Genomic DNA, 288,358 nt, shown 5'->3' with positions numbered 1-288,358 from the left:
AATTGAAGGAAATATTCGGGCGATCCTTTGAAAGCTCGTTTCGTCCAACATCTCATGTTTCGAATTGGATTCTTTATAAAGAGAATTACTTTCCGTGTGGATACTTCTGATGGGATAAATAATGAGATTGGTTGTAATATGGTAGTTGCTTTATGATTAAGCTATTTACGCGAGATCTTCAATCATGCTGTAATGGATCGTTATCGCATTAAAATATTCAAAACAGAGACCGCCCTGCAGACAAAGAGAACAGCAAGGTTTTCGAATTAATTACTGATAAAAATCCCGGCCTTCATCATGTAATTACATTTATTTATTCTTATTGACTTGTTGGAGTTATTGCAAGAACATGATAGCGTGGCCATTCAATTACATTATCTGATGTAATTGAGGTGTGTGTTTGGAAATTGCGGCAAATATGTTGGTATTTAAATTGAAGTGATTAGTTACTGTACCTGAGAACAAAGGGAATAAATGAATGTCATCCCGCCTTTTGTAGGAAAACTACGTGAGACAACTTCTTAAAGTTCTCAGTTGGATGCTGCTTTTCTTTTCCTCTCGAAACGCGGTAAATCCAAGCCAAAGCACCCGACACAACAATTAATTAATTTTAGTCATTACTTAAAGTTCGCTAATCATTATTCTGAAAGCCCAGTAATGAAGCAATTCTTCAGCCTAAGGTGCGAACCGGAAAACGAACTCCGACAGGTCTTCTTCGACCACTGAACAATTATCACAAGAAATTATTCATCTCAACACCTTCCATAAAGGCAGATCTGTAATTACCTTAAAACTGTTTATGCAGAAAAAAAACAATTGAAAGACGCTGACTAAGCTGCGAACTAATCTCAGTCTTTAGACTGTCGTTTTAAAGAGTCATAATGGAATGACGAGATTTAAGTGGATTATTGTGAAAATTTAAAAGCTTTTGTCCATTTACAATAGCAAAGTTGAGCCACTTTGAACAGCTTCGTTTTTATTTATAGCAGAAACGGTTTGGTTCCGGATTTATGTGCACGTAAACACAAGGATCAGATGCAGGAAATTAAGATTGTAATCTCGCTATTGTTATTACAAAAATAATTCGCGTGCAACCATCATACTATGTTTATTCAGATCGCTTTGAAAATTAGTACGCGTACTAGAATATAAAAGCAGTATCTGATTACTAAGATAGGATTTATAGCCGGGATATTTAAATATTTCCCCCGAACAAACGCCTTCAATCAAGATAAAATATTATTAATAGCCATTATATTGGTGGAAATAATTAAGTGCTCGCAGAAATACCATACGTATATTTCAGAAATAAATTGCTCAACTCAAACCCGCCGCTGATTGCAATCAACGAAAGGAGATTTTACTTTTAAATCTTATCGGTGTTCATTATCCCCAGGTAGCCGATTTCTATCACGATTCCTCCAGTGGCAACATGATGGACGTGGTTGTCGTGAGAATTCTTTACCTCGACAAAGAAGAGGAGGAAATTGATCTTGTCATAAACCCCCATGCTGAAGATACATTGGCGAGTTTTTGCAACTGGCAGCAGAAAATCAATCCGAAGGATATTGAGAATCCTAATCATCACGACATCGCAGTGCTGCTAACAAGGTAGGAAAAAGGGGAAGGTAATCCTGTAATTACGTAGCGACATGCAAGGAACGGAACAAGTTATGCGAAAATTAGTTTTCTTTCACAGCGAGGAAAAATAAACTTTCTTTTGTATCATTTACCAGTTTATGCTCCAATCACGCCATAATGCATAACTTTTTATGTTGGTTGGAATCTCCGGCTGTAACTCGAAACGGTGGAAAGTCTCCTTAATTCGTTATTAGTGTCATATTGGAAGTTCCCTGTTTCAATTAAGGCTTGTCATAGCGTGTCCAATTACGTTCAGAGTGGCCCCTGAGATGGTCTGCAATAAGTGTCACAAGATCGGGGCACATGCTTTTTTATTATGTTGTAACGGCCGAAGGAATCACGTTTTCCTCTCGTTCCGTTCAATGTGTCGGCGATAGGCTTTTTCATATCGCACGAGCTGCTCTTTCCATGGGCGTCTTCACCTAAAGAGTGTCCGCAAAAAGAGAGCTTGAGTATGAAGACACTGTTTTATACCGTCTTGAGTGAAAAATGAAAAAATTCATATTCAAAGAGCTTTTTTGTATTCCACGTTTTATACTTGTCACACCACTGACTGGTTTCTCGCACGAACTTTAGGGCAGACGCGATAGTAAAGTTTTTCTTTATTGTTATTAGGTACGATATATGTGCGGACAATATGTCAAACTGCGGTCTCATGGGACTAGCGTACGTGGCAACTGCCTGCGACGAAAAGAAGTGCTGCGCCATCAATGAGGATGGAGGACTTGTCCTGGCAATAGTCGTCGCCCATGAAATGGGACATGTGTAAGTATGCACGTGCTGAAAGGTGCTTTCGTCATCCATTTAGGCTTTCATCGGTCGCTTTTAAGGGAAAAACCGGAAATCGACATATCGATTTTCGATATCTTCTTGAATATTTTGATTTATGTCAAAGGAATACGCTTCTTCATCGTTTTTTTTTCCTTGTTGGCAGGATGGGCTGCGCTCACGATAAGGAAGAAGAGTCTACTTGTCCGGCTCAGGATAAGGACGAATCATATTTCGTAATGGCTCCTGTCGTACATTTATACACCACGAAATGGTCTACTTGCAGTCGCGGTTTCATGACCTCTTTGTTTGAGTGAGTGGGTTATTTTATTGTCTTTATTCGTTGGGATTATTGCATTTTTTACGGCGTCGTACGTCATTCTTATCGCTGCAGATACCGTGACCTACCCTCAGCGGATTTAACTCGGTTTATCACATTGGTTAAGAATTTGCGGTATTTTGCGTTTATCTGCAACATGCTTTATCGATAAAAACCAGTTTAAAGATCGCAACTAATAGAAAAATAAAACGCCACTACTGTAACTATAAACAGAATAAAAAGACATGCACAAAGAAAACTTTCAGAATGGAAGCGAAGTTAGTCGATCGACAAACAATAAAGGAATGTTCACTGAAGGAGAAGTTAAAATCTTTATTCTATTCATTAAATAGTTAAAGACGCTCAACTCATCTTTTTAACGAGCAATGTTTAAATAAATGATGTAAATAGCATGCAAAGAACCTTTTATGTCGTCTTTATAATAAAGCAATATAGACAAGCACGCTCGACTTCCAAGTTCCTTTAAAAATTTATTCGAAAATTGATCATCCCACCCTTAGAATCGTTGTTTGATGAGGTTTTTTAAGCACCCTATTTCGATCAAGCCTGGCCCTTAGAGGGATTAATTAAATTTCGGAAATACCTCCGTAGTGTTAATTTTCATTGAAGCCGACGTTGCTATTAAATTTAACTTACCGCGTCTATGTGTAAATTGGAAACCTTAAAGGTGTTGCGGTATAATTGCGCAATTAAATTCTCCGGAATTTTATTGGATAAATAAAGTTGGGCTTTGCATCTTTCATGTTCCGACGCAATTCAGAAATGAAACACAAAGTAGACAGAGAATAATTGTTGGAGCACATCAATCATTGCAAGAAAGGGAAACATCGCATTAAATAAATTACGGTGCTTTCACTCAGAGATGGGTTTAAAAAAATATTAAAAACTTCACTGCAGTGGATAAAGGATCATTCCCCTCGGATTTAAAACAGCGAATTCGACCGAAGTTGTTTTAAGCCTCTTCTGATCCAATTTACACAGCTTGTTTGAGGGTAAGTCCCATTTCCTCGGGCTTTTCTCACCATGGGAGAATTCAAGATTAAGTGTATTAACATGGGGGCGATCGGGATCAACCAGGTTAGAGATCAGCGTACTTTATTTCTTTCCTTATAGAACCGGCTTGGGAGAATGTTTGAATGATGAGCCGCAAATTTCTCTGTACAAAGATAAAGATATTTTACCTGGTGTCATCTACGACGCCGAGGAACAATGTCGCATGATCATCCCGAACTCCACAGTCTGCAGTTGGGCTAAAGATAAACTCTGCGACGTGCTTATGTGCGAAACGTCACCAACAGAGTGCAAGTCGAAACAAGAGCCAGCTGCTGATGGCACAAAATGCGGAGAAAACAAGGTCAGTAACTCTTTTCATTGAGCTTGAATAGGAAGAATGCAAAAAATGTAACCTATATTTTTTTACCAAATTTTGTAGAATTTTGTTCAAATAACGCGATGGTTCAAACATTTTTGAAAAATGCATGACGGATTTGCCAAATTTGGCTAAAGAAATTTAAATATTCAGGCGGGAGCTAAAATACTTTTTTATTGGTTTGACATCAAATCTCAGGCTGCATGCTCCAGCCAGTGATAGAATTCCATATGAAGAACTTGTGTTTAACACCAGGGCTGCGTTCATAAAAATTACTCTGTGTAAAGTTTGTGTAAAATGTGACACAAAAGCGTTTATAAAGATGAGCAATGCTTTCTGTCACTCGATTTTGAGCGTTGAAATGAAAAATAAATTAATGAAAAATTTTCATCGTTTCAGTCGGAATTTTTTCGCGAAAAATCGACTATCAAATGTTGGGCTTTTCTAACGTAAAATAGGTCGAGAAAAAGAATGCCGCAAACCGCATCTCAATATCTCAAAGAGTTTCCGAGATATTTAACTTTAAAAACTAGAAAAATTGAAGAAAAATGAAAATCAACTTTTCGAAATTTTGATCGGCCATAACTCAGTTATTTGTTGTCGGATCTAAATTTAAATTTCGGATTTAGAATCTGCGAAAAATTCTGCATACACCGGTATAATAACTCAAGTTTACTCGAAAAAATAAGCGAGATTCGCAAAAAAAAATTATAATTCAATAGTTTGGTAGAAATTAAATAGATGGTTTACTGTATTAGATTTTTTATAATCAGACCAAATTAATAACAATAACTCATCCAAAGTTTTTGTCGCTTTTTAAATTTTTAATTTCTATTAAATATGTCCCCGGATTGAGTTCTCAAAGAGAAAAAAGGATTATATTTTATTTTATAAAAAATTGAATAGAAGAAGAGAATAACATTTTTTTGCTTAATTCAAAACAAATAAATCTGCAATTAAAATTTAAGAAAAGTTCATATTTTTTTATTTACGTTTGCACTTTCGGTATGTGTAGCTTCACAATTTGCATAAATTTGGTTTGATGTGGTTTTTGATGTTGTTGCAGCAGTACTGGTAGACATGTTTATTTTCAATAATTCAACACGTTTTTGTTGCACTTTACAGCAATTTGTCGATTTGATTTTATCCAAATAATTAAAAAATTGGGGGTAATGTCGGTATCTTGATGTAACAAGCAAAACTATGGATAGATGGCGCCACCATCGATCGGTCAAAAATGTTTTGCGGCCAGAAAAGGCTTTAAAAATGTATATTTTCCTTATTGTAATTTCCCACAGTGGTGTTACCGAAAGCAATGCGTGCAGCGTGGGCAACGTCCTGAAGCCATCAACGGGGGTTGGGGCGAATGGGGCGAGTTCTCTCACTGTTCCCGAACTTGCGGTGGAGGCGTTCAGGTGGCGACCAGAGAATGCGATAACCCTGTGCCTCAACACCGAGGTCGTTACTGCATTGGCGAACGAAAAAAAGTCAAAATCTGCAACTTGGACGTGAGTAATGCTCAACAACTTGTAATGAATCTTGTGAATGATATCAGTTGAAAATCTAGCCATGTCCTGCGGGATCTGCGACCTTCAGAGCAGAGCAGTGCAAGGCGAAGAACGACAAGCCTTTCAATGATAAATTGTATCAGTGGGAACCGTTCTTTAAAGAAGGTAGGTTTCTTATTTCCACTCTTGAAGGATTAAAAATAATCTCTCAATGAGATTATCTGTTAGACGTATCTCAGCATGAAAATCATTTCGAGTTACGAACCTTGGTGAAAACAAAAACGGAGGACTTGCTTTGGGCGCAATTATGGAGCTTTGATATAATAAGGCGACGGAATTGTGTTTCCGCCGAACTAATTGCTTTACGTTGAAAAAGTGTATTTTCATTTAAAGAGAACGAGTTGACCAGTTTTTACTATCTCTATTTCCAGCGGTAAAAATTTCGTTTTACTGGGGTCAGTGGAGAACACATTCCCAGAAATCCAAGAATTCTAGAGAGACGTATCTCAATACATCTCTTTAATTAAACGTCCAATTTCGTTACTTCCACATCCTCTGCTAAATACTTGCGAGTATTCAACCTTTTCAAGGGCTGTTTCACTTTTCTCTAAGCTTTTCATTTTGATGTATTTTCCAACTATTGCGGCGATATTAATAACCCCTAGTGCATCTAAACGGATGTTAATTTCGGTCTCCAACCCTTATAATCCTCGTATTAGAAAGCAGGACATATTTCGGATAACATCACCATTATTTCGCTCTTGATTTTACGCTTTTCAATCGCACGGCGCGTGTCGAAATTATAAAATATAGGAAAACCTTCGAAGAAACAATAAATCGACGCTAAAACGATGTGTGACGTTTTGTAAAGCTTTTTCCTTCGAAAGATTGCGTATCGCGGTTAACATAAAAGTTTAACGTTGTTCGTTAATGCAACCGTTAAGTACTTGTGGCTGTTGTTGAATTTAAATTTGATAGTGGACATGCAGTTAATCCTGCATTAAAAGCGAGTTTTCTAGAGCCGCCACAATTGCGATAAGACAAAAGTGTAAGTCCCGTCAGGAAAGCATAATATTCAATGCAGTTAGCTGAAAGTTATTGCTCATAAAGTGGAAGCTTTTAAGTCTACTGCTGAGGACTCGCCACAACTTATTATAATAAACCTGCTCAAAAAAGGGAAAAATCGATGTCTTATGCAAATTTTCTGGTAATGGCGTTGTATGTAAACAAGGCAAGTGAAATGTAGGAACGGTTTAATCATCACCGGCGCTAAAGTGACAAATAAACGCTAATTGTTGCAAGGAATTGGATGAAGAAAATCTCTCTGCTTTGTGAAATTCTCTCGTTAGTTTAACAGAGTGATCATTGTCAACTATTTTGGCAGCAGGTGCATTCGTGGAGTGCAGCTCTTAAAAATCCACTGAAACTTCCGCCACGTTAATTAACAACTTGATTGTAGACGAGCCTTGTGTTTTGTACTGCCTTAACCAGGAACGTGTCTTCGCTAAATTAGAGCCACGAGTTAAGGATGGAACAAAATGTAAACCCGGAACGCCAGATATGTGCATTGGCGGAACTTGTAAGGTTAGTAGCGTAATTTGCGTACATAGTTGCTCCAGATTTTTATAGAAAGTCGGATGCGATGGAGAAATTGATTCTAATGCCATTGAAGACATCTGTGGGATTTGCAACGGGGATGGGACTCAATGTAAGGTGGTAGATCAAACGTACAATGCCGCTCCAGGAGTGGGTAAGTTAAAATAAAACTCGAAAAAAACGTGTGAAAAGAAACATGATGTGTAGGTTATGTAAAGGTGGCGACAATTCCAGTTGGTAGCAGAAATGTTCTTTTCGAGGAATTGGGGTCTTCCATGAACACAATCGCCGTAAGCGATGTCACGGAAAAGCGATTTTTTCTTAACGGCAACAAGTAAGTGTCGGATTTTCACAAAATATCTAAAGCGCGCGGTGCGATATTTGTAGTCGAGAAGAGAGAAACGGCGAGAAATCGTTCGGGGAAACTGAGGGCGTCTACTCACATCCTGCAGATCAACAAGAGAAGCTTGTCATCCACGGACCTCTCACAGAGGAGTTGGTTTTTTTTGTAAGTGATTTTTCATAAATTCTTCATTTATGTTTGACGATCACTTTATGGAAGATTAAATAACGTATCAATCCATCCGCATCGTCCTGATGACAGCGGCGATGCTCCAGAGGCAATTAAGCAAATAAGCGAGGAATATCCGGATTAGTGGCGGCAAAGGATGCGATGCGGGTGCTAAGTAGCTTTGGAAATAAATTATGTATGAACTTTTCACAAGCACGTGGGGACTACGCTCATATACTATACAGCCAAGATCGTATGCAAAAGCCTCGGATGAACTAGTTCTTGCTGCAGCAGACAAGATTGTGCAGCCGCGATCTTAATTATCTTACACGAGCAAACCGCAATATAAAGATTTACCGCCGGATTAGTGGCACATGTGTGGCTATGATAGTGGTATTGTCGGGAAATTGTTCAAAGTTCTGCTTAGGTGAATAAACGCGATTATCTAAATGTTAGTTCTGGTTGATTGACTGTAACAACAACTTTACCAGAAAATAGACAGCCATAAATCACCCACTTAGTTTTTCCAAGGCGCTGATTTTACTATGCGTGCAGGTGGTGTTTTACGGCCCTGAAAATGTGGGCTATTACTACAAATATTCTGAGCCGTCCCTGGACACAACATACACCCCCAAATACCACTGGGAGCAGAACGACTGGGAAGAATGCTCCTCCAGATGCGGGCGTGGACACACCGTTGCGAAGTGGCACTGCGTGGAGGAAAAATCAGGTCTAGTGGCTGACAGTTTTTGCAAAGACTTAGAGCCTCATGATAATTTGGTGAGAGGATGCAATCTGACTCCATGTAAAACCAAGTGAAGCGTAGTCACTCGGTTAGAGAGCAGTCTAATAATTTCTTATTCCGCAGATGGAAAACTGGGAAATGGGGAAAATGTCATGCGTGCAAGTACAAGTCGGGAGTCCGAATGAGAGAAGTGGAGTGTGTGAAAGAAAATCCCCATCCTGGAGCAGACGATATTCTCGTCGAAGATTCGGAATGCACTCCTCCAAAGCCCGGAACTAGAGAACTGTGTAATTCGCATAAGACGTGCAAAACTAAGAGGTTTACTGATGGTTTACCGGATGAAATGATGGAGGATGTGTGGAGGCAAATCTACTTCAGTCGGCGGGATGCCCGAGATTTGGTAAATAAAAAGTTTAAATCGTTTTTAGCGTCATATTGCAGTTTTTTGCTTTAAGAGGGTAGTTAAATGTGATCAATTCAACTCGAATTCGCTGGCAAAGAATTTCAAGCGTGTTATTAAATTACAAGCAGCACTTTCAATGTGCAACATTTGCTTTTTCTTTTCTTTCGTTTTGACGATCGATAGGAAATAAAGCACAGTGAAATAAGTACTTTGTGTAAAACCGAGAAAATTTGATACCGTTTATATTTGCCGTAATGCGGCCGTTAGGAAGCGATAATGAAAAGACCTCTTACCGTTCATTACATTTTTTTATATTTTACAGGCTAAAAAAGAACAGCGAGATAAAGTTTCCCATAAAAGACAATACGATAAAAAATTATGCGACGAAGAAGGTGGGAAAAAAGCAGCAAAACTTAATGTGGGGCAAATAGTAAAAGATAGGATTCCTCCAGAAGAGATTAAAGTGATAGAGGTGCCATTAAAACAATCTCATCTGTCCCTCAATTTATCAGACACAGCGTTTGAAACGATGGGAGATCAGACAGGAGATAGCTTAGATACATCTAAAGCTAGAATTGCCACAGGTGAAGCAGCCGCCAAGATCCTGAAAAATATGCAGCACACAAAGCGTAAGACCAAGAAACGTGGAGAAAATGCAACTTGAGAGGATTACTCGATTTTATTTTATTTTTACAACTATTGTGTTATTGCTAAGTAGATTTATAATGGAATAAATAAATCAGTTTTGTATGAAACGTCGCTTTATTCGCCTCTCAAATGTTTGCTTCACTGCACTTGGACGGTAATGCAATTTCGGAACATTTTTATTTGACGTAGCAAAACTTTGTTTGCTTGTAATAAATACGGAATAAGATCCGAAGAGCCTTTCTTAGGGCATCCAAATTTAGAGATCCCTGTTGATTGGTCTGAACCGTTTGCTCTAGGTTCGGTAAAGATCATGTCTGGACCCGAGCACATTCAGCATTCATAAAGCGTCCCTCTAATCAAATATACTCGGTCAAAGATTAATTCGATGTAAAAACAGGCAGCTTGCTCTTTGATATACAAATAAGAAAATTCGCAGAAAGGCAAATGTAACAGCATCTGAAAGTCGAGCAACACAAAGAGATTAATTGAATTAATTAATTACACCGGGGAAAAATTGGTAAGGACAGGTAACATACTTTGATCACTCGAATTTAATAAAGGCCATATTTTATAATGCGGTAACCGGAGTTGTAACGAAATCTCGGCGTTTGGTGCGTTTATTCGCCGTTGATGACGCCAAGTTGAAAATATCGCCGTTAATGTTAATGGTTGTGGATAATGTGTGTTTGGGGAGGATATTCTGTGCCGAAATTTGGTGATAATTAGTCTCTTAGGTACGTAAAATGTGAGCTAAAGGTCAGGTCAACAGGTTGGAAAGAAATAGTTTGTATGAAAAGGTGAACAACCCCTTTTAGCTCGTTGCAAATCGAACGGAGCGTGTAGCGTTACTGATTCCTAAATTGTTTCGAAATTTCATAAACATTCGGTTGGTTTTGTTTGAAATCTTTTTTCTATTCTCCGTATCCCTCTCGTTTCAAATCCTCGACTCGGCTCGTTTTCATTTATTTAATGGTTGCAATAACCCAGTAAATTGCCTTTTCTGATTATCAGCTTTTGAAATTTACGGTCTCATCGTCTTTGATAAAAACCACGTCAAATATCCTTTTCCAGGTACAAATCTGTCGGCATTTTTTCTAACGGGATATAGAGGGATGAGCATAACAAGCGACACGTTAGTAGTACGATGTAAATGCTGGATTTAAGGGAGTATATTTCACTCGGTTGCTGCATACGTGATAGTGCCTGGATTCGACGCTGCTGCAGTGCTTGCTATTCCTCCGGGAATCACTGAGATTATCGCAACCTGGTTCAATTCAAACAACTTCTTTCAGTTTTCCTTTCCTCGGCCTTATACGTAACTAGACGATATCCGGCATTGCAAATATTTGTTGCTTATTATTTTCGTTTAAAGTCGACGGAAGCGGAACTCATCTCCTACTGAATTTCTCTTACGACATGCACAATGTGTTCAAATTGAGTTTGTTATATTTAACAAAAAGAACAAAACCTGCAACGAGAGAACTGAAGGTTCAGTTTTTGTCGAAACATTATTCCCCATTAAGTGCGCTATTGTGAAAAAGTATCCGGAATAAATACTGTTAAAGCCGCAAATAAGCCGATTGTTTGAAAATGATGCCTCGGTAATATGGTATTAGCTGACCAGTTGAATGGTGATTTTAAACTGTGGGTATGCAACCAATTTGGCTGATTCTGTTTAGTGTTACCTTTTGATGTAAAGCAGAGACGGCTTCAGGCAGGCAGAAGATTAGACTCTTACCCAAGGGCCTCTCGTCACGTCAAAGAGACGCCGGAGTTCAATTCCCGTTTAATATAATAGGAATTTTGATCTTACGCCTTTTGAGAGCGGTTTCAAATTATTTGAACGCAGTTCCAGCGATACAAGTTTATAATATGATAAACATATACCCAACACTCCCTTTAATGATCGAACAAGCTGCTAACTCATCACCTTCTGAATTTCAAGTTTGTCGAAGTGCATGAAGATGCTTCCATTATTTTCATTGTAAATAAATTCAACACGTACTTGTGCTTCACACTGCGCATTATGAAAATAAAGTTGTATTTTGTGAAGTGATTTATAATGTGCACAAACCAACAACGAGGTATCGTTTTTGCCTCTCAACTTTGCAATACTGTTGCAGAGCGACGACATTATAGTTGCGGTGTCTCATTCTAACACTTTACGTACTTTAGTGGCGAAGTTTATGATCTCTCACTGGGAAAACTCGAGGAAGTTTGCTGGCCGTGAGAAAGGACTTGTTATTACAGGTAACGAGCGGAGATAACGATTGTATGCAACCAATAAAACGTAATTATTCGAGCTCAAATAATAAAGTCGCCAAAAAAATTGTCCATCGTTTTTAACGAATGTGCATGATAAAACGCAGTTTTACAGATATAAAAACAGCTTATTTAAAAAAAAAACTACGTTTTGTTTTTATTTATACTTAAAAAAATAGTTTAAAATAAGCCAAAAAAAAGTAGTTTAACATTTTATTCAAATGTAGAATGACAAAGAGGAAAAACAATAAACAAACAGTCATAGCAGTCAATAAACAATACAAAACAATGAAAAAAAGAATAACAATAATTACAAATGCGATGCATTATAAAATGTCACGGCGTCAAAAAGTTTACTAGCGAATTTGGAATGAGCTTCAACAATTTTGCATCTCATCCATACCTTTGTAAAAAATCTGAACGAACAGACTCTAAGGCCTGCTCGCACAAAATTTTCCTATATGGAAAAATACTGTATAAATTTTGAGGGTTACATTAATTTTAAGTTTTAAAAACTCCTTGTAAAAAGTATCTAGTTTTTCCACATAGTTAGGATCAAGAGTATGCCGAAGCAGACAGAAACAACTTTTTTAAATGCCTCCAAACATTGAACATAACACAAATGTGTAAAGGCAAATTAGAGTATAGAGCCTCAAGTTTTGACAATAATTTATGACATGCATTGCCTGTGAAGCAACCACAGCTTCTCTTTCAACAGAACAAATTTTTGTCCACTTCTTGCAAACTTCCAGAAATTTTTTCTGCATACTATTAAATATTCTAATTACTGTGCCTAATAATCAGTGTAGTTCTGATGGTGGAAAAATGTTGATTAATTTTTGATTATTTCTACTAAGAATTGGAGGATAAATTCAATTCAAAAAAGTTTGGAATCTTTACTTTTTTCCAGCTTCATTTAAACTAAGACTGATAATTTTGATTTATTCGAAAGTTCTAAGTATTTCACAATCATTTAGGTAGTGTTTATTAACAGTGCACCATGTGCAAGGATGCAGAGAGCTATATGACATAAATCTCATTAAAATGTTTGCTAACTTTAAATCCGTCGCTACAGTAAAATTGTGTAAAAAATTAATATATAACAATTCCCATAACATTTCGACGCTATTATAAGTTTCTTTAACATTCTTAGCTATTGCTATGATAAAAAGTTTTTTTATTCTAGACTATTCCAGACTCTTTCCATTTGTTTATAGATTTAGACATATATTTAAAAATCCTCTTTCTCCATCAGTCCCATCACATACAAATTTTATAAAATCCGGTAAATTAATGCAATAACTAAATTTTTTTATAATTAAAACACAATGTCGTTTTTCATCAACATCTTCGATATTTTATTGAGTACAATCAAAGAAACCATTCAGTTTGTGACGCTTTATTTTTAGGTACACCTTCAAACTTTTTTTTATAGTAGCATTGTTAGTTTGTCTAAGATATGTGGCTATTTTCAAACTCTGATTCGTGCTTAGATTTTTCTGTTGTTGGATGTCCATAAAATTTGGTATTGACAAAACATTTGTCGATGTTTTTGATGTCGACGGTATCAGCGAAGAACATAGTTGTAGTTTTTTTCTAGAATTGGTCGCCAATATTGCTGAATAACCTTCTAATGTCAATAATTTGTTCTTGATTCTAGCGGTAGCAACTTTTTATTTACATTTAGGTGAGTTAGATTCAGCCAGTTTTACAAAATTTTTGTTTCGAAGGATTTTAGTGCAATGATTCCAAAACATGCTGCACATACGGCAAAACGATTTTCATCGTGTTTTCATTCAGAAATTTTGTATATCACTCACTTTATAACTTTACAGCAAAAGTTTTAAACTGAACACAAAATTGTCACAAAATGACAAAAGATATCTTAATTATTCTACATGTTAATATAATCAAACTGTTTTAACACATAAATCATTGGTAGTAACGAAAAATTAATGTTTCAAGTAAGTTTGTTATAAAGAACATTTATTTTGGTATCATGTCATTGTTTTATACATTTAGTCACCCAATTTTTCCGCATATTATATTTTTTTTGTGATTTTTAAAACTGAACTAATCGTGAAAGTACAAAAGTCGAGTTTTTTTAAAATTAAGTTTTTTAATAATATGAGATATTCTCGTTTTGTAATGCTCGAATGGCGTGCTGAAGTCGGTCTCGGCGTGCGGAATAATTAAGTCTGCATGTAAATTTAACATAGTGCAAATAATATAGAGGTGTTTTTCGTGCTCTTAGGAGCTGCAAACCTGCTATCTTATAGTTTTAATCAAGTCTCGGTACCGATATTGAGGCGTAATGAAGGAGGCTCATCATCCCATAATAGGTTTTTTTAGCTCTCCCTGTGCTACGTCGAAGGCCTCTGTTATCGCCTGTCTGCTTTTGCGGTTCTTTCCTCTCCCGCTTTGCAAGGTTGCGATTTTCCCTAATAGATATTTTTTAAGGAAATATCTCGTGAGTAAAATTACGTTGTCGTGATGATTGGGGTTGGTTTGCTCTCATATATCCGTATTATTCTCCAAGTTGCTAGCATAAATTTACCGGAATTAACGTCAATATAATTCCCAAAGTAAACGGCATGGAAATGTTCCGCGATAAAGAAAAAGACGACACGGTAAACGAAAAAATATTAGAATGTCTTTTATCGGCGATGGATGACAAATTCTCGTGCACTTCCTTAATGTGTTTTTAGTTGTTGATAACATCTCCGTGTAGTGAAATTACCGAAATGCTTTTAGAAATGTCTCTCTGTTTATGAATAGCTCCCATTGTTCACTGAATGCGGTTAACATAGGTATTTCTCGCATTACAAGTTAATTAGCGTGCCCTGTATTGTTCGGATTCAGACGTGTGCCAAAAACGATGACGTCGTGGTTTCTTCTAGGAACTTCACTCCACTCTCGAACCCGTGTTAAAAGTGCACTCACAGTTTTCCACATCTTGGAACAAGCAGACCGTGTTTGCTTTGTGGTTACACGTTGAGTTAAATTGCTCGCCACATGTGACAAATTACGAATTTTGAATAATCCTCACGCATGGTTGGAGGCTCATTACGGGCAGCTGTGACGCGAACCGCAATTTTCAGCCAAACGATCAGTCGCTGACGAAGCCGATTGCAACGCTTGCTGACCGCACTCTACGTCTATGGACAACTTCCACACAGAACACACCAACAGACGTGCTCTTCCGCATTGCGGAGTGCATATTCGCTTCTGTTGAGATGTCCTTTCACATTGATATCGTTTAAACCAAAGCTTGATTGACGATCCTACCCAACTCTTGTAGTTAGAGAAGATGCAATGCTTGAAATGGGAGAGCCGGTTGAATGATTACTCCTAAATGCAATCCATCATAAGTTTTTGGTACTTTAAACGTTTCGTGTTCTGAAACGGACCACAATTTTTGACACGGTTTTGTGCGGACCAAAGTGCCCCCATTGAGCGAGAAGTGCCTGATAAATATGAATTTTATTCGAGGATAAAAGCGGATGTTATTAAAAATGTGTTTTTCATTTCCCGGCTTGATTAAAATTGAATTAGGATAGCTTAAACGGGTAATCCTATCTAGACACAAATTTCTCACAACAATTGGGCCAAACACCCTCGCAGACCCTTTTTTTCCGGTTGAATTAGCGCAAGTACACTCATTTCCGCGAAAATAAAAAAAAATAAAATTGATGTCTGGTAAGTGCTGACTTGAAAAAAATTTCAGGCACATGTCATTTCTGAAAGTTCGCTGTGATTAATGGGCGACAGGGAAAGACTTGGTTTGTAATGAGTGATAAACAGGGAGAAAGTAAACCCACTTAAATTTGCGAATTTTAGAAAAGTAGAGAATGACGTTCAATCCCATGCGTTGGCTTAACATTAGCGATTTTACTCGACCATTAGTGTCTGTATTATTTAGCGTACTGTAAGCTTTAGTTGCATTATTATTGCAGTATTATTCCCCGCATGAGCTTTGAAATATTTTCTATCTCTACTAGTTTGCGAATTGATTTCCGTTTTAGAAAATGACTTCTCGTTAAAATGGAAATTTACAGTACATTTATAGCTATTGATTACGTTCGAGACTGTTATCAGGAAAGCATAAAGGATTGACTTGCATTTTAGTAAGCGATCTGTTGAACACGCTTTGGGTTCCGGTCGAATCCTGAATTCGGAAACAGCGAGATTAATTTTACTCCAAAAGGAACACCACGTTCTCGTAATTCTATAACTCTCCTCTTTGGATGAAATCTTCCATAAAAAGAAAACCACCTTATCTGGAGTTATTATTAATTGGGTCCTGAGATAAATTTATATAGCGATGAACGAACTTAAGCTCGGTATGAGACAATATTTTTCTTCTTCGCGCCGAGGAACTTTATTGAAAATTATTTATAGACACATTCCAGCGTAGGAGTTCAGATTACATTTTTAATGTTCAATAAAATCTTGACTAGTTACCAGCCTGGACGTAACTATAAAGTCTTAAAAAGTGAACATTAAAATTTAGTTTTCCGTATTTTTTGTTCTTACATTTTTGTACTTTGAAACAGTTAATGAACACTTTAAAGATAATAACCTAAATTTTATTGTCATAACTTAAAAACTAATAAAAATACGAATTTTATTATTAAAAAGTTGAAGGTGTTTGTTTCGTCCTAAAATGAAAATTTCTAAAATCTGTATTTTTGTTCTAAACTTTTGTATTTTAGCACAATTAATAAACACTTTAAAAGTAGTAACCTCACCAAATTTTATTGTCATAACTTAAAAACTAATAAAAATACGAATTTTAATAATAAAATAATAAATAGTTATTGATTCGTTCTAAATTGAAATTTTGTAAAATCCGTATTTTTTATTGTAAATTTTTGTATTTTGGCACAGTTAATAAACACTTTAGAAATAAAAACCTCACCAAGTTTTATATTCATAACTTAAAAACTAACAAAGATACAAATTTTTCTAAAAAATTTAAAATATTTGTATTGTTCAAAAACAAAATTTTATAAAATCTGTGATTTGTATTTTGAACACTCACCAAATTTCATAGACATAACTTAAAAACCAACAAAGATATAAATTTTACTAAAAAAAATTTAAAACATTTGTTTTAGTTGTAAATTATTTCTAGACACACTCTAGCGTCGGAGTTTAGATTACATTTTTAATGTTCAATAAAATCTTGACTGCTTACCAGTCTGGACGTGACTATAAAGTCTTGAAAAGTGAACATTAAAATTTAGTTTTCTTTAAGATAGGAATTGGATGAGAAGTGCTCTAGTTAAATTCTCGTTTAACGAGTCAGTGAAAAATAATTTGAGGACTGAACCCTCCGTTTAGGCCGAATTAAAATCTTAGTTAGCATACAAAGTGTGAAATGACACGATAACAGCTCAAATTCTCCACTGTTAAGAAGGAACCGGAAGGAGCTGATAGTTGTCTAACCCGCGGGACTCCCCTATAATTGTGCAGCTTTCCATCAGATAGCGCTGATTACCCATCTATTTGCTTAACTGTTGATTACGACCTCCTCGAGGTCGGGTTTACTCTCCTAGATACTAAACTCGGCAACAACTTGACGTGTTTATGGTAAACACAGTCGAATCCACCAAATTTACACTCACTACGAACAATCTACAACTTGAATACCGAACTATTTAGGGTCATTACGACCTTTTCAAACTCTGAGTTGGGATAAATAAAGTGCCACCTCTCGGTGATAATCGCATTTAAACGCTGCAGTGTGGAACATGATGCGTTAAAAGCCATTTTTAGGGGTTTTAGGGGGCTGCTTTGCAGTGATGTGTCATATTACGAGGGTAGTTACTCGGCCTCCCTTGATCACGAGCACAGTTCGGTGAATCCCACCATCTCAGTACACTGAAAAGTACTTTGCGCGTTTTTAGAGAGGATGTGCGTGAACTGAGCTAAATCCACTCCCAAAATTGTTGTGTAAATGCATATTAATGAAATGCACAGTTTGGATTACTGGCAGCTTTACCATGATTTATTCCCTAATTCAGTAATTATTCAATAATCCTAATTGCAAACATTTAAAGTGATTAAGAGTGTGTTAAGTACCTCACGACTGCTCAGAAGAGTATTTATCACAGGTAACGGAATAATGCAATTTCAGAATAATTAATATTTTAACCAACGAAGCGTTTCCAGTATTGTTTCGAGCAACTGTGCTTACCTATATATTTTGTTACACTTCACTTCTGCGGTGAAGGTCTAGAACCGTAAATTATAATGTTATGTTATCACAGCTTACACTAACTAAACTGTTAATTATTAATCGGGTCACGGGGGTCTATGCGACCCTCGCGCAAATAATTTATTTATGAGTCTATTAATTAAAAAATAAAGAAATTAGATTTGCAAGATGGTGGATGCGCCGGGTCAAATTGCATGTTTGCAAGTAAATATCTCCACTAGGATTTATTGCATTTTAATGAATATTAGATGAGCTTGTAGCCAGAAATTTGGAGTGCGCATTACTGTTTTATTTGCTCCAACGTTTCAATGTTTAGGAGTCTACAATAAAAAAAGTTTTCCTGAATAGAAAGTTTTGTCATTGCTCATTTTATTAAAAATTAAATTTGAAAAAAAAACTTTAATATTAATTGCTATTTTAGCAAGTAAAGCTACCATCAAACTGTATATTTCAAAACGACAGTTTGAAACGAGTGATGGGAGACTGAAATGTTTGTTAATTAATTTAATTCATGTTGTAATTATTTCCATGTAAACAGTGATAATCACTGAAATAATTATATCGTCATCGTTTTTAGGTTGTTAGTTTATACTTTCGCAAAACTGATCAAATAAATAATATTTTGAAAATGATATTTTTGTACTAATTATAAACATGTATACAAATTAATTGATAAACTCGTATCAGTATCGACGTCCCTTAATAAATTAGTAAGTTTTATAATACATGGGTTGTGGAGCAAAATTAGGCGAGTTTTTTGAGATACAAGAACACTAATTTTTATGATAACGCATTATTTAAAAAAAAAATAAAATCCGTATTTTTTGTTCTAAAATTTATTACTTTGAGACAGTTAATGAACACTTTAAAGATAATAACCTTACCAAACTTTATTGTCATAACTTAAAAACCAATAAAAATACGAATTTTAATACTAAAAACTTGAAGGTTTTTGATTCGTCCTAAAATGAAATTTTCTAAAATCTGTATTTTTTGTTTTAAAAACTTGTACTTTGGCACAGTTAATAAACGCTTTAGAAATAGTAACTTCACCAAATTTTGTTGTCATAACTTAAAAACTAACAAAGATACGAATTTTATAAAAAAATGAAAATATTTGTTTTGTTCAAAAATAAAATTTTCTAAAATTTGTGATTTTGGTTCTAAAATTGTGTAGTTTGACACAGTAAGTAAATACTCTAGAAATAGTAACTTCATCAAATTTCATAATCGTAACTGAAAAACTAACAAAGATTTTAATAAAAAAAATTGAAAATATTTGTTTTGTTCAAAAAGAAAACTTTAAAATTTGTGATTTTGGTTCTAAAATTTTGTACTTTGGCACAGTTAATAAACACTTTAAAAATAGTAACCTTAACAGATTTCATTGTCATTAAAAATTAATTAAGATACGAACTTTAATAATAAATGTTGAAAATTTTTGGTTTGTTCTAAAATAAAATTGTCAAAAATCTGTATTTTTAGTTCTAAAATTTTGGACTTTGACGCAGCTACTAAACTTTTTAAAAGTACTAACCTCTTCAAATCTCATTGTCATAACTTAAAAACTTCCAAAGATACCAATTTAAAAAAAAGTTACAAGTTTTTGATTTGCTCTAAAATACAATTTTGCTTTTATTTTTAACTGTCCCTCAAGCGAGTGTTGTTGACTTTTAGTCGCATTGCTACAACTTTTTCTCAGTGACATGTTTTTAATATTAAAAAAATTCTATTGTTTTTAAGATGTGAAACTCCTAAACTTGCTAAAATTCTCAAATTTCGCTACCTGGATTGAAACTGCAAGTTTCAAGTTTGAATATCTCAGCAACGAGTGGACAGATGGCTCAATACCATGTGAAATTTACTGTAAGATGATCTCAAACTCTCAATTAAGCATAAACATTACTAACTACCAGCAGATCGATATAATTTCACCGATATTGCTCCATTACGTTCTTTAATATTTAATAATTTTAGCATATTTTTAACATCCATCATTTAAAACGTGTCATAAAAATACCTCAATTAACATGAAACACTCTCGAAACAATTTAAAGTCGAGATGATACATTTTTATTTTAAAATAAAGCACATTACTGCACCGGATATATAAATCGCAGCCACAGTCCGGAACACATGCATGTTTAAGTTTTCAGCGTTTTTTTCAGGTTACTGCGTCCACCTCTGGTAATTTAGAGAGCTTTTAAATACCGACATTTAGACAGTTTCAGTCATCTGTCATCACTGTAGCATGCAAACGAGTGGAATTTCGAATATCCTATTGTCCTCGCAGGACATCACTCAGCATTTTGTAATTTACTTTAGCATTCAGCTGAAATAAAAAGTTGGACACGAGGAAATTGTAATGAGGAAAAGCGAGTACATTTCTGGTTTCACTGTTTATGAAAAACCTGTACTGTATAATTGGTTGGGTAAAGTCACGACCTGTTGAAAAATTACATGCCGAACAATGAAATATTTAATGAATAAATATTGAATTCGTCGGAAGGGAAAGGAAAATCCATTCAAATGTATGCGTTATCTGAAAATTAAATTTCACCCTTGGGTAAATTTGCATTAAAATTTCTCGCGCAATTACATCGCCGATTAAGATTACATGTCAATGAAAAGAAAAGAAGATTAATATTCGGCTAAATTTAATAAGCACAAGTTAAAGGAAGATAGGGACAGAGCACGACAATTAAGCAGTTTTTAAGGAGGAACCAGCGGCCTGAAAGCCACTGATAAGAAAAGCATGGCACGAGCCGAAACTCTTAAGCCACTCGCAGTTTGCTCCCCTTACATATTTTCTAATTTATTTTACGATAATTTCATGCTCAACTTCATATAATGCAGCAGTTGCGAGTTACGGTCCACCTACATCCACAGAATCATCCGTTGTAATAAATAACTAAAGATAAAAGAAAGCTCTTTTGATATTACCCGTATTCTTAAATAAGCCATGCATTTTCCCTTGCTCGCATGTTCAGACAGTTTTCAATTCTCGAGTCGTCAAGTCTGACGAAAGTGCCAAAGCTGCAGTTTCGATTGAGTGCCATAAACAGCAGTCAATCAATAGCTCAACGTTGATTAAATATGTAGAGCGCATTCTGGGAACCGTAATGACGATAGATAAGCAAAGAAAGTCGGTATTTGTGTTGGAGCGTTTTTTGATTTTTACCACGGAATATTGAAGCGTAATAAATAACAGCGGATGCAATCATATATCATATTACATTTATAAAAGTTAGTAAAAACCTACTTGAACCCAATCATCCACTCCATCGTTGTCATGAAAGGAACTGAGCTGATCTAGTAATATTACGTTATGCAAACTCTGACCTACTTTATTGTCAAGTAAGAAGTAAAGAATAATTTTCTCCCTTATTTTCCATACAGCTTGTTCCATGTTACAACAAGAAAAAATATTTTCTAAGTCGTATTTAAAATTTAAATTCGCTTCTGCTTATACAATTCAAATTTAAATTAAAGACGGTTTCAAATAATTTCGAATTGAATTATCTCGGCTCGAATTTAATAAAATTTGAAATTAACTGCACGTAAGATCAAACTTCGAGTTAATTAAAACTTTTTTGAATAAACGTTTAGTGGTGATAAGAAGGATTTAATTCAAGCAGCGGTCAACTGGAGTGATATTTACGGCAAGCAGGTCAAAGTATGAGTTATTCTTAAGCGCAACCACTTGACTTCCAATTTGAATTTGTCGTGTGCAGGAAAACATTTTTCATACAAAATCCGATGCCGTAAAACTTGTTATTACATCCACCTAAAAAAAAAACAACAAAAGTTGTTGATTTTCGCTGAAAATTGTCAGATTTTGAAAAATCCGTAAATTTAGCCTACCGGAACCTCATAAATATTCAAAGCGCCATAAATCGACTTGTTGACAAATGCGTTAAAAACTCACTAAGTACACAATTAAAATTCATGGTATTATGAAATTACGTTCAACAGCGCGAAAGTGTGTAATTAGCAATAATTTTCTTTCGTGTTCTATTCAGGGCTGCACGAGCTGATAAATATGCTTATATCCGCCGTGTATAGGGGTAGTTTAAGATTACTGAGATAATTACTCGGGGCGAAAGTTTGGCGAGCTTTTTGTGAATATTTTACGTTTTGCAACCGGATTTAGTTTGGAGGAGCAGAACGATGCAAAGTCCGGTTGGGCCTCGCAGGAATACGGTCCGACAGCGGATATCCGGTAATTAGGACGAGTCCAGTGAAGCACGTGTCCGACTATCTGAGGTTCACCGGCCAGGAAACGAGGCTTACAAGCTACATAGAATTAGCCCATTTTCTGAACTCTAAATCTGATAACGTTTAAGAGAAATTGCAGCGAAAAATATTGTTGAAGAAGTTTTAATTTCATTCGCTGGCAAAAATCCATATTCATAGATTACCTCGTCTCGGGGGCGTTTTTTCGTAAAGTACGAAAAATTTTGTCTTCAAGCTCACGTAGGTACTTGAATAGAAGTTTGAAAACTTCAAGACTGCAAAACTTTATTGTGTTAGCAGTGAAAGTTAGTCATTCTGATTCGTTTTATTGCATTCAAGTGCGTCAGGAATTTACGCCCGGAAACATCGAAATTTGGAGATATTTCCTCTTTTAATGAACAGGCAGAATTGAAACTGGGACGGAAAAAAGAACAAAGAGAAAAATTGTATACATGCTCAAGTAAACCACAAAAGAAAACCGATATTTTCCTCTTGAAAACGGTCATTTTATAGCCGCGTAATTACCGCTTTGTTTGCGAATTAATCAAGAGTGTACATTGTCGGAAATAATGGATTTGCTGTTAATTAAAAACTGTTTTGAAAACTTTCCCAAAGGCTGATCTGACTTTAATTAGTAACCTGTCGTCGGGGCGGTTTTATTTTCAAAACCAAAAATATCCCATTTGAATCTGTCGGGAGTAATTAATCACAATTTAACGAAAGTAACTGTTTATTAATTACGCTGAAATTAAATGACATACCTAAAGTCTTATAAAACTTTCTCGGAAGTCATCAATTTTTCACAGCGGTCCCGTAACGTAATAAAATAATTTTCCCAATAACTTTCATTAATCATCGGTGTAATAAAGTTACGAAGGTAAAATTCATATGAACAAATAAACTTTGGCCATAGAAAACTTAATGGAGTTAATAATAGAGTTTGGTATAACAGAGAGTTATTAATAATGAAAAATAATCACGCATTTTTTTATAAAATTTTGATTTTTTTTAAATTTCTTTAAAATAAAAAATTCTAAAATTTGTGTTTGTTGATCCACAATTTTGAAATTTGGTACCTTTAACAAACGTGTTAAATGTAGGAACCTCTCTAAATTTCATCGTTGTGGCTCCAACACAATCCAAGATACATTTTTTTTATTAAATTTTTAATTTTTTTAATTTTCCTAAAAATAAAAAATTCTAAAATTTGAGTTTGTTATTCCACAATTTTGAAATTTGGCACAGTTAATAAATTAATTATGAGCAGCAACATTTCAAAATTTTAGTGTTGTGGTACTAATACAACCAAAAATACATTTTTTTTTATAAAATTTTGAAACTTTTAAGTTTGTTCAAAAAATGAAAATTTCTATAATTCATGTCTGTTGTTCCACAATTTTGAAATTTGGTACATTTAATAAATGAGTTAAGAATAACAACCTCTCCGAATTTCATTGTTGTAGCACCCATACAACCAACGATACAATTTTTTTATTAAATCTTTTTTTTTAATTTCCCTAAAAATAAAAAATTCTAAAATTTGAGATTGTTTTTCTACAATTTTGAAACTTGGTACAGTTAATAAATTAATTATGAGTAGCAACTTCTCGAAATTGTATTGTTGTAGCACTAATACTACCAAAGATACAATTTTTTTATAAAATCTTAAAACTTTTGAGTTTGTTGTAAAAATAAAAATTTTTAAAATCCGAGTCTGTTCCACAATTCTGAAATTTGCTATATTTAACAAACGTGTTATGCTTAGGAACCTTTCCAAATTGCGTCGTTGTGGCACCAACACAACCCAAGATATTTTTTTTATTAAATTTTAAATTTTTTTTAATTTTCCTAAACGTAAAAAATTTTAAAAGTTGGGTTTGTTATTCCACAATTTTGAAAAATGGTACAGTTAATAAATTAATTATAAGTAGCAATCTCTCGAAATTTCATTCTAGTGGCACCGATACAACCAAAAATACATTTTTTTTTGATAAAATTTTGAAATTTTTGAGTTTGTTCGAAAAAGAAAAAATTTTAAAATCCGAGTTTGTTGTTCCACAATTTTGAAATTTGGTACATTTAATAACTAGGTTAAGAATAACAACCTCTCCGAATTTCATCGTTGTGGCACCCACACAACCAAAGATACATGTTTTTATTAAATCTTAAATTTTTTTTATTTTCTTAAAAACAAAAAATTTTAAAATTCTCTTTCGAAATTTTATTGTTGTGGCACTAATACAACCAAAGATACATTTTTTTTTATAAAATTTTGAAACTTTTGAGTTTGTTGTAAAAATAAAACTTTTCTAAATCCGAGTCTGTTGTTCCACAATTTTGAAATTTGGTATATTTAACAAATGTGTTAAGTTTAGGAACCTCTCCAAATTTTATCGTTGTGGCACCAACACAACCCACGATAGATTTTTTTTATTAAATTTTAAATTTTTTTAAATTTCCCTTAAAGTAAAAAGTTCTAAAAGTTGAGTTTGTTATTCCATAAATTTAAAATTTGGTACAGTTAATAAATGAAGTATGGGTAGCAACGTCTCAAAATCTTATTGTTGTGGCACCAACATAGTCAAAAATACAATTTTTTTCATAGAATTTTGATACCTACATTAGAGCTCGTCCTAAAATCACTTAGGTGACGTTAAGACACCACGCAAAAAGATTTATTTGCGCTTAAATCGCGCAAGGGCGTGATGAGCGAACGTCTTCAGAACTAAACTGGATGTTTTATAGGAGTTTATGTAAATAGCTTGGCGAAACAAACCGCATTATTAAGAGGATTTACCTGTTTCGGAAATAGTTTCGAGTTTCTCCCTAACAAACTTCACCATCTAATCAGTAAAGTAACGAATTATAAATAGCCACTATAACCGGAGGAGGAACCCAACTCTTTTGGAAAAAGCGTCAAAATTAACTCTAAATACCGCGATTTTTGACAATCCAATTAAAACTTTTGATTGCATCTCTTTGAAAGAAATAATTTGAACGACTTCCCGGGTTGTAATAACACAGGAAAAATATAAACCTGTCCGTATACAAGTTTTCCCTTAATAAATTGCAACGCAGTGAGAAAACTTCGTTACATAAGCAAGCCAGAACCGCTTAACTAAATTAAATTTTTAATAAAAATTTTAATCGAAACCTCGTACTCGTGCGTTTCTAGAAATATTGTGTCAAAATGTTTTATGTTCTTGATTTATTGAGCGATGATAATTTATTGCACTTTTTAATGAAATCGTACTTTACTATCCGATTTCGTGTTGTTGACTGGAATCGCTTTAAAATCTCAGGCTTGTCAAGTCTGGCAAAAAAGACGAGCGACTAAGTTGTTGTAGCGAGTAATTTTCTTAATGAAAGAATAATAACTCACCTACAGTAATCTGTTTTTACAGAAAAAGCGATAAATTAGGCTGCAAATCAGACTTCTAAAGCAATCTCAATTTAATGCGAAATTTCGTTTTAATTAAAGTTTTTCGCGGAGATATTTTAACAAATTAACACGAGTTCTGAAGCAATTTACTAACTACTTTAGTCGTTGAGTAATACTGTGGCGCACGATTTAAACAAGGTATTAATTTAGGGAATGGTGGCGGTCATTGTACTTATCCATATTTTAAGAAAATTTGTGGAGCGTAAGTTAAACAAATCACATATTAAACACCAGAATTAAAACCTCGTATAAATTATACAGTGAAATTTATAACCAGATTAAAACGCCAGCACACTCGTAGGAATTACATGCGACAAGACTAAAGAGCATGCATAATCACAAGATTGAAATATTTATAAATCCGCTGCGACTGCATAACAACTTTTCCATTTTCCTCATTGTGCTACTAAAAGAATAGAAAATCAGCCTTATAACTCCGCATTTGTTGCTGTGTTTTTAGATATTAACCCGTATAATTTGTCTCGTTTTTATTCCTCGAACAAAATGAATCTTACTCGGGCTCTCCAGAAATTTCATTATTTTCTTTCGTTTCGCTACGAAACAGTTTATGTCCCGACTAAATTAGAAAAGAATGAATTTGAATCTGCGGTGCGGCTGCTGAATTTATGTAAATCGTTCGATTTGTTGTCGACCGCAATTTTGGCAAGCTTTACAGTATGAACGCTGCAGCAAATCATGTAAGCGAACAAAAATTATGGTTTGACATAAAACATCATAACGATTTGATTTAGTGGCGGCAATAATACTGGTATTAGTAAACCAAGTGTAGTGATCAGGGAGGTAGCTATGCGACCTAATAAAAATTCAATTTCGGGCAACATAAAATTATGCAGCTACGGCTTTTATTGCATACAAACGGCGAAGAAGTGATCGGATATGCCGCACATTTTGGACCTCTACATACCTCGGCGTGTCATGCAAATTTGCTGATAAAAGGGGAATGTACTGATATCTGTTTAAATCATAAGGGGGTCAAGATTGAACGCAGACTTTCCTTATCTCGCCACTTCGACACGTGTGACAACAATCTGACTCACAAAATAAATTCCAGCTCGGAGAAGGAAACGGTGAAAGAGTGAAGGAAATTACCACAAGTTTCTACCTTGATTACGTCTGCTGAAACAAGGATAAGATGTTGTAAAGACCCTTGAGCTAGGGTCTTGTTAGTTTAGTTAGATCGTTAAATTATCCTGTTGCGAAAATGCGGTCAGTTCGCTGATTGTTGATGAGATTTTCACTAACACAAATCAATTAACTAGGGCTAATCTCTTGGTCATATACCAACTGCATGGTTGTTGTACATTTCGTGTTGTTCCCGAACAAACAGCCGCCCCTTTCGAGCCCCTTACAATGCCCCAAATTGACCATAGGGAGCTCCGTCTAGAAAAGTTGCGAGCACCGCACTAATACAGAATGTGTGTTACTGAATAAAAGGAAACTAGGACGCGTAACGTTAAAACATGGCGAAACCACCTGCAGACATACAGGAAAAATAAATATCCGTAGTGGCAATTTTACGAAAAATAATCAAAATGTACAGAAAAACAGAACAGGCAAACAACAACAGGATTTTTTATTCAAGTGGTTAATTCGAGCTACAATTGACGAAGTGAAGTAGCTGATAAATTCGTTTAAACTTTGCTTGAAAATAGAAATGCGGTAACGAGTGTACTTTTTTTATTTTTTGCGGTGCTCTATTATTAACTATTCTGCAGAATATTTAATCCCAGATGATGAATTTTCCGGCAAAACCGGACTAAGTTAACGTTACTTAAGACGTCAGGATAAGTTTCCCCACGTATTACTTCTTCTTGTTTTAAGTAAGTAATGTTTATTATAAATTTTTAATTAAGAAAGTTATTTGACAGGAAGAAATTTACACCTTTAATAAGGCCACTAGTTGGCAACTTGTCTTACATAAATATAAAATATGCAGAGAAGCCTCACGTGGGTAGTTTGCCCGAAAGAGGATCAATAGAAAGCTATATTCCTTCAAGTTTTCTGATCTGTTCCTGTTTGGATAGAGCTCCGATAAACTGTCTACAAAATTCCAACGGCAATAAATGAAATCAAATAAGTGGGTAGCAAAGCTATCGCTTCCCTCCCAATATTGGAAAATAAATATCCTGAAATCTAGCCTTCGACACGAAAGCAATCGCTTCAATTTGTCGTTTTAATGAAAACAATCATTAGATGCTTGTCTCGTCGTCAAGAAAATGAAAGCAACACTCAAATGCGCAGTTTCTCGAGTTTTAATTAAAGTAAAGTGGACTGCATTTGCCCGTTTTTGAAAAGGAGTCTTAGTGCTACCAAGTGTGAGTTAAATTGCTCTTTCCTTAGCCACCAATAAAGGCAGTTGCCGGTCTAAGTAATCCTCTTATTGTTATGCATGGAATATAAATGCATAAAATTAGAACGTTTCCGAATTCTCCACACCATTTTAGTGGTCGTAAATGCAGTTCGTGCTAATTCGACCTCATTACGATTTTTATTTGGCTGCATACAACAAAGCAGCGCTCGTATAGATCAGGACAACAAGAAAAGTGCTGAGCTCGGATATGTGGATATGTTCATTCCAATAGCAATTGATTCTGTACTTGAAGAATTTTCTAGCATAATAGAATCTTTGACAGAGAATTGAAGAAATAACTTGAAACTGTAAAATCTAAAGCGACGGGTTTGATTGCAATTACGATACGAATTGGATCTAGCGGAACAAATCTCATGAGATAACTATATTTGCCAGACAAATCAAATAGTGCAATTGCATTTAAACTTCTCAAATAGACACGTTTGATATGTTTGTTGTTTTTGATGAAATTGAATCAGATTTTATGAAAAAAGGGTACTATGATGGTCAGGCTTTCATTCTCTATTATTAGTCGTTCGAAGCTCATTTAATATTTAGCGCATTTGTTCAAAATTCTCATTATTTTAATAAAATTCAAACAATGAGTTATTAATAAATTATTTTGTCCAAAACTGATATACAGGTGAACCCGAATACAGTGCCCTCTTATGATACTTGTTTAAGTTTCACTTAATTACTAGTTATATAAACATTTTTAAAAGTGACTATTTGCAAAAAAATTAATTTGTTGTAATTAAATTGTGCCTTCAAAAGGGCAATCTGTATCTCGATTGGTGGTAAGTAAGGTGACTTTTCTCGACTCGTTTTGTGGATCAAACTGAAATCTTAATTTGAAACGAAATAATGAAAAAGTTACCTAAAGTTATTACAAAAAATGACCAAATGTTTTCTATTGGACACAATCCACAATGTTAAGAAAGCACTGTTTACTACTAGGTTCATCTTAACACTTGAAGAAACTATTGGCAAAGAATAAAACAATCTAATTCAAAATAAACTCCAATAAATATACATTTTTGCCTCTTGTTAATTGACGTTTATATTTCCAACTTTTCAATGGCTTGAGATGACATTGAAATTGAAACTGATCCAGACCAACGATTTCTATAGAAAACTTTAAACGTCTTATGGGATTAATGAAAAGACTAGTGTTTTATATCGAGTCCAAACGAACGTCTTATTTAATTCCTAATGGGACTTTTTTTTTGTTCTCCAGTTGTTGAATACGACAAAGTTTTTTTTTTCCGATGCGTCTTGGAACTTCTTCGGCAATATGTATCTAAAGTTGTTTTTGCAGCTTCTAAATAACAATCGACGATTTATAAAGTAAGTATTTAGACTCTTTCAAGTTTGCTGCCGCGGTTATGAATAAAATGTTGTACTGCATTTCTGTTTTATTGATAGAAAACACTCAAAAAAATGTAAACAATTTGGGCTAACGTGCTCGTGTCTATCTTTGTTTTTCGCGTTTTATAGGCCTGATATAACATTTATACAATAAATAACTATAAGATACAACGTTTTATCTACGATTGTTCTGCATTTCTAATTTATAAAACAAGTTAATTTTAATTAGAACTCATCTGTCATCAAATGTCAAAATAAATAAAAAATACGTACAGTTATGCATAAAAAACAAAATTAATGGAAACGATTGGTTTGAATTAGATCTTTGACAGTTACTGACAGTTGAAGGTGACAAAACGTCATTGCTAGCGTCATTATCTAGAATCATTCAGATGAAGTTTCCTACAAATGGTAATTTTATCTATTTTGGGTAATTGATAAATACATAATGATAGTGGCGACACTTGGTCATTAGCTTTGACGAGCTTCGATCGTCTAATTCAAACCAAGCTTTACTTTCATTACTTTTTCTTTTTAAGAATAACTAAATCTGTTTTTTTTTAAATCGTAATATGACAGATACATGGCACAACGTGTTTAGGTTTTGAAGAACCAAATTCAAATACATACATTTAAAATAACGTTTTTCATTTTACCTCAGAGATTTTTTTGTATAGAGCACTTTCCAATTTTGGGGACGACTCGTTTTTCTACAATAATAATTGTAATCATTCTGAGAAGTTGATATAAGAACTTCCATTGTTGCAAAACACTCTGATTTTTAGAACTTTTCTTTCATAATAATCCACACAACCACCAGTAAATATTTCAGTTAATTGCCATAATTCGTCAAGAAGTTTGATATTTTTGATTGTCGCGGCCGAAATGGCACTAACTAACTGAAGTGAGTTAAGTGGTTTTTTGCGTTTGCCAAATCCGTTTCGTTTACCAATTTTGGGACAACAGATCTTTCGTACTCACAACTCCGAATTTGAATCTCGAAGAACAAAATACTGAAAGGCACTTTGATCATGTCTCTGAGGTAAGTCTATAAACGTAGGATCATATTAGTTCAATATATCAAGACACAAAGATTTTATTCAATTGGAGATTTCATATTTTCAATTTTTATACCTTCAACGTCGTTGTAAAAAAAATTAAAAATCGGCTAACAAGGCAATACTTTTTCACGATCCGATTATTTTCCAAGCTTGTATTTGAAGAGATTTTTTGCCCAGCAACGATCTCTTGTTTGTTTCCTGTCTAATTTCAGCAGAGTATAAAGAAAATAAACCCGAAATGAAAACTCCACTAATTGCATTTACCAATTGGATAGCGCCGAAGGAACTATCATTAGTTTTTGTTATTCGAAAATTGCTTAAGTGTATGGTGGTTTGATCAAAGATTATTTATGTAGCAAAATGATGTTGACTGTGTCGGAATTTTCTATGTACAATACAACAGTAATCTAACCTATCCATACACTTCACAAGCGAGGACGGCAAATTATTAATTTTGGTCTGTTTGCTAGTTGAACTAACAAAGACAAACTGTAACCTTACTCGTATTTAATTCAGGATTATTACTTGTCTGACGTGGACAAACTCGGATTGGCTCAAATATTAATTACATTTTCCTACTTGCAAATTAGCTCAACCTCAACTAAGATTTTGATTAAGTAGCTCGCATTTATTTGATCTGAAAATAATTCTAAATTACATTGTTACCAAGAAACGCGCGGGTTTGGCAGGAAACAATAAATTGATTTGGAGCTGATAAAATTCAAGCACGATTCGATATAAAAGACTTGGTTTATCTATTTTATGGGGTGAAATTACGACGAGTTTTACGTGGTAAGAAGTGAGATATAGAAAATAAAACTGTGTTTATTGCGTCATGATAACTGGAGAGACAGTGCTTTTAGCCATCGCGCGACTTATTGAAAGCAGCCTCTAATTTTCTTTTCATACAAAATTACTGCGTTGTTTTTTCAGACTATAATGGAAATTGTAAAGGTGAACATGCTCGTCTCGCATTTTCGCTTCAATGAAAATATGTTGCGGGTAATTAGTAGAACTCACGTACATTTCTCATTAATTATGAGATGGCTTCGCATTAGCTCTATTGGAGGTGTAATTTGAACGTGGTATCAGACCCATTTACTTGAAACAATTCATTAATTTATTAATTAATTGAAATTTTGTGTTTTTATGAAGCCGCTACGAGCTTTTACTCCCCGGAATTAATTAATGTATGCGGAAGAGGGATGTAGGGTTGGGTCACAAAAACAGTCCTATGAATTGTAAGTTTATTTAAAATAAATCAATGACATTTTATTGGTAGTTTAAGAAAATCAACACTGAATCCATTGACTATATTTACAGGTTTCCTATTATATCAATGAAGTCAAATTCTCAACAGCTATTACCGTTTAATAAATTTCTCACTAAAATTTGGTCATCAATTATAAAACGTTCATATTATTACAATTTTGTATCACACCAAAAATCACAGTTAACAGAAACATACAGAAAATCAACAAAATTTAAACGAACTATACATATTTACATATTTCACAATTATTCTGGAAAGACTTGAAAATAAGGTCGGTACGTTCTTAAAGTACAAATTTTGCGTGTTATTAAAAGTTTTCTTAATACAATTGCGGAACTGTCATCGTGAACTTACATAAAGTGCCGAGAAGTTGTTCAGTTCTTATCGATTATCGCTCCTTGATTATTTCCCCGCCATTGAACAATGGACGCTTCAGGAAACAAAACTGCCATGTTTGCTCTCTTCACGAACAAAATAACAGTTACATAACTTAAAACAAGGATTGTGTTTTTTGTTTCCATTCGAGAGGTTCCGACTCTAATTAACGGTCAGTATTGAGTACGGCTTTATTCTGACCCGGGGAATTTTTAATGAAAAAAAGAATCGAGCAAATAAATTCTGGGCTCTGACATTGTCTTTGGCGATATCAGAGAAAATTATTCCTTTGAAACAGGCGACAGGAAACAAATTAAAAGCATTTAGATTAGTTCACAATTGGTAGCGTGCCGGTGGCAAGGAGCCAATCGAAATTACGAACTCGAAAATTATAAAAGTTGGGTCACCGATTTTCAAAGGGTCTCATTTTAATTAGTACACCTTTAACAATCTGACAAATCGAAACGTTAAATATTCATAAACAGCGTTAAAGACTTTAATTGAAATCGATGAGAAACGACGGGGAAATTCCAATATGTAAGGTTTACCATAATAAAGGACACACTGAATCCATTTCCAATTCGTTCTTTTCAAAAATAAAAGTCTATCATACTCGCATCAGAATTCATAACATCAATCACAAATGTCTTATGAAAAACTCATATCGAGCAAAAACAACTGCATCTTCAATTCTGGGACGATTATTTTTGAAGGATGACCTCTTTTCTGTTTTCTTAAGAAATCCAGTTCTGAAATTATGTTTACTTTAGTACATCTCGGCCTGCATAATTAAGCCATGGATCAATTTATCATAACTCGATGTTGGCAAACATTCATATTTGATGATCGACGCTAGGTCTAGATTTCATCCACTTATTATAAATTGCTTCTTCGCCGCAATGATTTGATTTATACATTTCCGATACTTAACAAAAGTCTCGACACGTTTCAGCTTGCAAAAAATTGATGTTAATTAGATTTCTGTTGCTTTTTACGGACAAAGCTAACGAGATGAAAATTTCTAGTTTTTTAATTAACAACGAATACGTTTTGACGGTGAGCTAATTAATTTCGTCGGTTTGAATCACAGTTATAAACAACAAGAGTGTGTCGCCTTTACGGATGTTTTCAAATTGCAGTTAAACAAAATGGAGAGGTGGCGTGACTATTGTGTAAATTTGAATAGAGGTGCTGATTAAAAGTTACAGCAGATGTAGAAACTGTAGAAAACAAAAATTGAAGTGGCTCTTACAGAAGCGTAGAGGGGTCAAAATTTAAATGCAACCAGTAACATATTTATGAATGAGTTTATTTATGTTGAAAAATCAAGGTTCGTTCTTAAACTATTTTTGGTGACTTTCATTTATTAATGAAATAAGCGCGATGAAGAACTTTGTCGACTTCAACTCAGAATTTCAACGCAACAAATTTATTTGAGCAATAGTTTATATTTTGAGACCCAAACAAATTCTCTTTGAATGTATAATCACTTAATAATAAATTAACGAAAAATTTGCTGGAAAATGGTTTATTAGTCTGTAGAGAACGAGTTATGACATTTGCGAAATGCAATTTTCAAGACCAAGTTGAAACTTTTATTGGGCTTTATTTATTATTATTATTATTATTATTATTTATTAACGTTTTTGTCATTAATGTACATCATTTGACAATTATTATTTTTCTTGTAGTTTCTGATAAAGTACACAAAAAAATAGTATTTAAAAAATTGAAAAACATATCCAACTTTTTGAAACTTTAAAAGACCATAACTCGGTTTATTTTTGCCAATATTAAGCAAAGATGATTTCGAACGTTCAAAAATTTGGCTCTCTGGCGACTACCCAAAAGTCCAAACGGCCATAACTCAATTATTTGTTGATTTTTGTTGAAAACTCGTTCGGTTCTGCATCCCGCGTGAAGTTTTGCGTTAAATGAGCACAAATAACTTAAGTTTGATTTGTAGATAAACGAGAGATTGACCAAAATCTGTTTTCAAAAGGTGTCTTCCGGGTGATTTTCAATATTTTTTCGACACGAAAACGACGTTCAATACTTTTAAATTATACATCAGTCTAAAGAACAGCTCAAAAGCTATCAACTAGTTAAATTTCAGATCGATAGGTCAAATAGTAGTAGAGTGGCGTCGAAAAAACTAAAAATTGAAAAATTTTCATCTAATGAGTCAAAAATTTTTTCGCAAAAAAATTGACCATTAAATTTTGGTTATTTGAGACCGACTTTCAAAGGAAAAAGACACAAGAAATAAGATAGCGCAAACCGTTCTTTTCTATCTGTCGTAATTACGGAGATATTTAGTTTTAAAAATTTAAAAAAAAATCCAACTTTCCGAAGCTTTAAACGTCCATAACTTGTTTTTTTTGTCGTATTTAAATTTTGAAGCAAAATTCTGCATAAAATAAATCCAAAAAACTTGAATTTGCTTTACAAATAAACTTGAGGTTGACTAAAATCTCGGTTCAAGAGATAATTTTCAATAAATTTTTTCGAGGTTAAAACGACAATAATTACGGCTAGTTCTTTTTTTGCGTCTCAGTGCAAAAATAGCCATTTTGTATTAGATCCAAATCTATGAATAAAAGTCAGTTCTTCATTGTGGTTATTTGAACTTGATGAAATATTTTAAACACAAAAATTTTTGGTTGCATGTAAAGTTCGTTTTTTTCTGGCAAATTTTTGCTTCCCTATAGACTTTTAGTTACAAGCTACTCAGTTTGGCATTAACGAATTTACAGCAGGAAATAGATAAAATTTGATGCTCTATAAAAGGACCCTGTTCTAACTTTACAGTCTAAAAACATTCAACGACCGAACTACAGTAGTAACTTGTAAAGTTGAAAATAATTGGTGTCAAGTGCTACAACCATCTCCGAGATGTGAGCCACCCTTCCAGTTTCCGACATAATTAAATTATATATTATTGGGGTCTGAAAGGGTTATGTTAAGACGTCGATTGAACTTACAACTTGACGGAAGCACTTTCATCTTACTTATGGCAGTTAATAAAAATGTCGGGGCTTATCCAGATGACAGTTTATATACAAAATAGAAACGACCTTATCTATCAAAATGTATGTACAAGAGAGAAAAATCGTTGCTTTTCTTTTATGATATGTACAACTTTCTGACGACACAACCAATTATACAACGTCGCCGAGTTTCTTATATGTGGAAATTTAGAATCGATGATGTTATCGCAAGAATCTCCACCAGGTTGTGCAGTATGCTTAATTTTAATTAACTTACTGTCGCTGAAGTGCATTTGCTGGTTGGTGTTTAATTAATACGGATATATCCCACGATGATTTTATTGGAGTATATCTCCATTTTGGTTATTGTAATTTATGAATTTAATATTGGAAATGGATAAGTTTTGACGCTGGAGTCATTACCTAAATGATGTCGTCGTGAGATTCATGCGATTACAATCAGACATATAAAGGTAATTACTATTGTTAATGTAGTTCATCAATTTCACTGACACGGACTATGTCCATCACTCTGGCCGGCAGCTGTATACGCAAAGATATTTTAAACTGATTATTCACATATCAGTCTGTTATTTGTGGTCACCTAACAGTAGCGCTACGTTGGGGGGCGCAGAACCAGATAAAACACCAGTGACAGGAGAATGGTGGCGTGGGACAGTCTCGTCAGGGCACCATGACCATGGTGCATGGCTGCTGGGTGTTCTCCTGGAACAAATCCACCTAGTAGTCAGTGCTACCACCACAATTTTTACTATAAAGACAAATTGCGGTTCAAAATTGCGGCGTTAAACTTTCAGGTCATTCGTTTATCGCCGAATTTAAACCACAGCGGTTTGTTATTTCTGTGTAAGTCGCAGCTACATTTTTCATTCGGTATTAATGTGAAACATATCTCTCTGTGTGTATCATCCTGGATAATGGCTTTTGCACGGAAATGGACCAGCAACTGAACCAAAAATCATGTTTCCAGAATTTACATTCAGAGTTAGGGAAATGTTTCTCTTCCGCATATGGTTTAAAGACCACAATTTACTTAACACTGTTGTGGTCCTATAAACCCCTGTGCGGTAAATACTGTGAATTTATAGTTCCTTAAAAAGCAATTATCCTAGTAAGACTACGCCAGTTTCAAACTATTAAATCACGAGATAGCCAAGCTAGGAGTTATTTGGTGTTGCTTCTAATTGCTTGCTTTTAGCACCTCACTGTCGGAAAAACCAACTGGATTTCATTTAGTTGTTAATAATGACATGAAAATCACATCAGGATCAGCCCGATCGATATTTAATGCAGGGATATTTCAGCGGCAAAATATTCTTTATTGCAAATCTGTTATAGCCCTTCGAGTTATGGCTTTTTTTATTATCATCTTTATAACCCTCTAAAATTTGTTTGATCATTGCCATAAACGACGATATTTAACAGAATAATTTTCTTTTTAATTAAACACAAAAACTCGTTGCAGCGCCAAATTTTCTATAAACAAGCTCGCTTCATCACGTTTTTCCACTGCAAAAACTGTTAATTTACCCACCAAGACAAAACACAAATTTTCGTTCAAACCGCCGCGTTATGTCACAATGAAACTTGCTGATGAACAGCGCAGAGCCGTACTTTATAACGCCCATGTTTTTTAATAGAAAATTCGCACAGTTCTCGGTTTTCATTGATTTTAATTCGGCAATTGTGAAGTCGAGCTTTATCAGTTCTGGTCATGTTTCGTTTGACCGAGTTTTGAGGAAGATATGAAAATCAAGCTGTCAGAGCTGGGTGAGCAAGCAGTAACAATAAATATGTAAACTGGCCGTCACTTTGTCAGTGTGTCCTGTTCATTCAAATATTGACGAAACCGTCATGCCAAAGTTGAGTTGGGGTTAATAAAGTTGTTATTTTACATGGCGTTGAAGAGCACATTTACATTTTTCGGGTTATTAGGCGTGGGTTGCTGAAGATCTTGCACACAAATTTAAATAGGTGCTTCTACGTTAAGAGGTACATTTGATGGCCACGCCAAAAAACGCAAAAATATTGAACATATGAGGAGTTATTTTGCTAAACTCAAGAAATCTAATTTTGACTGACTTTGGTTTTGAGGTGAAATTGTGATTATTTTGGGTAAATCTAACAATGTGTATTTTTTATGCAGTGAAAAACGTCTTGCTAAAGCATTGTATTACCCATTATTCCAAAATAGTAGTAATTTCAAGTAGTAATTTGAATAAAATTGAACAAATTATCGTTTTTTCAAATCCCTTGTAAAAAATTATGAAATGGATTTATTGAGTATTGAAAAATAACTCCTTATACACTGATAATTGCAGTAGGAGCACATTTAAATAAATTTTACACTATTCAGAAACCACTATAATTTTATTTTGAAAAATGAAGTTTCAATGCTCAAAATTTCTCTTCTCTGGCGTGTCCGTCACAAGTATTCAAACACATGAACACTTGCAAATTTGTTGACTTAAACTCTCTTCGATAAATAAGCATTCTGATGCCAGTTTTTTTAAGTCCCAAAAACTTAGTTTTTTCCAAACGTCATAAAAAGTCACTATTTTTTATCGATTTTAGACAGTAAAGTAGGCAATTTTGTTATAAACAATGAAAAGCGCACGTTGACATGGAAACACTTTTGCTGCCTAGGCAGAAAAAGTACTTTTTGTGACGGTTACTATTTGAGACTTACATTTTGTATGGCACTTGCACGATCTTAACTTTGAAATTTTTTGGAACCAATATTTTTCACAGTAAATGTCATCAATGACAACTACATGCATAGCAATCCATGTTTTTAGTTTAAACCACTCATTGTCGGTCGTGGAACTGAATTTAACGTTTGGAGAAAAAGTAGTATTTGTTATTTGGCCGAAAAGTGGCTTTGCTGTCTCGCAATTTTGCATACGCTCGGCTACGCTACGCTTCGCCTCGCTACTGCAATTTAATTGCTCGACAAAAAGTACCACTTTTCTGCCGTATAACAAAATCAACTATTATTATTAAATATTTTGGAATTTATTTTTGTCCTTCACATTTGGTTTTGTCTTTTTTTTCTCCATTTTCAACCGTTACAAATATTTAAATATTTTGTGTGTAAAGTGCGTATAATGTAGAGGTCGTTAGGATTCAATTAAAATGAAAAATAAACAATGCGTAGACCGTTTTAAATTTTCCAGCAGTTAGCTAGAGCATTCTGAGTGTCCTTCAAAAAATGAAAAGTGTGAAAAAATTGAATTAAAGCCATACTTTTTATTTTATTTATATTGAAAAATTTTTCATCCTATTGCGAGCCAGTGACGGAAGCTTGAACAAATATTTTTCAATTTTTTTGGCAATTGGCACTAATAGAGTGTGTTAACTTTTAATCTGAAAGATGTTGCAACAACATCGCATTTTTAAAATCATAGATTAGGGAACGGTTAAAAAATTAAAATTTTGATTTATTTTTCTGCTCGTAACTTTTTGCTTTTTTAACCAGTTTCATTCGTTTTTGAAACTTTTGATACAGAAAATTTACAAAATTTTATTTTTAACTCATTTTAATAGGTTTTCCTGTTATAACAATGATGAAGAGTTTGTCGAAAAACCTCCTAACATAGAATCACCCAAATGCAATGCGTTTAATTTTGAAATCTCCACTAAATTGTGTTAGCACAATCTTCACATTGTTAAATAAACATAATATTAACTATGAGTTAGTTTAAAATGTATGCAATGCGTGCACTTCTCATTAAATTATGTAAAATGTTAATTAAATTTAGCCCGGCGCATCCACCATTTTTAGTCAAACAAAATATTAGCATAAGGTTAATTGAAAGTGGTGCGACAAGAGCGTACTGTAAATCAATGTAAAAGACGAAGTCGTACATTTTTAAAATTTGATCTTTTCGTGTTTACCGGATTTGTTGTACTTCCGGAGAAATTTCGGCGGTTGCAACATGAGGAAATTTCAAATGCCAAGATCTCAGCAACCCGCAATCGTAGGTCGATTTAAGGCACTTCCTTGAATTCCTCTTGAAATTATGTGGAGAGGAACGTACACTTGTATCAGTTCGATTTAGCAATTTGTACGAGGAAATTTGGAATTTTCTACAAACAAATCAATCAAAAGAGGTGTGATATTTTTTTACTAGCTTGGCTTGACTGGAAAGCTCTAGAGGCTCTTTTCGTGTTAATTATTCATATTAATTATGCATAAAATATGCGTCTAAAATATAATTCTCGCGGGCAATTTTGTGTTTTGTTTGACAGTGAAGTGGGCGAAAAATTCGTTCGCAACGCAGAATTTATCTGACACTCGTAATTACCATAAAAGTTTCACATGATAAAAATGGGTAGACAAAGCAAATTAAAATGAATTAAATATGCACAAAGCATTTTTTGACTACCGAATTTTTCCATTTGCTGCGTAATTGAGAATAATGCGCGTTAACGCGGTTAACTTAAGATAAATGATGTCGATGTTAAAGCAGCGGTGTAATGTTTCACCGAGCACTGACAGGAGACAATAACAAAACAGTATCAGCCAATTATCGAAATGAAAGACCCATATCAGAAGCAATTTGTGGAACAACGGTATTAATAATTTCACCCTTCTCATCATAAATTTGCTCTCATGTCCGAATCTCAGGAGGATAATCGTATGCTTCAACCATCATGAAATTCAGACATGCAACGGTAATTTCGCGCAAACACGAAATAACAGTGAATGGTAATTAAATGAAAAATTCATTACCATTAAGGATATGCACTCTAACACTAGCGGCGTTGGCGTTGGACGGTGTACACGTGTATAGTCCGGAATCACTTTGCACAGCTTTCTGAATGAGGAGTCGGCTTGTTGTGACTTGGCCCTTTTCAGTGACAAGGCTAATGCCGCCCCTGGGAGAGTCAAAGTTGATAACTTGAGCATTGTGGGCCCATAACATGCTGGGTGGGGGCTCTGGGGCAAAACGCACCAAACAAGTTAAGTTTATAGTTGAACCCATGTTTATAAACAAGTCAGGACCGCCCAGGATTTCTGTAATGGGCTCTGAAACAAAAACACACCATTTATTATTTGTCCACTTATCACAACACATGATAACTTTGAATTTCATTCAAAGGTTACACCGCAATAAAGTAAACATTCCGAAATGCTGAGTCTATTGATACCATCAAGATCCATTAAATAAATTGCGTCTATAGCTTGTCTGATCAGTAATGGATTGGTAGAGTCTGTCATCAAAACCCGCTCCATAAATTTTTTATTTTCGATAAATTAAAATCATCCATCACGAGCAACTTCTCAGTGTAAAAAATTGCAGTTTTAATTACTGCAACGAAACAAAGACTTGTAGCAGCGAACATGTAATCGCAAGGTTCGCTGCTGTAACACAATAAAAAACTTGGAATTAAATGAGGTAGAAGATCAGAGGAGACATGGCAGGATTACCGTTTTTAACGGTTAACGTCTTTGGAATCTGAAATTACGGACATGCACAGTAACAAAGGATAAAGGAGAGAGACACGAGAGACATTTATGTTTTGCCAGTTTTAATGATTATGGTTAGCAAACTGGAATTGTCTTCTGAAAAATGACGGTTTCCGGGCTTTTAACGACACTTTCATACCCAAATTAACATCTAATTTATTCTTTTATGACAACTAAAATGAAATTGTGAATCAGATAGCCTGTAATAGGTTTATTTTCAAAGCCCAACAAATTACACTCGAAAGTCACAAGTGGTTCGGCGAGGAAGATTCCATAGATTTTCTAGCGAATTGTTTGTACAGTAAATGCAAGCAGACATTTGTTTTCTCTAATCAAAAATGCCAGTTTCCCGGTAATTATTCACGTATAAAATGAACGCATATTATTTTTGCTCATGTTTTGATGCTCAAAGTAAGTGTCCTAAACCGAGCGACTGAAATAACAGGATTAAATTCTCCACCGATGAAAAGAAAGAATTGTACCTCAATAATTGGCCCGGTCCCATTAAACTTTAATTAACTATTGTTCAGACAAAACGAATTTTCTCAAACACAATAAGTACGACTGTTTACAAAAGAATACTGAGAGACTTCCCACTTTTTATTATTTCAGCATTTAATAAACATAAAGAGAGGAAAAAAGGTAGATAGGCTTATAAGCATTTAATTTATTTAGCGATGTTGAGAGAACTTTTTTCTATTAGTCTAAATCTTGTGAGATTATGGGGCGTGGAAACCTTTTGTTGGCTACAAAGTCATTTTCCGGGGAGGTGGGATTACATCTTGCCAATAAAAATAAAAAAAATAAACGGAAATTTTACACCACGTCCAAAGAAAGGACTATTGAGACTAATTTTTTTGTGATCACTGAGTATATCGTCTAACAAAGGAAAAACCGTTTGTTCGGAGCCAAACAATAGCTTTGATAATGTATTAAATTTATGATGAGAAATTTACATAAAGCTTTCATTTTGGAACGACGGGCCACAGTTGGGCAATGAATTGTGGTTGCGCTGATAATGTTAATAATGCAGAATTTTTTTAAGTGTGACAATGCCCTCACTATTAAAATTTGTTTTGTAAACTGGCGGCTCCAACGAAAATGCCCAAATTTCTAACACTCTATTTAATCCATAATGGAGTATTCAAAAAAGCCCGTAAATCTTCGTTGCGTGAATAAACTGTACCGAAATACTGTGAGAGGAATTGAGAAAAAAGTCAATAAAATACAGTGAGGTACCGTGGAGCGTCGCGGAAATTCGAAAGTTTTCTTATGCAAGTCACTCTTAGATTTATGATTATTTAGGCGGTTTTTCTTCAAACTGTTCATGGCTATTATTTCTAAGTGTCTTTCCTGGGAAAGTGCCGGAGATCGGCACGTTCCAGATCACAGTTTGACCAAGTCATTATACGCGGTGGTCGGTTTAATGCGATAACCTATAGCTGTCGTCTTAACCGCCTTGAATTAATGAGAGCCTGTGCTCTTTCGCATGCGGAGTGCGCCCTCGGAGGGCTCCTGGCTCAGCCCGCTTCGTTACGGAGTCTTGATGACGGTACAGAGGGCGCGCCCTGAATACGCAATAATAGAGCGTGTCTGTCTAGTTTGCTTGCATGTCCTTTGAGGCCAACTTTTTTCACTAGCGTTCACCCCAAAATAGTTGGTCACCGCTTAATGAGGGTGTTTCGAAGAAAAATGCCGCTTTTAACATCTTCGTTACACACGACACCTTCTTCTTGCTTTGTTTTTTTGATGTTTTATTCATACTTATTCTTGGGACGTATTGCAGATTCTGAAAGGGCTTTTACGTTCTCGACAAAATGCGTTACACTTTTATTACCGTCTAATAAAGATCTCTTGTGGAATGAAAGTAAAACTTAAACATTTGAACTCTACAAAGCTGATTTGAATTTTATGCTTTCTTTAAAGTGGCTATATTTTATTTATGGATTTCTAAGTTGTACTCCGAGTTTCGCATAAGCTTAAAATGGGCTTCATTCTGTTTGCACTGATGCATAGCATTCCAGCATCCATCATCACGTTTCTTACTCTCAAGGCATGACAACCTGAATAAAACATTCTCGGGGTTTTAACACCCCAAAGTTTATCCTTTGATGCAACTGTCTTGCTAAAAAAACGGTTTTACAATATTTACAAAATTATTCATATTTATTTTACAGTAATGGACTTTCGAATGTAAATAAATTATAAATTAAATTAGTCTGTTGTGTTTATATCAAAATTGTTCTTGCAAATTAAATATGATAATTAAGCCGATTGACATAAATATCCGCTGTCATTAAATTTAATTAGATGGTAAAAAAAATTATTAAATATATTTTTGGAAATGTGATCGATACAAGCTTAATTACCTTAAACTTCATATTGGAAGATTTATTTCGTTGGTAAAAACAAATTGAACGTAAGTAGCAATAACGAGCATAATCTGTCAGCGGTAGTTCCGATGAAAAGTTAATTACCACCTGATTTCAGTTCTTCGAAAGTTTTCAAAGACTCCCATCAGTATAACGAGAAATGCTAAGGTCGTAATTAGAACTACTGCTGTAGCCAGCTGTTTGTTAAAGTTTTCAATCTTCTTAATTTTATTTAACTTTTAATTGTACATTAAAAATTTTACGACGTAACTTTTAATTTAAACCGTTCTCTTCTTTTAATTTGATTGCATAAATTAATATTTGCTTCATCTGAGCAAACTTGATATTTATTACCGTTGTTTTTGACGAAGGCCTTTGACTAAAAACAAGAAGTTTAATGAAACGTTGTGTTGACTTACCGACTATGGTAAGAAAAACTGGATGGCCGATGGGAGGCGTCGTGCTTATTTGGCATTCGTAGATGCCGCTATCTTTCCGTTGAGGGTATCGTATTCTTAAGGTCCACTCTTCCGTGTGAGGCGTATGAATGGCTTCAAATCTTTGATCTGAAGTGTAAGTATATCTTCCTACAGTCAGCAAGTGAATATCACGGTGTCTGACCCAAGAAACCTGAAAAAGAAAATTTCGTGTCATAAATATAGCGTACATAATTCAGGATTGGGTAGTAATAGAGGAAAATGTTTTCAAAAGACGATCTTGCGATGTCGAGAGGGTTATATTTTAAAGTTGAGGAGAGAATTAAAAACCACATTACCACTGTCATAACGGCTTTTTAAACGCTTTATTGCCACTTTGGAAAATGGCGCCGTTGCTGAGATTGTAACTGCTTTCCAGGCCATCAAATATATTTTTTAATTAATAAGAACTTGTATAAATATTGTTCTAATAATATTTTTGAAATCTCTCCCTGCTGGAGAGAATTAGTTTCATTTCGTTTAATTTGAGTCACGTTATCCGTAATGACAATAATATTTTCACTCGTTACGTTAGGTAATAATGAGAAATTCGTGTCGAACCGTGCTAATGAAATAATGGAGCTCCCAGTTACCTATCTTTAAAAAAAAGTGCGCTAATTAACTTCCCGGGAAAGCTAATAATGTTATCTTTTAATTCGTTAAAACACGAATTGCAAAGCAGTAGCTTCATTTATATTCTCATTTTTAGTTAGAATTTGAACGGGGAGCAACACGGCAAAGAAAAGCTGTTAAAATTCTTAATCTCCCGTTATTGTTTCCCTTGTCTAATACCGAGTTTCCAATAAAAACAATGTGTTCCGTCGGAAGGCAGACAATGATAATCTCGAAGCGTATATCGAAACAGAAACATAAAGCTCCTTGTGTTTTCAGGTGGAAATTCAAAGAATAACACAGATAAATCAAGCTCAACTTTTTGCAGACGTGGCAAAAATAATTTGTTTTTATTCCGGGTCGAATAATGGATTTTAGAACAAAACAGAAATTCTAGCTAATAGTAGATTTTAGCCTCGAGGAACCCACAAATGAAAAGTGGAATCCACAGCTTTGAGGGTCTCGGATCAATCAATCCCTCAGAACCATGCGTAAACTTTCCGTCTCCATTAATAATGCAAAAACTTTATAAAAGAACCTATCCATGATTTAAATTAAGGAAGTTGCGGTCGGCGAGATCAAGAAAATGGGAGAAACCAACAAACGTTTTGTTATTCATCGTGAAGTTTGCACTTTCTATGTAGTTTACGTGTAGATTTTCTGTTATAAATAAATAATATTTCAGGGGTAAACCTTTCTCGCGAATAAAACATGTTGGGTCTAAATTCTAATCTTAAAACTTGTTTCGTGACTTTAACTGAAAAAGGAAAAGTGCCGTCTCCACATTCACATGAGCAAACTTCACAGTAAATTTCCTTGTGGAAACGCGTCAACGTTTTTGCCGCTACATTTGCGGCTCTGTTAATTATGCGAAAATGTAATGACACAGTACAGATTGATATTAATTAATTTATTCCGCGAAAATTCGAACAATTATGCGGCCCACGGTGGGACCAAATTGTCCATCTCGTTGCAAATTCTCGACGAGTATCGACTTTATGAACTTTGTAATGAGTTCTGTAAAGTACACTAAGCTCTCAAAGCTTTGTCTTATACATAATTCTGCAAGGATCCACCGAAGGTGAGCCGAGACCGTGACCAGAGGATTTTTCGAACTTTGCATCAAAGGAAATTTGATAATGCAGGCAATAACAACCTTTCGTAAAAACCTGCTCTTACTATTTTAGAACTAATAAAATTTCTATATAAATAAGTGAGGTGAAAAGATTTCATGCTGAGAGAGCATTTGTAGCTGCAAAGAGCACGAAATTTATGTCCTTTTAATAACCGCCGACAACTTCAAAGATTGAGTTGTTCATTTCCTCTGGAAGATTTCAATACCACAGTTTAAGACCGTGGAATATCAACCAGTTTGCTTCATACAAAGTTTCAAAGTTTCGCAAAATAAATATTTTCTTATGATTTCCGCCTTGTGCTGGAAGTAAACTTTGCTTCTTCTTTATCACTTTGTACCAACACATCAGCTACCGCCGCACCTCCATTTTGAATATCAGCCCTCCTGATTAGATTTGACGACATTTTTACGGTGTATCAGCGGAGTAGAGCATGTGTTTTACGACAGGCATCAAGACAAATTTAATCAAAACATTCCAGATTACCCTTTTGTAACTCCCGATTTTTTTCTCTGTTGTAAAATATCTCGTGTCATATCAATAATCCGCTTGAGATTTTTTCCTATGATGCGTCCCACTTCCGAAACACATATGTTGAAATCGAAGCAATATATTGTCGCCAACAGCTTGGCTTTATGAGGAGAGCAGTTGAGGTAATAAAACTTTATAGATAGCCTATGCGTAGAGAACATCCAAAGACAAGTCTATTATCTGCAAGGATCTTGTATTTGCTTGTTGGCTTTGATAATCTGGGAAATTTCTATATCCGATAGGGGATTTGCATATTTATGTTCACCTTTATGTAATAGTTGTGTCGAATTAGCCTTTGATGCGACTAAGAGGAACCTTGTTAACATCAAGGCTACACTCATGTTGACCAACTTAATGGACTGTGTTAACCACAAATTGCACAAGATCTAATATTCACACTAATAGCAGTCTTGGCTCAAGTAACTAAACGATTTAAAAAACCCCAGCAAAATTTCAATTTTAATTTTCGCGATATTGATTTCAACTCGAATCTGTTTCAAAGAACTTTTATTAAAATCCCGTTCCGCTTCAATTCCCCAGTTTATTCCAACAAACTCATGTTAAAACTGTTAGAACATTTCCACGGATCTTAAAAATACAAGACAACTCAGTTAAACGAAAAACTAATTATTCGGCACGAACAAATTCCATCAATTACTACAGAACGTGTTTCCGATATCACCACGATATAAACTAGGGTAAATCCGAGCTAATTATTATTCAAAGTGGTAGGCCTGATCCACTCCCGCTTTTTTAGCGAGCACAAAAACGACATACGCGGGCAAAAAGGTCGGAAGTAATAGAAACAAATTTACGATCTAATTTAAATAATTTATCGTGAAAATATTACATTATAGCTGCAATCAAAGTCTTTTGGGAAATAATAATTTTGTCCCTTCCTTCCGGAAGATACACGGCGAAATATTTGGGGCAAATATTCATAATTCGAACGCAGGCAAGAGTTCGGAACCAGATTTTGCTTTATGACAACTAAATATGAAAATCTGGCTCATGTTGTGCTAGAATATTGATTTTCTCTCGTAGGCTTTCGGTTGGACGAGTTTTCTGGGGTTTCTACGGTCTTGCAAAAAGATAAATTTTATCTTAAAAATATTCTCCGGGTTTCAGATTAATAGGTCAATTATTCGACGTCATCGAACAACTTTTGCGTGTTTTATAATTTGGTGGATGCGCCAGCGCTTGCAAGTTTTAGTGTGAATTCCATTAAAAACGGTTTGAGCAGTTTTTGCATATTTCAGAAATAACGAGGGAGATATACAGGGTGTTATGGAAATGAGTACACAAAATTAAACTGGTAAGAGAACTCACCATTTGCAACAACTTTTTTTAATAATTTTTTTTGAAATCGCATGTTTTTAAACTTATTTTTTCCCCCTATATTTTGACGAGTCGCCCACCTACCATTGAATTGCTATAAAATTAAAGAACAAAAGAGCATAAAAAAACTGCGTTATCAGTCCGCTTGTAAAACACTTTTTTATTAATGACCATTCTAAACTAATTTGCGGTGGTGTTTAGAACTATTAAGTTTAACATAAAGTAAAACATTTTGGAAATTTACAAAAATTTTATTCAAAAAATTATAATAGGTTATGAAATTAAATACACAAAATTTAACCGGTTAGAACGCATCAAGATCTACAACTTTTCTAGATAATTTTTTCCGTAAACGCATTTTGATTTTCGCCTTTTTCCGCCCTTAATTTGGCCAGCCGTTCGATATCTGTAAACAAATTCACTTTTATTTCCGCAACGAGGAGGTTTTTTGACTTAAATCTTATCACAACTTTTTGTCATAAAAACGACTGATCAGCTATAATTTAATTAAAACCGTTCAGTTTGTTGTGAATTTTCGCAGTGTCAACGTGTTATCAGATCGTTCTTAAAGTGCAAAAGGTGGTGCAAAATGGTTTATAAGGTTGGGGCAAAGCGTCTATACAGTGTCCATGTTCCAATGGCTAAATGTGCACAAGTGGATAGGTAGAAATGAACCAGTGTTGTGGCCACCTCGTTCGCCAGACTTAAATCCATGCGATTTTTTTCTTGTGGTTACATATGAAAGAGTTGGTGTACGCAAATCCCGTGAATTTAGTGGAAAAATTAAGTGAACGTGTGAATGTTGTGGCTGAAACAATTCGCCAAAATCCAGCGAAAATTAAGAGAACACAAACTTCAATGGCCCGGAGAATTCAGGCATGCATTGGCAGTGAAGGACGGCATTTTAAGCAATTTTTATTAAGAAAAGTTGTTGCATACGGTGAGTTCTCTTACCAGTTTAGTTTTGTGTCATCATTTCCATAACACTCTGTATACGCATTTAGGAAATTATATATTAATCTCATTATTGGAATCAGTTGTGTTTTGCCTTTTGATAAAGACGGTCGTTTTGGTGATTTGTGCTACCGAGTACTGCTCTGAGAAAATATCTTGCAAGGTAAAGTACTACCCTATATTATTCAAAAGTTTTCAATTCAGGGAAACGTTAGGCGCGTTTGATTGTCTATTTTTTCACTTTGTTGGCGTTGACAAAAGCACTTTAATATACAGTGTTTATGCTTAGTAATAATCGGAATTTAAAGGAAGTTAGATACGTTTAAACTTTTCTGTTCTTCTTACAAATGCTTATCGAAAATCTGTGTTTGATTGTTAATTACAATGAACAAAATTAGAATGTTGCTCAAAGAATTTTGGAAATTCATTTAGACGAAAACATTTCTTAAAATTAGCCACCCAATATTAATTTTGCGATTTAAATTTTATTTGAAAGCACCTATGGAACTCAACTTTATAATCGTGTTCTGTACTAGAAACTCTGTTTTCTTTGCTTGGATCTTTCGTAAAAATTTTCATAGTCGTCTCACGCCACTGTGCTGGAATTTACTTAGGTCTCATGTATTTCATTTCATCCTTCAATTACATAATTAGTTGAAGGTCAGACAAGTTGAGCAGAACCGCACCATCGACAAACAATTCGTTTTTTTGGCAAAAAAATAGTTAGATAGCAATACTGATAACTTCGCTCTTATTGTGCTCAATTTTATTATATGAAAAAAGGCCTCACTAATAAACCTTTGTTGAAATATGCCTTGATTGATTTTCTTTCTGGAGAAAATATGACAAATTCGCTACAAACTTAATGCATACTTAACAAGGAATCAAAATCAGCGTTTCTGCGAAAATCATACGATTAAATTTTGCGGTATAGTGAAATCAGTGCTTCATTATTTATTATTTAGGCGTGTTCGGAGTTTCGTTTTAAAAATTTCAAATTTAGTTTAATCTGCAATTATTAAATCTGATTATTGCATGCAGTCTAAATACAAGTTTTTAATGTAAGGAAACAGTTTTGACAAAAACTGCATGGCATTTTTCGGTAAATTTTCTAATTGATTGGTTTTAATATTGCGGAATAGTATTTTCCGCAAGTCTTGAAATAAAATGTCTTTTGAAGACGCGAAAACCTAATTATTTTTTGTTCGCTCAAGAAAAAGGTAGTTAGCAATTAGGAAATTACATAATAAAAAAATCTCATGATTTGAATCAGTTGTGTTTCGACCTTTGATAAAGAAGGTCGTTTCGTGCTGCTCTGAGAAAATATCTTGCAAGGTAAAGTATTACTAAGGTAATTTTAGTGCTACAGTTATGAAATTTCGGAAAGTTACTAGTTTTTAATCAAATATTAACTCTGCCAAATTGCAAGATTGTAAATCAAAAGACATAAATAGAAATTTTTATTTTTAATGCCCAAATGCTTCACTAAAATTGATAACTCTCGTAATTTTAGTGAAATTTGAGGAAGTTACTACTTTTAAGTCGATTGTTTAAATTAGAATGTAAATCAATTTTGTGGACCTATGACAGATAAGAAATATGCGATTTTCTCTATCGTTTTTCTAACACTATTGTTGCTACTCTTTCATTATTAGATTGAAAATTTTTAAACTATGTAAAGTTGCAAAATCTGTTTTGTCTACCCATCGTATATTTGGATTTATTTTGGAACTCTACCTTCGGAAAAATCGTTGTCATTCATTTCATTACCCTCGGTTATCGCAATAGCGTCACCTGATTAGGTACTTTTTGTTCGCTCAAGAAAAAAGTAAAAGTTTTTGTTATAAGCAATTAGGAAATTACATATTAAATTTCATTATTGAAAACAGTTGTGTTTCGACTTTTGATAAAGACGGTCGCTTTAGAGATGTGTGCTACAGAGTGCTGTTCTGAGAAAATATTTTGTAAGGTAAAGTACTAACCTATATTCATTTATAAACATTTTCAAAAGTTTTCAATTTTCAGTTTGTTAGCGTTAACTCAAGCAGTTTAATATACAGAGTGTTTATGTTTAGCAATAATCGGATTTTAAGGAAAGTTAGATATATATTGCAAGGCAGGCTAAATACAATAAGTTTTTAATGTAAGAGAGCTGTTTTAACAAAAATTGCGTGGCATTTTTCGGTAAATTTCCGATTGATTAGTTTTAATACTGGTGAAATGGTATTTAAGTCTTGAAATGAAATGTTTTTGGAAAACGCGAGGCGAAATAGTAACGAAATCTCATAGCAATTTGATAGATTTTCTATTAGGAGAATATTTTTTGACCGTATGGCATTTTTCCGTACGTCTTAGTCTTGTTTTTTAATGCAGATTACGTAATTGATAAAAGGGCAGTGCCATCACAAATAAATTGGAAGTCATTTTTTTCAAAAAAATAAGTGTTAAATCATCGTTATCTAATAACGTCCATAAAGCCATTATTTATTTAGTTGTACTCCGAGTTTTGAGTAAGAATGACGTGCTACAGTGACTCGAAAATGTATTTTAGTGTAGTTTAGTGATTGCCAGGGTTTAATGGTAGGACTTGCATTGCTACGATGGTTTCAATGTAGGCGTGTACTATTTTTCCATACATATTCAACTTTTTTACTTATTCGTATTTACTTGTTACAGGTATCATCCTAACTTCGGAATTTTCACTCGAAATCTTGGAACATCTTGAAAAATGTAAGACGAAGGATTAGGGTAGGACAGTTTAGTTGCATCTTTCTAGTTCACTGTTCTTGTTGCTTTTTTGCATCATTTCTTCATTTACTAATTTTATCTTTTTTATACTTTTTCTTAGTCTCATGTCTATTGAAATGAAATTCCTCCTTTCTATGACGTTTCTGCGTTTAGCCCTTTTACCACCTGAACTTCTATTTCCTGTCTTTCTTAATACTGTAAAAGTCTGTCCAGTTCTTTTATACCAACACAACCAAGGGGAAACAAGTAGGTAGACAAAATTGGGGAATTAGATACACACACATTTTGAGTGAGTTTATGGAAACATCCATGCATGTTCTGTATTCTGCACATAATTTAACATCACTACACTTGCTGCCACCTACCCTGTACACTTAAGCATACCAACACTAGTAAGGGGACCCACGTTCATCCACGTAGGTACACAAATTTAGGAAGTTAGGTACCCTTTGCGTGCGTCTATGGAAACATCCATGCATGTTCTGTAGCCGACACATTAGTTTGTCAAGTTACGGCAGTTACGGAGTCTTCTAAAGGTGTTCAGTTTGTGTGAGCTAATGATGCGACGGTGTCAATCCGATACCGACCAGCAGACGTCGGGTACGAATGACTTCATTTGCAGCTCTAAACTCTCAGAGCGCATTTAGTTGAAGCTGTATCTGCATATCTCCACGATTTGACTTTAGAGGGGGTGGATGAACCTTAAGGCGGGGGGATTTAGCTAGAAAGCCGAAGTAGAATGCCGGTCGCATCACATGCTAACCTAGAAACAGGGCCAATGTTAGTCATTCAATACCCCAGGCTCGGATTGTGTTATACCATAATGGTTGGAACGGAACTATTGAGGTATTTTGCTTTCATTTCTCCAACACTGGTTGGACAGTATTCATTTGACACCACCGAAAAACTGGCCTCGACTGGACAATTGGTAGCCGACAGACCTTAGTATGTGGGCGCGCGATGAACGAACATCATGTTGAGGGGGACGAGGACACTATAGGGACGGGAGTTTAGCTAGCTGTCGTTTGAAAGCACAACTGCCCTTCGAATCAAAATTTACCATAGCGTTCAGAATAAGTTTAGAATCATTTAATGTAATTTATTTTTCAAGACGGTTAGCTAGGAGTTGGTTTGAAAGTAAATGTCCGGTTAGTTTTGCTAGAAGGGTGGACACACTTTACGGGACACCTTGGGCAAGATGCTTACTCACGGGATAAACTTTTGTTTCGTTAAACATGGTGGACTTTCGGGAGCTGAGTTCATTTTGAATCCACCAAGATCCCCTACGGTGTCTGTGTTCGCGAAAAGGGGTGTATTTTGAGACCAAAAATGGGGGGAGAAACACCCGAATTTCATTCATTTTCTCTTGCCACTTTACACTTTTCAACTCCAACTTGTGTCCATCTTTGATGAGTCACTCTGCCCAACCACCCATTCATTCCCCATCTGAACACTATTTTTATTAAATTTTCCTCCATTCCACCATTTTACGACGCTTCTAATTTTGTCATTTTATCTATTTCAATGTTCTCTTTTTTTCTTATTAAAAAATGGGGGGAGAGTTATCCGAATTCCATTTATTTTTTCTTGCCACTTTACACTTTTTAACTCCAACTGGTGTCCTATTTGTTTAATCTTCGATGAGTCACTCTGCCCCACCACCCATTCATTCCCCACCTGAACACTATTTTTATTAAATTTTCCTCCATTCCATTTTGTCATTTTATTTATTAATGTTCCCTTTTTTTAATATTCCTCCTATTTTAATTTCACTATTAATTTCGAGTGCCGACATTTTTAGTGCGAGAGATAGTTTAGTTCAATTTTTGTAGTGTCTAAATAAAATTAAAATCGTTTTTAAAACAAAGTGAGTGAGTGAGTGGTTCCTGGTTTCTGATTCCTGATTCCTAGAGGGGGATGCAGTGGTAGGAGCCTGTCGATGCAGCTTCGGGATCAGGATTAAAGGGTACGTTAACTGCTAACTTTAAAATGTTAGTTCAAATTTTTAATAAAAAAAATTCTCTTGCAGTAAGTCCGTGTTCGAAGACGATGGCGACGTTGGATCTTACAAGGTAGGATTTTTTCCTTCTGGGTGACGGGAGTTGTTCGCGGAGTGTCAGTGCATTCGTTTTTTGACAAGTGGTAGTGATAGTGACACTGTGCAAGTTAGTATGCAGGTAAGACAAAACTATGTTTACCTAAATGAATAAAATTTCACCTTTTTACAACTCTTCGTAAATTCGGAACTTCCGCGAGTGTCAAAGATAAAAGTCCAGTTCTGCGAAACAGTGCCAAAGCTCTTTTTAGTGCGCGAGCTATTTTAGTGTCTTAAAGCTAAAATTAAAACCGTTTTTGAAACAAAGTGAGTGAGTGCTTCCTGTGTCCTAGAGGGGGATGCAGTGGTAGGAGCCTGCCGACACAGCTTCGGGATCAGGACTAAAGGGTAAGTTAATAAAATTCGTAATTTTTGTAATTTTAGTGTTACAGCTATGAAATTTGGGGAAATTGCTAGTTTTCAATCGTTTATTAACTCTGCCAAATTGCAACATTGTAGATCAAAGGACACAAATTTTAGAATTTTTTATTTTCAAGGCAAGCCGAAATATAAGAAATCCTCTCTTAAAACTCGTAATTTTGGTAATTTTAGTGCTACAGCTATGAAATTCTATCGTAAATTTGAAAATGCAAGTAAAATGACTAATAAAACATTTCTATTGCAGTAGGTCCGTGTACGAAGATGACGGCGATGTTGGATCTCTCAAGGTAGGATTTTCTTTTTATTGGTGTTGGGATGTTGCGCTTGCGGTTTTTCGCGGAGTGTAAGTGAACCCGTTTTTTGCGCAGTGGTAGTGTTAGTGCTGTTGTGTTAGTGTGTGTTAACATGCAGGTATGAGATTAACAGTCGCCTAAATGTAAGACCCAATATCTGTATCTGTCCCAAATTTAACACAGCCGATATAAATTTCATAATTGTCACTAATTGATTCTATACAAATTTTGCAAAACACCTTCGTGATTTACAAGCTTTAAATTTATTTATTAATAAATTTAAAGCTTATAAATTACGAAGGTGTATATATTTATATATATTACGGCTATTATTATTATTATTATTATTATACATATTTATCATTAAATTATTATTAATTTTATCTTTCATTAAGCTTTTTCAATTGCTCCGAAAATTAGGGTTAACTGCAGATGTCAGATTTTGCAATTAAGCGACTCCTATAAGTAACTGTCTTTTTTATTTCTTGAAAACGAAATTGTTAGGTAAAAGACAACTATGTCCAGGTAAGTACACCATTTTATATTATTTTATTACATAAATAAACACTTTTTTTTAGATTTAACTCCGCCTGCAGCGTCCTGGGGTCTGTTTCATAAAACTAACTCTGCTAATTTTCAATTAGAAGTTGATTAGTGTTTGAACTAAAGACACCTTACTAATTTATCATAGTAAGTTTTTATGGTACAAGCCCCCTGGGGTACGTTCCGTATCACTAGGGACGCTGTTGCCGGTCCCAAGCCCGGAAAAAGGAGGAGGGTTTTTCGGCTATTTTAGGAAGGAACCTGCCCATTGTAAAACCGCTTTTGAGGATTATTTCGCGGTTGGAGAAAAAACTGGAAACATAGATGACACCGACTTGTGTATGATTTTTGAAGCCAGTTTCGTCAAGGAGGAATGAAGATGTTCAAGGTGAAGACGAAATATGAGAAATCCTTCACTGAAAATCGTAATTTTTGTAATTTTAGTGCTACAGCTATGAAATTTGGGGAAATTACTAGTTTTTGATCAAATATTAACTCTGTCAAATTTCAACATTGTATATCAAAAAACACAAATTTTATAAATTTTTATTTTCAAGACGAAGCAGAAACACGAGAAATCCTTTCAAAAATTCGTAATTTTGGTAATTTAAGTGCTACAGCTATTAAACTTAAGGAAATGCCTAGTTTTTAATCGAATAATAATTCTGTCAAATTGCAACATTGTAGATCAAAAGACACAAGTTTTAGACATTTTTATTTTCAAGACGTAATTTTAATAATGTTATTTCGTAATTTTAGTAATTTTAGTGCTACAGCTATAAAATTTTGGAAATTACTAGTTTTCAATCGAATATTAACTCTAGCAATTTTCAACATTGTATATTAAAAGACACAAATTTTAGAAATTTTTATTTTTAAGGCGAGGCCGAACCATAAGTTACCCTTTCTGAAATTCGTAACTTTGGTAATTTTAGTGCAACAGCTATAAAATTTGGGGAAATTACTAGTTAGCGATCGTATGCTAACTCTGCCAAATTGCAAAATTGTATATAAAAAAAACATAAATTTTAGAAATTTTTATTTTTAATGGCAAGCAAAAGTCGTTTCATTCAATACTCTCGGTTATGCCAATAGCGCCACCTGATTATTTTTTGTTCGCTCAAGAAAAAGGTAGTTATATTATGCATATAAAGGTCGCTTCCAATGTGGTGTTAAGACCAGAAAATTAGTTCCATAACTAAGGAATGAAGCAATTTGCATATTGATTGCAACCGTAAAAAAGAAAAAAATTCTTAGTTATTAGTCCAAGGATGTTTTTAAGCACGCGTTTAAACACAGACCCTTTTCAAAGGCTACAATTTTAATACCATTCGGATTAAGCTGGAAAAACAAATTGATAATATTAGGGTAGAACAGATTTTTACAACAAAGCTGCCGTCTGGTAACGAAGATAATGACGAAATCTGTAACCACCCATGAGGTCGAAATTGTCACAAACGAGAGCTAATGATATTCCTGTGCCCTATTCGGTTAACTAGTCATGCACCAATTACGTACAATTAACAATATCGGTCTTTAGCATAACCGTGGATTAGAATTAGTTGCTTTAGTATTCCGGTGTTGTGCGAATTCCTGCGAGGTTGAACTTATATCAACAGTACTTTTGTACGAACGTGTTTTATGCCGCATAACTTCCACTTATCATCTGTCTCACCACCTCCAGCGTTTCCGGTTATACAAATTCCACCGAGACGGTGATATGTTATTTAATCAAGAAGATAATAAAGTTGTATAGTTCGCTGACCCTCAAAATTAAATTGTGTCGAGCTGGCGCGTTCGTAGTTACCTTCTATTTGCTGAAATAATCAAATCGAAATTCACCACCAAAGATAAATTGTATCGTCGCTCCTGCACTACAAGGATAAATGAAAATTTATTTTGTTAAGACCATTTTTATAATAAAGACAATATTCAATCTTGGTCGTACACTCGAGCATGGATGCGTCGTAAAGTTGTTAACTCGGAAGTCCTGTACCCACATGTGGCTCGTAAAAGTAAAATATTTTTAAATTTTATTTTTTTCCTTTAAGATGTCGCAGATAGATTGGCCCAACCTAAGGACTGCACGGTTTTATGGTCATATAAATTACTGTGTTATACGGCATGTTTCCCGGAAAATTATTCGTTATTAAAAAAATACTTTTGAACATAAACTAAAGCAATTTCCACGACAATATTTACGCTTTTTTGTGGTTTAATCTTTACGTTTTTGGGGCAATGCAAAAATTTTTTTCATTGCTTTCATGCCGTTGTGCTTCGGTGACAATCCAATTCTAAAAGTTTCAAAAATGGCACTCAATGTGGCCATAAAATAACGTGTATATTTGAGAGTTGTGTGTTTTAATCAACTTTTAAATGTTTGGGGAATCGGATTTTTGTTGGTCAGAGGGTAATGCATAAAAATGACACCTCCACTTATCAAACTTATATCACATTTGAAAACCATACAAACTTGCAACAAACGTCCTGACAAATTTATGACTCAAGTGTGCAGTTTGAAACGGTTTGCTGAAGTCGTCATTACAACTGCATTTTTGATGATTCCGGGCCAGATCTCCGTCTCCAGAATAAATTATAAGTGTTCCGAGTAATCTCGTGGAAGTTGAGGTGTGTATTTCATGAATAAATTGACGCAGCAGCTCGAAGACTTTTATCCTACAAAGTGTTTTCTCAGAGCCGCGACGAATGCATCTGCTTTTATGGCGTGACAATATTTTATGGCACGATCCGGTTAAAATCCCTTTAAGGTGACTGAAGCCACTCCTGCGGCTAATTTATTTGCTTTATTTGTAGGCTTGACTTTTATGATAAGCCCTTGACGTTCGTTAACCGTCGAATGAAGCACGAAGATTTCCATCTTCACAAATTGTACGGCGGGAAGAAAGTGTTTGCTTAATATTCGTGAACCACAAGCAACACCTGCCGCCTCTTGTTCAGCCCATCGTTTCACCACCCACATTTTTATATTCAGGACCGTTCCATGTGTTTTTACATTTTATGTTCCTCTTATTAAAATGTAGATTTCCTTCTGAATATGTAATAAGCATCCACATATGGTTACGGACTGTAATTGCTGCGTTGGAGAAATCGTGCTTTTTCTTTAAATTTCGATTTACCAAGAGAAGTAACTTTCCGAAATTATTTATTAACTAACTGCCATACTCACGGAAATTAACACAAAGAGCTGGCTAACCACAAAATACTCCACTTCATGGAAAACTTTTCAAGCACGCTGTAAACCGACACTACTTCTGCTTTACGAAAATTACTCTCTTGCTGCACGGACAAAAATACCGAATCATTAAAACCTGACGAACTTGAGACAGAAAGTTAAATGTAAGTTAAAAGTTTCGCGCCTTAACGACTTTCCGAACATAAATTCTAATTGCCTTGGTTTCAAAAGTCGTGAAATTGAGACTAAAGTTTCGAGGAAAACTGGACTTCCATAATCTACATTCATATTAATAAAACACTTTAGACCCGCTCACGTATACAGAAAAGTCAATACAGTTTACTGTGCACTTTGAGTTCAATGTTCAACAAGCCCAAATGTAAATCCGAACAATAGTTCGAAGTCCTTAAGAGTTGATTACCGTTTACCGCCACTAATTAATTCACCTCAGCTAAATCAACACAAAAAAATTTGCAGAACACGCTCGAATTTAGTTGTCAGCTCATCTAACTATTTAGTATTCTTAACTAACTGGAAGTTTGTTATTGCCTGCGCTCTGAATAATTTTCCATGTCGATGAATTATGATTCTTATCTAAAATGTAGTCTGTGTACTCAACAGTTCCAGAACGTATTCACTGATTGTTGTTTGTAGAAACTTTATAGTTGGAGTTTGAATAATTAATAAGTCACTTTTTGTTGACAGAAATAACAGATGCCTTCAAGTAGAGATTGAATTTCGAGGATGATGAAAAATTTCCGATAGTGCTGTGTGTAAATTAAATTTAATTGCGGAGCATTGAATCCGATAAAAAATCTGCACATTGGCGTGTGAGATATTAAAATCCAATTGCGTCATCAGCAAGAAACAGAAATTTTCCCGGCGCCTCCACCATTCTGCCACCTCAAAATTTCGCCAGTTTCATAGTAAATTTGCATTAGAACTTTGCATTCGTTGATAGTTCTAGCGCCTGTAAATTTCCCGTAGCCGAACATGCAGTAATCTTATTGCACACAAATCAAGATTTAAGGCCTTAATCAGCAGCACAACGTCTGTGCTCCACGTCTGACCCGAATTCCGGCGCTGAGATTGCACCTTGACACATAATTGTTTCTAGACTTCTTCCTTTTTAAAACTGCGAGAATTAAAAGTTATCAAATGTCCGAAGTTTCTTGTTTATTTCCTGCGGGAGTTTCGGCAACTTTATTATTTTTCAGCGGGCGTTAAAAATTTGTCTTCAGGTAAGTTAATTTTCCAGTTTTGGTCAGATCCCGTTAGTGGCCGGAAATGGGAATAATTCTCATGTGGAAAGCGCTGTTAAAGTTTAATCCCGTCATGATGCTGTTTGCATAACTTGGCGAACAAAAGAAAAACATAACAGAGATAATTTACTCAGGACGCAATATTTCTCTTTATCTTTATTAAGTTTGTTGAAAAAGCCAACACCAACTACAACAAGCTTGTATCGAAGATTAAATACAGAAAAGTTAGACGCTGTTTAAGCTTGCTTTTTCTTGTTTGTAAATTATTCACGCGCTTGTTTTCTATCTGTGCCCGCAGAGACCATCTCAAAGCCTACAAAACTAAATTTTCGGTAGTTGAGCGTACATAACTTCCATAATTGATGAACATATCTGTTCTTTAAACGGTTACCTCGAAGCGTAAACAGCTCTGATGCGACACATTAAATAATAGTGGACATTTGCTGATGGTAAACATTCACAAGCATTAAATTTTCATGTGAAGTTTCTGCAGTAGACGCGTATAATATGCACCAAACGCCGGTTTCAGCGGCTGCATTGCAGATGACTTTTATACCAGACAAAAGAAATTTGCGATTCAAACGAAAATTAATGCGGCCAAAGCATACAAATGCGACTTATTTTCGTGGTGGGTCTTTGATTTATGCGGATATTTAATTTTGTTTACAGTTCGATTAAAAATAGCACAAGGTGAGGTTGTTTCACCTTTACGTGATGTAACGTGGAGCATGAATAATAAACTAAAGAAATTTAATTTAGAGAGTATGAACTTTAGTTCATTTAAAGTGAGTGCATGTGGGATGATGTCATAAGTATATTATGTCGGGTTTAAAACGAATGAGGAGCTGGATTTTTTAATTACTTGTTCATTTCAACTAATAGAAAAAAACGTAATTTGCATCTACTCGACATCAAAGCTAGTCGCTCCAACATCATTTTATTTTTTAGTGAAAATTAAACTCCGTATTATGTAAAGTACAATTCTGTGAAAAATAACGGATTTTAAAATCGGTGATAAACTCTGATCACGTGAAGAGGTTACATAAATCTCGCGCTTAACATGGCGATTACACTCAAAGCTGGTCGGAAGTATTCTATTATTGTGCTTTGCCATACTTTCGCGTCGTCTTTTAAGACCCAACTCTAGTGAACAATGAATTTGTATCTCTGTTATGTGGCAGAAAAAACGGCATTTTCGTCGAACACATCCAGCCATAACTTACGTAGCGAAAGTGATTTAATAGCCGTGCATTTTCCGAACAAATGTTTGCGTTTCCTTGAAATCGGCTAATCCTTTATTTCGCCTGTCGAGCGTCACGTAACTGCTCCTTTATCAACTTTTTTAGTTTTGTTGTAATTCTGTCGAACTCCGTTCGTTTTGTTGTAATTTCTCCCCGAGTTCATCGCTGTATCATTTAATGTTGATTTATTTATGTGGGTTGGAATGTAGTCCTTTGAAGAAACCCGGGATAAGACGTTCTCGGTTAATGATATGAAACTCCAGGGTTGGTTTGATTATGAAAAGGAAAGCGTTTTCCCTTTAGATGAAGTGATCCGAAAAACAAAGCAATGGGAACGGATACGTCCGAGTTGTTTTAAAATCAACGGTTTTTCATTCCGACGTGATTCAAAAGTGAGGCCTTGCGGGGAAAACGGATGAAAATTGGGACTCGTCGTTGTAGCTCGTCTATAAATGGAAGTTAACAGGCTCGCGAAACTTAGATACGAAATAAAAAGCGATATTATACATCGCCTTTGGCTGTAATTTCCTGCAGAATGCCGGATGTGAAGCAGAAATAAGGATGCTCTTTGTAACTCGCTAAATGAAGTCCGACCGCTGAATTCTAGATAATTTTACGGGAACTACCAACTAGACTCAGAAAGTTAGTTTTCTTTCTGGCTTAGTTTGAAATTCAAAATTTTATAATACTGCTTTCTGCGAGGTCAACAACAACACAACTTTCAGATTAAGAGGGTCCCCGGAAGCACATTATTGAGCTTTTTTTCCTGCTGGAATTTCTTTCGGGAACCATCAATCAACAGCTTATCTATTATTCAATGAGCTAGAAACTATATAATTTCGGTAAAATACGGCGTAAGTTAGTTAAGCAAGAAAAAGTAAGAACTCCAGAATGGATTGAAACAGCCGTAAATTAACTTGAAATAACTTTTCCCAATCCAGCTTCGGAACTAACAAGTAATTTGATAACGTCAACACAATTTCAAGAGCATATTTCGCCAGAGCCCGACTGTAAAAATTAAATTCTCCTTCTCACAACAAAAGAAATAATCAGGTGAGAAATCTCATCTCGCGAAATGAATAAAACTTTGTTAAAATTAAGATACAAGCAGATAAGAAATGGGGACATCTTTTTGTGCGTCCGAAGAATAAGTGTCCCTTTTTTGTGTAAAGGGCGAAACGAGGACAATTCAGCTTCCTTGCAGGATTAATGTAACGCTAAATATGCGCCAGGACCATCTGCATTTAATCTCCTTCCGAGTTTCAACTCGTTTAATGACTCGCGCAAAAAGTCGCTGTTTTGTCATTTTAATAAATCCTTAAATAAATTTGCTGCGTTAAAGAATAGCAGGTTCCTACATATGCCTCATTAAGATGTTCGAACTTCACGTAACAATTTTACCGAGTTATGGAAGTTAAACAAGACTTCGTAGTTTCCATCTGCTGGGGTTGAACTTTGTAAGTTAGGTAGGAATTGTCGGATGCGTTGTTGCAATAATGCTGAGAATATTGGATCACGAGGTGGATGATATGCCAACATTTGTTTTAATTTATTCTGTGTTCGTTCCGAGTTACAAACATTGCTAAAAACAGAAAATTTATTTTCTGATGGTTGTTGCCTGGCATCACTTTACGAACATAAATAATAGTTTTGCTAATAGACTCACTTATATCCTCCCGTGTTTAAACTAGGAACTTGCAGCAAGGTGAATATGTAGTTGTCAAATTTGCAACTAGCTGCTATATTGCCATCATTATTATAACTAATCGGTTGTGTCTAAAGTTTGTTGGCGGTTTAGCAATGGCCTAATTTAGACGCGGGAAACGGAAGGATGATTTCGACCAGACAATAAATTGAATTAATTGTAAACTACACAAAACACAGGTTTAGTCTCATGCTTAATTTAAAAAAAAAAACTGTTTTAGTTTATTATGAGCTATTTACACTTTCCAATTAAATTTTTGACTCGGCCTCAAAATATTGTTTCTAAAAATTATGTTTTTTGCTCTACAATTTTGGAATGATACGCAGTAGATATACAAGTTAAAATTAGTTAAATCCGCAATTTCATTGCTTTGAGATGAAAACTGTCAAAATTTTAAAAATGTATCGAAAATTATGACAAGTTTGGATTTGTTTCAAAATAAAAATTTATAAAAAAAAACTGTTTTTGGTCTAAAATTTTTGAGTTTAACACAATTATTTATAAACAAGACACAATTAGTAAAACCTGCAAATTTTACTGTTTTGGGATTAAAACTGTAACAATTATAAACACTTATCGTTTTGTCACTTAGTTCAAAATTCTGGAATTTAGTAAAGTTGATAAACAAGTCGAAAATCAAAATGTCAAAAATCTTATCAAATTTGAAAAAAATTTTTGGGCTCGTCTTCAAAATATTGATTTCTAAAAACTAGATGTTTCTTGTTTAAAAATTTTGGAGTTTAGCACAGTTGATAAACGTGTCAAAATAGTAAAGCATGCAAATTGTAATGTTTTGGGATTGAAATTAACAAAATTACAAAAATTTAATGAAAATTTTTGTTTCATTTAAGATAAAAATTTATAAAAAATTTGTTCAACGTTCTAAAATTTTGAAATTTAACCCAATTAATACATTAAACAAAAGTAGTAAAACCTGTAAATTTCACTAGATTTGATTTATTTTAAAATAAAAATAAAAAAAAAATTTAGAATTTAGGACAGTTTTTAAAAAAGTCAAATTTGGTAGTGTCCAAAATTTAGTGTTTTGGGCGCTTAAAACAGCCAAAAATATTCAGATATTTATTGAATTTTTATCAAATCAAAATAAAATTTTAAAAATTACGTTTTAAGGTTTAAAATTTTGAAATTTAGCACAATTTATAAACAAGTCAAAAGCAGAAAAACCTGCAAATTTCAATGTTTTGAGATTAAAACTGTCTAAACTATAAAAAAAAAAACGAAAATTGTAGAAAGTTTCAATTTGTTTGATAATAAAAATTTATAAAAAGAACTGTTTTGTGGTCTAGAATGTTTGAATTTAGTACAATTATTAATAAACAAGACAAAATTAGTAAAAACTGTAAATTTTACTGTTTTGCGATTAAAACTACCAAAATTACAAACATTGATCAAAAATTATAAAAAGTTTTGGTTTCTTTCAAGATAAAAATTTATAAAAAATTCGTTTATAGGTCTAAAATTTTAGAACTTAGTACAATAGATAAACAAAACAAAAAGTAAAACTTACAAATTTTTCTGCTTTGGGATAAAAATTGTCAAAATCATCAAAAATTATTGAAAATTTGATCCGTCTTAAGATAAAACTTCATAAAAATTTTATCTCTTTTAATCAAAACTTTTAGAATTTTTGTCAGTTGTTAAACAAGTTAAATGTGGTAAAATCCCCAAAATTCAGTGTTTTGGGCGCTTAAAACTGCCAAAATTATAGAAGTTCATTAAAAATTGTAGGGAATTTTAATCGGATCTAATTGAAACTTTTAAAAATCGTGTTTTTTGGTTTAAAATTTTGAAATTTAACACAAGTTAAAAGTAGTAAAACCTCCAAAATTTCATACTTTTGAGATCAAAACTGTCAAAGTTGCGGAATTTGAACATTATGCTTAGTTCAAAATAAAATTACTAAAAATTGGGTATTTTGTTCTAAAATTTTATAATTTAGCATAGTTGCCAAATAAGCCAAAAGCAGTAAATCGCAAAAATTATCCTTGATCCTTAAAATTAAGAAAGTTTTGGTTTGTTTCAGCATGAAAATTTCTAAATATTCTGCATTTTAGTAAAAAATTTTAGAACGCAGCACAGTTGATAGACAAGTCATATTAATATTACCATTAAAACTGTAAAAAAATTTAAAAAAAAAATGAAAATTTTTGATTCTGCTTGAAAAATAAAATTCATTTTTTTTTTTAAATTTCACAATTTACGTACTAAAAGTAGTGGAAAATTTTGGTTCATCCTCAAAACACAAATTTCAACCAATTCTGTAACTTCTACATTAGTTCGCATTCAGCAAATTTTTGTACAAAAATTGTTTTTCCGAAAAGAAAAAAAAAAGGAGAATCATTGAAACAAATATCGATTTTTTAATTAAACGGGCACGTTTTTCCCAATTATCTAGAGGTCATAAAAAGTTCAATTCTGTTGAGCAACGTAATCAATACAGCCAAAGTAAAAATAATAGAGTTTAAATATTAAAAATTGAATTTATATTGCCTCGGAGGTGTTCGCACATGATTGATGAATTTTTGGAACCTCGTCGCATCCGCGAAATTCCTAATTCAATTTATTAGCTTTAATCTCTTCAACACGGAAATTCACGATTAAATTAAATCACCGCTGTGAAGTCAGAAAAACAAATTTCGCAAGTTGTGTGACCTGTACATTTTAGTTGCGGACTGGTTTATCGATTTCTCTATGGAAATACACATTATTTGCCCTTTCTGATGCATTATGTATAACAGTCAAGAATTTGTAGTGTTTGGATAAGTAATTCTCGGTTTGTGATTCACAAGTGGATTGTTTGCTATCGAAATTGTATTTGTCCTCTGAATATTTCGCCTCGAGTACTAATGGATTGCTGAAAAATGTTATCTTCACGCAAAATCCGCGATATCTTTGTTAGCCCGTAATACGCATCGTAAAATTTACGATCACACAGAAGTTTATTTTGAGGGGTTTCCCATCTTTGGAGTAAAGCAAGATAGCAGTAAATATCAGAAATGTGTCGGGTCGCAGGCCAACAAGGATAACAAAACGGCGGAAGGACGCACCGTAAGGAAGTACTCGTCACCTGCTTGATGGAGCGCCTCCTTGGGTAATGAAATCTGTTGTTCGCTTCCGTCCTTCTGGGACTCTGAAGGCCCCAACTTTCAGCAAGCATGTTTATAAGTTACCCTTCTAGCGACGTGCTATCTGCATTTTCATAAGCCGAGACGTTATCGAGAATATACACCCTTACACTTTAAAAGTCTCGGGGTTGTAATATTTAATGATTTGAAAATTTTGGTATAAAGATTATGAAATGTGATCGAGTTATCGATAATGGTGGTAACGAAATCATCCAGGTATAAGAAATTGGGTGATGGAAGTTTAGTGTTCCAAGTTCACAAAATGCCGAGGCACACAATGGCGTTGTGAAAGTTATACATCAGCAGATTGCTACAAAGGAAAGTCTCATACATAACCCTTCTTCCTTCGTATCTATTACCTGCTTTGAAACCGAGGAGGGTTCTGGAATAACTCACCAAGACGATAGTTAGAAATATTATTTTCCCACAATTAAACTTTCTAAACCAACCAGTAAATTACATCTAAACTAAAACGAATTCCGCCACTCACTTTCACTATCTACTCATTTAATGATAAATTATTGCCACTTGCTTGCTTTCATTATAAATAAATTTCAGGTAACTTCCATAAGTCTGGCTCAAATAGATATTTGAAAAGTGGATGTAATCTTTTGTGTTATATCATTGATTTTTCATGCTCTTCTGTTTTCTCTAAGGATTTCCAAGGCGCTTTATTCAGAAAAACTTATCTTTACGAAGTTCGCCCCAATAATGTAAACAAAGGGTTTACGGGAAAAATGTGCCCGACTGTTGAAAAAGACGATTCGCTTTTGAATCAATTTGTCACACCTCATTGAGTTATTCAAATATAAAAAAAAGAATATCAGGTTATTTTTTGCACCATTTATTTTTCGTACTGTGTCCCGGGGCGGTAAAACTTGGTTAATTACATGTTGATAAAATTAATGTTTAGTCTCGGTAAATGACGAGGTTTGACTAGTTTGGCACTGAAGCAGGATTGCTCATTAAACTTTACCAACAAATTTCGCAATGATCAAAGGAAATTATTGGTTGTACCTATTTACCGCCACGTTTTCACTACTTTTTTTTAAATTTAGTTTTCTTCTACAAAAATCGGGTGATTTTAGTATATCCTACTTAAAGTTGCTATTTTTCGGACTCAATTAAGTCCTTAAAATGAGTCTTTTTCTGACTCAATCCCAAAAAGTTGTCATTACAACTAATAAAGCACAGTGGTTCAATACAACAGTCAACATCTGTATTTGATCTTAAAGGTTAATCAATATAAATTAATTATTATTAAGTTTGTAAGCAAATATAACACTTTTTTTGCGTTTTCAGTAATTTTTTCAGAATTCTGCATTTTAAGCCAAAAAAATGGCAATTTTTGTGTTTATCTTAAACAATCTGATGTTTACTATGGTGACAGGTTACCAAAATTCGCGAAGCGATTTGAATGTGTTTTTGGGAGTTTTTAATGAAAAAATGTAGTTTGCAGCACGTACATTCCTACCTAAATAGTAATTTCGATCACAAAGCCGGAAAATGCTCTTTTGGAAGTGTGAGTGAAATTGCAAATACGAGGCGGAGCTTAGTCGTAGTAACACGAAAACTTCCAAATGCATTTTTGGACGTGTGATTCACACTATATTTTAAGCCAATAAAATTAAATAGTATATTAAAGAACGTGTTTTATAATGGCCAATTTGGTGCACAAGGTCCCGGTGTACAAAACGAGCCGTAGGCGAGTTTTGTATGGGACGAGTGCACCAATGCCATTATAAAATAAGTCCTTTATACTATTTTTTCGAATTTGCACCATTTTTTTAATAAAAAAATTAAATTTTCCGATTCTAAGACTTTTCGTTTTACACGATTGGTAATGGTTTTGTAACCACGACTTGCCACTTGATTTTCAAATTCAATTTAAAATTTGACATTTATTGAGTTTCACCATCACTGAATTTTGACTTAACGTAACCTAACCTCACAGCCAGTATTCACATCTGTTATACAAGGTGTTTATAAATGTTTCTAGCATCAAGCGTGGCTTCGGCATTCCTGTCGTACACTATTTTGCCGCTTTGTTTTCATTGTGAATATAACTATTTTGAAAATTATTTATACTGTTACTTACTTCAATGACGTTTTAGTTACGGTTTTGTGTCCAAGTTTTTCATTTTCTGATTGTAAACCACAACTAGAACAGTTTATTTCTCAAAACTTTGTAACTTTTTACTTTGCTTCATGTTTGAGGTTAACAGCAAATGTCAGTTGACAAATCGAAACCCACATTTGTAAGAAGCGGCACATTTCTTTGACATTTCATAGCCACCCTTGATGCTAGAAACATTTATAAACACGTTGTATTTAGGTACAATTATTGTTGGCCGCAAAGGACAATTCAATTATATTGATACATTTTTTGTTCACGCAGCAATTTATTAAACACGAATCGTAAAATCCAAATTGACCAAGAACTTGACAGGAAACAGGTGACAGCCAGACTAATTAGTTCTGCCAATTCTTAAAAAACAAAATTTCCTACTTTGAGTTCTTTTATAGATACCTATAAACGACTCCAAATTGAGTACTCTAATGGACCTATTAAAGCGGCAAATTCGAAAAAAAATTAAAAATACAATCTGATCTAGTGACATCCATTCTTTAAGGTTTCTCAGCTAGTAACTATATTTTACCTGTTATTATTGTTTTACTGCCAAAAATCACATTTCCTACAAAGATGTAACAATAAAAAGACAAATTGTTTACTGTTTTTATGCTTCAAATGAAATTAATTTAGATTTTCGAACTTTATAGCGCGATACTGTTTTCGCATTAAAAGTTTTAATAGTGACAGCGCCGTGCAGCAGACAGTGCGATACCAACCGTTAAACAAAAAAAAATCTAAATCTAGTTTTTTTTTATAGGCCTAGGCTTGCAAATCTCGTTTTCCGGTCTATTTACATGTCTTCAAAAACGTTCAAAAAGAACGGCGGCCTAAAATAGTAGTTTCGATCACAAGTCTGGAAAATGCTTTTTAGAAGTCGGAGCAAACATCTGATTTAGTAACTTTTATTTTTTAAGGTTGCTCTCGTAGTAACTATTTTGGAAATAAAACATTCTAACGTCATTTAAAATACTTTAGCACACTCCTGCGTCAATTGATGACAGCGCAATACCAACCGGTAAACAAAAAAAATATCTAGTTTCTTTTTTGGAGATCTAGGTCGCCAAACGCCGTTTTTCGGCCTACTTATATGTCTCCAAAAATGTTAAAAAAGGACGGCGGCCTGAAAATTTTGCAATTTTTGCAGACTTATACATATCTGCTGCTCCAAACAGTATACAGCAACGATTAGTTCGCAAAAATGGTATTTTTGGTACTTAAAATAGTTATATTTTGACTTTAAGATCGTATTTGAAACGTCACTCCTACATTTGTGCAGTGATGCCAACTATAAAATAAAACCAATTATTCTGAATGTCACATTTGGCGATACAAATACCAAAACAGACCAAAACACGTCTTCTCAGATAATTTTTTAATTATTTTATGTATCGATTTTAAGATATTCGAATTCTCTGTTTTAAAACAGTCTCACTAATTAAATAATTCTAAAAATATTTGAGATAAATTCAAGCGAGCGTGAATTACCCGACTTTTGTAAGTACCCTTTTGTCTAGTTGCAAAGTATCGTAAAGAAGGCATTGCAGATATTTACAACCGTAATGCAAATATTTGCGCGGAATATTAGTAATTTATTGTGCAAATGCAAATTTCTCCGAGAATCTGATAGCAGCAGGACGTTAAAACCCGTTTATCCGGTTTATTTTATTTAATGGATCTTTCCTCGCGTCTCCGCGTTTATCCTTTTACCGATATCAGCGCAAGAAGAATGAATCAGATTCTTCTTAGCGCAAGAGTTCGCGACTATTTGCGACACCCAAGATCTATAATATTTATGCGATTGTACTAAGACTCTGTGTTCAGCTTCCGTCTTTGGCCCTTTGCCAAATAATCATTGCGGAAATCGAAAATCCTAAGTTATTTCGCAAGGGGACGAAAAACCGAATGAATGGTCGTGCGTTACACAGCGATAGATTCAGTGTTTCTCATATCAAAATCGAATTCGTTGGATGTACAGGCTTTCTTTCCCGATTAATAAATGGCTCTCGTTCGACCATCTCTGGAAAAGCAATTACGAAAGGTCGATTTCGCTTCACGTTGCAGGATTATTACGGAGCGATAACAGGGCAAAAACAGGTGCTCGTTATTTCGCGGACACGTCCTAAACCCCCTAATTACGCCCCTGTTCGCGAATCCGAGCGATAAAAAATACCCGACGACAATTTCGACGCCTCTTTTATCGGGTGACGAGAACGAGAGCCATTGAACATTTGATATTTTCGGAAGCCGAGAATCTTAAAGACAGGATTCGGATTTAATAGCTATTAATTCCGTAAACTATTTTCTAAGCTCATTAATGAAATTTTAGTAGCGACCTTGGGTAGTTTGCTTGTTTTCCCCACGCTGGAACTATTCCGTCATTAATCAAAAGAGAAATTAAGTCGAGAGCACAGGAGCGTTAATAAAATCAGGGTAATTAAAAAGCAAGACATAAAAAATTATTTACGTTTATTGCCAGATGAATAAATTTGTGCTAATCGAATGACTACTTTTGGCGAGTTTCTTTTTGGAAGTTTTCGTCTCGAAAGCTAAACTATTCAACCCCAAACGCCTTTTTTCCGTGCTTAATACGACACGTTCGATCCTCACGTCGGAGTCTAACTTCCAATTATTTCTTGCAAAGTTTTTTGCTTCGACAGTGTGACCGATGATTGAAAAAGCCATAAAGCTATCAACTCACCGTGCGGTTTCCGAGATTTTTCACCCTGCAGTGCAGCAACACAGTTTTGCCAACAAGTCCCGTTATGTTGGAATTTATCGAGGTGTCAAAGTAAGGCCCGGTCCCTGGTGTAGGCCATTCTTGCAAGAAATCCCGAAATTTCCGAGATCCGCCGTCTTCAGCACCTGCAAACAAGGATTCAACTTTCTATCAACAAATAGAACTTCACAATGAAAAAATCGCCGGAAGCGAGGCTCTTTTTCCCAGCTTCAAGAATTTCCTGAACGTAATTAATTTAGTTGACAGGAAAGGAATAAAAATGAAAGAGCTAGCATTTCAAGCTGGGTTTTTGCGGAGGGCACGGGTGGTTTTTGCGAGGTTGCAAACTCGGGGGTAATAATCACGAGAGGTCAATGCTTAAGGTCAGTTGTACATTTCTGGAGCAGATGCGACGCGATACTTTTTGTCAACGCCAAAAAAGCTATTTGTTTGGATGTTTGTTTATTTGCGAGCTCTTGAAGTATTTGTAAAGGTTCGGTGGCAAGGGCCCTTTAGGGCGCTTTACGCTCCTTAATGTGCGCCATTTGGATCAATTAGGCGTTCAGATCAATCCGGAAACGCAAGAATTTGTCATTTTTTTTAAAGAAAAAACGCCGAGTTCGAACTTTTATACCAACATAAACATTTAATATTCACCTCCAGTGGGTGATTCCCGCGGATCTTAACCAACTTTGTTAGCGAGTAATGTAAGAAAAACAGAAAAGTACAGCGCTAGATACTCAACTTGACTATAAACTTTAAAACGACTACTCTTTGTCTACTCCTTTACGACCCATACGCTCCCCGTCGTGTTTTTTTTAATTTCCGTGATAATGAGAATTGGTACTGTTGATGTCTGGTTAATAGACCCTCAAAAAGCGAGCGCTTTCTTTGTAGAACTCGTCTGTTCTAGTTTCTCTTGTAAAGCTGCTCCGACATTATTTTGTTGTGGTGTACCCTGTATTAAACTCGAAATAATAAAAGAGCGGGGAAGCTCGGTTTTTAATTGTGTTATTTTTCAAGTCTCCATGGTGGATTCCACAGTCACAGCTTTTCTTGATGATTCTCGAGAAATGATTTGTTGAATGCTTTGCACCGCCTGCTCGGAAAAATGTTTTGTCGTGAGTTATTATGAGTCCGTGAGGAAAGACTTAAATTACATCTTTCTGCTTTATGTTGCCTTACTTTTCTATATTTTACACAAAACATGTATACAGTATATTTCGAAGTTTCAAGGGTTAGCACAAGTTTTTATGTTTACTACGTGCCTCCTAAATATTAAATTAAAAAAAGTCAGGTTGCTTCAAACTTCCCAAGCATAGAAAAATTAGGACAAACCTGCGACATCTTAACAGAGTTCAAGTTGCACGGTAGTCTTTAACTGCCCTATTACGGCTTTTAAAGCGAAAATTTGTGAAATTCATCATTTCAGACAGCTGCTGTCGTTAGCATAAACTTTCAGGAGTGTAATTTAGGGATTCTGACAAATATCGTTTGAGCTTCTATATATTTCAAGTAGAAAACTTTTCCGATGAAGCATTTTACCGACAATTTGCGAATAAGTCAATACTTCCACCGAATTTCTGCGAAGCATATCTCAATTTTTCACGAGAATTTGATCGAGTATTGTGCATCTCATCTCCTCAGAATGAAGTTACCATTTTTACCTGATTTTATCTACTTACCTCAACTTCGGTGAGCGGAAAACTTACTTTTCTGATTATCGCTGATTTCAATATCACGAGCAATTTAAGTTGGAAATTAATAAGTGAACTTGTGTAACAACTTGATTCAATTCGAGTTCGCATAAGTCGCTTGATTAGCTTACAGGAGTTGCTTAAAAATTAGTTTTTGCAGCTCCAAACGAAATTTGCTGATATGAAGTTTGCCTAAACGCACCACGTAATACATTATCTAAACACAATAACATCGATGTATTGATCGGAGATGTATCGTCGTTAATCTGACATGTTTCACAATAAGTTCCGTTCTGAAATATCGGAAAATTAATGCAAAGTAGATATCACAACTAAACAAATTTGGGAATGCGGTTATGACATGCACTTTGTACACATAATTTATTTTGCGATGTTTGATATCAAAGTCGAGCTTTTGTTTACAGTTTGTAGTAGCTTTGAGCTTTTTTTTACTTCAAAGTTTGTACTTTCTTGTCCATATTTTTAATATCTGTAAACGGATTTTAATAAAATTTTAAACAAAGTTTACAGAACACGTGAAGTTTTATTTAACATTAATTAAACTATTTACCTACATTTTTGATTGGTACATCTTCCAAAATTTGGCTGGCTCTACGTTTTCGATTAAAAAAATTACACTGATCATCACAACTTTTGTCACACAATTTTTGTAATGAGAATCGAGTATCGTTATCTCACCTCAATAGAAAAACAACTTTCTTTTGTTTCTGTCACCCTCAGTTTTTTTGTGACAATCAATTCAGGGTCCGACACTGTTTGACATTTTCAAAATCTTCAAAATCGCCTATAATTTTTAAGATAAGTTGTTGAAAATTTGTGTACGCTTATAGTTGACAAAGTTCTAAAATCTGACGCAAAAAATTATTTCTTATCACTGATAGTTTTGGCGTCGGGACGGCTTAAAAATGTATTTTTTTCAACATAAATGCGTCAAAATCTAAGTTGTTATTTTAAATTTTATGCAAATTCTGTTTAAAATATAAGCAAAAAGTGCTAGTTTATCAAATGCTTCCTTAAAAATTTCGATTTTTTACATTTGTTAGGCTTTGCGATGCCAAACTAACAGTGATAAATAACAAAGTTTTGCGTTAAGTTGTGGTGTCATAAGCGTATGCAAATTTGTAAAATTTTATCTTTGAAATTAAAAGCAATTTTTTTTAACCAAAAGCGCAAACTTATAAAGTTAGTAAACGATTACTGATTGCTGCTAGAGACTCATGATAAACCTATCCAAAGTTAAGTATATGTCATACCAATTGATAGTGTGGCCCCCATTTTAGTGTTAACTAGTATACATTCTTGACCAGTGTATTGTATTATGTTAGTAAAATTCATTAAAATTGGTACTATTTGGGGTGTTTTGAAGAAGAGGGGGATATTGTGTCAAACGTCAATATGTCAAAATGAATTTGTTACACTGACCTACAAACTTAAATTTATGAACTTCGCTGGCTCTTAAATACTGCACTGTAAATTGAAAGTAGTTGGCAAAACATAAAAAAGAGATACCGGTCCATTCTTACACTGGACCGGTGCGTAAGCTGCCATTGAAGACTTCGCAATGATAGGTTACATCCGTTACATCTAATACGAAGAGGTACGCCCTAAACTCATCCATAGGCTTTTGGGGCAAGATTATATCAGATTAATGATTTCAAGATTTCATTATATCATTTTGCACATCAATGCAGAAAGAGTAACGTGTGTGAAGAAACTTTTGGAGCAAAAACTGATTTGTAGCTCGGTTTAGAGATAAAATTGACATCTATGCATTATGCTTATTATTTATAAACTATAAGAAAAGTGGTGTTTGCCTTTGACAACAATTCATTGCAAAAAATTTAACAATGCTAGAGTTTGAAGATTCCTTTAGAGTTTGACATAAGTAGGGCATTTGGTCATAAAGTTAGTAATGTGTGCTGAATTTTCGCAAATCCAGTACAGTTGCAAACATTCATGAAGTAAAATCAGACAGTTTCCTACTAGAGTGGTTAAGGTTAGAGCTAATTTATCAAAATTTGAATTTACTACTTCTTTGTGGACGAGTAGGCCAAGATTTCGGTTAAGATTTCATTCTAGTTTCACTTGCATCACTTCTCTTGTCCTCTTTAATCCTTTAATTAGGTGATTAAACATTCGTGTTTCAAAAACACAGATTCTACAAGGTGTTTATAAATGTTTCTAGTATCAAGCGTGGCTTTGGAATTCCTGTCGTACACTATTTTGCCGCTTTGTTTTCATGGTGAATATAACTATCAGCAAAATTATTTATAATGTTAGTTACTTCAATGACGTTTTAGTTACGGTTTTGTGCCCAAGTTTTCGATTTTGAGGTTTTAAACTACAACTAGAACAGTTTATTTCTTAAAACTTACTTTGCTTAATGTTTGAAGTTAACTGCAAATGTCAGTTGACAAATCTAAACCTACATTTGTAATGAGCGGCAAATTTCTTTGACATTTCATAGCCACCCTTGATGCTTGAAACATTTATAAACACCTTGTATTACTTCACTGTTAATAACAAACAAAGAAACCACTTATTTAAAAACCATCCGAATTTTTAATGCAATAACCTCATATTTTCGAAAGTGTTATTCCAACGCGAAATGTAAATGTCTCATCAATGTTTACAAATTTTGACGTTCCTGTCAAAATACTGCCATGCATGTCGGCAACTTTTGGTGTTTAAAAATATCCCTGTCAAGTACATTCCTCGACACAGTTTTTGGGTACAGTCCCAAATTGCAAGCCAGGATGAACCTTTGGACCTCACTAAGGTTTGATATCAAATATACTCACAAAAAGTTACAAATATTATATTTAAAAGTACATAAATTGCCATCTAATTGTATTTTTGTTGTTAAAATATTGTTTTGATTTGTCAGAGGAAATTTATCAGAGGAATTAGCTGTTCGAATTTAAATTTAAATTTCATCAAACAAAGTCTATTATGTTTGACCTTTTCATTTGATGTTGTCGATTGTAGTTTGTAATTTTAACATATTTTTTCCTGCAGAATTCTGCACATTTGTCAAATAATAGGAGCATTAGTTAACAAAATTGACGTATATCATTACAGTATCTAACATATCTCTTTCAAATCTTGCTGTTTTCCAAAATTGCTCTTTTGAAAATTGGTAAATTCTCAGCAGGATAAATGTCAGATTACAATGACAGTTTCTAAACAAGCGTATGAAGAGAAATAGATTTTAAATATTAACCTTAAGCTAGGTTTCGGTCTCAAGTCGCCCCGGTTGCCGGTATGAGATAAATCTTTCGGCGCATCCACCAATTTTCTATTGTGATATTGAAACCACGCGCAGCAATTTATTTATAAATTAGTCAGCGGATTTTTTCGGTACTTATACTCCCTCTGAATAATTTATGAGCTGCAAATCCTCATAAACGCACTTATACTTTTCCACAAGTTTTGAAAATTGGGGCATTTGAATGAAAATTCCGCATAAGTTTTAATGAGTTTGTCGTAGTATAGGTATTATTTTTCCGAAAATGTTTTAAACACAGTCGACGTCGTGCATTTCGATGGGCTCATTTGCATACTCCGCCATTCGATCGTTAACAACGTTAACGAATCCACGTTCGTGAAAACTATAAACATGCAAATACGTCCTCGACATGGACAATGGATCTTTCGGCTAATTTTAATGGTCATAATTGTTATTCGTGACCGTAAGAGAACCCTTGAATTATTGAAAATCCTGAAGAGTTTCCGTGTTTTGGCAGACGTTGATAAAATGAGTGAGACTGGAACAGTTGACTGTCCCTTGACTGAAGTTTATGATTCCCCAAATCCACATCTCGACCGCCTTCTGAATAAAACAACGCCTCTATGTTCTTTCGAACCATTTATTTTTTTTTGCCGTTGCTTTCGTTCGATTTGTTATCAGTGATAAGAATTTATTGAGGATGTATATTTTTGCGGGTCATTGATTTATATGGGAAATACGTAAAGAGCGGCCCACTTGGTCAGCAAGGATTTATCCTCGTACCTCTCCCATGATATTTGATACAAATGAACTCTAGCCCTCATTAGTGCGAACAAGGGGCTGTGTTTTGTAGATTTTGCTTCGGTGTCAAAGAGAATTAACACCTTAACATAATTCACGTAGCTGGGGGTGGATTAACGAAACCACTACTCTGGAGGCGTTAATTCGATATGCAACGGCTTCAGGATTGTTCCTCGCTTTGTATTATATTTCACTTTTACTTTTCCGAAGGATTGTGTGATGTTGTTGGAGCGTGACGTGAATCCAATTAAACAAAGTTTTATTATAATTTGGGAGCCTCGGGTCAATGTTCACATGCAGTAGTATCAGTTTCTGTCGGCATGATTTCGTGTTGTGATGAAATTTCGTCCGAAACGTTTGGTAAAGTAATTGCGGTGATGAAGCTTCATGGCTTTGAGTTGAACATGAAGTTTACTCTAACAGTGTAATAACGTCTAATCTGTGCAAATTATCTATAAATTTCTACTCGTAACGGATTAGAATCTCTGCCATTTATTAAAATAAATCGCAATATAATTCAGTAGGAAATCTGTTTTACGTTAAGCTTGATAAAACCATCCCTATTAATTATAATAAAACAGTTTATCAAAGACTAAGAGACCTAGACACGATTCACTTCCCTAGGTCGAATCCAGATTTCATAGGAGCGATAAATCAACGCCGAGTTGGATACTATGAGACATATACACGTCTCTTTTAAATCGTATTAAGAGAACAAAAGCAGTTACTCTATGGAGAGAGTTTCGATTAAATGTGCGGTTATCCCGGAGAATGAGAGTGTAGTAGTTGAAAACGACATAGTGTCGAACACGGTAATCGAATGCGACAATAAATATCCGCCCTTGGTCCAAAGATACGCTGCGAGCCTTTTTTACTTGATATGTCACATAAACATTGTTTTATGACGGCCAAAACCGGCACCTGAATCGCTTTTATTATGCAAATGCAGGATCACGTTTTTATTGAGGTTCAAATTACAAAACTCCTGCAGAAACTAAATAAATAAATTGCCCATAAAACTACCAGAGAATTTTACTTCATCTATGTATTTAAATCACGTTTCCGAACCAACATCTGATTTATATTCATATTTTAAATGGTAATAAAGTCAAGTGCACCGGCTTTTATACCCTCAGAAGAGAGCTCGAAATCATTCGAGATGTCTCAACTCAATATCGCATTGATCCGCCGACGTACCTGTCCTGTAATTAAACTAAAATTCGTAAAAAAATCCTCGGGGACATTAAAAGAAGAAAATACTTTTTACTTGCACGTTGTAACTCCACATCAGGTTTATTTAATTTAGATGAGTTACGCCAAGAAAGTCCAGTCGGAATGGTTGTTTTTGTCTCGAGCTTTCAGCTCTAAGTGCGCTTACTTTTCACTATTTAATAAGATGGATTAGAAAATTAGTTAAACAGAAAGTGCACTCCGAGCGACTGCACCAGAAACGAGTATAATAAAGGCAAACTCCATCCCCAAGTTCTCGAACCCACCAATTAACCCTTTATCACATTTGAAAATTTAGTGCTCACATCAAAGATTCGGGATTGATGCTGCCAGTTTTTCTCGCCTCAGTTCCGGTAAAACTTCATAAGTTCAACGCGATGGAAATTTCCTGGTTAAGAAATCCTGTTAATATTTCATGCGTAGACTTTTCGCGTCGTAAAAAAAATCGACGAGATATGTTAAACACTTTCTCGCATGTCCATGTACATAAAGAGAGAATGAGGTTTCCTGCTAGATTTTCTTTCTGGAGATAGCAAGGGGCTTTCGGATGTGCTTTGTGCCTGAACGATTTTTGTCATATATCCATTTCCCAGATGTTGATACGACGCATTCTTATTATGTAGCTTCGCTCCATTAAAGTTTCCATCATCGCCCACACTAAATAAGCAGAGTTTCAGGCAGTCGTGGGAGTTGATTTATCGTATAAGCAAAGAAAATTAACAATTCCAGAGTTTAGTCGACGTTTTAGATGTTGTCCTAATTTTAAAAATTAAGTTATGGAGGAGAATGGCATGTCATAACGCTTGCATCTTGAGCTTGTACAAACTTTTCGACTATCTTCATGAATAATTTTTAACTTTGAGATGCATTCCAAGAGTAAGAAACATGAACTGTGTCCCTAGAACATGTCATTTTATATGATATTGACTATAATGCGAAACGTAAAACGACAAGATCTCTCTTATGTATGCAAATCCTTATAACAAACAACCACTTCGCCGTGGGGGATCAACTTTGTGCTTCCATCTTTGCATAAAAATAAAAATCAAAATTTTCATTCACGGGTCCATATTTACCGAAAGATATACAAGTAACTCTTATTCTTTTATTTTTGTTTGGAGAATGTAATCCAAAAAGAGCTTCCAGCCTTGTGTAAATACTCGAAAAAAATACTGGTGAAAAATTACGTCGACTTTATTACAGCCGAGTGCGTTCGAAATGAAAAAATGCGATGGTTTCTTTCATAATTAAGTTTGTCATTGTTGTTTAACATTTTCAACTTGGCTTGCATTTTTCAGCCAAACCTTGAACTCTTAATAAAATAGGGAGTAATTTCTTTACGGTTTAATGAAGAGGCGATGAGAGATTCGCAGACTTTTTAACGTCGTCGAATATACAATTAAACTCTGATTGTTGATCCTTATTTTGGCTCAGCATTTAGGTGTGTACAGTTGGGAAATTAAATAGTTTACACCTTTATTTTTCTGTTGTAATATGATAAAATCGCAGTATCACACGGAAAATTAAATGTCAAAAAAAACCTCAAGATTCTTACGTATCATGTTCTAGAATTTTCTTCGTTTTTTTTAGTATGGATATATATTATTTTACATTCATTTTAATTGTTTTACCTATTATACTTTATTCTAATAAATTATTTAATTTTTCAAGACCCACAAATTTACGTCTTTCTAGCTTTAAGCTTTCTAGATTTTTAATATGGTTTCTATAAATGGACTTTTGATTTTTCTTACGATATAAAATTGTGGTTTTCCAAATACAAATTTTTTGTAAACTAAACAAATTTAATTAAAAAACTTTGAAATTTGTTCATTTTTCGGAGATTTTTTTCGTGCCACAAAAATTTCATGAAAGTATTTCATTGTGTATCTGCGTCTTTAGATTTTCTAAATACGCATAATATAACATTATCCATAATTTTTATACATTCCTGAGATATTTTAGATCTGTTTAAATTGTATTTTATTTGATTTTTTAAATCCGCCTTTAGAATGCTTTTAAAATCCTTAGTGCGTTTTAAATTGACTTTAAATGCTCTTTAGTTTTTAAAGATCCATAGAATTCTTTTCAAATTTAGTTTACTTTTCTTTAGATCTTTCAGATGCTTTAAATTTTCTTCAAATTCTGCTTAAATTTTCCATGTTTTACCAGGAATTTTTTCTAGATTATGCAAAAACTATCTTTTACTTTTTCTTAGTTCCATTAAAGCTTTTGTTGAAAAGTTCTAAAGTCTACACATTTTTAGAGTTTTTTTTGACCCTTTCTAAATTCTCTTTGAACCTTTTCTTTAAATTTTCCTTATTTAACTGTACAAAATCTTGTAGAACTATATTTAAATTTTCTTTGAATTTAATTTTTTAGTTTTTTTTAAATTAAAACTTGGTGTTATTTAAAATATGTGCAAAGTTGAAATTTTGCGGCGCCCTGCCCAAGTCTCTATAGTGGGCGCGCGCCTCTGGCAAACCCGTCAAATTTCCTTGTTTTTACAGAGGTAAATAACACCGTTTAAATTTAGCTTTATTTCAAAAATAACAATTATTAAAATTTGTTTATCTCATTCTGAAGATTTGTTAAAAAGTTAAAAAACATCTTTGGTTTACACCTAATAACACCAGGATTCTGCAATTTTATAGAAACACAGCACAAACAAAAACAGATTTAACTTACTTAAGAAGGTTAGTCAGTTTAATTAACTAACCAAATAAATAAAAAGATATATATAATTATCAAAGCATAGTCGCCACAAAAATTTGTGAGTGCACTTTAAAACTGGTGGATGCGCCGAGAAACACACTTCTTTTCGTTTTCCTCGTTGAATTTACCACAAAATTTAACTTTAAAGTGGTTATTTGCAACAATTGAATTTAAACACATTGTTTCGGAAATTATTATTAAATTTGTATAAACAGAATAACATAATATTTGGAGTACAATTAGAATTTTTAAGAAATTTTTATCAAAACAATCGTTTTCGTATTTACACAAAACATATAAATTTATTGTTCCTACTAAAATAATAGAACGACTATTCAAACACCGGCGCAAATAATGAGCACATAAATGTTAAAGCTACTGGTTCAGTGAAATTGAACTAGACTACTAGTGCGTGCTTTCAGGTTAATAGCAAACTTATGCATAGAATTCAGGTCATTTTAGGCTTTTACTGAGAAACCGGTGTGATTTTTCAAATTTAATGCCCAAAAAAGCGAAATACCGCTTTGCAATATTTTATGTTTATTTCCCACCATAAAGCTTTTACTCTTAGAGGATTACCAATATTTATAGAGCAGAGCTCTGCAACATAAATACTTGGATTTATAAATCTCGTAAATCTTGATGTGCACAGGTGGTTACTCAGAAAATTCAATATATCGATATTAGTTAAAAAGCGCAAGTTCGGTAGCGACGTATTGTCAAAAGTTGGCGAAACCAAAGTTTAATGGTATTTCGGTTGAAAGCCATAGCTCATCCTCATAAACCTAACTTTCATATTTTCCACTTTCCCTACGCAATATCATAAATTTGTCCCATCCCTGTTTAGGAACTATTATTTATCTCCTATATTTGCCAGCATGGTTCTACCACTGACAAATTTCTTAACAACATAAATTTCGCGGTCGTTGCCCACACTGAAAAACACCCAAACTCGATCGCTGATTGCAAATTAAGACAGAAAACTGGCGAGTAAATTTACATTTTAGACGTACCGTTGTTGAATCAATTAATAAATCTTTAAACGGTTCAAATCACGCGGTGATAAAACCCGTATCGCGAAATCTTACAGATTTGAACAAATTTTCCAAGTTCTGACTTTATAACTTTGAGACGACGTGCCCGGATTACGTAAATTATTATAAATGGAGTATCTAACTGACATAATTCGGTAGCGCATCCGGAAACTGCACCATTGCAAACAATCTCCTTAATTGAAATATAAGTTAAATGCGCGTTTACCTAATACTATAATACGGCGGATGTTCACATCGAGGTATGTGATAGGACACCGACATTTATTGCCTCAGTTAATCAAGCTGAAACGTGCTTTAAATATCATAGAAGAAGAAGAAGAAGAAGTAAAAGAGAGCACCTCAATGCTTACTGCGTTCCGGACAGTTCAACTCACTTAAATAATGAAATACGAAGGAGGAATTTAATTGAATTCTAAACGTGAGTTCACGGAAAAAATTCAGATATTTCTCGTGCATTTACTTAATTTTGTATTGTGGAGAAGTTCAACAGACAGCTTGCATTGAAGTAACGTTTTGCGTCCGTTTTATTCCAAGCGAAATTGCCTCTTTTGTCGCTTTAATTTTAATAAAAGAAATATTAAAAATAGCAAATGCATGTTCCAGCGAACAACAAAAAGTCTCCAGTACCCAAATAAAACTTTAATTATCGACAAGAGAGTTCTTTTTCTTCCGTGATTATACCCTAGAATTACCTCTCTATTAATACAACAAAGCACCTACTCGAAGAAACAGTTTCAAGTTTGAGGTTCATAAAAGACATTGTTATAACAGCACGACCTGAGCTACCATTTAAAGTGAATTTGTTTTTCACGGCAAAAAGCGTCAGCGTTATTGTTATTCTCAAGAGAAATCACGTACGTATCTCTGCATCCATGGAAGGGCGCTGAAGACCCTCAACCATCCTTATCTATTCAACGAAGACTTTTTGGGTCTCCTCGTCTATTCATCATTTCCTGCATTTTTTTATTCGGGTTCGTGTCCATTCACGATATAAAAGAATTCGTTCGATGCGAGTTTAAAATTGTACGTTTCATAATCTTCAATGAACTGATTTAGTATCCTGAAGGTTTCAGGACTTTTACATAAATTTGTTGGGGGATTTGCCGATAACGGTCTATGCTGGATTCACATAAAGCGATTTTTTGGATTATAATTTATTATAGATTGGGACAAAGGCGGGGAGAGAGGGATGAAGTGGGTTTTTTCAGGTAATTATAGATGTTTGTCTACTTCAGGATTAAATTCAAAACCTTCTAGTTTCAACAGAATTGTAGTTTTACTAATAATGCATGAATTAAATTAAATATCCAAAGCGACGTTTCCATAAATTATAGGAGTAATGCATTACTTCCCCGGTGTACGCGCTTTAATAAATTTAGAACCATTAAAATAATTTCTACTTGGTTTATTAATGACCTTTTTGTAAATGTTTTAATTGATTCATTTTTAATATCGCTTTGCACAAATATAGAGCTATTGCATTTCATTTATCTGACGCTTGTATTAATTAAATAGATTTGTTCTACATGGAAAATCAAAAGCATTTTTAATTGTTATCTAGTTTAAAAGCGTTGTCATTTTTATTTAAAATTCTGGCTAAAGTTAACTGAAAATAATATTCAGTTTACCTCTAAATGATTTTCAAACCGTGAAAGTGTAAAATTTGCTACATTATTTGAACTATCTGTAGTTTTACGTTGTCATAATTTTGACAATTAACGTTGAGATCGTCGGAATAAAAAATATCTTTTTTTAGCCTTGAGCCGTCGTAGATAAAATGTTGTATGTCATACATGACATAATTCCCACTCACAAATAATTTAACATCTCTCATTTTTATTATGAATAACTATTAAATGCGTTGTCCGAAAATATAAATAATATCTTTAATTTTTCAAAATATGATCAAAAATTAAAAATTTATTTCAAAATTAAAATTGTGCAATAGTTTCACATTCCAACGCATTCGTGGAAAGACGTGGTGCGAAAGAAATCGAATAAAAATCTCTGAAATATGGTAACAAAATTTTCTAATTAACAATGTTGATCAGTGTGGCATGGTTCACATGAAACCATAATAACATTATTCTTTCACGAACTGAGCCGACTAACAGCAACAATACAACAACAATTCAACAACAACGTTACCATGGCTTTGAATACTAACTAGAAATTTAAATTATTGTTCACACAGTTCAGAAATGTTGTCTATTTTTCTCATTTTGGTTAAAACTTTTTTTTCGTATTGTGCGCCACTTTCCGGACTCCTGTTTGAACACATACTTTAAAATATTTATTTATATCTACAGTTTTTAAACTTTCTAGATTTTTAAAGTAATCTAATTTTTTTTAACAAATAAAAACACAATAAAATTCGAGATAATGTAAGAATTTTGTCGTAAAAAGATATATTAACAATTTAAAGAAAATCTGAAAATTCAACAAAATTTTAAGGATCTGAAAAATCGATTATATGTACTGTAGAAGTCACTTATAACGACTCCCAAGAGCCATCAAACATTCGCCGTTTTATCAGGACGACGTATTAAACTTCAAAACATCATAATATCCGGACTCGATAGATCTCTACAGGTCGTTAAAAACGCAATATTTTATCCGACGTTTAGATGTATTGGCGCTTATAAAAACCAATCAATACTTGGTAGCTTTGGCGTAATAAGCGACGTCGCTATAAGTGACTTCTAGTGTATAAAAAGTTTAAACTTTTTTTTTTGGTTAATTTTTTAATTGTTTCCGCTGTTTCAAGACTGTAGTAAAACCACTGTTTTGTGAGTTGGTACTCCTTTCTACTGCTCATCAAAACTATAAGATGATCCAATTATATTTGTTGACAGTTCATACTTAAATGACGTTTTACCAGCTTAACCGTTCTAATACCATGTCCCTAAACAAAAAAAAATTTCATATATTAAATTACAAATATTAAAATAAAAATCGTATAAAACACACATTTCATACATATAGAGACCTACATAACAAGAGTTATAGAAAGTGTTTTTGAAAAGCATGTTTAAAACTGTGCTATTCCAGGAGTATGATGTATAAAAAACCTATTTTTAAATCAAAAACTGACAAGGTAAAATTAACCCTAATTTACGTACTTTCTACACCACTGCCAAAAACTTGGAATGACTTGATTCCTAAGCAACCAGCAACTCGATTTTTTGTTCACTTTTAAATCAGTAGCTCGCAAGCAAATTTATTGAAATTTTTGTGTAATTTTATCTCAAAAACAAAAAAACTTTTACTAAAACATTTTTCTCTTAATAGACTCAATTTGTGTCAAGGAATTGCCGCACTCTTTCTGTGCATGCATTTCGAAAACACCCTGTATACTGTATTAAAGTAAAGTATCAGTAATTCGAACCACAACATCCAAATACCTCGGTAATCCGGAGCGACTTCTTTCTCCATTATGTATTTCCGATTTTCAGTAAACTTAAATTTCAATTTCAAGTAAAGAGGAACTGAAATCACTGAATTTTTCAGAGCAAACTAAATTTTCAGTTATGTTCTGTTCTACCTACATGTATTATATATAGAAAATAAAATCGTATAAATTATTAGTAGGATTATTATTCAGTTGCATACTGCGTTTTCACAATATCTTTATAACAAATAAAACTAAATTTTTAATTGATCCGGATTATTGACACCTTTTGTTTTTAATATAACTAATATTGGCACATTTTCTATTTTTAGTCCTCAAGAAAATGAAGACTAGTAGAATAGTAAAAGAATATTTTTTTCTAAAATAAGTTTTATGTTAAGACTAATTGTTCCTGAAATATGTAAGTCTTAACAGAGTGGAAGTAAGTAAACAATGATGCTGTTTTGTGATGCAATGCAATTTTTTACAAACTTTGTTGTTTTTATTTCTCGTAGTTTACTATTGGAATAACAAGACATTGAGTAAATGCAATATTGAAAAATGTAGGCTGAAACAAGCAATGTTCATTGTGCAAGCAAAAAAAAAGAGACAATTTAATGAGTGATTTTTGCCTTCCACAAATCAGTTTTTTGTTAGTTAATATTAAAACGTAAAGCACACTCGGCGTAATATTTTCCGAGAGGTCGTAAAGTTGTTATTACTAGACAATTTTCTTTTAAAGTAGCGCTCGAAGTAAAACCTCCACTTTACCATACTATTTATCCCTCATTATTCCATTGCAACGTAACAGCCCTTCGTGACAAAAAAATGTACTTCTGAACGCGACTAATTGCTATAGATTTAGCAATTAAACATCGCGGAAATGTTCCTAAATTCATGTAGAATATCCTTCCGAAAACCAGTTTGAAGAGGGAGTCCATTAGTTAACGATAATGGAAATGTACTTACTTATCACGAATCTGCATATAGGTCAAATAACAGGACCAATGAAACAGAGAACTCTCGTTTCATTAAACTGTCAGGAATTTGCGTGAATAATTATACTTTTTTGCACGTTACGCTTTGACATGCAATCAAGAAAACGCCCTGGTTATTAACTAGTTATTTCAGGGAACTGGAACTTGTACATTTTGCGTTGCATACGAATAAGAATTTAATACCGTCCATTTTTATGCAGGAAAGCTGAGTTTCCACTAATGCCACACTTCCTGGAAATAATTAGTATAAAAAGTGTTTCCAAGTCTCAGTTTATTTAGGAGTTTCAAACTAGTGGTTTAACTTTGAGGATCCGGGAGCCAATTTATTTATAATTGCCACAACGGCATTGAGTGGTACTTTACACGGTTCTGTGAAGTTCTAATTTATAGTTTCTTACTCAAGTTCTCAGTTTTTTATCTGTTGAATGACACTCTAGTTATATAACTAGGAGTTTGGAGATTCTATACAAATTTCTCTACAAAAAAAGTCTCTTAAAAGTATCTCGTTTCCGCTATGACAAAGCTGTTGTATAAACTCTTGTATAAACACCGATCCAATTTCCGTCTATTTCTTAAATGGAATCCTACCGTGGTCTCCCGCCGCGTTTCGCAAAAAATAGCAGCATATTTATGGCAATATCCGTAGTAGACATCAGTAGAATAAAAACCGCTGAAGGTGTATAAAAAATGTTGATCTGGAGATATTTGCATACGTCGATATAGTTGTTTGCTTTCGAACAGAACCGGAGATAAATTTTAAACGATACCTCATACATCAGCTCCACAGTTCTGTGTGTTTGCTAAAATTCGAAATTTATTGCTCCCATCCATCATATTTTAACAAGCCATTTATTTAGTTTAGTTTTATTTGTTAACTATTATAGTCCCATTCTTCATTGAAGTGATTTAGATCCGGAGCGGTTTTACTTTACAGATTTGGATTAAACTGGCGCCGGGAAGAAAGGACTTTGGATGTTGGTACAATGGCTTGATGCATTAGTCGAAATCAGAAATCGAATTGGTCTGTCAGGATCCAAACCATGAACGTTTCATTAGACCGCCAACAGAGGCATAATTGCATTTTACGATATTGCAACTGTGAAACTGCAATTATAGACAGTGTGCGAAATGACATCGGCACAATCTGCTGCAATCGTTTGCTCGTTAAAAAAATAATCGAGGTAAAGAAATTGCAATTACGAAACATGTTTGAACTTCCTCCCGTTTTTTATTCCACCGCGCACAATTGTGCGCCATTTTTGAGCACACCCGAGGCGATCGCCCCATTTCCCAGTTCAGGAACCCTAATAAACTTTGTTGTGTAGATTCCCGTCGATTAATCACTCAATTGTTAACTGTGGAAAGGTATTTGGAGCAGTCTATATAACACAAACACCGAGTTTGAGCAAACCGCAACAATAAGTTAGAGCTTAATCCATCAGGATTCTCACTTGAATAAGCAGCTTCACAATATTTAGTTTATCTTAAGATTCTTTGTGCTTTCAATAGTGGACTGATATTGGAGTTGCAAAGCAAACGTGTGTGTTATTTGGTTTGCGCCGAGAACCACTAAAGAGTTTGGTTGCATGATGATGACGTTGCTCTTGAATAAGTGCAGAATCCGATCGATGAGGTGTTAGCTTTCTTATCGTCTAGCTTCCGCAAAATAAATCCTGCTGTGCACTCCGGATACATGCAGATACAGAACGCTAGTTTGCACTTTAAACGAAGACTTGTTATTGGCCGTGGAACACTTTATTGTGCGGTTGAGGAAATGCTTGTCAAGATGTGGAAGCGTAATTGCTAGAAAATTTCAGAAAAGACGAAAGGAGGAAGTAGCTGCCTAGTTAAGTCAGCTCGTGGTACAGTCACTTTTATTTTAATATAAAGAACGCTAAAAAGTTCAACTCACGACCTGTTACACTCATTTCTAATCATTACATCTTGAGGTAGCTATCAAACTAATTTACTCCGCCAAACCACGCGAAATATTTCAACCGCTAATTAGTCATTTTTCTGTTTTGTGTTCACTTAAACACGACTCAACAGTAATTGTTTGATGGTATCACTTTAAAATGAATTATTATAAAGAGTCGTGTTATGACGTCTACCTTTGTTATATTACGATCACGTATTGTTTAATTTCTGCATTAGCCTAAGCACGATATTTATTTAGTAGCGTGCTCGAGTCGAATTAAGCCATAAAAACATGTGATGTTACCTAAAATAAAGTACAGGTAACTACAATAAAAGCACAAAATAAAAACAATGAAACGTTTTATGTCTGACATCTGGAAATATGCGAAAAAGGAAATGGAGTTCCTTGTTAAAGCCAGCCGCGTATTGTCGGTTTCAGCAATGGCACGTCCTAAAAATTTAAGCTGATGTTGGAAAACCACGCCCGAGAGCTCAATAATAATAAAGGAAGTTTGTTTTTCATTTTTTTTTCCGGACAATTATAATTTCACTCATCAAATTCCGGGACGAGCGGCGGCGAAATTCAATTTTCTGGAACACTGTATGTGTCAACTATCTTGTAGTGTTTTGGCGGAGTGAATTCCCGAGACATAATGCAGACTGACAGAGCGCTAATCTTGAACTGATTTCATTAGTCGTGACTAAATTTTCTAGCGAGGTCACACACTGCCTGGAAATTAAATAGTTCCGAAGACAATCAAAACCCGCGTCGACAGTAATTAAAGATGAAGCGGTGGAAAGTTGAGTGATAATAGTTTGAGGAAATGTGATACGTTCCGGGATAAGAAAGTTCACAGGGAGATCTGCTAGAGCACGATAGATGGTCATCCATCAGAACTGCCATTTGGATTGAAGTTACAATTAGTCTCTATTACACGCACCGACTACGCACGAATTTATGGCGACTCGAATTACAATTAGAGAAAATACGCGGAAAATTGTTGGTTTCTACTAATGAGAGTTTTGGCGAAAGCGGCACATGGTAATTTGTAAAGTTTTTCGGTTATGTATATTTTGATGAAATTTGGTGGAGGCGCCGGGATGATTTTTCCAACGAGCCGGAAACTGTATCTAAACCCAAGCAGACATTCTAGGAATAAATCCTTGAAAAACACTGTTATTATTTGGACTTGTTTCGAAGTCATCGAAGGAACGAGACAAGTCAAAACACTTTTTTTATTTCTGGTACAAACGACCTGATTTGACCTAAGCTGCAGTTTTACAGCCCGAGCTTCGAAACTTTCGGGAAATATTGGACTTGTGAATAAGTAGGTAGAAATATTACAGACAAATTTTCACAAAGTTTCACTCTGCAGTGTTCATAATTCAAAGTGCATTTAATTTTTTACTTGACAAATATAAAGTCAGGCCAAACTTTAAAAAAGAATGACTTAAAACAATTTTTAGTAACAGAATAAATGAAAATCACGTTTTTGCAGTGTGAAAACCAGTTTGTTTATAGTTAAAGTAAAAACTACATTTTCTGTAAATTGTAGTACCGCGGGATGCATTTTCTCTTTTAAACAAAATTAGCTTTGCATATCTGCAAACCGCTTTTGCTTTGATGTAACAAAAGTCAGAATGGTCTAACGAGTTTTACGACCGCGCGTTTGCACGGTGGTTCTGATGTACATCAAGATAACTTCGCTAAAAATAATTTTGGGTTTTATGATATCTGAAGTTAAGCCTCTTACTATTCTACACTTTACATTTATACAAACCCCAAGTTTTAATTAACCACTTGCCGTAATGGTTAAAATTTAAAATAAAGCAGAATAAGCGAAGCGTCCCAATTTGTTTTTAATGAAATTTTAACCCTTCCTTAATTAAATAATCAAATAAAGGCATAAATTTTACGACGTCTATTTGTGGAGTATTTGCAGGTTTAAATTGTAAAATATTCTCGATTCATTAGTTTTGTTGAAGCATTAATTTCATTTCTTCGAAACGTTTTATTTAAGAAAGAAACGGAAGTCAAGTCATAATTAAGGAAGTCATCCCTAAGTGATCCTCCTTTGAGAAGCAAAATTGACATTAAGTAGAGGCGAAACTTGATGTGATTGGAGTGGAAACAAATTCGCTAAGGTAACTGCACAACCCCATCGAGATAACAGTATCTTTCGTAGCATTTAACTCAATTATTTCTCTGGACGAAAAAATATGTCACCGAGTTAACATTGTTCCGTGACACCTGATACACTTTTAAAAACCACTTTATCTAATGCGAATTTGACAGGAAGCTCCACGTTCCTCTAACTAAACAAAGAAACCGGAAGCAATTGCGATGATTTATTGTCGTTGTACGTGTATCAAAAACAACGAGATAAACCGTGATAAGAAAAAACAATTACGAGGGCAAACGTTGGAATTAATTTTTTTAAAAGCGCACTGAATAAAGTTATTCTCATTAGACAACTTTCCAGTTTGTTTAAAAGTTAAATATAGTCCCATCTCGCACAAAAGGAAGCAATTCTGAGAGCACATGTTTGCCCTTAGTAATTTAATATAGTACGAAAATTTGTGGAAAAGTTTGGAAGCTTTATAAAGGAACAATTAACGAAAGTGGGGACCCAATTAAATTTTCATGCTGCTATTTTTACTTTTGACTACCTGCTATTGATTTATTGAACTTTAACGGTTCCGGTATTAAATTTGTACAAACACGCAGAGGGGTAATAATACCAATTTAGGCTCTAACAGCTCTTCACACTAATAATTTATAAGTAACAGTGGAGATAATATTGAAGAGACGTCTGATGACGCACAACTAAAATTAGTCTGAAATTATCCGAGCCGTCTTTAGAACTGACAGGAAATCTGTTTCGTTATCAAGACGCCATATTGCGTGAAAAATGGTCTCATTTAAACTCGACGGAAATCTTAAAACAGAACATCATAAAAGCATATAAAATACGAGCGTCGTAATTATCACGAGTACTTAGAGCCTCGAATTGTTTAATTAAAAACTAGAATTTATGTAACCCACGTTACGATATTTTCTCGCGTTTCTGCACATAAACAGTAAAACCGGCACTCCGAAAATTTATGTAACCAACTTTTTAGTAAAGTTTCATCCGCATGACAGCATGCGAGAAAAGCATAAACGACTTTTTAATTTCCGAGAAAGTGCCCCTTGTTGCGCTATGAAAACAACCGTAACAGCTTTAATATCTTTTTTTCAATCGAAAGTAAAAACGGCCAGTCGAGCGGAAAAACTGAAATGTTCTTCCGATATTAAAAATTATAAATGCAGCTGCAGAGATGCATTAAAGCGGCGAATTTTTCTCACAATTATCTTCTCGGTGATATATTCTCGAGAACGCTGCATGCTGAAAATGTAAGCCGATAATTTATCTAGTGGGATTAAAATTTTGCCTCTGTGGAACAGATTTCCTGGGACTGCAAATTTTATTTCGGCTCGGGAAAAACAACTCGGTAAACGCTCAGATGCTTATTTCTGCGTGAAAAACAAAAAACAATTAAAGTCGCTGGATGTATGTTTTTCTGTACAAATATATGTGACTTTTCAGACAGATATTACGGTATTGTATTCGAAGATATTTCCTTTGTAGTGTCTAGTAAACATTGTCCTGTTGATAAATGCTTTTTTTCAACGGGACGAAATATTATCTAGATTTCATATAATAGGGCACTTAACTTTTTCATTTCCGTTCTGATACAAGATTTTTGCGGTTAGACTTCCATCACGGAACGTCAACTTTACGTTTTAAGACCCAGTTTACATTACAGCATGACGACACAAAATAAACAGTGAATTATTTATTGTTAGCACCATTTCTTTTTACGGAATAAAAACAAAGGAAAATATCGTAAAATTGGTGCATTTATTATCCAAAAAAACAAACAAATATAAATATTAGTAAAGCAATATTTTATCCCAAAAGTTTGTACAAATTTAAGCGCCACCATGAAACTTTTCGGTTTAAGCGGAATTTAAAACGATTAATGTGAAATATCCACAGACAATTTTTTGTGCGTGGGTAATAAAACGACCCTCCTATATTTTTAATTGATGTAATATTGAAAGTGTCACCTAAAAGCAATAAATTTTTATGTAAATAAACATACAAACGCAAATAAAACCATCGATTAATTGTTAAAAATTGGTGGAGGCGCCGGGGTATTTACACAAAAATGACGGTAATGTACAACTGCAAAACAACACTGTTGCAGTAACCCGACAATTGGCTTTTATTTTATCTCGATTCTACCTCACAGGACATTTAGCTTTTTCAAATCCTCGTGTGCTTCCCCAGATTTATACTTTCATCACCTCAACTCCAACTTGCAGTTTTACGTTACATTAAAGTATGATTAAAATAGAGCCGGTCAGACAAAAGTTATAAAGTTGGAATCCCTCAGCTCGAAAGTGTAAGAGAACTAAACAAAGTATTTTTAATTCGCTGTACAATTACGCGCAACAATTTATTTTAACGGCTTGAAATGGATAGTTTCGGAATTTCCATTTTGTTCGACCGGATTTTCGTTTAATCCAAACGTCTCTGTATTTAGTTGAAAGTGCCAATTAAGTATTATATAATTGTGGGCCAACATTAAATTGGTGGCTACGAAAAATTCAATAAAATAGCAATTTGAAACGAACGAAAACTGTCACAGCCAGACTAATTGGCTTCTGAAATAAATCACCTTTTTAGAGCTAGCTCCTTGATGAACTGACAAAACCGGCATTTCTTTGATGGCTACTTTGCATTACAAACTTTAACATTAATATTTTGTCGGTTTCGCCGCAATGAAAAGTACATTAAAGTCTTATGAGTCATATAAATTTTATGTAGTTGCTAGGTCCAATATTGTTGAAAAAGCGGTTCGTTCTAATAATTTCAAAAAGCAATTAAGTTTTATTACGTTCATTTCACAGGTTTAAATAAAATCCACAGAGTACCTATGTAACGAACACCGTAGATCATTTTAATTGGGCTTCTTCCAGTGAAATGGCCTTTTAAATTCTTAATTAAGACGTTTCGCTTTGATTTGCGTGCAATGTAACTAATACCAGTTGAAGATATTAAAAGTGACTGTTAATTTTAAACCGAAAAAATAAAATATTGCGGTGTTAGATTACCATAAGTTTGATGCCAGGAACGCCAGCCAAAATATTTAAAAATTAATAATATAAAGCGCTAAAGCTAATTCAGAGGAGTTATTGCTGCATAAAACGTACAAATATACAATGGGATTTAGAGCTCAACACGCGCGAATTTACAGCTTGCGAAATACCGCAATGAAGTTCTATTATCCTTAATGTAATAACTTAAAATTAAGTACAGTTTTAATTAAAACTAAGAATTATCAAGCTTGTTGAACCACTACTAGAGAAAATAAACAAAACTTGGTTTTGAAACAATTATTGCTGGTGTTGCACCCAAGTTTGCATGCCTCTCTTGTCGTCGCGCCGGTATTAAAGAGAATTGTTCTTCCTTTTGTACAAGTCAAAGAATGTGCTAAAGAATGGGTCTGTGTAATAGTCCCACAGCTGGCAGCAAAGTGTCAAGACAAACATCTTCACGTGTCTTGAAAATACGTGATTCAACTACTTCTCGGGTTATAAATAATTCTTTAGCTGGTGCTACACTAGGTTTGATTGCAAAATTACTGCAGTTCCAAAACACTTTACATAGCCAAATCCGAACGCAAATTAACTCACGTTTTATGCGAGCATGCAGTGTCGTTCAAAAAGAAATTTAATTCACACTGAAAACTTAATGTAATAATTTATGCCGAGACGGGTAAGTTTGCGGGGAGATTTTAATGGAACGTCTTTAGTGAACCCGGCGGAAATTAGATTTTTACGAAGTTGTAAAGTAATTTTTTCGCTATTTCTCCAATGAATTTTACATCTGTTCTAGTCAGGGTTGATCTCCGGAAGTTTTCAAATAAATCAAGATTATGGACACAGTTATAGCACTATTAACAGTGACAAATCGGTACTAAAATGTTTTCAAACCTTTGAATCCTAAAATATTATTTACACATGTGAACAACAACTGTGTAATTTATTACAGCCACAGCAAGTTGCTGCGAAACTTCTCAGCACTCTCAAGAGTGATCTCGAGTAATAAGTACCGTATGTAATATAAGTTTTCGTATCAACTTACACTTGCGACCCCACTTAAGTTTAAAAGAGAAACAGCCAAGTTGGAGAAAAACGAAGGGCACGGAGCTGGATGGTCAAGGAACAGAAACAGAATGGAAGAGCCACTTACACTAACACTCGGAAGTGGTCTTACTCTAGACCCAAGTCTAAGAACCTCTCTGGGAATTGCGGTAATCATTAATAGCTACTGTATTCCGAACACGAACGGCACAAATGCACAACACTACCTACATAAATATTGTGTCTTACACAAGTTTACAGCCTAAATCATAACAAGCCGCGAGATGTTAGCGTCTGAATTGCTTTGGGGGCTTTTTCCACAAAATAGATGAGGCTGCGCTGTTAGCCGCCCAGAATTTTTGACTCCCCACTAGCTTATTCAAGCGTCAGTCTAAATCTGTTGTCCCAAATAATTCAAAGGTTTTAAGTGGCTATGGGGCTTATTTATAAGTAATTGGGTCAACAGTACCAAACTAAGTATTTAAAATTAACTATTAACTAGTTCTAAAAAAAATGGTGGATGCGCCGGGTTTTGTAGATTCAACAGTTTTGTATTTAACAGGATTTTCCGGCATTGGTAATCAAAATAAAATATTTTTTATCAGAGCAAAACCAAAACGAACGTGAAGGTAAATGATGGATGTGTCGGAAAAGTAGAAATTCAGCAAAGCTAAAAGTTAAATATTTCAGTTTTAAAAATGAATGATCTTTTTTACCTCATTTTTGATCCCGTTTTTTAAAACCAACCTCCAAGAATTCTAATTCTGTCATTCAAAACAGATTAAAATAAAATTATGCTGTTGGCGTCGAACGGTTTTGTACCTTTTAAAACCTTTAAAAGTTTTAGCAGACAGCCAGAATATAAAAACAAATCTTATCTTAGTGTTTTACATCTGCTTTCGGCGGCAGCGCTTTGAACATCCGCTCTGAATAAAGGGTTAATCCTGAAGCCTGAAACGCTGCTTGCAACAAATAAATTTCACTTGCTTCTTCCTAATTATAGCCCTAAGTTTGCAGTTATAAAAGCTAATTAACTAATTTATTATATCTGAAGGAAAGGTGCTAAAATGAAGGTGGTGGAGGCGCCGCGGTGCATTTCTTCAACTTGGAGAAAATTTAAATATAAATCGAACCAATTAGAGAAACAAATGTCGCCAAAATGTAGAAACAAATTGTACTTGCTAAAGATTGACTTTTTTTATCGCCAATTTCTTATCTCACCTCTAGAGACCTTTTTATGTTTAAAGTTTAAAGTGCAAGTGCTGTAAAAGTGGAAATACATGGAGATAATGCATTTGATTAAAATGTTACGTAAACTTTTATAAGCTGTAAATAAAAGTTGACGCGTTGGATTGAAGATAGAAAATTTCAAAAGCAAATTAAGGCAATTTTGAGCTTCTCTTTCATCTAGTTCAGACCATTTTGCATTCAATAATAATGACAAACTAACAAGTAGTCTCATTAAAATTAGAGTCTTTTTGTTAACTGGAAGCTCCGGGTAATAATATCACGTTTGGATCAGAAATTCTAAAAATCAATCTGTCGGATGCAGGTCCCATTGCATTCATTTTCCATATTATCCAAATGGCGGCATATTACTTTATAAATATTCTGTTTGGGAAAGGGTTCATTAATCATACGGGTATTGTGTTTTCTCTCATTAGTACAACATATTAATTATGATTACGGAAATAATAACGCGGTATTATTAATTACATTAATAAATATACCGAACGATTGGTGGTATAACATAGAGCGCTGTCAGAATTCGAAACTCCGAACAATGCAAAGTTCCACAATTTACGGTAGTTAAGAGTAGTACAGTCTTCATTTATTGTCGCAATAAGTTTCACACAATGAAGCAATTTAATTGTTAATTTAATTTGAAACAAAATTCCCGACTCCCGAACTTCTCCAAAGTCCTGATGCGCAATACTGAGACAATTAATAATTCTCCTTAAACTTTCTTTACCTGTCGAGTGTACGAGAAGAAGAGCTAAAAGCGAGTAAGAGAGTGCAGACATTTTAAATAGTACAGAATCCACTTTGATGGAAGTTGAAAAAAGTTTTTTTCACATTTTTCACACGTCTACACCAAGTCTAGAACGAATCTTGGATTGCGACAATGTCATACTTGGTTCACTGTGTATATATCGGAACGTTTCAGCATGACGGTAACATCGAGGCGTAACGAGACGTCCGGCGTCGCGACGGCAGGATAACTGCGATCCTGTTGGCTAGACGGCCCTGTTGACATGCGCGCCCTCTATAACACCCTGTTCTGTAGGTGTGCTCACACACAAACTCACTTCTTACTACAAAGTAGAAATATTTCAAAGAATCTCGTTTGAGGCTGAAGCATTGCGGTAACTGAGAAATTACTTTCGACGGAACAACATCTCATTGTCTTGAAAAGTCAAAGACATCGTTAAAATTTTAATATTGTCATGAAAAAGTGGGATGGTATGGTACAAAGGGTAACAAGGCCAACGACTAATTAATGTCGGATATCCACGTGTGTTGGACGTTTTGTAAACACTACACAACGGTATTACCGCTAGAACAAATATTTGCTTTGTGACAGTGTAATGTATGCATGTAAAGCTATAGTTTTGGTGACAAGGTAATGACGCCTCTTTAAAACATTTACTTTCAAGTTATTACGTGTTAAGTACCGTAATGGCAGGAATTTCATTAAAATGATAGGAAAACGCGGTGGACATTAAAGTACACTTTGCAGTAATGTGTTTCGTAAACATAGTCCTTTATGTAAAGCTTAATAAGGAGATTTATTATTCATATTGCAAAATGCTTCCAGGAAAAGTATCATTTGAACACGAACGAAATTACAGACCGAGTTCTTTTCATTTAATATTCGAAAAATAAAAAAGCAGGAATTCTAATTCTACAATAATATTTTTCCGTTTTCTTATTGTCGACGAGACGAAACATGTCAGAGGATTCCTTCTTTGACCTCGTATTTTTACTTTTCGCTCATGATTTATCCAAATTCGAATAGCGAAACAAAACCGGTCGCTTTATGACTTATTTAAAACGCAATTAAATGTTTAGCTTCGTCGTAAAAATCACGGACTTCGCCAGTGTGTGGAAGAATAAGAGCTATTAAATTTTGCTCAACATTGTTGCAGCCATAGTCGTAGCCACTTCTCTAAACTGAATTATTATTTCCATCGAAAACATATTTGGGCATTTTATCCCTCCAGATAGAAAAGTATACGTAGTTTTATAGCATCCGTCTGACAGGTGCAGAGTACCCATCCAAGTCGAGATTTATAGCAGACGAAGTCAGCGTCATCAATATCCACTAAGTTTGTAATAGTGGGTGTCAAGCTGGATTGAACTATATGTGAGATGATGGATATATCAAGGACTCAATTACAAATGGATACAACAGTGATTTGTCAAAAACGTGATGTGACTAGTCCCAAGAAGCAATTAGTAACAACACGAGATAATTTTCGTGCTAGCAACGTGATGAACTTCAACATTTAATCTACAGTGAAACACAACAAGATCCGGAAAAATAAAAAGCAATATTTCATACGAAGTCGTATGATCTGGTCATAATAAAAACACGGTTTTGTGCGGGAAAACGATCGGTTTATGTTGAATTACTGAGATTCTATAGAGCTGTCATTAATTAAAAAGTGGCAGAGATGGGTTTTGCTTGTGATCATATTTCAGTGAGGAAGAATAAACAGCAATGGCGCCACTCAACGGTGCGCTTAATTAGAAACTAAATTAATTATAAATTACAATCATTGAACTTAATCGACAACACGATTTTGAACGTAAAAGCGACGACATTTTTAGTGGAAAATATGTTTCACAAAAATACAGCCGGGACATAAAATCTTCGTCGTTATTCTGAGAGTTTTCAGAAATTTCAGTGTAGTCTGTGCGTTTTTGTTATTGTCATTATTAATTTTGTGTCCCCAGCTGTATATTATTTCCATTCCAAAATAAAGGTCCGATTTTAGTTTTGTAATGAATTAAGTACTAAATAATGAAATTTTTAAGCGACCTTAACTAAAAACTGAATTTTCTGGTTGTAAATGCGGACGAAAAACGACCATTTTCTGGCCGTTTTCATTTTTGTCCGTACTAAGGTTGCGCCATCTATTTTTAATTTTTCAAATTACATCAAGACACCGACATTACCCTCAATTTTATAATTATTTGAGTAAAATCAAACAAACCGCTGTAAAGTGCAATAAAAACGTGTTAAATTATTACAAGTGAACATATCTAGCAGTGCTGCTGCAACATCAAAAAGCACATCAAATTTATTTCATACAAACTGTGAACATGTCGAAATTGCAAATGTAAATAAAGAAAATATAAACTTTTTTGAAGAATTCATAAATATTTACAATTTTTCAGTGATATAAATTAGATCAATAAATTATAAAAATAAAAATTAATTAACTTGTAAATTTAATAATTTTATAAAAATTTTGTGTGTTTTACGGACAAAAAGTGACATTTTGCCTTTGCCTTTTTTCTGAACTCGGCCATTAAAAAAATTGGCTTTGGTACACAAATAACTATTATCTACGACTATTTATTAATAGACTTATAATATGTTCTTTTTTAAACAAATAATAATAATGAAATATCCTTGGCACTTATAAAATTTGTCGGCTTTAATTGGGTATAATCAATTTAATAATGACCATAGTACAAAGGTCTTTCAAAAAGGACGCGCCATGAAAATATATGCCAATTTATGTTTTGACAAACATTCCATTCAATTATTTTTTGTGTAATTGCTTTTTAACAAACCTTATGAACAATTCACATATTAAAATTTTGTAAGTAATCAAGTTGAAAATGTTTGCACATGTTTCGCGCTCTAAAAATTACATTAGTCGAACTTATTTCAGTAAATGGTAGTGCATAAAAATAAAAAATAATAGTCGTAGATAAAATGGTGTATTTTACTCACGTAATATTAATCTATTATTGCCTTCGTATAATTAAATATTCGCCTTCGGTTCGAGTTTCAATTATAATATTATAATTATTTATTATATCATAGAATTATACAGGGTCCGGCAACACTTGTGTCCACCCCCAAAATCGTCTTTAATTTTAAAGATAAAATTTTGAAAATTTGCACACACTCACAGTTGACAAAGCTCTAGAAGCTGACGCAAAAATTTGTTTTTTATCACCAATAGTTTTGGCGTCGCGACGCCTTAAAAATGTAATTTTTATTTAATTGTAAGGGTTTGTGATATCAACCCCTAATTTAATTTTTTTTAATATAAATGTGTTAAAAATATCTCAGTTGTTATTTTAGATTCAATGCAAATTGTCTTCAAAATTTGAGAAAAAAATGCTGTTGTATCAAGTTAGTTTTCAATTTCATTACGTCAAAATTGGGAAGTACGTTTACACCCATCTGTCAACATCTTGTGTTACAAATGACATCTATCCTTTGGTTCGCTTTAGATTGTAACAAAAGTCTTACTTGGTGAAATTGTCGCTTTGTCGATGTTACTTAACGATTTCTGGTGTCCATAAAGTGCAACATGCCCGTGTTAATCAAAATTAACCTTTATAAGAGTGAATGAAGTGACTTGTGAAATTTTGGTGTAAACGTAGTTTGCCACTGTGCTGTCATAATGAATAATTTTAAAAACTAACTTGATAAAATAGCGTTTTTTTTCGCAAATTTTAAACATAATTTGCATTAGATTTAAAATAAAAACTCAGATATTTGTTACATAACAGATAACTGTTATGTTGAAAAAAAAATTGAATTCGTGAATATTTCCGCAAAAACTCAAAAGTCGCTAAAAATTATACTTCTTAGGCGTCGCGACGCCAACCAAACCGTGATAAAAAAACAAATTTTTGCGTCAGCTTCTAGAGCTTTGTCAACTATGAGCGTCTGCAAATTTTCAAAATTGTAACTTTAAAATTAAAGACTATTTTGGGGGTGGACACAAGTGTTGCCGGACCCTGTATATTATAAGCTGTGTACAATAATAGCTTCATAACATGTTTGTTAAATAATATACTAAAACTGCATCAGTAGTTATTCATTTAAAATAGGACATAAAAAAGAGAATTCAACAGCCAATTCTCATTGGGTAAACTACAACAACGGAGACGAAAATGTGTGATTTAACTTTCTACGAAATTCGCCTTCAAAAGTGAAGGTGCCAAATAACTGTAGTGCGCAGTGTATGCTTGGATGAGCAAAACTTCCAAGATGTGTACCGAATAAGCTAATTTTCAGTTTGCTTGTAAAAATACTTGGAAAAAAAAGAACAGGCCAAAAAGTTACAAGAAAAGAAGTCAATTACTAGTAGTCCAGCGATGGGACAAGAAGATGGAACTGCCCCGGTAAGTTATTTTATTATAATTATTTAAGGCCGATAAGACTTTCTTAACTTTCAAGTTAAGCTAAACTCGGATCTGACTAGTTAAAGACAAGTCAAGTAGTATTCTATTGGCAGTTTTTTTTTGAAAAAAAAAATGAGTAACAAGAGTTCATTTATTAAATTCAGACATTTGGGTTTTATCATAAACTATACAAAGAATAGCACCTAGAAATTTTACAATCTTTTCATAAATTCTTCTTCTAAATCTCAATTTAAAAATAATTCAATTTAATTGCAGATTGTTCTAATTTTGCAGTTTGCGTCCAAACGACTGAATTATTTTAAACAATGCTTGTCTCACAAAGCCGAAAAATTCAAAATTAATAGGATTATTTAAACAAATCTGACAGATTTGACAAGCCAATGACCGTAATTTAGTGTATACAACTAATAATATAGTTAGAATTAATACAATTTAATCGAGTTTATTGTTGGGTTTGTTTAGCGAATTTGCAAAATTTCATATTTATTTCTGTTGTAATAATCCTGATACTACATATATTATTTTACAAAATTGAAAATAATCGGTTGGGAATAGCTTATGAAAAAAAGAGCTTGAAAGTATTTAAAGTGATTTCTCCTCAATAATAAATAACTGATCGGCGTCCCCTGATTACATCAATTAATTCATGAACAGCTTTCCTAAATGCATGCATGTCTGTAGTAATTATTAGACCGATTGGTTAAATTAATGTAGCATTCAAATGCCGAATATACAACTGTATAATTTATTACTCTTAATCGCTTTTGACACCCACATAATTTTATTGGGGCCAACACTTTCGTGTGCATAAAGCACTGTTGCATATAATCAGAAAATGAAACTTGTGTGTTGTTATAAATAGGAATACCATAAACCAGAGCAAAATTAATATTCGAATCGGCACGACTGTACCCTAAATTCTGCATTTTTCGAATTTCCTGTGTTGCGGTTCACATATTGAATTGAAATGTATTACTTTGTTTTCAAGAAGTTTAGTTTAGTCACGTTCTTGCTTTTAAGCTCTGAATTTTCAATCGACTCGTGAAAAACCCAAATTGCTTGTCAGTGCTGTAGAAAAAAAGGTAATAATTCGAATAAAACCGAGCAAAATTTCATAACGGAGTACGCGAAACTTGTACACATTTGCGCTGCTATAATTATCTTACGAATAACTACGAACCCTCTATTCTGCATGGAAACATTCCAGAGGATCCCGGAGGAATACTGCAATTAATAAAATACCTCCGATTCATTGTCATATATTTCGGAATACATTAATTAGGGATCTCTAAGGAGACGCCAGTTTAATTATTCTTGCAGGATTACTCTGCAGGAAGCAATTAATAAACGTGGTTTATGCCAAAGTTCGAGACGCGGTTTTCAATTTTTTAATGAAACTGACTTCGATTTTAATATAATTTGTTTATTTCGCTAAACCACAAGGTGAACAATTCTTATCACTCTTCAAATTCCCAAACTTGGCGCAACTATGAGTTCCTTCGGGAACTGTCACTGTGAAACTGCTTGTCGAGTCTTTGAAGCGTGTCCGTTTTATCAATTCAGCCGCTTTAGTACGAACTATTGTCTAAAGAAAGATAACTCGGCAACTAACCACATAAACCACCGCCCCAAGAATTTCCATGCAAATCTTTTATTAGAAAAGAACTTGACTGACTTCTCATGTCAACTGGAAAATTAAATAACTTTGGATTAGTTTGTAACCTACTTCGTGTGTCCGCTTTACAAAACAGCGGAAATGAGGTTTGTGAATACAGCGAAAAAGTGTGACAAGAAGGAGATCTGAAGCGGCGCACTTTTCTTCCAAGAATAATTTATTAAATATCGATCAGACGACTATAGTAAAAGTTTTGTTAAGAAAATTAATTAGAGCGATTTTCCTCTGACAGAAAAAACAAACTAAAAATCGGGAAATTCGTTTCTTTACGATGCTTGTTAGTGGCAATTATCTTGAATTTATTGCCAGTTAGATGCAAATCGTTCTATTTACCTTTCATTTTTGACGTCCCGACGATAATGAATATTACAGATCAGAATTATTTTCTCCTTCCGGGTAATACAAGGATGATTTAGTAAATGCTTTGTTCTTCTATGCATTTAGATTCAACATGCACTTCTACCGAGATCCACAGCAGTCGTGTTGCGCTTGTGTTAAATTGATCGAGTCGTTCAGGTTGTACGAAATGTGATTACGGGATTTTATGAGCTGTCTTCTATGAAATCTGAGCTTTCGCACGGGTTATATTTTAGTGGAAAAGATAATTTCTGAGGTGTCTCGCGAGCTCAATTATTGCCAATAATTAGTCGAAACGGTTGGCTGAATTTAAAATTAAAACTATTTAAACGGACTAAAATCCATTTTAGCCGCAGCTTGTTAATCAAAACTTTGAACAGTTTCACGTGACAAATATAAACATATTTCTCCAGGAGAGCAAAAGTATAACATAAGTTATATTTTTTCATCTAAAGTTGAAAAGGTAGTCAAAAGCAATTCGAACAGTGACTCCTCTGGGACAACTTCCAACTTTTAGAATATTGTTTACTACATGTTCAACCAAGTAGATGTGTCTCGTTCTGTCATCCAATTGCAAATGTTTTGTTCGATGCCCCCATACATAAAACTTTCTCGATCATGATCTCATTAATGAAAGCTATTCAAATCCTCTTTTTGGGGGTCCGGGCGTTCTATTTACAATCCTTTTTTTTCGACTACCCGTCGAGGAACAATTGTATCGAAATGTTAGGCGACGTTCCAAGTTTCAAAGCGCAATTTTCCGAACAGTGGCAAAGTGGAGCCGAGTCAGACAAACTAAATTAATATTGAGATAAGGAAAATGAAAGTGCTTATGTTTTCAGAACGTTTCATCTCGGAGTACAATTTCAGTTTCCATATTTACAACAAACCGCGTCATTGAAAAGTAAACGCAGAGCTGTTATCTTTGTAAAAATTACCTCCTGATCCGTGTTAGTACATGAAACTGATTAATTTTTAATCACTGCATGCGCTAGCTCGTAAGTGTGTGCTGACAACATCCTTACAATTTCTCGTTTGCGTTTATTTACAAAGCAATTCCATGATCGCAATTTGTACAAACAAAGCAGAATATGTATGAACCCGCACACACTTTACAAATTGTAAATGTATCATTTAAATTAATTAAAATACACCCGTGAAAAGCGATTACAATGGTTGATGAAACAATGTCGGGAATATAGCACAAAATCAATTAGAAATTTGAAGTGCCTCCACCGATATTACTCATTTTTTTTTCGTCTTTAAATTTAGTTTAAAGCTTTCAGATGCGCTCATTAAATTACCGTGCTGTTGAATTTAAAGTCGCTTTTTTAGAGTGTACTTAATTGAGTTTGTTTTGTACTTAGTGACTTGACTTGCAGCGGAACATTTTTAATTAAAGCAGAAACAGATATTTTCGAAGAATTTCAATGGGTTGCTTTATCTACATTAAATTTTAAGTTTAGCTATGATCGCAGTTTAACGAAGTAAAAATATCCCGGTGCATCCACCATTTTCACACATTTATCAAATTTTGTTTTTGTTAAAAAAAATGTGTAATTAGGTTAGTTCTCATTCGTTTTTCAAAATTTTAATTGTTCAGAATTCACATTCTCAAAGGTAAAATTAGCAAGTATTACATCAGAAGTCGGGCTGTTTCGGAGAGCATTTCAATATTGTTAGACGTTTCAAATTGCAATTCTGAAGTTATACAGCAGCAGGTTCTTACGTGTCGATTTTCCCAAGTGTTTCAAAATAACATTCAAGCTCAAGTTTCAAGTTGCTCTAGATTAATTCAAAAAAAATGAAAGGGCTAAAACATATTAAATAATGTAAAGAATTAAAAAAAATATTAGAGGTTCCAATTTATTTTAAAAAGCTAAGATTTGGTTAATCTAAGCAAAAATTTAGAAAATATATGAGATATTTCGCGACGTGAGAATTATAAGGTTCTAAGTGATTTTTTATGAGAATTTAAACTGTTGGTTTTGCGATTTTTTTAAACATTTTCGATCAAGTATAAAAAAGAAGTAAGTTATTATTGTTATAACTTTAACAAGCTAAAATGATATTAATAGATTCCGTCATTTTTTTAAATAAATACTTAATAAATTAAAGAGATATCACTCATAACGTGAACACTGATCAATTTAAGCAAATGTTAGTTAGAACCTTATTTTCAATTTCAACAGAATTTCAACAAACATTAAAAATTTGAGAGTAAAAATTTTGAGATTTCAAAGAACATAAATAACTAGGGCAAATAAGAAATTTGAAGCTTATATTGCTTATTCATTAATTCGCAATTAAATAATCGTGTACATTAGAGCGAGTGTGCCAATTTAATATTTAAAGTTATCCTGATGTAATCCAAATTGGTCGGATGAAAAGATGAAGGGTTCCCTTGATGTAAAACAACACCTTCCAAATTTATGTTGATTATTCCCGCAAATTGAATGGTTTATTAAGAGAAGTTTAGATTGTCCATTAACATAATTTCGCTACTGCATTGAATCGAGATACATTTTCCCTAAATAAGTAATTAGGAAATTCCGGTATTTATTTAAATTCGTTGCTTAATTAGTCGAATTAAGAATATTAAGAGTTATTCGTGTTTCCACATTTGTAAGCTTTTCATCGCAAATTGTAAGTGAATTGAATCGGTTTATTTTCTCGCACGTTCCGTTGACAAGTCACAGAAATGTATGCGTGAATTTCCTCATCCCTGAAATTTATGACTTTAGAGGGAAAGCTCCTGAACCTGATTTAGGAATGCAGCCGATATGATCTCAGGAAACTGACGCAATTTGTACTACATGATCTAATTTGTATTATCTCTGACGCGTCACGAGAGCGATTTTCATTGAAAACCTCATTTTCATTCGTTAAAGAATGAATGGTGGATGCTTCTTGCTACAAGGCTCGGTGCTGTCATAATGGCGTGTTTATCTAATAAATGACAGAGTAGCGAATCTTTTTACTTTGTTATTCATGTGTGTTTTTCGAGTTTTGTTTTCTTTTCTTTGGCGCGCATCAAAAACAAGTACAAAGGAAACGTTTTAGTAATGGCTACACAAGTAAAACAAAATTCGCGTATATAAAAAATGTGATAAATAAGAGGCAGCTTCATAAATCAAATGTGAAAAATTACTTCGCTGACATTAATGGACGCTTTTAGATATAGGATTCAACGTCAACTTAAAACGCTGACATTTTTAGCGTGCACCGGGTAATATCACAACATTAACACCTTATCAACAACAATTTACATGCTTATCAATGAATTTATTTAGACGAAGCACTTGTTAAGTCACCACACAAAAACTACAGTGATAAACTCCACACTTATCTTAAAGAGAATCAGTCACGAGACTAAAGGGTTCAAATGGTTTAATTTTAGGGCGAAACCTAACTCTACTAAGAGCAACATTTCCGGAGAAACCATTAAAATGAGTACATACTTTTATTCCCACTTGGCACGACATTAATTTTCATCAAATAGTGATACGTTATAATTTCTGTAAAACTCTTCCCATTCATCTATGTTTTTGCAAGGTGCGTTAACCACCGTTCCATTTTCAAACAAACTACACCAAACGCCAGATTCGTCTTCAACAACAGACGTGTAATTTTCAGAACATGCACATTCTGGTTTTACTGGTAAATTGCAATCGATGAATAGTCGCGTTAATTTGCCCCTGCATACTGTTTGGTCATTAAATTCTTCAATTTCAAAGCCATTTGGACACTCGCATGGCAGAGTCCTAATGCCGTGGTAAAACACCCACGCCAGAAATAGCTGAAACCTACAATTTATTAACGGTACGAAAACTTCAATTTTAAATACTACAGAATCATCTCGTTTCCACAAAAATTAAAAACTAGCGTAAATTGAGTTAGAAACCGTATTTATATGCCCCACATTTCTCTAATATTTTAATATATCTACATTGCATGTAACACTAACTTCATGCAATACAACAAAAGAGAATAATTTTATACGAGAGCGGAAATCGTTCGTACGAGCCAACTAGTTCAAGCACGTTGCTCAATAAATTGTGACCAAATTTTGTTGCGAAACTGAGGAAAAATATCACAAAAACTTATTTACCAGCTAGCGAGCAATTAAACCGAAAACAGATGTCTTTTGTGAGGGTTACTCAATGCGATTAAATCTCTTGATTAAACGAGTTCAATTTATTTTTCTTTTAACACCAAATTGTATTTATATTTATATATCTTTATCAAACACATTCAAACGTCAAGAGTAGCGCAGTCTGTTATCGTGCTCAGAGGTGCAACGTTTGGGCTTTGATGTTATTTGATATATGCACCTAAACTCACAGCAAAGTATGTTTGAATAGATGATGGAACTCGTCCGGTTACACTTTAACTGTATTTTAGCTGCATAAATCTGTTGCATAAGTTATAAGCGGGAAATGTTGCAGTGTGGGGTTTTCGTTTTGTGGCGAGGTAACACTGGTTACAAAGGGTTTCCACGTTTTATTTTTGTGGTCGTTTAGTCACTCACTTTTGAATGAATTAAATACAAAAAATATAAACAACACCAAGAGAGAAAAAACACAATTATAGGCAACCCACAAGACGTTTTATTGTATCTACTTGTAGAAGAGAAATTTAATTTCACAGTTTGGAAGCTAGTAGTAAAAATAAACAAATATTAAGCTTCCAAGACGTTAATATTATTATTTGCTCTAAGCAAATTTAATTAGACAAAGGTTAGAGAGGTTTTCGACTAGCCGCATTTTCACTCTGTTATCCTTGGCAGTTCTTCGAAACAGTTATGAACCATCACGAGTTAATATTTTTCGCAGTTAATTATCGATCGATGCACAAATAAAATATTTAATATCAGCTTTTAGAACTGCTGGCGCCGTTTCACCCGTTTCCCTTTCCTTGCTATAAGTACGCTTCCGTTTAAAATATATCAGTCTCGTTCATAATCCCCTTCAAGTGCGTAATCCGGGAGTCCGGAGGCCAGATCCTCCAGGACTATCGTAATAAATACATACAGCCTCATGGGCTCGCCGTCATCACGCCTTGGGAAATTATGCTGATAGAGCGTTGCGATAAAACCAACTCGTCTCCATGATGCCAAACACCACTAACCTATCTCAACCTAGGGAATTCCATCGGCTTTTGTGTTTCAACAGTAAAACGAATCCCATCTTAAATAAATCCGCAGCTGAGAGACTTGAGACATCTCAGATATTTTTAATTTATTTACACAGGGACGGCGAAGATGTAAAAATATCGTACTAAAAGGGTGATTGTTATGAATGGTGTTGGAAACTCGTTTTTTATGAATATTTAGGAAATTTAATAACACCGCATGCTGCTGTATATTGCATATGTGCCTTTCACTCGCATTAGATTTTGCTTCTAGAAATTCATAATTTTTAAAATTTTCACAAATGCAAGATTTACTCATTGCACTTTGCATTACCGGTGGAAGTAGCTAGAAAGTAGTTAAGGTCACTCGTTCAATTTGCATTTAAAATGGATATGCCTGCTGCTATTCGCATAGAAGATTCGTTAAATATGCACAATTCCGGTGAATTTTATTTTTTCCATTTTATATCGTAAAGAGGAAAACGTGTTGTAAACTATAAAAAAAAGGATGGAAATAAATAATGGCGCAGCATGAAACAAAAGCTCAAAATTGTTTCACTTCGTTCCGGTCGTTATGACTATTTTATCCCTGTACGAATTAATTACATTATCGATTAAAAAAACTCAGCAGTGTTGCATGTCTCTAAGTTTATTTCCATTATATATTAGCTGATTGATTTCGGTTCCATTATTTATTTTGATAAATTACCCCAAGGCTGCAGACTAGAAAAAGCGTATAAAAATAAATCGACACAAACGATGAATCGCTGGAGTGCACTTGGGGAGATTAATTCAGTCAACAAACGCTTTAAAACCGTTCAGAATCAAAACGTGGATTCTGGTTCCATTGAAAATAGGCTCAGGAGAGCGACCTAGAATCTATACGCTCAAGATTGTAAAGATTATAAAGGGTTGGAGTCGGCACAGAAAGGGCCACGACCAGCTATAATTGAACCTGTATTGATACCGCTTATCCGAAACACACAGAGCCGATCACGTTCATCCCACTTTCATAGCGGGAAATTACATTGAAACACGCGCTTACAAGTGCACAAATATACGCCGGATTTATTTACAATTCACACGCTCTTTTGTATCGGTTTACGAAGAAGTACATACCATGAATGGAGCTTTTAATTCAGTGGTTATAAATCGTGACGATATATCTTTTGGTCGGTTAAGCCAGGACAAAGATGCGGCGTTGAATGCGGTGACACGGATCTCAAAGCTTACCTTCCCCCAAATTAATGACGACTGCATAGAGACCTCCGTAATGAACCACCCCTAGCTCGGTTTCCGAACAAATCCCTAATGGAAAAGATATAAGCCAGAGTCTAGTGAAAAGGGTTGGCGACTCAGCAAATAATAAAATATTACTTCGGTCGGTACGCACAATTAAAAAATACCCGAATTCCAGACGTTTTTACGCTACTTTTTGGGAAATTTACGAGCGGAAATAAGTGCGTGCTAGGGAAATGTATAAAAATTTTATTAGGGGGTTAGTGCTGCGTCTGCACTTGTTTTTCACCCAGCGCATCCACCAAAATTTTAATTTTCTTATTTGACGGAAAAATGCCCGTATCGGGTTGCACTTTTTGTAGAAGAAAAAAATGTACAAAGCGAGTGCCTTCTTTGTAAATTTATTTTATTCTCTAGCAGAGCAGTTAGCGGTGTGTAAACAGAGCGTCGTCAGAAGACGGTAAATAGTTAAATTCACTTATAAATTACAAGAATTTTCAGGTGAGTGCTTGCCTTCACAAAGAATATTATTCCAAGCAAGTTCTCTTGTAAGGAGGTTTGTGTGCATTTGTTATTAGAAGAACGTTAGGCGAGGTCTCGCGAGATTTGCTTTACGTGTTTCGGTTATACACACTTCTTCTTTATTTATTTTGTCACTAAACTACAAACAAGATCCAAGTATAAGTAAACATAACGTTAAAGTTGTGTAAACGCAATTCTGCCAGTTCTCGAAATAAACGTCTCACTTGGTCTGAAATATAAATGAGAAAACCCAAGAGGAGATGAGATAATTGAGAGTGTTTACTGGTTTCATAAAAACGGAACAGTGCTGTTGGCGGATCAGACAGAATATTTTATATAAACTTGCTGAACCAATAACTGACCAACCCTTGTTGTTTTGGTGGATGCGCCGGGATAGTGTGACATTTGGTTGCTGGTAAAAAAATTAAATTCACTCTAAGTAGCCAGTATTTGACGCTTCACCGGTGGCAAAACCCGGAAATTCCACAATAACTAAACTAAACAAAACATTTGTCAATTAAGTGGAGTAACCAAGTGTGTTTTTGCGTTCCCCGAGCTCATCTTTGACAAAGGTTGACAACTCAGGGAATCGGAGTTTAAATCAAGTTCTGTAATCGATTCCGAATTGCAACATTAATAATTCCAGACCTGTTGAAAGTGTAGAAGTTTTTCTCTCTATTTCTCGGTAATTAAAGCTAGTGTCGAGTTTAGTACTGCAATATTTATAGCAAAAGTTTGCGAAACAAGCACCAGCTTGTATGTCACTTTGAAATAGATCCCCGAGGAATGTGATTAAGAACTTGGCGTGGTTAACATTTTTCCGTCTTTTTTCTCATTAATTTATAAAACGTCGCAATTTATTGAAAGAGTTAAAACCTATCGAATGCTGCAACTATACAGAAATTTAATATGACACTTTAAAATTAATGAGGCTCGGCTGTATAGTGGCAGACACACAGGACCCCTTTCACTAGAATCGCGTTACGCCTAATTACCTCGTGTTACTCCGAGTGGTTCCCTACAAGGGGAATTTCTTACTCGTGACGGAGATTGCTGAATTATTCCGTATTATGTTCTAACAATGGCTTAGTCGCGATAACAGAAGCCATTTCTAGACTTTACTGTTTCACTCTTTAATTAAAATGTAATCAAGATGGATTTTTTTTACTTTGACACATGCGGAGATGCCGGCTTTGTACATCCTGTTTCCTTACTCTAATCACACCATCAACCAAATAAGAGGCGCAAATATTCGTTTGCCTTTGGCAGACAAGGTGTCACAAGTGGGAGAGCCGGAATGCATCGTAAAGTAGCTTGTTACCTTACGCAATGGGCGGAAATTTTCTCGGCGAGATGAAAAATCAATTTGTTTGCAGTGCTTCCAATTATGACAGACATAAACTTGTAATATCCGGTTTAATCATAATGCAAGGTTGATAAAATCGACAGTTTTACGTCGAATGTTCGAAATGGTGGATGCGCCAATTTTATTTTCTTACATTCTTAAAAATAATTATACCAAGTCTTGTTCTTCTAAATATTTAATTAAATTAAATTAGATATCTATTTATTTTAATCTCCAAAATTTCTAATTTTGGTCAACTGTGGTTTTTAAGAAAATCGTTGTGGATCAGCTAGTTATCCAGAAAAATCCATTAAATTTGCGAAAATCTCATTAATACTCCAGAGAATTTTAAACCTTTAATAATTTTGAACCGTTTTTCGTCGTCCCAAAAATTAAAAAAAAATAATGAAACGTACAAAAATTTGATCAATCTGAAGAAAATCGCGCGCAAACCCTAAAGCATTCTGAGAAACGCTTAAAAACCTTGAAAGAGGTTTTTAGAGTTTTTAAGGATCTCGGAAAATAAAAAATCAACAATTTTAAAAATCCAATTAACCTAAAAATTGTAAGAAAAAAGAGAAGAAGAATTCTAGGGAGTTGTCTGAAATTTAAAAAAAAATTCTGAAATCCACAGAAAATTTCAATAATCTTTAAAAATCGTGAATATTTGAGCAAATCTCTTAAAGTGGAAATTTTATCACTAAAAAAATTTTGAAAAATTGAAAAGAATTCTGTAGTTTTTTAAGGATTTCCCAAAAATTAAAAAAAAAAACAAAAAAATGCAATACATTAAGTCCAAAGTCCTAGAAAAATCATATAAAACTCCAGAGAATCGAAAAAATTATGACCCTTGTGAATTTTGAGTCATATATCTTACATATGTCGTATATCTTACAAAATTCTAAAAAACTCTAAAGAACAAAGAATCCTAAACATTACTTGAGACTTTTGAACAGTAGCGGAAAGTTTAAAAAAATCTAGACTATTTCGAGAAGTCTTGAAAAATCAAAAAAATAATTTGAAAACTTAAGTGGTTTCTCATTACTCAAACAGTTAAAAATTCAATTAAATTTAATAAATTCTTTCCAATTTTTTCATTTCTCTAGAAACGACCTATTCAATAAAAAAAATGCTTTTTGTATGTAATTTTTTATTCTCCATGATTGAGTGCGGATCAATAATAATGAAATTTTCTAAAATCTCTATTTTTTCTTCTAAAATTTTGTATTTTGGCACAGTTCTAAACACTTTATAAGTAGTAGCCTTGCCAAATTTTATTGCCATACCTTTAAAACTAACAGAAATACAAATTTTAATAGAAAAAACGTTGAAAATATTTAGAGCGGCCAAAAATAAAATTTTTTAAAATTTGTATTTTTTGCTTTAAAGTTTTGAATTTTGGCATAGTTAATAAACACTTTATAAGTAGTAGCCTCACCAAATTTCATGATCACACCCTAAATCAAACAAAAATACAAATTTTAATAGAAAAACCTTGAAAATATTTGTTTTGTTCAAAAATGAAATTTCCTAAACTCTGTGATTTCTGTTTTAAAATTTTGTACTTTGGCACAGTTAATAAACATTTTAGAAATAATAACTTCACTAAATTTTATTAACCTAGCTTAAAACTTAACAAAAATTCTAATTTTAATAGAAAAACATTGAAAATATTTAGTTCGTCCAGAAATCAAATTTTCTAAAATCTGTATTTTTTACTCTAAAATTTTGCATTTTGGTAAAGTTAATAAGCGCTTTAGAAATTGTAACCTCACTAAATTTCATTTTCATAAATTAAAACTAAGAAAAATAATTCATTTTGGGGGGCGGGTCCTAAAATTACTATATATATAAAACGTGTACAGGCGGAACGCCTCTAATAAAACGGAACGAGTTACGTAGTTTTGCGCGAGTACCTTCTTTCACCGATTTTTTCTCGACACTTTCGCCGAGCTTTCCCAAACGTACACTTTCCCGAGATTCCGGTGGTTGTGGTTTGGTCCTTTTCCGATTTTTGCTTTTCGCGTGAGAGACTTTTGAAAATCGTTTTCGTTCGTCCGGCTTTGCTGACGTGGTAGATGTTTCAAAATGCTTTAATGTTCGTGGGGACAAAACCATAACCATTGAGTCGAGAGAAGTCATAAAGATGCAGTAAACATTTCAGAAAAGGGTCTGATTTTTTGTACACACAACATGTACGGTAGCGGCTTTTTTTCTCGGCACTTATTTAAATCGGTTCGAGCAACGAAGGAAACATTAGCGGAGATTGATTTATTAATCGAATTCGACTTATTTTTAATACAGGATCTCTTTGACCATCAAGGTGTGTTTTGGGTATGTATGCGTAACTTACACATGAAAATCTTTAAGCATATTTCAAAACTTCAATTTACAAGCGCGAATTCATTGTTTAATCACAGATTATTATCATTTGATGGACAAACATTTCTTGATACCCTGTATAAAAAATTTGCATAAATACCAAGTATCTAACAGGCTATTTTTAAGGATACTTATGCGAAAGTACAACGTGACGATTATCGAATTTTATTACGACTCAAAATTTCAGAATCTGCTAATTTACTGGTTTAATACTTTTGTATAGTGAGTACTGCAATTAAGCCATAAAATCACTATTTGGTACCTGCTGTAACTTGACAGCGAAGCTTCAAATACTACTGTATTTTTTACCTCCTCTCTTGGGATCTGAAGTGGTAAACAAACTGGACCGCCGCTTTCGGGTGACGAAGACTTAATTACTTAAAGCATAATCAAAGAAACGAACGTGTAATCAATTTCGTTTTTTTAAATTTTAATCCATTCCCGACCTACTACAACAAAGTCGTACTTTATGATAATAAAGAGAGATATCTCGAAACCGTAGCGTATCAGTTTTCATTAATTTTTCGCATATTGGGATATTTCTCGAAACAGTTACCCATGGAAATTTTATTAGTCCTAACTTATTCTGTTCTGACGATATAAATAAAATATTCTTTATAATTTAATTCTTAATTCTAAATCGACATCACTGCATTCCTCTTCACACAACTAAAACAACGACCATCACACAGCGATAGTCGCGATAAACAAATATGAACTGGACGAAAACAATAAATTAACAAGGGATTAAGAAGTCCTGATGGTCGTTTTATTGTAGTTTAACAAAAAAAGAAAAGGGAACCGTTCATCATAAATACCCCAAAAACGCAAGTACCATTTACGACTCGGCCAACTTATAATCGTTCTAAAGCAGTAAATAGATATTAGACGAGACTAAAAGTGCAAGAGTGTATGACTTAATAAGATACTTTTTACACAAAAAGAGTACACCATCTGAGTTAGTTTTGTTATTTATGAGTATTTATAAGTACCGACATCCACTCCACACCCTTTGTCACCAGAAAAAAAAACGACCATCAGACAGGGATAGTCGGGTGGCACATTTTACCGATGTTTTTCATCAATAACAAAATCTGCTATTCGGTAAATTGGTACTATTGTGTAGTGAGTACTCCAATTAAGTTTTAAAGTCATGCCGACAACTGTTCAAGCGGAGATAAGAAGGAGGTATATGAGAATTGGATAAATAAGTTAATGGCTTATTTTTTTAATTGCATTGATTCACTTTCAATATCAAATAACAGACCAAAAAGTAGTATTTGTTATTTCTCCGAAAAGTGGCTTTGCTGTTAGCAATTTTGCATACGCTACGCTTCGCCTTGCTACTACATTTTAATTGCTCGACAAAAAGTACCACTTTTTTGCCGTCTGATAAAATCTACTATTTTTTTCAAAAGTCAAAAATTTGCCAGTTTTCACGACGGAACCGTACTATTTTCGCTCCTTTTGCCCTTTTGCCGACGAGTTTCCAAACTAACAAAGTGGCGGGTTTTCGTCCTCTTCGGCCTTGATTCTCGCAAAATCGATTTTTAAATATCGCCGTACGCCGGTTGTCGCGGGGACAAAACCATAACCATTATGTCGAGAGTGTCATAAAGATCTCTCACTGTTTCAGAAAAGGATCTGAGGAGTTAGACGCGACATCAAAAAAAAAATCAGGGAAAGTTAGACGAAATCACACGGAAATCAGGGGAAGTTAGACAAAATCACAAGACAATCAGCGACAAAATCAGGTGAACTCAGCCCCTGGTCAATACCAATTTATAAATGAATAAACTTAAACAAACAGGTCGTTTCCAAACAATGGATCCCAAAATATAAATTACTGTAACTCATTTATAATTATTGCTCACATCTCAAAATGTTCTAAAGTTTTTTGACTCGACCATTTTTCTGAATGTCCATTTTAAATATGACAGCGAAAATCTCGAAAGTGTATAATAATTTTTATTATCGAGAATATTGAAATGCAATGTTTATTTGCGATTTAACGAATTTACAGGCGATTTCTGTTAAGTCATAAAATGATTGGGACCCATGACAGGTACCAGAGCTTCTCAAACGCAAAAGCGACCGTAAAAGATTGGACAAATTTTGTAACTTCAATCATCTCCGTTAACATCATGGCTACGTCAATATTCTATTTATTTATAATTTTTTTTATTTCTTTGATTAAATAGAAATTTAGTAAGAGAGCGAACTCTGTTATTCTTTATAATCTTTTTTGGACCAGTTTTGTAACTGCTGCTCTATTGTCGATGGTTTGTTGTTTTCCTTTTCCACCCCTGTCATCAGATGTTTTGAACAAAGATCGAGAGTCGTACCGCATCACATTCACAAAAGAAAATCGTAAATTGGGTAATTAGGAGATGATTATAACTGATTTACAACAGCCTCATTTTATGGCTTAGAGGACACCAACTCAGAAATCGCCTGTATTCATAGAAACTCACCAATTTATATAAATTTGCGAGATTCTGTTGTATATTTTTTTCTTGCTATGACGTGGTGCCCAAATGGGAGACTACACCGTGTGTCTTATATTTTTTCTTCTTTTATTGTATGAGTAATAGAATTTGCAATAGACTCAGAAACCACGAAAGACGAAGCCTGTCCGATTTATGAATTTTCTGCGTAGTACTGTTAAATTTTTAATAGCGAAGCGCGTTGGTTTTAGAACCTTAAAACCTTTTATTCTTTTTTTGATTCTAAAATTTTCAGGAAAATCTACATTTTGCCATGTGTAATTATTTCTAACAGAGTTTCAAAAAACGAAAACCACAAAATATGAAGTTATCTTAACACTTTCTTTGTTAAATGTTAAATGACAAAATGCAATTAACTAGGCGGCCATCGGAATTCTTTAGAACTCGGTTTTTTTGTAAACCTAATTTTTCCGAGGCCATCTTTGTTTCATAGTATATCAAATAAACAATCTCAAATAAAAATCCAACGTCACGGAAAAGCGAGGTTCACGAAAAAAGAGATCTACAGAATTCCGAGGGCCACCTAGTGAAATATTGTAAAATCTGTATTTTTGTTGTTCGGATTCCGATTTTTTCATCTTTGTGAAAACGACCCATTCAATAAAAATTTGCGTTTTGTTTGTAATTTTTCATTCTCCATGATTGACTGCGGACCAAATCAATAATTTTTGATATAAAATCTAAAATTCTGCGTGGCTTCAATTTTCGAGGATGGTGACCTTAGCATGGTATCGTCGCGAATAAGTTTAGTAAGTGATGCAAAAAGACAAAGACTCCGGCAAGAATAAGGATTTTATTTGGCGCCTGGTAAAATTAATTGTATAAAACCCGCGGGTAATATCCTTCTAAATTTTACAGCTACACAATCGCAATTTGGTATTTAAATAATCCTTTAGTTTATCTCACCGAATTATTTATTATTCCGACTTCTCTTGGAAAGTTAAAGGAATAAACCAGGAGACAAAATGTGTTCTCCAATCTAGTTCTATTTATCTTACCAGAAAGTAAACCGCAGAGAGCAAGAAATGTAAACTAGAGCGTTTGAAATTCAAATGCATATACCTTTTAGCAGTTGCTTATTACAATGGCTTTTCGTATTATCTTTTCATAGTGAATCCGAACAATTGTTGCGTCCTTTCTGTCACCTAAACAGAGAAATTCTTGCTCTTCGCGAACAGAAATTAGGCAAATATTTTCCCTCGTTATTAATCTTGGCGCGCATTTGCCTATGAATGGAAATCTCGGGGGATGCTAAAGCTTAAGCTCCATTAAGTGCCCCTTCATTGTACGTATCGGACGCGCGTAATTCTTGTCTTGGCGATAAATCATCAAGGTACTTTAAGAGATGAGCAACGTAATGACAATTCGGTTAAGTGTTTTCGAAACGAACGCCATATGTTGAGTGCTTCTAGCAATAACACTAAATTCCAACCGTGAGTTCTGCGAAAATTCTGCATGGCTTTCGAACTTTTGCCCATTTTAATCGATTTCCGGAAAGTCGCTTATTAAAAGCTTAGAAATTGAATAGTTGTCAGCGGGATAGAACTATTCTGTTAACCCGTTTTCAGATTTATTGAATCCAAGCTTTTGCGGTGGATTCGAATTAGGAGTTGCAAATATCAGGCTACAATTACTAATTAAATTTTAAATGTAAACTTATTCGTTAAACTGAGAATGGACTTTCAATGTAACCGGACCTCTCGGTTTTCGACAACTAAATTAGCGAAAACAGAACGCAAATTCACTCTACATTTAGTCTACATGTTATTTTCAACTCCAGCAAAGATTATTTAGGTTTAGTCTAATAATAGACAATTTGTCGTGTCTAATTACATACAGGTAAAGGTTATAGTTGATTCTACCCACATAAATCTTGTTTTAAAGATAAGTTCACACTATCATTTCTTAACCTTAGTAGTTAGCGACGTCTATAATTTAACAATCATCAATCACCGAGTTATGCAAATGAGTGCACAATTCTCCTATCAAGCTAATTTATCTTTCACCAAACTCGGAAATTTATGAAAGCGACACAACCTCTAAAAACGGAATGAGTATGTGACTTTAATTTAACTCAATAAACTTCGACTGTTAAATTTAAATTTAAACGCCAAGTTTCTACTTTATTGGATGTATTCTACAAACTTGTGCAAGAGCATTTTGTTGTGCTGTTTCGGTTAAATGAACTTGTAACGAATACACAAGCCGGGAAAATTAAAATAATTCTCAGACAATGCTAGTTAGAATAAGTTGATACAATTAATTTAAATAGAGATTTTAACTCCACAGAAGCAACAGCTGACGGAAGTTTTTAGCTGATTAGGAATTTTATTCTTTGCAATTGTTCCAGTTTCAAAAGTTTTGTAGCTTAGTGACCAAACTGAGACAACTTTTCGGATTTAACTAAACTAACATAGCAGTGCTCATTGTTTTAAATGGTAACATTTATTTTAAAAAATGGTGGATGCGCCGGGTTAATTAATAAAGTTCATTTTTATAAATCCATAATAAATATTAAAATTTAAATCTAACAATAACCATGATTAAACAAAAATTTACAAATCAATTTTTTTCGAAGGTTCAAATGAAAATTATATTTTAATTTAAATTTTTGTTCTAAAATTTTGTACTTTGACACAGTTAATAAACAATTTAGAAATAACAACCTCACCAAATTGTATTGTTATAACATAAATACTAACAATGATACAAATTTTTATAGAAAAACTTTGAAAATATTTGGTTCGTCTTAAAATAAAAGTTTCTAAAATGTGTATTTTACGTTCAAAAATTTTGCACTTTGTACTAGTTTATAAACACTATAAATAATAACCTCATTAAATTTCATTGTCATAACTTAAAAACTAACTAACAAAAATACGAATTTTACTAAAAATCATTCAAAATATTTCGACCGTTCTGAAATATAAATTTTCTAATATCTGTATTTTTTGTTTTAGAATTTTGCATTTTAGCACAGTTAATAATTTCTTTAAAAATAGTAATCTCCATAAATTTTATTGTCACAACTTAAAACTAACAAAGATGCGAATTTTTATAGAAAAACGTTGAAAATATTTGGTTCGTCTTAAAATAAAAATTTCTAAAATCTACATTTTTTGTTCTAAAATTTTGCACGTTGGCGCAGGTAATAAACACTTTAAAAGTAATAACCTTCCCTAATTTCATTGCCAGAATTTAAAAACTAACAAAAATACGAATTTTAATAGTAAAACTAAATATTTGTTTTTTTTTTTTTTTTTATGTGTAGCACGTTATCGTATTAGTAATGTTTATGGCTAGAAATTTTTGTCTAATTTGAGATGAAAAAACAAACTGGCTTTCCAAAAAACATGTGATTTTTAGAGTTGTTCAAAATAATTGTGCAGAATTTTTAACAGAATGCTTTTTATAGATTATTAAAAAAGCAAACCACTTCTTTAACAAACGTCAAATTATCTCTTCAAATGTGAGCCGTTTGTTCCTATTTCATTTTGTCCCTTCAAGCAAATTCTGTTTCAAATAGAATTCCCGGAAATATAATACACATGATCACATAAGTGGCCGTAAATGTACTTTGAATATGAATGAAACTTTAATTTTAATATCGCGTCCACACCGAAATAGAAATCGTCGATTTTCCGCTCTTTCAGCCCTTTGCGCAATTATGCTAAATCGAATGCAAATTGTTCGTTTCGGTATTTACATAGTACGGTTGAGTTGAAGGAAAGTCCAACGATTGTTTTAATACAGTGATTTGTTTATTCATTATCGATTGAAATAAAAAAGGATGTTTCATGTTGAAGGGTGCTTTTTTCTAGAACCCGCGCTTCATTTTAATAAAAACCCAAGCAGTAAAGCAATTGTGTTTATAGTCGTTAATGTTCTCGTAAATTTTGTATTAACTATTTTTAGGGAAGATAACCGTGGAGCACGGAATAAATGCCAGTGGTTGCTCGCGTCTGTTTTGATATAGCGTCTAGGGGAAGTGAGCGTAATTTAGACTTCTTTAAAGAGCAATCGTGATAAATCTTAACCGGAACGGGCGATAGTAAATAATCAGTTACTCGCTTATTTCACAATATTCAGAGTTTGATTGGCATGATGGTAATAACGACACACTTCCGATCGATTTGCTGCTCCATTATTAAAATGTAAGTACGTTTTAGATTTGGCGAAAAAGCCATTACGAACATCCCACGTTGGCGAGCGGTTAAGCAAAGGAGTTTCCCAGATTAAGGGCGGTGCTGTCGGGGTTGTTCTTTGGTTTATTACCGTCACACTTTCCGATTGTTCGGAGATATCGGAATTTGGTTGACCAAATTTTAAATGTCGCCTTTGAAGACCCTGTGGCCATTTTCCGCAGATCCGAAAACAAGCAAAAGACTTGGAAGACTTCAAAACGCCAAAACTATCCATTCTGGTTTAACTTTAAAAAACGCACCTGGGACTAATGTATTATAGAAGCGCCCGAACTTCACTAAATAAATAATAGCCAACAATTTTTTCGTTAAAATTTACTTGCACCGCTGGGAGCCAACTCTCACACGAGCGGAAACACTAAAGATAATAGATAAAAACTACAAGTCCGCGTCACATTAATTATACATGGCTAAAATATAGTTAAGAGCAATTTTCTAGTCTTAAAGTTTGTAAAGTTGAACTAATTCACGAGCAAGAAACATAGACACCGGCAAACTTGCCTGAAAAATGGTGGATGCGCCGGGACAATTTATTAAATTATAGTAATTTATAAGTAACTTCCCTAGTTAAATTAAAGTTATAAATAAAATTGCCCCATTTCTATTCCATGCTATAACTGCACAGTGATGTTGCACCGTTTCAAAGTGTAACCACATTAACAGAACACTATTAGCGCTGACATTTATTTGAAAAAATCTCCCATGCAGAAAGTCTGCGCTCCATTAAATGTAAAAATGCGAGCTATTATTTTAATGGTGTCAGTTGTAATACGAATTGGTTCAATTTGCTATCGGACTTTGATACCATCCCCCATGGTCCAACGATGTGCCGGCCAAACGTCCACTGGTCAACGATTCTGCAATCCCCACACACAGAACCGGACACTGTCAAGGGAAATTTACTGTAACGACTAGTAAAATGCTAACATGCTGTGTTACTTCATCGGAGCGTTCACATCTATTCTCTTTAATTTGTATTCAAAGACAGTGAGGTGATAACGCATGCAACCAACATAACTCATGCGAAGAACGGGATAAATCAGAAAGTCGAGACAAATTTAATACGTGCATACAAAGGATGTGTAAATAAATTCTATGTTTAGATAAGTAGCATACAATTTCATTTTTCCCAGTTCCGTTAACGGTGTAATGCGAAAGCTGGACACGGATAAAGTTATTGGACCGAAATCGATAGATCCGATATATTGCCCCATATTATTTTTCGTAGACAATCTTGTAAAATTGCATTTTCCTTGTAATCTATCAGTATTATCGAAAACACTCAAGAGAATAAGCTTTCACAGTTTATGTACGCGCATCTCAGTGTCCCGGAAGCCCTTCTAAATCAATTCTCGAAAGCTCTCAACAAATAATACAAGTCATCATAATTTAACAAACAGCGTATCTTAAGTTATAACTCAAACGTGGATAAATTAATGCCGGTAATTATCATTTCGATGTTATTTAAAGTGATCGAGAGATTAATGAATCCTGCTCAAATGTAAATAGTTGCAAAATATTGCCATAATTAATTATAACGGAAATACGATATTTTCACTACGTTTCACGATTACAATTTTATTGGAAATTGCGTTGCGTTATCGATTTCAACGAAATCAGAGCACCATTAATTCGTACGTGTATACTTTTCCGGGGTTATAAACTAGATTTATACACAAAACACTGATTATGGGATATTAATTTATTTGTTGGCGGTTATGATATAATGTTGGAAATTTTGGTTACGCAATGGGCATACATTTGTGGAAACTAAAACTCAGAATACCGTCCGTTTGATAAAAAACTTTGCGAGCTCTATCACTATCATCAGTTTTTGTCCGATTTCGATAATTCAAAAACTAGAATCAGTTATTTTAGAAACAACAACCAAACCAAATGAGAGAGGCCGAATTTATTTTGATGTTATATTCAAAGTAAAACTATTTTTTTAATAACTTGATATTAAATTGATTATAATTTCGTAATGTACACATATTTTAGTATAGGCACAAAAAAATTCTAACCTATTTAGTGAATGTAATTGTTGCTTTATAAGTGCTATTGAAACATTGAATGCGCTTTTCTCAAAACTGTGTTTCTAAAGTCGGTGGGCAAGATTTAAACGGCTTAACCAATCAGTCTCAAATTTTAACACAAGGTTCTCAAGTACATTTTTTAGAATTTAATTAAAAGATTTATTTCAGCAATAATGGTCTTATAAACCATTTAAGGTTTAAATTTGTGTCAAAAATTGCTACTGTTTTTTTGAAAATTATTTTGTAAAAAGTTATTATTTTGCTTATTCCTTTTTTCAATTACAAGATAACACATTATTTTAACAAAATGTTTTTGGTTTTTCATTTTAAATAATTCAGTCCTGAGATATTGTGCTCACCGCAAGACGCCTTATTTTAGAGGTGCTTTCGAAAATCTGCTATCGAAGCTTCCAAAATAATTATTTTTACAAATAAAAAATGCTAAAACACTGCTAAAACTTACCGTAATATGTGTACAAATTTTTACATTAATAAAGTCAAAAGTGTTCTCAATTTTTTTTAGAAAAATCGCTTTTTAGGCTCTCTGACTGATTAACCTCTTAACACTTTTAAGTAGATCTTTTTCTCTAAATTCAACCATAAATAGCATAAATTGTTCGGTACGCATCTTTGTGGAAAAAATATCTTGATAAAGTAATATTAGTTTACTAAATCAATTTCTAAACTTATTATTAGATACCAATGGAAAAAGATATTAATGAATTTCTATGTCCAATTGTAAAATAATTTTTACGGCTCATAAAGTTAGTCTTTATTACTTTTATTAGTCTTTATTATGAAGTAAAACTGTCGCTTGTTAGTGAAACGAAAGTAAACTATTGTTACATCCTGTATATAATGCTCAAAAACCTTATGGACTATACCTATTAGATGGTATTTTTTGAACTAAATCTAAACAGTTTTGAAACATCTAAATCGAGCAAAAACTGGAGGCGCTAGAAATAGCAGTTATTATCCAACGCACTGTACATAGTTTCCTATTTTCGCGTGAACTGTAATTGCAGCCATGATCTAGAAACTAAACACTACAATAAGACAAAAATATGATAAGTGCATTGCCGTCAAAACAAGAGTGATAAATGTACTAATCTCTCAACAAGGAAGTAAAAGAAACTGCGCTTTAAATGCACCGTTTCGTTCCATTTATATCAACCTTGACATAGTCACATGAACTAAGTTGAAATTGCATTAAAAGATTGATGATAAAAGAGACAATGTAGACATTTATGTTAATATATCTCGGCGTAATGGAGATCAAAGATTTTTCGTTTCTTATGACCAAACAATTTACGGAAGCAATTTCTCCAACCGCTTCTTTCTGAGTACAACTGAGAAACATTTTCCAGATACCTCTTTCAAACTGTAAGCGATAGTTTGGAGCGTAGACCACGTTTTAGTTGGAAACAATTCCCAGTTGTAGTCTTAAAAGTCCCACTAGTGCTCTAAGCAGAATTAGTTCAACGATGATGTCTGCGACTTCAAAATCGCATGTGTTTGTTTAACTTTCTTTGTGTGGATAGAAAACGATATTTACTCACGTTCGAAATATTACTTTAGAACGCGAGGCTCAGTATGAAAGGGCCAAAACCAAATCACGCTGTTGGATTAATGAACCACTTACGCAATTACAATGAAAGACGAGTATGACAAAGTGATAACGAAGTCAATCAGTGTTCAGTACTACGAATTATTGTTATAACATCTGAATACTTCATTAAAGTGAAGTTAGCGAGTGTGCTACGTTCATTTAATGGACGCAACCAATAAATTTAATGCACTAATTTATCGGAGAAACAAACTAAACTACGTTTTAATGTGCTCATCATAACGGGATGTTTCAGTATGTTGCCGTGTTGTAAATCAACAAAATCAACATGTTGAGAGACATCAACCGCAGCTGTTAAATAAATACATGTAAATTGGAATTGCACTGAGGATAAAAAATGGTGGATGCGCCGGGTAAAAATAATCCTTATTTTTATTATTAATCCAAAAATGTTATTGCACATTTCTCTGCATTTGAAATATGTCCTGTGAGATTTACATAAAAGCAAAAATGGAAAATAGTTTCAATTTTCTTGGGCTTTTATTTTGAGTCCTCGTAATAAAAATTCTAGTTGCATTTTTTACCAAACAGGATTTAGTTAGCGTTCGTGTCTAATCCTTCACCTCAAGCTGCATTCTTTTACCGATTATGCAAACGTGATGCATTCCTTCTGCTAACGTGGAGATCGTTACACAGCTGTCTGCATAACATTAGCAGCAACAGCGAACGTAAAGTGAATAAAATTTCATGTGAATAGAAAGAAGTAAAATGCTTCGTCCTGTAGCATCCATTCAACTGTCTGTTTCAAGTTAACTTACATTAACAGACAATGAATTTTCTTTAAAGTAACGCAGTCCTTTCTTTTGATTGAAACGCTTAATGACATTTTTCTCAGTGGCAGCGAGTGAAATGTAATTACCCTTCATCAGACGATACAGTTGAAACAATGTATAATTGAGTTTCGTAGTTTTATTTAAAAGTATATCAGCCGAATTTTCCTCAGGGAAATTTACCTTGTTGTAGTCACACAATACCTACTAACCTTTGTGGAATTGAAGCGCGATCTAGTTAAGTAATTGGTACATATCTCTAGTCAAATTTTAATACGGGAATATCCCGGTTTTGCCCAGAATTGAACAATTTTTCTCCACCTTGTTAAAATTGAAAACATCAATTCGTAATAGCCTCATTATACTGGCCGTCAGCTTGATTTATCTCCAACGTTATCAAAGATTTTTCATATATTTATGGAAAATCGAATGCTACGCTAGCAGAGGTGAGTGCGATTCATCTTTTCTACTTTTGACGCGCGATTAGGATTCACAGGTTCAAGTAATTCGTAAATATTATTGAATATACATTGCAAATGAATAATGGGTCGTGATCGATTCTTGGAGCTCTCCTCCCTTTGCATGTTTTCACCCTGACACATGATTAGTGAATGTGGCTAACAGGATTGATCGCGACCATTCGCCGACACTTTAATAACACCTCTACGGCTCATCCATTTATTAACTGTGTAATAAATATTTTCAATGGGCTGTACAGATTTCACTAACACGGCACCTTCAGGTTTAATTACTTTCATTCAGACTAGTGCCAAAATCGAATTAACTTTAAGTGATGAATCGCGTGAGCAATCTTCCCTTAAACGAATAAACACACCTCTAAGAGCATTTCTACACAGGTCTTATCTAGGGGTAGATCGGCTTAAGGCGGGGTCATAATGTCATGTTAATGTGTGGTGGAAAAAATGTAATTAGACGAGGACTATTTTAAGTTATTTTTTAGCTGTGTTGGTAAAGTTATTCAGTGCAGCCCTTGACACCGAGCGTACAATTCCAGGATTTTATGAAAATAAATGCCGGACTCGGTAGAAATATTAACACAATTCCACGTCCCACACATACCATACGTATCAAAAATGCAGTTCATAGTGGCAGCGATTTAGGCGAAGACTGTTGTCAGTTCTTTTATTAAAATAGCTTTCCATTAGAAAACGTTCATATTTTATTCATTTTTAGCATATATCTGGAAGGCAGGCTATTCTATTTATTTCGTAAGTTGTTGACACAGAGCCCAACATATAAATCATATCTGTCTGAATACAGAATATTCAACTTCCACCCAGTCAGCAAAATACCAGAAGAAGAGAGTGCTTGCAAACCCGAAATGTGCAAATGCATGAAAATTATTCATTCAGGATCGACCAAGCGTATCCGACAATTCAAACAGCCGTGGTCACTATAGCAAATGTTCCACTTTAATGAACTTATAATGACGATTCGACAAACTTTTGCATGCAAATGCGCTTACTGAAGAAAGTTGGATATTAAAAAAGAAAACAAAAAAATTGCGGATAACTTTATTAGGGAGTGAAGGATGAAGCTAAAAATATGAAAAATATTCAAATCAGAGAGTTGAAATTGACTCAGCAAAAGCTCGAGACGTGGATCTAAAGCTAAATGTGAAATATCAAAGTTTTGTTGGGATAATTACTTAGTTTACTATAAACAAGAGCGTTTTACACACCACCGAAACAAATTACAGTATCCTGCTGCGTTTCCTGGATTAAGGTTTCTCTGACCTCAGGCCAACAAATGATATTCTTTTGTTGTTGTAATTCCCTTTCACCTGGTCCTTCTAGTTTACTTCTGGATATATGAACCTCTGACAAGGTTGGTGTTGTGAGACAAGACTGATTAAAATTTAAACGCTCGAATAGACCACGTCTTGTTTGATGTCAAAAGTTAATATCTATTTCCACAAAAACACTCGCGTTTAGTTGGGCTTTTATCACCAATAACTGGATTAACTTCAATGCATTCTGAGTTTATTGTACTTCGGTGTGAACTGATTACGTTTTCATTTTAGCTGTATGATGAAATTGGGAGAATAAAGCTCCCGCATTTGAGTGCTATAATAACCACAACAAAGAACAGGCGGCATATAATCATTTTACCTACATTCTATATAGTCTGTGCCATCACAGTCACTGTCTTGGGTGTAATATCTCCATTAATGCGGAGAAAATAAAGAGGATTTATTACATTATACGTTGTTTTTCCTGCAGACGATTTTCCGATTTACTCAGCGAAATTTGAAAGAGATAAGTTAGATACCTGCAATGGTAACATGTCAATTTTTTTTAGTAGATGGCGCCACACTATTGTTGAATTACCCAAAGCATTGAAAGTCACAAGTACAACTTAATGATGCTCTCACCATTCGACAAATGTGAGTTCTTGTTTCACATTTCACAGGAATTGCCGAAGTTGAAAATCAACTTGTCTTGCTATGCTGAATAACCAATTATAGTTCGTACAATGAGAGTTTGAATGACAGAAAAGTCACTAAATCTACGCAATGAAAAGTGTACCATAGACGCAAAATTTAAAATAACAAAATAACCCCAGTTTCTGACAACCCTGTCAACCCATTTTGCGTAGGAATTTAGTGTTTTTAGTGTATTTTCTAGCATAACTTGCTGCCAACCTATATGTCAACTGTCGAAATCTCCCAATCTCTCACCGGATATACAATACCAGTTTGTTCCATAAATAAGCGAGATATCGACCGTAAAAAGTTGACATAGTTTTAGTCATGACAAAATCATATTTTCGATTTTCGGATAATCTAAGAACGAATTCTTAGCTACAAAATTGCGACAAAATGCAGAAAAGGTAATTTTAAACACCCAAGCAATGAGTCCAACCCTTTAATGGTAATACTTCCACCAAATCTCATCGCATTAGTGTTAAATTAACAAATTTGCCAAATTTTAAGAAAAACAATAAATTTTTAAAATTTGAAAACTAAAAAAAACTTATTGTGTCAAAAATCTTGTAATGTAATACACTCAATAGGCACCTCGAAGCTAATAAATTGACCAACTCTTATTTTTGTAAAGCAAAAATTAGCGAATTTACAGTAGATAAAAGTAATTTTGGAGTTTGGAGTTCGTGATTAAACTTCTAAAAAAATCAAAAATTATTTTTTTTTACACTCAATAATCAAACCTAAAGTAACAAAACCTCCAAATTTCGTTGCTTTTATATAAAAAATCTCGGACTTATATATAATTTTGAGGTTCAAGTTCGTCCTATCAATAAAACATAAATTCGTCCTACTAAAAAAAATTCTGAAATTTAGTACACTCACTAATCAGGCCTGAGCAAATTTTGTTGATTGCGCGCTACAACTTTCGAACTTACAAAATGCAACAAAAAATTTGTATTTTGAGTTTGGAGTTAATACAAAAAAATACAAAATTGTTATTTTTGTTTATCTCGCAGATTTCATCACCTATTAAAGCCATCTTTATTGTGGCGGCAGATTTAAGATTTTTGTTCAGCGAAATTATTAATTATGAAATACCAATTTTAATTATATGTATTTAGTTTAATATTCAATTTTATGTAAGTAGGTACATTTGTGTTTTATTAAAATTTGTTGTTGCTTTTGAGTACATAATATTATGTAATTTAGTTACAAAACGGTTCATTTATCCATATAAACTGGTCAAAAAAAGTTAGGGATTTTGAAATTTTTTCAAATTATATTGTGACAAATATATTAATATTGTTATTTCTGGTTTTTGTTCTTTTGTGTGTGCACTTTCTTTAAATAAATTAGTTTTTGTACTATCGCCTAAAAAGATATTAAAGAAAATAAAATACTATCAGTGTGTCTATTTTCAGCAATTCTTCAAAGTTCAATTGAACACAACACAATGGATTAAAATATTTGTTATCTGAGGGTGCAGGTTATTAACACCACCCGATGACAGTTTACTTCACCTCGTTACCAGCCTATAAGTTTTTTTTTTGTAGCTGACTGTACATGAAAATAGAATTTTCTCTGCACCGCCAAAGGCTTTTAATTTAAGTCTAAAACGCAATTACAAAAGCTTCGGATATGTTGCAAGCAAAATTCTAGATTTGCGAGAATGTAGTTTCACAATCGCAAAGTTAACAGCATCAAAAGTGAAATTGTTCCGTCCAAAATGTGAATTAAACGTTTGTGGAGTTAAAACTCGAAACACAGTTCTCTTGTGCAATTGGAAAAAATATTTTGTGAGGACCCTAGTTAGTCCTTTAAAATTTATGGAAGCGTTTAACCGCAGTTTAGCAGAGATAGTTTAAAATCATTGCAAAAAAAAATCTCGGGACGTTGATAAATACAACGTGTTTGTACAATCTGTGTTTGAAAAATTACGTGGAGATTACAGACAAATTCATGTGTCAGCAGTCATATAACTCCTTCAAATTTAATCTGAAATGTGTGGATTTATGTCTAACCATCCGAGCAACATTCTGACAGAAATCCCTGTTACCACTATTATTCAATTTGCGTCCAACTTAATCCCTTTTACCTACTCTACTAGAAATTAGCGATATTCATAGTTTTGACACTCCCATTTGGTTGCCCGTGCGAATTTAAATCCAGCGAGATAAAACTGAAAGACTATCCATCACGAGTCCGCAATGCTGGGTGTCCGCATGACCCCGAGGGTGACAGCCACCGGCAACCACAACGATCGGACACCCTCGCCACGAACCTGCTCGAATTTACACCCCGATCTGAATTACCAGCTGCTGGCCGCTTCAGTTTTCAACTGATTAATGATAACCGTGGCCTTCTGACAACCCGGACGAGCTTTATTTTATTATAACTCGCTAACTTGGTGTGTGTGGGGTGTTAATGATTCAACTGGAGCATGCTTTGATTAATCTTATGCAGCCACTTCTGTATGAAGCCTAACTTCTGTTTGTGTTTACGCCCTATGTCTACATCAGATAGACGTGAGTTGGCACGATTATTCTGACTAGTTATTTACCAACTTCACGATGCTTTGCACGTGCCTATACACAAATGTCACGGTGGAGATGCCTTTTGCGTCATTCACCTAAGTTTTCATGGTGTGATAAGGGCGGCCCTACGCACCGGAACGATCTAAATAAACATACTTGAGTCCGGAGACTCCGGGGAAACCAACATGCGTGCCAACAGCTTGGAAATATTAACCAGTTGAGGCACAAAACCCGCAAAAAATCTCAAGTTTTCAGATTTTTAGCTTGGCGTTAAAAATGGTAGATGCGCCATGGCAAGTTGCTAACTTTTCAATGTAGGAAGTCATATTTTCCTGCTTTTCAAGCTCTTGGGGTTTCAAACAATTAGAAATAAATCCTACAGAGTTATACGAAATTTTTATTAATTTTTAGTAACAGGCCGCATTTTTTACCTCATTTTATCTCAGTTTATTTTACATTAGTCTCCAAATTTTGAAAAAAAATATTTTCAATGTGGAATACACTTCTGATTCCGAATTTAAAATCTATTTTGTCCCACCAGGTCCAGATTTAAAAATATTCTTAAAAAATAATTTTTGTAAGTAAAGTTTATTTCCTTTAGTTTTACTTAAAAACTTGCAAAGTTATAAAATTTCTTGAGTGTTTTGGAAATCTAATTTTATAAACTTCTTAATGACCTATAAAACTCATCGCTAACGTTAACAGTTTTTACAATATTTTTGAAAAATTATTTTTATGTCCCAAAAATAAATATAAAAAGCTGTTTTTAGTGATTTTAGAAATATTATTTCAATGATTTGTTGTAATGCATCATTGAAAAAACTGCTCACAAATGCACCGCTAAATTTTATCGTTTAGAAGTTAATGAATAAAAAACAATAAAAGTTTTCTAAAAAAATACGACTTTATGTTTTTTTTGACGTTTACATTAGAAATTTACTGCCATTGCTTACAAAATCGTCATTTCTAGGCACATATCAAGCTTTAAAATATCATCAATTTAAATGATTTTTTAAACCGCATCTTGAAACATGTCATAGTTTCGGAGATATCGACCTTTATACCTGGTGGCACTATTAGCAATTTTAAACGCTTCTAACTCGGTTATTTATTGACGTATGTCAAACTAGCGCCAATTTTTGGATTCTACCTAAAATTCTACAAAAATTAGTTCTTTTTTTTTAAATTGTTTAATAAATAAGCGTAATATCGACCAAATTAGGTTTTGCACCATAGGGTAAATTACCCTTGATCTTCGAATTCTTTAAAATATAAAATCTGAAAAACTTAATCAACAACATTTAAACAGTTTCTAGTGCTAATAATAATAATTTTTATCTATAATTTTCTATTCGAATCTGTGAAATTATGTGTGACCTTTGCTCTATAATGTTGTAATTTGGTGTAGTTAGTAAACAGTTCAAATGTAGTAATCTTTGTAAAATTTCATTGCCCTAGAGCAAAAATTGACAAAATTAGAAATTTTTTTGGAAAATGTTGCCAAATTTTGGCTTTTTTGAAAATATAATTGTAAAATTTGTGTCTTTTGCTCTCTAATTTTGCAATTTTTTGCAGTTACCTACATTTGAACTACTTACTTATTAACCTAATTTTTAAAATTTACAAAACGTATTTTTTTCTAAAAATCGTTCTATTTTACATAAACTGTTAATTTAATAGTTTTAATAGTTTATCTCAAATGTCTCGGCAAAGACCAACTCTCTCGGCGACTTTTGTAGTTCGTTACGAAGCTTATTTAATTACCTTTTGAAGGATGTATTAAAAGTTTTATAATTTTGCAAGTTGTTAAGCAAAACTAAAAAAATAAAGTAAACGCATTTTTCTCAAGAAAATCTCTTTTTTTAAATATATTTTTGTCCCGACCCAAAGAAACAAAGCGGATTTTGGGTTCTATACCAAAAGACAATTCTACTTTAGAAATGGCTTTCCACTGCTCCAGTATACTTAAATTCCGTCGAAAATTTGTTGACCAACTTCATTAACAACGTCCATGAATCTGCGTCTCCTGATTAAAATCCAAAAAAAACTGTCATTACCACGGTGTCGTCGGTTCGTTTTCACTGATAAATGAATGCAAATTGACGTGAAAAAATACGGCCACATGGCGTTATTTTTACAACGTCACGTAAGCCGTTATCACGTAAGGTGTTAAAATAGATGCGGCGCGCCATTCTGGTTAAGTTTTCTGGTGAAACGTGCAGAAAATGTTGTAAGATATACGTCAAGAAGTGACTATAAGTTTGTTCTTTAAATAAGCGGAAGCATTTCATAATTCAAAAGCTGAACAAAATTTGCGCTATAACCGATACTAGACTTGTCCGATCTTAGAGTTACGAGCGCAAGCAACGCAAAGTGTCGCAATAAGAGTAGAAACGCTGATGGCGTTATAAATTCTATCGTGGCTTGTAGCAATAGAGTGGTTATCAGTGGCATTTTTCTCCATTTGAAGTTTAATAGTATCGAGGGATGATTTAGTTAGGATGAGTTGTGGCACATCCGTAGCCTTCTGATATGTCGTCGGTTCAGTGCTGCCACCATCGTAGCCGATCTACTGCTACACTACATTGATTTATTATGAACCCAAAACTACCGCAAACACAAATCAAAGCCTTTGATTTATAGATCTAATAACGTATATCTTCATTATGTCGAAGAAGGACGCGTTTGCCATCGCTACGACTTTCTACTTAAAGATTTCATTACTGCACGAAACTGTTTAACAAAAAAATCTAACAGTTTTCAGTTTGCTTTTTTTAGACTAGAGCAACAACGGACGCAAACCTACGTTTAAATTTGCATCGAGACTACTAGAACACTGCGAACTTTACGAGCTTGAACTTTCACAGTCAAATAATACACGTATGAATTGTTACGGCGGTGTTCGAAATACTCGTAGTTTCAACTAATAAATTATGCAGTGCAGCATCCGTTGTCCGGACTGTCACAACATTCGCTCTGTTTGGCGGTTTCGTCGATGCCGCAAAATTATCACAACTTAATTAACAGTTATTTACAATACAAGCGCCGAAAAAAACAGCCGGCATTTGCTATGAGCTTTTCGCGAGAGTAGTGAACATAATTTAACTGATTTTTCTTATTATTCTTGTATTAGAAATTGATAAAAATCGCGCAACTTTGGAAGGTAGAATGGCTTCGCATAGTTCGGCGAACCCTCAAATAATCTCGTGAGTAGGTATTCCAACTGCAAACTGTACTCCAAATGTTTGTAGTGTAAATACATCTAAGACTAACAGAGAGCAAGTTATAGACGATTCTGTAGATAAAGGAATATCCGCAAACTTTTGAAATGATAACACATCGCAAACTCCGCCGCATTCTTCGTCTAGAAAACTAATCAAATCGCAAACTCTGGTCGAGTTCAACAGAATATTTTACAGTGTTTGTTTAAAACTTATACCTAAAAATGTAACAGGGCGACCACAGAAAACTAAAAGATAGAAACACCAAGAAGTTTCAAATATCTGTTATTTTTTGTCGTACATGCACTTATCTACACCACTAAATTCCCCCCGAAGTTTTGAGTAAAAAAAGCTCCAAATGTGTCACGACAGGACTTAAGTTCACCGATTTAACGCGAGAGATAGCTTTTGGGGGTCATATTCGAAAACACTTTTCACCATTAAAATGTGGTCCGCTGCGATTAGATCCGCAGCAAACGAAAAGAGCGTGTCGAAATCTATAAACGTGCAATATTTTATCGCATTTAAGCTTAAAACATATACAATTACGATTTTATTTAAAATTGGAAATAAAAATTATCCACGTAAAAGTTGAACGATGCTCGAACAAAGCGCTATTACGATTTTAAACAACTTTGCCTCAATAACTAAGTTAATTAAAATTTGTATTAATTTGGCGTACTTTTATAATAAAATTTAGCAAAAATTGATGCAAATGGGGCGGTTTAACTAATTATTTTTTAACTTTTAACTTGACAGGCTTGACATTTAACGCATAGTGACAAAGTTAATACCAACATGCATTTGATAACATAACTATAATATTTTTTTAATGAAAACATAATAATTTAAAAAAATCATGTACAGTATACTCGCGAAACGCTCATAGCGAAAGCTCGCTCACAGGCAGCTCGCCGGCGAGCCGCATTACTGCTCGTTCCGTTTTAAGTTCTTTTGAGCGCTTGTTCTGTAAATAACTATTAATCAATCACCTTCAAACTTACCAATTACGATGATTAATCAATCATTGATCTAATCAAACCGAAATAAATGTGTTTCATACAAATACAAAAGTTTTACTTGGTAAAAAGAACAAAAGTAGTAAAGTACATAGAATAAATGTAATAAAATGAATGCGTCTGTTGTTTCAAAAGTAGTTTTTTCATGTCAATCGATATTCAGCGACGTGCTTATGTAAAGCTTCACTTTATTACTTTATCCACAAAATAAACGAGTAATCATTTTAGATTTATGAATATTGTTAGCCACTTGAAAACAGAACATTGTATAAATATTGACTAAACTGAAGTTGTAACATTTGATTTAAGCGAGATATTTTTGTGGTTCAGGTAAACGAACAACGACCGCAACTCAATATAAAAATGAGTTCATTACTTTAGTAGACTGTTTAATAGGTCATAAAGAGGAGAGCTGTCAACCCTAAATTATGACCTAATTCAATTATTACATCTCCCGTTAATTGGATAAATTTTCTGCAACCGCTTTTACTGTAATTGGGTGACATTAAGATTGTACGAGACCTCATTGGAGATGTTATGAGTGATTGTTATCCGTTTTGTGGTAATAATAGGCAGAACAACGCGATCTCAATGCCTGTTCTCAGTTATTGACGTTTGTTTAACGAAGCCATTATATTATAATCAAATCCATTCAAATCACCCTAACAAGCAACCCAACTTTTTAAAAAATTGTTTCACGAATTATCCCCAGGGACTGGCTTAAAAAATCTAATACATATTAAATCGACTATAAATCCTAGAATCCGGTTCCTGTTTTCCATTGTTACCTAAGAAAATTATTCCGAGTGCACATCTAAAAAGAAATGGTGTCACTATAACAATATCTTATAATTTTTGTTTCGTTTGTAACACGAGCAAAAAGTTATTTGGAAAAGCGCTTGCTAATGGAGATGGGATTTGAAAAAAGGATAATAAAATGTTCATCCATCTACAAACGCCATCTGAAAACGATTATCTCTTTCGGAATCATTTCTCATTTCGAAGACATTGGAAAACTTCCTGAAATTCAGATCTGAACGTTTTACTTTTTAAATTAAATTTCGTACGTGACAGGCATGGAATTTTCACACTTTGCAAGGAAACTTCTTGCTTCTTGAGAAAATATATCATTGTCCGGAAAATTTTGAGGACAAATTTCACAGCTGAAAAATTGCATCATCTAATTCGAGGGAAATCGCAGAAAATATTTGCGTTTTTTATAAATGGCTAATTGAAATATCACTCGTACAAAAGCACATGTTTCAATCAACTAATATTTAAACAAGGCATTAGGCTGTGTAATATTAATTAGATCTCCAGTTCGTGTCAATGGTTAAACAAAACTGATTTAATTTTCCGCGCAAACACAAGTAATTTCTTTCGGTTTTATAAAAGTCCGTTAACAAGTTAAATTGATGTGTTTGTTTGCTGTAACAATAAATGTAAAACAGCTATGTTTGCTTTGAACATGCGAAACACCCATGGAATATAAACATCAGGAACGATTTATTATCAGAATATTGACATGAATTGTGGGAGATGACAATAAAAGCTCTAATTGCAAAAACCAACGATAAATTTTGTGCATGTAGCACGAATTTTAATTTACATACCTCATAACTTACGTGCATTGCATAACAAAAATCAAATTTGAAATTTAGGAGATTCGCGGTTTTTAATTGCCGCGGAATCAAATGGCTATAAACGATCCGATTACATTGGTGTGATTTTTTTTTAATTCACCGAGTTCCTGCTCGTATTTACCTGAATTGCTCACACACACTTCAAATTCTTTCATTATTAGACATTCCTTATGAAGACCGGAAGCGTTAATTGCACCATAAAACCGAATGGAAAGATAATTCGATGGAAGTCGTTGAGCTGTCTTCGTTTTTTGGGGTAAACAGGATGAATGCAGAGACGAAAGTATGTTAATGAAGGCACTTGGAAAAGTCGGTCGCGTGCTTTATATCGGGCTATTCTCAGAACGAACATTTGCCCACCACACATCTGTTTCGTGTAAGCTCGGATTTTCCTGACCTGTAATTTACAAAGTTAAATTATTCCAAGATATTTTTATCTTAAAGATTGTTGAGTTGAGTTATTGCAAAATTTGTATTCACGTCTCAACGCACCGCGCGAGTTCTTAATTTTGAAAAGCTCAAAGATATTTTCTCGCGCAATTAAAATACACGGTTTTGTTCACTGAATATAGATAAGCTGTTGTTACTTTCAATTACATGCTTTAGAATGTGTTTTAGTTTATTTCCAAGTTTCAAGCTCGTTTGGACTAATATTATCTTTAAATTTGTTCGGGTTTGTTCCACCTTTGTTTCTGCACTTATAATTTCGCAGAGTCGTTTATTAGACTTTTCGTTGACGACTTAATTCAATTACAGAAAACAAAGAAGTGTTATAACACAGCTGAAAAGAAACAAAATGTTCATTTGTTTTCCTAAATTTGTCCCTCAAATAAGAAAATTGCTTTATTACAGCTTTATAGCGGCTGGCTTTGAAAGCGCTGAAGAAAGCTTTGTTTTATGAAAACTAAGTTAAAGAAGAGCAGTCGAACGGGAGCTCAAGTTTAATACTCATCGTCTTTAGCGGAGTCTAGGTAAAACATTAAAGCACAGAGACTTGCGAGCTATAAAACGCCACGACCTTAATGTCTTGATGGAATGATGTCATTAATGTGAAGAAATGCATTCTTTCTGCAATTTAGAACACAACTTTGAGAAAAACATTCGGTTTTCAGTGCTCTTTCCTTCCTGACTACGTCGAACTACAGCCACATGCAATATGCAAAAGTGGTTACTGCAGCATGGAAAACAAAATTGTGCCACAAAAACTTCCTATTTTCGAGACGAAAGGCTTTATCGCTCTGGCATTATTCAACTCTTTTTAAAAACGTGAGTACCACAGTTCGTTTCAAGACTTCCTTCCATTGTTCAATATAAAGAAATTTTAGCTTTTACAGAAGCAGGAACGCGCCCCGAGCTGAACATTTTCCTCGCTTATTATGCAAATATCTATAATTTGAAATTCGTAACGTGAAATAATAGAACATGTGCAAATTTTGTTACATAATTAATTATTAAATGTGGCCGCTATATCGCTGCCCTTAAAGTGTTAACTGCTAAGCCGCTAGGCTTAAGATTAAACTCGAATTTCGACGCAGCAATTTTCTCAATAACTAGCTCCCAACTTAGTTGGACGTATTAAATAATAGAACCGTATAATTGATAATGGGAAATGTTTTGCTGTATAATTCAAATTTGAGGAAATTTTTGGGCCAAGCAAGGAAAAATGCGTTGTGTAATTTCAGGGAAAACTAATATTTAGTTAACTGTTATTTTGTTTATTTAGTGTTTAATAATATTTTGAGGGTTGTTGAATTATTGAAAATACAATCCAAAATGAAATTATGATTGGAAGTGATCAAAACGCGAGTATTTATTTTTTTATGTTATCAAGGGCAAAAAGTGTAAATTCGGCCTTTGTCTAGCAGCAATCACAAGAGGTAAGTGATGTCGATTTTACTTACATGTGGTCATCAAATGCTATTGACATAGTTGTATTCAAGGGCTTATCCGTATGCGAGACGCCATAAAGGGCACACGTGCTCCACATTTCAAACGACCAACCACGATCTAACAGCAGACGTTCTTTAACTTGATTACATCCACAAGCTCCCTTTCTTTTATCTCTCAACAACACGATTTTACTTATTTTTTTGGTTTTGTAGTGTAACCGCCCTCATTTTCTCGCCTCCATATAGATTATTGGATGTTTTAAACATGGACACGTAGTATCCCGGAACAAACCGGAACCGGTTCCGGGAAATTGATTCCAGCTAATAATTCGCTACGCTTTGCCACAGAGGACTAATTGTTTTAAAGTCCGTCGTGTAATCACACTAAACGTGTGGAAAGAAAAAATGCGTATCCGGTAATAAAACGAACAGACACTAAATTCTGCCGCCATTTACTTTAATTCATTATATTTTAAATTTTATCACGAACTCGTAAATTACGCTTAATTGCACATACGTTTCAAATAATTACAAGAATAAAGCACGCAACGCGCAGATAGCTTTACCATAAAAGCAAATTAAAAATTGCCGGGACGCTCATCATATTATGAATTATTAGATTTAGCGGTCACAGGGTGAATTTATTTTTAGGGTTAGCGCTGAATCGTGATGCCGATAATCAGATTTACTCGTTTCCAATTCGGTTTTAAACAGAGACACTGTTTGAAAATATCATGGTAAAAGTCACGACAATCACTGGTAAAAATCTCTTAAAGTTTAATTGCGCTTCATTGTCCTAATACCGGCGCTACGACATGTAAGCCCATATTATATTTTATGGGGATGTTAAATTTAACATTGCGGAAATTCTGCAGTTGTTAGAGCTTTTGTTGGCGTGAGCGTAAATTTTGTACATATTTTACATTATTTTAGTGAGATTGCTGGTTTGAAAAGATTGATCATGATTTTCTGTGCTTATTTTTTCTTCAGACTTATAGACCGGCTATTTATACTTGTTGATGATCAATGACCCGTGCTGTGGCTCCGAAAACCACTCACACTTCACTACACATTAGCCAAGAATCTAAAGTTCAGCCCCTGAAGTTAACATTGTTCCTAACATAGTTTTTATTTAGTCATCAATGAAAAATGATGTATATCAGGAGGATAATTTGTTATCTCCCCCCATAACGGCAACAGTTTTTTGAATCTGTAACTCCGAATTTTCTTCGGTTGGAAAGTCGGCTTTGTGAGGTACCATTAGTTTAAATTTGCGAAATATTCGAGTATGAATAGAGGAGAATGGCAAAGTAGGGTAAGTCTCCACGGTGAATATAACACACAGATATCTCCATCAATCAACATCACTCCGGTTGTTTCACAGACTAAAGCCAGGAGCGACGACGACATTATGGCCTACCGACTTATACAGTCTAGAACCAGAACTGGCAGCATGTTCTTCTTGATTATCTACCAAGTCAAAAGTCGCTGGAGAGTTTCAGTTTATGGAAACAAACTTCTTAGACAGGTCGCTGGCACGCTTTATCTTCATACGGAAGCGAATTCGCGCACCTATTTATAGACGCTTTCGCGCCAAAAATTTATCGCCCAGGACGTAATTTAACCGCGATCGAAACTTTAATATGCATTCACAGTAAATCTGCCAAATAATGCGCCGGGATCGATAGAGGAAGTGCGGATTATCTCTCAAATCTCAACTCGACAAACAGCACCTCTAATTTGTAACATTAGCAATGCAAAGCACAACACGGAATTCTTGCTGAACTAATCAAAATTCTAAGAGTTTTTAAGCGATTCGAAGATATCCGGGAATGTTTGTAAATCAGGGAAATTTAATCAGCGAATATCGCCTACAGTAAAGGGTTGGTTGCAACCTTTTCCTCGTTTTGCTGCCACGAAACATGTTTTTGCTCCAACCGCCTGTATTGCTCACATCGAGCCGTTAATCCACTCTAACCTCCCTTAGATTAACTATCCCGTATAATCTTGCGATAATTATCAAACTCTACCACAAAATAATTACTAATTTAAATAAGGTCGCCTCTAAAGGACTTTGTACATATTGACAGGATATTCGAGAGAGATACAATCAAAGCGTGGGTTCAACGCCCGAGGTAATTGTGTTTAAACAATAATAACAGAAACTGAAAGAAAAATAAATATGTGGAAAGTAGCCACGAGTTCAATAATTGCTCATTAACTTAAGTACAAAGCTGTGTGCACAAATGGTGGAGGCGCCGGGACAAAAGTACCAACTAAAACTAATAAAATCAATTTTCGTCTCTATCTTCACTATTTAAATCGTTCGACATTTTTTAAATTGCCACTTAAATTCCGATTGTCTCTCAAAACTATCGTTATTAAATTTTAATTCGGAAGAAATATCTCCGCTTTGAATTCTCCACGAACCCAATTAAACAAATTTTAAGTTTCTACAAAGTTTATGACAGAAATTTACCAGAAGTAATGTTAAAAATCAATCAAAGATTTACATCTTTGAAGTTTTCGATTGCATTCAATTTTCCACGACCCAATAAAAACTTCAAATACTCTTTTCGTAGAGGAAGGGTTTAAACCGTCTGAGTGACACTGTAGAGGGCACAAAAGGCTCGGCCAAAGTAGCGAAGCTTTGAATAGGCACCCTTCGTAATCGGACATTTCCCACATGTCTTAAGAGGCCTTATGCTGTGCACAATCTCGATTTTCACATTCCCTTTCCTATCGATACCTTAGGAGAAAAACAAATTTAAATTGGCGACTTCCACAAATTGCTTCGAAGATCCTCCGTTTTTGTGTATATTCGATAAATTTAAGACAAATATTGTTATAAAACGCCTCGGGATGTGCCCGTAAGTTATTTGTAAAACGTAGGATGAGTGAGGCTGATTCAGATAACATAAAACTTTAAACATCTTGTAACAAAATTAAATGTAAATTTTATTCTTTGAAGCAAAATGTTGTGGGTTCAAAGGAATTTAAATCCGGTTTTTGTGGTAATAAAACATTGCGTTAATTTATTCGTCTAATAGAGAAATCATGTCCAGAAGCCCATCTTCTTGTTGACAATCCGAATATAAGGAAACACAATCAACCCCGTATTCTCCTGCTTTCTTCGCCTCCAAGTAAACGGGATCCAGATCAGAAGGAGCTTTGCCGTCATCGTAGTCTGGTCTGTAATTGAAACCTATTTGTAACAAACTTCAAGTTTACTGGTTACTTGTCGATAACACTTCCGATCTTACGTTAAGGCTATGTGAAGGAGATGTCCGTACAGTCCATTAGCTTCGTGATAAAGATTATCCATCGCATTCTCGCAAATGCTGCGGAGAAGACATGCACGTCCGTTGAGGCCGTTCCTAGAACAAAAATAGCGACGCTAAATTGAAGACCGCAAAGTATAAAGATGACAGTAATTTGTTGTCGCATTGTATTGTGTTTACCGTGTAATGTTTTCTTTAGAAATTCCACCAAATATTTGACTTGTTTTTGTTGACAATAATAATAAATAACACAAACAAACTTCTCCGTGCTAAAAGAAATCAAAATTTTACCATGTAAAACCCCCCGTCCAACGATTTATTAATGTTTGCGTACAAACAATATTCATGCATTATCCGACTCTGCCTCAAAGACGTAAAGTTCCACTGTAATAATGAAGAGCTGTTAACGGTCTTTTTAGGACCAACATTACCTAACTTATCACAAACAAACATTGAATCTTGAAATGTTGACTTTACGTTAATTCTAGTTTGATGTTCCAAAGTTGTAGCTTTGGCACGATTTTAATTTCATATCACGAAATGAAGAGAGATAAGCTTGTGAAAGTGGCTATCAGGGTTTTAACGGTTGTCCCCAAATTATTTTAGTTTGTAATAAACTTAATAGATGGGGTATTTACACGATGAAAAAATTTCTTTGGTAACAACATAACCGGAGGCTTATTCCCCGCGGAAGCTACTTGAAATTAAATTCAATCAAAACTTTCCAGTCTACTTGAAGCAATTGGAATGCTCAATTGAAGAGAGTTGGGTGTTTCTTAAACGTACTTTCAACTAGCGTCAAACTAAAATTTAACACCGAGACGGTAATTAGAATTACAAAGGAGCCGCTAAATGTAGTAAATAAAGTAATGAAAAGATTCCAATTGAATATGTAAATATGTAAATCTTACTTGTTTAAAATTGCTTCGATACCGGAATAAGCTAAAGCTCTGTCACTGATGAAGCTTTCCCGTTTATTTCGTGATCTTGCTATTATTGGGGGATATATTTTTGTGTTGTTGGTTGTCTGAGGTGCCACGTATTGAAATTGTATGTTCCAACCCCAAGCCATTGATTGCTTGAGGCCCAAAGGAATCGGCATTGCGAAGCCAAGGACGATCTGCAAAATAAAGGAATGGGCTTCAATTATTGCGCGCTTTTGCAGAAAAAATTACCTTAAAGCTGCCCCCCATTGGATAATACAAAGGGAGGGAGAACCGTTTTTGGCGGTGCGAGTTCTCCAAAGAGCACACCGAAAAATACAAGAGCACCAACTGCAATAAACTAAATTGCACTAGTCGATTTTGGCCCGACATTAATTAGTATTTATCACAAAACTAAGCATTACAAGAGGATTTTGTACCGAAAGATTTCAGCGCATGTTGAAGTAACGCCAGTCTAGAGGTCACTAACTGTTTTAGCATGAAAATAAGTACAAATATTGATACTTGTGTTTAGTATTGTCACTTCGTCAAAAGTTATTAAACTACGGAAGAAGAGGGGATTTTTGAATAACGAAGCGGACTAACCGCAGCGTTGGTTTGTGCTTTTCCACGGTTTTTCGCAGAACATGTTCCTAGCGATTATCCTGTTAGTGTAAATAGTAAAGACGATTAAATTACAACCCCAGTTTTAATTAAAATTTGTTGTATAAGTGATACCACTTGTGATTAAAGCTCATGGCTCTTTGTGGAAAATTGTAATTAAAAGTACACACAAATCGTGTTTTTCTATTGATATGATCCAAACTCTAAACAGATTTTCACGCGACAATTGAACTTTAATCTACAATCATTAAAGTTTTAGCACCCGTCAAAATCCATGAAAACGGACGACCAGTAATTAAAGCGTGAAATAAAAAGTGTCAAAGCTGTGCAAATGTCGGTAAGAAAAGTTTGTGCGTTTTTCTCGATCATTGTCTGTTATAACGTTATTGATTGCATTTCCTCGTCAACAAGTCAACAAGGAACAAGCACACCATTGCCGATTGAAGATCAGCAATCACCGGCGACGGTAACAAACTCATTTAGTTCCCAGAACGACAATACAACCGCACCCTTATGGTTTGTCGAAGCTCTCAAAGATATCGCTTATTACTTACGGGCGCACAAATTCAATGAATACGACAGGAGATACGAAACCGATGCAAAACTAGCACGTAGGGAGTATTACAGGTAGATATCGGACACCCAAGAGAGTAAAAAGTCCGTCAAAGAAAAATTAATTGTTTGGTCGGCTTGATTAAGAAGATGCATGCTCGAGTGCGATCAAACTAACTAACTGTTTAATTGCAGACAGTTTCCCCGACCGCCGCTGCGGTCTCTCCACTGGGAAGTGCACAAACACTGTGAAGACGATCTGTTTGAATGTGCAAACTACTTAAGAAAACGTATAAGAAATGCAGGACTCAAGAGAACGGACGATACGGTCGTAGTTATTCATGAACAACAATGGAATTTAAACAACAACTCGAAACAAATAGAAATTGTGGATGAAGACTGTAAGAAAATGAGAGAAGTCGACAACATACAAGCCAATCCGTTCGAAGGTAAGAACAATGCGAGACAGAACACACCACTTCACTTAAGTGGCGATATTGCTTCTTAAAGCATAACCGAGGAAAGTTCGAGCACTTTAAAAGTGTATTGAAACGTGTATTTGATTCTTAACTCAGCCACGTTCTTTAAATATTATTCCCAAAGGAGCACCTCTCAAATTAGTATGATGTATTCCCAATTGGACAAAGTTTGAGGGTCTCTAAGATCAAATCGCTATTAAGCAGACCGTCCGAATCATTCCCCATTTAATTAAGACACCTATCAGGTCCTTTAGAGCGTTTCCAATGGCGTGTCACAGCAAGTTATTACATGTGCTGGTACAGTATGAAGTCTCATCCGGCCCTTGAACACCTCTCTGACAAATGTGATAATTTCGCCAATTGTTTGGAGCCTGACTTCGGCCCAAATACCCGAGATAGTCGTGCCAACGACGCAGTTCCGTATTCCTGTGCTCTCTACAGCTTCTGTCCAGATCCTTGTTGTCCTGCGAAGCACCTGACTAGGCCGGAAAACTGCTGGAACATGCCAGATAACCCCTGCTTTCGAGCTAATCCTAAGGGTCAGCGAGAATGTCTCGTGAAGCGTTCTGAGAATACCGACTTTAGGTAGGCGTTTAAGCTATTGCTAACGACAACACCATGCGGGCACAAACAGAGTTATCTAATTTTTAAATCACCGGGGTCTTGCGTTCGAGGCATCTAAATTAGGAGAAACGTCAAGTCAGCTTGTCGTTTTTCACAAAAGAAACGGGGCGTTGGGAAATTATACCTATAGGAAAAAAATATTCGATTTCCTGCCTCAATAACGAGACGAAATACACAAACATTCCACCACTTTGTAGATGTAAACAAACTGTTATATTTACTACTTTCAGAGACATCATTCTCAATCGATGGAACGTGAGCTGTTCCTGTCCCGAGAAGGGTTTCATATGGAGTTCCTTCTACGGCATCTGCATAGATATCGATGAATGCGCCCTAGGAAGCCACACTTGTGACCTCGAGAATGAGATATGTCTTAATTTACCGGGAAACTTCCAGTGCGCTTGTAAATGGGGGCATACCTACGACAAAAAAACTGGGAAATGCAAACCGAGTAGTGCACTTATTCACCTTATTTTACACCCGGAGAACAATGAAGAGCAGCAATCTACTGAAACGCTCTGGACTAAGTTTTTACGGCTCTTCGAAGAGAAATCTTCTTGCAAAAAGCTCAATAATGATACTTTGATTATTATTGCTTGTTTGTTGTGTATAATTATCAAGTTTCCCTATTAAAAGATGTTGTTGACCACAAATTGATAGAAAACAGTCATCAAACCTCTTGCAGATGGTGTTTTCGATATAATCGTGTTTAGGAAGAGTAGTTTTAGTAGCAAGCATGTGCATCTAGCAGACACTATTATTATTATAGCTGAACCGATGTTGGTGCCAAGTGGAAAAGACATACTTGCCGTGTAATGATTATGATTGTTGAAAGTAAATTGGTAATAAAGAGCAGATGGCTTGGTATTATCTTAAGACTGACTGACGATTATAGAGCTTTACATTTCATTACCATTTTATTGCTGCTTATTTAACATGCACGACTGCGTGGCATGTGGCAAATTTATTGCGTTTCTACTTAAATTATTAAGCTTTTTATAAACCAGCAGGGTTTCTTTGAGAGAAATTTGAGGTTTGTGTCCATGCCTCGGCTGAAATTGAACAAATAACCTCATTGTATGTAAAATAGGACGTTTAATGCCTTTTTTGTCGTTAGAATATTAAATAAAGTTCGCGTTCCGGCAACAATAAAAAATTTATTCTTAAAGTAAAAAATTACAGCGTCGTAAAATATTTTCCGGCATAGGTGCTTTATCTGATCTATTGAAAGAGCTGGAAAATTCTTTTCAGCTGAAATGTTAAAGGTATTCAAGTCCCTTAAAAAACTCCCAAGTAAGTTTATTTGAAACCGTAATTTTTCTTTAGGGTGAAATTGAATCGTGTGTTGTTTACAGAAGAGTTTAATGCCGATTCATTTTGAGATAGTGGAGAAAGTCTTTTATCGGTTTGAATAGAGTCACTAAAAATGTGCCCTTCCAGGACACAAATCTTGTTTTCCCACACGAAAATGTCAGTTTAGAAAATAATTGTGGCTTGACGTTTTTATCGGGGGCAAATTTCCCATTTTATGGAGGTATTGTGGTAAAAATTTTAATCGATACACCATAAATCTTTGGAATTACCAAAAGTATAAGACAATAAATCAGGTTTGGAAGGCGGCAAGGTGGGCCGTCCGAAGAGTAATTAGAGATCGATAGGCCGTAAATCTTGACGGCAATATTACCGTAGGTTATGCAGCAGTACGGGCATCCATGCCCTTCCTGCGATGACCGACTGACCCTTATTCGTCTCACTCGCTCAGATTGAAGCGACATAAACGCTTCCCGACTGGAATTGAGCCAGCAGATAAAGAATTAGAGAGGCTGTCCCTAAAACCACGGCGATTCAGGTAACGGTAACTGCCACTAAAGTGTCTCATCTACAATTCCCTCTGATAAATCACCTGGCGATAAATTTAACCCGTCGTTCTATCTACCTTAATGAACTACTTTACACACCACTGCTGCCACAGCGATGGTCGAATGTACCAGACGGTGCAGTCGCTCAGACACATCGATTACAGGCGACATGGTTATCCTTCGACGCTTTTAATGGAATATCACTCATTTACTATAATGAAATTCTACCTGGAAAATGCGGGCTCAAATAGATATTTGCATCAGTTTACATAACTATGCGTAGTTTCAAGTTTATATACACGCATCCTTCGGTAAGACCGTGTAGCAGCAGATACCATTTAATTAAAGTGCAAATTCGCAGGAAAAATTTCACGAGTTTTATCAACGCTTGACATCCACGATTTGAATTTTTTATTAGGTCAGAGATAAAATAGAAGTTCACCTAACTGGATATTCCATTCTTTACAAGGTCCGGTGAAAAAATTATGCACACAGAATTTAACATCCACGAAAACGAAAAAAGAGTGATTCTTCAAACGTAACATTTCTAACATTTTCTCATTATTTCAGTTTTTATTTTTAATATAAATTCTTCTGCAGCTTTTCAATTCCCCGCTAGATCTATTCTTTGAAGTAGCTTACAACATCTTTGATTGTTTGAATAGAAAATTAAACGTTCGTCAGAGAATAAGTCGTTTTGACAAAAACCAATTTTCAACGAGGTACAAAAAGATATTAAATTTCTGTATATTGCGCGACTTGAAATATTAATTAGAGAGAGAATGAAAAAATCGGGAGTCTCCAAGATTTACAAAATTGAAAGGAGAGATTTGCTCAAATATCACCGGAATTTTAGCCTTCGTGGTCTTAATATTTGACTAAAAATAATGTGGAATTTTACCTGGCGCATCCGCCATTTTAGCAAGCGTCAAAGAAACTCAAAATCAAAGCAGATAAAAAATTTATTAAACTTCATCGTACAATAAGTTCCAAACATAACTCTAATGGCAGCATGCACTACTAACAATTTCAAAGAACTTTACCTGAACTATTAACACAACAAAGATCACATTTAAATTTCACTTTTCCAGTTTTCCTAAAAGTCAACAGGGCGCCCGATCCAATCCAGTATTGAGCGAATAATTCCTGTACATTCCCGTCCTAGCCAGAGCTTTGCTAAATTGTTGATTATTAGGGAAGAAGGACGTGGGCACCGTGTGTATGGTAGGCGGATACCTGTAAATTAAAAATGAAGGTCTAAATTCCCGACCTTTTTTTCTTATTTATTTACCTTCCGTAATCGCTAGAAGTGGTCCTATAAAAAGGATGTTCCGGTGGCCTACGCTGAATCCCATATCCATAAAACCAAGAAGGATATTCAAATCTTTTCGGTAGTTTGCAAGTACGGTAAAAGTCCGAGGTTTGCAAGACGGCGATGTGGCCGCCTTCCGAATTCCCGCAATCCATCTTCCAAAAGCTGTAAATCCCGCAGATGTCTTCGCTTAATATGGACTCTTGCAAAATTCCATACTGTGAAATTTTCACTGACACACGTCACAGAGGGTTAGTTTATATTGAATAAACTTGCCATGGAAACGGAGTTGGAGCCTCTTCCAAAATCTCGTTTTAATTACAAGAGAGCTTCTTTTACACTTTGTGCGTTTTACACTGAAAGATTTAATTAAAGTATCATCGATTAATGCAAACTACGGAACCTAATTAAGGAGATGCAATGCCAACAAGAAATTTACTCTAAAAATTAGAGCATTGTAGCTAAATGGTAAATACGCACGTGCTCTGCAATCACACCTAAATTGAGTATTCAAGATAACAAAATGCGGCTAATTAAATTAGTGTTGATTTGCTCAGTGTCTCCCGCAAATTTTATTTTGTAGAAGAAACTTTTATTACAACGCCTTTTTTTCTTAAAACGGGCATTTCGCACCCTCTGGCGACGAATAGAAAGATACAAACTAGAATTCTCTGGATAATATTCAAACAAACAGAAACCTTAAAATTAACAGATTTCACACCCCAAAAACCGCTCAATTTTTTTCAAACATTTTAATCGATTCTGAGCACGTTTTACTAAACCATCAAATAAACAAATAAGTAGGTAAAGGCCAAACCCTTATCTTACTTACATTGTGATAAGATAAGATTTGGGCACTAATCTTAGTCAAAATGACATTTACAAGAATTGCCGCATTTCTTCTAATTGTTATTTTTTTTAATTATAAAACAGCACTCGCACAACCACGGCAATGTAAAACGTGCGAAGTGCGAGATTTTGAAACAAATCAAGGTAATTTCATTAATTTTTTTGTACGAATTAAATTTTATTTTTTAGCTTGCTTATGTCCGGACGACCAGTTTTGCCTCACTAATGGAATCAAAAGGTGTCAAAAATGCAACAATTGTTACGACTCCTGGAAAAATACCACCAAAGAACGAAGAAACGACATCGAAAATATTCTCGAAGAAATTGTGAAGAAATACGCGGTGGATCTACCCGAACTCCAGAAACTTTTGGATACTTTGAGGAAAACAGTGGAGAGAACTGAGAATGAGTTCAACAAATTGAATCTTCTTGGTACTCAAACTCAGTCGAAAATAACGACGGTCCAAAAAAATTTAAAGAAACTCCAAGAAGACATTGATCGGGTTAGAGAGTTACTTAAACAAATCGGGATTCCACAGTCCATTCAAGATCTTTTGAGGTACTTAAAAACAGTAAAACAACTCGTAAGAGACGTAGTCAACGAACTGAAACTTCTGAAGTTTGATGCTAGCGGCGTGGACTTGCAACTAATTGCTAAAATCGGGACTATCCGTCAGGACTTGAATGATATGCTCAAGAAAATTCCCTCTCTAGAGAAAAACTCTTTGAATCTTGCTCTTTCTCTTGAGAATGATATCGATCTTTTAGAGTCAATACTATCTGGAGTAAGAGCGATCTTATAAGAAACTTTTCATGGCTTTTCAGTTTCAGGATAATTCGACCGCTCAGTTTCCACAAAATTTGAATGCGAGCTCTCAATGGATTGAGGAGGAGTTATTGTGGTTGTTTAATTTAATCAATAACTACCAAAACGCGTCTATCGATGTTGAAGGTTTGTCTAAAAATGCATCCAATGTCAGGTCTGCTGCCGAAAGTAACGACAAGATTTTGGAAGATCTTCTCAAAAAACACGAGAATTTCAAGAAGGAACTGGACGAACTCAAATCAGTGAGTAAAACCTGGTAATTCGTGTTTAACGTACTGTTTTTAGGAAGTCCGGTTTTATAACGCAACGGACCAAATCCGCAAACAACTCCAAGATTTAGTAATACGAATCGAAGAATTTAAGAAGTTGAAGAAAATTTTACGGCAGAAAAAACGACTGTTGAGAGAACTGAAACAATTCCACAAAGAACTGGAGGAGTTTGAAGCAATCATTAAAGAAGTGCAACAGTACGAGAAACAGTGGAATAAACTTCTTCACGAACAGACAGAATTGTTGATAAAATTCCAAGCCTTTGGGGATCTGAAGCCTGTGAGTGAAATTATCGAAGACATTGAAAAAATGACGAGAGAGGCGGAGGCGATCAAAAAGCAACTTGCTAATCATTGCACTGCCACCAAAGCCCCAAAATAATCGAATTTGAAAATGTACCAATTTTTTGAATAAAATTTTTGAACGATTCGGGTATGATCGAGTTTCGTCGGAGCTCAGCAGCGACACCAAGCGACCTTAGCCAAGCGACACTAATGACAGCTGTCACATTTATAGGTTAAGTTGTTTATGGTTTTATTTTGGAACCCCACACAAGTACGGCAATTTTTTAAACCAACTCTCCCTTATTATCGCTTTTTGTAGGTTTTGAGAAATGTGACAATACACTCGGCCTCAAAATGGTGATGCACAGAGCCCTATTCACATGGTTCATCCTTTTGGTCTTTTTGATTATCCTGTCTCTTCGTCTGGAGACCCGAATTCATTGGAACTGGTTCTTGATTTTCCTTCCAATGTGGGTCTTTGACGCAATTTTACTCATTGACGCCCTTTTTAACATTTTCGTGTTGTGTAAACACGAGAGCCCACGAACAATTTTCAAGAACAAGAACATAACGCTGATTGTGGTTGCTCTGTTGAAAGTAGCAGCCCAACTGATGCTCTGTCTGAAGCTGGAGAACGAATCATTGTTGTCACTGTACCATGTGTTGATACCATTTTGGATATTACTGCCCATACTTATAATAAATGTGTCTGTCACTCTGTATAAGCATGGGAACTATTTGCGCTCTTTTTGATCAATGCCTTTTATTCGAAATAAACTTTATTTTTAAGTTTTTGGGCTCTTTAAATTTGACGCAAGCGCAAAAGTAAGGTTAGCGTCCTGTCAAAAGTTGTAAACATTGAACATCATGGTAAACATGGAAGTTAATAAGAGAAAATAATAATCAAAAACGTCAAATGGAGAAAGTTACAAGTTTTATAGAAGGGCGATGCATGCAGATGTGCCCCCTTCAAGAAATCAAAATGTGAGGTTAAGTCCAAGTTCGAGCCCCCAAACTTTCACTTGTTTCAGGCGTGAGAAGGAGCGACTTCTTCACGTGTTGGAAGTAGTCCCCGGCACGGAAAAACATAAAATTCCCAAAGCAAGCATCCAACGTGTTGTAAAATCGTTTAGTAGATCAGCTGCAGGAAAAGAAATTAAAGTTGAGGACCTCAGACCCCCCACGGTTCTGTTACAAACAGTCAAATATCTGCTATGCGAGTAAAACTGTAATAATTAGGAAGTCCCAAGCTAAATGTGGTTTTCAGCGTCATTTCAACCAAAATTCTGCCTTGGCATGGCGTTTATGACTTTATAACAGACAGACTTATGGCTGTGAGACAAGATATGGTCGTCCAAAACATATCAAAGGTTGAAAGCATCACACTTTTACAACCAATAGTTCGTTTCCACGCGTTTGCTGCTTACAAGTTCATAATTTCACGAGCTATCAAACAAACGATAATTTGAATTTTGTAGGTTGTGTGACCACAGTGGTGCCAACTTTGATGCTCATCTAAACAATAACCATCTTCAGGAATGTTTGAAACGACTCCTCCACTGCTACGACTCTTACGACTACCTCCTAGCTGTTGATTCAAACGAGTGCAATAACTATATTTTAGAAACAAGACCGGAATTTGAGGCCTTATACCTCATTTTTAATCAAGGGAATGACGAGGCGCTGAGACGCTCTCTGATGATACCAAAGCTCTGCAGGTTTGGCATTGTCAACTGTAACCAACCTCTTCATGTTAAATTGTAGGACAAACATAGTAAAAGAGGCGATGCAAGTGTCGTTGTGTTGCAAATACGGAAATTTCGTGCGTTTGGGTCGGATAATTCAAACTTTCCCGCCGCTATTGGCAGCCGTGGCAGCGCTGAATTTACCCCAAATCCGGAGGTGAATTTAAAATCGTTGGGTTATCATAAAAAAAAATGTTTACAGGAGGGCGTTTCAAACGATGTCTGTGGCGTATCGAAACGAAAATTTAACTTTTCCCTTGGAGATATTAAAAGACATGTTATTGTATGGTGCCGACAGCGAAATAGCTCAAGATTGTAAACATTACAACGTGAAAACTCACGAAAAGTCTGTATATTTCACGAAGGGCGGGTTTGATGGTACAAAAAGTGTCGTAACTGCAAGACACGAGAGCTTCGTGGATAAGAAGCTCCTAGAAACAAATGTACAGTCAATTGTGTTAGGTATGTAATAATTTATAATAAAAGTGTCTTCTATTATTTTGCATGTTTTTTAAGTTTCGAATTTTTTTTATTAACCCTTTAACTGTTTAACTGTAGCGGAAAACAAATCACGGCTTTACGGAAATACGTAGAAGACGTTTTCGGTGATTTTTATTAATTTTAATATAATGGTAAAAATTTCAAAATCGGGACCTTACTCGGCGCCACTGATATGCTAAAACCTTAACAACAACGCAGAGCATTTTGTTCGTGAATAAAGGACCTATGCATAGCAACCTTAGTAACCGTAGTAATCATTGGCGTAGCATGAAAATTGGAATCAATTTCATTTAAAGTCCGTTTTTTTATTAAAAAACCACCAACACCGCACTCTCCCACCACTTTACAACCGGCAACGTCGTCGATGGTGACTTTTTGGTGTTAAAATCAAATAGGTTAGCTGCCTAATTGACAATTTGATTACACAAAACGGTCTTTCAAGCTATGCCGAGTCTTTTCACTATTAAATCATTTGATTTGCAATCCAACAGGCTGTAAAAGAAACGTTTTTAACGAAAACACTGCGTAATTTTCAGAAATGTCAAAAATTTTACAACTATTTTCTCACCAAAAATCTCCCTAGGCAACGTTGCCGGTTGTAATGCAGGGGAAGATTGCGGTGTTGGTAGTTTTTAAAAAAAAAAAACGGACTTTACGTTTTTCCTAAAACTGAGACAGCAAAAACAAAACCTGCCAACTTCATTTATTTACAGTAAACTGTAATGGATTTTTTTCCGCCTCTATTTCAAAATCACCCTGTACATACGTTTACAACAGTTAAAGGGTTCAATTAATGTAACCCGGCGCATCCACCATTGTTACCACGCGCGAGATTCATTTTTTAAATTGCAACTTTGATTAAACAAGTTGTGTCAATACTTGTCATTGTGTTGTCACCTCATCAAATCAAGACATTCCATTTTTGGAAGCTTTTCATCTCTTGCGCAATGCCTTCCGCTGAAAATGTTGTTATTATTCTTCGCCAAGTCCGAAGTCGTGTGGCGAATTTCCAAGAAGCGAAAGGAATAGCAAAAACAGAGTATGTCCAACTATTGGTGTATTATAATGTTGATTTTGTGCGTTTTAGGCAGTATGCATTTGTAGATCTTATTAAAGCTCTGTGTACACACACCTTCGAAGCATGTCGTTCAATCGTAGTAATGCTTTACAATTTCCTCCCTCTTTTGGAGATACTGGCTTACTTACTGAGATTTGTTTTGGATAACACTATAGATATTTTAGAGACTACAGAAACCAGCGAGAAGGTATTCAAATCTATAGTTTTTGTGGGTCAGGTAATTGTGCTCACTCTCGTAGTGTATATTATCCTGTCCTTTTTATTGGTCCCAATTATCGGGTTCATATTATCTTTTGTATTAAAACTATTCCGCATTTCTTGGAAATAAATCAACAGTGAACAAGTTACATAGTCCTTATTGTAGAGCGACACAACACTCAGTTCCTGGATACTTCGGTAGATTTAATTTGTACTTTTCCTCCAACTCAGGGGGCACGAAGCGCCCCCCGAGATAGTGGTACCGTCCTGTGAAACCCTGCGCACATTGTTTGGGTGCAGTTAAGGAAATCAACATTTCTGGCTCTATACCATCGGCGGGTTTCCCCTGTTCCACGTCCCATCCACTGGGAATATCAATGCTGCCAAAATAAGAACATTTAGACAGGTTTTCACCTTTCTTAACTTTACCTGGCGACCGGAACTTCGGAACTCTTCATAAGTTCAATAACCGGCACAAAATTGCTGCGGACGGGGGGCTTAAAACTGAAACCAAACAAAGCGTCTACTATCAATCCACATTGATTCTTTGTATCACTAATTGGGGGTAACTTTTCTACAACAACCACTTTAGTAGCTATCGCTTGATGCACTAAATTGTGATAAAGAGGCTTGTCTGTTCTCTTTGGGTAAAATATCTGTGTTTTATAACCAAAGAGTGATAAATGACGGGCACAAACTAGTCCATCTCCGCCGTTATTTCCAGGCCCGCAACAGATTAATATTGACTTGTTCCCGAGCTGGTCAAGAGAGTAACACTTAGAGATGGCAGTAGCGCAGCTTAGACCAGCGAGCTCCATTAGTTGATCAACGGAAAATTTGTAGTCGTTGAAGAGCTCAACATCGATTTGGATCGCATCTGGTTGATTTAGGAAACGCACCATGTTGCGCGTTTTATTGCAGCAGGTGCGGACAAACTGAAAGAATCGAATTAGTGGTGAATGCAAAAGAATATAAGAGAATACAGTTTTAAAATTGGGGAGATATCGCATCGGGGCAAAAAGTGAGGTTAGAGGTTTGTTGTGACAGGACCTGTCAGAGGTGGAAAAAAATCACTTTTCCCTGGAAAAAAACGAATTTCTGTTGTATTCGCAGCTCACAAATATGCCGGGGATATCAAAAACACTCGTCAACGTACCGTTTCCGTGTCTATGGTAAAATCACGGCGGGATCAGAAGTGAGGTTATTCTTATTTTGACGTTTCGGATTCCACGCGACTTTTTAAAATCGGTTCCAAACGACATAACGCAATTTTTCAGTTTAAACTCAGTTTATATTACAGTTAGTACAAATAAAGCGATTGTTGGAATTAAAAACGTACTTTGAAACACGTTAGAAACTGTGTTTTGTTGATAAGTTCAGTGGAATCTGAACTTTCCTCGATTGTCCAATTGGTGTCGTTCATCAGAGCGCGATATTTGAAGCTGTTTTCTTTGAATAATAAGTGTGAATTCTCCCTCCAGCAACAGAGGAAATTGCACCCACGCCGGTTAAAGTTCCGGAAATATCTTTTCGCCCACAAAAATATTGTGACGAAAAACAGAGAAATTGAATTTCTTGGATCGATGTGTTTACAAAGGTTTCAGTTATCACTCCAGCTATTAAAAAGAAACGGAATAGCTTTTAGACAAATTCCTTTTCTTAACGCTGAAAACACTTGATGTTTAGATGGGCACAGTGGTGATAAAGTTGAAGAAATGGTGCCTTAGGTAGTTAGGCACCTTGATGCTTATTATCCTGAAGGGAACAATTTAATTTAGAATGTAAACTTTCTACTTTTTAAATTTCCGTTGTTTCTTTACGAATGCATTAAAACTTTGGAATTTTTCAACTTAATGTTTTCTCCCAGTTTGACAATATAATTTCTTTCATTCTTCGCACGCCGCAATAAAATTCTTTTCAATTAACGCCTTGAAAGCCGTAATTTACAGTGGTGTTCAATTCTCGGCAAAGAAAGGAAATGCTGGATAGTTGCTTTAGATTACAAAAACGGATTCTATTTAAATACTGGTGGTGTAAAAATCCTTCAACATCAAATTTTAGATCGTCTGGAACTGCTTACTTGAAATTCCGTTGCTGAAAGTTCAGCTACACTATTTTAGAATTATCAATAGTGAAACGTCGCTTTGCACTAATTTTAGAATTTCATTTATCTAGTTGCTCACACGTTACATTTGCATCAGAATTTAATTCATCTCATTATGGAAGGACCGAACCACAGTTTGTCAATTAGGCGTCATCAAGTTAAATTCTATTTACGAACAGTTCAAATATATTTAATATTCAGTCCGTTCGGATCGTGGTGACATTTCCAGTTAATTATAACAAACATTTATTGTGTATTTAGTGGGTCCAATTAAAAATTATAAATTATACAAACTCATTCAAATCAGAAGCGCATATGGTTTCAGGAACAAACATCTAAATTTTGATAATCCAGTTGAGGGCTTGACAGCAATTATATCTTGTGTTTTTAACCTGTCGCAGACAGTTAGAGCAATGTAATGCAACTGCAGCACAATTTGACTTTTCCGTTTAACACCGGCTGTGTCCTGTCGGCGGGACATTGCTTCCTCAGCGATCTCTTTGTCCGTTTCCTGATTGTTCCCCTGCAACGTGTTCTAAATTGGTATTTCAAGAGACGATGATTTTGTTAACTGTTTTCGAAAGTAATTAACTCGTGTTTCTTCAACCTCACATGCCAACACATTTCGTTATTTTGTAACTCGTTCAAGTTATAATTTGCTACCAACTTTTTTAATATCCTCCAGAGTATCGATCTTGGAACCTCTGACATTTGTAGATTGATATGAGCTCCTAACATTTTCATTCAGATGAAATTGACAAAATAAACGCTTTTTTTTGTTATTTGCTGCAATATTTACAAGCAGTTTGGCTCAGCAGCTGGAACATCCATTACGAAAATGTGCAATAAAGTTGAGTGCTTTTTTGATCCACTTCCATACATATATAGGACATCTCACCTTAAGAATTATACGAAATGTTTTGTATGCTCATGGCGCGATATCAAGGGAACTGTTTCATTCAAAAGTGCATGCTCAGCGGATGACCTGATCCATAAAAAAGAAACGGCGAAGAAAGGAGGAATTTTCATTATGCTTTACACTATAAAAAACTATTTTTATGATGAAATTTTGAATTGTGATATTTAATAAAGAAATGTGATTTTACTTTGAATACTTCGCGCTTCCTTGAATATTCATGCTTATGAATGTTCCAATATAAATTAATTTATGACAATTCATGCATCTAAATTGTTTTTTAATGATTCGTTGTGTACACAAAAAATTCAATTTGTGTTCGCTTTATACATATAACAAACGAATTAAAAGTAAATTAATAAACAATTGGATCGATGTCCGGCGATTTAGAAGTGTACGTGGTGATTACAGATTTCTGTTATATCTTTTTGAAGGATATAATTCGAAACTTCTGTTTAACTTTAAAGGTAAGTGAGACTCTCAGCTATAATTAAAATGTTCATGAAATTCAAAGCGATTACGAATTTTAATGAAATTCTATGACCCAAACATAATTTTCGATACATAAAAAATTGTTGAATCCGATTTAAAATGATTTGTTGTGGATGAGTCATGATTTTATTTTTTAAACATTCAATATTTGCTTACACTAATTACATTTCGGACGAAATTTGTACTGGAGAAGTGAAAAATTATTTCTAAACATTGAAAAATCGATGTAGTAAGTCTTGATTTAAATAGAAAATTGTATCTGAAAATTATTAGAAACGAAGTTTGGGACGTGAGGTCAGTTTTCCAAAAATATGGAAAATACTAAGCCAATAAGGTAGGAGTTTTATAGGTTAACTTGTTAACTTAGCTTTCACAAAAAACTGTCGAAAACTTCCATAAATTTGCATGCATGTTTTGTACAAAAAATTAAAAAATAAATTTTTGGACAGTAGAATCCGAAAACGTCAAAATTTTAGATCGAAATCTTAGTAAAACAAACTTTGAATTCAGCAATTTTAGAAATGAGTTTTTACTTCTCCAGTACACTTTTGTTCCAAAATTAGTTAAATATTATTTAAATAAACAAATAGGCACAAATGGTGGATGCGCCAAACAAATTTTAAATAAATGAGTTGTTTTAAATTAAAATTTCAATCAGGGTCAGTTTACAAAATAATTTGATTGAAATGAACTTAATAATAGCCTATGAATTTAATGATTGCGACATATTGATTGGCGAAATGCATTCATGTCACTTTAGTGGCGTTAAAAATTTAATGTGAATTGAAGATTTTATTTAGTTTTAGTAAATCGCGCTTTAATAAGTGGATGTTCTATGAACTGCTATCAAATTGCAGCATCAATAAATAATGGCAACAGAAGATAACCTGCAGTTCTTTTTTAAGATATGGGCCGTTATTTTTTTGACAAAAAGTGGTATTGAAGCAGGGAATTTTATATTAAGGAAGCAAGATATTTAACTTTTTCATTTTTCTTATTACTCAATTTTCCTTTTTGTCATAAACGTACATTGAAATGTGCAACGAAAAGGCGGTTTCTATTTTCTGAGAGAGTCAATAAAGCAAGCAACTCACTCAAAGTGAAGAATTAAGTAGAACTCATCCTTCCTTTCAAACACAAAACGATAAAGTTAGAATAACTATTGAAGCAATTTACACGTCTTTTTAAGAACTGTTTATTTTGTGTAATATAATAATTTGAAAACGTAATGAAAACTAGACCTTTCGGGAACTTTGCCCCAACATGGTGTAAACGAGTCCGGCTTTTAATCCAAGCAAATTTTATAAATAATCGTGTTTTCAAAAACATTAATTTCGGTGAGCGCTGACAAAATACCTTCCCTTTGTTGTTGTTTTGTTGCAAACAGTTTGTGTTTATGTTTAATTAAATTCTCGTGTTACTAACGAATTCTTCCAATATGCTAAATTGGGAGCCCATGTTTTCGTTAAGCCTACAACACCTTACGAGTAGCTTTAATTGGAACTCGCGGATCTTATAACCCTTTGAGACCCCGTAATGTTAATTAAAGGAGTGTTATGAAAGACGATTTCATCACAAATCGAATCATTAAATACCATCTTTGAGAGCGTCGTGGTTAGTCGATTTCGAGTTTTTTAGTTTGAATCGTTGGAACAATGGCGCGGAATTTAAGAAAGGGATAATTAGAACACGACCTCATTACTAATTGGTATATCCGGAATCCAAAACCGTTTTAGGTGAATGTAAGAAAGTTGCTAACAGCACCAGGGACCTAAACTAAAGCGAAAAGTTGCTACAGTTTTGTCCCAATGGGGATCATTAGTGAGTTACAATGCATCGAAGTTTCTCAACTTTTGAAAATTTATTAAGTTTCATCGAGTTGCGTTTCGCTTTTTGATGAAATTTCATAGGCTTTACTCGAGCGGATAATTCTCGACCTGAGATAGCTATTAATACGTAAAGACAATGAAAATTTCATGCATTCTTTGAGTTGAAGTTTGAGCAGTGCCGCCATTCCCACGTGTATTTTTGCGTCTGCCATTTTGGCCTGAACTTCTCAAATATTCATCCGATAGGTGTGGAGACATCAATATGATATCACATCCGATTTCCGGTTTGAGTGGATTTTACAAATGCACTTTTGATAGATTTAGAAAACATTTTACATGCGCATCATGGATAAAATCTGGATGGCATTCTAACAACCCTTCAATTCCGGGGCGTTTGAAAAGAATTGAAAGGAAACTTGAGAGAATCCGCTTTACATTTACATACAGTTCAGTGGTGATATAATATCGACGCGCGAAAACTCCGAGACTTTTCCTTGTAAAAACTAGTGGAAAAGTTAAATAAAAAAATCAGCTAATTATCTTATATTTTCTCTCGATCTCACGAACAATGGGGCGAAATGGAATGGAAGTCGTTTTGAATCTTTTGTGTATCCGAGCCTTTGTGCATTTGTATTCGTGAATTCAATGTAATTAGCATAATAGCTTTTTACGGATCCATTAAATTCATAATTTATGGACAAAATCTCTCACTTTATAAAGATACACTTCCTGTCAATCCACGGACGTAAATCCGTTACGTTAAAGTGCGAAGACAAATTGAAAGGTAGAAAACGCAATTACTAGTCATTACAATCAAGAAAATGAACACTTCCTCAAATCACAATAGAATTAGAGTGTTATTCGGTCGTAATAGCTCGTGTGGAAAGGTAATGAAAGAGAAGCTAAAAGTGAATTTAATGATCACGAGAACAAAGCAGTTTTCGTGCTACTGATTTACGTTATTGTATCCAGAAAATTTCCAGCTCGCACTACAATTTTTTGATTTTCTTTTCGAAATATATTCTTGAAAGCAGCAGTTAAAATTGACTTTGAATAAATTATCTTTCAAACGCATTTGCTGCATAGACTGAATTTCATTTTGCATACGGAAAGAGCACTAAAGTGTCTATTTCTGAATATCTCCAGACAATATTGACAGCTCGTTCTGCAAATGGGATTTATTAGATATTACGTCACTCTTCTGCACCCTCCCATCTTTCGGTATTAACTCGAACAGAATAACAACACGTCCTTGTTTATATAAAAATAAAAATACAGTCCGCAGAAAATTTGCAAAACCATCTCCGACATTTACATAAAATAACATGTAGGATTGTGTTTCACTGCAACAACAAGGTCCTCGTATTTTTCTAGGCACATGTCATGAAAATTTGCAGTTAAATATTTTTCATTTTTTAAATAAATGTTTCAAAAAGTACCGTTGAAATTAGGTGAACACAAATTGGAGGCCGCATTAGCGCTAAATCTATTTATTTACAAGTAAAAATACACAAATCAGAGCGACGAAATGAAAAGCTGCCCCATAATAGAGGCTCAAACGCTAATTTGTTGAAGCAAAGCAAACAGTGGCATTTTTGTAAAACCGAATAAACGTGACCAAAATTTAAAGAGTCGGAGCAGAAAAACGTTGTTTGGAATTTTACCAAAGTTATTCCCACAGTTTTAGAATTTGAAATGATCAAATTTGGGTATCGGTAAAATGGTGGGTGCGCCGGTATATTCCGGCAATTTTGGAAATTGCGTTCTGGAATAATATTTGAAGTGTTATATTATTCAAACTCCCATTTTGTGACCGTTTTCAGCACAGCGTTCAATAACTCGTCCTAATTAGAGATAAGCGAAATAATTTATTTGCAAACCGCGATGGAATTGATAAGAGCAGATTGTCTAGTGCTAAGTTAATGTGTGGCTGTGGAGATAAACAGTTTTATGGAGAATTTCGAAACAATTCACGTAATTTCCAACTTTTCCAGTGAATAAAGAGCATGCTTGGCTGCCAGGTTAAACCGCGCTAATTATACAGAAACATTCCGGCATTGCTAAGCATAGGACTGTATTAATGAAACTAAATTCTGGTTATATCTCAACACTAATTAAGCCTTAACATGTATGTTTTCTAGGCCGTCCTGGGTGTCATAATTAAATCTTAAAAGGAAAATAATGTGAAAGTTTGTTAGGAAAAATGAAATTACGGCGGCGCCACTTTTAACATAAATATTACTTTAGAAAGTTTTTTAAATTAAAAATTTACACCCTGGATTGAAAGTTGGGTTTATACCCTAAGTGAACACGAGAGTTTTCTCTGCAACACGATAAAGGATGGGCGACTCAATTTATCCTGAAAGGAAAGTGCTGAACGTGAGGTGACCTAACCTGCATTGACCGGTCATAAATCAAATTGTAAAACAACCCTGAGGTGGTCATTTTTCAGGAGACATTATAAAAATTAAAATTTTGTTACATCGCTCATATTTCACTAATCGATGCAAGGGGTTGTCTTACGCAAACCTAATAAATTTCAAAGTTCCGCAACGTGTAATTTTTACTAAGAAGCAATATCATTCTAGGGTCTATTTTCTCCGGAGTTAGTTTCAGACTAAATAAATATTAGATTACCTATTCAAGGATAAAATTTCTTAATCAAACGCCGAAACTTTTCGTTGCTACTTTTTTGTGAGGCGATAAGTAAGCCTGTCCCTGCACATTTTTGATACAATATTTTGTTATCGGCAGTTTTTTTCTATAGATAAGGCCACTACTGCGGCACATTTTGCTAAGCTCCTATAACTTTCCGTTTTTATAGCTGATAATAAAGTTGCAAGGGTGTCAAGCAGCAGCGAAACGAATGTAAGTGAGAAGGGCGGTTCTCTGGTTATGGGATTCTCACCGGAAACAGATCGTATAATGTCTGCATGTTCATCTCATTTGTTAAAGGAGGCAAAATGCAATCTATCATGAAAAAATGATTATCGGAAAAATATAAATGGAGAAATTGATGACCGCGATAATATTTCTTTCAGTGTTGACAGTTTGGTCGATACAGAGAGTTTTTCTAGTTTTCGCCGCCGATTGGCATAATTTTTCAATAAAATTGTATCACAGAAAACACAACTTGGAGTATTTTAAATGAGACCTGATTCGACAGAGTCTCAAAGGAATTAAAACGGAGTTCATTTCAATGCAAATAAAAATCTTGATTTGAATAATTGCGTTGAATATTCATTGCATTATTATTTTAGAAGTGTGATTTGGACGCAATCATTGCGACACAGGTGCCAAGTTCACAGATTACTTTTTTTTTAAAGTCACTACAAATCCTGATTAATCTGGTATTATTGTGCAGCAAATTTCTGCTAAACTATACGTCGTTTTTTCTGCAGAGATTTTTCCGATTTACGAAAAAGCTATTTTAAAAAACAGTGAGTTTGAAAGGGATAAGTTAGATACCTATAATGGATACATGTCAATTTTGATTAATAGATGGCTCCACAAGCAATTGACAAGTTTTTTAGTAATCGCAAAGTATAATTACAAAAAACATAAAGTTATAATGAAATAACTGTCAATCCGCACCTAAAATAACTATAACAATTTGGTGACAATTTGACAGTTTTTGTTTAACATTCCACAGAAACTGTAAGAGTTTAAAAGAGCTATTTTATAACAAGTATGTAAAATACAGTTTTTGCGGACTAATCGTTGCTGTTTACAGACGAGGAAAAAAAAATACCGAAAACAGCAAGTAAATTGCGTTAAATTCACTTACAAATCTAATAATTAGATTAAATAAAATTGTTTAATTGTTGTATTGAACCACTGTGGTTTTAGGAGCTTAAATGAGTCTGTAAAATAGATATTTTTGGGAGCGCACACTAAAAATTAGCTGCAGGAAAAATGTGGTTTAGTACAGTCAGAAATGGTTTTATTTAAACGTCTAGCCCTCTATAATGAGGTCCTTTTTGCCTCTCCTCAGCAACAGTGTTCGTCGCCTCTTAATCCTTCGTTTGCACACGACAATACACACAAGAACTAACTTGACCTAGTTCATTAAGAAGGGCGGGAACAAGGAGGTTTCAAGCAGGATCCTGCTAACCCCCTGCGGACTTAGAAGTCTGCATTAGTTCAGCGTCAGACATCGCACCGCAACCGCAGGAACAGTCGATAATGAAGCAGGGCTAACCAGACGCCACTAATAGCTTCCATTTCGGAAGCGAGACACAATCGCACTTCTTGTTACGTCGCCACGTGCCGAGAACTTTAACGTTTTGATCTAGACGAGACAGATAGAGAGGCGAAACGAAGCTGAGGCCAAAATTGGGAGAGCGAAGAGAAAAAATTCCAGCTATAGCGGATGGTAGTTTTGGAAATTAAAGTAGAACTGGGCTAAAACGGGGTGTTGGGATATTTGACCCTTCTCTTGTAGCTCTGAAGCTTGTTCGTATTAAAAGATTTTGGAAATTCGGCCGTAAAAGCTTGATAAAGCTCGTCGAGAAAAACGTATGAAGTTGTTTATTGTTATGCGCCAAGTTTAGTGTCTTGAAAGTAAACTCCCTCTATAAACTGCTCACAACCCTTTTGCACTTTTAATAAAATCATGGCGAGATGCTCTCTACATTTTGGAAGACTGCTCCAGTAAAGTTTGGCCAGGAACGTATTAACTTTTCTGAACAATTTCCTTTATTGTCGCGTCCGTGAATCTTCGAAGCGACACGACAAAGCAAAAAATCCGTTTTTACATTAATCACATGGTCGCATTTGAGATCACGGTGCGCGACAAATACTTAAATCCACTACACACACATACATTACAAGAGCCATTAATCCGGAGATGGATGGGTCGTGTTCGGTATAACAATGGCAGAATTCCGAGCCCTGTACACCCATACTAATAATGATAAGGCTATCAATAATTTCCTGCTTTGTACAGATAACGTAGCGTACCGTCTTTGCATAAAACGGTTTTTGCTCTCAATGCAGGAGATAGAATAAAAGTTTTCCGAACAAAGTTCATTTCTCTGTCGCAGTTTCTTATCGAAAATTTCGAAATCGAATTGATCCTAATAATAAAAAATTTCAAAATTTTTCTTTATTGTTCTAAAATTCCGTAATTTAGTACACTTAATATGCGCATCCAAAGTAATAAATTTACCAAATTTTGTTGTTTTGACGTTAGGAATGTAGAATTTACAGCATTAAATGGAAAATTTTGAGTTTTGGATCTGCATCCAAATGAAAATTTATAAAATTGTTGCTTCTAATTTTAAAATTACGAATTTTCAAACGCCCTTTAAAGCAATGAATTTGCTAAATCTTCCTGCTTTAACATTAAAAGTGGTTACAAAAAAAATGTGAAAAAAATCGGAATGTTGAGTTTGTTCTACAAATAAAAAGTTCTAATTTTTTTATTTCTTCTTCCCGGATGCTGTAATTTAGTATTCTCAATAAGCGTTCCTAAAACAATAAATCTTCCAAATTTCATTACTTTTGTGTTATAACCATCAAATTTACAAAACTTAATACAAAATTTTGACATTTAGTTTGTCCCAATAAAAAAAATTCAAAAATTTTCTCTCTTGTCTTAAAATTATGTAATTTAGTACATTTAATAAGCGCATCAAAATTAATAAACCCGCCAAATTTCGTAGTTTTAACGTTATAAATCTAGGATTTACAAAATTAATAAAAAAATTTGAGTTTCAGATTATCATTCAAATAGAAATTTCTCAAATTGTTACTTCTAGTTCTAAAATTATAAAATTTTGTACACCCTTTAAGCGACTCTCAAGCAATGAATTTACTAAATTTCACAGCTTTGCCGTCAAAAGTGTCATTAAAAAATCGGAATTTTGAGTTTGCCCTACAAATAAAAAAATCCAAAATTTGTATTCCTTCTTTTAAAATGCTGTGATTTAGTACTCCCAATAAGGCTATCAATAATTTCCTGCTTTGTACAGATAACGTAGCGTACCGTCTTTGCATAAAACGGTTTTTGCTCCGAATGCTGGAGATAGAATAAAAGTTTTCCGAACAAAGTTAATTTCTCTGTCGCAGTTTCTTTTTAAATTAAACTTGTACAATGTTTCGAGTATAAAAATATAAAAGGAGCTCGAGTGTCGTTCTATTCAAAGCGGGTTTGAGAGGGTAAAAGCAATAATGCATGTATGGTTTTTCCCTCATTCTCTCTAGGTCATTTGGGATTTACTTATTTACCGGGGCTTTTATCTGAAAGCTACTTTCATTCTAGTTTAGAGCCGGACTGTATTCGAATATTGAATGCTTTAGCCAGATATTTACTTCCTTTATCGGCATTTCCTTTCTGCACCACAAATTTTCTTTATTACCCTTTACCCTTAATTCCACAATGGTTAGCCGCAGCCAGGAAAGAGAAAATTACAGGCCGCTACGCAGGGCGGAGAAAATTCCGAATTGGGGTTCGGGGCGGTAATAATTGTTTATTATTTTCATATACAACTTCACATGGAGCGAAACACTGTAAACGAATTTCCCTCGAACCATTTTCTTCGGAAAAATAGGTAACCGGTAAACACAATATGAGAAAAAACCTGAAACGAAATTCAAGCCATTTAAGACATCTGCGCTTCGTATTACTAGAATTAATTTAGTAACGTTATCGATAAATGTATTTCTCTATAAAATTCCCTTCGTGGAAGCTGCGGATTTGGGCCCTGCTCTTTTCATTTAGTTAATTCCGTTCCTGCGGCTGGTATCTCTCCCTTGACAATAAATAGCCAATCCGATCAGATAAAAATAAATAATCTCTCGCCACCGATTTGAAAATAATCTAGTCACAAGAAAAGATTTATTAAAGAAGGTTTCCTATTTCCAGTTTCTTTTAGATTGTGATTAACCACGATACCATCTACTCCACTCGGTGGAAATCGCGTGCACACCCACTTTTCAGTCTAGTGTTACGAAATTTACTGCCTTAAACAACAAAGAAGCTGCTCGCACCCAAAAAACCCTATCGCCTAGTCTCAATAATAGAGCAAATTCCACAAGATGCGTGATAAATGTCTCGTACCATAGAGACGTGAATGCGGAGAATTAGGAAAAGTAGCACATCGGAATTTGGAGCGCTAACTAGCTTAAACTATGTCCCGAAATTCCAATGCGGGTAAAAAACGAGCTGGGGAAAAATTTTAAACGCGAAAGCAATTAGGATAATTCGGGTTATGTTATGTCTTATTCGCAGCAAACGGTTGTTTTTTCGACTTGTGATTAATGTTCGCTGCAACTCATCACGGCTGTAATCCATCACCGAGGGAATAACACTAAAAGTGGAAAAGTGCGTCAGGTTTTTGCTACTCATAATTTAATCGCGAAATTGATTGTCTTGGGTTAAACGCGTCGCTCACGCTTTTATTTACATGTTATCTCCACTGTGTTATGGTCCTGCAATAAAAATGAAGGCGATAAAAGCGTCATTACTGATGTGTAAAACCGGAAGATAAGAAATAACTACCGTAATTTAGCGGAGAAAGAGTTATTTCGTTGTCTGGATTATTTCCGATTTGATATTTTTAAAATGGACGCTCGAGACGTGGGATACATTTTACGAGAGATTTACCGAGGATATTAAAGGGAATCTGTGGTCGAACTTTGTAAAACAAGTTAATTACCAACTGTGGGAATTAAAGACTAATTTGTAACAAAATGTTGTTCCAGAAGTAACGTTTTTTGGGGAAAGCGCCAGAGCTGTGTGCTGGCACCTGCAGGAAATTTATAAGCCAACAACTCTGTTTAAACTAGTTTTTCTTTTGCAAAGCGCCATTTAAACGCCCGTAATTTCCCCGGGAAAAATTGTACAAATTAAGAGAGAAACTTGGACTTTGTATTACGAATTATTACTGGTTGCATAAGAGCACGAAGTAGCTTGAACGATTTTTCTTCTAAATTGAAAGTGCGAAGCACCGTCGCTAATTCAGTATCAAATATCATCCACCGTCTCGTCTTTCAAGCCATCAAAAGTAGGTTAAAGTGATTCCAGGTCGGCTTTAATCTGCCATGAAGCAAAATAGCCCCAAATGTGAAATAAAGAGCTTAAGTGGCTTCTTTTAGGTAACTTTGCGACTCAATAACTGCTGATGAGCAGATTTCCCACCGTTTGTTTAAAAAAGGGCTTCCAGGCGACAGTTGGTAATTAAGCTTCGAAATTGTTTGCATGGTCAGAAGCAAGACGTAATCAAATTTAATACTGCCTCCGACAAACACATCCTCTTATTCCGTTTTCCTGCTGAGCTTTCATGTTTTGACCGTCTGAATTTCTTACTGCAGGAAGTTTGTGTGCGAATTTCCTCGACATTTCGCTCTTGCCATATAAGCATTTATAATTAAGTTGACCCTTCATCCTGAAATAGACGCGATTTGTTGAGTTTGTAATCGATGTAAAGCGTCGTTTTTAATATTCACACTGCAGTTTACGACTCGCGTTGCAGGGGACTTACAAATTAAATCACAAAGTGTTAAATTACACCCTGGACGTCATGAATTATTTATAACAAACATTTTAAAGTTTCCAATTAAAATAACATGCGACGGCATATTTTAAGCAGATTGTATGACGGGAATTTTCTCCGGCAAATTTATCATCCGAGACTACATTAGATTAATTTAATTAATTTGGAAGTTACGAGCAAATCGTTCTAACTTCTTTTAAATTTGGAAAAAAGACGAAATGATTGGAAGACTACGTCTGTATTAAGATTGATCGGACAATTTTCAGGGGAAATTTCCTAATTTATCTCAAAAGCACTTGGAATATTAATAGAATTCATTAGATATCATCGATATAAAATCAAAGTTCGACGTTTTGGGGTTGCTTGAAAAATAACTGTAATTCTACCTCTCCAATTTGTCGTTTGAGAACGCGAAAATGTTATTAACTGGAATTTCTAGGAATTATAGTCGGGAAGTTTGTCCAATTAAGCACAAGATGAATAGATATAAAGAATAAAAATTCTAAAATAAGACTAGAGTTCTTGTAATAATTAGTAACGTTATTTCCTATAAGTGCCAATGCCCCGATTTTTTTTTTATTTTCCTCGAACAATGTTACATAGCGGCTCTGAAACTACCGTGATCTAATGGCAACAAAATAAAGAAAAATGACGCAAACCTGAGGTCATGTTTCTCGCATTAGCGACAAAACCGACTCTTTTGTGCCGAGCCATAACGGTACATGCCTTTCCAATGTCAACAAATTGGTTATGAAAATGGACCATTAGGTCATCTCAGTTCCTAGATGAATAATTTATACCTTTTTCATTCTTCTCGTTTGTTTTGTATCAAATCCGGAAGCGATGTCGTAACGTTCGTGAACTTTATATAACGTGAATCTAATGAAAGTGAAATTAGGAAATAACGAGATAATAGATGATGTCTTCGCTCGGTACGAATCGGTGAGGACCGACTAAGATCTATGCTAAGAAGTAAGAAGTACTCCGACTACAGCCAAGTGACGCGTGGCAAAGGTCTGCCTGATTGGTAATCAAGCGATGTGAGAAGTGCAGCCAATTTCTATTGGGTTTTGACTGGTTGCCAATTTCTAACTCCAACAAAAGTAGTCTTTTGGCAGCACAAAACCGTGAAAAATCCCAAAATCGCTATGTTATTTTGAGCGCGTTGCCTCACCTCCTCTCTCTTCCAACCTTGACGGGATTATTCAACAGCATTACGCGCAGTCCCCTCTTGCAATGCTTTCCGTTTCTTCAGTAAGCAGTCACTCTACAACTGTTACCTACCGGCTTCTTTCTTTGTGCGGTCATGTGAATGTGCTCGAGATTTCGGGTGTGTTGACTCAGTGCATTTAATTGGAATTAAGTGCTTGGTGGATTGTATCAGCAGCACCAGATGGTTTAATCAAGGTTTGTTACTTTGTTATCAGTTTTTGCAACATTCCGGCGAGGAATTTAACCTTACAAGACAGGTAACAGGTAGTACCTAGGGGTACCCCCACCATTTGACCTTTGAAAGTATGCACGGGTGTGCTCCAATGTAGGTGGTTTTGCGGAACATTTTATATTTTATTAGCAAATCTATACAAATGCTAAAATCTGACGAAAATTGATAGAAGTACCAGCCAGAACGTGCTTGTAATAATGCCACCCGCACTTTTGTACTTCGCAAGGTGGAGTGACATGGTCAAACTGTCCACGTGACTGTTATTTTTCACACCGATTGTAGTAAACTAGAAAAATATTCCAATTAGAAGTCATAGCTTTGTACCTTCTTACTTCAATGGTGAAATTTTCGAACTTGGGGTCATCAAAATCAAGCTTTTCTGGATTGATGTCTATACTGAATTCGGTATTTCCTTCGCCTATTTGGGGTGAGACACTAAAAGCATCTTTGACTTCCTGAGGGGTTTTGAGCACGGGGAGGTAAACCGCGTTTGGACCCTGTTAAATGCGATTAAAATTGTACCAAAATAAGTACCGTTTACCTGATCTGCATCATTGGCGTTTATGTAGATTGAGACTTCTGTTGCGTTTTGTTGGACATAAATGTAGTTTGATTGCATAGGTTGTATTTTCGCATTGTGGTCGTCGATGTCATTGACTAGTACTAAGATGTGTCCATCTGTATTTGAAGTCAATGGATGTTGAACCCAGGCTAATAAATCTATTGTAAAATTATTTATGCCTACATCTCTGTCAATGGAAGAAATCGTTATTAAACCACTTTCAACGCTTATATTTATCCAATATTCGAAGTCAAACTGTCGCCGAAGGACCGATGAAAGATAAGCTCCTAGAACATGTTATTAAGAAAACCAATAAAATAATCTACATTTGTACCGTCATCATTGACTAGATAATACTCCACTGAAACTTCTGGATGATTAGTAACTTCTGCAGACACATTAAATTTCTACAAACAACAATTAGGTTATAGTATTAAAAAATGGTATCACCACTATCTCTTCCTTTTCTTTAATTTCTTTAATACTGGGAATATTAGTCCAAATTGGTTTTCTGATTACATCCACATAGATGTAACCATCGTTACTGAGGCCAGCATCATTCTAAAATTGCTCTTTTATTATGATAAAACCACAGAAGGTCCCTACCGTCATTTTAAGTGTACAGCTATATTCTTGCTTCACGTCATAGTCAAGTTCCTTTTTTGTGAGTAAAACTATCTCAGCACTTGTTACATCGTCTTTCGGTTGAGTTACAAAGCCCAAATCAAATGTGTCTTGACACTAAAAAGGACTTCAAAATCTGTGCTACTTCTTAAAACCACCTTACTTCAGTCGTCACGAAAGTAAATTTGATGGAACTTAAATGCCCTTTAGAATCAAGAAGGGTAAAATTACATTTGTAATTTTGGGTACTAAAAAGAACATGTTCCTAGAATAATGAGTTTATAAATGTAGCAAATACTGACATAAAATAGTCTTACTGGTAGGTTGCAAAATGTTCCTTGAAGATCAGGTCCATCTATTGCCCCACAGGTGGTAAAAACTAAAAAATAATTATCAGAAATTGTCGTTTTTTGTATGCCTATGTACCGAAAAGTTGTATTATGAGCAGAAGTTTCATTTTGCGAGTGAACAGTTACCTTCGATTTATTATCTCAAATCAATAAGTTGGTTATCTTTCGACGAAGTATTATTGAAAGTTTTGCGTAATTCGGAGAATGATTTGTAACATTGGCATCCGCGGACAATAATTCAAGTGGTTATCTTACCATTATTTAATTTTTGTTCGATTAGGTTTTGTAGTTTTAATAGTTTCGCGGAACATTTTATTGCTAAATCTATACAATTTATAAAATGTGATGAACACTGATAAACGTATTATCTAGAACGTGCTTGTAATCGTAGCGCCTGAACCTTTCGAATGCCACTTTATTACTTGTTTTTACTGTTTTGAACTAAAAAGTACCATCTTAAGTTTATGGTGAAATTTAGGGTGAAATTTTCCAACTTGGGGTTATCAAAATCAAGCTTTTTTTGATTGATGTATATTGCGATCTCGGTACTGCCTTCGTTTCTTTGAGGTGAGGCAATGAAAGCATCTTTCACTTCTTGGGAGGTTTTGAGCACTCACATCTACCTCTGTTGAACACCATTAAAATGGTTTCAAAATAAGTACCGTTTACCTTATCTGGATCTTTGGTTTTATGTGTATCGAGAATTGTGTTGTGTTTTGTTGGATGTAAATGTGGTTTCAATGCAGAGGTTGAATTTCCGCGTTGTGGTCGTCGATGTCATTGACTAGAATGTACCAAGATGTGTCCTTCAGCTTTCGGAACTAATATGGTTCGGATATGCAACGGAGCTTACTATATCTATTGTGATATTATTTATGCCTACATCTCTGTCAGTGGGTGAAATGGTTACTAAACCACTTTCAAAGTTTATTTTTATCGACTGATTGTTGCAAAATAATAGCTATTTATTTGAGAAGGATATTAAGTAATTCATAATGAACGAGGACGTTACTTGTTAACGTCCGAGTTTTTTATGAATTAGTTAATATCCGTAGTAAATACAAAGCTTTATCGAAACATGTACGAATGAGGCAGTGCTACCACCCAACAGTTCTGCAAATTTCCAATTTTTGACTTAATTTTTGAACGCGTTATGTTACAATTAATATAAATAAATGGAAATCTTCAGATTTTGGTCTTCGGAGTTGCTTTCATTTTCGAAAATACATTGAATATTATGGATTAAGGGCCACTATGCTATTATGAAACGGTAACTATGCTATTATGAAACAGTAACTATGTTATTATGAATTATTTCTATCATCTCTATTATGAAGTACTTTACATGTAAGCATAGAAACGTATTAGATACATCTTAATGTTCATGTTTCGATAAAATAAATAAATAATATGTCTTTTCACTAAAAATGTTTTTCTTCTTAAGACCAACTTCTGTCTCTATGAAGGTAAATTCGATAGAACGATAGAATCAAGCACGGTGTAATTACATTTGTAATTGTAACTTGTTGCATAAACCGGAGAAAACTGGTCGCGTGCACTTATTATGAATTACGAAAGTGGAATCCACAGATAATTGAAATCGTTTTTTTTTTCTAATTTTAATTTTTCTCCTCGATTGATTTGTAGACTATTTTACATAGTTTTCTCCATAATACAAGCAATTTTCGTGATTCTTTCTGGTTCTTCCGAAATTATCTGTCTAGATGAATGTGTCTATCAGGAAGATTTTATCTTTCTGTGAAGAAACGGAATCTAAAAAGATCGTAGATAAAAGATACTTCTACAAAAGACGGGTTATTAGAAGTAGAATTCTAAGTATCTATCTTATAATCTGTACATCAAGCAATTTAAAGATTAACTGAAAATATCTTGAAATGTTTTTTTTTTGTTTAATTCGCCAGTTCCTTGTGTTAAATTTTTAAATTCTGACATTTGTATTTCTATACATAAAATTGCTTCAAAAGGTTAAATTTTGTATAATAATAAAGTATAATTAAGTTGATGCCACCGTAAATAACTGTTTCCAACAAGCACAGAATTTCACGCAAATGCCAGCAAATAATATCACCAAAATGACTACTTTTTATTCTTTTTTTTTCTTTATTTTATTGGCGTTTTTCCCAGTTTCCCTGCAACCGTCACTTAAATTTCAACAGCCGTAAACAGCAACACTCCACGCGAAATTTATGGAAACTCTCAACCAGATAATCACACCTCTAAAGAAGTTCCAGCGAAACTTGCAGAAAAATAGAGTTACTATACCTTCATATCGTAAAGAAGTTAGGAATAAAACGACCAAATTAAACTCCCAACAAAGAAATCTGATGCAAAACATAAAACTAACGCTTTCGCAATATTGGCTTTACGAGCTCATTCTTTTAGAGTTTCGAGTATATCATAAATTGGAAACTATAAACCTCGAGCTGTGGAAATTTGATGACTAAGAATAACGTATCTTGGTGGATTAGTATACAGAGTCGATAATTATGGTATTTGTCCGAGATGTAACGGTTGACATGCCACGATGTTATAATGGATTATCTATTCAAGTATCTACCGCCACTCCAATAGCTCTCTAGTTCTCATGGGCGTTGTGTAATTGCCTAATTGAATGGAAATCACATCAATTACAACATAATTACGTTATCAATTAACTGTTATTAATTAATATCGATTCTTATTGCGTGGAGGGGGAGTCGGATTATTTTTATCGAGGTTAATTAAGGTTAATTCACAGGACCCACTGAGTTTTCTAGAGATGATGGCAACACTGACGCGTCAAAAATCCCAATTCGTTTCTAATTGCAGTAAAATTTAGTCACCGGACAGTGTGAAGGTTAAAACTCTAAACTGTTTATTATCTTCAAATTTCCAATGTTTAGAAAGGATCGTTATCAATATTTCGTATTATCGGTGAGGTCAGCTCGCCGCTCAGCCCTGTTTGCTCTGCTTCTTTTTCATCAGATTATGATTGCAAATATTTTATCTCCTATTAATTCCACTGTGCAATGTCATAAATCAATATTCGCCTCCGGATCGTTCTTTTTCAACCCTGTTGACACAAACACCCTTCCCAATTAAACTTTGGCTTCATGTATTGTTTGGATAACGATCCCAGCCACCCAAAGTGCATTACAAAATTCCTTCTTTACAACCCTTTGTAATAATAACCTGAAATTTTCAACTTGAGGGTAGCTAAATAAATTAGGCTAGTGTCCAAGTGGCGTAACCCAATTAAAAATGAGACGTAATTACTTTTGCAGCTTGAAATGCGCTCATTTCTACCAACACGATTTCTCCATTACTAAATCAACAGGCTTTCGGGCCTTTTCCAGCAAATGATTTTTCGAATGAATTTCAAACAATGGAGCTGGGAAAAACGTGTGTTGGGATGGAGCCGCTTGCTTCAATTTGAGTCTTGATAATTTGTGTGTGAAATTTTAAGTAATGCGCAATTGTTTGCGGTTAGTTAGTCAATGTTGCTAGTGATGCAAAATTCATGCAATGATGTGGGAACTGAAGCGGCCCGAATCTTGGTCAGACGAGGAGGTTTTAATTGGCGTGTGGGATTTTTTTTATTTTTAAGAAAGAAAATTGAAATCAATAGCCGATGTTTTTAATATTGAATTTTTTATATCCGAGGAACGTTAAATATTTGAACGATTATCCAAATATGGATTTCTCTTTTTCGTCGTGGAAGGCAAACTATGAATATTTTTATTAAAAACCTCGAATGAAATGTTCGTTTTTATTAGAAAATCGTGGGGCATCCTGACGGATTCCTTTGAATTTTATATCCCACCTATACCATACAAGACAGAATGTAATATGCCCATTGGAATTTATCGAAGTCGGCAGGGAACCCAATATATCCCGGTTTGCAATTTTTTCCCCCAAATCGTAATATCCGGAATATTTCGTCTTTCTAATTTATCCCACTTAAACGAGTTTCTTTTTATCCTAAATGGCAATTTTGACAGAGCAAAAAACTCTGTAATAATCCTCGTAAAATTGCACGTTCGGTCGATCCTCTTAAATATAGATCGGATATCTGTGACCACTATCACATCCGTTGGGATCGTCCAGTGCATGAAAATGATTTCATCTCGGGAAATCAAGTTGTTTGAGTGGTCATGAGGTGAAGTGACACGTGGAAAGTCTTCTTTATACAAACCAGGTCTCGATACGATATTGAAATGCGCTCGTAAATCCCGTTTTCAGATTCTTTCTGTCGCGTGCAACGCCCGACTTATTCGCAAATATTACCGCTAACGGGAATAAATTGCCTAGATCGAATAAATGGGAGACATATGTGCGAACCTTGAAACAAATCTGCTTTTTATATTCAAAGTAAATCTTGGGGTTGAAGCCTCCATTCAATTCCAATGTACAGTGGAAAAACGTGCGAAATGACAAGAATGTGCTGATTATGGCGACGGGTCACTCCTGAGGCGAATTTTCGCGAAATTAAATTTTTCTTAGAAGAGCACTCCACATGGCTGGAATTTTTCAAGAGATAGTTTTCTACGACAAAAAGTGTAAGTAAATTAAAATCGCAGACGTGTTTTTCTCGGCCTTTCTCTGAAATCAAACATGAGGGAAGACTTTCAATGTATGTTTTCCATTATTGTTGTCAAGCCAAAGAATAAAACATTGTTCGAATTGAAACGAACTGTTTTCGATTCAATCTTATTATACGAGCAGCGTGTTTACAAACTGATGGGACTGTCTGTCATAAATTTTAGGTCCTTTTGTTGTGGCTGACTTTCTTTTATAAGGCGGGAAATGGTTTCGTCACCTACAAACACTGAAAAGCACAATACGCGAAAATTCGAGGCGAAAATTATTCTTTTCTTTCGTGATGGAGAAGATAAACGGGACGAAAATAAGAATCAGAGACGACTAGTTGGGCTAGAAATGCGATTACATTTTATTGTACGACTTTTGTTTTGGATGGAATCCATTATTTGTTGAGGATTTGCATTTTGTTGGAGAGTTTAATTAAATTGTATCATCTGAGTTGAAAAGTGAATTCGGTTTACTTTCAAAGTTTGGTTTAAAGATTTGAATAATGTTCGAGAAGCGGAGGGAAAGTTAAAAATAAATATATTCTTTGCGAGGATGATGCCAACGTCTTTATCATAAATTTTCTAAAGTTCGAATACCAGATTGTCTTTAGGCCATTGACCGACAAGAGGAAATGCCATTGCTCGTTTCGCAAATTTCACTTTTCCTGGCCACAAACAACAAACATTTCAACGAAGCTTCTCTCAACGAAATACTAATTAATTTGAATGTTTGTCGAAGATTATTGGAGATTCTTAATTAAAATCTTTCGCTTTTCCAGTTATCTCGTTTTTTTATGGGATTTGACCTTTGCAACTGGATCGTTTTTGGTTCATTAGGTACCTTAAGCAGACAGAAAGAACTGATCAGACAAAAACGATACAAACCGAACAAATGGCGCCTTCAGTTTTTCTTTTCAGCGTGATAAAACTTCGCCAAGAATGGTCCCTGCAAGTGTGGAAGGCGTTTAGCTCCAAAACCTCGTTGATCCTCCTGTCGAAAGTTGCTTATGTGTTAATCGTTTCGCACGAGCCATTATTCAGATAATGGCCCCCAAAATTCATCACAGGTAATCTGCTTCGGTCCTGAGGCCTCTTGTGGAATATCGACGACGTATTATAGGCTTTGCAGTTGGGTAACGTGGGAGCATTTTACTGATTAGATGAGTGTTCGCGTGGAAAATGCAAATCTTGGAATAGGCCTCTTGTATTGACTACACAGTTTAGGCTAACCTTTCAATATTTATTCGGCTCTCCCCATTTCCCCTTTCGATTTGCCATTCTCATCGTAAATACCCGAGCTTTTATCCGCTTCTAGTTCCATTTCCTTTGCGTTGTTAAACGTGTGATACGAGTCCACACGTTTTGCTCGTACGTTTTTCTTACAATATCTTATTAGCGAAGTTTCGAACGGCGATGGATAAAATATTCACTTGGATAGCGGAACTTAATGGCGGGAAGTTTAAAGCGTGACCTACAGATGTTTTAAAGAGTCGGAGGAAACGTGGCACTCCGAATTTCTAATTCCCAGCGAAAATAGTGACTTTTAAGCGAAACGCAATAAAATCCGACAAATTTTCAACTCATGATTTTAGATGACGTACAGTTAAAAGCTTTTAGTCCGGGCGAAAAATTGGTGTCACTTTCAAACTTTTTACGAATTTTCAATTTCTCCTCTTTACGCTGGCTACTGCCCCAGTTTGGAATATAAAGACTTGGAAATATCACTTTGATTCTTCTTATTTTAAAATTTGAGCGACGTTTTTTAGCTTTCAATGAAATGTTAATATCAAACGGAAAATGCAAGTTTCCAGAATGGGCGTTCATTTCTTATCGATCAGGACTTTTCCAAATATTTACACAGCTTTGTACGAGCACCAGTTCAGCGGGCAATTTGTACGGTTTTTAAACCCATAATTTCTTTGTAGGAACAGTTAACTGGTAGCATTTACAGCGAACTTTAGCTCCCTTCGACAATCGCCTCAAGTCATAGAAATATTGTTTTCCCTGGAGCCAAATACTTTGCTCCGGTTTTAGCACGGTTGGAAGCTTCCAACACCAAACAGGTAGTTTATAGTTGACCGATTTTATAACATCCACATTTTCCATCTAAAGTTATATATTAAGTCCGCTACATTAACATCGCACGTTGCAATGATGCAAGTCTACAAAAAATGTAAAACCATTTATCTCCACAGTAAATCTATTTCAGTGTGCTTGATCAAAGCAAACAGCGTGAAAATCACCACCGTGGACAAGTAAATTTATAGTTTAGACAGAATGCGATAAAAAAGAAAATCAGGCGCGTTGTCAATGGATGCGACCATGCAGCAAACAAGCTGAGTGGTCACCGGACAAATGAACTCGATCAAACCGCGGCGCTTTAGGCAACTTTCCTGTAATTCCAAAGTGAAGTGTCATTTTGCGAAACACGAGCGATAATGTCGTCATTATAGCGATCTGAAATTTAATTTCTCGACTATAATTAGTCGTCGTGGCAACGTGGGGGCTCAGACGTGATAGCGCCGTAAGTTGTGGAGTCGCTTGACCGATCTCACTAACCCTAATTTAATCACAGTCCGTAATCGTAGAAAGCTGAGAGGAATCGTTTGTTTTTAGTATAAAAGCTCGCCGTGCTTCGGCAATCTCGGTGCGTCTTTGATAAAATCGAAAGAAATATACATCAGAGACTGAGATAATCTTGCCAAGCCCTTGATTTTCAAACCGAGCGAAATCTTTTGATCATACATAAAGGTAAATATACGTTGCTTACGTTTATTTGACTTTACCTTACGCCGCCGCCACTCTGTCGACGGATTCTTATGAATTCATTAGGGTTATTTAATGTCGGGAGCGGAGACAAAGGAACGGGAGACACCCTTCAAAGCGCTTGGAAGAAGTTTCACAAATAGAATAACGAATTGTTCATATCCACAGCAGCTACGCTGCCTTTGGGGGTTCTTAATTCGCCTAAAAGTATCTAGGGCTTCCAAAACGGGGAAAATTTAGGTCTCGTTTTGGAGAAGTGTAATTTCAATTCTTCTCCATCTCGTACTTTATTTAGTCGCATTAACAAACCAGTACACGTGCGTTGGACTGACCTATATTGTAATCTAGATCTAAGGTGCACTTTAATCGGAATCGCATTGACTAATCCGGGTCCACAGAACAACTCCTAGAGATTTCTTCTTCCTTATACCTAATCTTTTCATTAATCTGACCTGAAAAGCTTTGCATTCATAGAGCGCTGAAAATGGTGGATGCGCCAGGCAATTATAGTTGGAAGAGGTTTGGAAATATCTGTTGATACCTACAGCAGGTTGTTACCTTTTCCTTTTCGCTCACCTCTTCCTTCCACTTCGAACGAAAGTTGTGGAATTTCCGGTCCCACGAACTTACCACACTAAAACGTGCCCTTTATGGACATAGGACTGTTTGCCAAGTTATTGATTACTTGTACATCAAACTTCCTTCCAACCCATATGGAAATAGGTGTTTGTCTTGGTACGAATTATCCAAAAGCATTATGCGCTATGTTAATGAAAACAAACAATTGTAACTCCAACACCAGTGAAACGACATGTTTACGTTTAATTTGTAGTTAAGCGCGTCACATCCTCGAGCTTATCAAATAAATAGAATGGTCAAATAACTTGGACCTCAACTCATCTCCTTTGAACCTAATTAAGATTGTGGGGGCAAAAAATGTTGAGTTGTTATTGATCCGGAAAGTCATATTGAACGGAACGTCAAAGCGGTAGATCAAATATTTACGGAGGTTTTTAATTATAAATGGCTTTTTGGTTAAGCTGTTTATGTATCACTGCAACGGTTTAATTAAAATCGATCATTCAACTTGTGATGTATTAAATGGGAGTTTTTCAAGCTCCCAGGAAGCACAATGGTGGAAAAAATGCACTTGCAGGAAAAACGTGTTAACACTAAAATTTTAATTTAACTTTTTAAGTTGTTATTTCAGGAAAATTGTAATTTGCGATTAGTTTTCTCGAAGTTAAATCAAAGCGAAGTTTAAATGTAAGTTTGTTGTGTTGAGAAACTGCAGGAAATGTGCTTTTTTTGTCATTTCAGTATTTTGTCAAAGGTCTTATTCAGTAGTGGAATTCAGTTTTGATTTCTATGCAGCTCCGAATATTTGCATTTCGAATAATGTCTGTTTAGTTCTTTTGATGGTAAAAACTTGGAGACCTTTCCATATTTTCCTCGTATCGAGAACTGGAAATAAATCCGCAAAGTTTCGGTAAGAGTTTCGTTGAATGAACGCATCATTAGAAATATTTCCTGGTGGACCATCTCGGAATGGAATTTCGTCAGGAGACTTATTTTCCTCCAGGAAAGTCATTTTAGTGGATTACGTAGCAATAAGTCAAAGTGACAAGTTAATAATAAATTTTTCGAGTACGCTAGTTGTAACAAGAGCCGACAAATGGGCGTCTGAATGGCTTTACTTAACTTCTGACAAGTATCAGCAAGATAGAAGACGTATTTTCCCCAGTGATGGAGTAGTCAATCTCGGGGTGTATCGAAAAATCGCCGAGAAAAATAGAACAAGTTGTTCTGTAGGAAAATTGTTAACCGGAGCGATAATGATAGAAATTCCTCACTTGAGCATCGGTTATCGATTAGAGTTGTCTTCGAAAAGGCAGTGCTAAGTGAACACTGGAATTAGTTATAATCTCGCCTTTTTATTTTGCAGAATTCGGGGGTGTAGTCTCGTTCGACAATCTACCAATTCTCTTTGTCTTCATTTCCTACACTCGGTGTTTAGGATGATTTATCGCTGGCAGAGTATCAACGGATTCGAATCAAATTCAAGCAATATTTCAGCCAAACGACGAAACCATTTGCGGTGATCGCTTGCACATTAGTTCTTGCGGCAATTAACGATCTCCAGATAATGTAAACAGTGTCGTTCGGTGGTCGCGCCACGGTAAGCAGCATGTGTACACCGTTAAACTTCCATCATAAATCAAAACTTAATTGATACACCCTTGTTGGCAAATTATCCTTCAGAACGGTAGCGTGCGATTAATAAGGGAAATTATAACCACGCAACGCTTCAAAATCGAACTTTGCTATTATGCCAATTACTGTATTTTTTGCGCGCGCTTTCCGGTGCTTTAAGAGCTTGTCCCAAGTGAAGTCATGAAAATTAATATCGTCACATCCGCACTCCTCCCGAAATCCACACAAAAGTTTTTGAGCACTTCCCGTCGAATATTTACAACGAGAGTAAACAAACAAGAAATTAAGCGCAGCACGTCTCTAATGTGTTCCTCTTTTAATGTACAAACTTTGCTCGTTGTTGCCTGTACAAGCTCATAAATAAAAGCTGTAATGCATTCGTCTATCGCTTTTACTGCGGATTGGCTTTTTAATACCATTCGAGCTCTTCAACATACAGCATATGAAAGGGTAAACCGTAATAATTCACCCGGTTTTAGACCACAAGGAATTTTCACAGAGCCAAACAAAGTGCAGTTTCGCTTTGTTTTTATTCACTAATAAGTCCGCTTTTCAAACTCACATCCCCGGAATATTTGCAATAATTAGAGATTAGCAGTTTTGAGCCACAAAAAATCTCGCCAGTAAGGGATGGAATTAATCCTACTAAACACGAAGGCCTCCAATCTGTACTTCATTGTCGACCAAGCACATTTCTTTTATACGGAGTGCTTTGAGGACGTGCTAAAAGAAAATCCTTGTGTCCAACACTTTTACATTTCGTGCTTCTCTAGCACGGCGTGAATTATTAAAGCTGGTTATTCGTCTTGATGACGGTAGTGAATAATTCACTCCTCGCGCTAATAATTCCGTTTTCACTATTGTTTCCCGTCTTGTTATTGAGTTTCAAGTCGAGTGCGTGCAAACAATACCTAGACATCCGAATTGGATCTCTTCGTCTGATCTTTTTTCCAATGAGATAAAGAATAGACGACTCAATTTATCTGGAAAGTGCTGAACGTGAGTCGACCTGACCTGCTCCATCTGCTAATAAATCAAACGGATTATTTTAACTCAATTTACTTGGAGATTTTAGCAAAAATAGTCGCAAACCACAAAGGAAATTAAATTTGCTTGAGCGAGTGTAAGCGACTATTTAGTCGTGCTTTCGTAGCGGCTGACCTGTAAAATTCCAATTCCGGCCGAAGTCAGATTATGATTTTGAACGAATTAAGAATTCTCACGTTAGATCGTTCAAACAATGTTAAACAGATGAGCGAAGCAGAAAATGAATAATAAACAACGCTTCCGGAAAGGAAGTTAGGGCATGTGGCGCATATAAATAGCGAATTGGGGGTCATCAACATTCAAATGTTTTGGGGAGTTTTCACTTTGGTCCATTACTGGGCTCTTGCTGAAATATTGGGGGCCAAATCACAGATAAAGGGGCGATCTGTATTCCACTTGATAAGATCAGTTCACATCAATTCTGTCGAACACTCGTGGATTTTACATAAGGGTCAAAATATTTTCAATGCGTTCAATGCACAAAGAAAACTATAAGAATTTTTGTGGCGATTAACGTTTGAATTTAAATGTGCATTTTACTGTCCAAAGAGATGATTTGCATGCACTTTTGCTCATTTTAAATTCATGGCTCATACAGATGGGATTCTTTGGCCTCGATTCCGTTCGCCGTTACTTATTGTTAAGTCTTAACATAATGAGATATTGAATCTAGGTTTCTACAATATTGTTGAAGTTGCGACACTGTTGCATCTTTGAACAGATTACAAAAGCTATTGTTCTTAAAATTATAGTGGCCTGAAAAAAAATGCTTTGTACAGACTTCATTGCAGGTGTACCACCATCGTAATTTAGTTTGTGTCTCACGAAAGTTACCGTTCCACCATGAATTTTTACACGATTCTTTATGTCCAGTTAGGTGGAATAACATCTGTAATGAGTGCTAATTGAGTTACGTTGTTTTCTTTTGGAAATGCTGTGCAAATGTTATGTTTGTGCCGTCTTTTTGGATTGATTTAGAAGATAAAAAAATTAAATTTTTAACACGATTACCCAAAAAATGGTCAATTTAGTGTAATCAAAAGTAAGTTTTGTAAAAGATTTGCTAATTTTAGAGTGATCTACAAAATAAAAAATTGTGATATCCGTCTCGTTGCAGCCACAATTTTAAAATTTAGTTTGTTTGATAAAGAAGGAAAAATTAGTATCTCCAGAAATTTTCAAGTTGATTACACGAAAAGTGTCCAAGTTATGCTTAATCAAAGGAAGTTTTGCAGAAGATTTGCTAATTTAGAGTGATTTACAAAATAAAAAATTGTAAAATCCGTCTCGTTACAGTTATAGTTTTAAAATTTTGCTTGATGTAGGCAACCCAACACAGGCTTTTTTATCAATTGTAGGAGAGAAATTTAATTTCACAGTTTGGAAGCAGACAACGTAATGATAAAGATGATTTGATATTGCGTTAGCTGCTAGCTTTTTGTTCTATTTTCACTGTAGAAAATAATCAAAATTTTAAGTAATTAACGTTCTACTTCCTGAACAAGATATACAGAATTGCGAAAAAGCGAAATAAAACTTAAAATGAAACTTTTGTCTTTACACAGTTTTAGTATTACATTTTGAAAGTTTCATACACGTTTAGTACGCCCTTCGTTGCTTCTGAATAAATTTGCTCAAAGTTTTCCTATCAAGGTAACAAGAAGATGCATTATGAGTACATTTTCAGTTTCTTGTCGGGAATACTCAATTGATAAAAATTCGTTACTGCCACTGTTTTTCTCGAACGTTATGAATAATTTTCTTCGAGACGAAAATCGTTTAAGCATTGGCCTACGAAAACAATGAAAAAACTCTTCAGAGTGGGGGCTGCTTTATTTTAATTAAATTATAATCTGTTTGATTTGCATGTTGGTTGCACCAAAAGCTCCTGCAAATGCAGCAGACGATTAACAGCCATTGGTAACCACGAATCGATACCTATCGTTAATTTTTTATGAATTTTAATATTTTGGCCGGAAGCTTCACAGAATTTTCGTGATATTAAATTTGAATGCACTTTTTTTATTAAATAGTCATTGAAACACAGTAAACTGATTTTTCGTTCGATTTCTATGTTCTGTTAAACATCCATCTTGCTTCCCCACATTTTAACGTTAACCTCTTTTCTGCAGACTATATTTCCGCATCTGGAAAATGAATCGCGTAGATATATAGCTAACTGCAGAGGACTAATTTAATTTAAAATATTGTACCTCCAGTTTGAGCAAATTGTTAGAAGAACGCGTTTGCTCAGAGTTACTTTTTTAGTTGATCTGCTTTTTGAACGGTAAATTTTTGTTTCTAATTACAACAGGCACTCTGTATTGTTTGTCGTTTATCTGTATTTACTGCACATTTCCATTTCGTTCCACACTCCGACCGCTATTAATGATTCGTGCATAATATGCATATTAGCTCTGCAACACTACCCCGTCATTAATTTCCGTAACAACCTGTTTCTGTTATTGAACAGAAAATAACCATTATCAGTATACGCAGCGGATGATTTTTTATCGTTGTTTTTGGTTTTAGGATTGGTCGTTATGTGCACGTGGTCCTTGGATAATGCCATCGATTGTGGTTGTCTAGAGGGACTTGTAAAACAATAAAAGGTATGTTGCACATTTATATGACATACGCTATGTTCCGGCGTGACCAGAATAGTCGATTTATATTCAAATAGCTTCGGCATTTTTGCGTTAAAACTTTATCCGGCACACCTTGGCCGCGGAGCAAATATTGGAAAAGTTCCAGTCCGGACGGAGAAGAATCCCATTTTATAGAGATGAGGGTGTATAGTGGATTGCCTATATACAATCGTCAAAATTTTCGATTTTTTTTGAACGGACGTTCGCTTCAATACTCACGTCGTAAAACGACAAAGTTTTCGACTGGAACAGCTGAGCAGTTAAAAGTGACAGCAGTTACGCTCGCTTGTTGGTAATTGTCATTACGACTTTGCTTAAAGGGTTGGTGTCTTATCAACCCCTAACAGTCTACGCACCCTGCGACCCAACAAGTGTACAAACTGCCGACTAATTTCTACCGAGATCATAATTTCCGACGTTTAACGTTACGTTCTCAGTTTTTGTCACTTTCCAATTAAGTGATTGAAGGGGTTTTTGTCGCTTGTGGTTCTACAATACAGAATGTAATTTTCCATCAGTTTTTGCTTCGATCCTGAGATTTTTTGCTTGCCGTCTTTCTAGATTGATTTAAAGATAAAAAAAAATTGTTTAAACCTTTAATTTTAACTTGAATTTTTAACACGATTACTTAAAAAATCGTCAATTTAGTACAATCAAAAGAGAGTTTTGTAAAAGATTTTCTAATTTTAGAGTAATCTACCGATAAAAATAATTGTGCAATCCGTCTCGTTGCAGCTACAATTTTAAAATTTTGTTTGTTTGATACAGAAGCAAAAATTAGCATCTCCAGAAATTTTCAAGTCGATTACAGGAAAAATGACCGAGTTATGGTCAATCAAAGGAAGTTTTGCAGAAGATTTGCTAATTTTAGAGTGATTTACAAAACAAAAAAATTATGAAATCCGTCTCGTTGCAGCTACAATTTTAAAATTTAGTTGGTTTCATTAAGAAGGAAAAATTAGTATCTCCAGAAATTTTCTAGTTGATTACACGAAAAATGGCCAAGTTATGGTAAATTAAAGGAAGTTTTGCTAATTTTCCATCAGTTTTTGCTTCGATACTGAAATTTTTTGTTCGCTCGCAATTTTTAATGGAAATGTGGCGGCGTATACGCTCGTGAGTTTTTGCCAAAGTAGATAATTATCCTCGACCGAAGTCTGATTTCTGTGATGTTTACTTAAAGAATTTTCGATTTCCTGAGAAACGGGATCAGATGACAACCTGTCTACGACAAGATCTAGCTATGGTCCCACCCAACCACTCTAAAAATATTCACTTAGTCCTTTACACAGCTCGATATTGAATAAATCGGATTTTGCAGCTGAGACTCCAAGTCTTAACCCTCGGAGCTCCGACAAGGGTGAACTAATTTAATCAAAGCTTAGCGTCCCGATAATTCTCCTCGAAACACCTATAACCAGCGGCTCCATTTAATGTATAAATAAGCCATATCGAACGCTTCACTGAAATATCCATCCATGTCTGTTACAAAAGCACCATATGTAAACCGGTGCAATAAATCTTCCAGTATTTCATTGGAAAGGTTAGCACGAGTTAAGAGTGGCCTTAGGAAACGCGAGAAAATCTCTGCTCGATTATTTACATTTATTGCGTTGCCTGTTTGATATCACTTCCACGAAAAAGGGCGAAAACAAATTTGTTAAACGTGGCGGTTTTCACATTCGAGTTTGCACGAAAACGCGCCATTTGCACTTTTATTAAACGCTACGCAAAGTCGAAGGCGGAGGGAACAAACGTCAAATTTATATTAGAACATTTGAAGGAACGCAAGGAAATGGGGGATGCGCCCGAAATTCGAATTTTAAACTAACTAGATAAATAAAGTTACTGTTTAATTCTTTTTTGATGAGAACACGTTTCGATTCAATGTGACAGATTAATTTGTACCAATATTCTCTGGTAGAACGAGTTTTTATTGAAACTCAATTTACCTTGATAAAACTTCGATGACAATAAATTCAACAATTCGCTGTAATTTGTATTTATTTTCAATATTAAAAACGAATTTTGCAATCAATTTTATTGTGAATGTCAGCGCTTGTGCGCTTTTATTTTCTCCTGGCTTTATCACATAACCCCAACGACAGAAGGAGGCAAAAAATGCTAAAAGATATCATTTTAAGTTGTGTGTGGGTATCTCGTTTTTCTGCGATGTTGTCAGTTTCATTACAAAGTGAGGATGTACAGCTATAGCCTGAAACAATGCCGCTTTTTTCAAGTTCTTTCATGTTTCGTTTGATGTCCTCAGAATGACCTGACGTTTCAAAATAAATTGTGTCGTGGAGTGAGACGTTCGCTTATGAATTTCATAAAACTTCAAGTGTTTGTTTAGAAAGCAATAAAAATTTTAATTCTTACGTAGCCCGACGCGAATTGTAAAAACGTGGCGAATTTCAGGAATTCTAATCGGTTTGTTGAGTTTCCAGGCCCGCATTTAGCTAATTATGTTCTTTATACAGTTTAAGAGAGCTCTTTCGCCACTTTCCATGCAAATAATTTGACGAGCGGTGTAAAAGTGCTGATATAATGTAGAATCTCGCATTTAAACGAACGAATGTCTTAAATTCAACTACCACAATTTGCGCTAAACAGCTTGATCTGTGATAATTACGTTGTTGGCATAAAGGGTTCTCTTCTCGCGTTGTCGTTTTCCCCTCCAATTAAAATTCCTATCTGACTCGTATTTCCTTCTTAATGTTACTTACACTTATCTTTTTTACATCGTGCTTACATTTTCGTTCGTCGGAAAAGTAGCTCCAAATGTTAAGTCTTAATTGCCGCAGAAAGTAATTATGCAGTCGAGCTGACGCTCTTATACAACAATTTATATTTTTCGCTGTAATTATTGTGCGTTTTTATGGGCTCTTTCATAAATCCGACGAAAGTCGCTGCTATATACAAGTCTTGGATTTTTTAAATGTATGAGAGTGGATTATGTCTGACAAACGGGAGTTTATCATCGGAATATGAGAAATCGTCGAGGGGAAGACATATTCTTCTGCAGATGGAAATGGGGAATTGTAAATGTTAGGCAGTTTAAGAAATGGACGACGCAAAACCATGCAATTAAAAGCCCGAAATTCTGTTCCATCAAACATGTAAATCTCTCAAATCTGATAGTGGCGTCCAGTTTAATGCGCCCATTTATCAGTTTTTTAATATTCTCCATGAATTATTGAAATCGTTTGATAAATTTGGGTGTTGTTGCTTGTAAAATCTAGCGAATTTGTTTGACGTCTTCTCCTTGCTCATGTTCATAATTATCCTTAATCCCGATCTACAACGTATTAATTACGAACACTCAAATTTAATTACCTGAACGTGACATGAGCTAAATGGAGTCGTGTTTTATGGGAGGAGCTCCATCATGTCGTCGTATCGATCAAAATCGTTTGATGGATTGTCATTAGATTAAAACCGTATTAATAGAATGCAGTTCATAATTCCCATATAACTTTCAAAAAAAGCGACATCCGTCATATATCACACGATATAGTCGTAATACAGTTTCAATAATTGCCGGTTAACCGGAAATTGAATCCGCAGTCGCTTCATCAATCAAGCGACATTACAATACAAATGTACTTGAAAGAAATTTCATTTGGTAAAAAGTCATAAATCACCCGAAAAGAGCAAAAACCGGACTTTGACCGGAGTTTTGGGGTTTGCGCGAGGTGAAGTGGCATTGTGGATATGATGCGTCCTTCCGGTCGGTGAAAATTTTTATCTTTTATGGCTCACTTCCATTTATCTAAAATAGAACGGAGCCAGAAAGAGTCGTAACTTTTGTCGGAACTGATGCACCGTTGAGGTTCTATGATGGGAACTATAAAACGATAACAGATGCCATGAATTTTTCATTGGACGCTGAAAGAATTCCAAAGTTTCGTAAAAAACTATTAATTGACAAAACGTCCAACGTCGTGTCAAACTTCTGACAAATTCTCAAGTGAAATTGCAAATTTGATTTAGGTTTTCAATTTGCCAGCAATTCGATTGATTTATAGCACGAAAGGTTTGCTGTTATTTACTTGCAAAATGTCGGACCGGAATTCAAATTAAACCATAAAGCACATTTCACATTTCTCGCATTGAAACCGAGAAAAAAATGACATTTTTCTCGTGTCAAAAGATTTAATTCAAACAAAGTGGAAAGTTCGTCATTAGACTACTCCACGTCTGAAGCTTTTATTATTAAAATGCACCAGATTGTGATTTTGCGTGCTTTCTTTTCTATGTAACGACCCGTGTAATGTCCCGCTTGTTCAGAATTTTTAATATGTAAATTACACTTATTATTTCTCACCATTTGGAGGGAGTTTAACAATACCTCTTCCACGGAGTGCAGTTTGATTGAATTCGGAAAACGCTGCGAATTTAATTCCGGTTATTAGTTGAATTTCTTAATTGTTTTTAATGCCTTGGGCATTCAGGTAGGCAACTTCCGATAAAGCGCCTGAGAGGTAAGATGAATTAAATATGACATTCGACAGAACAGAGTGCATGAAAGTGTTATGAATTCAAATTAAAGTAGCTTCGGAACCTGGAATGTTAATGTAGATTGAAGATTATCTTCATGAAATTATAATAAGAATTAAGATCATTATTATTTCGCACTTGACGCAGCGCGATCGGGGGAAAACTGCCCCAGTTTCGCAATTTCAAAATGACAGTCTTGTACGATTATGCGACACAATACAAACCGGGCAATTGTACCTGAAAATTCGTAATTTTAGACGGCACAAAACGCTCTCTTATCAAAGCACATGTAGTCATGTTTCAACCCCTGTTTGTAAACACTACAATAAAAGAACTCCGTCTCTGTTCATATGTGACGCACCCTCACTGAAAAATAGCGAGGGGCGTCTTGTAGTGATATTAAATCCTTTCAAGCGGGACAAATATGAAATACTTTTACTCGAAAAATTGACTGAAAGCGTGCAGTCTATCGTGGATCTCTCCTTTTTAATTTCTGGATGCATTGAGAAGGGTGGAGTTAATTTAATTGCCTTTTGAATTTTTGCAGAAATAGAAACATGTCATGATGTTTCTATTAGTGGCACTCTGTTTGATTGCCTAAACCCGAAAGCTCCAATCTTTAAATTATTAAAATTCCAGCGAAAAGCGTTTAAAAATCCATTAGGCTAAGTGAGTTATCTAGCTTGATAATTAACTTTCTAACAGAATAGACTTAAGTGGCTTATGAATAAATTATTAGCCCGGCGCGACGTCTGGGATTTTTGGTCCGACGAGGGTTCATCCCCAAAAAACACCAACAGATGTCCAGAATTAACATCCATGAACTAATTTGGGTGACTTTCAGACAGTTTGGAATTAGTCGTGATATTATGCAAGCTGCAATTTGCGATCGAAGGGTCTAAAAATTGGATGGAGGCTTAATTAAAAATCAGGTTATTTTCACAGTATACCGCTTTTAAAATTCGGTTTAATAATTTATTTTAGTTTCGAAAAAACGCGACAGCTGAATAAATTGTACAAAATAAATAATAGATTATACAGAATGCACTTTCTATAATAATGATTTATGATAAATTTGTGAAGCAACGTCCGACGAGAGCAGCAGTGCATAAAATTCGTAATCGTTCGTGCTGAAAATTTCAATGAATTTTTTGTTTCGGCTCCGGCGCTCTCAGCTTACGAAAAATCGAATTAAAATGTGTAATTAGCGAATCAAAAGTCAATTTAAATTCTGCCTGTATCGAAGTTCTTCAGTAATTAATAAAACAATTTTAATTAAACTCCAATTTAAGTTTGAAGCATATAAGGCAGGAGCGACTTATCGATTAATCAGATTCTGTTTGCTGAAAAATTTTCCGATAAATTTTCGGCAACAACAATCGGTACTTGAGCAACTTTAATTATCCGCTAAGACGAGATATTTCCGGCGATAAATATTTGGGATTGATTAATTATAATTAACAACTGGTTGGCAAACAATTGCTCAGCAACCCCAGCGTTGGACCCTCGGTGTCTAAACTCCAACAATTACACCACTGTTAACCGTAATAAACAAATTCCGCCATTCTGGTGTGGGGTCATTTAGTTCCCCTACTCAATTAAAGGAACTTTAATAATTTGCGTACATTATGGGCGCGATTATGGGGGCTCGCAGCCGATTCTTGATTATAACGACCTAACAAATGGAAAAAGATTTATCACGGACTCCCGCAAAATTGCCAAATTAGAACCCGCAAAAATCAGAAAGCATATTAATCCTGAGTGGCTTTTCTGAAAATTTCAATGCTGCTCACACCGTTACTATAGTTTTAGATTTATTCATGAAACCCCGAAATTACTCAATCAACTCCCTGGTTTATAACCTTTGCAAAGTCCTTGAACCAGCTGAAGCAAACACCTGCTTTATTCAAATTTGATGACTTTTCCTAAAAACTGTCGCGAACGATCTTTCAAGGTTTCTGTAAAGTTAAATATTTACAGTTGCGTTGCCAGAAAAGATTCTTCTTGTTCCGTAATAGCGTGCAGTTGAACTGGCGCTTTCTATTGTGATTTTGTATGTTTTTTCAGACTTATTTATGTGTATTGCTAACTTGCGTGTTGTTAAATTGTATGTACAATGGCTGTTATGCGGGATTTTATGATAACGATATACCAGGCTTTTATGAAATTCTGACGATCGCACGAAAATAAAATTATTGAAAAGTGGTGGATGCGCCACGTACCGACGAATAAAATTCAAGCTAATTAACGCGCTACTCTAACTAAACTTTGCAGTAATTTTAATTAGATTGACGCCATAATCGTTTTATTTTGTTACAAAGTTTGTACATGCCCCGGCCAAAATCGCACGTTTTTGGCGGATGCGCCGGGATAATTAATACAACTGCGAGCCTGCAGTCAAAAATTAAATAACGCCGGACAAGAACTTTTTGCAAATTGAAAGTTGACTTTGCGTTTGCTCAACATCCGAACAAAATCTCTCTGAATTAGTAAATCACGTGAGGTCAAGGTTTAATGTTAGCAGTAAACATTTACAACTTTGGGATTACGGCGTCAGTTTCAGGCTCGAAGACCTGCTTTATTTTACGTCCGAAATCTGAAGTGGACGTCATACCATCTCACATAATTAATTCGACCGAAATAAAAGGTTTATAGCAGACGGGAAAGTTCGGAAATGAATGATTTTTTGTCGACTCGAGGATTTTTATTTATATGAAAAAGTCTTCGTCTTTGAATGAAATTTTAATAAAGCTGTGTTAAAGTGACGGCAGTTTTTTCGTATTGGTTTGGTTTAATGATGGCCAAGTTTTCTTCTCTTGAATAAACTTGTTAGGGTCGAGACGCAATTCTCGCTCATTCAACTATTCTACGCTCTTCAACTTAAGAACGATTGTGAAATATGAAATAAACTTTCATTGGATCTGTTTGTTTCACTAAAAATCAGAGTTTCTCCATGCAACTTTGTAAGTTCGCAATTTGTTACATACTCTTGAAGCTCATTATTCCAGCAGGTTTTGTTCTTATTTCTGCACGAGAGTGATGAAACCCTTAGAACAATGCAGGCATAATTTAAAATTCATTAAAAGTATGATTATGTGCCTTCCATCTTCCCGATATTCGTTGTAAAGGATCTTTTGAATAGAGCATAGAATAAATGCCAACTTTAAAGTACTCAATGCACTGTAAATTCTTAGAGAAGCTACGAAACTTTGCTAATTTGCAGAGTTACAACTTTCGCCGGAAAAATAGTGAAACTCGGGCGGCGTATTGTAACGTAATTAAAATTTTTATCGGTCATGTGGGTTTTGCACAGTTGGGGCTCTTTTCATTGCAAATTACGAGTGAACTGTTTCATTATTTATTGAATTTACATGCCACGATAAAAGGCATTGTGTTTAGAGTTTTAACATTAAAAGATACGAATTTATCGGCGCAAAATGCTTTACCATGTGTGAAAAACTCGTACGGTGGTGAGGGATAAATAAACAGTGCGATTCAAAAACTAGAATTGTCTCCTTAGCAGTGTCTGAGTTCAAGGAGTGGTGTCTAATGTGTTATACTCGTTTGACGTGGAAGATTGCGTCTGCACATTTGTCAATGATTGTTTGAACGTAAATTCCAGTGAACACGGCAAAATCAAACAGTTCGAAACCGGTATTAATATATTCCACAAATAATGTGCTACTCCAAGTAGAAGAACATCAAACACGTTCATGTCAGAAGTGTACCGACAGTTCAGAAAAGACTGTCCGCTCCACCGAGCTGAGAAAATAAACATTATTTGTTTTTGCCGTTTGGAAATTTATGCGCGCCATAAAGTGCGCGTGATTTTTACACAAAAACTTCTCAAATTGCCAAGGATCCTGGAATCGTGTCGTTCTCCCAATTTGCCCGTTTTAATGAAGTTCGCCGCCGACAAAAACTGCCAACATCCCAGATCTCATTAGCATACAACAAGCGGCTTTCCGATTTGTCATTTTTTGATCATTTTGTCGTAAACAAACCCCATTGTTTAGTGCTCGAACCACACGTGTCCAAGTTGTGCTTAGAACACTGGAAGTTTCGGCGAGTTTATGAGAGGTGGAAGCTCGGCGCAGCCTGCGGTCGTATCGGAAAAGCTCGACCGGTTTGGCATCAGTTCGTTCCAAAACTTCGTCGGTTTCGGCCGAATTTACCGTTTGAAATTTCTGTGTCTGTTACGTCACGTTGAACAGTTATTATGGCTTTTAGAATGTGCTCGCACTTTCAGCCGGCTTAGACTTTGAAAACAGCGTTCAGGTGTTGTGAAGGTTTGTTATTGGTTTTTATCGTAATTTTTAAATTGACCCGGCGCATCCGCCAATTTCACTTTTCCAACTCGCTCAATTTGTTTTTATTTCGATCCCGCTCGGTTAAGGAAATTAGATTCTCAATTTTGTGATTTATGGTGGGCGACCCTCATTTCCTATTATCTCATTTTTGTCTTCACATTTTTGTTTTCGTGTTATTGATTAGTTTTGTGTGATAAGAAGCATGCACAGCGTCGAGCCTGAAATGCGGTTAATGGTTTGTAAAAATTTTTTCGGTCCTTTTATTCCAGGGATCTTTTAAAACTACACGTGGAAATTTAAGACCGGTTTCCGCAGAATTCTCGTTTTTCGTTATCGAAAAATACCTAACTAAATCTTTTGTAATCTATTCAATTTATAGTCCCAGCTACACCACAATCAGATTACTGCATAAAAAATGCTAACGATTTTACGTTTGTTTTGCAGACGTAATAAAATTACGCGGCGACTATTGAAACCGAGATTCGTATAGAAACCACTACGAACAATTGTTTATTTACTAATTAATTTCACGAGCTCAGCGAATGTGAATTTACTTTTTAGATGCTAAGGTTTGGATTTTAATGAACAGTAATGAAAGAAGACTCATTTTTAATCGCTTTGTTCGTCTTGTTATCGAACGAAGATTAAATTGTTTTCGCCCATGTTATTGACGAATCGTGTTGTTACAGGTCTTGGTGTAATGAACTCTCCCTTAGGATAAGAAGCGAGCTGAAATTCTCACAGGTATGGTGCTAGGAAACTCTAGTTTGTAATATCACCTTTTTATATTTTTTATGTAGTTGATGGGATTCTCTTTCACCACATAATCACAGTTGAAATTAAAACCAAAACTCAATGGCACTAGTGGTTTATTTTAGCGTATGGGATATCTGATATTGCTTTGTGCTTTCGTGTTGCGAGGGCAGTGCTTTTGTTGTTTTATAACAAAAAAATACAATTTCACCCCTTCTAAAATTGATCTAGGGAAGAACGGGTATTTTGAGCTCACCTTTCTAGGAAAGACATAAAAAGAACGATTTTGTAAGGATGGTGGATGCGCCGGGTCAACACGCAATTTTTTATTAATTGAATTGTTAATGAACTTAGATATTTATAATAATTGTATTAATTTAACAAATACTGACTTTTCGGAGGGCCTCTGTTTGAAAAAGACGTTTAATTAAATGCTAACGCGTTTATAAAAGAAACAGCGCCGGAGGCTTTCATTTTTAAAGACCCCCATTGCTGCAGATTCCGTTTTTTTTTCAGACATCTATCTTTATAAAAATAGCAAGTTTAGTAATAATTCAAATAAAAACGGCGTATTGATTTTTTGTTAACCTGAGTTGATGCTGCAACATGTGCTCTTCTAAAGTCAGGATTTTTTTAACGATTGATGAGATCCTTTGGGTCACGTTGTACATAAAATGTCATTCTTCGGCATCACTCCGGCAATTTTCTTTCCCGCCCCCGGTCCATATCAGGCTTGATTGATGCCGCCTCCACCCAAATCTTTTTTCTACATCCACCATATTAAATAAAATGCAACCTCCGAACTAAATGACCATTTCATGAAGATTTATCACCGAGACTGCATGTTATGTTCGTGCGATAAAAACATTCGCGATGTATTGTGTCGGTACAATCTTTCCGAACTATTTTTCTTGTGATGTCAAATAAGTTGAGTCATTTGGCGGTGTCTCACTCCGAGTCAAACACTTGTTTTTGAAAGGAGTGATTAATGGGCGACGGAGAGGACGCTCATCATGTCTTAAATTCATCACTACGTCCAGAGATTGAAGGATTTTCGTTCTGGCGATGAAGAGTAACAAAATAATTAGTGTTTTTGATACGGTTTGTATCTAATCTCCTGGCTGGAGGCCACTTTCCCAATTAGCCGGCAACACTGGCTTTTTTAATTAAAAAGATCGGTAGCTCGCTTGGAGGAGATTCCATCGGCAACGGCAGCAGTTTTACTGCCATACACTCAGATCCGGGACTAGATTGTACAGGAAATAAACCCGAACCCTTCTATGATAACTGTCTATAGATATTGCTTTTCGCCTCTTATTTCTTCTCGTTTTCATTTAAAATAATATTTCAACGCGCCGTCTCAAGCAGAAGATTAAAGAGTATCATGAATCAAAGTTGTGCCGCCGGTTCATTACATTAATAACGCCATATTTCTTTAGTTGTCTCTATTTTATTGCGGCTGTTGTAATTATGAAGCCTCGTTAAACTCTTGAGGAACAATTCGCGAACTGCTAATGATGCAATGGGAAGAATTTTGCAACACATACAAAGAGTTTTACGCGAGAACGAGGAAATTACTTCTGCTTGACTATCTGATGGCAGTTTACGGGATAATGTGCATACAACGACAGCTTTAATAATGCCACAATTCCACGTTTAACGGTCTAGCGAGAATGTTTTACAATCTTGGAACGCGAAAAGAAACATACGTTCTCGAGTCTCAGCCCATTTCCACATTTCGAATTCTTTAATTGCGCCCCTTTGAAAAAGCCTCGTTTTAATTAAATTTCACTGTTTGTTAACTTGGACGTTAACTGCCGTGCTTCAAATGAGATTTTAATGTTAAAAAATACCCACCCTCTTTGTTTTTTTTAAACAATGTCTTATTTCTCCCACTTAAACGTCAAACAAAAGTTTTCTGTTTTCGCCGTCCACACACAAAACATTTTACTAAAATAGCTCTCAACGTACCCGACGTTATGTATTCATGCGGTTAGCACTTCACGGATATAACTGATGTGGGTGTAATTATTAATTTGACTGTCCAACTTTAGCCTTCATATGACATCTCGTGGGTTCGATTAAATTTGTTATTATCTAAAATTAACTCAGTTTTGTTCGAGAGCCAAAGCTCTGTTGGGACAAACAAAGCTTAACTTTATTTCCTTTCTCATATTGACCATTCAAAAACGAAGAAAAACACAATTTCGAAACGGGCGCTGCAGATTTATAACACTGTATAACGGAAGAAATATTGGCGAGTTTATAGAGAGCGCAATTTTTTCGAGAATATTTAAGGGTGAAAAATTGCGAGGGTACTAGAGAGCGTTAAAATATTTTTACGGTTTTTGGGAGGTTATAAAGTTAGCTTTTAGGAAAAAGGAAAACACTGGAAGGGTGGACTTAAGTTTAAACGGAAAATTTTACAAGAAATGAGGCGATTAACTGTTGTGAAATATTTTTATTTTGTGGAGAAGTTAAATTTATCTAAATTGGCTCAAAGTGGAATCTGCTTTCTCCTGTTTTTTTTAGATTTTTATAAAACCAATGTCAGTAATATTTAAAATTTAATCAAAAGCTGTTTCTCTATTTTAATATTTAAAAGGGTTTAGTTGTCGCACTTGTGAATATTTAATAATATTTAATAGGTGTTATTAATAATGCCATTTAATAATGAATGTTTTCATATTTTGTTTGTTTAAAAATTTTATAGATTAATATCATGTGGAGGATTTTGAAGCTTTTGTTTTTCAATATGAAATATAAATATACAGAAAAACATAGGAAAACAAAATTATTAATTGGCAGCCTAAAAAGCATTAAAAGCTGAAAGTCCAAATTGATAAAATTAAAATTACGAATAACAAGTGAAAATAATTCTGAAAAATAAGTTACTGAAACATTGTGCTTTAAGGTGACAGTTTTTAAGAATTGTGCATTTCTTGGTAATTTAAATACGTTCTCACAAGCAAAAGGAAAATTATATTTCATAAAATTCGCAAAAAGTTTATATAAAGTTTTCACATAACTTATTTCATTTGACTTTACGAGAAACTTAAAAATAAACTTGTTTATGTTTAAGTTTAACTTTCATAAAGCAAGAGTAATCGGATTTACGACAAACGATAAAATTGTCTTTTGCTTTTACTCTGAGGACGTTTTGTTTGAGACATTAATGACATCAATAAATATGAATTTCAGAGATTTCTTTAATTTTGGTGATTTTTTATGTCAACCCAATTACACAACATTTTTGAAAATTTCGGTTTTACCACAAAAAGTTTCCAAACGGTTTCAACTTTCAGTAATTATAATAATGCTTTAGAATGCCAGAATAGAGCGCGACAACTTAATTAAATCCAACTTAGGAGCAAGAATGCCACTGACCAGCGAACTTACAAAAAATGGTGGATGCGCCGGGTCAACCGCTTTTCCAGAAACAATTAAAACTAAAAAGCACAGTGTGGCGGCACTTTATTGCGTTTACTCTTCTAATGCAGCTTTTACGAGTTTTGCAGGAAAGCTTAAGTGTGTTTATGCGGCTAAAATAAATTTTCCATAGAATGTGTCTGGAAGGTTTTTGAAAAACGGTGGATGCGCCCCGCCATCTAAATCCCAATTTAACTCGACAATGCGGCTTTTATGGGATAAAAATTTGTTAACTTTCTTGGCAACATGCACCGCTCTTACAATTAAATTACGGTTAAATTTAAGGATTACCTGCAACAACGTTATTCGCCATATTGATCGTAAAGTTAGCAAAAGTTGGTGTGGGGAAATACAAGAAGTTTAAACGGTAGAATCCCATCGCCATTGTAATGATAAGGCAAAGCGAAACTAAAATGTATATTCGTAATAATTTGCAAGATGTGCTACAAAGATATTGAAGAGGCGAGAAACGCATAGATATTTCTATCGGTATGTGTGGTGAATATTGTATGGAATTAAGTTGTGAAAATGATACAATCATTAATACCGCAACGGAAGTCGTTTTAAATCTGATAAAATTAGCCGGGAATTGATAACGAAATTTGAGGGTTGATATATTATAATTCTCTTTCAAAAATGAGTTCACGTGGGGATTCGAGTGCTTTATTTGGCTTCAATTTGCGAATTCAATTTTCGTGTCATGAAAATTTGCACAAAATCCATTTTCATTTTCATCGAGTAACCAAAATTTGCATACGAGTTAAATTTTAATTCATTACAGTAAATGTAAAGTTTTATCAATCATAGTTACCGCCACTGTCGTTTTGTAATCAATGCGCCATTCTACATTTATAAACCTGAAATACAATAGTATAAATCACGGCATTATTATGATATATTATCAGTGCGACTGGAACTTTTCCACTTCGACTAAGACTAACAGTCTGCAATTCCGACACAAAGAAAAACTTTATTATGCAAAGTCTATTGTATCGGCGCGAGACTTTGTCTTCGAAATAATTGCAATAATTAAAGCTGCAGCTTCGGTGCATTTTATGAATACGAAATGTACCCTTTGTTCGCTAATTGAATCTGTACCGAAAAAACAGGATGAAATCGTAAACACACCTCGATCTATGTCTATCGAATGGTAAAAACATGAATTTGTTTGGCTCGATCCAGATTAATCGTTATATTCCAGTAACAAGGACTGGAAAACAATTTATAATTCGCGGTGGCGTAAATTACCTACCTGCGTTGTAATCAGATAGATCCTGGATAAGGAACACGTAAAAATGATTAATGCTAGTCTGGAAAAGAAACAAAGGAGGTTGGGTCAGAGGGCGCTGAAAGTTATGCCGGTGTCAGAGTTACTGCAGAGGAAATTATTTCGTTTTATTTGTACTTTGTTGATAAAATAAAGAAAAAAACGTCGCTTTTGGCTGAAACTAGATATGACTAACTAACTTAGGCTTTAGGTTTATTAATTCTATTTGAGGTGAATGTTACAAAATGAAGACGGGTTGCTCGTCATGTTACAGATATCGAGGAAACGCTTGTAGCAATAAGACGAATCGGGGCGTTGAACCGCTTTTCAGGAAAATGCAGGGGATGAAAGTAACACTAATTGTAACTTGGCTGTAGTTTTGGAGAATTAAGAAATAAAAACTCACGGTCTATATACTTAAACCCCAAATTTCAGGATTATCCAAAATAGCAGATCCGGGAATTAAGGACATGAATATATAACATTTGTAAAGCTCATCTCAAAAATTCTACAAATTAGCTTGAGCCCGATTTGATTAAATTGCTATTTTAAAGTATCATTTGGGTTAAGGTTTGGATTAAAAAGCTTTTATTGTATAAAAATTCAAATTTTTTAATTTTGTACTTATAAGAAAGACTAAGCAAAATTGCTAACATCTTATACTAAAATTACAGCTACGAAATTTGGGAAAGTTACTCATTTTTAATAATTTAGTAACTCGACCAAATTGCAAAATTTAGGACGAAAAACACAGATTATAAAAATTTTTAGTTTTAAGAGTTACCAAGTTACCAACAATTTTTGCCTAAAATTCGTAATTTTATTAATTTTTTTTGCTACAGCTACGAAATTTCGGGGTTAGTTTTTTTAAACAATTTGTTAACTCTACCAAATTACAAAATTGTAGAACGATAGACACAGTTTTAAGAAATTTTTATTTTTAAGACTACGCAAAATTTGCCAACACTTCTTGCCTAAAATTCGTAATTTTTGTAATTTCTATGCTACAGCAACGATATTTGAAAAAGTCACTCATTTTGAGGTAGAGTCAGATTTTAGAATTTTTTTTTAAATTCGTAATTTTGATAATTTTTGTGCTACAGCTACGAAATTTGGGAAACTTACTCATTTTGAATAATTTATTAACTTTACTAAATTTTTATATTTAACATTAAGCAAAAATGTTCATCATCTCTTGCCTAAAATTTGTAATTTTGGGAATTTTTGTGCTACAGCTACAAAATTTGGAAAAGTTAGTCATTTTGAATAATTTATTAATCCGACCAAATTGCAAAATTCTAGAGCGGAAGATACAGATTTTAGAAATTTTTATTTTTAAGATTAAGCATTTTGCAAATTTTGGTAATTTTTGTGCTACAGCTACAACAAATTGGGAAATTACCTTTTTTGAATCATTTATTAACTCTAATACATCGCAAAATTATAGAGCAGAAGACACAGACTTTAGAAATTTTTATTTTTAAGACAATGCAATAATTTGCGAGATTTTTCAACAAAAGTCGTAATTTGGGTCATTTCTGCGCTACGGCTATGAAATTTGGAGAACTTACTCTTTTTGAATAACTTACAAAATTACAAAATTGTAGAGTGGAAAACTTAGATTTTAGATGTTTTTATTTTAAGATTTAGCAAAAATTTTTATTTTTAAGACTAAGCTAAAGCCTAACACTTTTTGCTTAAAATTTGTAATTTTTGTGCTACAAAATTTGGGAAAGTTACTCATTTTGAATAATTTATTACCCCAACAAAATTGCAAAATTGTAGAGCGTAAGACACAGATTTTAGAAATTTGTATTTTTAAGATCAAGCAAAAATTTTCAACATCTTTTGCCCAAAATTTGAAATTTTGGCAGTTTTTGTGCTACAACTACCAAAATTTGGGAAGTTACTTTTTTCAATTATTTATAACCTGTAGTTAATTGCAAAATTATAGAGCAGAAGACACAGATTTTAGAAATTTTTATTTTAAGATCAAACAAAAATTGCCAACATCTTTTTATTCTATTTTCATAATTTTTAGTTCACTAAAAAATTGTAATTTGTCGCGATACCGAAATCACCCGCTTATTTTAATAAACTCGCCCGGTGCTTTTCTTTAGAAAAAAAGTTGGATGAAACTTATTAAAACTTCTTTATTATTGTAACTGATCTTTCTCAATTAATTTTTACTTAAACAGATAACTAATTGAAATTTAATGTAGTAAGAACTTTCCGCTAACTTAAAATCAATTCCTGTTTCGTTAGAAGAATCTTAAATTTCCCAACTCTATCTTGTTTGTAACAGAAGCAAAGCATTAGTAATTCAAGAAAATATTACAACCGAACTAATCGAAATTTCTTAGTCTTAAGTTCCAGAGTTGAGTTTCCTGGCTTGTATCGTTCAATAATAAATCGGATAATGGGAAGCAGTTTCGTGACTGACTTCCTAAAGACTTTTTTCACATTACTATTGTTGCTTCAACTTTGTTTATTATTGAAGCGTGTTATAGTAATGAGAAATATTTCTAATCCGACTGGATGGAATTGTGTTACATTGTCGTTTATGCAGGTTTAACGTCCAGTTTTACGTCCCGAGAAGCCTTTTAGGTCATTCTGCATAAATTCAATTATTGAAGTAGAAAACGTTTGTCCGTCTGCATTGTTATGGGTTTCCATACCGACCAATAAAATAGCGCAGTTTAATTCTTTGTGGAAACTGTCGGAACCTATCGCATTCTAATTCTAAAAGATGGCCCATTTTCAATTTTCCATGTATCTTATAATATAGACGTTCTGGTAAGTATCAAGATGCATATAAAACGAGCATTAGAAAACAGCTGACGCTCTTCGCGTAGGGCGTATTCTTTAATGCTCCGTTCACTTCTGTATAGCTTTAAAACGCATTTATCATAGAAAGAATTTTAGTTGGTTTTAAGTGGTTGAGAATTACTTTTGTAGCGCAATTTTTATAATCCCGAGACAAAACAGGAAGATTCCAGAGCAGAGATAACAGGCTTTTTTTATTTATTGAAAGAGCGCTGTCTGAAGTGTGGTTTAGGTTGTGTTGATAAGACTTCAGACGCTGTTATCTACGGGAAACAAAAGTGGCGGATTTTTTTGTAATTGAGAATACTTTTTCCAAAAGTGAGAGTCGTGTAATCTTTGAAGAAAATAACAGTTAAAAGAATGTAAAGCTCTGGAGATATGGAGAAATTCTTAATAAAACTCGGAGCTTTCAAATATAATACCTTTGAAGTTTTGTTGCTCTCTTATTCTTAAAGCGGGACCATCTGTAACGAAGCTGCAAAAGTTGTGATTATCTTCTAATTAAGTTAAGAATTCGAACTTTTGAATAAGTTCGTTTGTTATTTTTAATCTTCTACTAAGGGAAGAAATCCTCATAGTACGGTTTTAAAGTTTTGTTAATTTTTATGTTATTTTTACGTCGTAATCTATCTTATCGCACTTTTCCGCGAGGGTGGAGTGTAATTGTGTTTAGATTTGCAACGAGTAGAAACTGAATACAACTCCTTCACTCGTGAACTTAATGTTTTACTAACATTTAATCCAATAAAAGACATTGTTTTTGTCGGCCAGCTCAGCTTTGTTGCTTGTATTTCATGCAGATTTACGTACTGTTTACATGTTTTTCAGGTCATGAATTTGCAAGCGCGTTAAAACCCAATCGCCCCTTTTTTTTCTTTAGATATGCAGACAGTTATTAAATTTCAGCTCGGAACTTCCGGAACTACGTTTTAAAACAATGAATTATTAGTTTCAGTGATGCGCCATCCATTGCATTCTGAAAGGTGAATTCGCATTTTGAGAGACACGCTATCGAATAACGGAACGTTATCTGTTTGAAAGGGATTGAAAACGGAGCCACCTCTGCTGTGCATACGAACTTTGATTAGTTCATTTCATGCAAAGTGCCTTAACTATTCTCTTTGTGCATGCTTCATTGTGTTCTTTCAGTGGCGTCTTTCTTTCATCTTGTTCTGTTTGAAACAAGAATTACTTCTCTAACAAAAGTCGCTGTTTACTGAAAGTTTTTTTTGTTTAATTTTTCTGTAGCGAAGGCCGTTTTCTCTGAAGCTCCCTTAGAATCACCCGAGCCGGAATCAAAAATAATTTGATGGCAGACTTAGCGGGGATTAGAAAGAGAAGTTTGGATAATCTTCTTTAGAAAATATTGGTGTTAGGGATTTGCATTTTCATAAACCCGCTCACGATCTATTAACTCGTTTCAGTTTAATTTTCCTAAGACTAATCAGCATCGGTTTTGCACACGTGTCTTTCTTAATCCGGCACGCTTTTTCAATGATATTGTAGCAACAGATTACCACTTAAGCAAAAATAATTGGATTAGTTCCATGAAATTGCTTGAAACGGTAATACAAAACTATCGCTACTTGAGTGGAACAACCCGAAACATCATTCTTCGAGTTTCATTATCCTAAAAGCACCGCGCAAACGAGGTGTTACTGATTTCGGATTTTTGCGTGCTCGTTTCGGACTTATTCTTGTGTGGTTTTGAGTGATTTCAGAGGTAAAGTGTGCAGATTTGTTGCTACAAGATTCTTCCATTTCAATATTGTGGCACTGTACATATTTACTTGACATTTATTAAAATAGACGCCATCGAACAGCGGCACAAGTTTCCAAGTGCTTATTGCGGTCGTAGTTTTGTTTCAGCTTTCGAATTTTACGAGGAAAGTTAAGTTTTCAGCTTTGTAAAAAAACTAATTACTTTTCGGTTTATTAATAATGGTGTACCCAAATCGTGGAGAAAAAATCTTTTGTGGATATTGCGTGGATTTTCCAGGAAAGTAAGTTTCAAAGGGAATTTCAAATTAAGCGACAGAGAGATGAAAAAATTAATGCTAAAACTAGCGACGAGGATATTTTATCGGAAAGGGTTTGAGCCACGGCTTCGTCAGCTTTGTTTTATATTTGTTCTTTTATAACACCAAATTTTATTGGGTTTTTTATTGGACATCTACCGGAATCCTGGATTCTGAGGAGGAAAAAATCGGAGCATGACCCAGATTGAGTAAAATTCAAAGAGATTTTAAAATTAGCTGTTCACCGGAACTGTGACTCGCTTGCAGGGATTTTTTTTAATGGAAAACATTTCAGCAGTTTTCATTTCATTGTCAATATTTTATTGCATATTTTTAACAGAACATTTTCATTGTGGAATTATAACAAAGCACGGCTTTTAACTTCGCTTTTTATGTCACTAACTATTAAATTGTTGCAACGAAATTTGTTTTTTGATTTTCACATTCTATTTTAATATCACTAGTCAACAAATTTTGAAAAAAAAGTTTTTTTTGGACAAGTAAAAAGTTATTTCGCGAGTAAAATTTGAAGTTTGTTTTGCTACGTCAGGTCCGGATTTAGAAGTATCTTTGAAAATTGTTTTTTATGTTTTTTTATAAAAAAATGCTTTCTTCACTTCTTTATGTCTGAAAAATTTATAAAATTGCTCGATTCTACTTTTGAAAGCCAATTTAATAAGCTTTTCAGCGATCTCTAACAAAACTCATCGCTAGGCTTAGTAGTTCCCAAGATGTTTTTGAAAATTTGATATTATGTCCCGAAAAAAAATAGTTTTTGTTGGTTTCCTTGCCCAATTTTCCACATAACTTAAGAACTATTATATCGACTTATTGTTTAGAAGTTACATAACAAGAAATATTTTTTTCGAAAAATTTTGTTTTATTAAAAAATCAATGCCATTGCTTACAAAACCTTAATTTCTAGTTACAAGTTAATATTTAAAAAGACTGATGCTAGCGCAGCCCAGAAAATGCATTTTAGAATCTCGACGATGCAGATTTCTTAGTTTGTTTGATAGAGAATAAAATTAAAATGTGAAAATTTTTAAAAGAAACTGTTCCGAATTTTCTGGAAAACACAATTAAACACAAATACTCGCTAATCTGTTAGAAAGTTACCACAAAATGGGATGGAAATATATTTGTTTGCATCTTTGCTTAAACTTTTTTCCGGGCAATCTGGTGGCAGTGACAGATGAAGATAACATCAATTATACGAAAATATTAATTATCTGGGGCGAAAAAATAATCTAAATTCATCCGAAAACGTGTTAGATTTTATTTTAAAAAAATGTATGCAAAAAATATTATCACGTTTTTAAGACCCATTCGTTTTTCGAAATTTTCACTAATTTTTCTTAAATATTTTGGTGAAAACTAACTTTTCCGATAATTCGTTAAAAAGCTTATTTAATTATCTTTTCAATGATGTATGATAAAGTTTCATTATTTTGGAAGTTGTTGAGCAACACTGAAAAACACAAAAGTTAACGGGGTGTACTCTAAAAAACTATTTTACAAGTATTCTTCAGTCCTGACCTGATGAAACAAAAAGGGCTTCGGATTCTGAATCAAGAGTCAATTTTCCTCTAGAAGTGACTTTTCTCTATCCAGTACAAATTTTCAAATTTCTTTAACAAAATGGTGGAGGCGCCGGGTTGGTCCAGACACTTAACTATTTCGGATAAGTTGCGTTGCAGGTCTCGTAGCTCCATTCCCATTTTTATTTAATACACCCAACTAAATTTTCTTCCATAATATCCTAAATGCATTTTAAAGCTATACAAGAGCGAGTGAGCAATGCTTCTTAAACTATACATTTTATAAGACGAGCGTCAGCTGCTTTCTAATGCTCGTTTTATATGCATCTTGCCACTTACCAGAACGTCTATATTATAAGATACATATAAAATTGAAAACAGGTCCATACTTCAGAATTGTAAAGTAGCAGAGTTTGGCAGATGTGGGAAATGTGATCCGAATAAGTTTATTCAGTGCGCCCTTTGTTAATAAAAATTGAGTGAAAGTCATATTAACTATGTGCGACTCTTTACGTGCGTAAATCGTAAATCTCGCGAGACAAAATTTTCGTTCGTTCCCGAATTCAAGTTTAAGCACGAAACCATCTTCCCCAAACAATCCTGACGGGATGTTTCTGTTACAGATCGCACAAATCCCTTTAACACGTGTAATGTCTGTCTACATAAACTTAACATCTCCGAACTTAAAGTCGCAAGTTAGAGCGAGAAGCAAGACCTCACTGGAGACCACCATATTAAAATATACGTCCTAATGTGTACGTTATGCGCTATAAATAACACAACCACCTTAACTGTCTGGAATTAGATTAAACTCACGTCCTCTTGTCTCGTTCACCCTCTCTTTGCTTAAATTACAGCGAGAGAGGAGAAAAGAACGAGTCGAATTGGGGTATATTTCAAAGTTAGCATTACATATTGCTCACATCGCCTCTTTTATGGCCTTGATTCGAGCTTTTGCTGGCGGCTTTTCCGGTCGGTGTGTTTGCATGGGCTTTGCTGAAGCGACGGGATGCATACAAAGTTTTTCTTAATTGTTGCAGGAAGATGAAGGCGATAAGGGACACGTTCGTGCTGCTCGCAGGAGTCTTCCTTGTCGTACAAAAAGGTAAGTCGTAATTTTATTCTCGACGTAAAGTTAGATTGAATTAATAAGTAGATTTAGCGACTAGCATTTCTTTTGATGTTTATTTACTGCAAGGAACCCCTCTAATAGTTCCAGCCGTTAGATAATGATAATCTGAATATTTCACCAGCTTATAAAGATTAAAGCCCAACAGAACTCCTGAATAATTAGAAAGGGCTTTGGTTTAGAAAGTGGAAAATCTCGTTGCAAGTGTAACATGTGTATTAATGAGTGTTGGAACACACAGAATTTGTCTCATCTCGTCATAAATTATTCCCTAAATCTAAGCACAGACTACTCAACTTCTTGTCTCATTGATCCGTTCGACATTGGAAAGTGGATAATAAAATGAAAAACGCACCACTTATGTATTGATCGTACGAACATATTTCAAGAGCAATATCGTCGTAATTTTCTAGAGAGTATTAGAGATCTTATATTCCCAGCAGAACGTAATTTTTTTCTAAGACCGATAAACGTAAAATTTATAACCGCTGCTTCGTTAACTATTACGATGGAAAACGATTTTAAAGCGGGAAATAAGAGAAATGGCTGTCATCGAAATGTTGCAATAAAGTAACAAATGTTCGATGATTTGTAGCCGCGTTATTTTTTGCTGAATTTACAAAAACTTGATTACAAGGCTTGATACAAAAATAGGATAAATAGGATATATGAAAATTGCAATAATTTGATGTCGATTTATGCATTTATTTTTAAAATGTGATCAATTTTTCCCGAACTTTAGCATGATTTTCACATTACACTAGTCAACGAGGTTTTGTACTTGAGAAGAGAAAAGTCATTTCTGAAGAGGAATTGCCCTCCGATTCTCTGAACTCCATCACGTCAGGATTCAAAGATTTCTGTAGAATTATTATGTCGTTTTTTTTATTTTTTAATGCATGAAATGATTGAGATTGCATTGCTATATGCTAGTGTTGAGTTTGTCAAAGGTCTAATCTTTTTCTTAATTGCTGAATTAGAAAAAATCTTGTTTATAACACGAAGCAGAATGGCCATTTATCACACGACATGTTTATTTCGACTTTGTTTCGATAGACAATAAGCACGTCTGGTGACTTCTATTTTTTCATTTTTGTGCGTTAACAGACTGTTTCCACATCGGATGTGTTAATGGCTTTGATACCAAACCAAAAATGAAATATTTTGTGAAAAAAATTTATGTTATACGCAAATTAACAAAAAAATGTCATAAAAAACTCGTTTTATAAGAGTTTCCCTAATTTGTTGTGGTACTTTCAGATTTGTTTTGAGTGCGTTAACAGACTGTTTCGGCATCGGATGCTTTAATAGCTTTGTTATCTTAGCAACATCGGAAAATTTTGTAAAAAGTATCCTCGAAATTTAGAAAAATTTTCTAAATTGCTTGTTAAATGCCGAAAGCGCTAAAATTCTCAGCAAAAAATTCAAATTTATCGAAATTTGACTATTTTTCTTTAGAATTAATCTAAATAAAGACAAAAAATGAGGAATTCTCGAAATATCCACAAAATAAAAAAATTGGAATTTTTTTAATTGCTTCAGAATTTTCAATTTTTTACGAAATCTTAAATTATATGAAATGCGTTTATTTTTTTTTCTAGAATTTGTCAAAGGAAAGACAGAAATAAGGAACTTTTAAAATATTCAGATTTAGGAAAAAAATTTTTGAAGAATGATGGATGGGCTAAATTTCTGTAAAAAAAATTGATTTAAAATTTTCCATTAAAATTCCAATTTTTTGAAATTTGATCATTTTTTGTTAGAAAATTAGAACCTAAATAAAGACAATAAATCAGGACTTTTCGAGGTATCCACAGAACTAAGAACAAAAGGATATTTTAAATTGCTTTAGAAATGCTTAAGTGCACAAGATATCTCACCTAAAAATTAATTCGTAATTTTCCAGTAAAGCTTTTTTTTAATTTTTTTTTTCTAGAATTAATCGAACTAAAAACAGAAAGACATTTAGTAAAAAAATTGGATTTAAATGGCATTTTAGGAAAAATAGCATAAAATCTTGTTTTATAAATTTTTTTTTAATTTGCTGTGGTAACAGTGCTATTTCCGCATTTCTTTTGAGTACGTACTTTCTAACAGGCTGTTTTCGCATCAGATGCTTTAATAAGTTTGTTGATTTTTCACTTTGCTGGTTTAATTTTATTCCAAAATTTGTTGCCTAGCGAAATTCCATGTTGATTTATGCATCTATTTTAAAAATGTGATTACTTTTTCCCGAAGCACCTCAATGCTATTTTCACTTTATTATTATTTTCGTTGGCGTTAATGAAATGTTTATTGGTAGATTTTTTGTGCCCAAATACCAGAACATTCACTGAAAATAACTCAGGATGTAATATATAGTATAAAGCATCACAAGCGTAATTAGAATTGAGTTTTTCATTGAATTCACAATTATTTAGAGAGGAGAATGTGAATAATGTTCGGTTAATTTCGTATTTTTGTAGTCTCACAAATTGTAAGCAAAAATCTGCGTTGTGGAAACTTGAGATATGAAGGATTACGCTGCAAAAATAAATTTCAAAGGCCAGCTTAATTTAACAGAGTGACTAAAGTCGAGGTTTGACGAAAATGTATTCAGAAAGCGTAATTCTCGTATATCGTCAGAAATTAAAAAGGGGAATTACCAGCGGAAATAAACACGATTATAGTAAAGCGTTCTTGAGCTAAAATGAACGAACAACGAATTATTTCGTCTCGTTTTGTCGGTTCAATAAATGACAGATAATCTTGGAGTTATGCCGCGAGGTGTCATTACGTGATATTCCATTCACGTGCCATAAATAGGGTTTAAGCTCAGTTCTGAATAAAACAAACATCACCCTTTAAGGAAATCCCAAAGGATTCTAATGTTCGTTTTATGTTTTTTTATATTTATCGGAGTCTAACATTATGTGTTCGCGAAATTGAAAACGGCTCCATTTTTCAGAGCGGGAATGCGATTTCTTTGATATTTTGAAATTTTTTAAGACAAGGGCGTGGGGGTAAAGTTTATTATTCATGAGAGTGTTTTTGGAAAAATGTAATTTCAGGTATGTTATGATCGAAACGTCGGCTCCGTCACAATGATTTATAAACCTGAAAAGGACACATTAACAGCGATACATCACTGAAATTTTACCAAGATGCGATAATTTATTATTTGGAAATTGACGTATCCTCGAGCGAAATAATGATGGAGTATCGGCAAACCCTCTCGAAAATATCGCAGGTAATTTCCGCTTTTTTACGATATGAATTTATATTTCTCAAATAGCTGGGAGTAATTTACAATCCCGCTTTCACATACCCTCTCATGTCGTTCCGCCCTTAATTCGCTTGTCTTGTCTTCACTCGTACGCTCGTAAAAAAATTGAGTAGCTCCTTATTAGAATTTTCGTTTGATACAGTCTTTATTTTACCCAAGGTACTCATTTTTACTTTAATATCCATTTTAAGTGGTTCATTGAACTTTATGAATTGAGATTTCGCCCCAGCGGGGGAATTATAGTCAATATACCATCGCAAATGGCAGTAGCGCCACCACGACCCTTACCATAAATCACCGGACTTTTAATTAAGTTTTTTCCGGTGATGATGAGACATGCATGCGATTTTTATCATCCCGATTACAACGAGAGACGTTGGCTTGAAAGCAAAGTTTTCGCACAAGAGCCAAAATTGAATTAAGGCGAATGTGATTATTGGCAGAACTTGTTACACGGAAAGAGAGTCAACGTTAACAATAAGGAGCTTATTCGAGAACATTGGGTTTCTTCTCGAAACGCTCCACGAATTTCTTTGCTTTGTCTCGAGAAAGAAGACACGATATTCAAATGGAAATTACAACTAACAGCTACTGGCTGTATGTTAAGAAGATTTCCCAGAGTTAATTTAATCAAAATTTGCAGGGCGCGAAAAATTCACAACAATCTTTTCTATTTAATAATAAAACGTCGGCTTGATTTACAGTGCCGCAATTAGTCAAGGATTTAACTTAAGGGGATACTAAAAACTTTATCAAGACGTCGCTTTCTTTTGATTTACCTCTTCCGCCCTTAGATTTATGCTGTCAGCTCGCAAAAACTACCATTATTCTGGTTCAACAGACTGTCTACATGAGGAGGTAATAAAAGAAAAATCTGTATTTATTCGCGCTTCTTTACAGTTTCTCTTTAAACCTCCACTGAACTAACAGAATTAGAGCGACAGTTTTTAACGCAATTTTCTCGCCTACAAAACCTTTATGAATAAAGTTGAGTTCTAAAGATGCCGAGTCTCAGGGTTCTTATGACATTATACAATTAATAAAGCTCCTAACAACTTTTAATTAAAGTTGGAGGCTAATTTTCAGACGCATCAAGGACTCGTTCGTAGAAAATAATAGAGCGATCGAGCAAACGAAAAATTGCGATGAATTATAAATGGCAGGTCTGACAGCGACGTGAATATTTAAAACTAATCTACTTGGCCGACTTGGAAGTTTTATTTTCGAAACTTCAAACACCGACTTTGTAATATTTAACGCAAGAGGAGCTGCGAAATTTCAACACAAATTAATGTTGTCGATTTTTACCTTTCCATCAACTCTCATCAATTTTCAAAATCCTGAGGGGTAAACATCTGGGGATTTATGGGGTACAGGCGTGAGGCTGTACGAATATGTATGAGTTTGTATGAGGATGTATGAGGACGTATGACGATATGTGAAGATGAACGAAAATGTTGTATGAGAATGTATGAGGATGTACAAAAATGAACGAGAATGTATAAGGATGTGCCAGGATGTTGTACGAGGATGTTCTACGCTTCATGTAAATTCTCGCGGATAATCGAATCGTATGCTTGGATTTTGTTCGTAGCTATTATTCTGGGTTGTCTTTAATATAAATATTTGGTCTGTTGTTGATATTTTTGCCCTGAAGCCTTCTTGCAATTTTACCACTATTTGTGCGTTATTTCTTCTTAATTCATACGTCTTATGATTTTTGTCAAAAGGTCTGAGTTTACAACTTGCAAAGATATTACTAACGTTTCGTGAAGTTTAGTCGTAGAACTTACGTAGAAATCTTCAAAAAATGATGTATATTAACGCAAGTTTACTCCAAAAAATAAGCGAGATATCGATATTAGAAGTTTGGCATAGTTTTAGTCATGAATTCTCGCAAAAATTTGCCAATTTCGACTTTTGAAAACTCTAAAAACTATTTCTTATGTAAAAAATCGCAAGAAAAACGATGGCGTAAACCGCATCTCAATATCTGTATTAGTTTCCGAGACATTGAGCACGAATTGTTTTGAACCTTCAAAAATTTGGCTCTCTGGCGACAACCCAAAAATTCAAACGACCATAACTTAGTTATTTGTTGACGAAAATTAAGAATTCTTGCAGTTTTGGATTCAGCGTATCATTCTGCATAAAATGGGCTCAAATTTATTGAGTTTGCTTAATAAATAAACGAGGCATTGGCCAAAAACTGTTTTGAAGAGGTCATTTTGGGGTGACTTTTGATCACTCTTTTCAAGGTGAAAACGACGTTTAATAACTTTGCCTTTACATCAATCGAAAGAGGAGCTGAAAAGACATCTACTCCCCAAATTTGAGATTGATCGGACAAATAGTTTACGAGTTATGGCCAAAAATAAAAAAATTGAAAAATTTTTATCGTTTGAGTCGAATTTTTTTTTTGCGAAAAGTCGACTTTCGAATTTTGGGCTTCTGATCACTTTTTCTAACGTAAAATGAGCTGAGGAAAACGATGGCGCAAACCGCATCTCAATATCTCTAATAGTTTCCGAGATATTTAGATTTAAAAATTAGGAAAAATGAAAATCAACTATCCGAAAGTTCGATCGGGCATAACTCAGTTATTTGTAGTTGGATCTGAATTTCAATTATAGATTTGGAGTCTGCGCAAAATTCTGCGTACACTGATATATAATAACTCAAGTTTACTCCAAAAAATAAGCGAGATATCGATATCAGAAGTTTGGCATAGTTTTAGTCATGACTAATATGTATGTTGCATGTGAGGATATATGCGAAAATGCCAGGATGTATGGAAAAGTACGAGAATTTTTGAGAATCTAGACAGGATGGAAAGGAATTATTTTCCTGAGAAGGATACATTTTGAGCAAATTGTTTACCTCCCGCAAAAACCGATAGCAACGCTTCGTGGTTTTGCTCTCAGAAAACCTGAAACGCTTCTTTAACTCATTTCTCTCGATCGGGCCGTTAGCGACACATGTGCTATCACCTGTGAAAAACTTTTCGCCGCTTTTAGTTTTTTTCTCCTTTGCATTCCAATAAAACTAATAATCGAATCTCTTTTCCAGAACTTGGAGTCGCACACTTTGTTTTAAAAGTTTCCTCGAAAACTGCGGTTGAATTTTATAATATATCTGAAACGCTTTTGATGTCGCAAAACTTATTCAAGATACGTTTCGATCGTTGCAGGTGCATAATTGTTCTTTTTCGGTGCCTGAGATTGCCTCGAAGCCGATGAGAAATGGCACAGGGATTCACTTCAGGATTATGTAAATTGCAGCTCCGGTGTGTTAACTCTCCAACAGCACCTAAGACAGAAATCTGTCTTTTCTTAAACTTTTCACCAAAACAATGTAAAATGAGCGTCTTTTCGAACGCGTTCTATCAACCGGGATTTCCCTAAGTACATGAATAATTTATTTTAATACTCGGATTGTCTGGAAATTTTTCGCATTGTCAACACTGACAGTATTTTCGTGATCGTTAAAGTTCGAAATTACTTTTAAAAAACACGTCATAAATTAAATTAAGGGAGCCGAGCTTGAATGAGTGAGTAATTGAAGAAAAATTCATCAGATTTAGCTCTTGGTTTCCATGGAAAGCATTTTAATTTGTTCATAAATAACAATATTCCAACAAGTCGAGATTATTTGAGGAATTTTTCATTAGGCGAGTTAGAACTTCATTTTATCGGAATTCGCTCATTTGTATAAACTAGAAAACAGTTTTGTTCATTCTAAAATATAATAAAATATATCCCCGATTCGCGTTTAATCCGAAGTAATTGCTCGAATCTTTTCTAAATAATTTATTTTTGTGGAATGGAAAAAGGGCTCTATAATGAGCAGTAGAGATAAAGACGATGTTTTCTCGGCAATTGAAACATCCTCAACAGATTAACTAAACGACCAACATTTATCAAGCGACCATGGTTTTATCGCGTAATTTTAGGATTGAACGAGCACTCTCCATTTAATTTCCCGATTGTTATCTAAAGCATTACAATTAACTTTTTTACGGCCGGGAAAACAGGCTCGAAATTGTTTCCAAAGTAGCGAACAATCTCCAATTTTTTCTCTGGATGCATCGGCTGTAAATATTTTTACGACGCCTCTTTTATGTCCGAGTCAATACTAAAATCGCACATATTTGGACGCTCCAAGAACACGCTTTTTCACTTAACTGCTGCTCTTATTTATCATGAGGTTTCGGAGGATAATATGCAGAACAAAAGCTCTCTTTCAGACTTTTGTCGTTTCCTGAATTATGGCCCACAGTTGACCCACACGTGCGTTTAAATTTAATCGCCGGACTGATCTCGCTCGTTAATTCCGCCATTATCGTTATTGGAAAATTCATAAAATAACAAAGTACAACAAATCATGGCAATTAATCATGAATTTGCACGGAAAGTTTCGCCCATAATCCGTAGTTTTTAATTCGGATTTTACGCACATTTTGGTTTTTAGCTCGAGGTTATCCTGTTCAGGATAATGGTAGGAACCCATATAAAGTTTCGTGGTTGGACGAAACAGCGAACAAGCGATCTGAATAAAATATAGTGCCCTATAAAATGAAGTTTTCTGTTACAGGGCGTAAATTTTAAGGGTTTCTTCCATAATTTCCCCCAAAATATCGAGCGAGTTTTTCCATAACGGCTCAAACTCGAACAAACAGGTTTTATTATTCCAAGTAATCAACCGGAAAAATGGCGGGTCGATGCTTTTCCGCTCGGATTAAATTTTTAGTTTTTTCCTCTCCTATCGTAATAATTCATCGAGTTCGAGATTTGGTTAAATTATAATATTCATAAGTCCCCCCAAAACCGCCATAAATAAGATAAAAGAAACAGACTGACAGCTAATGAGAAACTTTCTTTTTCTTCTTTCCGCACAATTAAAATTCGCACCACGTAAAAACAGACCGCTTGTAGTCATTCCATTTTCCACTTTATTTCCTCCGCTGACTTATTTTATCTTACACATTTTTATTTATCTGTATCTGGGATCAAAAGTCCTGCCAAGTCGACTGTTCTCTTGCTGAAAACCGATTTGTTTTTGACGTTTCCTGGAAATTTTGTTATTTCGCGCATTACGAGATGTTATGAATTACGTCGTGTCAGCGTTAAAAATTTCCGTTTAAATCGAACGTCTGCCACGAACTGCTTCATGGGCAAAGGCAAAAAATATCTTCCGCTAATCCAAGGAAGTTTTTTATTTTCTTTAGAAAATGCCGACTTTCAACAACGGAATAAACAAGTACTGAATCATCAGAGATTTGCCCTGAAATAGCAGGAATTTTGTCAAGCTCATTTGAAATTTACATTAAGAAAACTTTATTTGATGCAATGAAAGATGTCACTTACAGTTCCGGATTCGGATTTTGATCTAACATTAAATATTTCAAATCTCCGTTAACTTAAATATTTGGATACTTCCAACTCTGAAGAATTAGTTTCAGGTCGTCAGTCAGTCTCGAAGCTTTAAAGTGATGTCGTGACTCCATGAATAATTAACAGATTCGAAATGGTATTAGCATTTCGTTTAAATTTTTAGTTAAATCTAGCTTTACTTCTGTACATTTTACATTACAAAAATGACTGTTTTACAAGCAAGTTAAATTAGACAAGCTTATGTTAAGCGCGGTGCTTGCGAAAATGTATTCAGAGAACTGAACCGTTCTACATTGTTCCAAACTGAATTAGGAAAAATGAGCAAGGAGATATTATTACATCCACATTGGAATAAAATAGTTTCAAAGTTTGCCTAGTTTTGATAAGAACCATTATCTTGGTAATAAACCGAGCTTCGAGATTCTTTTACATGTTAGATAAAGTTCATAAAAGTTTGATGTTTGTAAATTATAATACAGGTGGAGTCAAGGAAGAACATAAAAGATTTTTGTTATAAAATTTTAAGTACATTTTGTGTTTCAAAATTATGTTAAGTGTATACAAGAGTGATTTTTTTAATTATACAAAAAGCGGGCAGCTTTCTACATTTTATGCTTAGAAATTAGCTTATTTACGTTTCTTGTTTTCCTCTTTTGACCAAATCAACTTGTTTAAAGAACTGAAAACGAAAATACGAAGTTGGACTAAAATGAATTTGGTTTCTTGTTTAGGCGGGTTGTTGAAAATTCACTGATTTATGTATTTTCTTTATTTTTGAGTTCCAAAACATCAGTATTTTTATCTCCGCAAATATTCGTTTCAGTTATGGAAATTTTTATTTGTGGGAAGAGGAAAGATTATATTTTTTTTATTAAATTGCGTAATTTCATTAGTTTTTAAAATTAACAAATCAAATTTGGACACATAATTGCCTTCGACGTGCTTATCAAATTTTATGAGGAAAAATTCCAATTTTAGAACGTTTAATTTTTAGATGGTGAAACAAGGTTTTCTATATTTTAATAAATTGTACAATTTGGTTGGTTTACACTATAAAAGCGATAAATTTAGACAAAATATTGTCTTTATTATCGACATGTTTAATAATTTTGATAAATTATAAAATTTTTGTTTTTGGCCGAAACAAAAATTTTCATTTTTAATTAAATTTCGTAGGTTTTTTAATTTTAGCAACAAAGGAATAAAAATTTGAAAAAAACACTTTTTTAAGCATACTGTGTATTGACTTAATTTATAACAGTTTAGAACTAAAGAGATCAATTTACGAAATTTTCATTTGAAAAACGAGTTTTCAATATTTTTCTTTAACTTTCATACTTATGATTTTAACAATGAAAGAGTAATAGTCGGAGATTATACTTTTTCCTACATATTTATTAACTTCGCTAATTTGAAAATCAGAGAACCAAACACAAATTTTAGAAAATTTCAAATTTAGGTCGAATTTAGGCGATGAAATTGCAACGTTTCTATAGTGAAAATTTATTATTCAGATATGCATATTGATCTCGTTATATACATATAGATATACTAATGCATATATATAATAATTTAGCTAATTATTTTATTAATTAATTTAATTTTCAAATAAATGCATTATCAATATTCGTATATAAACAATTTTTGTGATATCGTTGGCGTTTATTTCTAATTAAAAGACAAATCTAGTGTACGTATGAGTTAATATTGTTTTATGGAAATTAATAGTGTAACAATTGCAATTTTTCTGCGCCAATAAAAATTATAAATTTATTCCAGTTTGTTTTATTCTACTTTTTTATCGCCTTAGTTTATTAAAGAATAAAGACATTTTCCACTTTTAGGCACGACCCTTTCCCTAAAAATCGTTAACGTATTACAGCAATGGCCCCAATAATGACCGCACATTTTAACTGAGTAAAATGTCGAGCGAAAGTAATTTGTAAATGAAATTGCGGGAGCTAACTAAATCTGTCCATTAATGCATTTTCAATTTACTTGCTTATTTAAAATTCATTTGCACCTGGTAAAAGACGAGGGATTTAACTTTATTAACTTTCACGAGTAGTTCTGGATTCCGATGAAATTAATCAATTCGACGGTGGGATTGAAATCGAAATTGTACAAACATCTTTCGTCATAAAGTGTAATCGTAAAGCTAAAGTTGCGATAATATCGAAAAACAATTAATAAATCGGATCCATCTCTCGTTTGGAGCACCTAGCATTAACGACAGAACGCGGAATGGCTTGTAAAACAAGATTGCTGATTTATGACGCAATTCCCAGTTGCGCCGTAATGAAACCAGATGAATGTGAAGACATTTTTATCTTCATATTTCAAAATTACAATGACATTATGTTACAAAGTCTCGTTTTCCAAAAGATTCGTATAGATGAAAATATGACGACGAGAAAAACGGTGGACGTCAAACCAAGGAGTACAAAAGAAGTGTGGTGAGATTAAAGTTGCTTTCTGCAACGTACACAAAACTGGGATTTATAGTCTGCAGAATCCGCTCTACATTATTGGCCACCAGATGGAAACTCCTGACTGAAGGTAGATATTTGCTTTAGCTGTCGAATACATCTGGTAACCATTAAGTTCGTTGAAATATTTTCTTTATCCGTTTTGTCTCCAAGGGACTCGACACCGTATTAATAACAACACTTGTCTGAACGGAGATTGAACGTCAAAAGTCCTTTGGCTTTCTCAACTTCTGCAAGCGGATTTAATGACTTAACACGCCGTTGTCCCGATTAATTAATTTACATAATTCCCAGTTACATAGTCCGCAGAGTTTATGCACCACCTATGACGCCTTGAATACTAAAACTCCCTCAAACTCTGCCGCAATCCTGACCTCTCCCTGATTTACACGTAAATTGGCATCGGTAGGTGGCGGAATTGCAAACTCGGGACGATTTTATTTATTTATAATGCGAACTAATTTCCCTTTAACAAGCAAGAGCGAATCACTCCGACCTGAAGCAAAAACTCATTTACACTAATTCCTTTAATGCCTCATCTCCGCCATTCCGATTCGTTCCACCGGAGCGGATTACAGAGGAAACAAGAATAAATAAACACAGATTAATAAGTAGTTAGCTTTGATGACTTCTTGTTGTTCACTCGGAAGCATTGAGGCTTCGAAAACTCACTGTTTTTCTCCTCCCATGTTTGCCTTTTAAACGTTGGCTTTAACCGGAAGACGGGATTACGCTCGATCGCTTCATTTCGATTTGATACGACTTTGTGGGGGAATTTGAAGGAGATACCTTGACTTTTTGGCAGCTATTTACAGCGGGGACGCCGGAATTAGAGGCAAAAGAACGAGCGCAGGATCCAAACCGAATTTTACAAACACGTACGCTCCACACGTCTCACCAACTTCAGGATGATTGTCGTTTTAATCTAAACCGAAATTTATGGAAAAATTTTACAAATTTCATAATCACGTTTCTTCAATTTTCCGCTCTTATGCTCACTGCAATTTTGCATTTATTTGCACGAACGTTCAACGTTGGACTAAATACGTCCGTTTCTTTTAACAACGCGACTTCCATTGAATTGTTAAGCGAGGCAAATTGACCTGATTACAGGAGCTACTTATTGGACTATCGAGCGTCCCTCTCTGTAATTTCGGTGCATCCAAATTTAGTGCTGCGGTTTCATTTGTATTATTATTATATAACTAATGCAATCAATGCACTCTGATGTGTTTGGAATGAAAAGCGGGCCGAAATTTTCCAAGAAATTGCCGTCTTTCATTCTTTATTCAAGCGTTTTCCCCGTGAAACTGCCCCAATGCATTCACTACACTTCCTTGCATGAAACCCTGTCAAGTGCAGACATTTTCAGAGTTCTTGCGTTCAATAAACTCCCAATAAATAAAAACTTGAATTACCTGCTTTAAAAAATCGTCGCCGGTTTATTTGAGTAGCAACTCCTTTAAAAACTCGCTAGTGCAGAAGATAAATCATTCTATAAAAGTGTCATTATCAACTTTGTCGCAGAAAGGAAGAGGGTTTCTGCTAACACAGATGTCTGGATGAGTACTTGACAAAGTTGTTGGAAGTTTATTGTAAATATTAACAGCACGTAAGCGAAACTACTAGTTTAAAAGGGTTTGGTATGAACCATGAGAGGCTATTATTTCAGGGCGGTTTTAATAATCCCCAGTTTAATGCGAGAGAATGGACATAACACGCAGTTACAAATTCTCGATTTCCGACTGGTATATCTAGAATTGTAATTTATAATCACCATGCATAGAGTTTCCTGTGTCAGCCACGCGTTTTAGAGTTTATCGATTACGTTTAAAATTCATGAGAAGTGTTTTACATCAATATACGCACGATAGAAATAAATATTTACATAAAATTTATGCATGGAATTTCGATTTGCAATACTGTAATCTTCTATTATTCGTTTTCGGGAAAACGTCGCGTCAGATATTTCCCCCACGTTTCAAGATGAGAGGTGCAAACAGACTAGGAAAAATTTTAATGAATGTTAAATCAGAAATTTTAATAGAGCTCCCTTAATTGCAACTTCATCATCGAATCAAATTAATTGGAAAAATGGGAAATGCGTACTTCTCGTTAGTCGAATTCACGTTTAATGCATTTAATTCCGTCATATCGGATGTCGAGTGAATTGAGGTCACCGTGGTCACCCAATATTTGGTCGTGATGGCATTACGAAAACGCGGTTAACATCTCTCGGTTTCAATTATAGAGCTGGCCCTTGTTGATTACTTCTCAGTTCGGACATTTCAAAGATTACGATGTTGCGTTCACACATCCATATCGATTTTCCTGTATCTTTGGATACGGGGAAACTTCGGTCGTGACCCGCCGATCCTGGCAATTTCCGAAAATATTTGAATAAAACAATGTCGTGGGCGCTCTCAGCAATTACATCAAACCAACAGGTGAACCGGCAGTTTTATCTCTGAAAATAGAAATATTGATGTCGATACTTTGTCAAACATTATTACACGAATCCGTATAATTAAATGACCATTTCCAAGCCTCACTTTTGCGTGTAAACTCTGCTAATAAACCAGCGTCAAACTCGTTTGAAATAATTTCTGATCATAACGAACTCTCGACATGAACAGGGAATTATATTTCGGTGGTACACCGCAGATACTACATTGAGGAATCGAAGTTCTGGAACTTCATTATTCCTTTGATAATAGTTATTAGAGTGCAGATGTGGGTATTAAAGCGTGGAATGTTGTATACATACCTCAACCAGATTTAGCTGTTCTGTTCAAAAATTTCGCAAGTTGTAAACACTGCATTATATTACTGTTTATTACGTACAGATTGTTCATTAGTCGCCTAATTGAACCTCTGGGAGAGCTCACTCAGTGATAAACATTGTTGATTTATCGATGAATTATTGAATTAATTCCAGAATAATTAGATTACGCGGCTGCACAACTAATTTATACAGTTTGTTACAGCTTTAATTAAACGCATTCTTTCGATGATTATTGCGTCGGGGACCAAACGTGCAATTCTGCAACGGCGTGGTTATTGTCAAAGTTTTTGTCGATAAAGTTGACAACGAAATGATAGAATGAAGTTTCTTGTAAGATCAATAGTTGTAGCCAGCTGAAGGGCACCAGGAGACATTGCTTCATTCATTTTTATAGTCTGAGCTTGACAGCAGAATAAAACATTTTTATAATTAATCCGGCGCATCCACCATTTTTACGTATTTTTAGAGACGATGATTTAAATGCAATTTTATTTAATTTTGAGTTTAAACGGCTTTCCCAAATTGACGTTTTATTAGTTTCGATGGTTTGGAGGTAAAGTTAATTGGTTCAACTTGAATGTTATGCGTGGTCGATCCATCAATTCAATTTTCAGTATAGACTCGTTATTTTGAATATTATTCTGAAAAATGTGCTAGAAAGCTAAGATTTAGATGGATGGCGGTGCTGAAATGTCGTTTTTGTCGGATTTTTAAAAATAGTCATAAAAGCAGCATTTTTGTGTCGAGCTGTGGGACCGTGTTTGCTATTTTTTAGTACAAAACGAACTATAAACAAACAGTGTCAATTAAATATGTAAAGGGACTTTTGTTGGTTTTGTGTCGGATTTATTTAAAAAAAATCTGCTATTTCGGTTAAATACAAATTAAATTCAGGTCGAGTACGGCGGTCCAACCTTGTTAAATCTGGTCTTTTTAAAAATCTGGCCAGATCCGTTTGCTCTGGAGGCTTTCTAATAATGACAAGAATTTCGCCTTGTATCTTATTGCATTTTTCCATAAGATCTTAAGCAGATTACAACCCTCTTCGTTGGGAGCGGTCACGTCGCCGCCTTTCACCATTCACAACTGCATCCGATCCGTTGTCGAAATGTACAACAACAGACGATTGTTTCCCTTATCGCTCACGATAAGAGCATCGGCCACGTAATAAATATCCGTCTAGTGGATGACTTCCTGGATGATTACATCAAGAGTGGGAACGTCTCGAAGCGAACAAAGACAAACTCAGGACAGCATGTCAAGCAGGATGGCAAGCAGGTCAGCCGGAACAACAAGCAGCAGGATTATAGCACCACACTCACCGGGATTACATTACTGATACTGTTGATGGAGGGGGGCGGAAGCCGAAAGGACTGAATACAAATGCACGGCTTTGCTACCGACCGGTAACGACTTCACTTTCCGTCGACGCCGCCCCCCGAAATTGAATAGTGGAGATTGAAAAAAATGATTTGCAATACTACCTTCATTAGCACTGTGTTTGAATTCGGTGTTGGCAGATTTATTGGCAAGATTTGCCCGCTTTTTTGCATTTTAAACGTACACAATCCGTCCCACATTACTCTAATTAACTCTCGTTTGTTGGAAACTCCGAAAACAGCTTTAACTCAACTAACCCCATTGCGCCCATTTCGCGGATGTGTAGTTTAAAAATTACTCTTCTCGCTTGCAACGATTCGGGCTAATGGGCCTTGACGTACTGCTTGCAGCAATGTTTGGAAATAAATTTGACTTTTTCTTTTGCTCAACCATTTTTGTTTATATCGAAAATGGGATCAGAGATAGGAATGGTGGATGCGCCGGGTTAGCAAAATTTATTTCTCCAACAACATTGCGGAATTTTATGACTGTTCTGTTTGAACTACGGATTTTACAGTCACGGCAAACATATAATTCAGTCGTTTGTTAGTTTACCTCATTAATTTCAACAGAAAAGTTTTATCTGATAAGCTCATAGATCCACATATGGTAATTCCTTAAGTACAAACAATTTAGAACTTTAGCCCCATAAAATGACCCACGTTTGATAATCCCATGTTTTATGACCCAATAAAATAATTAGATGAAAACATTCAAACTATTTTAATTCACATAACTAGAGCCGATTGCGCTTTTTAATGTATGCTCATTTTACTGTTATTACGTGACCAGCATTTCCGTTATTTACTCTAAAATGGCTAATAATAATACAAGAACGTTGAGTTTTCACAATGCATTAATTAACGTGCAAACAGAGCTTTTTATTTTTCTTTTGCTTAAAATCCGGGACACCTAGGCTCTTTGAACCTCGTCCATCTCGCTGATTTATATGTCCCTTCTTTGATTACTCAAATAAAAGCTTCGGAACTGGCTCAATTAATAATTTCCAGCGCAATTGAGCCTAATTTCGCGTTATCTTTCGAAAGCCGCGGCAAAAAACTCGCTCGGCGACATAACTCAATTAAAGCTTACTTCTGCCGGCTGTAAATTCCGTCGCTCTTCATCTAAAAGCTCGAAGCTTATATAGCCTCGTATTTCTCAACGAACAAGTACATACCGTGTGGTACGGAATAATTAAGTTTTGCAAGTTTTAATTGTTATAGCTGAAGTTTTTGCACACAATTATTGTCGAGTTTTGTTTCAGGATGCTGTGCCAATTTACCGCCCGTGTTCATGATGGACATGAATAATGTCGCCATATCGGAAAAAACTCCAGTAGGTAGTAAAATATTCACTTTAACAGGCTCAGATCCGGAGAATGGACCGGTGCATTTCGCTTTAGAAGGCACGGACTTGTTACAAGTGAATAGAAACACCGGAGCGGTGACTGTGGTCAAGCCATTGGATTATGAGGTGCGAATGAGTTTTTCCTGTAGGCTTACTAAAAGGTTATTTTCAGACTAACGTGACACTTAAGCTCATTGTAAGTATTGAGGATGAAGTCCAAGGTGGTAGAAACAACGTCGTTTCAGTCCCCACGAACGTGATAATCCTAGATGAAAACGATAACGCTCCAGATTTTGTAGATGTGAGTCTATTAGCTCAAGCATTAACAGTTTTAATCGGGGAAGTTGTAGGCTCCGTATGACATACTAGCGCAAGAGGACGCTCAAATCGGGACGACGATATTCTCGAAAATTATCGTGGGAGATAAGGATACGACAGGTGCAAACTTGGAAGTTGAATGCATTAATTTACCTGAATATCACGATGCGTGTGATTCCTTTCAAATCGAAACTATAGAATCCACTCAACATTCATACCACGGTGCCATAATTCTACTCAAGAAACTCAACTACAGCACCCAACAACAGCACCAGTTCCTGCTGAAAGCCACTGTAAATTTGTTCTTGTTGTCCTTAGCGGTGTTAATCTCTTAATTTGCAGGATGGCCAACTCAGCAGCAGTACCAACGTAACGGTGAATGTAGGAGACGTGCAAGATACTCCGCCTCATTTTATCGGCGATTTAAAAGCGGAAATTGACGAGAACGCCGACATTAACACGCTGGTGATGACTGTTCATGCGGAAGATGGCGACAGAGGCGTTCCTAGGAAGATCGTATACGAGCTCATTAACAGTATGTAATAGTAATGGATAGAGGCGGTTATTTTTTATTTATTGATTTGGTCCAGATCCTAAGGATTATTTTATTCTGGATGCCATTACTGGAGAGCTGCGAACTGCAAGACCTTTAGATAAGGAAACCGTTGACAATCCACAAGGGATATTAACCCTAAATATCAAGGTGAGATTTATTGCGATCCTGCTACCCGCAAACTAGCGCTGCAGGAGTTTACTTAAAGGATCAGAACAGACATGAGGTGGAGCAGTTTTTATTAGATGTACAGAATTCAAATGAATCTATTTCGTTGTTTTAATAAAATGTGGGAATTACATTTCTGCATTCGCGAGATTTCCGGGAATGACTTCCTGTCTTTTTAAATAAAATTTTCTTGACGCATTCTAATGAATTCGTTGCTCGAAGCTTTTCGTTATGAATAGCGTAAACAAGAATTCTGATACTTAACCTGGGCTGGCGACTTGTATGAAAAATTGACTTAAAGACAAAAAACATCGAAAAGTAAAAACCGTCTATTTTTTCAAGGCTCATGAGCTTGTGGACGGCGTAAAAGGCACCGATCCATCAACCGTTACCAACGCAGAAGCCATCATAAAAATAAGAGATGTGAACGATGAACCCCCATCCTTCAACAAGCGCGAGTATTTCATCCAAATTCCCGAAAACATCTCCGAAGGATCTGCGCTTCCCTCCTTAAACATGATAGTAGCCGATCCGGATGAAGTAAGCTCGTGTTTCGGAACGCACTAAATATTTAATTCTTTCTCTCGCCAGGGTAACAACTCCGTTTTCTCCCTCCAACTTAACGACATTTCGTCGTCATTCTCCATTGAACCAAAAATCGTCACTGGTTCTTCTCCAGTGACCATCCGCGTGGCGAATAGTTCTCTAGACTACGAGGATTTAAACCAGCGGAAATTCATTATTTTGGCTTTGGCGAAGGAGTTGTACACCGATGAGCATTTATCGTCGACAGCTACCGTTACCGTTACCGTGACGGACATTAACGATAATGCACCAACTTTTGATCAAGAAGGATATTCAGCGACCATTTCGGAAGTGTCGAGTCCGGGAACTCCGGTCATAACAATAATGGCAAAGGACCGGGATAGTGGTAACTTTGGGGAGAACGGGATTTTTTACCATTTGGCGGGAAGTGGGAGCGAGCGCTTTTCGGTGCATGACAGGACCGGGACGGTGACGGTAGCAGAGTGCGATACTCCAGGGAAGACGCCCTGTCTGGATTTCGAGGATAAGGAAGAGTACCAGTTGCAATTTATTGTAAGGATGTTTGTTACTTTTATTAGAGAGAAATTGTGATGTTGATTTAAGGCGACGGACGACGAGGGCAAAGGTCAAACCACTCGAGTTCCTCTCAAAATTCTCCTGACCGACAGTAACGACAATCCTCCCGTCTTCACGCAATCAATTTACCGGGTTTTTATTAACGAAGGGGCCGTTAAATTCGATCCTGACCTGGTCGTGGAAGCCATAGATGCCGACCGAACCTCTCACGTTACATATTCTATCATTTCCGGAAACGACGCCGGTCTGTTCAACATTGAGCCAAACTCTGGCAAAATACGAATAGCGAGCAACAAGGGACTGGATGTCACCAACGACTCTGATAATAACATTTTATTAACAGTAATGGTAAGGAAGTCATGGCAATTGTGGTATTTAGGACCCATTTCGTTTTATTTAGGCGAGCGATGGCACATTTACCTCCACGTCGATTGTTAACATCACTGTGAAGGATGTTAATAACAATTATCCAACGTTTGAAAAAGAAAATTACGTTGAAGCCATCGCCGAAGATGCCGAAGTGGGGACGACAATAGCTCAGTTAAAAGCAACGGATGCGGATACAGGAGACAACGCGGAAATATCGTACCATATACAAAAAGGGGCGTATGATGACTTCCAGATCGATAGTTTTACGGGTGCTGTAGTAGTCTCGTCGAAATTAGACTATGATAGACGGAACACATACACCATGGAGGTGGTAGCGAAGGACCACGGCGAACCGCCCCTCACTGGGACCACAATTTTGATAGTCAATATCATCAACACCAACGACAAGACGCCGTACTTCGTCCCGACGACCCAAAAAGCAGAAGTATGTTAATTTTTCTGAAACTCATCACCTTTTTAATTGTTTTTTTTTTACCAGATTATGGAGGACGTTCCTGTGGGAACTCTCGTCCACACTCTAATCGGCTTGGACCCCGATGTTAACTCTTCGGAAGCTCTGAATTTCGCAGCGACGGAACCCATCACTGCCTTGGACAAGCATGGGAATGAAGTCCTTGCGGATGAAACCTACAAAAGTTTCTTCACCATTGACAAAAGCACGGGACGGGTGACCGTTGCGAAGAGACTGGAAAGAGATGTTGCTGCCACCATCCGAATTACTGTTTTGGTGACGGACATCACAGCACCAACGGTGCAGCAAGGAGAAGGTATTTCATCACTTCTTTCTTCGTATTTTCAGTTTCGTTTATTATGCCTCATCATATAATGACTGACCGTTTATTATGACCAATTTGTAACAGAAAGTTTTGTTTTCATATAACTTAAATGAATTTTTGCCCTGTTATAATGACTTCGGTTAGGTTGACATGGCGGTTATAGTGACGCTATTCTCAGCAAATCGCAACTGATATTGTGACTAGCTTTTTTTTCCCTTATACATCTTACTCCAACGCCTGCAGTTACATCTTAGACACTCTACGCTGCAGGCTAGTTTTAATTTTAATGAAAAAAATTGGTGCATTGTAGAAAAGCATTTACAATTAAAAAAAATGCCGCAATAATTTGCAGACAAAAATTACAGATTTTTTTACAAATTAACATTTTTATGAAATCTAGATGATGAGGATGTCCTGAAATGGGTTTTTTATGTTTTATAATTATTATAAATTTTTTGTTACGATTACAGTAGACTCGCGATAGTATGAACTAATTAAGGTAAGACTTGTTCACATTTACGAATTGTTCATAATAGTGAAGATATGAGAAAAAATGTTACTATAAAGAACTTTTTGAGACTTTTTAAATGCGAATAATGAGTAATTTTTGTTAGCCCAATTTACAGTCCTTTGTTTTTAAACCACCAACATCTTACAACGCGCAATGTCGCCTAAAGAGATTGTCTGCTGAAAAAACAAATACTAAAGTAGTGACATTTTTAAAATCACGCTGTTTTTTTTGTTAAAAACGTCTCTTTCAGTCTGTTGAATTTGCAAATCAGAAGATTAGATAACACAACTCATAAAAAAAAATTGTTGCCCTGAATATCTCTGCGGATTTTTATGTTTTCAAGATCATAGTTTTCGAATATATTTTTGAATGTATTGAATTGGCTCTGGTTTTTATGATTTTGGCGTATTTTTAATAATGTAGACTTTGAGTCGGCTCTTCAGAACACGAATTATAAAAAAGTGTTTTTTATCATGTTAAAATTCGCTTTGTGCTCGCCAAGTGACCAACAAACGTTGAAATGCTTCAAGATTTTCATTAAATATGGGCATAAAGTTACACTTTCTCTAGTCATTTAGATAGATTTCTTGAGAATCTAGGAAATTATTGTGAAGAACAGGGAAAGAGCTTCCACTATTCTAAAAGTGATGAAAGAATGGTATCAGGGTAGATGGGAATGTCACTTGATGGCAGATTACTGCTGATTTTTGAAAAGAGATTGTTCCCAAAAAAATATAAAAGAGGCGCTTATAATAGCTATTTGTGTACCAAGGCCAAAAAGTGGTTCTTTTTTGGCCGAGCCTATTTTTAATGGCCGAGGCGCTAGCCGAGGCCAGAAAGAAGGCGAGGGCAAAATGACACTTTTTGGCCGTGATACAAGATTTTTTAGGCGACATCATTAAATTTACTAGTTAATTAATTTTTACTTATGATTTATTGATTTAATCATTTATAACAACTGAACAATTGGAAATATTTATGAATTCTTTAGAAAAGTTCATATTTTTATTATTTACATTTGCAGTTTCGGCATGTGTAGCTTCACAATTTGTATGAATTAGGTTTGATGTGCTTTTTGATGTTGTTGCGACAGCACTGCTGTCCATGTTCATTTTCAATAATTCAACACGTCTTTGTTGCACTTTACAGCAGTTTGTCGATTTGATTTTACCCAATTAATTACAAAATTGAGGGTAATATCGGTATCTTGATGTAATATGCAAAACTATGGATAGATGGCGCCACCATAGATCGGCCGAAAATGTTTGCGGCCAGAAAAGACTCACTTTTAGGCCGCTTTTAAGGCCTAAAAATTGTATTTTTAGTTTAAGTCGCCTAAAAAATGCGTTTTTTTAAAGTTTAACATAAGTTTTATAATTTTTTTTCTTTTTAAACTTCTATGTACATTAATTAACCACCAAACGAAACAATTTGTAATAATTTAAAAAATATATATATATTTAAGAATATACATATATTTTACCGATTTTTACTTTTATAATTAAGTTTTATAATTTTTTTTCTTTTTCAACTTCTATGTACATTAATTAACCACTCAAACGAAACAATTTTTAATAATTTCCAAAAAAAAGATATTTAAGAATATATATTTTACCGATTTTTAGTAAAATATGAAAATCAAGATTGAAAAAAAATTCAGAACCAATCTTCCAAAACCATCCATAGTTTCGTGAATTGGTTGGCAACAAAATCATTGTTGACCAGTGTAATAGTAAAAAAAACTCGACACAGCCTGAAGGGCACATGCATCTTTAACAAAATCTTCGATGTTTACGTTTTCGAGCTGACGATGTCTAAAATTATGGTGTTCACGTTAGCCCGTATTCACGTTATCGCGAGTCTACTATTTGTGGTTTTTAACTTTTATAAATTAGTTTTCGTTGTCACAGGACTTCTTAAAATATATTTTATGTTTTATTTTGTTGTATGTTTTTTGAGAATGACATTTTTTATTACATTAACAAATTAGCTTTTTTTTGCCAATTCTTTTTACAAGTTTGCTTTTTATGACGTCCGCTTAATGTGACCATATTTTCATTCCCCTTCGCCGTCATTATAACGGGATTCTACTGTACTCATTGGATTTCTAGGTTTGTTGATTATAACGATAACCGACGTGAACGACTCTCCGCCTTCATTCCTGGCCCCGTGGACGCCCTCCAACCCATTTTACACTCTTGAGCTCAAAGAAGAACAGCCCGTAGGTACCGTCGTCGCAAGGTACCAAGCCAACGACGAAGATTCTGACATTGCTGCCTACGCCATGATCCCGGAAAGCGAGCACTTCCAGATCAACAACGGCACGGGGATCATCCAAATCAAGAAACAGATCGACTTCGAAGACACCCAAGAGCTCTCTTTCAAAATCTTCGCGTTTGATAGTGGCGTCCCTCAACTCAACGCTTCCGCCACCGTTCACGTGCGCATGGTAAACATCAACGATAACGATCCCGTTTTTTCTGTCTCGGCGTACAACGCCACCGTTAACGAGAACTCTCCCAACGGTACGTTCGTGACGCGTGTCAAAGCTGCCGACGCTGATTCCGGAGATTTCGGGAAAGTAAAGTATGCGCTCACCGGAGAACACAGTGGGAATTTCGAAATCGAGGAGGATTCCGGAGTTATCACAGTGGCGAATTCCGGGTTCTTGGACCATGAGGTGATTCAAGATGTTGTGGTGCAAGTTGTGGCGAGTGATGGTGCGCCGCATAATTTAAAGCGGTCGGTCACGGTGCCGGTTAACTTGAAAATATTGGACGTTAATGACAATAAGCCGAAATTTAATCAGAGTGAGTACAACGTCACGGTAATAGAAAACGTGAGGCTCAACCCGCCGGTTCCATTGTTGCAAGTTAATGCCACTGATGAAGATTCGGGGATTAATGGGAATATACATTACGAAATTATTGGGGGGAACGACAACGGTAAGATTTAATATCAACATTTTTTGTAATATAGAGTTAATTGCCAGCGTAAGCATCTTACATTTTAATCACTCTTAAAGTAAATGAGAGTGCCGTCTTTAGCTTTACAATGTGTTAAAATTTGAAACGTCTGCTCCGATTCTCTCGTATTTATTGTCTCTCCATAAAATCCGCCATGAAATTCTTCTCTTGCTCCGTCCCATTGTGAGCTCCGATGAAAACATCCGAAGAAGGTGATTGCCCCATAATTCCCGTAATTGAAAATCCAGACGACCGTTAAAATTCGCGATGAATTATTCCAATCCAGTGCACATCCGATCGCTGATCCCGCTACATCACAACAAAGCCACTTTTTACTTTATGACCACTCTTTACTTTTCAGACATATTCTTATTGGGGGTAGAGACCGGTATTTTGTACCCCCACAAGCCTCTTCTCGGTCAAAACCGCGAGTTTCATCTGACTATTGAAGCTCGTGATGGAGGCGGAAACGGTCAACTCTTTGATCGTGCTGTTATCAACGTGGAAGTGTTGAACGTTAACGAGCATCGACCCGAATTTATTATGCCATTTCTGCCGAATGCAACAGTTGAGATCACAGAGGTAGTTCCGAATTTCTAGCTTAACATCAGTTTTATTTGTATGTGTTTAGAACGCAGCTGTTGCTAACTATCTAGTCATGACGGTAAAAGCAACGGACAAGGATGAGAACGAGAATGGGAGAATTACGTATCATCTAAAAGTTGATGGACAGGATGTTCAGGAAACTGATGAGTTTGCTATTGACGCTAATACTGGCGAATTGAGGAGCAAGAAGTTTTTGGACAGGGAGGAACAAGGCAAATATGAGGTAATTATATTCAAATATTTTGTCGGTGCAAAAAACCTTTTGTTAGTAATGTGCGAAACCGAATTTTATTGATTATAATTGACGGTTTTAACGGGTGCATAATAAACATCAACTGCAAGCGCACTTCATTAAATTTCAATTGCGTACATTTGGTTATTGTTGATTTTCTGTGCATAAATTTATTGGTTAATTTATAGAGCTGTGTCAATATTTAGAAAATTAGTTGACGACCAATAAAAGTTAAATAGAGAAATTGCGTTGAATTGCGTTTAATTTGCAGTTTCCAACTAACGTCAGTGCATTTCTGCATGCTTTAACGCAATCACATTTACATGTTTAGTTTCACGTACATTTAGTTAAATATTTCGCTCAATTTTCAGCTTATTTTGGTGGCCAAAGACCATGGCTCTCCCAAATGGTTTGAAACTCTCCGGTATTTGACCATTTTGTTGGTGGACACGAACGACAACCGCCCGGAGTTTCCGGACTCGCAGTCAACCAATCCCTATCACTTTTACGTAACAGAAAACGAAAGCAGTGGGACCAGAATTGGTGCGGATCTGTTGGAAAAATCGATGTATTAACTGTTTTTTTTAGGACAAGTTAAAGCCCTCGACCGCGATGAAGGAAACCACGCCAAAGTCTATTACTATTTTTTGAGAGGTAACGAAAACGGGGACTTTCGTTTGGACAAAATCGACGGTTATCTCTACACCAACAAATCCTTCGATCGTGAAGATAGAGACGAATACCGTTTATATATTCTTGCTAACAACGATCCTGATTTTTATCTGTCTCCTGAGGACAAAGAAAAATTAGACGATGACGAAGTGATGCACGATAGCAGCATAGCGAAAGTTAGAGTGACTGTTAACGATATCAACGACAATATTCCTATCTTTGAGCAGTCAGTTTATTACACCGCTGTTAATGCCATGGCTAACATTAACGATTTTGTTACGAATGTGACTGCGTTTGATCCTGATTTGGGGCCTAACGGCTCTTTGACCTACTACATAAAAGCTTCTAATTTGTACAAATACGGATCAAACAAAAGTTCCGGATCGATTATTCCTTCGCCTTTCAACATTACAGAGAGGGGAGAAATATCCACTGCTACTTATCTTGCCGAGAATAACCAGCACAGATTCGTTATCGATATAATTGCCAGAGAAAACGCTTTTCCAGAGAGGGTGGCCTATACGCAAGTTCATGTAAGATCTTTCGGGGATTCTATAAGACACTAATCTAAAAATGTTTAGGTTTGGATTTTTGAACCGGAGCAACTTATCAGGGTTATTTTATCGCGACCTTCCGAAGAAGTTACAAGAGAACGAGATGAAATCATCGCTGAACTGAGCAATGCTACGGAAAGTTTAGTGATAATTGACGAAATTCGGTATCATACTGATGATAACGGATACAAGAATGAAGACTGGTAAGTAGAGTAAACGCGGAATGATATTCCCATTGAAAAATAAAACTGATAAGCGATAATTACGTCGATTTCTGGTGTTACGAAACAATCGGATAAACACAAAATCAATAGAAAATTGATTGTAACGCTGACGCACAATTCAGAATTTCAAAATTTGCGAGTGATGGAATTATCCATTGACAATAATAAGTACACATGATCTTGAAAATCACTCACAGATTGTAACTTTAAGAAAGATAAGAGTTTTAAGAGCGGTAAGATAACTGCATAGACATGTTTTAACGAGTTACATTGTTTTTCTTAAGTGTCTTTAATTTCAAAAGTAAGATAAAATTTCGGGGCTTTACCGTAAAATGAAAAGTATAAAAATTATTGTCCTGAACAATAATTCTAGTTTCTATGCCAATTTTAAGTTATAGAATTTGTTTGAAACTATTTTAATCCAATAAAAACAAACGTAATTTAATTTCGTTGATGGATGGAGACTATGAAATTTTGATAAACATAATCCGACGCATTCATTTCAAATATTTTGAGTTTTCCTCTAAATAAATTAGAACACTGTAACTAATTTGATTAGCTTTCAGTTTGGTTTGTCCAATTTTGTTGCAATAAGCTAAAAGGTGTCACTAAATTTTAATGAAATTCATTGTTAAAAACCGTTTGCAGGTCTGACATGTACATCCTGGTCGTGGACCCTCGCACGCAGACAATTCTCCCAGTTCCCGACGTCCTAAAAATCATCGATTCAAAATACGACTTCCTGAAAGACTACTACGCCGGTTTCGCCATCGAAAACGTCCTCCCAGCTTTTGTAATGGAAAAGGAGGAATCGTTCGATCCTGCGTTGGCAGCACTCATTGCTTTACTCATCGTTCTTTTTGTTGGTGTAATCACATTTGTCATCGTTTGTTGTTGTTTGAGGCACTGGGTTATTTCGCCTACAGATCTGAAAAAGAAGGACGCTTTGATAAAAAAGGCAATCATTGACGACCTGAATACCACCGAAAATCCCTTGTGGATAGAACAGTAAGTGTAGAATGGGTAAAATATTTGCTTTGTTTTATCGATTTTCGGTGACAGGAAGCTGAAGATTTATGAAGAACAAGAGTTGACGATGCAAGTTTTTAACGAACCTGAGCAGAACGTGGGGAGGAGGAACAGCGATGACTTTGTTCCCGTAAGAAAACCCTCAACTAATTAATTTTAATAAGATTTTTAATTATTGATTCACAGGACGACAACACTTATGCGACTATTCAACATCCCAATCGCAGAGGCTCCGCTCACATCGCTTCCAGATCTTTGGCTGATGATTTAGCCGACTACGCCACGTTATCGGGACTTCCTCACCAAACGGATAGTTCTCACAGCTCGTTAAGAGGAGCTCCTAATGTAAGAAATCCACGGTTCTTTTCAAACTCTTCAGATTTGTTATTACAGTACTACGAAGCCGCGATGGGCTTCCAAGGTTCAACATTCCAAGTTCCGGAGCGAATCAGTGATACTGATTACGACTCCTACAGAACACGATTGAAAGGTTCCGAATTTACCATTAATCGGGAAGGACAACCCGAATACGTTGCCGAACTGATTTAATTTTAAGATGACGAGATGCCTTTGTGTGACTAGTGAAAGTGACAATAGTGATTTAGAAAAGAACTGCTGTGTAAATATTTGTCATTTGGTTCGTTTTTTTCACTTGCATCAGTGGTTCTTTCTAAATCGACAGACAGTTTTCTACTTTAGGAAAAGTGATAATAAATGAAAATTATGTATTGTTACCTGAATACTTAAAGGCAAGACCTATGTGACATAATTTTGTATTTCTATCTCATTTTGATAGTGTGATCCGTTTTGTATGATATTATGACTAGAAGATCGAGGGCCATATCAGTTTTTATTTAATCTAATTTAATGATATTTTAGCTTAGTTTGACTTTATTTATTTTTTTACTGTAATTACTGACGAATAAATTGTATAGATTTGTACATAAATCTTTATGTATTGAACGACATCATTTTATTACGCACCTAAAAACAGATAATTCTGGAAAACTACCTCTTATCTTCACTCTCGTAAATAGTTTTATTTTTTATATAGGTGACGGACAGTTTTATCCGTTATCAAATCACGCAACACGGAAAATATATTTATTTCTTGAAAACAGTATGAATAAAAACTATATAACTCATCTATAAAAGTTAGAAGATAAAAGAACTATTTTAAAAAAGTAAAAGTGTATAAATACTCGATATTGTACTTAAAACTACCTCAAATCTCAATTTGAGTTAGAGTCTACACCATTGGAGTTCTTAACGAGGTTGACTGCTCTCAGTTGCACTTTTATTTTCGGAATCTCAAGTGCCGACTTTGGAACCTCTGGAGCCACCGATAAAGATTGTGCAACGTTATCCTACAACAAACAATAGAACTTAAGAATTCGCACTGATTAGAACAGACATTGAAAAATTTAGATAAGGATATTTGAAACTAATAGAACCAATGAAGCTTCCAGAATTAAAAAATATACTTACCAATAACTCTGAGATGAAATTATTTAGTTGTTTAAGCAATAGTGTAAAATGGTGCGCCTGATATTTGAGAGTTGAGACGAGAGCTCGTTGAACCCCATCCATATGGACACTCTAAGAAATTAAAGCAAATCACTAACAGTCTCAACAACTATTTTGCAAGTGAAAGCAACCAACGATAATCAAGTGAATTCTCAAAGCGTTATATAATATGTGCGAAGCTTTGGTTCTATTAGTATTCGGTTTCTACAAATAAAACTACTTTTTTGAGAGCTTTCAGAGTTAGTAGTCTTATTTTGGTGTCCTACCCTTGCACGTACCTTCACCATAGAATCAGCCACTTGTACGAACTTAGAAACTGGCCCCAGAACCTTGTTTGTGATATTTTTCGGCACCTTACTTATAAATCCACTGGTATAATTAATGAGGTGGACAAGTCTCCGAGCAGATTCTCGGGTTAAAAGCACAATCAGTTGCTCGAGATTCTCTGGACGAGCTTGATTTTCTGGTTCGTCTTTACTAAGACTGTGCCAAAGCTCTATTCCTTTAGCCAGAGCCAGTTTCGGATCTGTTGCGATCTAAAATCAAATCAAAATTAACACACCGAAGCTTTCGTGAATCAAAACGGACCAACTCAGCCACGTAAATCAGAACGTGGATGGCCTCAGCACTCTGCTCTTTCAAAGCTTTGGCTTCTGCTAAAGTGCGCATGGTGAGGCGCCGTTGCAGCTTTCCAGAAAAGCGCCCAACGTGGTGGATGGTTTGAATCGCACGATTTGCATTGGCGTCGGTTTTATCCTCAGGCTCTAAAATCTCAATTTAGTTTATGCTTGTCTACTGAAAGCTTTTACCGAGGATTTGATTATCGTACACAGCAGCTGGGAGATATTTGTCCACGTATTTATCAGCGACGTCTAAAGCTCCGTCTAAAGTATCAGCAGCAAAAGCTGTGTACTTGCTCTGGAGGACGGTGTTTCCAATCTGTTTGACTGAATCTGCTCTCTTCAAAACGGGCTTTACGATTTTACTGCCCACATCAGTGACGTACTGTTTTGTATTCCAGTAAATCTGCAACGCAACAGTTATAGTTTTAGAATTTCTTTAGAAAAAATACCATTTCTGGTGGCAACCCAATTGATGGTACTTTTTGCTCCACGATATCTAAGCTCTTGCACAAAATCTTGTCAATAGAAGAAATGGGAGCTTCGAACAGAGCTATGGTTGGTAGAGCCGTTCCCACTGCCACTTGGAAGGAAGACTCAGCTTGTTGCAAAGTCCAATAAAGGAGATTATTCGATTTCTGCGAAAAAATTGTAGTACCTGACTTCCTCGAACTGTATTTACCTTGATTTTGTTGTACACATTTTCAGCGATGTGCCAACCAGATTCCACAATGGGTAGATTGGTAATTCGGTTAACAGATTCGAGATTTTGAATCTTGAAGGGCCTTTTCTTTACCTGTTGCGGTGACGCCACTGCAAAAATATTATTCAAATGAGTGGAAAATAGTAGAAAAACATTTCAAAATTTGTTTTGATCGGTTTCGTAATCTCTAAAATTAAAAAAATGCGTTGCACTTATTGATTAATTGATTATCTATTATTTGGCGTCACCTAACTTCAATTTGAACAAAGAATCGCGACGTATCTTGTGACCTCTCTAGAGTAATTCGCAATTAACAGTTTGTTGACACGTTTGGGCAGTCTTATATTTTGCTAATTACCGAAATATAAACAAGAATAATGAGACCAATTTTGCATTCATTACGCTAAATTTGATAAAAGGAGAATTTGAAGAATTTGCGGATCTAGAACAAGGATCGTGTCAAAAAAATAAAAACACGTTTTGAGATAATAATTCGGCTTTTTACAGACAAACCGGATCAAGAGTTCATCTTCTGGTGATTCAACTCTCTAATTTTTTATTCATAGTTAATTATATCCTGTTTTGTCTTATCTTATGCCGTACTTTGAGACTATTTATATGGAGATAAAAATATGTGTTATTGGTTATTGTAGAAGCGCAAGAGCTTTTTTTGTAACTTTCCTGCAATTTTTGTCTAGGTGGATCGAATAAAATCGATTTTTATCCCACAGATTTTTTTACAAATAAAAACTAATCGTTATCAATAGCTTAAAAATACTCGTGAGATCATAATATTATTGAAAACAGGTGCATAGTTGGGTTATCAGGCTTATGCCTATTGTTAAATTAATTAATTAAGATCAGATTATTAATGAATTTTAACGATAAGAAAAAATCTGCAGGTACTTACTCTTTCAGTTGTCTGAAGAAGTGTTCACTTACAACTGATAATTACTTCTTCATCTCGTGTTTATCCGTGAAACCCACGTGATACGTTAAGACCTTATAACCTTAGATACTCTTTGTACAACCTTAGATAAGACCGTCAAATATTGGAAATATATTTCCAATTTTTTGGTAAAGGGCGTCTTCATTTTTATGCGACGTAATGATTATGATATCGATTTTTATCGCACACTTAAGACCTATGAGGGGGTCTAAACTTAGATTAATTGTTCTTAGAATTACAGTAACTTTTGTATAATACGACAACAGATTTATAAAATCGATTAAACTACTTGTGGTAATCAGATTACGTATAAATAAAAGTAGAGATAACTGTACCGAGTTTGGTAAATTGTTAGTTTTGTGCACCTGTTCAGTCAATTCTCGATAAAAAAATTCTACAATCGAGAGTTTTTGAAAATGCCACCACTGGTTTTACTCTTTTTGGGTCTTTTTTCCACCGGTAAGTCAGCTTGGTAAAAATTCCAAAAAAAACGCCCTTTTTTCAGTCGCGTCGTTTGAATTCCAGGACTGTGGAAAATCCGGAGTCAAATTTGGCGATTCTTCGGAATCTCCTCTAAAAATCGACATAGACGAATCCAATAATGGAGACAGAGTCTGTTTCGTGAAGTTAACTGGAGGTAAAATTAACCATCAATGAGTTTTCACAAAACTATTTTAATTTAGTTGAAGGGCAGCTTTTGTACGAGGTTTCTAGCGATCTTTCAGTTCCGGTAACTGTAGAAAAGGAGGATGGTCCTGATGATCAAACTTTTTATTTAACGATTAATCGTGTCGATTTTGAAGTTCTTACGACGACGAAAACAGTTTCCATCGATGTGCTGGAGGAAGAAAATGGTGTCACTTCAAAAAAGAGTATTGTTCTAACAGTCATCAATCTTGATGACGAATATCCGACATTGATCATCATTGACTGTGACATGAACGTAAATTTTAGATATTTTTGGGTCTATTTCATGTTTTTACAATGTTTTTAGGAGGGAACGAAAATCAAAATTGATAATAATCCGTGCGAATTTGAGATTCATGATCCTGATGGCTTTCTAGATAAAATGGAATTTTCAGTTTTGCCAGGAAAGCGGCAAAAGGTCAGATTTTAACATTCTGTTGTCTTGAGGCTTATAATTTTTTCAATCTTTAGCACGAAGAAAAAATTTTTGAATTGGGATATAAAACTGTGCCTAAACCTACTGAAAAAACTGCTTCCGTGTTTCTATATTTGCAAGAGGGCCAACTGTTGGATTACGATGACACAAATTTTTACGGTTTTCCCATATCAGTGAAGGTATGAAAATTCTAAGATTTTCCGTCTCTATAAAATGCATGTTTAGGACAGCGGAAATCACAAAGACCAGGAATCTGTCTTAGTTGTAGTAAACGAACTTCCTATTAAATTACCACAATGGGTCGAACCTTTCAGCACAACTGTTGTAATAACTGAAGAACAAAAAGAGGTGTTTATTGTTTTGAAACATTCGCGAATTTTAATACTACGTTTTTTAGGAAATGCAAGTTGCGGCTGTCGATGGAAACAGGGATCTCCATAATCCAATTGTTTACGCAATTGAAAATCAAAGTAAAATCCCTTTGAACTTTTTTTATAAACTAAGAATTTCTCTTCTAGGTTTAGACTGTGTCAGCATTGATAGGGCAACAGGCTTGATCACCATAGATCCTATTGACAGAGATGTAGACTCTACGGATCAGGTCACTTTTACAGTGAAGGCTTGTTTGGAAATTATTCCAACTTCTTGCACAAAAGCGGGCGTAACTCTTATCGTTGAAGATATTGATGACAATTTAGCACTAATAACATCTCCAAGCATCCCAAAGGGCACTAAACAAATTAATATAACAGTTGATGAAGGCGCGACGGACTTAGGACTAAGAATTTTTGCCGCTGATATAGATTTGGTATGATTTGGTATATTGATGGGCGTCTTTTAATAGAGCTTTACAGGCGGATAATGCACTTTATATGATCAATCTAATACCGGCGGTTACATTTGATTATACAACAGCTTTTTCGCCGAGTAATTTGCGAGGATATCATACGACAATATTCTTTTTAAATGTTACTGATCCAGGAAAATTGGATTTTGATGATCCACCGTGGCAAACTATCACATTTCAGGTAATATTTGAAGTATTTAGACTTACATCAATAGAATTTTATAAATACTTATAGAATCTGATCGTAATTTATAAATTCTGCTTCCAGATTCAAACGGTTGGAGTTCACGATGCTACAATGACTGACAGTGTAGATGTAGTGATAAACTTAGTAGATATAAACGACGAAGTTCCCATTTTTGACCAAAATGAGTATGCAGTCACAATCCCAGAAACCACACCGAAGGGAGATTTTCTAACAAGAATTCAAGCCACCGATAAAGACGCCGAAGATGCTAATTTAAAGTACTGTAGTTAATCTCTTGTACGAGCTCAAAACACCTCTTTTGTAGTCACCACCTCAAGGGACTATTTGCTGAAGCGACATTAACAATCGAAGAGTTCGGTGGCGATATAACAGTTAACACCGATGGCGCTTTTGACTACGAGAAACAACAAGAAGTGATTGTTGACATTATCGCAGTTGATGCAGTTGGCCATACGTCTACGGCTCAATTGACAATTTTAATTACCGATGTCAATGATGAAAGTCCCGTTTTGCGAGTGGTAAGAGCAACTTTAACGTTGTAAGGTTTGTTGATTCGTGTTGTAGCCGTACGCCGTGTCTATTGAAGAAAACCAAGAAGATGGTGTTGTAATTGGAAGCATTTCTGCTATTGATATTGATACGATCCCGTATTTGGAATTTTCGATCAATTGGGATGAATCCTACGCCACCAAAAACGCCGCACGTCTTTCTGATGATGACTTCAAAAAATTCGTTGAAAAGTAAGTCGCTGGTTATTAGAAAGCAACAATAAATTGAAGATTTTAGTTTTATTCAAATTGAAACAATTCGCGATGATGCGACAAATAATTCAATTACTGGTAATTTAAAAATTAGTGAAATTACCAAAGACAACACTCCAGATTTCGAGCTCTTCGACAGCGTGTACTTATTAGTGGTGGTAACCGATCGGTTGACAGTAGTAGGAGAAGACACCGATTCTGGTATGTTCTGAGTCTCACTATTGGTGTACCAACTCTTTTTTTTAGTCCTGATTGAAATTAACATAAATGATGTCAATGATAATCCTCCTGTCTTTGTCCATGATACGGAAACCATGAAACGCTCCGTGTTGGAAAATTCAGAGGATGGAACAGTTATCACGTCAGTTTCAGCAACGGATGCCGATATTGGAACTGTTCTTGACTACACGATCAAGTGAATAAGGAAATTTTGCTGGGGTCCTCATCTTTTTTGTGTTTTCTAGAAGCGCCGATGGCGACACACCTTTGTGGGTCACTATCGACAACGAGGGTCTTGTCACTGTTAATTTACCGAAAGACAAAAAACTTGACTGTGATGATCCTCCACTATATGATCTGAAATATGTAGTTACAGCCAGTGATGGGCTTCATGAAACTTCGGCCACTGTAAGTAAGGACGGTTGCACACTAGGACCATAACTGACTTTTTGCAGATAACTATTGACATTATCGATGAAAATGATAATATTCCGACTGTCAAAGTTGAGTCGACGCACATACCAGAACTTGAAAATGGAGACACATCCCAGAATGGTAAACTTATGGTCATAGAACTACATACTGAAGACAATGATAGAGACGGTGAGAACAAAAAAATTTTTCTGAAGTCTAATGAAGTTGTTTCAGATGCGTACCACACAGTTTCATGCTCATTCTCTCTTGCCACATCTCCAGAAGTAACGAGTAGATTTAAAATGGTTAATAATACCATCATATTGAATTTGGATGACAATGTGAATCTCGATCGAGAGGAAATCGAGTTGTTACCATTTGAGACTCTTTGCGTGGATAATCCAAAGGCTGAAGGTGCAGGAGTGTCGAATGTGGCGAATCCTCCAGCAGTGGCTAGTATTACTTTGGACGATATTAATGACAACGCGCCTACCATCAAGGACACTAATTCCACTATAGTGAAAGAAAATGTCCAAAAAGTACGTTTTACTTAAAGTACGAAACAATTCTTACAGAGTTTTAGGGTGTGATTTCAACTCTACAAGGCGAAGACTTAGATATTGGTGACAATGGTGTTATTGCGTCAGCCGAAATTACAAACCTCACAAGGTTGTACCAAAAAGGCGACCAAAGAACTATAAGTGTATATTCCTCAGAGTTCTTCACATTTGAGGTAGTAGAGAATAACCAACTCAACTTGACCTTAAATAAAGACAATTTGAGAGACCATTACGGTTACTTAGAATTAACAGTAAAGGTAAGGTTTTTCCGCTAATAGACTCGTTTCTAAAGTCTTTTGACAGTTGACGGACAAAGGAAACCCTCCGTTGAGCAACGAAGTTTTGGTAGGTATAACCGTCCAGAAGTATAATTTTGAGCCTTTGGTATTTACAAGTCCTGTAGCCGACAAGATTTACTTGCTACCGGTAATTAACTGAACATTTTTTTTTTGTAATTGTAAAATCTCTACATTTTGAACATTTTTAGAACCAAACATTGAATTCTTCTCTCATTACAATTAATGGTAGTCCCTTACCGAACTTTGTCGCAACTGATCAACAAGACGGTAAATACATCACTGAGATTACCATTGTTGACGATAAAAAAATATTTAAAATAAAGTATAATGCAAATTACGAAGGGCAGCTACAAGTTGTAACAACTGAGTTCCCAGAGACACATTATTCAGTACGTGCATGTATCTTTAGTATCTTGTCTTATAAATAATTCTAGCTCACTATCCAAGCTTCTCACGCTGAAGATCTTGAACAAACGGTGGTGAAAACTGTCGATGTCTATTTCTTTGACCCAAATTCATTTTCTCCTGTTTTTGAACATCACGAGCTTAGTTTCTACGTCGAGGAGCACATAACTGACGTTACTTTTTATCAAATTGAAAGAGCACAGTACACTGATGGAAAAGATTTGCCTCTATCCATTTATTACTTGCTAGAAGAAGGCGATGATAAGCTCTTCAGTGTGGACCCAGAAACTGGACTAATATCACTATTAAAACCTTTGGATTATAAAGTACAAAGAGAATACAAACTTGTGATACAAGCATCAAGTTCTCGAACACTCAAACCTACTTCTTCTGATGATGCTAAATTTACTCTCACGATTAAAGTAAGAATGGCACAGTTTTCAGAATATTTTCAATTGTAGTTTTTTAGGTAATTGATGCAAACGACAATGCACCTCAGTTCGACAAGGACAATTATAGTGGTGTTATAGAGAAAAATGGTGGATGTCCAAATGCACTGATGAACACGTTAGTTACAGTCCACGTAAGAAATCAGTGATAATATTCTCTTATAAAATTTTTGGTTCTAGGCTTCTGACATTGATACAACAAGTGAAGGTCGATTAGGATACGCAATTACTTCGATTAATGCATCAAACCCTATTCTCGCAACGTTAGTAAATCCACTTTATATCGACAATGACGGTAACATTAAATTAAATTTCCAAACGATGCCTATGTATAGTGGATTTTTCACTTTAACTGTGTCCGTTACTGATGAGGGTGGTAAGTTAATATCAGAATTACTTTCAATTTTGCATTTTAATTTAAATATTGTCAGACTTGTCTGATACAACTGAGGTAAAAATTGAGCTGGTCGATCCTTCAACTTCGAACATATTTAGCTTTGCGAATGACGCTGCCACTGTTGAGAGTTCCAAAGAAGAGGTAAGCACTTTACACTAATTCTTTAAATTTCTTCTTATATTTTTTAGATTAAACGGATTCTGAACGAGAACTTCTCTGAAAATGTTGTCAGTATTGGAACTCCAATATCCGATGACGAAGAAACGAGTTTACCGATTTCTTTCTTCAATGAAATAAAGGATGAGGATGAAGTGTTAACAAAGTAAGTGAACGGTATTACTTTTGATATTATAACTAATTAAAATTTTCAGGAGTAATTTTAGATTCTTTAGTAAGCTTAAGGCAGATTTCGCAAAGGTGGGATTGACATTGACAAGTTTTGATCCTGAACAGGATTCTTCTTAAAGATTTATTTTATTCAAAGTATTAAATTGTTTGATGTTATGTTGTTGTTCTTTACTTATAATAAATGAGTTTTGTATTAATCTCTTATTAGTTTATTGTTTAAAAATTTTAAGAACCTAAGAACAAGCAATGATAAAAAACCTGAACTGCGTCTAAATATTTGAAAATTGATTGATTACGTTCACTATTGTGTTTTCTTCATTTTCTCTTATACTTATCAATTATTATCATTGATAGTATTTTTATACTTGCACTTATTCACTTAAGAATTGATTTATCAAAGCTTCGGGCAAATTTCTCGCACTAAGATATCAATCAAAATTCTTTAGAATAGAGATAATATTCGTCATGATCTATTTTTTAATCATTTTATAGTAGGTATTTTGAAGGCAGCTTGTTACAACTGCAGTTTAAAATTTTTGGCACAAAATTAATAAAGAACACTAGTGAGCAAATTTTGAACGAAATTTGTACCGGAGCAGTGGAAAATCATTATTTCTTAAGTAAAATTTTTTCATGATTCTGAATTCAAAGCCCGTTTTCTCTCATCAGTTCAGAACTCTTTTTGAGAACACCACATGTTTGTTTTTTTTTAGTTATGCTTAATTACATTATTACAACGAAATTATAAAATACTTCGATGAAAAGATATTTAAAAGAAAAATGGCCTAAAGAGATAAAATAGTTTTTATCCAAAAAGCACTAATAAAGTAGTCTTTATTTACTCATTTGAGACAGATAAAGTACTTTATTATTCTCTAGAAGCCATAAGAAAAAGTATGCTACATTTCCATGACAACAAGGCACGCATGGCTTTCTAAATGCTAAAAATTTGCCACTGCTGTCATTTCTGTCAATTCTTTTAATGCTTTAATTGCAACCAACAGAGGCTTTAGATAAAGTCTAGTATTACATTCGAGTGTAAGGGCAAATTATTCACTCCAAACATCTTATTCTCTCGATCTACGATCTCGATTGTCAAGACATTTTTTAAAAAAACTGAACGGATTTTAATTTTTTTATCTTTATTTGGCATGGAATTCCTCTTTAATGTGATCCGTTATAATAAAGATTTAGATCTCTGTTTTCTAAGGCGGAGTTAGTATTTCTTGCCATTTAGAAGTCGCTTGACAAAGAATATGAAGCAATTTTATTACAAATAAAAATGGGATGGTCTAAAATTTGGGAAATTGAAACATTAAACGAAAAGGTATAAAGTTTGCAAAGAATATAGGAATGCATATAAAAAATATATTTAAAGGAAATACAAAAAAAAACACGTAACATTCAAATGTTTAGAACAAAGAAAAAACAAAAACTCAACATTTTATGAACTCAAATAATAGTAAATCCAATAATAAATTTCAAAGATCCAATAAACTAATTAAATTCAATCAATGAATTTAATTCTAAAATGTTAATTTCTGAGTTGAATTAGCAAGGAAACCTCTAAGGACCATTTATCTTTTTGTGACTAATTTTCCAGAAACTTTAACCTTGGATCGAAAAGGTATCCAAAAGATCGTAAATATTTGTGAACACTCACTCTAAAATCCTTTTTTATCTTATCATTTTACTATTTTTGCTCTAAGAAAAATGTATGTAAAATTCCAAGACGTTTGAATCACCGGTCAAATTGTCAACACTGACGACCGCTTCTTGTGCAAGCACAGAGAACAGATCACAACATTTCAATTTCCTTTCTCTGTTACAGTGTTGTCTTTAAAAGTGAAGATGTTATCACATCCGTTTCATCTTAACTGTCAGACAAAAACAATAACAAGATGATATCTACATATTGTTTTTAAATCATAACGATTTAAAAAACAATTTTGGAATGAACGTGAAATCTGCATAGACCTTTAACGCGTAATCTTATCTAAAAGCTTTTAAATTCGTAAAAAATTACCGATATGAAATAAAATAAAATTAAAAATGAAATAAGGAATACTTTAAGAAAAGGTGAACAGTTGAACTAAATCTGCAATCTTTGCACAGGAGTCAACTTTAAAATTTAATGCTTATAAAATTTCTAGTGATAATAATTTAATTTGAATACAATGCTTTAGGAATCTCCATTATCAGTTTTATCTAATCGCGATCATTAAAAATAATAATGAAAATCACTTCGAGATCAATATTAAAACATATCAGTTTCAGCAGCGCGAAGTGATAGGTATTTGTGCTCTATTGACTGATGCCAGTTTTGTGGCAAAAAACTAATTATTCGTGGTTGGTAAGTTGGAGTGTTATCCTATTTTTTTAATGACTGTACTGCCGCTAGTGACGGTTTTTGGTCGTTAATCTAAACAGCAAAACGAAGACGTCTCAACGAATAAAATTAATTTAAGTCAAAAGTGAAACATGCATAAGTACTTAAATGTGAAGTATTGAAAATTTCTGATAAAAATATTGATAAGCAAAACACTTCATTTGTGCTGTGGGATTATATTTCTATTAAAAGTATTGAAGCTACGCAAAATTATTAAGGCGGTATAATTTTAATTTAGCTAGTTTTAGCGTGTGATTCAAAATTTTGACAAACTGAGATAAAATGATCAATTCTGTTCAAGTGTTTCAGTGACATTATCGGTATTGTTGTGGGGCCCGTTTTATTTCATGTTCAATTTCAGATAACCTTTTCAAGATGAAATTATCATTCTTGATTTTTCTGGGACTGCTTTCCGCAGGTGAGATTTTGATTAACGTCCCAGTGATCGAAATTCATTGAGTTTTTTGTAGTGCTGCCATTTAAATTAGAAGACCCTGAAGTGGATGGCGTAGAATTTATTTCCGATGGGTCATCAACTACCACAATCAATGTAGATGAAGACAATGATGGACCTAATTTTAGATTTGTTTTAATATCGGATGGTACGACTTGAATTTTCAGAAATTTTTCTAAAATAATTTAAACCAGTTCAAGGGGAACTTACCTTCGAAATTAGCGCTGATTCTCAGACCAAAACTAGATTAGATGTCCAAAAAGAACCAGTGTCAGATAACTCTCTATATCTCACGGCAAATCGTCTTGATTATGAAGCAATGGGAGGCATCAAATCCATTGCCATAGACGTGATGGTGGAAAATAATCCAACGACTAGACAAATGATTGTCATGAGTATCATTAACTTAGACGATGAGAGCCCTACGTTTAGCGCAACCCCTTGCGCAATGGAGGTAAAATAACTCAAGTTTTAATTTCTTAATCAATTTTTTGGTAGGAAAACGCAGTTTACACTGCGAAAAACAGCCCATGCGAATGCACCATCTCTGACCCTGACGGATTTCTTGACACAATGGTCTTTACCATCGAAGCTGGAACAAAAGTTAGTTTTTATTGACATCGTTATTACAAAAATTAACTTTTTTTGTAGAACGAAGACCAAGTTTTTGAATTAGCATACAAAGAAACACCGGCTCATGAAGGTGTGTACGAATCTCCGGTATATCTGGTATTAAAAGAAGGCATAACTTTGGATTACGAAACTATCACTTATTACAATTTTCACGTAGCGGCACATGTATGTTTTTATATTGAATTTTCTTCTTAAAAATTAACGTTTTTTTTAGGATAACGCGAATCATCCAACAATTCCTATCGAAGAGGTACCTGTTATTGTCCAAGTCATTGATTTACCTGACACGCCCCCTGTTTGGGACAGCACTTTCAAATCAGTTATAAATATTGTCGAAAAAACAGTTACTGTACGAATTGGTTAGTATACATTAGTTAATCTTGTCTAAACATAATTTTTGTAGAAAATTCAAGTTTCTGCGGCAGTTGTCGGATTTGACGACTTGGAAATTGGTTACACGATCACATCTTCAAGTAAACTGTGGGATTGCTTTACCAATGAAATTGCAATAAGTTTATTTTAGGTCTTCCTGACAGAGTCATTGTGGATAAAACCGGACTTGTTACTATCAAAGAAATTGACAGAGATACGGAATTAACTGGGACTAATAATCAAGCTTCTTATTCCATCAGAGCTTACCAAGTAGTAGATGAAACTTTATACCTCGAGGGAAATGTTACTCTTCTTGTTGAAGATATTGATGACAATGTAGCCGAAATCACATCGGTCGACATCCAAACTGTTGATGGAAAAAAACTAATTGATATAACAGTTGATGAGCGCGTGTTGGATCTAGGACTAGCAAAATTAACGGCAAATGATATCGATTTTGTAAGATTACACGTTGTAAACTTCTTCAATAATTTTACGCCCACAGGGAGAACATGCGACTTACACTGTTGTAATAGAATCGGGCAGTGCAGATTATGATTACACGCAACCTTTTAGAGTCATCCCACCAAGTGCGTATGCAGAGACGGACATTTCCGTGGCTGTTATGAATCCAGATCAGCTGGATTTTGAAACAGAAGGTTGGGCAGTTATCAATTTTCGGGTAAATTTGTTATTAATGGTCCGATGCAGAAGTTATTTCTCTTTTTAGCTTTTAACTATTGGAATTTACAATGAGTCAATGATAGATGAAGTGGATGTACGTATCAACTTAAACGATATCAACGACGAACTACCCATTTTTGATCCAGAGGAATACAGCGCTACACTTCCTGAAAATGTGACGATGGATTATGTGGTGACGTTTATCCAAGCAACTGACAAAGATGCGGAGGATGCTAATTTGCCGTAAGCAATATTTGTTGTTTTCTTCTGCTCTAAACGTTAGTTTTGTAGACATCACCTTCAAGGAACGTTAGCTAATTCAATTCTAAAAATAAAGGAATATGGAGGAGATATTTCAACCATAGTCGAAAACGCTTTCGATTATGAGAAGCAGACAGAAGTAATTATTCAGATTATGGCAATAGATGCAGCTGAACACAAAGCTTCAGCTCAATTAACAATCATAGTTACGGATGTAAATGATGAAAATCCCGTCCTTCATGTGGTAAGAACTTCATTAGTCTTCGTCTTTTCTTGCATTTTTGTATTTTGTAGACCACTGTGGACTCAATTGAAGAAAACCAAAAGGATGGAGCGGAAATTCCGTCAACCATTACAGCCACCGACATTGATACTAAACCGTATTTAAATTTTTCTATTAACTGGGAGAAATCCTACGCTACCAAAAATTCTCTACGTCTGAATCAAACAGTTTTTGATCAGTATCTTGGTTGGGTAATAGTCGAAACCATTCGTGATGAAGAAACTGATAACTCAGTTACCGCGAAGTTAATAGTCAGCGAGCTGGTGAAAGACAACACTCCAGACTTTGAAGTTTTTGATAGCATGTACATCAATTTAGTCGTAACTGATTTGCGCACTGAAGTTGATGGAGCATGGGATAATGATGGTACGATTTTTGCATCTCACGTTTAAATCGCAATGTTTTCTTTTAGCAATGATTGTAATCAGCATAATTGACATTAACGATAATCCTCCAGTTTTTGCTGATGACACTGAAACTACAAAACGAACTGTTATAGAAAATTCAGTTGATGATACCGTCATTACAGCTGTTTTTGCAACTGACGCTGATGTGGGAACGCAACTTAACTATTCAATCAAGTAAGGAAGTCAAATCAGATATGATCCGCAACTGGGTTTCAATTTCTAGGGCTCACGATGACTCACCTTTATGGGTGGATATTGATGGGACGGGCACTATTTTTGTTCATTTGCCAGAGGATACAGACCTGGATTGTGATGACCCACCGCGGGATTACCTAAAATATGAAGTTACAGCTCATGATGGAGACCCGACACACGACGCTTCGGCTATTGTAAGTCTTGTTTCTGGTGGGAAAAATATACCAATGCCATTGTTATAGATAACTATTAGTATTATCGATCAAAATGAAAATGCTCCTACCATGGATGACCCAGAACCTTATCACCTACTGGAACTTGAAAACGGAGACATGTCTCATAATGGAGACACCATTCTAGAATTAGATCCCCGTGACATAGACAGAGATGGTAGTTTTCCAGTTAGTTAATTCAATTCTAATCAGAATTTTTTCAGTGCCGTACCATACAGTAGCTTGCACCTTTGGTCCTTCAACAACATCGGCAATAACGAGCAGATTTAAATTTTTTGAAGATAAGATCATTCAACTCGACTTAGCTGAGGGCGTGAATCTCGACCGAGAAGAAATGGACACGTATTCATTTGAACTTAACTGCAAAGACGATCCCACTAGCCAAGGTAGTACTTAAACAATCATGTTAAAAAACATGTTAAAAATTGAATTTAGGTTCGGTTTCCAACCCTATTAATCCACCACCAAAAATCACGATCATACTAGACGATATTAATGATAATCCGCCGACGATAATCGATACGGAGTCAACCGTGGTCACCGAAAACGCGAAAAAAGTTCGTACTTAGATATCACTATCGCGATTCTAAATTTTTTTTTCAGGGAGTCATTGCAACTCTTCAAGGTCAAGACAAAGACATCGGAGATAATGGTCTCATCGGCGTTGCGGAGATTCAGGAAATAACAAGATATCCAATAAGTAAAGACGATGAAGATTCGAAAGAAACACTGTCTAATGATGTGCTCGGTCTTAACGTAATTGAAGACAACAAAATCGAGCTCGACCTAAATAAAGACAATTTGGATGGTTTATACGGTTATCTAGTCTTAAACATTGCCGTAAGATTATGTTAATCAGTCTTAGCTGTAATTAAACTTATTTTCTCTTCAGTTAACTGACAAAGGAACGCCTTCTTTGAGCAGCACGGTGGATGTTACTATAACCGTGACGAAGTACAATTTCCAGGCTCCAAAATTCGTAGGCGATTACTATGACAGTCCAATCTACTTGCAAGATGTACGGGTGTATTTATACCGATTGTAATTCTCATATTATAATTGTAGATTCAAACGCCAAATTCTGCTCTAATGACATGGGATGGTTTGACCCCATTGCCTAACATCAAAGCGACAGATCAACAAAACGGTAAATTTCTCATTAGATTCGATCTCGAAGACGGACTTGACATTTTCAAAATTGCCAACGCTGGAAATTCCGAGGGCATTCTTCAAGTAGTTACCGATACTTTCGAACGCAAACAATACAACGTAACTAGACATGTTTGTATAACTAACTCTAATTGAGTACAATTCCAGTTGAAGGTCATCGCTTCTTTACCTGACAGCACTGAAGGAAATGCCGCCACAAGTACAACGAAAACAATCAGCGTGAACTTCTTTGATAAAAGCACTACTGATCCTACTTTTAAGACACTTGATGAAACAACGCAATGTGAAGAGAATGTTGAAGATTGGTATCAGGATATAGACCCAGCTAGCTACAGCGACGTTGCTCCTGATGGACTAAAAATCTACTATCTTCTAGCGGAAGGAGACAAGTCTTGGTTTAGTGTGAATCAAACTACTGGACGATTGAGTATCTTGCAACCGTTTGATTACGAAGAACAAACGACTTATACAGTCATCATTCAAGCGTCTAACTCGCCAAGTTTAAAACAAGACGCTGTTAAAGAAACTAGACTTACTATTACCATTAACGTGAGTTTTTCAACGTTTTCAATTATTCAGCTAAATGAAGTTTTAGGTGATTGACGTAAACGACAACGATCCTATATTTGACAGCCACGATTATTCAGGAATTTTGGTCACCACTGATACAAACCACGGCGACAACGCAATTGTTACTGTTGAGGTGTGTTAACTAGAAATATGAATTAAAGAAATGCTAACTGAATTGTTAAAGGCAACGGACGTTGATACAACGAGTCAGGGACATCTAACTTACGCAATCACTTCATATACTGCATCTGATCCTTCCATACAATCAGTAAAGGAGCCATTCTTAATGGGTAACAAAACTGGTAGAATCACTTTGAATCCGACTTTCAAACCGACACGATCTCTCAAAGGTTTCTTTACTCTGAAGGTGATTGTTTGCGATGAAGATTGTAAGTTATCACATCAAACTTTGTAGTCTTTCTATTTTTGATATTCCCAGGTCTGAATGATAACGCAACTGTTATAATTTACCTCGTCACGGAAACTAATTTGGTTGAATTTAGTTTCGGGAATGATCTAACTACTGTTCAAAACGCAACCGAGCAGGTGAGAAATCTTCTTACCAAACAAGAAACTAACACTTTTTGTAGATTAAGAGCGTTTTGGATGACAAGTTTCCGGACTACAACACCAACGTCCAAAGCCCTACAGCCGGAGAATCAGATGAGATCAACATTGTAAGAACCAACTCCCCCACTTACTTCTTGAATAAAAAGTCACACGAGCCTGTGGATGCTCAAGACATCAAAAGGTAAAAAAAATAAGAAAGAAGAAAAGGATCCACGTTTGAATTTTACAGAGAGGTGGTCAACGTCGACTTCTTCAACAAACTTAAGTCTGCTTTTGCCAATGTGGGCTTGACATTGCTGAGTTTCAATCCGGATAACACAACCACTGAGAATATAGAAGCGACATTGAAGGCGTGGTTGATTGGAGTCTCCGTCGTCTTGGGAGCTTTGTGCTTGATTCTTCTCATTGCTTTCGTTTTAAAGACGAGATCGTGAGTTTCAACGCGTTTAATTCTTCTTATATAATTATGATTTTAGCTTGAACCAACGCATCGATAAATTGTCTAACACCAAGTTTGGTTCACAAGAATCGGGACTTAATAGAACTGGAGTTGCTGCTCCTACGACGAATAAACATGCGGTTGAAGGATCAAATCCTGTTTATAATAACGAAGTCGACACCAAAGACATTGATAGGAGAAGGTAAATTTTTTTGATAAAAAACGATTTTTTTCTGAGTTTATTTTAGTGTGACGAGTGGAGATTCGGATTTGATTGGAGTTGAGGATGACGACAAATTTAATTATGGTGACGGCGATGAGTATGATGCTGCTAGTTAAATTTTGTTGCTGTTGTTAATTTATATTTATGTAAATATTGTTATTGTAGTCTAGTTTGTACATATTTTTTATCAGTAAATACATAATATTTTATTTTAACTTTAATTAACATTAAAAGACGAGTATATTTGACAAAAAAATTAGTTTTTGGAATTCATACTATTATCATTTGTGCAGATTAATATCCGTAATGTCTATTTTAAAAGCCGGATAATAATTTAGAAGGTTTTATCTTATCTGTACACCAAAAACCATGAAAAACACTTAGATATGTTTTTTAATCAAAAATTTTCTGAATCATGTTGGAGTCTGATAAAAATTAATCATATCGATATGTTGAGATAAAACTGATCCACTAAAGTTTCGGATTAAATGCTAATATGTTTCTAGGTATTTTAAATTTCTAAATTGAACTAAAATCTCTCAGATTTAGCTAGTATTTAGGCCAAAAAAAGAGCAAATCCATGCAATTGTTTATTAAAATTTGTAATTCTGATAATATCTGAGCGGTTTATTAATTTGGCAAATTACAAAATGATTGAATTCTTTGATGCTTCAATTTTTTGAACAAACTAATTATTTCTAAAATTTTTCATCAAAATTTGTAATGAAAAATTAAAGGTGAAAGCAGAACAAACTAGAATAACTTTTTACTAAAACAAACAAAAACTTTCATTTAAAATCCTGTAAATACCCCACATAATTTTAAACCTCCAAATTTGTTTATATTCTTGAAAAAAATTATAGATATTACAATTCTTATCTAACTTGTTCAGCGTGTTCAGAATATTTAAACTTTCTGAGAATATCGACAAGCTTAAAGAATGTATGAGAAGAACCTTGAAAATTTCTGAGAGTTCTAAGAAACTCTAAAATACTTTGAGAATCATTACGAATTATATTATTATGTTTTGCATATGTGTGAGACTTTTTTAGATATCTATGAATGTTATAAACAATTATAAGAGAGTTTTATATTAACTAATGCTCTAACACAGCGTAAAAATTGCGAAGAAAAACGTTAATGTTTTCAACTGCTTACACAGTTTTTGCTAATTCGTTTTATCCCCTAAAATCAACTCATTAGTGCATCATTTGCCGACTCATATTTGCTATAACTTTTACATTATTTTTTTACAATTTATTTTGATATTGGATAATAACGGCCTAAAATTGTATTATTAGATTATTTACTTAAAGTTATTACACCACCACACTCAGTATAAATGAGTGTTAGTTAAATAAGTTGCAATAACATTTAATTTTATTCAAATTTATTCAAGCTCCCACCCTTGCCTCATTTTGAAAGTAGCGCGGTACAAAAGTCCCTAAAACCTTAAATATCAGAAATTTTTTAAAAAATATAAAGATTTGTTTATCACTGCAAATAAAAAATTCTACACAAGCTTCAAATCTACATTCCTTGTAATTTTACGTGCTTTTTAATTTTTTCGACCTTAAATATTCCTCTTCCAGTGAATTTAAAATCAAGTTTGTTAGTGTGGCCACCCTGGTTTCTGACCCTAGTTAAAAATGTGTCATTGTGTTTTGACGTTTAATGTATTTACGAAACAAAAATAATACAGCGAGCGGAAATTCTCCACGTAAGTTTCCACATGAGTTTTTCGCTACCTTTGTAACAAACCAAAACTACGAGGAAATTCACCCTTCTTTCGTGAACATAACCTCACTTTTGCTCCCCGAGTGCACACATGTACAGACTTCGAAGATTTTGTACAACTCACTCATGTTCCTTTAGTAGAAACCAACGCCACGTTAAATTGCGTCTTTTTAAGTTCGTTTTTCAACAGATTGTGCCATGCTCATAATTCAAGATGAACACGGCATCGACTCAAGATATTGTGATCGAAGTCTTGCAGAGAGCCTCCAGTCAAAGTCCTGAAGTGTTGAAACCAGCGGAAGCGAAACTACGAGAATGGGAGACACAGCCAGGTTTCTACACAGTTTTATTCGTATGTCGTCTTAGATGTTTAACTTGAGTGTAATGGTCTCTTTTTAGAACGTCTTATCAAGCAATTCCCTTGATGTGAATGTCCGGTGGATGGCCGTTTTGTACATCAAAAATGGCATTGATAGATACTGGAGGAGGAATCTTCCAAAGTGAGATGGAAATGGAGGTTTCATACAGTTTTAATTTTGGGTTTCAGCGCAATTTCTGAGCTGGAAAAGCAGAATATCAAGCAAGGATTGATTTTGAACTTCAGTGAGCCTGTGAGTCAGATTGCAGTCCAACGGGCTGTGTTAATATCAAAAATCGCTCGCATTGATTGTCCTAAAGAATGGCCAGAGTTGTTTCCCACGCTCCTGCAGGCGATAGAAAGCCCTGATTCTGTAATACAACACAGGGCGTTTTTGACTTTGTATCACGTTGTTAAAGCTATCGCTTCAAAGAGACTGTTAGGTATAAACGAGCGGTCGTATTTTCAGAGATTTGAGCTTGTTTTTCAGGTGATAGGCGCTTCTTCCAGGAATTTACCACTAACATTTATTCTTTCGTTTTGAATCTGTGGAACAGCTTCACTGAGTTGTTTTTAAGTGATATAATGAGAGGGGCCACGTCTCAAGTTATTTTTGCAAATTTAGAAAAGGCTCTGTTGACTTTGAGGATTTTACGCAAATTGACGGTTTTCGGGTTCTATAGGCCTCATCAAAACCAAGACTGCATGCGGTTTTTAAAAGTGATTTTTGACAGAGCTAAAATAGCCCTGCAGTGTCGTAAGTTACCACAGAAACTGTTAAAAAAGATCCTCAAGTTTACTTTACAGGGAAGCAACTAAGAGACAAGGAAACCGTCGAACTCTGCGAAAAATTCGTCATTCATCTAACCAAAGTTTTAATTTCTGTTCTGGACGCTCATCCTTTCTCTTTCATTGATTTTATCCAGCCCTCGTTAGAGTTCACGACTTATTTCCTTTTTACTCCAGACGGAATTAACTTTTTATTTGAACGTTTCATCATACAATGTTTTAATTTGATAAAGAATATTCTTCTATGTGTAGAGTACAAACCGCCGAAAATTCCTGAAATGTGCAAACAGCAAGAAACGCTAAGAGCTAACGAAATTAAAATTAATTTTTTCCAAGCCAACACTTTGACTGAAATTTGTAGGAAGTTGGTTTCGCACTATTTTATTCTAACTCAGGACGAACTTGAAATTTGGGACGCCGATCCCGAGACCTTCGCCATCGACGAAAGCGGGGACAGCTGGAAGTATAGTTTAAGGGTAAATATGGGGTATTTTATACCAAATTGACCACTATTGATCCCAACCCTTTTTGATTTGGTTGAAAGTTTTTTATCTTTTCCTACTCTATAAAAAAGGTTTTCAGAATTTTTTCAATTTTTTGTTCCTAACCCAAAAAAAGTTATGAATTTTTCTAAAAAATAGCTTTTATTTTTTTAAATAGCTATAACTTTTAATAACTTTTAACTTAAAATAGCTTTTGCTTTGAAATGTATTTTTTAGTAAAAATGATAAATTTAACAAAATTTTCGCCCCTTTTGAGAAAAAACGTACGTTTTTTGAAGTTCGCCATTTTTTATATTTCTTTTTTTTCAAAAAAAACTTCAATTAATTCTGCGATCATTCCCGCATATATTAGAGAGGGTCCATTTTTTTTCTATTTTTTTTTAATTTTAAAATTTTTAATTCCAGCCTGTTGAAATGACAATTTATGCATTAATTGTCTTAATGTGCTCGTTAATTATCCTAAACGTCAAAATTCTACGACAAAGAACACAAATTTTAGAAATTTCAAAATTTTTGGAAAAATTTGTAACTGGTAATTTTAACTCTACATAAATGAAATTTGGGGTGGCTAATGGTCTTGAATTGCTTATTGACTATGCCAAATGTCAAAATTCCACGACAAAAGATACGAATTTTACAGATGTTTATTTCAAAGATAAAATTTGAATTTTCAAAATTTTTGTAAAAATTTGTAATTCTAATAATTTTAAGTCTGTAGTAATGAAACTTTAGAACATTAATTGTCTTGATATGATTGTTAATTATGCCAAGTGTCAAAATTGTACAACAAAAGATACACATTTTACAAATTCTTATCTTTAAGACAAAACTAAAATTTTCAAAGTTTTACAAAAATTTGTAACTCTAGTAATTTCAACTTTACAGAAATTTTTGGGACATTAATTGTCTTGATGTGTTTGTTAATTATGCCAAATGTCAAAATTCTACAACAAAAGATACAAATTTTAGAAATTTTTATCGTTCAGACGAAACTTGAATTTTCAAAATTTTTGTAAAAATTTGTAACTCCAGTAATTTCAACTCTAATGAAATGACAATTTATGCATTAATTGAACTTGTATTTTCAAAATTTTAAATTAATTGAAGTTTTTTTAATATTATAAAATAAAAAATAAAAAATGACGAACTTCGAGAAAATAGGTTTTTCTCAAAAACAGGTAAAAGTTTAATGAAATTATCATCTTGTTTTTTTTTTTCAAAAGTACATTACAAAAAAAAAGTCCCAATAAGTTAATTTTCGAAAAAGTTATAGCTATTTCAAAATATAAAAGCGATTTTTTGGAAAAATTTATAACTTTTTTTGGGTTGAGAACGAAAGTTTGAAAAAAGTCTGAGAACTGTTTTTCATAGGGTAGAAAAAGATGAAAAACTTTCAGTCAAATCGAAAAGGGTCGGGGTCAAAAGTGGTCGATTTGGTATGGAATACCTCATATATTTTCCAAAAAAAAAGGCCTTTTTTTATTATAAATCTAATTTTTTTTTCTCTCAGCCCTGTATGGAGACGGTTTTCGTGACAATTTTCCACGAATTCCGAGACACCCTGGCCCCAGTCCTGATCGAAATGGTCCACGAAACCAACTGCATCGTCGCTCCTGAAGACACCCAAGGCATTCTGCGAAAAGACGCCGTTTACAACGCCGTCAGTTTGGCAGCTTTCGACTTATACGACGAAGTAAAAACCAACTTTTCACCGTTTATTTTCTATATTTTACTTTCAGATCGATTTTGATCAGTGGTTCACCAACACGCTAACGCAGGAGTTGAAAGTCAAGCACAACAATTACAGGGTGATAAGAAGGCGAGTTTGTGCTTTGATCGGGCGTTGGACTGGTATAAAACTATCTCCAGAGTTACGCCCTGCCCTGTATGAATGCGTTATTAATTTGCTGGGGGCCGACGAAGACATGGCTGTGAGATTGACTGCTTCGTCGACATTGCGGCATGCGATCGATGATTTTGAGTTTAACTCGGACCAGTTTCGAGATTATCTAGATTCGGCGTTTAACCTGTTGTTTAATTTGTTAAAGGAAGCGAACGAATGCGAGACGAAGGTGAGTTTGAACCAAAAGGGGGCGATTCTAACTGTCTTCTTAGATGCACGTTTTGAACGTCATGACTCTGATGGTGGAGCGAGTAGGGCAGACTATCAAACCACATACTGATGCTCTTATCCACTACTTACCATTGCTATGGACGGAGTCGGAGGACCATAATATGTTGCGCTGTGCGATCGTTTCAACTTTAGTACAACTAGTGAAGGCTCTAGGCTCGGTTAGCTCCGAACTAAACCCCTTTTTATTACCGATTATTCAACTAGGAACAGATACAAATCAAAATGCTATTGTTTATTTGTTAGAGGACTGTCTTGAGCTGTGGTTGACTGTCTTGGAGAACTCGACTACCATGTCGAACGAGCTTTTGCAGCTTTTTAATAACATGCCAGCGCTTCTAGGTAACAGTACAATGAACTAGTTGTAGGTTTCATTGTAAATTTCAGAATATTCAACTGAGAATCTGCGACTATGCTTACTAATCGTGCTAGTTCACACTTTGCTGGCGCCGGATTTAGTCATGCGGACGCACGGCGTCCAAGTTATCACCGTCTGTGACAGCTTAATGGCAGATATGAAAAACGAAGGCATCGTTATGCTTATCCGCATGCTGGAAATCTTCATTCGGTCGTCGCCGATTTTGGGCTGCGAAACCGTTTTCCCGATCTTACCAAGAATATTCCAGTAAGTCTTCTTCAACACTCTTGTAAAAACTAACTAACGTATCTTCAGGAAAATCTACGAAGGCGAAGACTACCCTCTTCTCATGTCGATGTACCTCTCCATCCTCTCCAGAGTCTTACTATCTTCACACGACGTCTTCACCCGTGTTTTGCATACTCTAGCACAAGTGCATAACGAAACAGACGAGATTGTCTTGGGAAAAATTCTAAATGTTTGGTTGTCGAAGATGCCGATGGTTTCACAGTTGGAACAGAGGAAGTTGTTAGGTTTGGCTCTAACCAACCTTCTGACGACGCAGAGTCGACCTGTGTTTGAACGCTTTGCAACTGTGACTGTTAATATTTTGGAATGTTTGAACGACATGGAAGATTCGCTTTTGGTGGGCGATGGAAGGAGTCCCAACAGCTACGAAGACACGGATGGGTACGAAACGGATCATGATCAGAGGAAGAAACAGCTGATTTTATCAGATCCGGTGCACACGATAGTTTTGAAGGATTATTTACAGTCACAGGTGGGATTTTTGTATATTTTCTTTAACACCATTAAGCTAAGGTAAATGTTCCAGTCCCTAATCACTTAAACGACTATAGCTGTAACAGCATCGTTGAAAATTAAAAATCAACATGATTTCAATATTCGGGTTAATAAAAAGATGATTACTTATTTCATTATGTTTTTCATCAATGATAAACGTAAAAACAATGTGGTTTTAAAGAAATCAATAGTGAAAAGAGCTTTTTTTATAATGCTTTAGTCCTAGTATTTAATAATTGCCTCTAAGAGGTAATTGTTTTAACCCAGATATGCCTACTGTCCTTTTAAAAGAACACACAGCAAAGGTTTCTTATTAGCAGGATTAAATAAAGTCTAGCTTTTATGAATATATCGCGTCAATTTTTTTCTGTTAAAGAGAGTATTTAACTCTTTTAGGCAGTTTATTTGACGCTGGTTGCGGTGAATAACGTTAAATTATTACATTAACTTAACTAATGGCTAATCAAATAAACCTCAAACTTGTCGGGTATGTTTTTTCGGGTTTGTTGAGTAAAAATTTGAATATGATGGACACATTTGCAACAATTTTTTTAAATTGTATCATGTCATGAGTTAGTTTGTTGTTTTCTACAAAATGATATTTTAAACACTTTACTTTAATTTGTTACTGTTTCTGTCTACTGTTCGTTTAAAAAGACGTCCTAATTAAGGTACACCTGCAAATAACTAGTTAGAAATTATTATTTGTACTGTCATTTAACATCATTATGAGAAAATAAAGTTACAAAAAAATAAGAAAATTAACAAAAAAATTTTTAGGCATATCTGGATTAAATGATGTCTTATCTTAATATTGCAATATTTTTAACTTATCTATACGATCAATATGTATTTTCTTCAAATTTCAAATACTCCGCTATTATACCTGCTGCTATTGCTAAACATTTGGCATTTTCTTGCAGATTTTAACTCTTTCTACTTTGGAAATTAGAATATTTTTTTTAATAACCCTAAATACAGGTGTCCGGAAAGTGGCGCACCACTTTGAAAGAGGGTAATTGGGTGGTCCCGCAGAGTACCAAAAAATGTTAAAAACATCCAGACTCTCTGTTTTCGCCCCCCATAAATTAAATTTCCAGTATTTAAAGCCATAGTAACGTTGGTGTTGTATTGTTAGCGTTAGTCAGGTCGGCTCATGAACGAGTAATGTAACTATGGTTTCATGTGAACGATGCCACACTGATCGAGATTGTTGATTCAAAAATCTTGATATCAGTTTTCAGGCATTTCTTACAAGATTTTTCCGATTTTCTTTGCGCCATGCCTTTGCGCAAAATGTCCTTTAGGTAACAAATGCATTTGAACGTAAAATTATTGCACAGAAATCGTTAATTTTCGCATCAAACTTTGCCTCTTCAATCCATCATACCTCGAAAAATTGAAGACATGGATTTTTTTTAACATTTTTTTGGTGGTCTATGACATTGTCCGATGATACAGTTGCGCGACTTTCCGGACAGCCTGTATGTATAGATATTAATTTTAAAGTTAAGCTTTCGCTTCCTTATTGTAAATGTTTTTTTTGCAAATATTATTAGCCATTAGGACATCATTAGGCACTGGTAAGTTTACCTTAATTGGGCTGTAGGAGGATAAAGAGTTTTGCTTTTTGACTTGGTATTTGTTTTATTATTTTTTTTTTGCTGCATCATTAAAATGGAAACCGGAAGCTGAACAAAAATATTTTGCATTTTTCTTATTAATTTTAAACGAACTATCCAATTTACCTTTGGCAAAGAAGGATGAAAACCTCTAAATAATAATTCTTGTTTTAATTTGAGGCGTCCATTTGTTATTTTATTAATCAATCGCACTTTCAGAAGGAAACGTCTCGTCTTTTATTTTAATATTTCTGTTGCTGTTTTCTGTTTTTTTGCTTTATAAGGAAAACAACGAAGTAAGAAATTTCGAATTACGGCGGCCATGGAGAACTAATGTTTATTTCGCTGGTAGTGTAGACTTTTTATAAATAATAATCCGACGAAATGAACTATTGCAACTTTTATAACGTCGAAATGGGAGAACATCTGCGGGCTTCCTAACAAATTAAATTCCTGTCTTTCATTTCTTTTAATTTTCAGATGTACGAGCTTAGAAATCAGATAGGGCCGCAGCACTACGAGCAGTTGCTACAAACGGTGGATCCTGACACAATATCACAGATGAAAGGATACATCACGTTGTGAATATTAGGCTTAGCGTCATCAAAAGAAGTTGCAAATTTTTGTTATATTTTTCTATAATATTACACCATTCGGTACTGAATAATTTCAGAGACTAATCAATTAGATTTTTATAGTTTATTTCCATCTTAATTTATGAAAATTATTCCAAAATCGAATTTAAATATACATGTATATGATTGTATCGATAAAATGTAATAAAACTGTTACAATCGGTTTGGGTTTTAATAGTCTTCCTCTGAGGCTTCGCCCGATCCGTAGTAATCGTAGTCTTCTTGGACAGAGGGTAAAGTAGCGGCTTGAAATTCTTGAATTTGCGTGGTAGTTTTGGGTGGCAGTACAGTTTGGGTCGTGGGAATCGGTGCCATATAAGCTTCCAGTAATTTCTTTTGTTTGAGAAAACTGTGTTTGTTTTTTATCCGTTTTTTCTGGAGCGCCGCATCGATGTCGAACTTGGGAGGACTGGAACGATTTCAAATCAGAGAATTTTTATTAAAGTCTTGAAACATGAAACTGATCACCCTTTCGCTCCAATAAAAATCATCCCTTGAAATTAAAATTCCTCTACCTCTCGAAATTCTCTCTTCGGTTAATAATTAAATTTCTGTCGACTTACGTTTCTCCATTAATATAAACCCGATTCTGCAAGTGAACGATATCATGGCGAACGTCAGCGAGGAGTAGGAGTAGGAAGTCGAATGAACCCCTTTCGCCCTTTGGCCCTCTTAGGCCCCGTTCTCCCTGTTCACCTTTGGGCCCTTGTGGCCCTCTAGCACCCGTCTCTCCCTATGATAACAGACATGGAAATTGAATTTCGTCAATAAATAACTTACTTGAGCGCCACGTTTGCAACGACATTGGGCATTCTCGTCCCCGGGTAGTGGCACAAAAGCGTCCAACATCGAATATGTGTAATCCTGTTGATTGCTGTTTGTTGACAGCGAGACTGAACCACCCTCAGGACCTGCATAAAATTTAATTACGCAAAATGTTTGATGTTTATGAAGAGCGGTGATGATGATGTGACATTTGCAGTCGATGCAGTTTACAGAAATTTTAATCGAATTCACGCGTCCCGATTGACATGAATCCATTAATACACGAGGAATTTCAACGCAAAGTTTCCTTGCGCCAAGTTGTTTTTAAAGATTGCTTTTCAAGCTTTGTTTTGATCTCGGAAGAGGAAGGATATGAACACATGAATGTTGATGTTTTAGAGATTGCTTTTTTGCTCTTCAAGTGACAGGTGTATAAAGGAATTTTTATAGAAAATTTATGGGTCAAATTCACAAAAAAGTGATAAATAAAGAGTGGAAATAAGTACAGCATTTTTTACCAGAAATAGATCTCATCAAAGACAACTTTTCTTTTTGATCATGTGGACTCTCTTATATAAACTTTTTTTGCCCTTTGCTTCTTATAAAGAATTTACGTAACTACCCGTTGATTCGGTAGTTAATTGCCAACTTTCGTCCCGTGTAGATCGTCCTCATCGCATTGTGAATCTCGACAAACCAACTGGACGTCGTGAAAAGTGTTCGACGGCACTTAGAAAAATTTCTGTAAGGTAAGTGGCTATCAATCAGTAGTCGCATGCCCTTTTACGACTCTTTTACAGTATGTTGAAACACTCTCTTCGTTAAAATTTGGTAGCGAAAGCACCGAGCACTTCTTCACATTTTATTAATGAAATTTGATTCTCTTTCTTGTTCCTTTAAGTTCTCCAATTTATATCTCGAGCTTGAGTTTATTTAAGATTTTGAAATAAATTGTTAGATTCCAACGCTGCATTATTTTTTTTTAACTTAAACGTTACTCAATTTCTTTAAATTCTGTTCTTTAATACAGTAAAACCTGTGTAAAACGGATTCTGTAAAACGGACCATTGTATTTTTAAGACGAACATTGTTTATTTACTATTTTTCTTAGGAATAACTAAGAATTCTTTAGAAAACAAGTCACGCGCCGACTTATTTATTTTGTTTGCCTCTTATTGTATTTCACCTAATATTTTAGATACTTCGCGGGTTTGGAATAACAAGGTTCTAACTGCATTTCTTACGAAAATTGAGATTTTCATAAAATCTTCATAAAACCTCTTTTTAACATTGGTTTTCTGTTTTCTTAATCGGAACGAACGTAGCTTGATGCCTTTTCAAAATTCCAGGAGTACAAAGTTCGATCTGCTATGGATTAACGTAATGTTTCAAGTTAGATCTTGCATTTTCACTAATTAATTTCGCTGCAGTTAGAACCTTGTCATTCTAAATCCGCGACTTATTACTCCTATAAATTTTTGATTATGTCTACCAAGAATTTTGCTTCTGAATAAAAATTTTGATATCGGTAATTCAGGGACAATAAACAGATAGAGGAAAATTACGTTGACTTTAAAGGAATTAAAAGAGTTAAACCGAGTTAAAAAATGTGATAATTTAAGTATTACACAGTTAATAACCCAATTTAATGTATGGATAATTGGAGTTACCAAGAACAAAGAAGTAAACAAACTAGTGTAGAAGTATCAGGTCTACTTTTACAATCGCAAGCCAAATTTATAGCCGAACATGAACAATTTTATCTTCAAATTATTGGCTGGAATTTTTTTGCGAAAAACATGTCATTTCTTTTGAATAAAAGTGTGTGGAGAAACCAACAAATAATAATTAACATCAGATGTTTGAATTAAAAAAAAAAGGTTGTATAAAATGGAACACTGTTGAAAACGGAAAACTTTCTAAAACAGAAACATCGGACGGTCCCTTGCGATTCCGTTTTAGACAGGTTTCACTGTAGTTTGAAATCAGTTAGATATTTGAGTTTCATCCAATTTCTCGCACTCTTTGAATCAATTCCAATTTTCAGGTTCGTTTTTTCAGTTATTCAGAATTTAAAGAAGGTACAAAATAGCATTATTAATTCGTCAAATATTCTGCTTTTTTGGAGTATATATTTTAGACAAATAGCTGAAACTACAAAAAGACTTTACTTTCACTAAGCAGTACCTATGAAGAATAAGCGAAATCATAAATTAATTAATTAAAAATTGATGCATAACCTTATGCATTTTTCAGAAATTTCGCTTTGGAGTAGGTAGGTAATAAATCTCCTCGAACTTCAAGTTTATAAACTACATAGTTGCAGAGTTACTTTTATTTACCCACAAAATCAAAAGTTAAGACTACCAACTCAATCATTCTTACTCAGTTACAGGTCTATTTGCTGCTTTTAAAATATTAAAGTTCTCGTATTTGATTCCTTGAATCCAAACAAGAGAAATGAAATTTTATATTTCTGCTTTAACGGAGTTTTTCTTTATAATCCACAAACGCAAAAAACCTTTTGGTAGTCTGAGCATACATATCGAAGCTTATGTGAAAGAGAGTTCATACCTAAAAGAACTTAATAGCACGAAATTTTATTTGATGTGTCCTCAAATGTGTTATGAGCAATATATCAGACGAATCCTTTTCATAAATAAAAAGATAATGATTGTTACGTGAAATTGATCTGCCATCTACATCAAGCTAAATTTAGCTTCATATTGTAAACAGAAAAGCTTTTGAACGGAATCATAAATTTTAGATTCGGATTTCTCTTGATTCTATTATATTATTTATGCGAATGGTGATTTTTACTTCTTTGTAAAAGGTTTTCGCTGAGTGGCTTAGACTTTCTACGTTTGCATTTTATTCGCACTCTTTTACCATAAAGAATAAAAGGACTGGACGCTTGATGTTAAATTAGTTGAAACAACCTCTCATTATTCCCTGTGAGCATTAATAATTCTCGGATCAGGTGAATATTGATCTAGTATATAACTGCTTAGTTAACAACATTACGCTCTTAATTACCTGGAAATCCTCTTGGTCCAGGTGACCCAATCGGTCCTTGCGGTCCTGGAGGCCCCGGAGGCCCCGAAGCAAAACTCGACAATCTAATTGCCGTACTCAAAGCCAAAACCTAAAACATTCCACTTGCTCACATTAGAAAAAACCCACAAAACTCAACGATACAATTTTAATGGTCCTACTTTTTCCGTGCATACAAAACCCTCTTTAACAGTAAGCCCTTCCTGCCATAAAAACTTAAAACCTTTAAGCAGATTAGCGTACCTTTTCCTGCAACGATCTGAGTTTGTCGTGAAGTCGTAGCACAGTATCGCAGTTCGCGTAACAACGATTAGAGTGTCCTGCTGCTTCCCTTCCTTCTCCTAAAACCTCCGTCGGTTCGCAAGTTCTGTTGTCCGCTCGCAGGATATATCCTGCTCTGCAGGAACAATGATAGCTGCCCGGTTCATTTACACATACGTGCTCGCAGTCGCCATTACCATCGAGACATTCGTTTATGTCTGAAAGTTGGAATGGTGGATTAGGGTCTTTTACGAGAGATGGTAACGCGAATGGTGGATGTTTGCTTTTCACCTGGAACGAGGGACTTTGAAGGCTGAAATTTACCGCGCCGCAGGAACGTGATTTTTTACATAAAAGGGGAGCGGTGCTTCGAATTGAAATGCTTTTTGTGGAAATGGTCACCGCAGTCGTTTAACACTAAGCTGCGGACAGACTTGTGGCAGGTCACCAATCGGGTCAGCGGATGACCGAAGCGAGGAAAACGTTTATTACTCTATTTTGGATTAAATCAAATTAACTCTTGCGAGTTAATCCGGCTGCAACAACTGCATGCAAACATTTCTCAATCGGAAGCGCCGAGATACAATTACCATAGATTATAGTTAATTACAAATCGGTCTAAAGGAGATGAAAGAGGTATGGAAATTCATTATTTTGGAGCTCACGCGTGATTCAAAGATTTTATAATTTTACGCAATCTGAAATTCTAATAATGCCGGGCTAACTGCTTCCTAGCAAAACTATTTGCTCTTTAGTCCAAGTTAAACTTTGATAATAAATAACCGCGTCACAGTCAAAGCCGAGATTTCCCGAGGCAGGGAATCAGGACATAGAAAATTATGTTTGCTCTTTGGACAAAATTACCTTCTGGAATAACAAGAAAATCAAGTTTATATTTACGCATTGGATAAAAGAAGAACAAATTTGAAAATGGTGATGTTTTTTTAGCTAATGTTCACAAAAAAACAAAACGTATTTGGTGTTGAATGACACAAAGAATAAAAAGAGTTGAAATAAACACATTGCTAGTCATGAAAATGTTTTTTTACCCTTTTATTCCTTTGTACAAATCGAATGTCTTTTGCAATCGTCGTGCATGAAATGATGAACGTAATTTTGTTTGTGTTTGTTGAAGTTCAGTCTTGCACTTTGCGCATTTGAAAGGAAATTTAACATTCTTAAATATCGCTTTTTGTGGCTTCCAATTTACCAGTTATGAGTAAATTACAAGTTTCACTTTACGTCGATCGCACCGCTTGGAAAATCAAAGCACGAATTTTATCTTTTTTTTATAAAACCCCCACATTTCTTCAAAAGAAAAATTGTGGCTTCTATTTGTCTTCAAGCCTGAGAAACAAACGTCCCGAATGATTGCAACCGTATCGTTTTGCAACAAATTTGGTCTGTCGCTGGCCAATTGATCCTAAGAAGTATTGCCGGTCATCTATTTTACATTTACTACTCTTCCTGAACTTCCTTCCTGGGAATCTTCATTTTTCCCGTGCCCTAGTTTTGGGTTGCAATAAACATATAAGTTTTAAAGTTTATTACAACGGAACAATTTCGTCGGGTCGAATGTGTCCACATTTATCCATAAAACAGTCTGAAAGTTCAATTCCTGAACCACTCGGTATCGATTCGTTCTCGGCTCCCATTTCCGATAGATGCTCTGTTTCGTTTACGACTTTCAGTTTTCAGTATTCTCTCTTGCGGAACTAATTAAACCGCTGAATAATCTCCGATTTAACCACAATTCCGTTTTTTTGGAAGTGAGTCTGGCTAGTGCCTTTAGGTGTGTAAAACTAAAACGTAAAGGAAACTCACCAATGCAAACAGGTTTTACGCCTCTCCTTTGATTTTCCGGATTGAACTTGTAGCCGTCGTAACACGTGCAGATGACGCGTTGTAAATATACAGTGCAAAGCTGTTCGCATAGACCCATGGAACAAGGATCCTCAGTTTTCGGAACACATCTGAAACATTTTATCGGTTTTTATGAGAAAATCGCGATTTTTCTCCCGTTTTGATTAATCTAAGATGCCGACAACGGGGATATTTAGCAAACAAGGCACGTTTTGGACTTATTCTTTATCAAACTTATTGGACTAAAAGGTTAGAGATTTGTCAACTTCTTGAAAGCACCTTTTTATTACGTGAACAAAGGTTAAAAAAATATTTGGGTCGATGGAAGCACACTTCGAGTTCTTTTCGAGGTGGTTTTATGCGGCAACAATAGTGCTTTCGCAGGATGCTGAAAGCTATGAATTTCTATTAAGTTTAATTGTGGGAATGTAAGTGCGCTGTTGCTTTATAAGCTCATTTTTGAATGAGCTCACTTGAAAAATTGCGACACGAATGAAAGCTCTTTGTTGATTCAAAAATTGGCTTCAACGCGTTGAAGATAACATATTGGGAATTGTTAGTGTTATTGTCGTTCATAAAAGCGTGTTATGTTAATCTTAATTTCCGTTTTAGTTCAGTAAACACATTGCCTCGAGTTGGTTTGTCTCAATCCTTATAATAATCTGCTGGATATGACGTAATTGAATGGAGTGTCTCACAATGTACGCTTATTAGATAAATTTAAGCAGATGCACTTTACGAGATAACAACGTCACGGCATTGAAGTAATTAATTCTCGTTATCTCGTAGTTGTGGAAAAAATATATTGCCAACCCACAAGGACTCGGAACTTTTATTGACTCCAAAGCGTATAATTACAAATATTTTCTGGTGCAAAATAAAACTCGGACTTTGTTATTTCACCAAACAATAAACCGGCGACAAAAACATGCGAACTCATTTATTTTGTGTTTTAACTAAACATTTGCTAGCGAAAAAACATTGGAAACATCCGAAATTAATAAAATTTCGATACTGTAGAAGCTTCGCTAATAGAAAATATGAGGGCTTGTCGGGTCGATAATGTTACATTTTACTTATCTTGAAAACAGCAAAAGCCACTTAAAATAAGTTTGTGATAATAACACGACTTGTGGTGGAAACATTCTAATTTTCTGGATCTTTGAAGGTAGAAACGACGATATGAATATTGTCAATATAAACGTTGCTAATTCCGTCTTTTGAAATTAATTTCCTTCAGAGTTAAATAAGAAACTCGTAACTGTGTACTTTCAAGTTATTAATGTTTCGGAGCTGAAAGAGATTTTCTACCTTCCTGCTATAAATGTGTAGTCCTTGCAGCAGTGCTTTCGGGTGCAATCGACCCATTGGCCTTTAACGTTGCATTTGTACCGTGTCGTGATGACGTTGCTTGAGGGGCAAACTAAAGGTTCAGTCCTGTAAAAAATTTTAATTAAAGAAAAGCATCTTTTATGAGGTCGTGTATACTAAAAGAGTCCCTCAAACGCGAAGTAAATTTCTGATGGTTGTAATAAAGAGCAAATGGCCTATAGCGTGAATATCAGACTGAATTTCATCTTCTATAACATAGTAAAACATACCCAGTTCCAAAAGACGCTTCATTAAGGCCATCTAAATAGTATCCATCTTGTGTTGGTAAGAGTTCTTCTGAGAGTCGTTCCGTCTCCTCCGCAACGACACACACTAAAAGAATCGTTCGGAAGAATAAATGAATTTCTGATTTCATAATCACTGCGACATTTTAAGGAGGAACACACTGACTTTGTTTGATTAAATCTGTGGGAAGAGTCTGAAATGACGATGCTAACAGGGCTGAACCATTTTTTCAGCTAACGCAATTATATTACTTAACACAACTTTATTTCCACAACAAAATGAGCAGAGTGCTTTAATTCGAGATGACTTAAGACGACGCCGGACGAGTATGCACTCGGAATAAATTCGAGATGATTTTATTGACGATGGAGATTGAAATTTCCAATTGTAGGAATAATCTGACTTGCTAAGTGCGGCGCCGTATTTTTTCGGGCGAATTTCCTGAACTCTGACAATAAATTTCAGAGATCTTATCCATTGGATAGAATTCCCACATACAACTCCGTCCAATCTAATTTATCCTGTTCATAATTTCTGGCGCCGGGATGCATATTCATTAACGCATCTTTTTCTTAGAAAGAAGCAAGCCAAGCAAATAACCCTCGAGTTTTCCAACTCTAAAGGCGCGGGAAAGTTTTCCAGGTCTCGATTCTTTACGTGACAGATTAAATTTCAAATTGGCTCGGGTTGCTTTCAGGTTAGATCAGAATTTGTTAGGTTTTTCGAAGAATTTTTTTTTAAGTTTGTTTCGAGGCGGAAATAATGAAGAGAGTTATATAAACGTAAAATTCCATCTAGCAACGAAGTTTAATTGCAAATACTTTTAGCGGACTAATTATTTTTAACTGGTTGTAATTCAACATGTAATGAAGTGCTCCACTAAAGTTGTAATGAGGAACGTGAAGCAATTTCGTTTGCGGGCTACACTGAGGCGACTGAAAAGTTGAATGTGACTGATTCTTCACTATGCAGATAATGGCGATGGTTTTATTCACGTATTTGATACAACTTCATTAGATTCTCCATTTACTATTCTTCGACTCTCTTATATCTCATACTTTTCAAAAAGGACACTATCCATTATTTTTATTACGAGGTTTGAAATACAATCACAAAATAGACGAGATTTCGATCTGGAAAACGTGACAAGAAAGTGGAGACGTTACGTATAATGAAATTACAAATACACAGAAAAGCATCCTTGCAAAATGATGGTATTGGAATATGGCGATGGTTTTAGATATATGATAATATCTTAACTAGCCATTAAAGTTTCCGAGGATCGGTCGGACGATTTAACAGCGGATTTATTGGACGTTGAGAAAATTCGGTTGCAATTCTGTTGCACAGTTTGGAACATTTCGAAAGATTTTATGGAATGTATCAAATAGGAGCTATAATACCGCAAACGTCATAAATAAAAATAAAACCAATTTCGCTCAGTCTTCTTTGGACATCCTAAATCGCTTAGGTGCGGAAAGATGGGGAGGAAAAATTGAAAACGCATTTTTAACATCTCTTCTTAACATCACTTATTTGTAATTATACGAGATATGCCTGGAAAACAAGTAAATAAATCAAAGATTCAATAATTGAAAAAAAAAAAACCATTAAATTTAAATTGAACAAATATGTATCGTTGAAACATTTTCATTTCGAGTGCTGAAGCATGAATATATACATGTTTTTAATGAGAAAATGATTCACAAAAGAAATTAAGGAAAACAATTGAACTTATTTGTTTTTAGAATTGATTGTTCTGTTCGAAATTGTGGAGCTCCACTGTTGAAATAATCATTAAAAAATTGGTCAGTGTTTAGCTTCAGGGGATAAAAAAAAACGGAAATCACGAAAAGAAACTTGGGAATATTGTATGTCAACTTTTCCTATATAAAAAATTCAATATTTTCTAGGAAATCCACTGACTCATGTGTATAAAAGGAATTCGGATTTTGCGAAATAGTAATTAACTGTAAAATTACAAAATTTTAAGTAAAACAATTTCTACTAGTTCCTATAAAATTCGGCTTTGTAGGTTTGGTAGCGTTCCTATTAATTCACACCGAGAAAAAAAAATTTAATAATTTGTATTGACGTCTATTATTTTAGAACGAATTTTCAAATTTTAATTAAATTCTAGCTTCGACAGCTTTGACGACGAAATAATGAAATTTTAAATAAAACGTAGAAAAGTTTAAATACACAAAAATTCAATAGTTCGAATTTTGAACAAGAACTTAATGTGTTGGATAATTTCCACATGTAGTTTATAATACATAGTTTTCATAAATAAACTTTTACAACGGGCGCGACGGGAACAAGCAATAAATCGAACGAGTTTTGATTGAAATATTAATCGTTTATTATTGATATAATATAGATAATTTATATTTTATGTCGCCGGTTCCACTAAATTGCAAAGAGAAAAAAGGAAAAAGTCGACCATAAACACTTTTTTTCATTAATTTTATTATACAAATAAAAACAACTTTTTCATTTATCACATCAATTTATAAAATTCGTATTCTAACTTGAAAATGTTTCCTCAAATTAGTTTCCATCTCGAAACTCACAGCCCGGTCCAATAAAGTCTCATTCCAACCCAGACACTTGGAAATTTTGCTTACACTTTTCATACTTTCCGCTGATAGTGTAACGTCATATTTATATTTTCCTGCGTTATCATTGCTGCCAAAATAAACAACCACAAACTCAATTCTGTCGTCGTAATTGTAATAATTGCAACGAAACAACTTCTTGTAGCAGGAGAAAAACCAGCATATATCTTTTTTCGTTAAATTGACTACAAGTTCATTGGATAGGATCACGTTGTGTTTTTCCGCAACGTGGTCGCTTATTTTATCCGCAGAGCCAACAAAACTACACAGAGGGCAATTAAAATCGTTGAATTCGCAGTCAATTTCGTGTTTGTAGATATCGAGAGATGGTAACAAGTCGATGCAGCCTTTGGTGTAGTTTTTACAGTAGCGTTGGGATTCGGAGTTCGATATCGTGCCACATATTACGCACGAGGAAGATTTGCACTGTTTACACAGGCTGTGTCCGAAAACGCAGCTATAGATCTCTGTTCTAACGATGTTATTCCTGCAATTGGTACAGATTATGACACGCGGCACATATTCAATGGTGTCATGAATAATTTCTTCGTTTTCTTTGGTCACAAGAACGTGGCTATAACTGACTTTCGGCATGACGTCTAAAGACACGAGCAGCTCCAAGTTTAGCTTAATATTGTCAGTATAGTTACTCAGGTAGAGTTTGTTGTCGTCTTTCCCGGAAACTTCGATGTTCAGTTTGAGTTTCTCGTCCCCGTTGAAGTTATCACATGCCACTTTTAGTTCGACTTCTTTGGACTGGTAGGTGTAGTCACTGTTTGTACTTCTCGCTGATAAAGTTGATAAGCTGCTGTTCCTATGATGACACGTCACCTGATGCTCCGTGCCATTGTTAAATGGAAAAGTGTAAGTACAACCTTGAATGGTGTACTTACAGGGGAAGATTAAAAGTTCGGCAACTGCTTCGTACCCAATTTGACGTACACATTGACTTTTAACATCATCTGGTAGAATCTTAAAGCAGCGTCCACAGAGTTGTTCGTCTTCTTGATTGATAACGATGGGGCCACAGCTTAAGTAGCCGTCGCACTTTGCACATTGTAGTTTTTCTAGAACGTGAGTTGGCACTTCTAACATTTTCGGCGATTGTGAGTGATTTAAGGCCTCATTATCACATGCTCCTTATCTGTGTGGTTTGCGATAACTGACGAACTTATTTTTTTATTTGCTCGCTCTACAAACGAACCTTAAAAATTATTGGAAATTGTCGATAAGTAAAGAAAACTCGACAGTTTACGTAACTGTATTTAACAAATCTCCTGCTTGAAAAAATCAATCAATTTACGAACTGATCCGCTATCAATATTCATGGGCGTTTTTAAGACGCTAATGCAACTTCCGTTTTATCCCCTTTCTGTGTGTTTTATGAAGATACACACGATTTGAAATAAATATGTCAACAAGCTTTTATACTCGAGACAAAGTTGTGTTTCAGCGTTTTGAGTATTAATCCAGTAACCGTAGCAAATTGCAGGGATTTTCTCTACGTGCGCATCTCCGTAACAGAAATTTTGCTTTGTTGCTTGCTCAAGGACCGCTTCGAGGGCTGCAATCCGCTAACGAGGCTCCCATAAGATCAACTCTTCACTAAGCCCGCCTTTAATGATGTCTTTTCATTTCATTGTGACGGCTTCCGGAGAGTTTTTCCAGACGGAAATGCGACGTTGGCGATATTTCATCCAAAATTAAGCAATTAGGTCAGAGTGCAGCGCGCGAAACTAAACCAACACGGCGAACAAAAACTGCACAATCAGTTGGTTCATTTTATATTAAACAACGAATAAATACAACGAGTTAACTATCAAAGCTGATGATGGTCAGAACAGCGTGCTTTTCTTTGGCTTTGTTCTTCTTCAGTTCACTTAGGGGTTTCCTCATCTCCCAGACGTTCTCTTTTCGTTTCAAAAAAATCGCTTCTTTGTATTTGCTCCCTCTGAAACTGATTTCACAAGAAAACTGTCTTTCGCTGGGCCCACAAAACGTCGCTCTCCAAATCACAAAATCGTCCTTTGTTTCGTTTGTACAATAAAAGACTCCTATACTTTGGTTAGCAATGTACAAATCTGCACCCTTCGGAAATTCCGACCGGGGAGAAGCCGACACTTTCACACTCGCGTGAACTACCTTCAAGTGGTTGGTAAAATGGTCAAATTTACCTAGGTAAGGACACCCATCGCTCATGCACTTATACTTGCAGAAGTTGCATTTAGCTTCGTGGGCTCTGAGTTCGTTGTAATATAATTTTTCGTTACAACCATCAGAAGCGTAGCGGCATTGATGCGAGTGAGTTCTGCTGGTATTCTCTAGTTCAATATTTCGGTTGATGGTAACAGGTGAGTTGCAAATTTTGCAGGGTTTTGTTCGACACGAGTAGCAGACATTATGGCCGTCAATACAGAGGTAGATGGGAGGGAGCATCGTAAGATCGCAAGAAGGACACGACAGGTTTACTTCTTCAGGAATATCACAAAGAGAAGAGTCCTCCAATTCGGTTTTGAAGGTTTCGTACGATTTATCGAAAGGTTCTTCCAGCATGGAGAAGTTAAGTACGCTGATTCTATCCATGTAGTCGTCTTTTTGTTTCAGTTCGTTTTCGATTTTCTGGCGCTTGAGTTTTTCTATTTTTTCTTCAAGGAATAGTAAGTCTTTATTGACTTTTTCTTCGAAGCTGTTGATAGAGGCGTTGGAAATTTTTCTTCCAATGTGGACCTCTTCTTCGATGGCTACGAGGAAATTACAAGTTAAAGTCTCGACTTTCCCGCGGAGTCTTTCTATGGTTTCTAAGTGGATTTCCCATCCATCGACTCGTGGTACCACGCACGAATACCTCGATGGGTCAAATCTGTACGTGATGTCACCAACGGAGACGGTGATTTCGTACTGGAATTTCGCCGCAGCTTCCATTGATCCGAGGTAGCGGAGTCTTGTCACAACTTTCCCCGTTTGCATGAATGCTTGCATCAAATATAAGCCTTCCTCCAGAGAAAGTAGCTTGTTTTCGGGTAGTTTCTCCAAATCAATTTCGACACAAGTGGTGTGATATAACAGTTCATTATGTTCACTTTCAAAATGTTGTTTTATATCACCAGCAGGACCCTCCCAGGAGCACAATACTCGTTTATCAGCGGGACATAAATAAATCACAGCCATCGGGAAAACTAAGTAGGATTTTTAGGGAGAACTACTCACAGAATATGGCACGATACTCTAGTTTGCGCGACTGTTATCGCACAGGTAATGTTAATTTTGAGATAAAATTTATCAGCCAAAGTAAAACAACTGAGTTATGGCTCATAAAAAGGTACAAAACAATTTCATTTTCAAACGTCGATCCGTGTAAACTGCTGCATTTTTCTTTTGTTAACCGGAAATCTTGTTACTTTACTCATTTTTCTTCTTAGCTCGGTTAATGTCAACAATGTGTTTAAATCAGGTGTAAGTCTGCAACCCATTATACGTCGCTTATTATTTATTTTATGGTTGAAAGAGCTCGTTCTTTTATTACAGAGTTACGAGCTCACTGTTACCTGTTCATACAAAGTCAGCAGTTTCTCAAAATGAGATGTTTATTGTCATTTTATACGACCTGATAAATCTCAAATTGAAAAAATCGTGTCGATCAATCGAGCACCAATTTCACACCAAAGACTAATGCGGCAGAAAATGTAAGTTTTAGGCTCATAAACTGTCACTTTATGTCCACAAATCCGATCAAACTAAATCGAATTGGTTCAAACCGCCCACAATCAAACACGCGAGTAATTACAAACAAACGTCAGTTTTTATGACGTATTTGCGTGGATTTACTTATGAAGCTCGCCGGATATGAATACAAATTTGCTCGACGCAATTTGCATTGCTATAGACGATGTATTGGAATTTCAGAGGACTAATATGTATGCCGACTGGGAAGCAGTCGTGTCGCCAAACGAAAAAGAACACCTTCAATAAATTAATCACTAATCATTAAATTCATGGGTTTCATCTGTGGAACTCGTTGTTTTATCCAGTTTTAAACTAATTAAGTTTTTATTGAGTATGAAATAAAATCTAAATTGCGATGGGGAAAAGCGGCGCGGAAAACTAGTGTTGATTGTTTTAGACTGAAACTAGTTTAGTAATTATGGGAACATGAGGAACGCTCTGCAGCTGTACACGTGTAGATAACAAATTTGGCCCTTCTCGACGCCCCATTGTTATGACTGAATTCGGGATAATTTATCTTTGTGTGTTCTGAAATTACAGAATATCGTTTGGGTAGAGAGATTCGAAAGGAGTTTAAAATTGCAGAATTAATTCAAACTGTAAACGTCGATTTCAAACTACATAGTTGTGTATTTAACTCAATAAAGATGGAACAGACCGCTGCCGCCATTCAATGACCACAAGGAAGTGTTTGCATTGTGTTTAAGCAGTTTGTTTTTCGAAGCGAATTTATATTGATCGTATCGGAATCTCAAGTTTTGGAATTTTTGAGTAATTGCTTCGTGTTCTCGTTTAGGCTTCTGAGGTCTTAAAATAAATTTGAGCTTTTATCTTCTAGCCTTTCAGCTTTTACGTTCAAAATTTGTATGAAATTAAGCCATAAGGTACTAAATAGGCTTTAAATATTCACAATATAAAGCAAAACATGTGAGCAGAAATTTTTTTCACATCGCTTGTACCGACCCTTCGTAATTTTAATTCCCAAGCCCCTATGGTAAATTTCAATTTGCAGATAAAAAAGATTATAAATTTTTATGGCCCATTTTTTGTGCATGAGGTTGAAATTTAATCATTGCGTCTAAACCATGCGAGATAAGGTGCAATAAAATTTAAATTTGTGTAGAAATTTTATGTATCTTAGAGCCACATCCTATTTCCATGCTGATATGGGACTTATGGGAGGGTTCAGTTTAATAATAAGCTAATAAATCCTCAGCTCGACACTGCATCCCAACAATACGGACAAACTCAATTTTCGTAGGTGTAATTTAAAGATTAGGGTTTAAATTAAGGTCTGGGGTTGTGCTTTAATTGAATTTTTCCTTACTCATGAAGCGTACGTGTCCACTATAAAAAATCAAGCAAGAAAAGTCCTTTTCTTTCCGATAAATCCCATCGGAAACGGCGAAAAGTTTTGCGGTATAAACCCGGTTCTCAAAAAGTTGAAAATTAAATAAAACCACTTGTGCATCCCGACACGTATATAGAACCGAAAGGCCTAAAAACGAAATAGCCGGCAGCAGGTTCCGATGTTCCCTCAGGAGCACTTGAATTCTGGCGAGAATCGATCCCGGGTTGCTGCTGACCAGACGAGCTTCTGATCTAAGGGGATGCGATTACGGACCTCCACCTCTTTGCTACTTGCTGATGCTAACAAGATACAAACCGGACGACAGCAACAGATACAAACAAGTCACGCAATTCGCAGCTTTACGTCGATATCTTGCTCCCTATTTGTTCCCACAGGATTGATTTAATAAGAAAGGAATAATGTCTTCACCAATTACATCGTAAATACGGACGTCTGGTAGCCGTTTTTTACCACAAGAATCGAGGGTCTTAACGACCGCTTCTCAGTAAACGTGGCGCGTTTCTTTCTCGGATAATATCACTCATTATTGTTCTTCGTTTCGGACTTGTTTCTTTACATAAAGAGTTCATAACTGGAACGAATGGACGATTCGGTGAATTATATATCGTTCGTTACCACAGAGAATTGGGGTTGTAAAAGTGATAATTTCGAAACAAAAGCGGACATTACAGGCTGCTGTAAAATCATTCTTACTAGACTATTTTGTTGCTCATTTTATATCTACAATAAAACTTGTTTTGAAACCGTTTTTTACTTTTTTTCCTTTAACTGGGTTTTTCTTCGTGTTATTTTAACTTGCTGTTTCTTTAAGTTTTCAGTTCCATTTGCTGAAATATTTAAATCTAATTTAGTATTGGCAATTCTATTGCAACTCTACTTTATTTCGCGCACATATGCAAAGGCAATTAGTGCTAAACTGAATTTTTAATCCGCTTGAAACGCATTTTCCAATTTTCCTTGTTAATCGTATGTCAATTGCCAGAACAATTCGGCAAAAGCCAAAACGCTATTCAAATTATAAAGGTAAAATATCGATACAGATTGTATTGAAATGCAAAGTTTTATGTTTCTTATTGAGTTCGACTTTTCCGGACTCTTAGTATAAAAGGAAATGTATTTTTGTACCTTTGAACCAATTACTTGCTGGTCTCATATAATTATTTTAATTGTACGTTACAAAAAATGGAGTAATTAAAGTAAGAACTGTACCGAAACTTTACCGCAGTAGTTAAACCTTAATTTCTCCAATAAAATAAACGTAATTTTCCCAGCTACTTCAACAATTCAAAATTTTACGATTGTACTTTATAAAGCACCCCGTCTTAAACACTTAATTCAAGTCGAAATTTTTGACAAATTCCCTCGGAGATTTATCATTCAGTCGTGTATACATTTTGGCCTCGAGACACAGTTTTAATTTCCTTGTCGTAAATTTAAAAATGGAAATACCGGAATTAAGAAACATTAGTCTGCTGCTTCTTCAAGTGAAAATTAAAGATCTGTGTATTTAATTATGCGGGTTAACATTAACTTAATTTCAAGCGTAAATTTGAATTTTGTCTTTTCGGCTTAATCTCATTGACAGCTGCACCGAAATAAATTATGGTTCAACTGCATTTCCTTATGCCGTTTGTGTAAGAACACCAGTTTGTCTCTTCTAATGTTGCTCGTTTGTGTGAAAATTATTTTTCAAGTTGCTGCATTTCCTGGATCGATGTTTGTCTGGATGCACATCCCTGAGGGATGTATTTGGATCCTGAAAGTATGACGAGTGTCGTAAACATTTCACGTTCCCATGTGAGCTTTCGACGAGGTTGTGATGAAGTGATGTTGGAAGAGGTGGCTAAAAAATTATGTTGGGGGAAATTTCTCAGAAAAGTTTGGAGCGAAATGACCACATTTTATAGCAACGATGAGTAAAATATCAGGCGAAAATTTCAATCAGAGGAAATGAAAGGAGTACGCGGAAATTAATAATGTTAGCCGTTATTTAATGTTAATAATTAAAATAATTGTTGGAAAATCGATTACACCAACAACAGAGACAAATTAATGTAGATAATTACACGGGAACATAATAGCTGAGGAAATTTAAACTTTCCACGTGCATCCAGAACTGCCTGTGTTATTTTAGCCGCTCTCTAAATTACAATAAACTATTTGTTGGATAATATATTTATCTTGGAACAAATATATACAAAGACAAGGTTTGGTGCATATTTAAAAAAAGGGTAGAAACTTAAAATTTCAACGCAGCTTCTTGAGCCAAACGTGAATTTTTTTACCAGAAATCGAATTTTATCTTTCTGAAAAACAGGGCAGAATTCTTGCAATATATAGCCCGATCTATCTGGTTTTCCTTCGCCGAAGTAGGAATGAAGAGCCTCTCGTTCGTTGGTCCTTTCATCGCAAGATGTAAATCGGAAAAAGTCTGTTATTTTCGCTCGCCATTAATCCGTGTAGTTGCACGTTCCTGAATTTAATTCAGCAAAGTGATTGCCTAATTTATGCACCGCAACGCGTGACAACCTCCACTTTATTTAGCAAACCGGATAATACAAGGCTTAGATTAATGTCCAGTATATGAATTTACAATAGGTCATTACGCTTCGAGGAGTGATGCTCTTTTACTCAATTAAGCACTGCAACATTAAACTGTCCAGATACCGGCGATATTGACAAACAAGCCCTTCATAGGTAAATACGGTCCTTAAGGGATGGAATTATAGTCACTTTGATTACCGTTATCTCGTTACTGCGGCTGAATATCATCTCATTTCCCGGGGGAATAAATACGCAAAAACCAATTTTCAAACAAACAAAAGGAGTTCAATCCGACTGAATTCTGATGCAACGCAAAGAGCGACATGGAAATCCGTTTCTTTGAAACTGTCACGTCAACTCGGAGCTCCAGGAAGCGAATTATGAAGCTTTCGTTGCATTAAATTAAAAGCAGATTAATCGATATCCACCGTTAGTTTGAACGGTGGAAAAGTTGCAATCGCATTTTCCATTTGCAGGGTCTCGAGTGTCGCACTTTTCGATGATTTTTATTTTGTGATGTAAACGACTCGGATTTGTTACTGCATCACTGTACAAATAGCTTTGTAAGCAGTTGAAATTGCCTTCGATTGGGTAAATTGAATCCAGCGATAGTTTTACAGTGAAAATACGTTAAGCAAATTGAAACGTCGTTTCGCTTTACAAGTTGTTTAGATGAAAGTTGTGTATTACATATAGAACTAACTGGAAACCCACACCATCGTACATATAACTATTGGGATGTCACCAGCCGCATTTCCCAGTTGTGGAAATTCTCTCGGCTTATCCGCTTAAACTTTCAATTTTGCTTCAGTGCGCCAAATAAGCAGTTTAACTAACAATTAGGACAGACGATGTTGGCCAACTTGTTAGAAAATTAGCTTTGACCAAAAACGAGGACTTGCAAAACTAGAGCTTTTTCCACGCTGGAATTAACAATAGTGGTAAGCCAACTCTTCAAGAGAAGCGAAGCAAAAGCGCAGCTTGCACTACTGTGTGGGGCTATTTAAAAATTTTAATACAAGAAGGGCCGTTAACGTTGACTAGCTGTTAACTTTTTAATTGGAAAAGTAAGCTTCAAAAGCGTTCAATTTTGCTGGCTAATAAAATGGGACAGTTTTTTTAATTCGCGTTTAATATGTTGCGGAATTTTTATTTCTGTGCTTATTACGAAATTCCTCGGGCCTGCAATCCAATTCAACTCAACTTTAATAATACTGACAGTTTTGTAATAATTTTGATGTTAATTAATTCTATGGTTATTTTACAAATTGGTAGCTTCTGCTGCTATCAAAGAAATCAGATGAATTTTAAAATTATGATTTCCGAAAGCAATTTTCAAATACATCCATATATTTTTTTAAATTATGTAAACATTTGGAATATTTGTCGGCTTTGCTTTAAAATGTAATTCTGTACGAATCTAAACACATATCATAAAATCGAAGCTTTCATTAAAAATTAAAAATTTAATTTGGAAATTTTAGTTCGAGCGCATCCACCATTTTTGCACGAACTTTGAATTCGAATTCTGTGGAGAGCAACTTCTTTATTTTTCTGTTTCTACATTTGGCGAGAAAATCTTAAAGCTGAAATTTGATTTCGGTATAAAAACACTTTTTGTTGCCTCAGATTTCCAAAACTAAGATGGATATCGAAACACGATAAAAAAGAGAAGATTTCTTAGATTCTATGTTTTTAATGAAAATCCAATTTTATCCCGACTGATGAAATATGCAGTCCAGAAATTCTGTCTTTTCATGCTTTGGTTTGAAAAAATAAAAATTTCTATGTGAACATACAGGATGTTCAAAAAATAGCGGACCAACTGATAAGAACGTCAAACTCTAAGACGCTGTGAACTGGAAATGCTGTTTAAAATTTTTATTTGAAGCTCTGTACGGGAGCAAAATAACTTTAAATATTGCGAAAAACGGCAACAGTGTTCAATTCTTTCGGTAATTATTAGGAGTATAATTTTGAGACAAGAGCAACACTTTGGTAGTTACAATTATTAATAAATCATGTAATTGGTTACTATGGTTTGCAATTAAATTTGATAACACCTGACCAGTAAAAGTCACAAAGTAGATCAAGAACCATTTGTTCTCTTCTTGGTGTGCGAATAGTCTTGGGTCCTCCATGATCCTGATAAATTTGGTTCCAATCGGCCCATCTCACGTACCTGTTGATAAACTCGTTGAAAAGTATTCTTGGAAGGAATTTGTCAGTTAGGAAATTCACAAGCCTTACTGCCCCTTACTGCTTCTCGACTGTTTCCTTCAGGTGTCGGTATATTCAGCAAAATTATACATCTTTAGAGAAATAAACTCCTCTAGTTTGTGACACCTAAAAAATGTTTGACTTTTCTAAAAAAATGGTCATTGTCAGGCACTAGGCAACAATTAATTACTGAATTCTTGAAGTGAAATGTTGCCAGATTAATTTTGCGATTTTGAGTTTAATTTTAAAAGTGCAAAATAACGTTTTGCATCAACATTTAAGGCATTTAAAGACTGTAAGTATGTAAATGTCACAGAAAACATGAACTCTAGTTGAATTTTGTAAACCTTGAGTTCATTATAAGGAAAAATTTGTGCCATAATTAGCGCCCCTTTAAGTGGCTGTAGATTTCCAACGAAGCACTCAATAATTGAAAAAACTTAATTTAGCTACTAGTTATTATCTGAAGATTCACGTAGTGAATAGTTGGTCCGCCATTTTTTGAACACCCTGTATAAACATGTCATGAATAATCTTAAGCACAATTTTTTTGTCTCAAACTAAATTCAAATCTGACAACTTTTTGACTACGTCACTTGCATTAATTTTCTAATCTTTTTTGTGTATAAATAAAGTTCTGAAAAATCTCATTTTTTGGCCCAAAATTTTGTAATTTGGCACAATAGTTGAACAAGCCCAAAGTAATATTACCGCCAAATATTACAATTTTAGAACTGAAACTGCCAAAGTTACGAAATTTAATAGAAAACTGTTGAAATTTTTTGTTTCTCTAGAAAATAAAAATTTCTAAAAATTTACATTTTTGTTATAAAATTGTATAACTTAGGACAGTTATTAAACTAATCCTAAGTAGTAACTCCTCCAAATTCTAATGTTTTAGGTTAAAAATCGCGAAAGTTGTTACATTTAGTACAAAAATACTGAAAATTTGTAGATCATCCTATTAAAAAAAATTGTAAAATTTTTATTCTTTGTCCTAAAGTGTTGTATATTAGCACAACAGATAAACAAGTCTAAGGTAGTAACGCCTCCAAACATAACGAATTTAGAGCTAAAACTACCAACGTTACGGAATTTAAAGGAAAACTGCTGAAATTTTTGGGTGCATGCACCATTTCGTCTGAAAGAAACACAAAAAACTGTTTTATTTGTGTTGGTGCGAAATTTTTGTTTAGTGCTCAAGCATCCAGTAAATTCAGTGCATTTGATTGTTTTTCCAACGTCCTGAAATCCATCTAAACCCTGCCTGAAACTGGATAAGTTTAAAGCTCGACCGTATAAGAAGGTTTTAGCTTAACGGAACGCTGCTAGCATTTTCTAAAGAAGGCGAAAAATCGCGCTTTCATTTCTCGATTTATCACCGCGATGATAATGATTAAATTCCGAGAGTTCATTTTTGAAAAAATGAGTCTCAGCGTTTCTCAATGGCTCTTTTGTCTTCATCAAGTGTTATATAAGTGGTCGTTTTTCCGCAAGAGCGCTTTCGTGATTGCCAAACACATTATTAAACAACAGTGCGAAAAGATCAAAGACGAAAGAGACCGTGATGGAATTTCTCAAAAGCTGCTTTCCATGCAGATACATATGTTTACTGCGTATGATCGCGTGCTGTTTCATTATTCATTCATAAAATTCCCATCCTTTGTAGGTGAGCATCAATTCATTCCATCTGGATAGAGAAAGAGCGTGAGTGAAAGTAGTGGGAATTCCATTAGCCCAGAATGGGAACGACGCCATTGTCGTGATGGTAAATATTTTGATGTGCTCGCAACCCGAGCTTGCATCCACCTGTAAGTATTCTTTGCAAGTACATTGAATTTTCACCGCCTTTTCCTCGTACAACGCAAATTAAAATTAATATTTAATAAAAGTTTCGCAAAGGGATGAATTCCAAAAAGTTCAACGTGAAGGGTTGTTTTGTTTAATGAAATATTCGCTTGCGAAAAAAGGGAAGAAACGACGACTTTTTATTGCCTCTTCAACAACTGCAAATCATTTTATTTTCGCATAACGTTCTGTGTTATGTTAATAATAAAACGGACGAGGTTATAGAGCATCGTAAAATTTTGTTGTCTGCTCAGGAGATATTGAGTAACGATTTCGCGCGACTTTTTAGAAGATAAACATCAACAAGGGTATCAACAAAATCCCTCCAACTTTTCGCAACAAAAATGTTTGCTTCCGAAGAATTAAAAATCATGCTAATTCCAAGCCCAAAACTTTGGAATGATTAAGCCGAAAGAAAGAAAAATTTTATTCGAGCTCTTTAATTTTATTGAAACATTTTTCAACGGCTTTAAGAGCGGCTCTTTTATTGGCATTGATACATGTAACAACCCGCAATAAACTCCAGATATTTTTTCTTAGCTGAAAACTTTACGACTATAATATTTCTTTTATTTCTTTAATCCTTTATATAATCTGCGTGCTCGTAAACCGTCTGAATGGAGCGTTTTGGGTTTTTAAGTCGGGATTATCACAGCTATAGGCTCTGATTTGTCAAAAAAAATTTACGAGCGCGCTTATTTTACGTTAAAATATGAGTGTGAATGTTTGGAATAGCCAAGTCCGCTTGAGTAATTACGATTTTATCGATACGGTGTATTTTGTAAGGAAATCTGCTATAAATTTCCGCTGGCGTGAGTCGACAGAATAAACCGTGCGAATTTTTAGGTATGATTCATATTTTCAGATTTCAAATGCAAGAATTTCGGGGTGGTTTATGGAACGGAAAAATTCCTTTCATAATGAAACTTATTAGGGTGTGACTTATTAAATACATTTCGGGATTTTGAATTGTGGGCGAAACACACAAAAATAAAATCCTCGCGAACGTTTCTTTGGATAATCCGGTTACATGATTTATTTCACAGTTTGCTTATTTAATTAAAAGAATAATTAACGAGACTTTGGCTTTATAAAGTTACAGGATAATCTAAATTACGCGAAAAATTTACAGCTTCGTCTCTGTGAATAGAAAAGCGATCAGAGCTTGGAAATAGTTTTAATGAAGAATGAAACTTTCGAGTTCTGATATAGATCGGTGCATTTTTTCGACTACTGATTCTATTTGCATTGTCTTGGAAGAAATTTTCTGGTTAAACAAACTTATAAATTAGATCGATTAGAAGCACATGCTGAGTTTACAAGTCCGAACTTTACCGTTTGAATTATGCATCTCGAAAGCAAGTAAGTTTATGAAAAAACGCTGCGTTCTCCTTTATTGTTCTAATTTATCAGGCGCGTCAGGAATTAATTTTCGGAAAAAAAATCGTCCGCACCTAATTTCCGCCACATATTTTACTGCCATCGCCGGAGACAAGGGACTCATTGCCACTGTTTTATCGCCGATGCGATGTGAAGAAAGTTATAACACCTGGAAAATTCAAAAAAGCTCCAGACAATACGTTGAAGTAAACTGAGCTTTTTTACGGCCGGTCTGAGTGCTTTCATTTCGAGACGTTTCAAGGCTCGAATTTTATCGAAATTCAATGTGAACCGTTCCGATATTAACATTAAAAAAGAACTCAAATGTTTATATAAAAGTCGCTTTTCCGTTTTCCCGGCTTGATTAGTTGAAGCGACTCGGACTTGCAAAACAATCCCGAGAATCCTACGACACGAGCAAATTTAATGCGGGCTTTTATTTCAGGAAGTGTGCTCTCTAAAGTGTTCTGGACACCAGATATAGAGCTTTGAAAAGTATAATACGGCACTATTCCGTTTTGAAATTTCAAGCTCGGGCATTTTATTACCGAACGTAAAACTTTAAATAACGTCGCTGCTTCGGTTTTCCAAGACACATAAACGTATACAAAATATCAAATAGGGTAAAACATCGATCGATTTTTGGAGGTTTAATTAAAAAGTCGCTTATTAATGGATAAATCAACGTGATCGGTTAAAAATTGGATTGGAAATGATAATTTTAACCGCGGCTTGTTTTTATTACCACAGTTTCGTTTTGGGTGTAATGTTAATTAAGCGGCTGTGTTTAGAGAATTATAAAAGCCATCAAGTATTTTGGATAATGGGTCTTTTCGAGTTTAATGTCATAATAAAAATTATAATGTTTGAAACAGATGGCGCTGCTATATCAATTCCTCTTATTTGGAATTTATTTCGCGCGTGGCTTTATCAGCATATTTAAATTGTAAAATGAGGTTTATGGTTGTTTTATGTTTAACCAGACAGGCACCAGTAAAACCCGTTATAAGCATATTAAGAAAAAATCACTTTATTACAGGATAATAATAAAGAGTTTCAGCAAATCTAAGACCAAATTCTTAGCAAAAATTCGCGAGAAAAACGCTGGTAAAAACCGTTTCTCAAAATCTTTCGTAGTTTCGAAGATATTGAACTTTCAAAATTTTCCAACTCAAAATTTTATATTACTATCTTAATGAGTCTTACCTTTTTATTTTTCCACGTCAAATTTTGCGTAAAATGAGTACTAATATTTTAATATTGTTGTATAAATAAGCGATATATCGACCGTGTTTGAATTAGGAACCGAAAAGCAACTAACTGAAACTGAACTCTATACTGAAAAAAATAAAATTTCGAATTCGAACTATCAAAGATCGATTTCTAAGCTAAAAAATCGCGAGAAAAACGATGGGGCAAACAGTTTTTTCTGTTCTAGTTTGAATTTGAAAAATAAAAATTAACTTAGTATCTAAAACTTTGAACTTTGATTTTGAGACCGGATTTTGATCCCGTGCAAAATTCTGTGTAAAATGAGCTCTAATAAAGCAAGTTTTAGTTATGAACAAATCCAATTTTTGACTTTCGGAAAATCTAAGACTGAAAACTGACATTTTTTATGAAATTTCAGATGAATAACTTATTCTTATTTGAATTTAAAGTTTGTTGAAAAAAAGTATGTTGACCCCTCTATGCTTCCATTCACGATTTTAAAATTTAATTATGGAAGTTTTAGGTGTGTGTTTTATACCATTTCATTTATTTAGCGTAACGTTCGCAAATTTAGAAAATCTGAAGTTTAACTATGAAAGTTTAGATGAAATCGCAACTAAAACACTAAAAGTTTCATTTCCTAAGAGAGATATTCCGCGCACCTATAAAACTATCGAACAAAAATCTTTAAAAAGTGCGCCAAAAGTGCACTTTTAGATGAAATCGAGCATGATTTATGTACAAACTTAAATACATTTAAGATTTTGCTCGTGTTTTCAGCAGGGTACACACATTGTTTCCAGCATGTAAAAACCCACTTTCCTCTCACACATCAAAACTAACAATAAAACATAAAGCCATAAAGAATGGAGTGATGTATGGATTATTTCCACCGTTGTGGCTTTGAGAAGCTTTCCCAATGCAATTCAATTTGAGCACAACTTCTCCCCAAGTTCCCATTTTAATTATAGCACAAATAATTTCGCGAATTGTCTTACCTTCGCTTATTAAAGACAATCTATACAACCACCGCTAACTCCACCGCCTAATCTCTGCCACTTTCGACATACAGCGTCGCGACGCTAATTCAAGAATCGCTTGTGTTATACAACATTAGATTTGCAGACTTTGTAACTTCCGCACAGCAACGAAACTTATTAATCTTACGACAACGCCTAATTTCGTCTGCGAGAATTTAATATATGAAATCTGGTGATAAAGTGTAAAGTCGCGGTATCGGATTGCTTCAAGGATTTATCTCCGTGTCGCGAAAGAAAGATGCAATCTGGCAACGTTCGAGAGTGGGTCGTTTACATGCAGTACAAGACTGCCGAATTGGTGTTTATTGGACGATTTATGATGAGGAAGAGGGTAGTTTAGAAATTTAATTAAACAACGGACGATCGGGATGATATAATTGAAAACGAATTACAGATAATGAACGAAATTATTGCTTCTAGACTTTTGGTAACTTTATATTTCAGTGCTCATGCGAGTTTGGGAAAAGTGAATGCGCTAATTTCGTTTCCATCACTTTGAACACCGCTCGAAATTCAACTGAATTTAGATTATATTACCCTTATCCCGAATTCTACGCTTCCAGTTTTTACTTACAAGTTTTAATTCCATCCCGTGTTCTCTTGTACACGCAGCTTTACTTAATAATGGTATTAATTATAATTTATCGCAATATTATCGAAGTTCTACAAGTTCTTCAATATTTAAAGGTTTGCTGAAACTAGCTTTGATGCTTTTTGCAAAGTTCTCCTCAACTAAAACTTAGCGGGAACCAAACAGTCTCTCATTTTATGCTCGACAAGCTCCTTCAAACTTCCGAGAAATAAAAAAAATATGTGGTGTGGTTAATCCCGATTTGCGTGTCAAGGGCGCTTGAGAAAGATTAAAACTTCCTGGAAGACCATGTAAACTTCTGGTAAAAGACAAATGGAACACCTTTAAATTGAAGACTGTCGCGCTCACGTTCTTTATTGAATTTAGCGACACAAACGAACCGTTCCTTCGCAGTACTGTCGAATTTTCTTCATAAACGCTAAAATTTAATATTAGTGCGCTTTTTTCATATGATAAATATTTGATTAAAGTTGGGTCGTTGAGCAAATTCTACTCCTCCATGTATTATTTACCGAAGCCTGCGGACTTTAGAGCGGATTTTTTGCGGTTAGCTCCTCCTTCTTCTTCGGAAAACAATGAGGCAACGGATGCAAAAACTGAAGCGAAAAGGGTTGATATATCGGGAGCTTTAGGACGCATTATAACTGTTGTTTCCAAAAGATTTAGCAAACTATTTTCAATCTTATGTCTCATCGATTTAGTTTCTTTGAACTCGGGCTAATGAGCCGAATCAAACGGAGGAGGAGACTTGAGATTTTTGTACTTCAGTTTAGTTCATGTTGACTGAATTAATAATGGTTCATTCTACCAACTCTTTAATCTAAATCTCGAACAAAGAACTCATCGATTATGCCAGTAATAATGAATGTGGAGAGAAAGGCCGTGAAACGAGCCTGAAAATTCTTTTAGATCGCTTGCTTCGGAACGATGTTTAGACACGGGCTGCAATAAACGATTTTTAGTGAGCTGCCTCAAGTTTGAACAAGGAAAATTTAAACACACGTCATGATTCTGTGCTAATTCTGTTCCAATTTATGCTGCAATTCCTAAATTTTTCGTTTTCATGTGTGAAAAATAAGAATGACGCACTCCAGAAGGTGTCTTATAAAATAAAATCGCCTCAACGTTAAAAGCTACGTATAAGTTATAAGCGAGATAGCGACTGAGTCTGAATTAGAGACTGAAAAGCGCTAACTTCTACATTAAAAAAATTAAAATTTTGAATTCAAACTATCTAAGATCGATTTCTAAGGTAAAAAATTGCGAGAAAAACGATTCCGAAAAGGGTTGTTTGATATTTGCCATAATAAGCAAAATAGTTTTCGAACCCCTAAAATTTTGGCGCTCTGGCGACAACCCACAATTTCAAACGCCTCTAACTCCTTATTTGTTGACGTACGAGAAAAATAAGAATATTTTTGGATTCAGCGCGAAATTCTTCGTTAAATGAGCCCATCTAACTGAAATTTCTTTAACAATTAAACGAGATATCGACCGAATTTCATTTTCAGAGGGCGATTTTAGGGTCATTTTTAAGACGCTGTTTCGGGTCGAAAACTGCGTATATTATTATCGAATTATATATCGATCGAAAGAGAAGCTCGAGATCTATCAACTGGCCAAATCTCAGAACGATGGGGCAAGTAGGTTACGAGGGGCGATCAAAAATCGAAAAATTGAAAATTTTTCATCGAGTCGCGAAATTTTTTTGCCCAAAAAAGCGTTTTTTTTGAGACATACACCAATTTTTCAAAAATATCATGGGTAGCACCAAATTAAGGGATTGCAGATTAAACTTATGACGTGTGTTTAAAGTCTTTTTGCGATGATGTTCAAACTTGACGCACCTTTTTAGTTGAGTGCTGAAATTCTTCCAGAACGTGTCTGATAAAATCAAATCGCGCCAACGTTATAAGCTCATCGTGGATATTGAACTCTTAAGAAGAGTCTCCCACGCAAGTCACAGTAAACAATATAAGTATATGCATTTTATATATAGCTCCATTTTCGAGGATATTGCTTCTGCGTTTCGAGCCTGGCACATTTGAATAACGATATATCTCAAGTGTCTTGCTCTTTCCTAGATCTGTATATGAAAATACCTAATGCATAACTTTGGTATTAAATTCTTCTAGCATCTCGTGTAAGTCTCCACTTTTCGCTTTGACAACGTATTAGAAATTTCAGTCGTTTATTGATGAGCGGGCCAGAGTTGCGCCCCGGAATGCCTATTTGGAGATTTAGCAACATAAATAGTCTTCAAAAAGCTTCGAAAGCCGCGGAATTTCAATAAACTCATTAAAATGTTAATTTTAAATCTCAACAGATGACAGGGTGTGTAAGTAACGATAACGTCGAGATGGAAATTTAATGCCATACGTGTTCTAACTCGACACGAGCAAATAAAAGTTGAAAATTTCAACAACTGAAATTAAGTTTGCCGAGTTTAGAGAATTTAAAAATACAACACGAACAAGGAGCGAGGAAATAATCCACAAGTACGTAACTTGCCAGGTGTACATTTTTTCACCTCAAATTATTTATATTTGGAGGGGTGGAGGCATCCGGAAGAAATTTCCGGACTATTTGAGGTATTTCATCTAAACGCTAATAAAAAACACGTAAAATTTAATGTTCCAATTATGTTTTCATTAGATCCTTCCGGGCGAAGGGCATCTTTATTTACCGTAACGCTGTCGTAGTGATAGCCCAAGAGGTGGCTAAATGTTGGTAGTAAACATTACAGGGTAGAGACGAGCTCCTAAATCAGAGTGTAAACAGTTTGATGAACAGTTGGGCCTTTTCGGTAATTACTGCAGGACCGGAGTTAGGGAGACCACATCAGCCGGTGAGCCATCACTCTTGTCGCATTGGCGTGTCACCTCGGTCTTGATATGCGAGATTAATTAAAGCTCTCGAGAACTGAAGAAGTGAAAAGGGTGCAGGATTGACGAGGAAGTCGTCGCGATGTGGTCTGTTGATTTTTTACAATTAACGGCTTTCACTGTGGTTTAAAAGACGGAAAATTACGATTTATCCAAAAATAAACTGTTATTTATAATTGGGGTTTTAATTAAAAAAACGTGAGTAATTTATGAAATGTTGAAGCAAGCGACATTTGAATGTTGAGCTTTATGAGACCGTCGTCGCAACTTTAATTTAAGGTATCAGAGTTTAGTGGTGTTTTAAGGGAGTTTTCGCTAAAAGGGTTGGAAGATATCCCGCTATAAAACAGGAAAAACAATTCAATCGCGGCTTGTCATAACAGTAAAAGAAGCCTAAGCCTTTTTATATAAAAATATCATCAGTCGTGTCACGACCGTCAATCTATCGATGCATGGTAATGACTACCCTCGGATTGTCGGCATAAAGTTTATCCCATCCGTTCATTCCTCAATATCAGCGATTCCAGATCTGGAATACGTAATACCAACATGACACGAGGGAAAACTCACAATGTGTGCTTAACTTTTACTTTTTGTTGCTTTATCCACATACAAATTCAACTTCTCTATTCCCTAGACCATTTTTACGGTTCGTCACTTTTACAATTTTCCGATGGAGGTCCCGAGAGTCGACGTTCTTTCCGTAGCAAAAACAAAATTATTTTCTTTCTGAAACGATACGAATTAATTCGGAAAAGTCGTTTTCATTTTTGTTAATCCAACGATCTATAATTATATAGCAAATCCTCCAATGCTCTAGACAAAAAAAGAAGTAGTCAACCATAAAATGGAACTAAGTAGAAGTAATACGGACAATGCTGTGTTCCATAAAAGCATGTGCTGTAAAAACTCTCGGTTGCCTCCCTTTTACAGCACAAACGACCAGAGAAGTCTGAATTTATGGGCTTTGTGTCCGTTGCTCTTTGCACTGCAGTATTTTATCAGACGTTGCTGATCGGCTCAATCACGCCAATATTGGACTCAGTTAAATTTCAGGCCAATTAAACACGTCTCGTTATGCAATGTTTATTATCGTTTTCATTGCATTCTGAGGCTTATTTTACTTTTGATAATCACGAGCTTGAGGCGCTCAGCTTTGAAGTCAGCTACATATGATGGCATCATCCTTAATATTTACGCTTCACTGGTTTGCGAATATTCGTAATAATTTCATGCAACACACCAGTTTTTAAGCGGAGGCCTTTTATGTTATCATTCAAACTTCCACAACGTATACATAAATAATGAAGCAGCCATTAAATTGAAACGAATTGCCCTTCACCGCTGTGTATCTAATAATAACACTAGTTCACAAATTTTGAACAACATTGTCACAGGCGCAGCGAAAAGTTTTTCTAAACTTGCACTGCCTCTTGATTCTGTCATAGAATTTTTTATATTTTAAATAAACTTAAAGACGTTTTCGTATCAATTTAGATAATTATCGTAATTTTCATCGATTACAGCCATCAGGGTCCGAAAAAAATTCAAGTGAAAGCGCAAAAAATAAATTTTTAGTGACATCTACCTTTGCATTTTCGTGCTAACTTTCCAACAAATTGGCAGGTATTTTTAATAGTTACCCATTCCGTTTCAGAAAATGCTGAATAATTCCTTTCAAATGTTTTCACCTTCTAATTTTTTTGGTCTATAAGCAAATTAAGAACTCTTCATCATAAGAAGTGTTGTATTCTGGGCTGCACTAGCATTAACGTCATTTTAAAACTGATTGGGTCTACAAGTTACGATTTTGTAAGCAATGGCATAGATTTTTTAATGAAATGGTCAAAAATTAACTAACATTTTTTGAAAAACTTTTCAATTTTTTTTGTCTTCTGACTTCAAAATGATAAGAGATAGCAATGCATTTTAGTGCATCAAAAGGCAAAATCTTTTCGATGATGCATTGCGATGAAAA

At 34.9% G+C, this 288,358-nt stretch overlaps 18 protein-coding genes across 26 annotated transcripts in view; 9 read left to right on the top strand and 9 right to left on the bottom strand.

Annotated features, from left to right (window-relative positions):
- Nucleotides 1-9,545, top strand: part of LOC148173175 (A disintegrin and metalloproteinase with thrombospondin motifs 6-like) — a 13,991-nt gene extending 4,446 nt beyond the window's left edge. The window contains exons 13-25 of the mRNA XM_088039845.1: nt 1,397-1,611; nt 2,257-2,406; nt 2,576-2,722; nt 3,863-4,103; nt 5,417-5,626; nt 5,686-5,791; nt 7,086-7,210; nt 7,256-7,376; nt 7,430-7,556; nt 7,610-7,730; nt 8,289-8,548; nt 8,602-8,878; nt 9,204-9,545. Of these exons, the coding sequence (XP_087895971.1) occupies nt 1,397-1,611; nt 2,257-2,406; nt 2,576-2,722; nt 3,863-4,103; nt 5,417-5,626; nt 5,686-5,791; nt 7,086-7,210; nt 7,256-7,376; nt 7,430-7,556; nt 7,610-7,730; nt 8,289-8,548; nt 8,602-8,878; nt 9,204-9,545 (2,442 nt within the window). The remainder of the gene's footprint in view (nt 1-1,396; nt 1,612-2,256; nt 2,407-2,575; nt 2,723-3,862; nt 4,104-5,416; nt 5,627-5,685; nt 5,792-7,085; nt 7,211-7,255; nt 7,377-7,429; nt 7,557-7,609; nt 7,731-8,288; nt 8,549-8,601; nt 8,879-9,203) is intronic.
- Nucleotides 9,546-31,725: 22,180 nt separating this feature from the next.
- Nucleotides 31,726-94,967, bottom strand: dpr8 (defective proboscis extension response 8). 2 transcript variants are annotated; one of them, XM_088038962.1, is made up of 5 exons: nt 94,720-94,967; nt 69,480-69,643; nt 43,416-43,626; nt 39,887-40,183; nt 31,726-35,856 (listed from the first exon to the last, which is right to left on the bottom strand). In XM_088038962.1, the coding sequence occupies exons 1-5, from the start codon at nt 94,769-94,771 to the stop codon at nt 35,747-35,749; spliced, it is 834 nt and encodes a 277-aa protein (XP_087895088.1). In that variant the 5' UTR covers nt 94,772-94,967; the 3' UTR covers nt 31,726-35,746. The 2 variants fall into 2 exon arrangements, with proteins under 2 accessions (XP_087895088.1, XP_087895089.1); XM_088038963.1 differs by having other exon boundaries at nt 31,726-35,853.
- A 43,764-nt stretch (nt 94,968-138,731) lies between these two features.
- On the bottom strand, nt 138,732-140,401 carry LOC148173173 (uncharacterized). Its single transcript, XM_088039844.1, has 5 exons — nt 140,326-140,401; nt 140,153-140,271; nt 139,889-140,097; nt 138,960-139,073; nt 138,732-138,888 (listed from the first exon to the last, which is right to left on the bottom strand). The coding sequence occupies exons 1-5, from the start codon at nt 140,399-140,401 to the stop codon at nt 138,732-138,734; spliced, it is 675 nt and encodes a 224-aa protein (XP_087895970.1).
- A 454-nt stretch (nt 140,402-140,855) lies between these two features.
- LOC148173172 (uncharacterized) lies at nt 140,856-142,995 on the top strand. The gene is made up of 5 exons (XM_088039843.1): nt 140,856-141,151; nt 141,272-141,525; nt 141,801-142,140; nt 142,410-142,786; nt 142,865-142,995. The coding sequence occupies exons 1-5, from the start codon at nt 140,856-140,858 to the stop codon at nt 142,993-142,995; spliced, it is 1,398 nt and encodes a 465-aa protein (XP_087895969.1).
- Nucleotides 142,996-144,982: 1,987 nt separating this feature from the next.
- LOC148173171 (piercer of microtubule wall 1 protein) lies at nt 144,983-145,720 on the bottom strand. The gene is made up of 2 exons (XM_088039415.1): nt 145,330-145,720; nt 144,983-145,274 (listed from the first exon to the last, which is right to left on the bottom strand). The coding sequence occupies exons 1-2, from the start codon at nt 145,503-145,505 to the stop codon at nt 145,142-145,144; spliced, it is 309 nt and encodes a 102-aa protein (XP_087895541.1). The 5' UTR covers nt 145,506-145,720; the 3' UTR covers nt 144,983-145,141.
- A 491-nt stretch (nt 145,721-146,211) lies between these two features.
- On the top strand, nt 146,212-147,722 carry LOC148173170 (uncharacterized). Its single transcript, XM_088039103.1, has 4 exons — nt 146,212-146,343; nt 146,389-146,984; nt 147,025-147,267; nt 147,311-147,722. Exons 1-4 carry the CDS (start codon nt 146,223-146,225, stop codon nt 147,674-147,676), a joined length of 1,326 nt encoding a protein of 441 aa, XP_087895229.1. The 5' UTR covers nt 146,212-146,222; the 3' UTR covers nt 147,677-147,722.
- Nucleotides 147,723-147,772: 50 nt separating this feature from the next.
- Nucleotides 147,773-148,371, top strand: LOC148173169 (transmembrane protein 60). Its single transcript, XM_088039102.1, has 2 exons — nt 147,773-147,850; nt 147,899-148,371. The coding sequence occupies exon 2, from the start codon at nt 147,934-147,936 to the stop codon at nt 148,330-148,332; it is 399 nt and encodes a 132-aa protein (XP_087895228.1). The 5' UTR covers nt 147,773-147,850; nt 147,899-147,933; the 3' UTR covers nt 148,333-148,371.
- Nucleotides 148,372-148,377: 6 nt separating this feature from the next.
- LOC148173168 (SAC3 domain-containing protein 1) lies at nt 148,378-149,822 on the top strand. Its single transcript, XM_088039098.1, has 6 exons — nt 148,378-148,563; nt 148,611-148,799; nt 148,847-149,008; nt 149,058-149,297; nt 149,344-149,481; nt 149,527-149,822. The coding sequence occupies exons 1-6, from the start codon at nt 148,496-148,498 to the stop codon at nt 149,792-149,794; spliced, it is 1,065 nt and encodes a 354-aa protein (XP_087895224.1). The 5' UTR covers nt 148,378-148,495; the 3' UTR covers nt 149,795-149,822.
- A 236-nt stretch (nt 149,823-150,058) lies between these two features.
- Nucleotides 150,059-151,231, top strand: LOC148173167 (uncharacterized). Its single transcript, XM_088039842.1, has one exon. The coding sequence runs from the start codon at nt 150,773-150,775 to the stop codon at nt 151,229-151,231; it is 459 nt and encodes a 152-aa protein (XP_087895968.1). The 5' UTR covers nt 150,059-150,772.
- On the bottom strand, nt 151,140-152,510 carry Naxe (NAD(P)HX epimerase). 3 transcript variants are annotated; one of them, XM_088039099.1, is made up of 4 exons: nt 152,258-152,359; nt 152,085-152,181; nt 151,531-152,036; nt 151,140-151,481 (listed from the first exon to the last, which is right to left on the bottom strand). In XM_088039099.1, the coding sequence occupies exons 2-4, from the start codon at nt 152,109-152,111 to the stop codon at nt 151,259-151,261; spliced, it is 756 nt and encodes a 251-aa protein (XP_087895225.1). In that variant the 5' UTR covers nt 152,112-152,181; nt 152,258-152,359; the 3' UTR covers nt 151,140-151,258. The 3 variants fall into 3 exon arrangements, with proteins under 3 accessions (XP_087895225.1, XP_087895227.1, XP_087895226.1); XM_088039101.1 differs by lacking the exons at nt 152,085-152,181; nt 152,258-152,359 and adding an exon at nt 152,441-152,510; XM_088039100.1 differs by lacking the exon at nt 152,085-152,181.
- A 13,632-nt stretch (nt 152,511-166,142) lies between these two features.
- On the top strand, nt 166,143-230,700 carry Cad87A (cadherin 87A). Of its 4 annotated transcripts, XM_088039364.1 has the most exons (24): nt 166,143-166,347; nt 181,069-181,148; nt 190,684-190,738; nt 202,869-202,933; nt 219,534-219,742; nt 219,789-219,917; nt 219,967-220,227; nt 220,277-220,469; nt 220,525-220,637; nt 220,998-221,195; nt 221,247-221,753; nt 221,805-222,125; nt 222,178-222,591; nt 222,646-222,934; nt 225,566-226,399; nt 226,782-227,002; nt 227,052-227,249; nt 227,630-227,801; nt 227,847-228,463; nt 228,512-228,687; nt 229,357-229,716; nt 229,771-229,867; nt 229,924-230,082; nt 230,131-230,700. In XM_088039364.1, exons 4-24 carry the CDS (start codon nt 202,873-202,875, stop codon nt 230,284-230,286), a joined length of 5,685 nt encoding a protein of 1,894 aa, XP_087895490.1. In that variant the 5' UTR covers nt 166,143-166,347; nt 181,069-181,148; nt 190,684-190,738; nt 202,869-202,872; the 3' UTR covers nt 230,287-230,700. The 4 variants fall into 4 exon arrangements, with proteins under 4 accessions (XP_087895490.1, XP_087895493.1, XP_087895494.1 ...); XM_088039367.1 differs by lacking the exon at nt 181,069-181,148; XM_088039368.1 differs by lacking the exon at nt 190,684-190,738.
- LOC148173165 (uncharacterized) lies at nt 166,407-168,248 on the bottom strand. Of its 2 annotated transcripts, none has more exons than XM_088039370.1 (9): nt 167,997-168,248; nt 167,888-167,949; nt 167,734-167,835; nt 167,553-167,687; nt 167,397-167,507; nt 167,281-167,353; nt 166,926-167,233; nt 166,717-166,881; nt 166,407-166,670 (listed from the first exon to the last, which is right to left on the bottom strand). In XM_088039370.1, exons 1-9 carry the CDS (start codon nt 168,025-168,027, stop codon nt 166,530-166,532), a joined length of 1,128 nt encoding a protein of 375 aa, XP_087895496.1. In that variant the 5' UTR covers nt 168,028-168,248; the 3' UTR covers nt 166,407-166,529. The 2 variants fall into 2 exon arrangements, with proteins under 2 accessions (XP_087895496.1, XP_087895497.1); XM_088039371.1 differs by having other exon boundaries at nt 166,409-166,670; nt 167,400-167,507.
- Nucleotides 230,701-230,827: 127 nt separating the features above from the next.
- Nucleotides 230,828-233,606, bottom strand: LOC148173163 (lipid storage droplets surface-binding protein 1-like). The gene is made up of 8 exons (XM_088039369.1): nt 233,498-233,606; nt 232,567-232,697; nt 232,337-232,522; nt 232,074-232,290; nt 231,853-232,028; nt 231,543-231,800; nt 231,226-231,336; nt 230,828-231,104 (listed from the first exon to the last, which is right to left on the bottom strand). Coding segments are annotated over exons 1-8 (1,215 nt in total). The 5' UTR covers nt 233,499-233,606; the 3' UTR covers nt 230,828-230,969.
- A 226-nt stretch (nt 233,607-233,832) lies between these two features.
- Nucleotides 233,833-248,658, top strand: LOC148173162 (protocadherin Fat 4-like). Its single transcript, XM_088039841.1, has 71 exons — nt 233,833-233,995; nt 234,042-234,173; nt 234,220-234,479; nt 234,531-234,641; nt 234,695-234,838; nt 234,885-235,007; nt 235,057-235,129; nt 235,178-235,467; nt 235,514-235,687; nt 235,775-235,971; nt 236,019-236,232; nt 236,279-236,454; nt 236,501-236,676; nt 236,722-236,890; nt 236,940-237,102; nt 237,150-237,297; nt 237,343-237,647; nt 237,692-237,925; nt 237,972-238,094; nt 238,156-238,356; nt 238,402-238,794; nt 238,842-238,955; nt 239,002-239,197; nt 239,253-239,359; nt 239,407-239,540; nt 239,590-239,682; nt 239,775-239,831; nt 239,921-239,983; nt 240,059-240,186; nt 240,254-240,263; nt 240,369-240,486; nt 240,580-240,660; nt 240,804-240,893; nt 240,983-241,028; nt 241,122-241,207; nt 241,276-241,281; nt 241,352-241,445; nt 241,570-241,580; nt 241,629-241,645; nt 241,753-241,894; nt 241,925-241,982; nt 242,057-242,123; nt 242,265-242,275; nt 242,317-242,373; nt 242,426-242,557; nt 242,604-242,863; nt 242,908-243,012; nt 243,061-243,207; nt 243,257-243,391; nt 243,446-243,515; nt 243,566-243,873; nt 243,920-244,096; nt 244,145-244,341; nt 244,390-244,603; nt 244,654-245,008; nt 245,055-245,223; nt 245,273-245,438; nt 245,487-245,634; nt 245,681-245,863; nt 245,913-246,034; nt 246,081-246,317; nt 246,370-246,495; nt 246,543-246,746; nt 246,795-247,196; nt 247,243-247,350; nt 247,402-247,606; nt 247,657-247,763; nt 247,808-247,968; nt 248,017-248,217; nt 248,264-248,428; nt 248,475-248,658. Exons 1-71 carry the CDS (start codon nt 233,953-233,955, stop codon nt 248,563-248,565), a joined length of 10,530 nt encoding a protein of 3,509 aa, XP_087895967.1. The 5' UTR covers nt 233,833-233,952; the 3' UTR covers nt 248,566-248,658.
- Nucleotides 248,659-250,060: 1,402 nt separating this feature from the next.
- Nucleotides 250,061-257,548, top strand: Impbeta11 (importin beta11). Of its 2 annotated transcripts, none has more exons than XM_088038526.1 (12): nt 250,061-250,169; nt 250,377-250,538; nt 250,586-250,686; nt 250,734-250,987; nt 251,035-251,301; nt 251,352-251,809; nt 253,347-253,529; nt 253,576-253,908; nt 253,952-254,309; nt 254,355-254,592; nt 254,641-255,106; nt 257,232-257,548. In XM_088038526.1, exons 2-12 carry the CDS (start codon nt 250,401-250,403, stop codon nt 257,334-257,336), a joined length of 2,901 nt encoding a protein of 966 aa, XP_087894652.1. In that variant the 5' UTR covers nt 250,061-250,169; nt 250,377-250,400; the 3' UTR covers nt 257,337-257,548. The 2 variants fall into 2 exon arrangements, with proteins under 2 accessions (XP_087894652.1, XP_087894653.1); XM_088038527.1 differs by lacking the exon at nt 250,061-250,169 and adding an exon at nt 250,214-250,323.
- Nucleotides 257,436-265,286, bottom strand: LOC148173160 (collagen and calcium-binding EGF domain-containing protein 1-like). The gene is made up of 8 exons (XM_088038528.1): nt 264,931-265,286; nt 264,641-264,766; nt 263,291-263,439; nt 261,449-261,684; nt 261,188-261,296; nt 258,167-258,297; nt 257,950-258,119; nt 257,436-257,795 (listed from the first exon to the last, which is right to left on the bottom strand). The coding sequence occupies exons 1-8, from the start codon at nt 265,074-265,076 to the stop codon at nt 257,558-257,560; spliced, it is 1,305 nt and encodes a 434-aa protein (XP_087894654.1). The 5' UTR covers nt 265,077-265,286; the 3' UTR covers nt 257,436-257,557.
- Nucleotides 265,287-267,348: 2,062 nt separating this feature from the next.
- On the bottom strand, nt 267,349-268,835 carry LOC148173159 (uncharacterized). Its single transcript, XM_088039649.1, has one exon. It carries the CDS (start codon nt 268,657-268,659, stop codon nt 267,457-267,459), a length of 1,203 nt encoding a protein of 400 aa, XP_087895775.1. The 5' UTR covers nt 268,660-268,835; the 3' UTR covers nt 267,349-267,456.
- A 497-nt stretch (nt 268,836-269,332) lies between these two features.
- On the bottom strand, nt 269,333-271,324 carry LOC148173158 (uncharacterized). Its single transcript, XM_088039647.1, has one exon. The coding sequence runs from the start codon at nt 270,730-270,732 to the stop codon at nt 269,377-269,379; it is 1,356 nt and encodes a 451-aa protein (XP_087895773.1). The 5' UTR covers nt 270,733-271,324; the 3' UTR covers nt 269,333-269,376.
- Between the last annotated feature and the right edge of the window lie 17,034 nt (nt 271,325-288,358).

Source organism: Gnatocerus cornutus, chromosome 6 (assembly GCF_029298725.1).
Source record: "Gnatocerus cornutus isolate USDA-ARS CGAHR chromosome 6, icGnaCorn1.1, whole genome shotgun sequence".
NCBI classification, from domain to species: Eukaryota; Metazoa; Arthropoda; class Insecta; order Coleoptera; family Tenebrionidae; genus Gnatocerus; species Gnatocerus cornutus.
This window is presented reverse-complemented; position numbering and strand designations above follow the sequence as displayed.

What these genes read in the sequence shown, in the direction of transcription:
- dpr8 (XM_088038962.1), bottom strand. Translation starts at nt 94,771, where the DNA reads ATGTCTGCACTCTCTTACTCGCTTTTAGCTCTTCTTCTCGTACACTCG. An exon ending in TCTTCTCGTACACTCGACAG is followed by an intron (nt 69,644 to 94,719) that starts GTAAAGAAAGTT and finishes CCTTGTTTGCAG; the next exon opens with GTGCTGAAGACGGCGGATCT. An exon ending in TAGAGTGCATATCCTTAATG is followed by an intron (nt 35,857 to 39,886) that starts GTAATGAATTTT and finishes GATTTGTTCCAG; the next exon opens with GAGAACACCCAGCAGCCATG.
- LOC148173173 (XM_088039844.1), bottom strand. Translation starts at nt 140,401, where the DNA reads ATGCTAAAACAGTTAGTGACCTCTAGACTGGCGTTACTTCAACATGCG. An exon ending in ATCGAAGCAATTTTAAACAA is followed by an intron (nt 139,074 to 139,888) that starts GTAAGATTTACA and finishes TTTTTGTTCTAG; the next exon opens with GAACGGCCTCAACGGACGTG. An exon ending in CTCCTTCACATAGCCTTAAC is followed by an intron (nt 138,889 to 138,959) that starts GTAAGATCGGAA and finishes TTTCAATTACAG; the next exon opens with ACCAGACTACGATGACGGCA.
- LOC148173172 (XM_088039843.1), top strand. Translation starts at nt 140,856, where the DNA reads ATGTCGGTAAGAAAAGTTTGTGCGTTTTTCTCGATCATTGTCTGTTAT. An exon ending in ACAAGCCAATCCGTTCGAAG is followed by an intron (nt 141,526 to 141,800) that starts GTAAGAACAATG and finishes GACACCTATCAG; the next exon opens with GTCCTTTAGAGCGTTTCCAA. An exon ending in TATTATTGCTTGTTTGTTGT is followed by an intron (nt 142,787 to 142,864) that starts GTATAATTATCA and finishes AACCTCTTGCAG; the next exon opens with ATGGTGTTTTCGATATAATC.
- LOC148173171 (XM_088039415.1), bottom strand. Translation starts at nt 145,505, where the DNA reads ATGGATTGCGGGAATTCGGAAGGCGGCCACATCGCCGTCTTGCAAACC. An exon ending in ACTTCTAGCGATTACGGAAG is followed by an intron (nt 145,275 to 145,329) that starts GTAAATAAATAA and finishes TTTAATTTACAG; the next exon opens with GTATCCGCCTACCATACACA.
- LOC148173170 (XM_088039103.1), top strand. Translation starts at nt 146,223, where the DNA reads ATGACATTTACAAGAATTGCCGCATTTCTTCTAATTGTTATTTTTTTT. An exon ending in TAGAGTCAATACTATCTGGA is followed by an intron (nt 146,985 to 147,024) that starts GTAAGAGCGATC and finishes ATGGCTTTTCAG; the next exon opens with TTTCAGGATAATTCGACCGC. An exon ending in AACTGGACGAACTCAAATCA is followed by an intron (nt 147,268 to 147,310) that starts GTGAGTAAAACC and finishes TACTGTTTTTAG; the next exon opens with GAAGTCCGGTTTTATAACGC.
- LOC148173169 (XM_088039102.1), top strand. Translation starts at nt 147,934, where the DNA reads ATGGTGATGCACAGAGCCCTATTCACATGGTTCATCCTTTTGGTCTTT.
- LOC148173168 (XM_088039098.1), top strand. Translation starts at nt 148,496, where the DNA reads ATGGAGAAAGTTACAAGTTTTATAGAAGGGCGATGCATGCAGATGTGC. An exon ending in CCCCTTCAAGAAATCAAAAT is followed by an intron (nt 148,564 to 148,610) that starts GTGAGGTTAAGT and finishes CACTTGTTTCAG; the next exon opens with GCGTGAGAAGGAGCGACTTC. An exon ending in AATTTACCCCAAATCCGGAG is followed by an intron (nt 149,482 to 149,526) that starts GTGAATTTAAAA and finishes AAATGTTTACAG; the next exon opens with GAGGGCGTTTCAAACGATGT.
- LOC148173167 (XM_088039842.1), top strand. Translation starts at nt 150,773, where the DNA reads ATGCCTTCCGCTGAAAATGTTGTTATTATTCTTCGCCAAGTCCGAAGT.
- Naxe (XM_088039099.1), bottom strand. Translation starts at nt 152,111, where the DNA reads ATGCGATATCTCCCCAATTTTAAAACT. An exon ending in ATCTCCCCAATTTTAAAACT is followed by an intron (nt 152,037 to 152,084) that starts GTATTCTCTTAT and finishes CGATTCTTTCAG; the next exon opens with TTTGTCCGCACCTGCTGCAA. An exon ending in TCCGAAGTTCCGGTCGCCAG is followed by an intron (nt 151,482 to 151,530) that starts GTAAAGTTAAGA and finishes TTATTTTGGCAG; the next exon opens with CATTGATATTCCCAGTGGAT.
- LOC148173165 (XM_088039370.1), bottom strand. Translation starts at nt 168,027, where the DNA reads ATGAAACTTCTGCTCATAATACAACTTTTCG. An exon ending in GAACATTTTGCAACCTACCA is followed by an intron (nt 167,836 to 167,887) that starts GTAAGACTATTT and finishes TCATTATTCTAG; the next exon opens with GAACATGTTCTTTTTAGTAC. An exon ending in ACGCCAATGATGCAGATCAG is followed by an intron (nt 166,882 to 166,925) that starts GTAAACGGTACT and finishes CGCATTTAACAG; the next exon opens with GGTCCAAACGCGGTTTACCT.
- Cad87A (XM_088039367.1), top strand. Translation starts at nt 202,873, where the DNA reads ATGAAGGCGATAAGGGACACGTTCGTGCTGCTCGCAGGAGTCTTCCTT. An exon ending in CGACGACCCAAAAAGCAGAA is followed by an intron (nt 222,592 to 222,645) that starts GTATGTTAATTT and finishes TTTTTTTACCAG; the next exon opens with ATTATGGAGGACGTTCCTGT. An exon ending in AAGCAGTGGGACCAGAATTG is followed by an intron (nt 227,802 to 227,846) that starts GTGCGGATCTGT and finishes TGTTTTTTTTAG; the next exon opens with GACAAGTTAAAGCCCTCGAC.
- LOC148173163 (XM_088039369.1), bottom strand. An exon ending in ATGTGTACAACAAAATCAAG is followed by an intron (nt 232,523 to 232,566) that starts GTAAATACAGTT and finishes ATTTTTTCGCAG; the next exon opens with AAATCGAATAATCTCCTTTA. An exon ending in TTGGGTTGCCACCAGAAATG is followed by an intron (nt 232,291 to 232,336) that starts GTATTTTTTCTA and finishes GTTGCGTTGCAG; the next exon opens with ATTTACTGGAATACAAAACA.
- LOC148173162 (XM_088039841.1), top strand. Translation starts at nt 233,953, where the DNA reads ATGCCACCACTGGTTTTACTCTTTTTGGGTCTTTTTTCCACCG. An exon ending in GCCGAAGATGCTAATTTAAA is followed by an intron (nt 235,972 to 236,018) that starts GTACTGTAGTTA and finishes CCTCTTTTGTAG; the next exon opens with TCACCACCTCAAGGGACTAT. An exon ending in CAACTTAACTATTCAATCAA is followed by an intron (nt 245,224 to 245,272) that starts GTAAGGAAGTCA and finishes TTCAATTTCTAG; the next exon opens with GGCTCACGATGACTCACCTT.
- Impbeta11 (XM_088038526.1), top strand. Translation starts at nt 250,401, where the DNA reads ATGAACACGGCATCGACTCAAGATATTGTGATCGAAGTCTTGCAGAGA. An exon ending in TAACATGCCAGCGCTTCTAG is followed by an intron (nt 254,310 to 254,354) that starts GTAACAGTACAA and finishes TGTAAATTTCAG; the next exon opens with AATATTCAACTGAGAATCTG. An exon ending in ATCTTACCAAGAATATTCCA is followed by an intron (nt 254,593 to 254,640) that starts GTAAGTCTTCTT and finishes ACGTATCTTCAG; the next exon opens with GAAAATCTACGAAGGCGAAG.
- LOC148173160 (XM_088038528.1), bottom strand. Translation starts at nt 265,076, where the DNA reads ATGAAATCAGAAATTCATTTATTCTTCCGAACGATTCTTTTAGTGTGT. An exon ending in TACACATTTATAGCAGGAAG is followed by an intron (nt 263,440 to 264,640) that starts GTAGAAAATCTC and finishes AAAATGTTTCAG; the next exon opens with ATGTGTTCCGAAAACTGAGG. An exon ending in CGTAAAACCTGTTTGCATTG is followed by an intron (nt 261,685 to 263,290) that starts GTGAGTTTCCTT and finishes TCCAACTTTCAG; the next exon opens with ACATAAACGAATGTCTCGAT.
- LOC148173159 (XM_088039649.1), bottom strand. Translation starts at nt 268,659, where the DNA reads ATGTTAGAAGTGCCAACTCACGTTCTAGAAAAACTACAATGTGCAAAG.
- LOC148173158 (XM_088039647.1), bottom strand. Translation starts at nt 270,732, where the DNA reads ATGGCTGTGATTTATTTATGTCCCGCTGATAAACGAGTATTGTGCTCC.